We start from the raw sequence: 232500 nt of genomic DNA on the forward strand, positions 1-232500 counted from the left end.
CCCGTCTCTCTCTCTCGGTCTCTCTCTCTCTCCCTGTCTCTCTCTCTCCCCGTCTCTCTCTCTCCGCGTCTCTCTCGCTCTTTCCCCCCCGTCTGTCTCTCTTCCCCCTCGTCTGTCTCTCTCTCCCCCTGTCTTTCTCTCTCTCTCGATGGTAGACATGATGTGGAGATGCCGGCGTTGGACTGGGGTAAACACAGTAAGAAGTCTCACAACACCAGGTTAAAGTCCAACAGTTGGACTTTAACCAGTGTTGTGAGACTTCTTACTCTCTCTCTTTCCCCCTATCTCTCTCTCTCCCCTTGTCTCTCTCTCTCTCTCCCCCCCCCCCGTCTCTCTCTCCTCCCTCTGTCTCTCTCCTCTGTCTCTCTGTCTCCCCCGTCTCTCTCTCTCTCCCCCCTCCCGTCCCTCTCTCTCTCTCTCCCTGTCTCTCTCTCTCTCTCTCTGTTCCTCCCCCCTCTCTTGCTCTCTCTCTCTCCCTCACCCTGACTTTCTCTCTCCCTCCTCCGTCTCTCTCTCTCTCCCTCCCCCATCTCTCTCTCTCTCTCTCTCCCCCTACCCCCTCTGTCTCTCTCTCTCTCCCTGTCTCTCTCCCTCCTCCTGTCTCTCTCTCTCTCCCTGTCTCTCTCTCTCCTCCTGTCTCTCTCCCTCTCCTCCTGTCTCTCCCTCTCCTCCTGTCTCTCTCTCTCCTCCTGTCTCTCTCTCTCCCTCTCCTCCTGTCTCTCTCTCCTCCTCCTCTCTCCCCTCCCCTCCTCTCTCTCCCTCTCCTCCTGTCTCTCCCTCTCCTCCTGTCTCTCTCTCCTCCAGTCTCTCTCTCTCCTCCTGTCTCTCTCTCCTCCTGTCTCTCTCTCTCCCTCTCCTCCTGTCTCTCTCTCTCCTCCTGTCTCTGTCTCTCTCCTCCTGTCTCTCTCTCTCCTCCTGTCTCTCTCTCTCTCTCCCTGTCTCTCTCTCTCCTCCTGTCTCTCTCTCTCCCTGTTTCTCTCTCTCCTCCTGTCTCTCTCTCTCCCTGTCTCTCTCTCTCCTCCTGTCTCTCTCTCTCTCTCCTGTCTCTCTCTCTCTCCCTGTCTCTCTCTCTCCTCCTGTCTCTCTCTCTCTCCTCCTGTCTCTCTCTCTCTCTCCTCCTGTCTCTCTCTCTCCTCCTGTCTCTCTCTCTCCTCCTGTCTCTCTCTCTCTCCTCCCTGTCTCTCTCTCTCTCTCCTCCTGTCTCTCTCTCTCCTCCTGTCTCTCTCTCTCTCTCCTCCTGTCTCTCTCTCTCCTTCTGTCTCTCTCTCTCCTCCTGTCTCTCTCTCTCTCTCTCCTCCTGTCTCTCTCTCTCCTCCTGTCTCTCTCTCTCCTCCTGTCTCTCTCTCTCCTCCTGTCTCTCTCCTCCTGTCTCTCTGTCTCTCTCTCTCCTCCTGTCTCTCTCTCTCCTCCTGTCTCTCTCTCCCTCTCCTCCTGTCTCTCTCTCTCCTCCTGTCTCTCTCTCCCTCTCCTCCTGTCTCTCTCTCTCTCCTTCTGTCTCTGTGGTGAACCATCGTTGGTTCACCACTGGGGTTGTTATTGTGTTACTGTTGGGCTAGGGTGTTGTTGTTATGGGGGTTGTACTATGTTGTTGGGTTAGGGTGTTTACCTGTCCTAAGTGATATCATGGCACACTCCAGTGGGGTCCCGCCTCCGGTGGCAGGGTATAAGACCCCCTGCTCCGGCAGGACCCCTTCAGTCTGAACGGGTGAATTTGTGTTAGTAGTTTCATTGTTAATGTATTAAAGCCTTCAGTTCTAAAGCCTTGTTTCCGGGTGCTCATTGAGGTGCATCAATTTAATACATTAACTGAGAATATGGAACAGATCCTAAAACCGGATCGTCTGACACTGGACCCACGTGCGGTCGGTGCAGCTAACACGTTCGAACATTGGTGGAAGTGCTTCGAGGACTACCTGGCAGCCTCGGTAGCTATCACTACAGACAGTGATAGACTCCAGGTCCTCCACGCAAGGGTAAGCGACACGATTTACCTAGCCATTCGTGCAGCTTCCACTTACCAGGGTGCCGTCGAGCTCCTAAAGAATAGGTACATTACGCCACCCAACGAGATTCACGCTCGTTATCTCCTCGCTACACGACGTTGGCAGTCGGGCGAGACCATAGAAGACTACGCCAATGAACTCCTGCAGCTTGCCAGGGGTTGTGACTGTAAGGACGTCTCCGCCGAGCAGTACATGCAAGACCTCGCCCGAGACGCGTTCGTAGCAGGGGTAGGGTCCTCGTACATCAGACTTAAATTATTAGAAAAGGGGAAACTCAACTTGACCCAGGCAATGGGGATGGCCGTGAGGTTGGAGGCGGCGTCGAAGAGCTTGGCGCTGTACCCCGAGGACCACGTGCAGTCAACGTGGTTGGAGCAAGCTCTGCTCCCTCCTCGCCCCGCGAACCCGCGCTCCCAGATCGATTCGACGACGGCGGCAGCTCCAGGGGGCCAGCGATGCTATTTTTGCGGTGGGGCCAAGCATCCACGGCAGCAGTGTCCGGCAAGAACGGCAATCTGCAGCCAGTGCGGTAAAAAAGGCCACTACGGCAAAGTCTGCAGGTCCAAACCTAAAAACGGCAGTGCAGCTTGTAACCCTCCAGAACGGAGACCATCTCTTTCGGCGCTGCAGTACCCACGAGGTCCGACCACGTGCGATCTCAGGACGGCGCCATCGTGGCAGACAGAGGAGGAGGAAGACCACCAGGAGTCGCTGCGCTTGGAGCCCTCGGCCACATGCGATTCATGGGGGCGGCCATCATGGTCCACGACGACTAGGAGCGACCAGCAGGGGTCCTCAGCATCCACATCGGCAGCATGCAGTGACGCCCAGGGGCCAACGGTGGCGTCGATCTCTCTGGATCAGACCAGGCATTACAGACTGGAACATTCCATGATGGAGGTAAAGGTTAGTGGCAGAACTGTGAATTGTCTGTTTGACAGTGGGAGCACCGAAAGTTTCATACAGCCTGAAACTGCTAAAAGGTGTGGACTCTGGGTTCTCCCTGCCAAGCAGACCATTTCCATGGCATCACAGTCCCGGTCTGTACCGATCCAAGGACGATGTATGGTAACTCTTGAGGTACAGGGCACAGTTTACGAGCAATACAGGCTCCTTGTGCTACCTCACCTTTGCGCGCCAATTCTCCTCGACTAAACTTTATGGCCCACATGAGGAGTGTGATCCTACAGTACGGTGGGCCACTCCCTTCACTGGCAGTAGGGAACCAGCCGCAGCCTCCAAATTGCCCAAAGCGCCCCGCGTGCAATCTATCCACCCTGAAGATCACGACACCATCCCTTTTAAAAATCTGGTACCTGGCTGCAAGCCCATCGCTACTAAAAGTAGGCGTTACAGCGCTGAGGACCGGATCTTTATTAGATCTGAGGTTCAGCGGCTCCTCAAGGAAGGGATCATACAGGCCAGTGCTAGTCCGTGGAGAGCGCAGGTCGTGGTAGTCAAAAGCGGGAACAAACCTCGGATGGTCATCGACTATAGTCAGACCATTAATAGATACACGCAGCTGGATGCGTATCCTCTCCCGCGCATTTCTGATATGGTCAATCAGATTGCGCAGTACCGAGTGTTTTCTACCATAGACCTTAAGTCCGCCTACCATCAACTCCCCATCCGCCCAGAGGACCGACAATATACGGCTTTTGAGGCGGATGGTCGTCTATACCAATTCCTCAGGGTTCCATTTGGTGTCACCAATGGGGTCTCGGTCTTCCAGCGTGCTATGGACCGAATGGTGGACCAGAACGGGTTGCGGGCTACCTTCCCGTACCTGGATAACGTCACCATCTGCGGCCATGACCAGCAGGACCACGACACGAATCTCCAACACTTTCTACGCACTGCATCTCGCCTGAATCTGACCTATAACAGGGAGAAGTGCGTATTCCGTACGCGTAGGTTAGCCATCCTCGGATACGTGGTGGAAAACGGGGTCATTGGCCCTGATCCAGACCGTATGCGCCCACTCACTGAACTTCCCTTGCCCGCTAGCACGAAAGCACTGAGGAGATGCCTCGGGTTCTTTTCGTATTATGCACAGTGGGTCCCCAACTACGCGGACAAAGCTCGTCCGCTCATTAAGTCCACGACCTTCCCACTTACGCCGGAGGCCCAATTGGCCTTCAAGGTTTTGAAAAGCGACATCTCGAAAGCCACGATGCACGCGGTGGATGAATCCATCCCTTTCCAGGTGGAGAGTGATGCATCGGACTTCGCCCTAGCCGCCACACTAAACCAGGCAGGCAGGCCCGTCGCGTTTTTTTCCCGCACCCTTCAAGGCCCAGAGATTCGGCACTCAGCGGTGGAAAAGGAGGCTCAGGCCATTGTGGAGGCAGTCAGACACTGGCGCCATTACCTGGCAGGTAAGCGGTTCACCCTGATCACGGATCAACGATCCGTGGCGTTTATGTTCAGTAACACGCAGAGGGGCAAGATCAAGAACGATAAGATCTTGCGGTGGAGAATTGAGCTCTCCACCTATAATTACGATATTATGTATCGTCCAGGGAAGCTCAATGAGCCCTCGGATGCCCTCTCGCGCGGAACATGCACCATCATGCAGGAGGACCGCTTGAAGGCTCTCCACAATGATCTGTGTCATCCTGGAGTCACCAGACTCTACCACTTCATAAAAGCCCGCAACCTACCCTACTCGGTGGAGGAGGTCAGGTCAGTTACTAGAAGTTGTCGGATTTGCGCAGAATGCAAACCACACTTTTATCGACCAGACCGGGCACATTTGGTCAAGGCCACTCGCCCTTTTGAGAGGCTGAGTGTAGATTTTAAGGGCCCCCTTCCCTCAACGGATCGGAATGTCTATTTTCTTAACATAATAGACGAATTTTCCCGGTTTCCGTTTGTTTTCCCCTGTGCGGACACGTCGACTGCCACCGTCATCAAGGCATTCAGTGAGCTTTTTACCCTGTTCGGGTACCCCTGCTATATTCATAGCGACAGGGGCTCGTCGTTCATGAGCAACGACTTGAGGCAATTCCTGCTCTCATTCGGGATTGCCTCTAGTAGAACCACGAGCTACAACCCTAGGGGTAACGGACAGGTGGAAAGGGAGAATGCTACAGTCTGGAAGGCTGTCCTACTGGCACTGAAATCCAAGGGCCTTCCAGTCTCCCGGTGGCAGGAGGTCCTTCCAACTGCGCTCCATTCTATCCGCTCCCTCCTGTGTACGGCAACCAATGCTACTCCCCACGAGAGGATGTTCTCATTCCCTCGGAAGTCGTCCTCGGGGACCTCATTGCCAGCCTGGTTGACGTACCCAGGACCCGTCCTTCTGCGGCGCCATGTGAGGGCTCGCAAGTCCGACCCCTTGGTCGAACCGGTCCAACTCCTCCACGCCAACCCTCAGTATGCCTATGTGGCATATCCTGACGGGCGAGAGGACACTGTCTCCATTAGAGACCTGGCGCCCGCAGGGGACGTAGCAACTCCTGTCGCTCCTATTCCCCCAGTCACAGATCCACTACTCCTCATTACTTCCCCAGACGTGGCGCGGTCAGCACCGGGACCAGTGCATAACACTTTTACTCCCATGTACAGCTTGCCTGAGACTCGGAGATTGGCGCCACCATCATCACCACCACCACCACCACCAAACGTTCCAGGGTCCCCTACACCATCGCCTCATCAGGGCCGGCCGGCCCGGGAGTCTTTGAGGGGACAGCCAGATGTTGCTTTGAGAGAGCCACCGCAAGCACCTGCTCCGGTTTCGCAACCGGTGTTGAGAAGATCGCAGCGTCGGTGTGGTCCTCCAGACCGTCTGGACTTGTGAATCCTGTTATTTTTTTTGTCATTGTCTGTTTTCATCCACCCCGCCACCTTTGGTTCCTAAAGGAGGGGTGAATGTGGTGAACCATCGTTGGTTCACCACTGGGGTTGTTATTGTGTTACTATTGGGCTAGGGTGTTGTTGTTATGGGGGTTGTACTATGTTGTTGGGTTAGGGTGTTTACCTGTCCTAAGTGATATCATGGCACACTCCAGTGGGGTCCCGCCTCCGGTGGCAGGGTATAAGACCCCCTGCTCCGGCAGGACCCCTTCAGTCTGAACGGGTGAATTTGTGTTAGTAGTTTCATTGTTAATGTATTAAAGCCTTCAGTTCTAAAGCCTTGTTTCCGGGTGCTCATTGAGGTGCATCAGTCTCTCTCCCTCTCCTCCTGTCTCTCTCTCTCCCCCTGTCTCTCTCTCTCCTTCTGTCTCTCTCCCTCTCCTCCTGTCTCTCTCTCTCTCTCCTCCTGTCTCTCTCTCCCTCTCCTCCTGTCTCTGTCTCTCTCTCCTCCTGTCTCTCTCTCTCTCCTCCTGTCTCTCTCTCTCCTCCTGTCTCTCTCTCTCCTCCTGTCTCTCTCTCTCTCCTCCTGTCTCTCTCTCTCTCTCCTCCTGTCTCTCTCTCTCTCTCCTCCTGTCTCTCTCTCTCTCGATTTAATTGTCAGTGTTGTTACTGACCAATCACTTTTGTTCTGTTGTCCCACCCCACGATGGGACTGTATCTTTAACAGTCAGAGTTAATGCAGAGAGGTCAGAGTGCGATAGGATGTGGTTACTAAACAAACTAAAGTCAGTAAGGCAAATAACATTTCCAGAATGTTCCGCACCAATTACTCTCCCAGCTAATGTAAACACAATTGTCCAATCAATGTGAACCATTTCTGATCATAGAAACTAGAAGCAGGAGGAGGCCATTCGGCCCTTCCAGCCTGCTCCACCATTCGTTTTGATCATGGCTGATCATCAAATCCAATATCCTGATCCCCCCCTTCCCCCCATATCCCTCGATCCCTTTAGCCCCAAGAGCGAAATCTAATTTCTTCTCGAAATCAGACAAAGTTTTGGCCTCAACTACTTTCTGTGGGAGTGAATTCCACACATTCACCACCCTCTGGGTGAAGAAATTTCTCCTCACCTCAGTCCTAAAAGGTTTACCCCTTATCCTCAAACTCTGACCCCTAGTTCCCACCATCGGGAACATTCTTTCTGAATCCACCCTGTCTAACCCTGTTAGAATTTTATAAGTTTCGATGAGATTCCCTCTCACTCTGAACTCCAGTGAATATAATGCTAACCAAGATTAAGAAGTTGCAGGGTCAGCAGGAGGTCACGGGTGAACTGCCGTTCGGGCAATATGCAGTATTGCTGTACCCCAACCTTACCCAGCGGGTCTCAGAGTGTCGTTCTGTGCAGAGGCCCTTCGGCCCACCCAGCCTGCAATCCCCATTTCCCAGCACCTGTGCCAGACCTCGAACTGCCGTGGTAATTCCAGAGCTCCTCCAGGAACATGGAGATCTCCAGCTCCCCACCACTGGGGAACGCAGGAGTCTCAGCTCCACCACTCCTGTCCCCACTGACTCCCCAGCAGTTTTAGCATGGCATCCTCATCACTCACCGGATTCTAGCACCAGCTCCCCACCCCTGGGCATTGGGCTGCACAGTGGTGCCCTGATTTTCACTCAGACATGGTCCCGGACGCCGGCGTGCAGTCAGAGGCCAGGCAGGAGTCACACATAACGAGTCATCACCCTCCTGCCTGGACCAGTACCTCACTAACACGGCCAAGCCAGGCCTATCCGCCAGTGTAATGTCAATGGGAGCCATGGCGAAGGGTCAGAACAAGGGTGTGGGGGCAAGGGGGTGGGGGCAAGGGTGTGGGGGCAAGGGTGTGGGGGCAAGGGTGTGGGGGCAAGGGGGTGGGGGCAAGGGTGTGGGGGCAAGGGTGTGGGGGCAAGGGTGTGGGGGCAAGGGGGTGGGGGCAAGGGTGTGGGGGCAAGGGGGTGGGGGCAAGGGTGTGGGGGCAAGGGGGTGGGGGCAAGGGTGTGGGGGCAAGGGGGTGGGGGCAAGGGGGTGGGGGCAAGGGGGTGGGGGCAAGGGGGTGGGGGCAAGGGTGTGGGGGCAAGGGGGTGGGGGCAAGGGGGTGGGGGCAAGGGTGTGGGGGCAAGGGGGTGGGGGCAAGGGTGTGGGGGCAAGGGGGTGGGGGCAAGGGGGTGGGGGCAAGGGTGTGGGGGCAAGGGGGTGGGGGCAAGGGGGTGGGGGTTAAGGATCCCAGGGTGTGCTGTGTGGGTGGGGGAATGGAGCTGATCAACCCTACGTCTCCTATTGGGAGAATCTTATTGCGATTAGGACCTCCCTCATTGTCCTGCCCTGCTGGGCTTTGCCACGACCTGTCCTCCATCCCCCTCCTCCTCCTCCATCCCCCTCCTCCTCCTCCATTCCCCCTCCTCAGCCTCCTCCTCCTCCTCAGCGGTGTCAGTGAGGTTGGGAGTTGACCTCATAAGCAGCCTCAGGGGCGTGGTTCAGTGGGTAAGAGGAATGCGAGCAACAGGAGCCCAAAGCTCAGCGCCGACCCCGACCCCGCGCCGACCCCCGAGCCAGCGTCGAGCCCCGACCCCGCGCCGACCCCCGAGCCAGCGCCGACACCCAACCCCCAACATGAGGACCTTCAGACCAGCACGAGCCCCCTGAAAGCCCTGTAGCCAAACCCCCCCAGCCCAGCCCACACCATGGCAGCGGCTGGGACCCCGGGCCGCCCTGTATCCCGGGGGTTGGTGCTCAGGTTTCACCTTCTCCTGCTGGACCTGACTCACGTCGCTGTGACATCAGACCGGAGAGGTGCGGAGCATCCAGGAGGGGGGAGGATTGCCTGCCAAACTCACCGAGAACATTGAAATCCATTCCGATTCACACTCAAAAGCCTCACGCCGGTTTTGGGTTTGAGACGGTTTGCGGCAGTAACAAGGGGGCGAGAAGATCACAAGCCAGTTGGTGCAGGGTGCGAATCAGATTTGTCTCACGCTATCTCCCGGCAGTATGGCGCTAATCAACAGGCACAGCGAGCTGATAAGATTGCGCCGAGAATCAGAACGGCAAGGAACCCGGAATGATCCGTGCTGTTCTGTCCCACATTCGCTCACTGTGGGAGAGCGGTCAGTCCCACACCGGTCAGCCTGGCCGCAAATTGATCAGGCGCTGTCCGGAAAGGGCGCCCCAATCTCACAGCGCACAGAGAGACGCCCCCCACCTCCCACGGACATCAGGACACCCCCCTCCCCCTCATCAGCAGCAACCCCACCCCAACACACACCGCCGGCATTGTGGCATTGGGGTCCTCCCAATGGGTCCCCCTTAATGCTCCCCACTGCCCCGCACCCGAGGGTCAGAAGATCCCGGGAGCTGGGAGAATCCGGCATCGGACAAGCTTTGCATATTTAAATGCTACTTTAAATATGTTAATTGGCCTTGCGCCCTTTCTGGGCGGGATCTGGTTTGAGCCATTAGAAAGGGAGCGGAGCAATTGCAAACTGTCAGGTGTTGGGCGCCAGATTGATTTTTAGGCCCACATGCTATTTTCCAGGATTGCTGTGATCTGCAGCAGGCACGACAAGGTCGGAAAGTCCCACTCGCGGCCGCCATTTTGTCTCCACTGGACTGGCGACAGTTCCAAACACTTGATGCTTCACTGAGGCTTCTGAGAGCTGCTTCAGAGGCCGAAGTAAAGATGTGTTCCAATCTTCTGGGTTCACAGGACAGAATTTGCCGAGATTAATTGGAAGCTTTGTTTCACTGTAAACACTGGGAGAATTTTCTGGAAAAGCTGAGGTGCAGTCAGCGATGTCAGACTAAAACTAGGCCAGAAAGCCTGCAGTTAGATTTGCATCAGGATGATGAGGGGTGAAGTGTTGAGGGAGCTTGCAGGATTTGCATGTGGCTTTGTGGTTGTGTTTGTGAAGAAGGTGGAGTTAGACAGGTGAGAGGCTCGAGTGGACACAGCCCAGCGAGAGGATGACACGCAATCAAACACAACAGGAACTGAAACTCAGTCAAATCAACAAGAGAGAGACTGGAGAAGATTGTGACATAGAATCAAATCAACATGGAGCCAGGGATTAGCACTGAGACACTCCGCATGGACGCAGGTCAGTACACGGGCACCAGTTCACCAATCAATGGGAAAATGGGAATGTTTCAGCCCAGTTATTCGGGTGAATCTTCCCACACTCCATCAGCTGGGAAATTCACACCGGCTATGGTGGGGGTGGGGGTGATGGCTGGGGGTGGGGGTGGGGGTGATGGCTGGGGGTGGGGGTGGGGGTGATGGCTGGGGGTGGGGGGGAGGTGGGGGGCGAGGGGAGCCTATGCACGCCAGGTAAACGGATTCAGAGCACTCGGTGAGGTGATTCACTTTGGAAGGAGTAACAGGAATACAGAGTACTGGGCTAATGGTAAGATACTTGGTAGTGTGGATGAACAGAGAGATCTCGGTGTCCATGTGCATAGATCCCTGAAAGTTGGCACCCAGGTTGATAGGGTTGTTAAGAAGGCGTACGGTGTGTTAGCTTTTATTGATAGAGGGATTGAGTTTCGGAGCCAGGAGGTCATGCTGTAACTGTACAAAACTCTGGTGCGGCCGCATTTGGAGTATTGCGTACAGTTCTGGTCGCCGTATTATAGGAAAGATGTGGAAGTGTTGGAAAGGGTGCAGAGGAGATTTACTGGGATGTTGCCTGGTATGGTGGGAAAATCGTATGAGGAAAGGCTGAGGGGCTTGAGGTTGTTTTTGTTAGAGAGAAGAAGGTTAAGAGGTGACTTAATAGAGGCATACAAGATGATCAGAGTATTAGATAGGGTGGATAGTGAGAGCCTTTTTCCTCGGATGGTGTTGGCTAGCACGAGGGGACGTAGCTTTAAATTGAGGGGTGAGGGATATAGGACAGATGTTAGAGGTAGGTTCTTTACTCAGAGAGTAGTAAGGGTGTGGAATGCCCTGCCTGCAGCAGTAGTGGACTCGTCAACATTAAGAGCATTCAAATGGTTATTGGATAAACATATGGATGATATTGGAATAGTGTAGATTAGAGGGGCTTTAGATTGGTTCCACTGGTCGGCGCAACATCGAGGGCCAAAGGGCTTGTACTGCGCTGTAATGTTCTATGTTCTATGTTCGGGTGCCCCGATCTCCTAGTGCACACTGGGGAGCCTCGTGCCAGACAAATCCCTCTCCCTCCCAACAAAGAACAAAGAAAATGACCTGGATGAGGAAGTGGAGGGATGGATTGGTAAGTTTGCCGACGACACGAAGGTTGGTGGGGTTGTGGATAGTCTGGAAGGATGTCAGAAGTTACAGAGGGACATAGATAGGATGCAAGACTGGGCGGACAAGTGACAGATGGACTTCAACCCAGATAAATGCGTCGTGGTCCATTTTGGTCGGTCAAATGGGATGAAGGAGTACAATATAAAGGGAAAGACTCTTAGTACTGTAGAGGATCAGAAGGACCCTGGGGTCCGGGTCCATAGGACTCTAAAATCGGCCCCACAGGTGGAGGAGGTGGTTAAGAAGGCGTATGGTGTGCTGGCCTTTATCAATCGAGGGATTGAGTTGAGGAGTCCGGGGATAATGATGCAGCTATATAAGACCCTTGTCAGACCCCACTTGGAGTACTGTGCTCAGTTCTGGTCGCTTCACTATAGGAAGGATGTGGAAAAGATTGAAAGGGTGCAGAGGAGATTTACAAGGATGTTGCCTGGATTGAGTGGCATGCCTTATGAGGATAGGCTGAGGGAGCTCGGTCTTTTCTCCTCGGAGAGACGAAGGATGAGAGGAGACCTAATAGAGGTATATAAGATGTTGAGAGGCATAGATCGGGTGGACTCTCAGAGGCTTTTTCCCAGGGTGGAAATGTCTGCTACGAGAGGACACAGGTTTAAGGTGCTGGGGGGTAGGTACAGGGGAGATGTTAGGGGTAAGTTTTTCACACAGAGGGTGGTGGGTGAGTGGAATCGGCTGCCGTCAGTGGTGGTGGAGGCGAACTCAATAGGGTCGTTTAAGAGACTCCTGGATGAGTACATGGAGCGTAATAGGATGGAGGGTTATAAGTAGGTCCAGAAGGTAGGGATGTGTTCGGCACAACTTGTGGGCCGAAGGGCCTGTTTTGTGCTGTAGTTTTTCTATGTTTCTAAGTTTCTAAAATTACAGCACAGGAACAGGCCCTTCGGCCCTCCAAGCCTGCACCGACCATGCTGCCCGACTTAACTAAAACCCCCTACCCTTCCGCGGACCATATCCCTCTATTCCCATCCTATTCATGTATTTGTCAAGACGCCCCTTAAAAGTCACTACCGTATCCGCTTCCACTATCTCCCCCGGCAACAAGATCAAGGCACCCACCACTCTCTGTGTAAAAAATCTGCCTCGTACATCTCCTTTAAACCTTGCCCCTCGCACCTTAAACCAATGCCCCCTAGTAATTGACTCTTCCACCCTGGGAAAAAGCTTCTGACTATCCACTCTGTCCATGCCTCTCATAATCTTGTAGACTTCTATCAGGTCGCCCCTCAACCTTTGTCGTTCCAGTGAGAACAAACCAAGTTTCTCCAATCTCTCCTCACAGCTAATGCTGGTAGCACGGTAGCACAGTGGTTAGCACTGCTGCTTCACAGCTCCAGGGTCCCGGGTTCGATTCCCGGCTCGGGAAACTGTCTGTGTGGAGTTTGCACATTCTCCTCGTGTCTGCGTGGGTTTCCTCCGGGTGCTCCGGTTTCCTCCCACAGTCCAAAGATGTGCGGGTTAGGTTGATTGGCCAGGTTAAAAATTGCCCCTTAGAGTCCTGGGATGTGTAGGTTAGAGGGATTAGCGGGTACAAAAAAAAGGGATTAGCGGGTAGGGCCTGGGTGGGATTGTGGTCGGTGCAGACTCGATGGGCCGAATGGCCTCCTTCTGCACTGTAGGGTTTCTATGATACCAGGCAACATCCTGGTAAATCTTTTCTGTACCCTCTCCAAAGCCTCCACATCCTTCTGGTAGTGTGGCGACCAGAATTGAACACTATATTCCAAGTGCGGCCGAACTAAGGTTCTATAAAGCTGCAACATGACTTGCCAATTTTTAAACTCAATGCCCCGGCCGATGAAGGCAAGCATGCCGTATGCCTTCTTGACTACCTTCTCCACCTGCATTGCCACTTTCAGTGACCTGTGTACCTGTACACCCAGATCCCTTTGCCTATCAATCCTTCAATCCATCATTAAAGAAGAAATAGCAGGCCATCTGGATAAGAATGGTTCGATCAAGCAGACGCAGCATGGATTCATGAGAGGAAAGTCGTGTTTGACGAACTTACTGGATTTTTATGAAGATGTGACGAGTGCGGTTGATGGAGGGGAACCGGTAGATGTGGTGTTTTTGGATTTCCAAAAGGCGTTCGATAAGGTGCCTCACAAAAGGTTGCTGCAGAAGATTGGGGCACACGGAGTTGGGGGTAGGGGTGTTAGCGTGGATTGGGGATTGGCTATCCAACAGGAAGCAGAGAGTTGGAATAAAATGGGTGCTTTTCTGGTTGGCAGGTGGTAACTAGTGGCGTGCCGCAGGGATCGGTACTGGGGCCTCAACTGTTTACTATTTACATAGATGATCTGGAGGAGGGGACTGAGTGTAGGGTAACAAAGTTTGCTGACGACATGAAGATAAGTTCTATGTTCTATAGCTTGATCTTGGTTTCAGATAAAGCTCGGCACAACATCGTGGGCCGAAGGGCCTGTTCTGTGCTGTACTGTTCTAAGTGGGAAAGCGAATTGCGTGGAGGAAGCGGAAGGTCTGCAGAGAGATTTGGATAGGCTGAGTGAGTGGGCGAGGATCTGGCAGATGGAGTATAACGTTGGCAAATGTGAGGTTATTCACTTTGGAAGAAATAATAGCAAATTGGATTATTATTTAAATGGAAAAAAATTACAGCATGTTACTGTGCAAAGAGACCTGGGGGTCCTTGAGTCGCAAAAACTCAGTCTGCGAGTACAACAGGTGATCAAGAAGGCAAATGGAATGTTGGCATTTATCACGACGGGGATAGAATATAAAAGCAGAGAAGTCTTGCTGCATCTGTACAGGGCATTGGTGAGACTTGCGAAAGGATATATTGGCCTTGGAGGGAGTGCAGAGAAGGTTCACCAGGTTGATACCAGAGATGAGGGGTGTAGATTATGAGGAGAGATTGAGCAGATTGGGTTTGTACTCGTTGGAATTTAGAAGGCTGAGGGGTGATCTTATAGAGACCTATAAGATAATGAAGGGGCTGGATAGGGTAGAAGTGGAGAGATTCTTTCCACTTAGAAAGGAAACCAGAACTAGAGGGCACAGCCTCAAAATAAAGGGGGGTCGGTTTAAGACAGAGTTGAGGAGGAACTTCTTCTCCCAGAGGGTGGTGAATCTCTGGAATTCTCTGCCCACTGAGGTGGTGGAGGCTACCTCGCTGAATATGTTTAAAGCGCGGATGGATGGATTCCTGATCGGTAAGGGAATTAGGGGTTATGGGGATCAGGCGGGTAAGTGGTACTGATCCACGTCAGATCAGCCATGATCTTATTGAATGGCGGGGCAGGCTCGAGGGGCTAGATGGCCTACTCCTGCTCCTATTTCTTATGTTCTTATGTTGTTCCATTGTTTAAAAAAGGTTCCAAAAGAAATCCTGGAAATTATAGGCCAGTAAGTTTCACGTCGGTGGTGGACAAGTTATTGGAAGGTGTGATAAGGGATAGGATCTACAAATATTTGGATAGACAGGGACTTATTAGGGAGAGTCAACATGGCTTTGTGCGTGGTAGGTCATGTTTGACCAATCTATTAGAGTTTTTCGAGGAGGTTACCAGGAAAGTGGATGAAGGGAAGGCGGTGGATGTTGTCTACCTGGATTTCAGCAAGGCTTTGACAAGGTCCCTCATGGGAGGTTCGTTAGGAAGGTTCAGTCGCTAGGTATACATGGGGAGATAGTAAATTGGATTAGACACTGGCTCAATGGAAGAAGCCAGAGAGTGGTTGTGGAGGATTGCTTCTCTGAGTGGAGGCCTGTGACTAGTGGTGTGCCGCAGGGATCGGTGTTGGGTCCATTGTTGTTTGTCATCTATATCAATGATCTGGATGATAATGTGGTCAATTGGATCAGCACGTTTGCTGATGATACAAAGATTGGAGGTGCAGTGGACAGTGAGGAAGGTTTTCAAAGCTTGAAATGGATTTGGACCAACTAAAAAAATGGGCTGAAAAATGGCAAATGGAATTTAACGCAGACAAGTGTGAGATATTGCACATTGGAAGGACAAACCAAAGTAGAACGTACAGGGTAAATGGTAGGACTCTGAAGAGTGCAGTTGAACAGAGGGATCTGGGAATACAGGTACAGAATTCCCTAAAAGTGACGTCACAGGTGGATAGGGTCGTAAAGAGTGCCTTTGGTACATTGGCCTTTATAAATCGGAGTATCGAGTATAAAAGTTGGAGTGTTATGGTAAGGTTATATAAGGCATTGGTGAGGCCGAATTTGGAGTATTGTGTACAGTTTTGGTCACCTAGTTACAGGAAAGATGTAAATAAGGTTGAAAGAGTGCAGAGAAGGTTCACAAGGATGTTGCCGGGACTTGAGAAGCTGAGTTACAGAGAGATTGAATAGGTTGGGACTTTATTCCCTGGAGCGTAGAAGATTGAGGGGAGATTTGATAGAGGTGTATAAGATTTTGATGGGTATAGATAGAGTAAATGCAAGCAGGCTTTTTCCGCTGAGGCTAGGGGAGAGAAAAACCAGAGGGAATGGGTTAAGGGTGAAAGGAGAAAAGTTTAAAGGGAATATTAGGGGGGGCTTCTTCACGCAGAGAGTGGTGGGAGTGTGGAATGAGCTGCCGGATAAAGTGGTAAATGCGGGGTCACTTTTAACATTTAAGAAAAACTTGGACGGGTTCATGGATGAGAGGGGTGTGGAGGGATATGGTCCAAGTGCAGGTCAGTGGGACTAGGCAAAAAATGGTTCGGCACAGACAAGAAGGGCCAAAAGGCCTGTTTCTGAGCTGTAATTTTCTATGGTTCTATGGTTCTATCCGAATTCCGGCACCTGAAGTATCCAGTCCTGTCCCTGAGACATCCAAGTCTCCGTAATGGCCACCACATCACACTTCCAGGCATCGATCCACGCTCTGAGCTCATCCCCTTTATTCACTATACTCCTGGCATTAAAGTAAACACATCTCAATCCTTTGGTCTGAGCTCTCCCCTTCTCTATCCCCCGTCCATCCTCCCTCTTGCACTGTCTATAACCCTTCTCTGTTTGCGAGCTAACTTCCTCGCTCCCAGTCACCTCGTCTCGATCCCCTCCCCCCAACCTATCTAGTTTAAACTCTCCCCAGTAGCCTTAGCCAACCTTCCCGCCAGGATATTGGTCCCCCTGGGATTCAAGTGCCACCCGTTTTGTGTACAGGTCACACCTGCCCCTAAAGAGGTCCCAATGGTCCAGGAACCTGAATCCCTGCCCCCTGCACCAGTCCCTCAGCCACACATTCATCCTCCACCTCACTCCATTCCTGCCCTCACCCTCCCTCCTTATGTTCTTATGTTCTACTCTTAAGGATTTTGCCATTTATTGTATATTTCCTATTTGTATTCGACCTTCCAAATGCATTACCTCACATTTGTCCGGATTAAACTCCATCTGCCATCTCTCCGCCCAAGTCATCAACCAATCTATATCCTGCTGTATCCTCTGATGGTCCTCATCACTATCCGCAACTCCACCAACCTTTGTGTCGTCTGCAAACTGACTAATCAAACCAGTTACATTTTCCTCCAAATCATTTATATATATTACAAATAGCAAAGGTCCCAGCACTGATCCCTAAGGAATGCCACTTGTCACAGCCCTCCATTCAGAAACGCACCCTTCCACTGCTACCCTCTGTCTTCTTTGACCTAGCCAGTTTTGTATCCACCTTGCCAGCTCACCTTTGATCCCATGCGACTTCACCTTCTGCACCAGTCTGCCATGAGGGACCTTGTCAAAGGCCTTACTGAAGTCCATGTAGACAACATCCACTGCCCTACCCTCATCAATCATCTTCGTCACTTCCTCAAAAAACTCGATCAAGTTCGTGAGACACGACCTCCCCTTCACAAAACCATGTTGCCTCTCACTAATACGTCCACTTATTTCCAAATGGGAATAAATCCTGTCTCGAATAATCCTCTCCAATAATTTCCCTACTACTGATGTAAGGCTCACCGGCCTGTAATTACCTGGATTATTCTTGTTACCCTTCTTAAACAAAGGAACAACATTAGCTATTCTCCAATCCTCTGGGACCTCCCTGTAGCCAGTGAGGATACAAAGATTTCTCTCAAGGCCCCAGCAATTTCCTCCCTTGCCTCTCTCAGTATTCTGGGGTATATCCCATCAGGCCCTGGGGACTTGTCTACCTTAATGTTCCTCAAGAACCCCAATACCTCCTCCTTTTTGATCTCAACATGACTCAAACTATTTACATACCTTTTCCCAGACTCATCATCCACCAAGTCCTTCTCTTTGGTGAATACTGACGCAAAGTACTCATTTAATACCTCACCCATTTCCTCCTCCCCGCCACGCCGTCCTTGAGTGGGCCAACCCTCTCCCTGGCTACCCTCTTGCTCTTTATATATGTATGAAAAGCCTTGGGATTTTCCTTAATCCTGCTGGCCAAAGATTTTTCGTGACCTCTTTTAGCTCTTCTTACTCCTTGCTTAAGTTTAGAAACATAGAAACATAGAAAACTACAGCACAAAACAGCTATTTTTTGAGGAAGTGACAAAGATGATTGATGAGATAGGGCAGTGGATGTTGTCTACATCGACTTCAGTAAGGCCTTTGACAAGATCCCTCATGGCAGACTGGTGCAGAAGGTGAAGTCGCATGGGATCAAAGGTGAGCTGGCAAGGTGGATACAAAACAGGCTCAGTCAAAGAAGACAGAGGGTAGCAGTGGAAGGGTGTGTTTCTGAATGGAGGGCTGTGACAAGTGGTGTTCCTCAGGGGCGGCACGGTAGCACAGTGGTTAGCACTGCTGCTTTACAGCTCCAGGGACCTGGGTTCGATTCCCGGCTTGGGTCACTGTCTGTGTGGAGTTTGCACATTCTCCTCGTGTCTGCATGGGTTTCCTCCGGGTGCTCCGATTTCCTCCCACAATCCAAAGATGTGCGGGTTCAGTTGATTGGCCATGCAAAAATTGCCCCTTAGTGTCCTGAGTTGCGTACGTTAGAGGGATTAGCGGGTAAATATGTAGGGATATGGGGGTAGGGCCTGGGTGGGATTGTGGTCGGTGCAGACTCGATGGGCCGAATGGCCTCTTTCTGCACTGTAGGGTTTCTATGATTCTATGAAAACAGGCCCTTCGGCCGCACAAGTTGTGCCGAACATATCCCTACCTATAACCCTCCATCCTATTAAGTCCCATGTATTCATCCAGGAGTCTCTTAAAAGACCCTATTGAGTTTGCCTCCACCACCACTGACGGCAGCCGATTCCACTCGCCCACCACCCTCTGTGTGAAAAAATTCCCCCTAACATTTCCCCTGTACCTACCCCCCAGCACCTTAAACCTGTGTCCTCTCGTAGCAGACATTTCCACCCTGGGAAAAAGCCTCTGAGAGTCCACCCGATCTATGCCTCTCAACATCTTATATACCTCTATTAGGTCTCCTCTCATCCTACGTCTCTCCAAGGAGAAAAGGAGTTTCTTTCTACTTTCCTTGTATTCCACACTTGCTTCATCTGTTCCCAGCCTCCTCGCTTTGACAAATGCTTCCTTTTTCTCTTTGACTAGGCTCACAATATCTCTCGTTATCCAAGGCTCCCAAAACTTGCTATACTTATCCTTCATCCTTACAGGAATGTGTCGGTCCTGAATCCCTATCAACTTACACTTGAAAGCCTCCCACATGCCAGATGTTGATTTGCCCTCAAACATCTGCCCCCAATCTACAGTCTTCAGTTCCTGCCTAATATTGTTGTAATTAGCCTTCCCCCAATTTAGCACCTTCACTTGAGGACTACACTTATCTTTATCCATCATTATGAAGTTCTTTGTTCTTTGTTCTTTGTTAGTCATGGTACGAATCAATTCCAGCCTCCCGGACTACCTGGATCCACTACAGTTTGCCGACCGCTGCAACAGGTCCACAGCAGATGCCATTTCCCTGGCCCTGCACTCAACCCTGGAACACCTAGATAACAAGGACACCGATGTCCTTGTCAAACTGGAGGCCTGTGACCAGCGGTGTGCCTCGGGGATCAGTGCTGGGTCCACTGTTATTTGTCATTCATATTAATGATTTGGATGAGAATATAGGGGGCATGGTTAGTAAGTTTGCAGATGACACCAAGATTGGTGGCATAGAGGACAGTGAAGAAAGTTATCTCCAATTGCAATGGGATCTTGATCAATTGGGCCAGTGGGCTGACGAATGGCAGATGGAGTTTAATTTAGACAAATGCGAGGTGATGCATTTTGGTAGATTGAACCAGGGCAGGACTTACTCAGTTAATGGTAGGGCATTGGGGAGTGTTACAGAACAAAGAGATCTAAATGTTCATAGCTCCTTGAAAGTCGAGTCACAGGTGGACAGAGTGGTGAAGAAGGCATTCGACATGCTTGGTTTCATTGGTCAGAACATTGAATACAGGAGTTGGGACGTCGTGTTGAAGTTGTACAAGACATTGGTAAGGCCACACTTGGAATACTGTGTGCAATTCTGGTCACCCTATTATAGAAAGGATATTATTAAACTAGAAAGAGTGCAGAAAAGATTTACTAGGATGCTACCAGGATTTGATGGATTGAGTTATAAGGAGAGGCTGGATAGACTGGGACTTTTTTCTCTGGAGCGTAGGAGGCTGAGGGGTGACCTTATAGAGGTCTATAAAATAATGAGGGGCACAGATCAGCGAGATAGTCAATATCTTTTCCCAAAGGTAGGGGAGTCTAAAACGAGAGGGCATAGGTTTAAGGTGAGAGGGGAGAGATACAAAAGTGTCCAGAGGGGCAATTTTTTCACAGAGGGTGGTAAGTGTCTGGAACAAGCTGCCAGAGGTAGTAGTAGAGGCGGGTACAATTTTGTCTTTTAAAAAGCATTTAGATAGTTACATGGGTACGATGGGTATAGAGGGATATGGGCCAAATGTGGGCAATTGGGATTAGTTTAGGGGTTTTAAAAAAAAAAGGGCAGCATGGACAAGTTGGGCCGAAGGGCCTGTTTCCATGCTGTAAACCTCTATGACTCTATGTCAGACTCCTATTTAGTGAATACAGCTCAGCCTTCAACACTATTATTCCCACAAAACTCACCTCCAAACTCCGTGGCCTGGGCCTCGGCTCCTCCCTCTGCGACTAGATTCTGAACTTCCTAACTCACAGACCACAATCAGTAACGTTCGGCAACAACACCTCCTCCATGATCATCCTCAACACCGGTGCCCCACAAGGCTGTGTCCTCAGCCCCCTACTATACTCCTTATACACCTATGACTGTGCGGCCAAATTCCCTCCAATTCGATTTTCAAGTTTGCTGACGACACCACCGTAGTGGGTCAGATCTCAAACAATGACGAGACAGAGTACAGGAATGAGATAGAGAATCTGGTGAACAAAATGTCAATGTCAACAAAAATGAAGGAGATAGTCATCGACTTCAGGACGTGTAAAGGAGAACATGCCCCTGTCTACATCAATGAGGATGAAATAGAAAGAACAAAGAACAAAGAACAAAGAACAGTACAGCACAGGAAACAGGCCCTTCGGCCCTCCAAGCCTGTGCCGCTCCTTGGTCCAACTAGACCAATCGTTTGTATCCCTCCATTCCCAGGCTGCTCATGTGACTATCCAGGTAAGTCTTAAACGATGTCAGCGTGCCTGCCTCCACCACCCTACTTGGCAGCGCATTCCAGGCCCCCACCACCCTCTGTGTAAAAAACGTCCCTCTGATGTCTGAGTTATACTTCGCCCCTCTCAGCTTGAGCCCGTGACCCCTCGTGATCGTCACCTCCGACCTGGGAAAAAGCTTCCCACTGTTCACCCTATCTATACCCTTCATAATCTTGTATACCTCTATTAGATCTCCCCTCATTCTCCGTCTTTCCAAGGAGAACAACCCCAGTCTACCCAATCTCTCCTCATAGCTAAGACCCTCCATACCAGGCAACATCCTGGTAAACCTTCTCTGCACTCTCTCCAATGCCTCCACGTCCTTCTGGTAGTGCGGCGACCAGAACTGGACGCAGTACTCCAAATGCGGCCTAACCAGCGTTCTATACAGCTGCATCATCAGACTCCAGCTTTTATACTCTATACCCCGTCCTATAAAGGCAAGCATACCATATGCCTTCTTCACCACCTTCTCCACCTGTGTTGCCACCTTCAAGGATTTGTGGACTTGCACACCTAGGTCCCTCTGTGTTTCTATACTCCTGATGACTCTGCCATTTATTGCATAACTCCTCCCTACATTATTTCTTCCAAAATGCATCACTTCGCATTTATCCGGATTAAATTCCATCTGCCACCTCTCCGCCCAATTTTCCAGCCTATCTATATCCTGCTGTATTGCCCGACAATGCTCTTCGCTATCCGCAATTCCAGCCATCTTTGTGTCATCCGCAAACTTGCTGATTACACCAGTTACACCTTCTTCCAAATCATTTATATATATCACAAATAGCAGAGGTCCCAGTACAGAGCCCTGCGGAACACCACTGGTCACAGACCTCCAGCCGGAAAAAGACCCTTCGACCACTACCCTCTGTCTCCTATGGCCAAGCCAGTTCTCCACCCATCGAGCCACTTCTCCTTGTAGGGTCGAGAGCTTCAAGTTTTTAGGTTTCCAGATCACCAACATCCTGTCCTGATCCCCCCACGCCGACACTATAGTTAAGAAAGCCCACCAACGCCTCTACTTTCTCAGGAGACTAGGGAAATTTGGCATGTCAGCTACGACTCTCACCAACTTTTACAGATGCACCATAGAAAGTATTCTTTCTGGTTGTATCACAGCTTGGTATGGCTCCTGCTCTGCCCAAGACTGCAAGGAACTACAATAGGTTGTGAATGTAGCCCAGTCCATCACGCAAACCAGCCTCTCATCCATTGACTCTGTCTCCACTTCCCGCTGCCTCAGCAAAGCAGCCAGCATAATTAAGGACCCCACGCACCCGGACATTCTCTCTTCCACCTTCTTCCTTCTGGAAAAAGATACAAAAGTCTGAGATCATGTACCAACTGACTCAAGAACAGCTTCTTCCCTGCTGCTGTCAGACTTTTGAATGGACCTACCTCGCATTAAGTTGATCTTTTTCTAACATAGAAACATAGAAACCCTACAGTGCAGAAGGAGGCCATTCGGCCCATCAAGTCTGCACCGACCACAATCCCACCCAGGCCCCACCCCCACACATTTTACCCGCTAATCCCTCTAACCTACACATCCCAGGACTCTAAGGGGCAATTTTTTTAACCTGGCCAATCAACCTAACCCGCACATCTTTGGACTGTGGGAGGAAAACCGGAGCACCCGGAGGAAACCCACGCAGACATGAGGAGAATGTGCAAACTCCACACAGACAGTGACCCGAGCCGGGAATCGAACCCGGGACCCTGGAGCTGTGAAGCAGCAGTGCTAACCACTGTGCTACCGTGCCGCCCCAGCACCCTGGCTATGACTGTAACATTACATTCTGCACTCTCTCCTTTCCTTCTCTATGAACGGTATGTTTTGTCTGTATAGCGTGCAAGAAACAATACTTTTCACTGTATGTTAATACATGTGACAATAATAAATCAAATCAAATTTTTAAAAAATCAATATCTTAAAGCTTACTGAATTGTGGTCACTGTTCCCGAACTGCTCCCCTACTGAAACATCGACCACCTGGCCGGGCTCATTCCCCAATACCAGGTCCAGTATGGCCCCTTCCCTAGTTGGACTATCTACATCCTGTTTCAGGAAGCCCTCCTGGATGCTCCTTACAAACTCTGCCCCATCCACGCCCCTAGCACGAAGTGAGTCCCAGTCAATATAGGGGAAGTTAAAATCTCCCACCACAACAACCCTGTTACTTTTACACCTTGCCAAAATCTGCCTACACGTCTGTTCCTCAATCTCCCGCTGGCAGTTGGGTGGCCTATAGTAAACCCCCAACGTTCTGACTACACCTTTCCTATTCCTGAGCTCTATCCATATTGCCTCGCTGTATGAACCTTCCGAGGTGTCCTCCCGCAGTACAGCTGTGATATTCTCCTTAACCAGTAGTGCAACTCCCCCACCCCTTTTACATCCCCCTCTATCCCACCTGAAACATCTGTATCCTGGAATGTTAAGCTGCCAATCCTGTCCTTCCCTGAACCAAGTCTCTGTAATGGCAACAACATCGTAGTTCCTTGTACTAATCCAAGCTCTAAGTTCATCTGCCTTACCTGTTACACTTCTCACATTGAAACAAATGCACTTCAGTCCACCACACCCTCTCTGATTAGCAACCCCACCCTGCCTGCTGTTTCTCTGGGTCTTACTGGCCCTACTCTCTGATTCCCCTTCAGCTAATTCACCTTTGCTTTGGTTCCCATCCCCCTGCCAAACTAGTTTAAATCCTCCTGTGTGACACGAGCAAACCTCCCGGCCAGAATATTTGTGTCCTTCCAGTTTAGATGCAACCCGTCCTTCTTGTACAGGTCCCACCTGCCCCGGAAGAGACCCCAGTGGTCCAGATATCTGATCCCCTCCCTCCTACACCAGCTGTTTAGCCACCCCCCCCCCCCGAACAACCCATCACGGTGGCAGTGCCCCCACGACCCCCCCACCCCCACCGACAGCAACACGGGTCACCGGCATTGGGGCATCAGGAGCGTCCCAGTCAGCTCCCCATCACCACCCCCACCTACCCCCCATCTTCCAATCACCCTCCCCGTCTGCCAATCACCCCCCCTGCCCCCCGTCTGCCAATCACGCCCCCCCCCCCCTCCCGGTCTGCCAATCACCACCCCCTCCGGTCTGCCAATCACCCCCCCCTCCGGTCTGCCAATCACCCCCCCCCCCTCCGGTCTGCCAATCACCCCCCCCCCCCCCCCCCGCGCCCCCTCCGGGCTGCCAATCACCCCCCGTCTCCTGAATATCTCCTGTTTGCCAATCACCTCCCCTGGAGTGATGTCCCCCGCTCACCCCTTCATGATAGCCCCACCCCCCAGTCACAGCCCCACCCCCCAGTCACAGCCCCACCCCCAGTCACAGCCCCACCCCCCCAGTCACAGCCCCACCCCCAGTCACAGCCCCACCCCCCCAGTCACAGCCCCACCCCCCAGTCACAGCCCCACCCCCAGTCACAGCCCCACCCCCCCAGTCACAGCCCCACCCCCCCAGTCACAGCCCCACCCCCAGTCACAGCCCCACCCCCCCAGTCACAGCCCCACCCCCCAGTCACAGCCCCACCCCCCTGTCACAGCCCCACCCCCTGTCACAGCCCCACCCCCTGTCACAGCCCCACCCCCAGTCACAGCCCCACCCCCCCAGTCACCGCCCCACCCCCTGTCACAGCCCCACCCCCTGTCACAGCCCCACCCCCTGTCACAGCCCCACCCCCCCAGTCACAGCCCCACCCCCTGTCACAGCCCCACCCCCAGTCACAGCCCCACCCCCCCAGTCACCGCCCCACCCCCTGTCACAGCCCCACCCCCTGTCACAGCCCCACCCCCTGTCACAGCCCCACCCCCTGTCACAGCCCCACCCCCCCAGTCACAGCCCCACCCCCCAGTCACAGCCCCACCCCCAGTCACAGCCCCACCCCCTGTCACAGCCCCACCCCCCAGTCACAGCCCCACCCCCCAGTCACAGCCCCACCCCCAGTCACAGCCCCACCCCCAGTCACAGCCCCACCCCCTGTCACAGCCCCACCCCCCAGTCACAGCCCCACCCCCAGTCACAGCCCCACCCCCAGTCACAGCCCCACCCCCCCAGTCACCGCCCCACCCCCTGTCACAGCCCCACCCCCCCGTCACAGCCCCACCCCCAGTCACAGCCCCACCCCCTGTCACAGCCCCACCCCCCAGTCACAGCCCCACCCCCCAGTCACAGCCCCACCCCCCCGTCACAGCCCCACCCCCCAGTCACAGCCCCACCCCCTGTCACAGCCCCACCCCCTGTCACAGCCCCACCCCCCTGTCACAGCCCCACCCCCCCGTCACAGCCCCACCCCCCCGTCACAGCCCCACCCCCCCGTCACAGCCCCACCCCCCTGTCACAGCCCCACCCCCCCGTCATAGCCCTGTTACCCGGTAACGGCAGATGCTACTGCAAGGTCAAATTGGATGTTCCCACTGGCTCACTGCCAGGATGAATGGACTTTTCAATTCTTCCCTGGCCACGGGGGAGCTTCTTACTGTGTTTACCCCAGTCCAACGCCGGCATCTCCACATCACGGGGGAGCTGCCAGACGGCTGGAGAACAGCTAATGTGGTTCTGCTATTTAAGAGGGTTATATTGAAACATAGAAACATAGAAGATAGGAGCAGGAGGAGGCCATTTGGCCCTTCGAGCCTGCTCCGCCATTCATTACGATCATGGCTGATCATCCAACTCAATAGTGAGAGGGCATGGGATCCACGGGGCTTCTGCCCTGTGGATCCGGAACTGGCTTGCCCAAAGGAGGCAGAGAGTGGGTATAGATGGGTCTTTTTCTAAATGGAGGTCGGTCACCAGTGGTGTGCCCCAGGGATCTGTTCTGGGACCCTTGCTGTTTGTCATTTTCATAAATGACCTGGATGAGGAAGTGGAGGGATGGGTTGGTAAGTTTGCCGACGACACGAAGGTTGGTGGGGTTGTGGATAGTCTGGAGGGATGTCAGAAGTTACAGAGGGACATAGATAGGATGCAAGACTGGGCGGACAAGTGGCAGATGGACTTCAACCCAGATAAATGCGTAGTGGTCCATTTTGGCAGGTCAAATGGGATGAAGGAGTACAATATAAAGGGAAATACCACTCGCCCACCACCCTCTGTGTGAAAAACCTCCCCCTAACATTTCCCCTGTACCTACACCCCAGCACCTTAAACCTGTGTCCTCTCGTAGCAGCCATTTCCACCCTGGGAAAAAGCCTCAGAGTCCACCCGATCTATGCCTCTCAACATCTTATATACCTCTATTAGGTCTCCTCTCATCCTACGTCTCTCCAAGGAGAAAAGACCGAGCTCCCTCAGCCTATCCTCATAAGGCATGCCACTCAATCCAGGCAACATCCTTGTAAATCTCCTCTGCACCCTTTCAATCTTTTCCACATCCTTCCTGTAATGAGGTGACCAGAACTGAGCACAGTACTCCAAGTGGGGTCTGACGAGGGTCTTATATAGCTGCATCATTATCCCCAGACTCCTAAACTCAATCCCTTGATTGATAAAGGCCAGCACACCATACGCCTTCTGAACCACCTCCTTCACCTGCGGGGCCGATTTCAGAGTCCTATGGCCCTGACCCCAAGGTCCTTCTGACCCTCGACAGTACTAAGAGTCTTTTCCCTTTATATTGTACTCCTTCATCCCATTTGACCTGCCAAAATGGACCACGACGCATTTATCTGGGTTGAAGTCCATCTGCCACTTCTCCGCCCAGTCTTGCATCCTATCTATGTCATAGAACATAGAACATAGAACATTACAGCGCAGAACAGGCCCTTCGGCCCACGATGTTGCACCGACCAGTTAAAAAAAAAACTGTGACCCTCCAACCTAAACCAATTTCTTTTCGTCCATGAACCTATCTACGGATCTCTTAAACGCCCCCAAACTAGGCGCATTTACTACTGATGCTGGCAGGGCATTCCAATCCCTCACCACCCTCTGGGTAAAGAACCTACCCCTGACATCGGTTCTATAACTACCCCCCCTCAATTTAAAGCCATGCCCCCTCGTGCTGGATTTCTCCATCAGAGGAAAAAGGCTATCACTATCCACCCTATCTAAACCTCTAATCATCTTATATGTTTCAATAAGATCCCCTCTTAGCCGCCGCCTTTCCAGCGAAAACAATCCCAAATCCCTCAGCCTCTCCTCATAGGATCTCCCCTCCATACCAGGCAACATCCTGGTAAACCTCCTCTGCACCCTCTCCAAAGCCTCCACATCCTTCCTGTAATGTGGGGACCAGAACTGCACACAGTACTCCAAGTGCGGCCGCACCAGAGTTGTGTACAGTTGCAACATAACGCTACGACTCCTAAATTCAATCCCCCTACCAATAAACGCCAAGACACCATATGCCTTCTTAACAACCTTATCTACTTGATTCCCAACTTTCAGGGATCTATGCACACATACACCTAGATCCCTCTGCTCCTCCACACTATTCAAAGTCCTCCCGTTAGCCCTATACTCAACACATCTGTTATTCCTACCAAAGTGAATTACCTCACACTTCTCCGCATTAAACTCCATCCGCCACCTCTCGGCCCAACTTTGCAACCTGTCTAAGTCTTCCTGCAAACTACGACACCCTTCCTCACTGTCTACCACACCACCGACTTTGGTGTCATCAGCAAATTTGCTAATCCACCCAACTATACCCTCATCCAGATCATTAATAAATATTACAAACAGCAGTGGCCCCAAAACAGATCCCTGAGGTACACCACTTGTAACCGCACTCCATGATGAATATTTACTATCAACCACCACCCTCTGTTTCCTATCCGCTAGCCAATTCCTGATCCAATTTCCTAGATCACCCCCAATCCCATACATCTGCATTTTCTGCAGAAGCCTACCATGGTGAACCTTATCAAACGCCTTACTAAAATCCATATATACCACGTCCACTGCCTTGCCCCCATCCACCTCCTTGGTCACTTTCTCAAAAAACTCAATAAGGTTAGTAAGGCACGACCTACCTGCCACAAAACCATGCTGACTATCACCTATCAATTCATTACTCTCCAAATAACTATAAATCCTATCCCTTATAATTTTTTCCAACATCTTGCCGACAACAGAAGTGAGACTCACCGGTCTATAATTCCCGGGGAAGTCTCTGTTCCCCTTCTTAAACAATGGGACAACATTCGCTAACCTCCAATCTTCTGGTACTATACCAGAGGCCAACGACGACCTGAAGATCAGAGCCAGAGGCTCTGCAATCACTTCTCTTGCCTCCCAGAGAATCCTTGGATAAATCCCATCCGGACCAGGGGATTTATCTATTTTCAGACCCTCCAGAATATCCTGCACATCCTCCTTATCAACTGTAATACTGTCTATTCTACTCCCTTGCAACCCAGTGTCCTCCTCAGCTATATTCATGTCCCCTTGCGTGAACACCGAAGAGAAATATTGGTTCAATGCTTCACCAATCTCCTCCGGTTCCACACATAACTTCCCTCTGCCATCTATAACTGGCCCTAAACTTGCCCTAACCAACCTTCTGTTCTTGACATACCTATAGAACGCCTTAGGATTCTCTTTAACCCTATCCGCCAAAGTCTTCTCATGTCCCCTTTTAGCCCTTCTAAGCTCGCTCTTCAACTCCCTCTTAGCCAATCTAAAGCTTTCTAGTGCACTACCCGAGTGCTCACGTCTCATCCGAACATAAGCCTCCTTTTTCTTTTTAACCAACAAAGAAACTTTTTTGGTGCACCACGGTTCCCTAGCCCTACCAATTCCTCCTTGCCTGACAGGGACATACCTATCACAGACTCGCAGTAGCTGCTCCTTGAAAAAACTCCACATGTCGGACGTTCCCAGTCCCTGTAATCTCCTAGTCCAACCTATGTTTCCTAATTCTCTCCTAATAGCCTCATAATTACCCTTCCCCCAGCTAAAACCACTGGCCCGAGGTTCATGCCTATCCCTTTCCATCACTAAGGTGAACGTAACCGAATTGTGGTCACTATCACCAAAATGCACACCAACTTCCAAGTCTAGCACCTGGTCTGGCTCATTTCCCAGCACCAGATCCAATATAGCCTCACCTCTAGTTGGCCTGTCTACATACTGAGTCAAAAAACCTTCCTGCACGCTTTGAACAAAAACTGACCCCTCTAACGAGCTAGAGCTATAACAATTCCAGTCAATATTAGTCAAGTTAAAATCCCCCATAACAATTGCCCTATTACTTTCACTCCTAAGCAGGATTGACTCCGCAATCCTTTCCTCAACCTCTCTAGAACTTTTAGGAGGTCTATAAAAGACTCCCAACAGGGTGACCTCTCCTCTCCTATTTCTAATCTCCGCCCATACTACCTCAACAGATAAGTCCTCATCAAACCTCCTCTCTGACACTGTGATACAATCTCTGACCAATAATGCTACCCCTCCCCCTCTGTAACTTCTGACATCCCTCCAGACTATCCACAACCCCACCAACCTTCGTGTCATCGGCAAACTTACCAACCCATCCCTCCGCTTCCTCATCCAGGTCATTCATGAAAATGACAAACAGCAAGGGTCCCAGAACAGATCCCTGGGGCACTCCACTGGTGACCGACCTCCATTTAGAAAAAGACCCATCTATACCCACTCTCTGCCTCCTTTGGGCAAGCCAGTTCTGGATCCACAGGGCAGCAGCCCCTTCATAAATCCATGCTGACTCTGTCTGATCCTGCCGCTGCTTTCTAAATGCTCCGCTATAAAGTCCTTGATAATGGATTTGATAAATTTCCCCACTACCGATGTTAAGCTTACTGGTCTATAATTTCCTGTTTTCTCTCTACCTCCCTTTTTGAATATTGGAGTGACATTCGCTCCCCTCCAATGTGCAGGGACCGTTCCAGAACCTATAGAATCCTGGAAGATGACCACCAATGCATCCACTATTTCTAGAGCCACTTTCTTAAGTACTCTGGGATGTAGATTATCAGGCCCTGGGGATTTATCCACCTTCAATCCCATCAACTTTCCCAGCACCATTTCTCTACTAATATTGATCTCCCTCAGTTCTTCCCTCTCACTAACTCTTGCATTCTCCAACATTTCTGGTATCTGATTTGTTTCCTCTTTTGTGAAGACAGAACCAAAGTATGTATTCAGTTGCTCGGCCATTTCTTTGTCCCCTATTATACATTCCCCCGTTTCTGTCTGTAGGGGACCTATATTTGTCTTCACCAACCTCTTTCTCTTCACGTTTCTATAGAAACTCTTAGTGTCAGTCTTTATGTTCCCTGCAAGCTTACTTTCGTACTGTATTTTCTTCTTAATCAATCCCTTGGTCCTTCTTTGCTGAATTCTAAACTGCTCCCAATCCTCAGACCTATTATTTTTCTTGGCCAATCTGTATGCTTCTTCCTTGGATCGGATACTCTCTCTAATTTCCTTTGTAAGCCATGGATTGGCCCTCTTACCCATTTTGCTTCTGTGCCAGACAGGAATAAACAGTTGCTGCAGTTCCCCCATGTGTTCCTCGAATGTTTGCCAGTGTCTATCCACTGTCATCCCTTTAAATAACTCTCCCCAATCTATCAAGGACAACTCGTGCCTCATATCCTCATAGTTTCCTTTATTAAGATTCAGCACCCTAGTCTCCGAATCAACTACTTCACTCTCCATCTTGATAAAAAATTCCATCATGTTCTGGTCGCTCATCCCCAAGGGGGCTCGTACAGCGAGATTGGCAATGATTCCCTTCTCATTACACAGCACCCAGTCTAAGATGGCCTGCTCTCTGGTTGGTTCCTCCACAGATTGGTCAAGAAAACCATCCCGTATACACTCCAGGAATTCCTCCTCTACGGAATTGTGGCTAATTTGATTTCATAGAGTCATAGAATCCCTACAGTGCAGAAAGAGGCCATTCAGCCCATCGAGTCTGCACTGACCACAATCCCACCCAGGCCCTATCCCCATAACCCCATGCATTTACCCTAGCTGATCTCCCTGACACTAAGGGACAATTTAACATGGTCAATTCACCTAACCCGTACATCTTTGGAGTGTGGGAGGAAACTGGAGCACCCGGATGAAACCCATGCAGACACGGGGAGAACATGCAAACTCCACACAGACAGTGACCCAAGCCGGGAATCGAACCCGGGTCTCTGATGCTGTGAGGCAGCAATGCTAACCACTGTGCCATCGTGCCGCCCAAATTAATTTGCCTAATCTATGTGTCGATTAAGGGCGACATGGACAGGCTGAAGGGCCTGTTTCCGTGCTGTAAACCTCTCTGGCTCTGTTAAAATCACCCATCATCACCGATATTCCCTTATCACATGCATCTCTAATTTCCTGTTTAATGCCATTCCCAACATCGCCACTGCAGTTTGGGGGTTTGTATATGACACCCACTAATGATTTTTGCCCCTTGGTATTTCTCAACTCTACCCATACAGACTCCACGTTGTCAGAGCTAATATCCTTTCTCACTATTGTGTTAATTTCCTCTTTAACCAGCAGTGCCTCTCCAACACCTTTTCCTTTATGCCTGTCCTTCCTAAATATTGAATACCCTGGGACATTCAATTCCCACCCCTGGTCACCCTGCAGCCATGTCTCCGTGATCCCAATTATATCGTACCCGTTTATATCTATCTGTGTGATTGATTCATCCACTTTATTGCGAATTCTCCACGCATTCAGGTACAGAGCCTTTAAACTTGTCTTTTTAACATTGATTCGCTCCCAGTATTTTTCTCTATATTCCTGTTTGAACTTTGTCCTTGGTTTCTCTGCCTATCACTTTTCTTATTCCCTTTTCTACCTTTTGCTTTTGTCCTTGCCCCCGCCTTACATAGGTTTCCATACCCCCGGGATATTAGTCTAAACCCTCCCCAACCGCTCGAGCAAACACTCCCCCTGGGACATCAGTCCTGATCCTGCCCAGGTGTAACGCATCCAGTTTGTACAGGTCCCACCTCCCACAGAACCGGTCCCAATGCCCCAGGAATCAGAATCTGAATGCTGCCCCCCTCGCCGGCTGCCCCCCCGCCAGCTGCCCCCTCGCCGGCTGCCCCCTCGCCGGCTGCCCCCTCACCGGCTGCCCCCCTCGCCGGCTGCCCCCCTCGCCGGCTGCCCCCTCGCCGACTGCCCCCTCACCGGCTGCCCCCTCACCGGCTGCCCCCCTCACCGGCTGCCCCCCTCGCCGACTGCCCCCCCGCCAGCTGCCCCCTCACCGGCTGCCCCCCTCGCCGGTTGCCCCCTCGCCGACTGCCCCCCCGCCAGCTGCCCCCTCGCCGGTTGCCCCCCTCGCTGGCTGCCCCCTCGCCGGTTGCCCCCCTCGCCGGTTGCCCCCCTCGCCGGTTGCCCCCCTCGCCGGTTGCCCCCCTCACCGGCTGCCCCCTCGCCGGCTGCCCCCCTCGCCCGCTGCCCCCTCCTCAGTGATATTTCCCCTGTAATCCTTTCTCTCTCTTTTCAGATGATGACGAGATTCAGAGGGAAGTGTTTGAGAAATGGATGAATTTCCAGTTGGAAAAGGTCAGTAAAGGGGAGTGTGGGAAAGAGGGAATGTCGCTCAGAGACACGGAATCTGTGTGGCACTGGGTACAGAGGAATGTGTGTGGGGCGGGGGGAGCGAAGGCGGTGGGCCGGGGGGAGAGACTGGAATGGTCGCTGGGATGAGGGAGTTCAGTGAATGTGGAGGGACGGGTGACACTGGGACCGTTCTCCTCAGAGCAGGAGAAGGTGTACAAAATCACCAATCAGTCCAAAGATGTGCGGGTTAGGTTGATTGGCCAGGTTAAAAAAATTGCCCCTTAGAGTCCTGGGATGTGTAGGTTAGAGGGATCAGTGGGTAAAATATGTGGGGGTAGGGCCTGGGTGGGATTGTGGTTGGTGCAGACTCGATGGGCCGAATGGCCTCCTTCTGCACTGTAGGGTTTCTATGATTTCTATGAAAATCTGCAGGAGTGAATAAGGAGAAAGTGTTCTCAGTGACAGGAGGGTCACAGACTAAAGAGAATCGGGAAAAGAAGCCAAGGAGGGTTGAGGCGAATGTTTCCACACAGCGAGTTGAAGCATCTGAATGGACAGTGGTTCAGTAGGATCTTTCAAACAGGAATTCGGTAAATACTCAGATGGGAAAATATTGCAGGGCTGTGAAGAAATACCATCGGGAGTGAGATTTATCTGGATAGCTCTTCAAAGAGCCAGTACAGACACGATGGGCTGAATAGCCTCCTGTGCTATAATTCCATGTTGGTTCTATTCTCCATTCTCAGAATCTGGGTGGGTTAGAGGATCTGCACTGTCCCTCTCCCAATCCACAATCGCCCACACTGTTTGTCTGACACCCCCTCGAAGTGGTCCACCTCTGAAGCACTCCTTCGGCAGCACCTTTCAAATCCACGGCCACTTCCATCGAGAAGGGCAAGAGCAGCAGATACCTCGGAACACCCCCACCTGGAGATTCCCCTCCAAGTCACTCACTATCCTGACTTGGAAATATATCGCTGTCCCTTCACTGTCGCTGACAGGGAGGCGATGACCTCATGGTATTATCACCAAAACATTAATCCAGAAACTCAGCCGGGACCCGGGTTCCAATCCCGTCACAGCAGCTGCTGGAATTGAATTGAATAAAAAATATCTGGAATTAAGAATCTGATGATCATGAAGCCATTGTCGATTATCAGAAAAACCCATCTGGTTCCTTCCTTTAGGGAAGGAAATCTGCCGCCCTTACTGGGTCTGGCCGACATGTGACTCCAGAGTCACAGCAATGTGGGTGACTCTCAGCTGCCCTCCAAGGGCAACTCGGGATGGGCAATAAATGCTGGCCAGCCAGCGACGCCCATGTCCCACAAATGAATGAAAACAAAATCCTGGAACTCGCTCTGTGGGTGTACCTACACCTCAGAGACTGCAGCAGTTCAGGAAGGCAGCTCACCAGCACCTTCTGAAGGGACAGTTAGGGATGGGGAATCTCTCCATGTTGTGACAGTAATGTTTGTTTTCTCCATTGTACAGAGGCTATCATTGAGACGGGTGCGGAATTTGTTTGAGGATTTGCGAGATGGAGAATTCTTCATCGCCTTTCTGGAAGCATTGACTGGAGATGTCCTGGTGAGTCAGCTCACCATCCTGTCTTCCCACAGGCTCAGAGCCGCTGGCAATCAGAATCTGGCAGCAACACATGCCACAATACCAGCTCCGAACACACCCGAAGCCCAGGACAATTGGAGGAACCTCGAGTAAAACAGAGTGAGGGTGGGACAGGGATTCGGAGCGGGGAGTCATGGGTCAAAGGGGAGGCAGCATGAAGTCAGAGAGCAGGGCTGGCTGCTGGAGGTGGTTGAGAGGCACCCCATCCCCGACCCTGAAGATTGGAAAGTGGCAAATGTTGTGCCTTTGTTTAAAAAGGGCTGCAGGGAAAAGCCTGGGAACTACAGGCCAGTGAGCCTCACATCTGTGGTGGGTAAATTGTTGGAAGGTATTTTGAGAGACAGGATCTACAGGCATTTAGAGACGCAAGGACTGATTAGGGACAGTCAGCATGGCTTTGTGAGTGGAAAATCATGTCTCACAAATTTGATTGAGTTTTTTGAAGGGGTAACCAAGAAGGTAGATGAGGGCAGTGCAGTTGATGTTGTCTACATGGACTTTAGCAAGGCCTTTGACAAGGTACCGCATGGTAGGTTGTTGCATAAGGTTAAAGCTCACTGGATCCAGGGTGAGGTATCTAAATGGATACAAAATTGGCTTCTTGACAGAAGCCAGAGGGTGGTTGTAGAGGGTTGTTTTTCAAACTGGAGGCCTGTGACCAGCGGTGTGCCTCAGGGATCAGTGCTGGGCCCACTGTTATTTGTCATTTATATTAATGATTTGGACGAGAATATAGGAGGCAGGGTTAGTAAGTTTGCAGATGACACCAAAATTGATGGCATATTGGACAGTGAAGAAAGTTATCTCCAATTGCAACGGGATCTTGATCAATTGGGCCAGTGGGCTGACGAATGGCAGATGGAGTTTAATTTAGATAAATGCGAAGTGATGCATTTTGGTAGATTGAACCAGGGCAGGACTTATTCAGTTAATGGTAGGGCACTGGGGAGAGTTACAGACCAAAGAGACCTCGGGGTACATGTTCATAACTCCTTGAAATTGGAGTCACAGGTGGACAGAGTGGTGAAGAAGGCATTCGGCATGCTTGGTTTCATTGGTCAGAACATTGAATACAGGAGTTGGGATGTCTTGTTGAAGTTGTACAAGACATTGGTAAGGCCACACTTGGAATACTGTGTGCAATTCTGGTCACCCTATTATAGAAAGGATATTATTAAACTAGAAAGAATGCAGAAAAGATTTACTAGGATGTTACCGGGACTTGATGGATTGAATTATAAGGAGAGGCTGGATAGACTGGAACTTTTTTCTCTGGAGCGTAGGAGGCTGAGGGGTGATCTTATAGAGGTCTATAAAATAATGAGGGGCACAGATCAGCTAGATAGTCAATATCTTTTCCCAAAGGTAGGGGTGTCTAAAACTAGAGGGCATAGGTTTAAGGTGAGAGGGGAGAGATACAAAAGTGTCTAGAGGGGCAGTTTTCTCACACAGAGGGTGGTGTGTGTCTGGAACAAGCTGCCAGAGGTAGTAGTAGAGGCGGGTACAATTCTGTCTTTTAAAAAGCATTCAGACAGTTACATGGGTAAGATGGATACAGAGGGATATGGGCCAAATGCGGGCAATTGGGATTAGTTTATGGGTTAAAAAAAAGGGTGGACAAGTTGGGCCGAAGGGCCTGTTTCCATGCTGTAAACCTCTATGACTTTATGACCTCATTGAATGGTGGGAATCGGTTTGAGAGGCATATTTCAATTTGATTCATGGATTGTGGGTCTCACTCATGTGGCCAGCACTTATTACCCATCCCTAATTGCCCTTCAGAAGCTGCTGGTGAGCTGCCTTAGAAACATAAAAAAACGACAGCACAAAACAGGCCCTTCGGCCCCACAGGTTGTGCCGAACATATCCCTACCTTTTAGGCCGACCTATAACCCTCCATCCTATTAAGTCCCATGTACTCACCCAGGAGTCTCTTAAAAGACCCGATTGAGTTTGCCTCCACCACCACTGACGGCAGCCGATTCCACTCGCCCACCACCCTCTGTGTGAAAAACTTCCCCCGAACATTTCCCCTGGACCTACCCCCCAGCACCTTAAACCTGTGTCCTCTCGTAGCAGCCATTTCCACCCTGGGAAAAAGCCTCTGAGAGTCCTCCCGATCTATGCCTCTCAACATCTTATATACCTCTATTAGGTCTCCTCTCATCCTATGTCTCTCCAAGGAGAAAAGACCGAGCTCCCTCAGCCTATCCTCATAAGGCATGCCACTCAATCCAGGCAACATCCTTGTAAATCGCCTTTGCACCCTTTCAATCTTTTCCACATCCTTCCTGCAATGAGGTGACCAGAACTGAGCACAGTACTCCAAGTGGGGCCTGACGAGGGTCTTATATAGCTGCATAATTATCCCCGGACTCCTAAACTCAATCCCTCGATTGATAAAGGCCAGCACACCATTCGCCTTCTTAACCACCTCCTCCACCTGCGGGGCCGATTTTAGAGTCCTATGGATCCGGACCCCAAGGTCCTTCTGATCCTCTACCGTACTAAGAGTCTTTCACTTTATATTGTACTCCTTTATCCCACTTGACCTGCCAAAATGGACCACTACGCATTTATCTGGGTTGAAGTCCATCTGCCACTTCTCCGCCCAGTCTTGCATCCTATCTATGTCCTTCTGTAACTTCTGACATCCCTCCAGACTATCCACAACCCCACCAACCTTCGTATCATCGGCAAACTTACCAACCCATCCCTCCACTTCCTCATCCAGGTCATTTATGAAAATGACAAACAGCAAGGATCCCAGAACAGATCCCTGGGGCACTCCACTGGTGACCGACCTCCGATTAGAAAAAGACCCATTTTTACACACTCTCTGCCTCCTTTGGGCAAGCCAGTTCTGGATCCACAGGGCAGCAGCCCCTTGGATCCCATGCCCTCTCACTTTTTCTAGAAGCCTTGCATGGGGGACCTTATCGAACGCCTTGATAAAATCCATATAAACCACATCTACCGCCTTCCCTTCGTCAATGTGTTTAGTCACATTTTTGAAGAACTCCACCAGGATCGTAAGGCACGATCTGCCTTTGTCAAAGCCATGCTGAGTATTCTTGAGCATACTAAACCTCTCTAAATGCTCATAAATCTTATCCCTCAGGATCTTCTCCATCAGCTTACCAACCACTGAGGTTAGACTCACCAGTCGGTAATTTCCTGGGCTATCCCTATTCCCCTTCTTGAAAATAGGAACCACATCCGCAATCCTCCAATCCTCCGGCACCTCTCCCGTCTCCATCGACGACGCAAAGATCATCGCCAGAAGCTCTGCAATCTCTTCCCTCGCCTCCCACAGTAACCTGGGGTACATCCCATCCGGACCCGGCGATTTACCTATCTTGATGCCATTCAAAGATTCCAGCACAACCTCTTAGTTAAAGTCCACATACTCAATCTTTTCAGTCCACCACAAGCCCGCAGTACATCCACCCAGGTCCTTCTCCTCTGTGAAAACCGAGTCAAAATACTCATTAAGCACCTCTGCCATTTCTACTGGTTCCGTACTGATTTTCCCGCCTTCACCTTTTATAGGCCCTATTCCTTCACGTCTCATCCTTTTACTCTTCACATATTTATAGAACGCCTTAAGGTTTTCCTTAATCCTACCTGCCAAGGCCTTCTCGTGACCCCTTCTGGCTCTCCTAATTTCCTTCTTTAGTCCCTTCCTACAAGCCGTATACTCATCTAGATCCCTATCTTCGCCAAGCTCTCTGAACCTTTTGTACGCTTTCCTTTTCTTCTCGACTAGGTCCCGCACAGCTTTCGTGCACCACGGTTCCTTTAACCTACCAACTCCTCCCTGTCTGCCCGGAACGTTGTCCTGTAGAACTCGAGACAGACATTCCTTGAAAAACTGCCACCTCTCTTCAGTACATTTCCCCGAGAATACCTCCTTCCAATTCACTCCTCTAATTTGCTGCCTTATGTCTTCATATTTCCCCTTACTCCATATAAGCGCTTTCCTAGCTTGCCTGATCCTCTCTTTTTCCAATGCAAGCATAAAGGAGATAGAGTTATGATCGCTATCCCCAAGATGCTCTCCCACTGAGAGATCTGACACCTGTCCAGGTTCATTGGTCAGTATCAGATCAAGTACAGCCTCTCCTCTTGTAGGCTTGTCCACATGCTGTGTCAGGAAACCCTCCTGAACACACCTAACAAACTCCTCCCCATCCAATCCCCTTACCCGAGGGATATTCCAATCTATGTTTGGGAAATTAAAGTCTCCCATCACAACAACTCTGCTATTATTGCATCTCTCCAGGATCTGTTTCCCTATCTGCTCCTCCACCTCCCTGTTACTATTGGGCAGCCTATAGAAAACTCCCAGCAAAGTGATCGACCCCTTCCCACTCCAAACTTCCATCCACAGAGACTCTGTAGACAATCCCTCCACAGCATACACCTTCTCTACAGCTGTGACACTATCCCTGATCAGCAGTGCCACTCCACCCCCTCTCTTGCCTCCCTCCCTGTCCTTCCTGAAACATCTGAATCCCGGCACCTGGAGTATCCAGTCCTGTCCCTGAGACATCCAAGTCTCCGTAATGGCCACCACATCACACTTCCAGGCATCGATCCACGCTCTGAGCTCATCCCCTTTATTCACTATACTCCTGGCATTAAAGTAAACACATCTCAATCCTTTGGTCTGAGCTCTCCCCTTCTCTATCCCCCGTCCATCCTCCCTCTTGCACCGTCTATAACCCTTCTCTGTTTGCGAGCTAACTTCCTCGCTCCCAGTCACCTCGTCTCGATCCCCTCCCCCCAACCTATCTAGTTTAAACTCTCCCCAGTAGCCTTAGCCAACCTTCCCGCCAGGATATTGGTCCCCCTGGGATTCAAGTGCCACCCGTCTTTTGTGTACAGGTCACACCTGCCCCTAAAGAGGTCCCAATGGTCCAGGAACCTGAATCCCTGCCCCCTGCACCAGTCCCTCAGCCACACATTGATCCTCCACCTCACTCCATTCCTGCCCTCACCCTCCCGTGGCACAGGCAGCAATCCTGAGATTACTACCTTTGCTTTCCTCCTTCTCAGCTGTCTCCCTAATTCCCTATACTCTCTTTTCATGACCCCTTCCCCCTTCCTTCCCACATCAGCGGTACCAATATGTACCGCTACCTCTGGCTCCTCTCCCTCCCCCCTCAGGATTTCTGGGAGTCGACCAGCGACATCCTGGATCCCGGCCCCAGGGAGGCAGACCACCATCCGAGACTCCCGCCTGCCTCCGCAAAAATGCCTGTCCGACCCCCTTCCTGTCGAGTCCCCGATTAACACTGCCTTCCTCTTCTTTTCCTTAGCCCTCTGAGTTCCAGGGTCGGACTCCACTCCGGAGACACGGCCACTGCTGCTTCCCCCAGGCGGGCTGTCCCCCCCCAGCAGTACTCAGGCAGGAGTACTTGTTGTGTAGGGGCACATCCACCGGGGTGCTCTCAATCACCCGAGCTTTACCCTTCCTGGCCGTCACCCACTTGGCCTCCATCCGTGGCCCTGGTGTGACCACCTGATGATAGCTCTTGTCTATCACCTCCTCATTCTCCCTTAACAGCCACTTCTTGAGCCGCTGCAGTCCTGAGGTGTAGGTACACCCACAGTGCTGTTAGGGAGGGTGTTCCAGGATTTTGACCCAGCGACAGTGAAGGAACAGCCGATATATTTCCAAGTCAGGATAGTGAGTGACTCGGAGGGGAATCTCCAGGTGCTGGTGTTCCCAGGTATCTGCTGCTCTTATGTCCCTCCCTCTATTTCCCCATCTTTTTGTCTCTCCCTCACTCTCTTCTTTCCTTGCCTCTGTCTCTCGCTCTCTTCACTGATTGGTCTGTGTGTTTATTCCAGCCGCGAATCACTGGGCTCTGGCTCTTTCCCGCATTCTTCACCTACTGGAGACGGAGATGGAATGTGGAGATCACATTGGATTACCTGGATCAGCAACAGGTAACTGGGAACAGCAGAGGGCAAGATGGTGGAGCAAAGGGGGCAGGAGAGCCAGGCAGGGGAAGGCTAGAGGGAGAGTGGGCAAGGGGCATTGGGCAGGGGGCATTGGGGAAGAGGTCTATGTTCAGTCCGGAATGTCTGTTTCCTATAGGATTGATGTGGAGATGCCGGCGTTGGACTGGGGTGAACACAGTAAGAAGTCTCACAATACCAGGTTAAAGTCCAACAGGTTTATTTGGTAGCACGAGCTTTCGGAGCGCTGCTCCTTCCTCAGGTGAGTGGAGAGTTGGGTTCACAAACACAGCATATTCAGACACAGACTCAATCACCAGATACTGGTTGGAATGTGAGTCTTTACAGGTAATCAAAGCCTTTACAGGTGCAGACAGTGCGAGTGGAGAGAGCATTCAGCACAGGTTAAAGAGATGTGAATTGTCTCCAGCCAGGACAGTTAGTGAGATTTTGCAAGCTCAGGCAAGTCGTGGGGGTTCCAGATAGTGTGACATGAACCCAAGATCCTGGTTGAGGCTGTCCTCATGTGTGCGGAACTTGGCTATCAGTCTCTGCTCAATGACTCTGCGCTGTCGTGTGTCGTGAAGGCCACCTTGGAGAACGCTTACCCGAAGATCAGAGGCTGAATGCCCGTGACTGCTCAAGTGCTCCCCCACAGGAAGGGAACAGTCTTGCCTGGTGATTGTCGAGCGGTGTTCATTCATCCGTTGTCGCAGCGTCCGCATGGTTTCCCCAATGTACCATGCCTCGGGACATCCATTCCTGCAGCGTATCAGGGAGACAATGCTGGCCGAGTCGCAAGAGTATGTACCGTGTACCTGGTGGATGGTGTTCTCACGGGAGATGATGGCATCCGTGTCGATGATCCGGCACGTCTTGCAGAGGTTGCTGTGGCAGGGTTGTGTGGTGTCGTGGTCACTGTTCTCCTGAAGGCTGGGTAGTTTCCTGCGGACAGTGGTCTGTTTGAGATTGCGCGGTTGTTTGAATGCAAGAAGTGGGGGTGTGGGGATGGCCTTGGCGAGATGTTCATCTTCATCAATGACATGTTGAAGGCTCCGGAGAAGATGCAGTACTTCCCCGGAGGGAGAAGCTACGACATCTTCTCTGGAGCCTTCAACATGTCATTGATGAAGAAGAACATCTCGCCAATGCTCTGTGCTGTGTTTAACCCTCTCTCCACTCACATTGTCTGTACTTGGAAAGACTTGATTACCTGTTAAGACTCGCATTCCAACCATTATCTTGTAATTGAGTTTGAGTCTATATATGCCCTGTTTGTGAACCCAACTCTCCACTCACCTAGAAATCATAGAAACCCAGTAGTGCAGAAGGAGCCCATTCAGCCCACCGAGTCTGCACCAATAACAATCCCACCCAGGCCCTATCCCTGTAACCCCATATATTTACCCTGCTGATCCCTCTAACCTACGCATCCCAGGGCACGAAGGGTCAATTTAGCATGGCCAATCCACCTAACCCGCACATCTTTGGACTGTGGGAGGAAACCGGAGCACCCAGAGGAAACCCACGCAGACACGAGGAGAATGTGCAAACTCCACACAGACAGGGACCCAAGCCGGGAATCGAACCCAGGTCCCTCGTACTGTGAGGGAGGAGTGCTAACCACTATGCCACCATGCCGCCCTGATGAAGTTCTCCGAAAGCTCGTGCTACCAAATAAACCTGTTGGACTTTAACCCGGCATTGTTAGACTTCTTACTGTCCTATAGGATCAGTCTGGAATGTCCGTTTCCTGTCGGATCAGTCTGGGATGTCCGTTTCCTGTCGGATCAGTCTGGGATGTCCGTTTCCTGTCGGATCAGTCTGGGATGTCCGTTTCCTGTCGGATCAGTCTGGGATGTCCGTTTTCTGTAGGATCAGTCTGGGATGTCCGTTTCCTGTAGGATCAGTCTGGGATGTCCATTTCCTGTAGGATCAGTCTGGAATGTCCGTCTCCTATAGGATCAGCCTGGAATGTCCGTTTCCTATTGGTCAGTCTGGAATGTCTGTTTCCTGTCGGATCAGTCTGGAATGTCCGTTTTCTGTAGGATCAGTCTGGAATGTCCGTTTCCTGTCGGATCAGTCTGGAATGTCCGTTTTCTGTTGGATCAGTCTGGGATGTCCGTTTTCTGTAGAATCAGTCTGGAATGTCCGTTTCCTGTAGGATCAGTCTGGGATGTCCGTTTCCTGTAGGATCAGTCTGGGATGTCCGTTTTCTGTAGGATCAGTCTGGGATGTCCGTTTTCTGTAGGATCAGTCTGGAATGTCCGTTTCCTGTAGGATCAGTCTGGGATGTCCGTTTTCTGTAGGATCAGTCTGGGATGTCCGTTTTCTGTAGGATCAGTCTGGAATGTCCGTTTCCTGTAGGATCAGTCTGGGATGTCCGTTTTCTGTAGGATCAGTCTGGGATGTCCGTTTTCTGTAGGATCAGTCTGGAATGTCCGTTTCCTGTAGGATCAGTCTGGGATGTCCGTTTTCTGTAGGATCAGTCTGGGATGTCCGTTTTCTGTAGGATCAGTCTGGAATGTCCGTTTCCTGTAGGATCAGTCTGGAATGGCCATTTCCTATTGGTCAATCTGGAATGTCCGTTTCCTGTAGGATCAGTTTGGGATGTCCGTTTCCTGTAGGATCAGTCTGGAATGGCCATTTCCTATTGGTCAGTCTGGAATGTCAGTTTCCTGTAGGATCAGTCTGGAATGTCCGTTTCCTGTAGGATCAGTCTGGGATGTCCGTTTCCTGTAGGTTCAGTCTGGAATGTCTGGAATGTCCTGTTATTGGGGATTCAGTGTCAGAATGAGGAATGCCTCACCTGACCAAGCTGCAGAACCAATTAACTTTCTTTATTCATTTGTGGGACATGGGCATTGCTCGCTGATGTTGATTGAGGCGCAGTGATTTAAATCGGGAATGCTCGAGAGGTCAGAATTGGAGGACTTTCAAGATCTATTGTGAGACAGCAAAAGGTCACACAAACGACAGCACTTATTGCCCAATGGGTTCACAAACAGGGCAGATATAGACATGGACTCAATTGCAAGATAATGGTTGGAATGCGAGTCTTTACAGCTAATCAAGTCTTAAAGGTTCAGACAATGTGAGTGGAGAGAGGGTTAAGCGCAGGTTAAAGAGATAGAACATAGAACATAGAAAGCCACAGCACAAACAGGCCCTTCGGCCCACAAGTTGCGCTGATCATATCCCTACCTCTAGGCCTATCTATAGCCCTCAATCCCATTAAATCCCATGTACTCATCCAGAAGTCTCTTAAAAGACCCCAACGAGTTTGCCTCCACCACCACCGATGTCAGCCGATTCCACTCACCCACCACCCTCTGAGTGAAAAACTTACCCCTGACATCTCCTCTGTACCTACCCCCCAGCACCTTAAACCTGTGTCCTCTCGTAGCAACCATTTCAGCCCTTGGAAATAGCCTCTGAGAGTCTACCCTATCCAGACCTCTCAACATCTTGTAAACCTCTATCAGGTCACCTCTCATCCTTCGTCTCTCCAGGGAGAAGAGACCAAGCTCCCTCAACCTATCCTCATAAGGCATGCCCCCCAATACAGGCAACATCCTTGTAAATCTCCTCTGCACCCTTTCAATGGCTTTGTGAAGGGCAAATCGTGCCTCACAAATTTGATAGAATTTTTTGAGGAGGTAACTAGGTGTGTTGATGAAGGTAGGGCGGTTGATGTCATATACATGGATTTTAGTAAGGCGTTTGATAAGGTCCCCCATGGTCGGCTTATGATGAAAGTAAGGAGGTGTGGGATAGAGGGAAAGTTGGCCGATTGGATAGGTAACTGGCTGTCTGATCGAAGACAGAGGGTGGTGGTGGATGGAAAATTTTCGGACTGGAGGCAGGTTGCTAGTGGAGTGCCGCAGGGATCGGTGCTTGGTCCTCTGCTCTTTGTGATTTTTATTAATGACTTAGAGGAGGGGGCTGAAGGGTGGATCAGTAAATTTGCTGATGACACCAAGATTGGTGGAGTAGTGGATGAGGTGGAGGGCTGTTGTCGGCTGCAAAGAGACATAGATAGGATGCAAAGCTGGGCTGAAAAATGGCAAATGGAGTTTAACCCTGATAAATGTGAGGTGATTCATTTTGGTAGGACTAATTTAAATATGGATTACAGGGTCAAAGGTAGGGTTCTGAAGACTGTGGAGGAACAGAGAGATCTTGGGGTCCATATCCACAGATCTCTAAAGGTTGCCACTCAAGTGGTTAGAGCTGTGAAGAAGGCATATAGTGTGTTAGCTTTTATTAACAGGGGGTTGGAGTTTAAGAGCCGTGGGGTTATGCTGCAACTGTACAGGACCTTGGTGAGACCGCATTTGGAATATTGCGTGCAGTTCTGGTCACCTCACTATAAGAAGGATGTGGAAGCGCTGGAAAGAGTGCAGAGGAGATTTACCAGGATGCTGCCTGGTTTGGAGTGTCGGTCTTATGAGGAAAGGTTGAGGGAGCTGGGGCTGTTCTCTCTGGAGCGGAGGAGATTGAGGGGAGACATAATAGAGGTTTATAAAATGATAGAACATAGAACATAGAACATTACAGCGCAGAACAGGCCCTTCGGCCCACGATGTTGCACCGACCAGTTAAAAAAAAAACTGTGACCCTCCAACCTAAACCAATTTCTTTTCGTCCATGAACCTATCTACGGATCTCTTAAACGCCCCCAAACTAGGCGCATTTACTACTGATGCTGGCAGGGCATTCCAATCCCTCACCACCCTCTGGGTAAAGAACCTACCCCTGACATCGGTTCTATAACTACCCCCCCTCAATTTAAAGCCATGCCCCCTCGTGCTGGATTTCTCCATCAGAGGAAAAAGGCTATCACTATCCACCCTATCTAAACCTCTAATCATCTTATATGTTTCAATAAGATCCCCTCTTAGCCGCCGCCTTTCCAGCGAAAACAATCCCAAATCCCTCAGCCTCTCCTCATAGGATCTCCCCTCCATACCAGGCAACATCCTGGTAAACCTCCTCTGCACCCTCTCCAAAGCCTCCACATCCTTCCTGTAATGTGGGGACCAGAACTGCACACAGTACTCCAAGTGCGGCCGCACCAGAGTTGTGTACAGTTGCAACATAACGCTACGACTCCTAAATTCAATCCCCCTACCAATAAACGCCAAGACACCATATGCCTTCTTAACAACCTTATCTACTTGATTCCCAACTTTCAGGGATCTATGCACACATACACCTAGATCCCTCTGCTCCTCCACACTATTCAAAGTCCTCCCGTTAGCCCTATACTCAACACATCTGTTATTCCTACCAAAGTGAATTACCTCACACTTCTCCGCATTAAACTCCATCCGCCACCTCTCGGCCCAACTTTGCAACCTGTCTAAGTCTTCCTGCAAACTACGACACCCTTCCTCACTGTCTACCACACCACCGACTTTGGTGTCATCAGCAAATTTGCTAATCCACCCAACTATACCCTCATCCAGATCATTAATAAATATTACAAACAGCAGTGGCCCCAAAACAGATCCCTGAGGTACACCACTTGTAACCGCACTCCATGATGAATATTTATTATCAACCACCACCCTCTGTTTCCTATCCGCTAGCCAATTCCTGATCCAATTTCCTAGATCACCCCCAATCCCATACATCTGCATTTTCTGCAGAAGCCTACCATGGTGAACCTTATCAAACGCCTTACTAAAATCCATATATACCACGTCCACTGCCTTGCCCCCATCCACCTCCTTGGTCACTTTCTCAAAAAACTCAATAAGGTTAGTAAGGCACGACCTACCTGCCACAAAACCATGCTGACTATCACCTATCAATTCATTACTCTCCAAATAACTATAAATCCTATCCCTTATAATGATGAAGGGGATAGATCGAGTGAACGTTCAAAGACTATTTCCTCGGGTGGATGGAGCTATTACAAGGGGGCATAACTATAGGGTTCATGGTGGGAGATATAGGAAGGATATCAGAGGTAGGTTCTTCACGCAGAGAGTGGTTGGGGTGTGGAATGGACTGCCTGCAGTGATAGTGGAGTCAGACACTTTAGGAACATTTAAGCGGTTATTGGATAGGCACATGGAGCACACCAGGATGGTAGGGAGTGGGATAGCTTGATCTTGGTTTCAGATGAAGGTCGGCACAACATCGTGGGCCGAAGGGCCTGTTCTGTGCTGTACTGTTCTATGTTCTATGTTCTATGTAACATCTTTCCTGTAATGAGGTGACCAGAACTGCGCGCAGTACTCCAAGTGGGGTCTAACCAGGGTCCTATAAAGCTGCAGCATTATGTCCCGACTCCTAAACTCAATCCCTCGATTAATGAAGGCTAGTACGCCGTACGCCTTCTTGACCGCATCCTCCACCTGCGAGGCCGATTTAAGAGTCCTATGGACCCGGACCCCAAGGTCCTTCTGATCCTCTACACTGCTAAGAATGGTACCCTTCATATTATACTGCTGCTTCATCCCATTGGATCTGCCAAAATGGATCACTACACACTTATCCGGGTTGAAGTCCATCTGCCACTTCTCCGCCCAGTCTATCTATGTCTCGCTGCAACTTCTGACATCCCTCCAAACTATCCACAACACCACCTACCTTGGTGTCGTCAGCAAACTTACCAACCCATCCCTCCACTTCCTCATCCAGGTCATTTATGAAAATGACAAACAGCAAGGGTCCCAGAACAGATCCCTGGGGCACTCCACTGGTCACTGACCTCCATGAAGAAAAAGACCCCTCCACAGCCACTCTCTGCCTTCTGCAGGCAAGCCAGTTCTGGATCCACAAGGCAACAGCCCCTTGGATCCCATGCCCTCTCACTTTCTCAAGAAGTCTTGCATGGGGGACCTTATCGAACGCCTTGCTGAAGTCCATATAGACCACATCCACCGCTCTTCCTTCGTCAATGTGTTTGGTCACATTTTCAAAGAACTCAACCAGGCTCGTAAGGCACGACCTGCCCTTGACAAAGCCGTGCTGACTACTTTTGATCATACTAAACTTCTCTAGATGATCATAAATCCTGTCTCTCAGGATCCTCTCCATCAACTTACCAACCACTGAGGTTAGACTCACCGGTCGGTAATTTCCCGGGCTGTCCCTGTTCCCTTTCTTGAATATAGGGACCACATCTGCAATCCTCCAATCCTCTGGAACCTCTCCCGTCTCCATCGACGATGCAAAGATCATCGCCAAAGGCTCCGCAATCTCCTCCCTCGCCTCCCACAGTAACCTGGGGTACATCCCATCCGGTCCCGGCGACTTACCAACCTTGATGCCATTCAATAGTTCCAACACATCCTCTTTCTTTATGTCCACATGCTCGATCCTTTCTGTCCACCGCAAACCAGCAGTACAACCACCCAGATGTGTATTGTCTCCAGCCAGGACAGTTAGTGAGATTTTGCAAGCCCAGACAAGTCGTGGGGGTTACAGATAGTGTGACATGAACCCAAGATCCCGGTTGAGGCCGTCCTCATGTGTGCGGAACTTGGCTATCAGTCTCTGCTCAGCGATTCTGCGTGTCATGAAGGCCGCCTTGGAGAATGCCCTTGAGAAGGTGGTGGTGAGCTGCCATCTTGAATCGCTGTGGGTTGGCCCACAATGCCAGACACACTTAGTCAATCATCCGTCAGTGACTGAGCCCTGATCCAATCACCAACACACTCATTATTCTATAATTATAAAGTTCATGTCATTTATAATTGTAAACGCTCCTTTCAATTTGCATTTAATGTTCTCGAGAGTGAGGAGGAACGGGCAGGATTCAATGCAACAAAATAGGAAAATACTGAAAGCACTCACCAGGTCTGGCAGCATCTGTGGGGAGAGAAGCAGAGTCAACGGTTCGAGTCTGTATTGCCCGTGTGTGTGTGTGTCTCAGAACCTCGATTCTCTTCCCCTCTCCACAGACACACTGCCTTTGTGCAGCATTTCCACATTTACTTCACATCTCCAACAACCGCGGTATTTTGCTCTTATTACAGTTCAGTGGTCACTGGCTCTCACTGGGTACAGTTCGATGGGCACTGGCTCTCACTGGGTACAGTTCGATGGGCACTGGCTCTCACTGGGGTACAGTTTGATGGGGAGATGATTTTCTGGTATGCCATATCCAGTGCACAGTGGATGATGCCAGTGGGAGGATGAAACGCCAGCAGACATAAAACATAGAACATTACAGCGCAGTACAGGCCCTTCGGCCCTCGATGTTGCGCCGACCTGTGAAACCAATCTAAAGCCCCTCTAATCTACACTATTCCAATATCATCCATATGTTTATCCAATAACCATTTAAATGCCCTTAATGTTGGTAAGTCCACTACTGTTGCAGGCAGGGCATTCCACGCCCTTACTACTCTCTGAGTAAAGAACCTACCTCTAACATCTGTCCTATATCTATCACCCCTCAATTTAAAACTATGTCCCCCTCGTACTAGCCAACACCATCTGAGGAAAAAGACTCTCGCTATCCACCCTATCTAATCCTCTGGTCATCTTGTATGCCTCTATTAAGTCACCTCTTAACCTTCTTCTCTCTAACGAAAACAACCTCAAGTCCCTCAGCCTTTCCTCATAAGACCTTCCCACCCATACCAGGCAACGTCCTAGTAAATCTCCTCTGCACCCTTTCCAATGCTTCCACATCCTTCCTATAATGTGGTGACCAGAACTGTACGCAATATTCCAAGTGCGGCCGCACCAGAGTTTTGTACAGCTGCAACATGACCTCTTGGCTCCAAAACTCAATCCCTCTACCAATAAAAGCTAACACACCGTACGCCTTCTTAACAACCCTATCAACCTGGGTGCCAACTTTCAGGGATCTATGCACATGGACACCGAGATCTCTCTGTTCATCCACACTACCAAGTATCTTACCATTAGCCCAGTACTCTGTATTCCTGTTACTCCTTCCAAAGTGAATCACCTCACACTTCTCTGCATTAAACTCCATTTGCCACCTCTCAGCCCAGCTCTGCAGCTTATCTATGTCCCTCTGTAACCTGCAACAACCTTCCGCACTGTCCACAACTCCACCAACTTTCGTGTCATCCGCAAATTTACTAACCCATCCTTCCAGGTCATTTATAAAAATGACAAACAGCAGTGGCCCCAAAACAGATCCTTGCGGTACACCACTAGTAACTGAACTCCAGGATGAACATTTCCCATCAACCACCACCCTCTGTCTTCTTACAGCTAGCCAATTCCTGATCCAAACCGCTAAATCACCCTCAATCCCATGCCTCCGTACCTTCTGCAATAGCTTACCGTGAGGAACCTTATCAAACGCTTTACTGAAATCCATATACACCACATCAACTGCTTTACCCTTATCCACCTCTTTGGTCACCTTCTCAAAGAACTCAATAAGGTTGTGAGGCACGACCTACCCTTCCCAAAACCGTGCTGACTATCCCTAATCAAATTATTCCTTTCCAGATGATTATAAATCCTATCTCTTATAATCCTTTCCAATACTTTGTCCACAACAGAAGTAAGGCTCACCGGTCTATACGACCCTGGGTAGCTGACCCAATGTGCAGAGGTAGGAATCAGATATTAAGAGATTATTTCCTCTCTCTCTCCGCAGGTAAACCTGAGAAATGTCGCAGCTGCTGAAATTGTCTCTGGAAACCGCAAGGTGACTCTTTGCCTGATTGGCAAGCTGGTAGCTCACTATGAGGTACGTGGACCATCAGACTTTGCAGCAATTCAAGCTCTCACTCTCTCGCCATTGGGAAAATGTTCCCATTTCCAAAGTTGATTACCTCATGAACGCAGGGTTTAGAAGCAGGAATAGGCCATTCAGCCCTTCGAGCCTGCTCTGTCTGTCAATAAGTTCACGCTGATCTGGCTGTGTCTCGATTCCACTTTCCTGTCTGCCCCCCATAGCACCGCCCCCCCCCCCCCCCCCCCACCCCGTCTATCAAACCTCTGTCTGACTCTGCCTTGAATAAATTCAATCACCTCGCCCCCTCTGCGTTCTGAGGAAGAGAATTCCACAGACTAACCACCCTCAGAGAAAACTGTTCCCAAAAGGAGGACTCATTCTTAGTTTTAAACTGTGTCTCCTGGTTCTTGCCTCCCTCACACGAGGAAACAGCTTCCTGGTGTCCAGCCTGTCCAATTCCCTCAGGGTTTACCTCTCATTCTTCGGCGAGGAGGCAATGATACAAAGAGGTAAGATTGGCAGACACAATGAGCAAACACTCTATTAATAACCACTCATATTTTAAGTAGTTCCTTTCACTGAATTAAACAGCTCAAGCTGTTTGACAGGGAGTGACAGTGCAGTAATTGGACAGAGACAGAGACACACAAGGAGAGTTTGGGCAAGAGCCTTGTCAAAGAGGTGGGTTTGGGGCTAAGATCAAGTGTAGTATGGATCGGCTGCACTTGGTTGAGGTCATTAGGTTACACTGAAGCTTCATATGTTTCATATGGAGCAATTTTTAAAAGCGGCATCTCGGCCTTTTGGCTAAGATGCAAATGAGCTCAAGTCTTGGAGGAGGAACCTCCCCCTTCTCCAATCAGCTTGGCTCATGTAGATCAGGCCCAGGACAGGGCGGTTTGGTCGCTCGCCCTGTCTTGTCAGCCTGGATCTGAAATGTCTCAACTTGTTGAGACTCTGAATCGGATTTGATTTGATTGAATTGGAAAAGTTTTTAAAAATGAGGTGGGTTTGAAGGAGTGTCTTAAAGATGGAGAGTGGGTGATGCGCGATTAAATCACTCGGGAGGCTGGATCGTACCCGGGAAATAAAGGCTTTTATTAGTAACAAGAATGGAGCATACTGCTTAACAATACAATCCCAGACTAAAGGGCCACCAGGCAGTGCAGTGACCTTTATACTCCTCCAGGTAGACGGAGCCAACTGGAGTGTACCACAGAACAATACCAACAGGTAGAACACCCCAACCCTAACCCCAACAGTGACAACAGTAACATATGTACAAGTACCCATAGTGCTAACCATCTATGGTTCAGTACCCATAGTGGTAACTGTGGTGAACCATCGTTGGTTCCCACTAGGTAGTACTGAGCCAGGGTCTGGCCAGTACTACGAGTATGTATATATGTTGCTGTTGGGGTTAGGGATGGGTTGTTCTACTTGTTGCTGTTGGGGTTAGGGTTGGGCTGTTACACCTGTATTATAGTTATTATGGTACATCCCAGTCGGGCTCCGCCTCTTGGGAGAGGTATAAAGGTCACTGCTCTGTCTGGGACCCCTCAGTCTGGGATCGTGTACTATACAGGGTAGCTTCGTTGTAATAGTAAATAAAAGCCTTTATTTCCTTGAGCATCTCAAGCCTCATGTGTGATAACGCGCATCAATTTTATTTACTGTTAGTTAAACTCTCGTCGTTAAAAAAAGAAAACGATACAGAGAGTATGGAGCAAATGTTAAAACCTGAACATCTTACACTGGATCCACGTGCGGCGGGCGCCTCTAACACCTTCGACCACTGGTTGAAATGTTTTGAGGACTACCTGGCAGCCTCCGCAGCGGTCACCACAGACTACGACAGACTCCGGGTCCTCCACGCGAGGGTAAGCGACACCGTACATCTCGCGATCCAAGGGCCCTCGAGCTTCTTTAGAAGCGTTACATTAAACCGCCAAACGAGATGCATGCTCGATACCTCTCAGCCACTCGACGACGGCAGCCCGGCGAAACGACGGAAGAGTACGCGAACGAGCTCCTACAGCTAGCCAGGGGCTGTAACTGCAAAGCTGTGTCGGCAGATCAGAACATGAACGACCTCGCTCGAGATGCGTTTGTGGCGGGAATCGGATCATCTTATATCCGACTCAGACTGTTGGAGCAAGGTAATCTTGATCTCACTAAGTCGATAGAACTAGCGGATACGTTGGAGACGGCCTCCAAAAGCCTAGTATTGTATCCTGAAGACCACGTGGAGACAACGTGGCAGGAGCAGTCGCTGATCCCTCCTCGTCCCTCGGGTTCGAAAAGCTGCGTGATGGCGTGCCCACACTCGGGCCTGACGATGGCAGCAGCTCCGGGCGGCCTGCGGTGTTACTTCTGTGGGGTAGTGAAGCACAATCAGCAGCGATGTCCCGCTAAAGCTGTGTTGTGCTCCGCCTGCGGTAAGAAGGGGCACTATTCGAAGGTATGCCGATCCAAACTTACTTCCAGGAACAGCAGTGCGGCCTGCGACTCCCTGGAGCCCGGTTCTTCGTCGTCGGCATCATCGAGGATTTCGTCCACGTGCGAGGCCAGGACGCCGCCATTACAGTCGACGGAGTCGTGAGAGATGCGCGACCACCAGGGGTCGCTGATTTTGGTGCCATCACCCACGTGCGACCTATGGGAGCAGCCATGTTGGTCGGCACCGACCGCGAACGATCAGCAGGGGTCATCTTCATCGATCTCAGCTGCCTGCAGTGGCGCTCACGAACCAATGGTGGCGTTGATCATCCTGGACCAGGCCAAGCCTCACAGACTCGACAAGTCTATGATGGACATTCAGGTAAACAAACACTTGATTTATTGTCTGTTTGACAGCGGGAGCACTGAGAGTTTTATTCACCCAGACGCTGTGAAGCGGTGTGGCCTCCAGATCCAACCTGTCAAACAGACGATTTCGATGGCATCAAGGTCCCGGTCTGTCACCGTGCTAGGGAGTTGCGTGGTAAATTTGACGGTGCAGGGCACGGTTTACGAGCGCTTCAAGCTCCTGGTGTTACCGCACCTTTGCACGCCAATACTCCTCGGACTAATTTTCATGGTCCACTTGAAGAGTGTAACCCTACAGTACGGTGGGCCACCCCCTCCGCTTTCAGTGGGAGAACAGCAGCCTCCAAATTGCCCAACACGCCCCGCCTGTAGCCTCTCGACGCTGAAAATTACCACACCCTCCCTGTTCCAGAATCTTGTGCCAGGCTGCAAGCCCATCGCGACTAAGAGTAGGCGTTACAGCGCTGAGGATCGGATCTTCATTCGATCTGAAATTCAGCGGCTGCTCAAGGAAGGGATCATACAATCTAGCGCTAGTCCATGGAGAGCGCAGGTCGTGGTGGTCAAGAGTGGGAACAAACCCCGGATGGTCATTGACTATAGTCAGACCATTAATAGATACACGCAGCTGGATGCGTATCCCCTCCCGCGCATATCTGACATGGTCAACCAGATTGCGCAGTACCGGGTGTTCTCCACCATAGACCTCAAGTCTGCCTACCACCAACTCCCCATTCGCCCAGAGGACCGACAATACACGGCTTTTGAGGCGGGTGGTCGCTTGTATCACTTTCTCAGGGTTCCTTTTGGTGTCACCAATGGGGTCTTGGTCTTCCAGCGTGCTATGGACCGAATGGTGGACCATAACGGACTGCGGGCTACCTTCCCGTACCTGGATAATGTCACCATCTGCGGCCATGACCAGCAGGACCACGAGACAAATCTCCTTAAGTTCCTACGCACTGCATCTCGCCTGAATCTGACCTACAACAGGGAGAAGTGTGTATTTCGTACGCGCCGTTTAGCCATCCTGGGATACGTGGTGGAAAACGGGGTCATTGGCCCTGATCCAGACCGTATGCGTCCCCTCCTTGAACTTCCCCTGCCCACTAGCGCAAAAGCACTGAGAAGATGCTTAGGCTTCTTCTCTTATTATGCACAGTGGGTTCCCAATTACGCGGACAAAGCCCGTCCGCTCATCAAGTCCACCTCTTTTCCCCTGACACCAGAGGCTCGATTGGCCTTTGATAAACTAAAAGCCGACATCGCGAAAGCCACGATGCACGCTGTTGATGAGTCCATCCCCTTTCAGGTGGAGAGCGATGCATCTGATTTCGCCCTGGCCGCCACACTTAACCAGGCGGGCAGGCCCGTCGCCTTTTTTTCCCGCACCCTCCAAGGCCCCGAAATTCGACATTCGGCGGTGGAAAAGGAGGCCCAGGCCATTGTGGAGGCCGTCAGGCACTGGCGCCATTACTTGGCGTTCATGTTCAATAACACGCTGCGGGGCAAGATCAAGAACGACAAGATCTTGAGGTGGAGAATCAAACTCTCCACCTATAATTATGACATCATGTATCGTCCAGGGAAACTCAACGAGCCCTCGGATGCCCTGTCGCGTGGAACATGCGCCAGTATACAGGAGGACCGTTTGCAGGCTCTCCATAATGACCTATGCCATCCTGGGTCACTCGGCTCTACCACTTCTTAAAAGCCCGCAATCTGCCCTACTCGGTGGAGGATGTCAGGTCCATAACAAGAAGTTGTCGGGTATGCGTGGAATGCAAACCGCACTTTTACCGACCTGACCGGGCACAACTAATCAAGGCCACTCGTCCCTTCGAAAGACTGAGTGTCGACTTTAAGGGCCCCCTTCCCTCGACAGATCGGAATGTGTACTTCCTCAACATCATTGATGAGTACTCAAGATTCCCTTTTGTTATTCCCTGCTCTGATACATCCGCTGCCACAGTTATCAAGGCATTCCGTGATCTTTTTACACTGTTCGGGTACCCCTGCTACATTCACAGCGATAGGGGCTCTCCGTTCATGAGTGATGACTTGAGGCAATACCTGCTCTCATACGGGATTGCCTCTAGTAGAACCACAAGCTACAACCCTAGGGGTAACGGACAGGTGGAACGTGAGCATGCTACAGTCTGGAAGGCTGTCTTACTGGCGTTGAAGTCAAAAAGCCTTCCAGTCTCCCGTTGGCAAGAGGTGCTCCCTGATGCGCTCCATTCCATACGCTCATTCCTGTGTACGGCAACCAACGCTACTCCTCATGAGAGGCTGTTTTCATTCCCTCGGAAGTCTTCCTCTGGGACCTCATTACCGTCTTGGTTGACGTACTCAGGACCCGTCCTCCTGCGGCGACATGTAAGGGCCCGCAAGTCCGATCCGTTGGTCGAACAGGTCCATCTCCTCCACGCTAACCCTCAGTATGCCTATGTGGCATACCCTGACGGGCAAGAGGACACGGTCTCGATTCGAGACCTGGCGCCAGCAGGGGACGTAGAAACCCCTGTCGCTCCCATACCTCCTGTTAGAGACCCCCCAACTATTGTTTCCCCTCCTGACACGGCACGGGCAGCATCGGGACCATTACTTAACCCTGTTACTCCCGTGTACAGCTTGCCTGAGTCCAGGGGATGGTCACCACTTCAGGGCGTGTCGGAACTCAACGGATTATCATCACCTCGGGGTCAGCCGGCCCGTGAGACTGTGGAGGAACCGTTGGACATCGCCTTGGGGAGAACGCCACCGCGAGTGCCTACTCCGGTGTCATCACCGGTGTTGAGGAGGTCACAACGATGGTGCGGTCCCCCTGATCGTCTGAACTTATAGACTGATGACAAATTATTCTGTTTTTTGTACCCCGCCGGCCTTTGTCTTCAAAGGAGGGGTGAATGTGGTGAACCATCGTTGGTTCCCACTGGATAGTACTGAGCCAGGGTCTGGCCAGTACTACGAGTATGTATATATGTTGCTGTTGGTGTTAGGGATGGGTTGTTCTACTTGTTGCTGTTGGGGTTAGGGTTGGGCTGTTCTACCTGTATTATAGTTATTATGGTACATCCCAGTCGGGCTCCGCCTCTTGGGAGAGGTATAAAGGTCACTGCTCTGTCTGGGACCCCTCAGTCTGGGATCGTGTACTATACATGGTAGCTTCGTTGTAATAGTAAATAAAAGCCTTTATTTCCTTGAGCATCTCAAGCCTCGTGTGTGATAACGCGCATCAGTAACCGTCTATGGTTCACCACAGTGGGGTAGAGAGGCGGAAGGGCAGGGAATCACAGAGGGCATTGGCAGCAACTGGCGGAGGGATTTAACTTGGGAACGCTCGAGAGGACAGAATTGGAGGAGTTTTGAGATCTATTGTGGGACAGGAAGGGGTCACACAAACAGAAAAGGTCGAGATCATGGAGGGATTTGAAAATAAGGATGAGAATTTTAAGACTGCGGCTTTGCTTGGCTGGGAGTCAGTGTAGATACCAAGTACACAGGGTGATAGGGGAACAACACGTGTTAAAACATGGAGCAGACTTCTAAATGGCTTCAGGTTTACAGAATGAGAACAAAGGAGAGGATTCATGGGTTGGAACAGTCGATTTGAGAAGCAACAAAGACAGAAAAGAACGGATGAGCTGAGACAGGGTGAAACATCGAAACTATAAACAGAGCTGCTCCACCATTCACTGCCAGCATGGCTGATCATCCAACTCAATGTTCCAATCCCGCCTCCCCCCATATCCTTCAAACCCTTCACTCCGAGTGCTCTATCTAACTGCTTCTTCAAAACATTCAACGTTTTGGCCCACCAACAGCCAAATGCTGGGAATGCTATAGTTACAGGGGATTCAATTGTAAGGGGAATAGAGGGGCGTTTCTGTGGCCGCAAACGAGACTCCAGGATGGTGTGTTGCCCCCTTGGTGCTCGGGTCAAGGATGTCTCAGAGCGGCTGCAGGACATTCTGAAGGGAGAGGGTGAACAGCCAGTGGTTGCAGTACACGCGGGTACAAACAACACAGGTTAAAAAAGGGACGAGGTCCTAAAAGCAGAATATAGGGAGCTTGGAAGAAAACTGAAAAGTAGGACCTCAAAAGTAGTGATGTCAGGATTACTGCCTGTGCCACGTGCTAATCAGAGCAGAAACAGCAGGTCAGGGGGATGAATACGTGGCTGACAAGATGGTGTGAGGGGGAGAGTTCCATATTCCTGGGGCATTGGGACCGGTTCTGTGGGAGGTGGGACCTGTACAAACTGGATGGGTTACACCTGGGCAGGATCAGGACTGATGTTCATGGGGGTGGGGGGTACTTTGCGAGAGTGGCTGGGGAGGGTTTAAACTAATCTGGCAAGGGGATGGGAACCTTTGCAAGGATTCAGAGCAGGGGAATTAAGGACAAGAGGAAAAGACAGTAAGGAGAATCGGGAAAGTGATAGGCAGAGAAATCAAGGGCCAGAGTCAGGTAAGGATTGAGTAAAAAATAGTAGGAAAGGGAAAAGAAATGTTAAAAGTGCCACCTTAAGGTTTTGTACCTGAATGCTCAGAGCATTCGAAACAAAATGGATGAATTAGTTGCACAGATAGATGTAAAGGGGGATGATAGAGTTGACATTACGGAGACGTGGCTCCAAGGTGAGCAAGGATAGGAACTAAATATTGAGAGTTATTCAGTGTTTAGGAGGGACAGACGGAAAGGAAAAGGTGGTAGAATTGCATTGTTGATTCAAGGTGATATTGATACGATATTGAGGGAAGATATTTGCATAGATGATGTGGAATCTCTATGGGTCGAGTTAAGAAACAGCAAGGGGCAAAAAATATTAGTGGTTTACAGACCATCAAACTGTAGGGGTAATGTTGGGAAAAGCATTAGACAGGAAATCAGAGATGCATGTGTTAAAGGAACATCTGTGATTATGGGTGACTCTAATCTGCATATAGATTGGGAGAGTCAAATTAGTCAGAGTATAAGGATCAGATTCCAAGAAGAAATATACAAATAGGCAAGAAAAAGCAATAGGCCTGAGGATTGAGGGCAGTTTAAAATTCAGCAAAGGAGGACCAAGGGGTTGATTTAAAAAAGTATGAAAGTAAGCTAGCGGGAACATTAAAACTGACTGTAAAAGTTTCTATAGGTATGTAAAGAGAAAAAGATTGACAAAAATGAATGTAGGCCCCTTACAGTCAGAAACGGGAGAATTCATAACGGGGAATAAAGAAATGGACAAGGAATTAAATTTGTACTTTGCTTCAGTCTTCACAAAGGATGACATGAATAATGTGCCACAATGCTGAGAGAAATAAGCTGGAGCTGAAGGAAATCAGCAGTAGCAGAGGAATGGTTTTGGGGAAATTGATGGGATTGTAGGTGGATAAACCTCCAGGTCCTGATAATCTTCAACAACAAAAACAGAAAATGCTGGAAAATCTCAGCAGGTCTGACAGTGTTTGCGGGGAGAGAATGGAGCCAATGTTTCGAGTCTGGATGACCCTTTGTCAGAGCTGAGAGCAAAGAAAATTAACAAAGATTTATATACTATTGGGATGGGGGAGGGGGTGGAATTGGACAAAGGGAATGTAACGGCATGCTTGCCTTCATCGGCCGGGGTATTGAGTTTAAAAATTGGCAAGTCATGTTGCAGCTTTATAGAACCTTAGTTAGGCCGCACTTGGAATATAGTGTTCAATTCTGGGTGCCACACTACCGGAAGGATGTGGAGGCTTTGGAGAGGGTACAGAAAAGATTTACCAGGATGTTGCCTGGTATGGAGGGCATTAGCTATGAGGAGAGATTGGAGAAACTTGGTTTGTTCTCACTGGAGTGACGGAGGTTGAGGGGAGACCTGATAGAAGTCGACAAGATTATGAGAGGCATGGACAGAGTGGATAGTCAGAAGCTTTTTCCCAGGGTGGAAGAGACAATTACTAGGGGGCACAGGTTTAAGGTGCGAGGGGCAAGGTTTAAAGGAGATGTACGAGGTAGATTTTTTACACAGAGAGTAGTGGGTGCCTGGAACTCGTTGCCGGGGGAGATAGTGGAAGCAGATACGGTAGTGACTTTTAAGGGGCATCTGGACAAATACATGAATAGGATGGGAATAGAGGGATATGGTCCCCGGAAGGGTAGGGGGTTTTAGTTCAGTCAGGCAGCATGGTCGGTGCAGACTTGGAGGGCTGAAGGGCCTGTTCCTGTGCTGTAATTTTCTTTGTTCTTTGTAAATGAGGATACAGGAGGCTGAGAAAGGTGCAGAAAGTGTCCATTCAGTGATCAGAATGCGAGAATGGCAGAACACAGACACAGATTGTTAAAGGACTGCCCGAGGAATGTGGCAGTTGCCCTGAAGGGGGGTTGGGATGTGTGTGGAAAGAACGAGAGCTGGAATGGAGAAATGGAAGTGAGACAGAAAGATAATAAAATGGAGAATGAGAAGAAACAGAATGAAATAAAATAAATGGGAATGGGGTGAAGGTGGAGGGGAGAGTTCACGCTCTGAAGTTGTTGAACTCAATGTTCAGTCCGGAAGGCTGTAAAGTGTCCAATGGGAAGATGAGGTGCTGTTTCTCCAGTTTGCGTTGGGGTTCGTTGGAACATTGCAAAAGGCCAAGGACAGACACGTGGACAGGAGAGCACGGTGCTGTGGGGAAGTGGCAAACGACAGGAAGGTCTGGGTCCTGCTTGCGGACAGATCAAAGGTGTTCAGCAAAGCGGTCACCCAATCAGCGTTTGGTCTCTGCGATGGAGAGTGACCGCATTGGGAGCAGCGAATGCAACAGACCAGATTGAAGGAGGTGCCTGTGACGCACTGCTTCACCTGAAAGGGGTGTTTAGGGCCTGGGACGGTGAGCAGGATGGAGGTAAAGGGGCAGGAGTTGCACCTTCTGTGATTGGATGGGAAGGTGCTGTGGGCAGGGGGTGAGGTGTTGGAGGGCAGTTAATGTGAGCCCACTATTCAAAAAGGGAGGTAGAGAGAAAACAGGGAACTATAGACCAGTGAGCCTAACGTCGGGACTGGGGAAGTTGCTGGAGTCCATTATCAACATTTCATAACTCAGCATTTGGAAGGCAGTGGTATAATCAGACAGAGTCAGCATGGATTTACAAAAGGGAAATCATGCTTGACGAATCTATTGGAATTTTTTGAGGATGTAACTAGTAGAGTTGACCGAGGAGAACCAGTAGATGTGGTTTATTTAGACTTTCAGAAGGCTTTCGACAAGTCCTCATAAAAGACTACTGTGTAACGTTAAAGCACATGGGATTGTGGGTAATGTCTTGAGATGGATAGAAAGCTGGTTAGCAGATAGGAAGCAAAGAGTTGGCATAAATGGGTCATTTTCTGATTGGCAGTCAGTGACTAGTGGGGTTCCGCAGGGATCTGTGCTCGGACCCCAACTGTTCACATTATATATTAATGATTTGGAAGAGGGAACTGAATGTATTATCTCCAAATTTGCAGATGATACAAAGTTGGGTGGGAGGGTGAGCTGTGAGGAGGATGCAGAGATGCTTCAGCGTGATTGGGACAGGCTGAGTGTGTGGGCATCTGCATGGAAGATGCAGTATAATGTGGATAAATGTGAGGTTATCCACTTTGGTAGCAATAATAGGAAGGCAGATTATTATTTGAATGGGTGTAAATTGAGAGAGGCGGATACTCAGCGAGACCTTGGAGTCCTCGTGCATCAGTCGCTGAAAGTAAGCACACAGGTACAGCAGGCAGTAAAGAAGGCAAATGGTATGTTGGCCTTCATAGCGAGAGGATTTGAGTACAGGGATAGGGATGTTTTACTGCAATTGTACAGGGCATTGGTGAGGCCACACCTGGAGTATTGTGTACAGTTTTGGTGTCCTTATCTGAGGAAGGATGTCCTTGATATAGAGAGAGCACAGCGAAGGTTTACCAGGCTGATTCCTGGGATGGCAGGTCTGTCATATGAGGAGAGACCAAGTTGGTTAGGATTATATTCACTGGAGTTTAGAAGAGCAAGTGGGGATCTCATAGAAACTTATAAAATTCTAACAGGGTTAGACAGGGTCGATTCAGAAAGAATGTTCCTGATGGGGTGTGGAATGGGTGTGTGGAATGGGGTGTGGAATGGACTGCCTGCAGTGATAGTGGAGTCAGACACTTTAGGAACATTTAAGCGGTTATTGGATAGGCATATGGAGCACACCAGGATGATAGGGAGTGGGATAGCTTGATCTTGGTTTCAGATAAAGCTCGGCACAACATCGAGGGCCGAAGGGCCTGTTCTGTGCTGTACTGCTCTATGTTCTATGTTCTATGGTGGAGGAGTCCAGAACTAGGGGTCATAGTTTGAGGATAAGGGATAAACCTTTTAGAACTGAGGTGAGGAGAAATTTCTTCACCCAGAGGGTGACGAATGTGTGGAATTCACTCCCACAGAATGTCGTTGAGGCAAAACATAGAACATAGAAACATAGAAAACTACAGCACAAAACAGGCCCTTCGGCCCCACAAGTTGTGCCGAACATATCCCGACCTTCTAGGCCTACCTATAACCCTCCATCCTATTAAGTCCCATGTACTCATCCAGGAGTCTCTTAAAAGACCCTATTGAGTTTGCCTCCACCACCACTGACAGCAGCCGATTCCACTCACCCACCACCCTCTGTGTGAAAAAATTCCCCCTAACATTTCCCCTGTACCTACCCCCCAGCACCTTAAACCTGTGTCCTCTCGTAGCAGCCATTTCTACCCTGGGAAAAAGCCTCTGAGAGTCCACCCGATCTATGTCTCTCAACATCTTATATACCTCTATTAGGTCTCCTCTCATCCTACGTCTCTCCAAGGAGAAAAGACAGAGCTCCCTCAGCCTATCCTCATAAGGCATGCCACTCAATCCAGGCAACATCCTTGTAAATCTCCTCTGCACCCTTTCAATCTTTTCCACATCCTTCCTGTAATGAGGCGACCAGAACTGAGCACAGTACTCCAAGTGGGGTCTGACGAGGGTCTTATATAGCTGCATCATTATCCCCGGACTCCTAAACTCAATCCCTCGATTGATAAAGGCCAGCACACCATACGCCTTCTTAACCACCTCCTCTACCTGCGAGGCCGATTTAAGAGTCCTATGGACCCAGACCCCAAGGTCCTTCTGGTCCTGCTAAGAGTCTTACCCTCTACAGTACTAAGAGTCTTTCCCTTTATATTGTACTCCTTCATCCCATTTGACCTGCCAAAATGGACCATGACGCATTTATCTGGGTTGAAGTCCATCTGCCACTTGTCTGCCCAGTCTTGCATCCTACCTATGTTCCTCTGTAACTTCTGACATCCCTCCAGACTATCCACAACCCCACCAACCTTCGTGTCATCGGCAAACTTAACAACCCATCCCTCCACTTCCTCATCCAGGTCATTTATGAAAATGACAAACAGCAAGGGTCCCAGAACAGATCCCTGGGGCACACCACTGGTGACCGACCTCCAATTAGAAAAAGACCCATCTATACCCACTCTCTGTGATTTCAAGAAGAAATTAGATTTCGCTCTTGGGGTGAAAGGGATCGAGGGATATGGGGGGAAGGGGGGGAGATCAGGATATTGAATTTGATGATCAGCCATGATCAGAATGAATGGCGGAGCAGGCTCAAAGGGCCGAATGGCCTCCTCCTAGTTTCTATGTTGCTAAATAGGCATCTAGAACATAGAACAGTACTGCACAGTACAGGCCCTTCGGCCCTCGATGTTGTGCTGAGCTTTGTCTGAAACCAAGATCAAGCTATCCCACTCCCTATCATTCTAGTGTGCTCCATGTGCCTATCCAGTAACCGCTTGAAAGTTCCTAAAGTGTCCGACTCCACTATCACGGCAGGCAGTCGATTCCACACCCCAACCACTCTCTGAGTAAAGAACCTACCTCGGACATCCCTCCGATATCTCCCACCATGAACCTTATACTTATGCTCCCTAGTAACAGCTACATCCACCCGAGGAAATAGTCTCTGAACGTCCACTCTATCTATCCCCTTCATCATCTTATAAACCTCTATTAAGTTGCCTCTCAACCTCCTCTGCTCTAAAGAGAAAAGCCCTAGCTCCCTCAACCTTTCCTCATAAGACCTACCCTCCAAACCAGGCAGCATCCTGGTAAATCTCCTCTGCACTCTCTCCAATGCTTCCACATCCTTCTTATAGTGAGGTGACCAGAATTGCACACAATATTCCAAATGTGGTCTCACCAAGGTCCTGTACAGTTGCAGCATAACCCCACGGCTCTTAAACTCCAACCCCCTGTTAATAAAAGCTAACACACTATAGGCCATCTTCACAGCTCTATCCACTTGAGTGGCAACCTTCAGAGATCTGTGGATATGAACCCCAAGCTCTCTCTGTTCCTCCACATTCCTCAGAACCCTGCCGTTGACCCTGTAATCCACATTCAAATTTGTCCTCCCAAAATGAATCACCTCACATTTATCAGGGTTAAACTCCATCTGCCATTTTTCAGCCCAGCTCTGCATCCTATCAATGTCTCTTTGCAGCCTACAACAGCCCTCCACCTCATCCACTACTCCACCAATCTTGGTGCCATCAGCAAATTTACTGACCCACCCTTCAGCCCCCTCCTCCAAGTCATTGATAAAAATCACAAAGAGCAGAGGACCCAGCACTGATCCCTGTGGTACACTGCTGGTAACTGGTCTCCAGTCTGAAAATTTTCCATCCACCACCACCCTCTGTCTTCTATGAGATAGCCAGTTACTTATCTAATTGGCCAAATTTCCCTCTATCCCACACCTCCTTACTTTCTTCATGAGCCGACCTTGGGGGACCTTATCAAACGCCTTACTAAAATCCATGTATACGACATCAACTGCTCTACCTTCATCAACACACTTAGTTACCTCCTCAAAAAATTCAATCAAATTTGTGAGGCACGACTTACCCTTCACGAATCCGTGTTGACTATCCCGGATTAAGCTGCATCTTTCCAAATGGTCATAAATCCTATCCCTCAGGACCTTTTCCATTAACTTACCGACCACCGAAGTAAGACTAACCGGCCTATAATTACCAGGGTCATTCCTTTTTCCTTTCTTGCGAGATCTGAGAGATGGCGCGAATATGAGGCCAGAGGCTCAACTTGGGGTCAGATGTGACACTGAGAGTGTGAGCTGACGGGTTTTGTCTCAGTCACTAGGAGAGGGCTGGAGTTGGTGCCAGGGCCTGTGGGTAAAGACTTCCCTTTTCCCAGTGTTTAATTGTTCCCAGGAGCAGGCTGAGGGTAAGAGAGTGGGTTTTCTGACTGTAATTAATTATTTATTTTTTCAGTTAATTTTGGGTTTAAAATCGGAGGTTTTTTTCAAAACCGGAAGTCGGGCCAAGAGAGGCCTGGGGAAGTTTTTGGAGGGTTTAAAAGTGCACCAAAGTATACAGCGGGCAGCATCGTAGCGGGCAGCAGAGTGAGTGGGAAGTTGAGTGAGCTGTCAGGGCTTTGGCTCACAGGGCTTGGACGAGCAGGGGTGAGTTTTTGTTTCCTTACACTCTTATTAACTTTTCACTGTCTTACTTGACATAAAGTGTCCAGTATGAGTGTGAATCCAGTGTGTTGTTCCCAGTGTAGGATGTGGGAGGTCCTGGAGGCATCTGGCCTCCCAGACATCCACATCTGTGAGGGGTGTGTCGAGCTGCGGTTCCTGAGGGACCGTATTAGGGAGTGGAACTACAACTCGAGGATCTTAGGCTGATGAGGGAGAATGAGGAGGTGATAGACAAGAGCTATCATCAGGTGGTCACACCAGGGCCACGGGAAGAGGCCAAGTGGGTGACGGCCAGGAAGGGTAAGGCTAGGGTGGTTGAGAGCACCCCAGTAGATTTGCCCCTGCACAACAAGTACTCCTGCTTGAGTACTGCTGGGGGGGACAGCCCGCCTGGGGGAAGCAGCAGTGGCCGTGTCTCCGCAGTGGAGTCCAGCCCTGTAACTCAGAGGGCTAAGGAAAAGAGGAGGAAGGCGGTATTAATCGGGGACTCGATGGTGAAGGGGACAGACAGGCGTTTCTGCGGAGGTAGGCGGGATTCTCGCATGGTGGTCTGCCTCCCTGGGGCCGGGATCCAGGATGTTGCTAGTCGCGTCCCGGAAATCCTGAGGTGGGAGGGAGAGGAGCCAGAGGTAGCGGTACATATTGGTACCGCTGATGTGGGTAGGAAGGGAGAAGGGGTCATGAAAAGGGAGTACAGGGAATTAGGGAGACAGCTGAGAAAGAGGAAAGCAAAGGTAGTAATCTCAGGATTACTGCCTGTGCCACGGGAAGGTGAGGGCAGGAATGGAGTGAGGTGGAGGATGAATGTGTGGCTGAGGGACTGGTGCAGGGGGCAGGGATTCAGGTTCCTGGACCATTGGGACCTCTTTAGGGGCAGGGGTGATCTGTATACAAAAAACGGGTGGAACTTGAATCACACGGGGACCAATATCCTGGCCGGTAGGTTGGCTAAGGCTACTGGGGAGAATTTAAACTAGATAGGTTGGGGGGAGGGGAGCTAGAAGAGTTGACTAGGATCAAGGAACTAATTGATGGGGGGGAGGATGCAGGGGTAAGGGGAATTACAAAATTAATGGTAGAGGGGAGGGTGCAAGTGAATGAAGGCGGTAATTTAGATAAGGGAGTAGAGGGAGAGGGTGTTCGCGACTCATCAAAGCGGGTCCAGATAAAAGCTGGAATAAGGACACTTTGCCTGAATGCACGAAGCATTCGGAACAAGGTAAATGAGTTGATGGTGCAAATCAGCACAAGTGGGTACGATCTAGTGGCCATTACAGAAACGTGGCTGAAAGGTGACCAGCGGTCAAGAAGGCGTACGGCGTACTGGCCTTCATTAATCGAGGGATTGAGTTTAGGAGTCGGGAGATAATGCTGCAGCTTTATAGGACCCTGGTTAGACCCCACTTGGAGTACTGCGCGCAGTTCTGGTCACCTCATTACAGGAAAGATGTTGAAGCCATTGAAAGGGTGCAGAGGAGATTTACAAGGATGTTGCCTGGATTGGGGGGCATGCCTTATGAGGATAGGTTGAGGGAGCTTGGTCTCTTCTCCCTGGAGAGACGAAGGATGAGAGGTGACCTGATAGAGGTTTACAAGATGTTGAGAGGTCTGGATAGGGTAGACTCTCAGAGGCTATTTCCAAGGGCTGAAATGGTTGCTACGAGAGGACACAGGTTTAAGGTGCTGGGGGGTAGGTACAGAGGAGATGTCAGGGGTAAGTTTTTCACTCAGAGGGTGGTGGGTGAGTGGAATCGGCTGACGTCGGTGGTGGTGGAGGCAAACTCGTTGGGGTCTTTTAAGAGACTTCTGGATGAGTACATGGGATTTAATGGGATTGAGGGCTATAGATAGGCCTAGAGGTGGGGATGTGATCGGCGCAACCTGTGGGCCGAAGGGCCTGTTTGTGCTGTGGCTTTCTATGTTCTATGTTCTATGACTGGGAGATGAATATCCAGGGGTATCAGGCGTTTAGGAAGAATAGACAGGAAGGAAAAGGTGGTGGGGTCGCGCTATTAATAAGAGATAATATCAGGGTAGTACTGAGGGATGACATAGGCTCTGAGGAACAAAACGTGGAATCGTTATGGGTAGAGATGAGGAATAGTCGAGGGAGAAAGACACTAGTAGGTGTGGTATATAGGCCCCCAAATAATAATGTTGAGGTAGGGAGGGCTATAAACAAGCAGATAAGGGATGCGTGTAAAAACGGAACGGCAATAATCATGGGGGACTTCAACATGCACATTGACTGGCAGACTCAAGTCGGTAAGGGTGGAATGGAGGAAGAGTTCTTAGAATGCTGTCGGGATAGTTTCTTTGAACAGCATGTTACGGAACCGACGAGGGAACGAGCTATTTTGGATCTGGTATTGTGTAACGAGGTAGGTAGAATTAAGGATCTTATTGTGAAGGACCCTCTTGGGTCTAGTGACCACAATATGGTCGAATTTCTGATTCAGATGGAAGAGGAGAAAGTTTGGTCCCAAACCAGTGTCCTCTGTTTGAACAGAGGGAAATATGATAGGATGAGGGATGAATTGGCTAAGGTAGACTGGGAGAGCAGGCTGGCAGGTAGGATAGCTGAGGAACAGTGGAGGATTTTTAAGGAGATCCTTTTCAGTTCTCAGCAAAAATATATTCCAGCAAAAAACAAGGATTGTAAGAAAAGGGAGAACCAGCCGTGGATAACGAAGGAAATAAAGGAGAGTATTAAAATAAAAACAGCTGCGTACAGAGTGGCCAAAAATAGTGGAGAAACAAGTGATTGGGAAAAATTTAAGAAACAACAAAGAGAGACTAAGAAAGCGATAAAGAAAAGAAGGATAGACTATGAAGCTAGGCTAGCAACTAATATAAAAAATGATAGTAAAAGTTTTTATAAATATATAAAAAGGAATAGAGTGGCTAGAGTGAATGTTGGACCCTTGGAGGACGAGAGGGGGGAGTTAATAGTGGGAAATGAGGATATGGCTGAGTCTTTAAATAAGTTTTTTGTGTCGGTCTTCACGGTGGAGGACACAAATAGTTTGCCAAATATTAACGATAGAGGGTTGGCAGCAGGAGAAATACTTAATACGATTAATGTTACCAGAGAGGCAGTGCTGGGTAGACTAATGGGACTGAAGGTGGACAAGTCCCCGGGTCCGGATGGAATGCATCCCAGGGTATTGAAAGAAATGTCAGAGGTAATAGTGGATGCGTTAGTGATTATTTATCAAAACTCGTTGCATTCTGGGGTAGTGCCGGTTGATTGGAAAACGGCTAATGTTACGCCGCTGTTTAAAAAAGGAAGGAGACAAAAGGCGGGTAACTATAGGCCGGTCAGCTTAACGTCTGTAGTAGGGAAAATGCTGGAATCCATTATTAAAGAGGAGATAGCAGGGCATCTGGATAGAAATGGTTCGATCAATCAGACGCAGCATGGATTCATGAGGGGAAAGTCGTGCTTGACGAACATGTTGGATTTTTATGAAGATGTGACTAGGGCGGTTGATGGAGGAGAACCGGTGGATGCGGTGTTTTTGGATTTCCAAAAGGCGTTTGATAAGGTGCCCCATAAAAGGCTGCTGAAGAAGATTAGGGCACACGGAGTTGGGGGTAGTGTGTTAAAGTGGATTGGGGACTGGCTATCCGACAGGAAGCAAAGAGTCGGAATAAATGGGTGTTTTTCCGGTTGGAGGAAGGTAACTAGTGGCGTGCCGCAGGGATCGGTACTCGGGCCGCAACTGTTTGCCATTTATATAGATGATCTGGAGGAGGGGACGGAGTGTAGGGTAACGAAGTTTGCAGACGACACAAAGATAAGTGGAAAAGTGAATCGTGTGGAGGACGGAGAAGATCTGCAGAGAGATTTGGACAGGCTGAGTGAGTGGGCGAGGATATGGCAAATGGAGTATAACGTTGAGAAATGCGAGGTTATACACTTTGGAGGAAATAATAACTAATGGGATTATTATCTCAATGGAAACAAATTAAAACATGCTACCATGCAAAGGGACCTGGGGGTCCTTGTGCATGAGACGCAAAAGCCCAGTCTGCAGGTACAACAGGTGATCAAGAAGGCAAATGGGATGTTGGCCTATATTGCGAAGGGGATAGAATATAAAAGCAGGGATGTCTTGATGCACCTGTACAGGGCATTGGTGAGGCCGCAGCTGGAATACTGTGTGCAGTATTGGTCCCCTTATATGAGGAAGGATATATTGGCATTGGAGGGAGTGCAGAGAAGGTTCACCAGGTTGATACCGGAGATGAGGGGTTTGGATTATGAGGAGAGGCTGAGGAGATTGGGTTTGTACTCGTTGGAGTTTAGAAGGATGAGGGGGGATCTTATGGAGACATATAAGATAATGCGGGGGCTGGATAGGGTGGAGGCGGAGAGATTCTTTCCACTTAGTAAGGAAGTTAAAACTAGAGGACACAGCCTCAAAATAAAGGGGGGTCGGTTTAAGACAGAGTTGAGGAGGAATTTCTTCTCCCAGAGGGTGGTGAATCTCTGGAATTCTCTGCCCACTGAGGTGGTGGAGGCTACCTCGCTGAATATGTTTAAAGCGCGGATGGATGGATTCCTGATCGGTAAGGGAATTAAGGGTTATGGGGATCAGGCTGGTAAGTGGAACTGATCCACGTCAGATCAGCCATGATCTTATTGAATGGCGGGGCAGGCTCGAGGGGCTAGATGGCCTACTCCTGCTCCTATTTCTTATGTTCTTATGGAGGAAATTTCTGCTCATCCCGTACTGGATGTTGGATAAGCAGCTTGATAACAGCGATGCTGGAGGAATGGAGTGAGGTGGGGGTGGGGTAGGGTTGGGTGGTGTACATGTGGAATCTAACACTGCCTGCAGATGGTGCCACGAAGGGCAGCACGTGGATGGTGAATAGGAGGAGTGGGTTCCTCGGGGGACACCAGGGGGGTACACGGGAGGGGTGATGCACAGGAGCAGGAAGAGAAGCCATTTCCAGAGATCCTCCAGCTATGGTTACATAAGAATGGGAGCAGGAGAGAGCAGTGCTACCCAGCTGGACAAGAGTGGAGATGCAGGATGATGGTGTGGACAAACAGGTGGAGGAGGAGGAGGGACAGTTTACCCCGTCACTGCTACTCAGCGATGTCAGTGTGGCTTTGATAAGAGGGGTTTCAGTATTGTGACGGGACAGAAAGCTGGTTAGAGGGACTCAGACATGCAGTTCCGGGAAGGATGAGAATGCCTTTGGAAGGTGTTGCCAAGTTGGGAGAGTAATTGTCGATTGGGAGGGAATAAGTTAGAATGTGGTGTTTGTAAGAATGGTAAAATTGTAAAAAGCATTGCATGGTCCCTTTAAAAGATGGTGCTTGTTCTGTGCTTAGAGAGTGAAGAAATGCAAGTACACAGAGAGCCCAAACTGAAACATTTATATTGAAAGGCCAAGCAGCAGTGTTACCAAGACAACAGGCTTTTAAATTTAGCAAATCAATTTGAATCAGGCACTTGGATACTAAGAACCTGTTAAATTTAAATCTGATGGTTTTGACAACCTAGGACCAATCCTACTGTGGGAAATATTGATATGTCATCACAGGTATAAAAGAAGGGGGCAGTGGGACAAAAAGAGAGCAACTGCGACCTGCCAGAGATAACCGCTTAAAGCACCATCTCGATAGCAAAGGTATCAAAGAAGTCCAAAGATGTGCGGGTTAGGTGGATTGGCCTTGCTCAACTGCCCCTCAGTGTCAGGGGGATTAGCTACGGTCAATGCATGAGGAGAGGTTGGAGAAACTTGGTTTGTTCTCACTGGAGCGACGGAGGTTGAGGGGAGACCTGATAGAAGTCTACAAGATTATGAGAGGCATGGACAGAGTGGATAGTCAGAAGCTTTTTCCCAGGGTGGAAGAGTCAATTACTAGGGGGCACAGGTTTAAGGTGTGAGGGACAAGGTTTAAAGGAGATGCACGAGGCAGATTTTTTACACAGAGAGTAATGGGTGCCTGGAACTCATTGCCAGGGGAGGGAGTGGAAGCGGATACGGTAGTGACTTTTAAGGGGTGTCTTGACAAGTACATGAATAGGATGGGAATGGAGGGATATGGTCCCTGGAAGGGTAGGGGGTTTTAGTTCAGTCGGGGAGCATGGTCGGTGCAGGCTTGGAGGGCCGAAGGGGCTGTTCCTGTGCTGTAATTTTCTTTGTTCTTTGTTATGGGGTAGGGCCTGGATGGGCTGAATGGCCTCCTTCTGCACTGTAGGATTCTGTGATTCTAAGAAAGAAGTTCCAGAAGAATCAACAGAGAAGGCCCAGAATATTCTAGAAGACACAAAACCTGGTTGTAATTTAGAGAGTGACTAAATTCTATTTTTGTTAATGAGTGGGAATTGTATTTAAGAATCATAGAATCATAGAAGAATCATAGAAACCCTGCAGTGCAGGAAGAGGCCACTCGGCCCATCGAGTCTGCACCGACCACAATCTCACCCAGGCCCTATCCCCATATCCCGACATATTTACCCACTAATCCCTCTAACCTACGCATCTCAGGACACTAAGGGGCAACTTTAGCATGGCCAATCAACCTAACCCGCACATCTTTGGAATGTGGGAGGAAACCGGAGCACCCGGAGGAAACCCACGCAGGCACGAGGAGAATGTGCAAACTCCACACAGACAGTGATCCAAGCTGGGAATCGAACCCAGGTCCCTGGAGCTGTGAAGCAGCAGTGCTAACCACCGTGCTACCGTGCCGCCCATTTTCTCTTTGTCAGAGTGTGCCACTCTTACAAAGAGCAAAGAACAGTACAGCACAGGATCAGGCCCTTCGACTCTCCAAGCCTGCGCCGATTATGATGCCTGCCTAAACTAAAACCGTATGCACTTACGGAGTCCGTATCCTTCCATTCCCATCCTGTTCATGTATTCATCTAGTTGCCCCTTAAATGCCGCAATCGTACCTGCTCCCACCCCCTCCCTGGGCAGCGCGTTCCAGACATTCACCACCCTCTGTGTAAAAAACTTGCCTCGCACATCTCCTCTAAACTTTTCCCCACGCACCTTAAACCTATGTCCCCTAGTACTTAACTTTCCTACCCCAGGAAAGAGCATCTGACTATCCACTCTGTCCATGCCACTCATAATCTTGTAAACCTCTATCAGGTCACCCCTCAACCTCCGTCGTTCCAGTGAGAACAAACCGAGTTTATCCAGTCTCTCCTCATAGCTAATACCCTCCAGACCAGGCAAAATCCTGATAAACCTCGTCTGTACCCTCTCCAAAGCATCCACATCCTTCTGGTAGTGTGGCGACCAGAATTGTACACAGTATTCTAAATGAGGCCTAACTAAGGTTCTGTACAGCTGCAGCCTGACCTGCCAATTTTTATACTCAAAGCCCCGCCCGATGAAGGCCAGCATGCCGTCTGCCTTCCTGACTACCTTCTCCACCTGCATTGCCACTTTCAGTGATCGGTGGACATGTACGCCCAGATCTCTCTGCCTGTCAATACTCCTAAGGGTTCTACCATTTACTGTATAATTCCTATATGCATTGGACCTAACAAAATGCATTATCTCGCACTTGTCCGGATTAAACTCCATTTGCCAGCCGGTCTATATCTTGCTGTATCTTTGTTGATCCATAGCGAGGCAAAGAGGAGTGATTTGTTGCAGGAGTCGACCTTTAACATGACTTTTTTTGCGGGCTTTATTTTTTTATAAAAACTTTAAACTACAAACGGGAAGTAGCCGCGGGGTATTGTGGGAAGGGTGTAGGTTTTTTTTTTCAGCGCAAGGTTTAAAAAGCAGGCCGCACTACCCAGCGGGCAGCGTCGATAGCGGGCAGCGGAGTGAGCAGGTAGCAGAGTGAGGGCTGAAGGGCTTCGGCTCAACGGGCTTAGGAGGAAAGGGGTGAGGCATGTTAGGTTCATCTCGTAGTTTTACCAGTGTACTTGAAGAAAGGGGAATGATGAGTGAAAGTCCAGTTTGTTGTTCTCGGTGTCGGATGTGGGAGTTCCTGGAGTCAGCTCGCCTCCCGGACGTCCATATCTGCGCCGGTTGCATCGAACTGCAGCTCCTAAGGGACCGCGTTGGGGAACTGGAGCTGCGGCTCGATGACCTTCGTCTGGTCAGGGAGAATGAGGAGCTGATAGATAGGAGTTACAGGCAGGTGGTCACACCGGGGCCACGGGAGGAAGACACGTGGGTCACAGTTAGGAAGGGGAAAGGTCAGGTACGAGAGAGTACCCCGGTGGCTGTGCCCCTTAACAATAAGTACTCCTGTTTGAGTGCTGTTGGGGGGAGCAGCCTACCTGGGGGAAGCAACAGTGGCCGTGCCTCCGGGGCAGAGTCCGGCCCGGCAGCTCAGAAGGGGAGGGAAAGGGAGGATGAGCAAACTGACCACAGCACCAAGGTACAGGGAGCTGTCCAAGTGGGGGGAGAAACAAGAAATGTAGTAGAAATTGGGGATAGTACACTTTTGGATGCTGTTGGGGGGGGGGGGGTACTTAGCAGGGGTAAGCCATGGGTACAGGTCACTGGCTCAGAGTCTGTCCTTGTGGCTCAGAAGGGAAGGGGGGAGAGGAGTAGAGGATTAATCATTGGGGACTCCATAGTTAAAGGGACGGATAGGAGATTCTGCGGGAACGAGAGAGACTCACGGTCGGTGAGTTGCCTCCCAGGAACCAGAGTCCACGATGTCTCGGATCGTGTTTTCAAAATCCTTAAGGGGGAGGGGGACCAGCCCCAAGTTGTGGTTCACATCGGCACTCAAGACATAGGGAGGAAAAGGGATGGGGATGTAAGGCAGAAATTCAGGGAGTTAGGGCGGAAGCTTAGAGCGAGAACAAACAAAGTTGTTATCTCTGGTTTGTTACCCGCGCCACGCAATAGTGAGGAGAGGAATAGGGAGAGAGAGCAGTTGAACACGTGGTTACAGGGATGGTGCAGGAGGGAGGGTTTCAGATACCTGGACAATTGGGGCTCTTTCTGGGGTAGGTGGGACCTCTACGAACAGGATGGTCTGCACCTGAACCAGAGGGGTACCAATATCTTGGGGGGGAAATTTGCTAATGCTCTTCGGGAGGGTTTAAACTAATTCAGCAGGGGGGTGGGTACCTGAATTGTAGCTCCGGTGTACAGGAGGTTGAGAGTAGTGAGGTCATGGATGAGGTTTCAGAGTCTCAGGAGTGTACTGGCAGGCAGGAAGGTGGTTTGAAGTGTGTATACTTCAACGCCAGGAGCATCCGGAATAAGGTGGGTGAGCTTGCAGCATGGGTTGGTACCTGGGATTTCGATGTTGTGGCCATCTCAGAGACATGGATAGAGTAGGGACAGGAATGGTTGTTGCAGGTTCCGGGGTTTAGATGTTTCAGTAAGTGCAGGGAAGGTGGTAAAAGAGGGTGAGGAGTGGCATTGTTTGTCAAGGACAGTATTACGGTGGCAGAAAGGACATTTGATGAGGACTCGTCTACTGAGGTAGTTTGGGCTGAGGTTAGAAACAGGAAAGGAGAGGTCACCCTGTTGGGAGTTTTTTATAGACCTCCGAAAAGTTCCAGAGATGTAGAGGAAAGGATTTCAAAGATGATTCTGGATAGGAGCGAAAGTAACAGGGTAGTTGTTATGGGGGACTTTAACTTTGCAAATATTGACTGGAAAAGCTATAGCTCGGGTACTTTAGAGGGGTCAGTTTTTGTCCAATGTGTGCAGGAAGGCTTCCTGACACAGTATGTAGATAGACCAAATAGTGGCGAGGCCACATTGGATTTGGTACTGGGTAATGAACCAGGCCAGGTGTTAGATTTGGAGGTAGGTGAGCACTTTGGTGATAGAGACCACAATTCGGTTACGTTTACCTTAGCAATGGAAAGGGATAGATATATACCGAAGAACAAGAGTTATAACTGGGGGAAAGGAAATTATGATGCGATTAGGCGAGATTTAGGTGGCATAGGTTGGGGAAGGAAACTGCAGGGGATGGGCACAATTGTAATGTGGAACTTGTTCAAGGAACAGCTACTACGCGTCCTTGATAAATATGTACCTGTCAGGCAGGGAGGAAGCAGACGTGTAAGGGAACTGTGGTTTACTAAAGAGCTTGAATCTCTTGGAAAGAGGAAGAAGGAGACTTGTGTTAAGATGAGACATGAAGGCTCAGGTTAGGGCACTTGAGAGTTACATGTTAGCCAGGAAGGACCTAAAGAAAGAGTTAAGAAGAGCCAGGAGGGGACATGAGAAGTCTTTGGCAGGTAGGATCAAGGAAAACCCTAAAGCTTTTTATAGGTATGTCAGGAGTAAAAGAATGACGAGGGTAAGATTAGGGCCAGTCAAGGACAAGAGTGGGAAGTTGTGCGTGGAGTCTGAAGAGACAGGAGAGGCACTAAATGAATATTTTTCGTCGGTATTCACACAGGAGAGGGACAGTGTTGTCGAGGGGAGTACTGAGATGCAGGCTGTCGGACTGGATGGGATTGATGTTCATAAGGAGGAGGCGTTAGCAATTCTGGAAAGGGTAAAGATAGATAAGTCCCCTGGGCCGGATGGGATTTATCCTAGGATTCTCTGGGAGGCTAGAGAGGAGATTGCAGAGCCTTTGGCTTTGATCTTTGTGTCGTCATTGTCCACAGGAATAGTGCCAGAAGACTGGAGGATAGCAAATGTTGTCCCCTTGTTCAAGAAGGGGAGTAGGGACAACCCTGGTAATTATAGACCGGTGAGCCTTACTTCTGTTGTGCGCAAAGTTTTTGGAAAGGATTATAAGAGATAGGATTTATAATCATCTAGAAAGGAATAATTTGATTAGGGACAGTCAACACGGTTTTGTGAAGGGTAGGTCGTGCCTCACAAACCTTATTGAGTTCTTTGAGAAGGTGACCAAAGGGGTGGATAAGGGTAAAGCGGTTGATGTGGTGTATATGGATTTCAGCAAAGCATTTGATAAGGTTCCCCATGGTAAGCTTTTGCAGAAAATACAAACACATGGGATTGAAGGTGATATAGTGGCTTGGATCAGGAATTGGCTAGCTGTAAGAAAGCCGAGGGTGGTGGTTGATGGGAAATGTTCATCCTGGAGTTCAGTTTCTAGTAGTATACTGCAAGGATCTATTTTGGGGCCACTGCTGTTTCTCATTTTTATTAATGACCTGGATGAGGGCATAGAAGGATGGATTGGTAAATTTGCGGATGACACTAAAGTCGGTGGAGTTGTAGACAGTGCAGAGATAAGTGGCAGGTTACATAGGGACATCGATAAGCTGCAGAGCTGGGCTGAGAGGTGGCAAATGGAGTTTAATGCGGAAAAGTGTGAGGTGATTCACTTTGGAAGGAGTAACAGGAATAAAGAGTACTGGGCTAATGGTAAGATACTTGGTAGTGTGGATGAACAGAGGGATCTGGGTGTCCATGGGTTGGGTAGAGATAAGGAATAGTAGGGGGAGAAAGACACTAGTAGGCATGGTCTATAGGCCCCCAAATAATAATATTGAGGTGGGGAGGGCTATAAACAAGCAAATAATGGATGCGTGCAAAAACGGAACGGCAATAATCATGGGGGACTTCAACCTGCATATTGATTGGCTGACTCAAGTTGGAAGGGGTGGGATGGAGGAAGAGTTCTTAGAATGCTGTCGGGATAGTTACCTTGAACAGTATGTTACAGAACCGACGAGGGAACGAGTTATCTTAGATCTGGTAATGTGTAACGAGGTAGGTAGAATTAAGGATGTTCTTGTGAAGGACCCTCTTGGGTCAAGTGATCACAATATGGTCGAATTTCTGATACAAATGGAAGAGGAGAAAGTAGGGTCCCATACCAGTGTCCTCTGTTTGAACAGAGGGAAGTACGATAGGATGAGGGCTGAATTGGCTGAGGTGGACTGGGAGAGCAGACTGGTAGGTAGGACAGCTGAGGAACAGTGGAGGATTTTTAAGGAGATCCTTTTCAGTACTCAGCAACAATATATTCCGGTGATAAAGAAGGACTGTAAGAAAAGGGATAGCCAGCCGTGGATAACGAAGGAAATTAAGGAGAGTATTAAATTAAAGACCGATGCATACAGAGTGGCCAAAAATAGTGGAGAATCGGAAGATTGGGAAAACTTTAAGAAACAACAAAGAACGACTAAGAAAGCGATAAAGAAAGGAAAGATAGGTTGTGAAGCTAGGCTAGCTCTAAATATAAAAAATGATAGTAAAAGCTTTTACAAATATATAAAAAGGAATAGAGTGGCAAGAGTGAATGTTGGACCCTTGGAGGACGAGAGGGGGGATTTAATAGTGGGAAATGAGGAAATGGCTGAAACATTAAATAAGTTTTTTGTGTCGGTCTTCACGGTGGAAGACACAAATAGTTTACCGAATATTAACGATAGAGGGTTGGTAGGAGGAGAGGTACTCAATACAATTAATGTTACCAGGGAGGCAGTGCTTGGTAGACTAACGGGACTGAAGGTGGACAAGTCCCCGGGTCCGGATGGAATGCATCCCAGGGTACTGAAAGAAATGTCAGAGGTAATAGCGGATGCGTTCGTGGTTATTTATCAAAATTCGTTGGATTCTGGGGTAGTGCCGGCGGATTGGAAAACGGCTAATGTTACGCCGCTGTTTAAAAAAGGAAATAGACAAAAGGCGGGTAACTACAGGCCGGTTAGCTTAACGTCTGTAGTTGGGAAAATGCTGGAATCCATCATTCAAGAAGAAATAGCAGGCCATCTGGATAAGAATGGTTCGATCAAGCAGACACAGCATGGATTCATGAGGGGAAAGTCGTGCTTGATGAACTTGTTGGATTTTTATGAAGATGTGACTAGTGCGGTTGACGGAGGGGAACTGGTGGATGCGGTGTTTTTGGATTTCCAAAAGGCGTTTGATAAGGTGCCTCACAAAAGGTTGCTGAAGAAGATTGGGTCACACGGAGTTGGGGGTAGGGTGTTAGCGTGGATTGGGGATTGGCTATCCGACAGGAAGCAGAGAATCGGAATAAATGGGTGCTTTTCTGGTTGGCAGATGGTAACTAGTGGCGTGCCGCAGGGATCGGTACTGGGGCTTCAACTATTTACCATTTATATAGACGATCTGGAGGAGGGGACTGAGTGTCGGGTAACAAAGTTTGCAGACGACACAAAGATAAGTGGAAAAGTGAATCGTGTGGAGGGCGTAGAAGGTCTGCAGAGAGATTTGGACAGGCTGAGTGAGTGGGTGAGGATCTCGCAGATGGAGTATAACGTTAACAAATCCGAGGTTATTCACTTTGGAAGAAATAATAGCAAATTGGATTATTATCTAAATGGAAAGAAATTACAACATGCTGCTGTGCAGAGGGACCTGGGGGTCCTTGTGCATGAGACGCAAAAACCCAGTCTGCAGGTGCAACAGGTGATCAAGAAGGCAAATGGGATGTTGGCCTATATCACAAGGGGGATAGAATATAAAAGCAGAGATGTCTTGCTGCATCTGTTGTGGAGATGCTGGCGTTGGACTGGGGTAAGCACAGTAAGAAGTCTCACAACACCAGGTTAAAGTCCAACAGGTGTATTTGGTAGCAAATACCATAAGCTTTCGGAGCACAGCTCCTTCGTCAGATGGAGTGGATATCTGTTCTCAAACAGGGCACAGACACAGAAATCAAATTACAGAATACTGATTAGAATGCAAATCTCTACAGCCATCTGTACAGGGCATTGGTGAGGCCGCAGCTGGAATACTGTGTACAGTATTGGTCCCCTTATTTGCGGAAGGATATATTGGCCTTGGAGGGAGTGCAGAGAGGTTGATACCAGAGATGAGGGGTGTTGATTATGAGGAGAGACTGAGCAGATTGGGTTTGTACTCGTTGGAATTTAGAAGGCTGAGGGGGGATCTTATAGAGGCATATAAGATAATGAAGGGGCTGGATAGGGTTGAGGTGGAGAGATTCTTTCCACTTAGAAAGGAAACTAGAACTAGAGGGCACAGCTTCAAAATAAAGGGGGGTCAGTTTAGGACAGAATTGAGGAGGAACTTCTTCTCTCAGAGGGTGGTGAACCTCTGGAATTCTCTGCCCACAGAAGTGGTGGAGGCTACCTCGCTGAATATGTTTAAATCACGGATAGATGGATTTCTGATCGGTAAGGGAATTAGGGGTTATGGGGATCAGGCGGGTATGTGGAACTGATTCACTTCAGATCAGCCATGATCTTATTGAATGGCGGGGCAGGCTCGAGGGGCTAGATGGCCTACTCCTGCTCCTATTTCTTATGTTCTTATGTTCTTATGTGCATAGATCCCTGAAAGTTGGCACCCAGGTTGATAGGGTTGTTAAGAAGGCGTACGGTGTGTTAGCTTTTATTGGTAGAGGGATTGAGTTTTGGAGCCAGGAGGTCATGTTGCAACTGTACAAAACTCTGGTGCGGCCGCATTTGGAGTATTGCGTACAGTTCTGGTCGTCGCATTATAGGAAGGATGTGGAAGTGTTGGAAAGGGTGCAGAGGAGATTTACCAGGATGTTGCCTGGTATGGTGGGAAAATCGTATGAGGAAAGGCTGAGGGGCTTGAGGTTGTTTTCGTTAGAGAGAAGAAGGTTAAGAGGTGACTTAATAGAGGCATACAAGATGATCAGAGGATTAGATAGGGTGGATAGTGAGAGCCTTTTTCTCGGATGGTGATAGCTAACACGAGGGGACATAGCTTTAAATTGAGGGGTGATAGATATAGGACAGATGTTAGAGGTAGGTTCTTTACTCAGAGAGTAGTAAGGGCGTGGAATGCCCTGCCTGCAGCAGCAGTGGACTCGTCAACATTAAGAGCATTCAAATGGTTATTGGATAAACATATGGTTGATATTGGAATAGTGTAGATTAGAGGGGCTTTAGATTGGTTTCACTGGTCGGCGCAACATCGAGGGCCGAAGGGCCTGGACTGCGCTGTAATGTTCTGTGTTCTTATGTATCCTCTGACAATCCTCTTCAGTGCAACTCCACCAATTTTTGTGTTGTCTGCGAACTTACTGATCAGACCAGCTACATTGTCCTCCAAATCATTTCTATATACTATGAACCCAACAGAGGTCATAGAGTCAGAAAGGTTTTCAGCATGGGAAACAGGCCCTTCGGCCCAACCTGCCGCCCTTTTTTTTCAAAGCCCAAAGCTAGTCCCAATTGCCCGCAGTTGGCCCATATCCCTCTATAACCATCTTATCCATGTAACTGTCTAAATGCTTTCTAAAAGACAAAATTGTACCCGCCTCTACTACGACCTCTCGCAGCTTGTTCCAGACACTCACCACCCTCTGTGTGAAAAAATTGTTCCTCTAGACACTTTTGCATCTCTCCCCTCTCACCTTAAACCTATGCCCTCTATTTTTAGACTCCCCTACCTTTGGGAAAAGATGTTGACTATCAAGCTGATCTGTGCCCCTCATTATTTTATAGACCTCTATAAGATCACCCCTGAGCCTTCTACGCTCCAGAGAAAAAAGTCCCAGCCTATCCAGCCTCTCCTAAGAACTCAAGCTATCAAGTCCCGGTAGCATCCTAGTAAATCTTTTCTGCACTCTTTCTAGTTTAATAATATCCTTTCTATAATAGGGTGACCAGAATTGCACGCAGTATTCCAAGTGTGGCCTTACCAATGTCTTGTACAACTTCAACAAGACGTCCCAACTCCTGTATTCAATGTTCTGACTGATGAAACCAAGCATGCTGAATACCTTCTTCACCACTCTGTCCACCTGTGACTCCACTTTCAAGGAGCTATGAACCTATACTCCTAGATCTCTTTGTCCCAGAACTGATCCCTGTGAAACACTGCTGGTCATGATGTGGAGATGCCAGCGTTGGACTGGGATAAACACAGTAAGAAGTCTCACAACACCAGGTTAAAGTCCAACAGGTTTATTTGGTAGCAAAAGCCACTAGCTTTTGGAACAGGCTGTTCCTTCGTCAGGTGGGTGGGAGTTCTGATCATAAACAGGGCACAAAGACACAAACTCAATTTACATAAATTTACTGTGCTTAATGCTCTCTCCACTCACACTGTCTGTACCTTTAAGACTTGATTAGCTGTAAAGACTCACATTCCAATCATTATTCATGTAAATTGAGTTTGTGTCTTTGTGCCCTGTTTATGATCAGTATTCCCACCCACCTGACGAAGGGACAGCCTGTTCCGAAAGCTAGTGGCTTTTGCTACCAAATAAACCTGTTGGACTTTAACCTGGTGTTGTTGGACTTCTAACACTGCTCGTCACAGCCTTCCATTCAGAAAAGCACCCCTGTACTGCTACCCTCTGTCTTTTATGGCCAAGTAAGAAGTTTAACAACACCAGGTTAAAGTCCAACAGGTTTATTTGATAGCAAAAGCCACTAGCTTTCGGAACGCTGCCCCTTCGTCAGCTGAGTGGGAGTTCTGTTCACAAACAGGGCATATAAAGACACAAACTCAATTTACAGAATAATGTTTGGAATGCGAATCCTTACAACTAATCAAGTCTTAAAGATACAAACAATGTGAGTGGAGAGAGCGTTAAGACAGGTTGTGTATTGTCTTGGATTTGCAAAATCTCACTAACTGTCCTGTCTGGAGACAATACACATCTCTTTAACCTGTCTTAATGCTCTCTCCACTCACATTGTTTGTACCTTTAAGTCTTGATTAGCTGTAAGCATTCGCATTCCAACCATCATTCTGTAAATTGAGTTTGAGTCTTTATATGCCCTGTTTGTGAACAGAATTCCCACTCACCTGAAGAAGGAGCTTCAGGCTCCGAAAGCTTGTGGCTTTTGCTACAAAATAAACCTGTTGGACTTTAACCTGGTGTTGTTAAACATCTTACTGAGTTTACCCCAGTCCAACGCCGGCATCTCCACATCATGACTTTTATGGCCAAGCCATTTCTGGATCCATCTTGCCAGCTTTCCTCTGATCCCGTGTGACTTCACCTTTCGTACCAGTCTGCCATGAGGGACCTTAGAACCATAGAACCATAGAAAATTACAGCTCAGAAACAGGCCTTTTGGCCCTCCTTGTCTGTGCCGAACCATTTTATGCCTAGTCCCACTGACCTGCACTTGGACCATATCCCTCCACACCCCTCTCATCCATGAACCCGTCCAAGTTTTTCTTAAATGTTAAAAGTGACCCCGCATTTACCACTTTATCTGGCAGCTCATTCCACACTCCCACCACTCTCTGTGTGAAGAAGCCCCCCCTAATATTCCCTTTAAACTTTTCTCCTTTCACCCTTAACCCATGCCCTCTGGTTTTTTCCTCCCCTAGACTCAGCGGAAAAAGCCTGCTTGCATTCACTCTATCTATACCCATCAAAATCTTATACACCTCTATCAAATCTCCCCTCAATCTTCTACGCTCCAGGGAATAAAGTCCCAACCTATTCAATCTCTCTCTGTAACTCAGCTTCTCAAGTCCCGGCAACACCCTTGTGAACCTTCTCTGCACTCTTTCAATCTTATTTACATCCTTCCTGTAACTAGGTGACCAAAACTGTACACAATACTCCAAATTCAGCCTCACCAATGCCTGATATAACCTTAACATAACACTCCAACTTTTATACTCGATACTCCGATTTATAAAGGCCAATGTACCAAAGGCACTCTTTACGACCCTATCCACCTGTGACGTCACTTTTAGGGAATTCTGTACCTGTATTCCCAGATCCCTCTGTTCAACTGCACTCTTCAGACTCCTACCATTTACCGAGTACGTTCTTCTTTGGTTTGTCCTTCCAAAGTGCAATATCTCACACTTGGCTGCGTTAAATTCCATTTGCCAATTTTCAGCCCATTTTTCTAGTTGGTCCAAATCCCTCTGCAAGCTTTGAAAACCTTCCTCACTGTCCACTACACCTCCAATCTTTGTATCATCAGCAAACTTGCTGATCCAATTGACCACATTATCATCCAGATCATTGATATGGATGACAAACAACAATGGACCCAACACCGATCCCTGCGGCACACCACTAGTCACAGGCCTCCACTCAGAGAAGCAATCCTCCACAACCACTCTCTGGCTTCTTCCATTGATGTGGAGATGCCGGCGTTGGACTGGGGTAAACACAGTAAGAAGTTTAACAACACCAGGTTAAAGTCCAACAGGTTTATTTGGTAGCAAAAGCCACACAAGCTTTCGGAGCTCTAAGCCCCTTCTTCAGGTGAAGGGGCTTAGAGCTCCGAAAGCTTGTGTGGCTTTTGTTACCAAATAAACCTGTTGGACTTTAACCTGGTGTTGTTAAACATCTTACTGTGTTCTTCCATTGAGCCAGTGTCTTATCCAATTTACTACCTCCCCATGTACTGAACCTTCCTAACTAACCTCCCATGAGGGACCTTGTCAAAGGCCTTGCTGAAATCCAGGTAGACAACATCCACTGCCTTCCCTTCATCCACTTTCCTGGTAACCTCCTCGAAAAACTCTAATAGATTGGTCAAACATGACCTACCATGCACAAAGCCATGTTGACTCTCCCTAATAAGTCCCTGTCTATCCAAATATTTGTAGATCATATCCCTTATCACACCTTCCAATAACTTGCCCACCACCGACGCCAAACTTACTGGCCGATAATTTCCCGGATTTCTTTTGGAACCTTTTTTAAACAACGGAACAACATGAGCCACCCTCCAATCATCCGGCACCTCCCCCGTGAATACTGACATTTTAAATATGTCTGCCAGGGCCCCTGCAAGTTCAACACTAGCTTCCCTCAAGGTCCGTGGGAATACCCTGTCCGGTCCTGCGGATTTATCCGCTCTGATTTGCCTCAAGACAGTGAGCACCTCCTCCCCTTTAATCTGTAAAGGTTCCATGGCCTCCCTACCAGTTTGCCCTATTTCCGTAGACTCCATGCCCGTTTCCTCAGTAAATACGGATGCAAAAAAACCATTTAGTATCTCCCCCATCTCTTTTGGTTCCATACACGGTCTACCACTCTGGTCTTCAAGAGGACCAATTTTATCCCTCACTATCTCCCTCACAACCTTGTCAAAGGCTTTACTGAAGTCCATGTGGACAACATCCACTGCCTTTCCCTCATCTATCATCTTCGTCACTTCCTCGAAAATCTCAATCAAGTCAGTGAGATACGACCTTCCCTTCACAAAACCACGCTGCCTCTCGCTAATAAATCCATTTGTTCCCAAACGTGAGTAAATGTGAGTTTATTTGAACAGCATACCATTAGAATTTTGTTTCATTGGGGAACAGTTAATAGTTCGAAGGGATTTATTCGGTTTGTTTATAGTTTAGTTAATTTGTTCCCTGTTAGTTAGATAAATAAATTGTTGTGTTGATTTTAGGGAGAGTGTCGGGTTTATTTCTATTTAACCACTCGAAGGCACTGAAGAACAGGTCACAGCACGTCTCATAGAAACATAGGAGATAGGAGCAGGAGGAGGCCATTCGGCCCTTCAAGCCTGCTCCCCCATTCATTACGATCATGGCTGATCATCCAACTCAATAGCCTAATCCTGCTTTCTCCCCATAACCTTTGATCCCATTCGCCCCAAGTGCTATATCCAGCCGCCTCTTGAATACATTCAATGTTTTGGCATCAACTACTTCCTGTGGTAATGAATTCCACAGGCTCACCACTCTTTGGGTGAAGAAATGTCTCCTCACCTCCATCCTAAATGGTCTACCCTGAATCCTCAGACTGTGACCCCTAGTTCTGGACTCCCCCACCATCGGGAACATCCTCGCTGCAACTACCCTGTCTAGTCCTGTTAGAATTTTATAAGTCTCTATGAGATCCCCCCTCATTCATCTGAACTCCAGCGAAAACAATCCTAACCTAGTCAATCTCTCCTCATACATCAGTCCCGCCATCCCCGGAATCAGCCTGGTAAACCTTCGCTGCACTCCCTCGAGAGCAAGAACATCCTTCCTCAGAAAAGGAGACCAAAACTGCACACAATATTCTCGGTGTGGCCTCACCAAGACCCTGTATAATTGCAACAACACATCCCTGCTCCTGTACTCGAAACCTCTCGCAATGAAGGCCAACATACCATTTGCCTTCTTTACCGCCTGCTGCACCTGCATGCTTACCTTCAGCGACTGGGGCACAAGGACACCCAGGTCCCGCTGCACACTCCCCTCTCCCAATTTACACCCATTCAGGTAGTAATCTGCCGCCTTGTTTTTGCTTCCAAAGTGAATAACTTCACATTTATCCAAATTATACTGCATCTGCCATTGATTAGCCCACTCACCCAACCTGTCCAGATCATTCTGAAGGATCTCTGCATCCTCGTCACAGTTCACCCTCCCACCCAACTTGGTATCATCTGCAAACTTTGAGATGTTACATTTTGTTCCCTCATCCAAATCATTAATATATATTGTGAATAGCTGGGGTCCCAGCACCGATCCCTGTGGCACCCCACTAGTTACTGCCTGCCAATTTGAAAAGCACCCATTAATTCCTACTCTTTGTTTCCTCTCTGCCAACCAGTTTTCTATCCATCTCAATACAAAGAACAAAGAAAATTACAGCACAGGAACAGGCCCTTCGGCCTCCAAGCCTGCACCAACCATGCTGCCCGACTGAACTAAAACCCTTCTAGGGACCATATCCCTCTATTCCCATCCTATTCATGTACTTGTCAAGACGCCCCTTAAAAGTCACGACCGTATCCGCTTCCACTACCTCTCCCGGCAACGGGTTCCAGGCACCCACTACTCTCTGTGTTAAAAATCTGCCTCGTACATCTCCTTTAAACCTTGCCCCTCGCACCTTAAACCTGTGCCCCCTCGTAATTGACTCTTCCACCCTGGGAAAAAGCTTCTGACTATCCACTCTGTCCATGTCTCTCATAGAAATCATAGAAACCATGGAAACCCTACAGTGCAGAAGGAGGCCATTCGGCCCATCAAGACTGCACCGACCACAATCCCACCCAGGCCGTACCCCCACATATTTACCTGCTAATCCCTCAAACCCACGCATCTCAGGACTCTAAGGGGCAATTTCTAACCTGGCCAATCAACCTAACCCGCACATCTTTGGACTGTGGGAGGAAACCGGAGCACCCGGAGGAAACCCACGCAGACACGAAGAGAATGTGCAAACTCCACACAGACAGTGCCCCAAGCCGGGAATCGAACCCAGGTCCCTGGAGCTGTGAAGCAGCAGTGCTAACCACTGTGCCACCGTGCCGCCCCTCTCATAATCTTGTAGACTTCTATCAGGTCGCCCTCAACCTCTGTCATTCCAGTGAGAACAAACCAAGTTTCTCCAACCTCTCCTCATAGCTAATGCCCTCCATACCAGGCAACATCCTGGTAAATCTTTTCTGTACCCTCTCCAAAGCCTCCACATCCTTCTGGTAGTGTGGCGACCAGAATTGAACACTATATTCCAAGTGCGGCCTAACTAAGGTTCTATAAAGCTGCAACATGTCTTGCCAATTTTTAACCTCAATGCCCCGGCCGATGAAGGCAAGCATGCCATATGCCTTCTTGACTACCTTCTCCACCTGCGTTGCCACTTTCAGTGACCTGTGTACCTGTACACCCAGATCCCTCTGCCTATCAATACTCTTAAGGGTTCTGCCATTTACTGTATATTTCCTATCTGTATTAGACCTTCCAAAATGCATTACCTCACATTTGTCCGGATTAAACTCCATCTGCCATCTCTCAGCCCAAGTCATCAACTGATCTATATCCTGCTGTATCCTCTGATGGTCCTCATCACTATCCGCAAATCCACCAACCTTTGTGTGGTCCGCAAACTTACTAATCAAACCAGTTACATTTTCCTCCAAATCATTTATATATATTACAAACAGCAAAGGTCCCAGCACTGATCCCTGAACATAGAACATAGAACATTACAGCGCAGTACAGGCCCTTCGGCCCTCGATGTTGCGCCGACCAGTGGAACCAATCTAAAGCCCCTCTAATCTACACTATTCCAATATCATCCATATGTTTATCCAATAACCATTTAAATGCTCTTAATGTTGACGAGTCCACTACTGCTGCAGGCAGGGCATTCCACGCCCTTACTACTCTCTGAGTAAAGAACCTACCTCTGACATCTGTCCTATATCTCTCACCCCTCAATTTAAAGCTATGTCCCCTCGTGCTAGCCATCACCATCCGAGGAAAAAGGTTCTCACTATCCACTCTATCTAATCCTCTGATCATCTTGTATGTCTCTATTAAGTCACCTCTTAACCTTCTTCTCTCTAACGAAAACAGCCTCAAGTGCCCCAGCCTTTCCTCATAAGACCTTCCCACCATACCAGGCAACATCCTAGTAAATCTCCTCTGCACCCTTTCCAACACTTCCACATACTTCCTATAATGTGGCGACCAGAACTGTACGCAATACTCCAAGTGCGGCTGCACCAGAGTTTTATACAGCTGCAACATGACCTCCTGGCTCCGAAACTCAATCCCTCTACCAATAAAAGCTAACACTCCGTACGCATTCTTAACAACCCTATCAACCTGGGTGCCAACTTTCAGGGATCTATGCACATGGACACCGAGATCTCTCTGCTCATCCACACTACCAAGTATCTTACCAATGGCCCAGTACTCTGTATTCCTGTTACTCATTCCAAAGTGAATCACCTCACACTTTTCCACATTGAACTCCATTTGCCACCTCTCAGCCCAGCTCTGCAGCTTATCTATGTCCCTCTGTAACCTGCAACAACCTTCCGCACTGTCCACAACTCCACCTACTTTAGTATCGTCCGCAAATTTACTAACCCATCCTTCTACGCCCTCATCCAGGTCATTTATAAAAATGACAAACAGCAGTGGCCCCAAAACAGATCCTTGCGGTACACCACGAGTAACTGAACTCCAGGATGAACATTTCCCATCAACCACCACCCTCTGTCTTCTTACAGCTAGCCAGTTCCTGATCCAAACCGCTAAATCACCCTCAATCCCATGCCTCCGTATCTTCTGCAATAGCTTACCGTGGGGAACCTTATCAAACAATTTACTGAAATCCATATACACCACATCAACTGCTTTACCCTCATCCACCTCTTTGGTCACCTTCTCAAAGAACTCAATAAGGTTTGTGAGGCACGACCTACCCTTCACAAAACCGTGCTGACTATCCCTAATCAAATTATTCCTTTCCAGATGGTTATAAATCCTATCTCTTATAATCCTTTCCAAAACTTTGCCCACAACAGAAGTAACGCTCACTGGTCTATAATTACCAGGGTTGTCTCTACTCCCCTTCTTGAACAAGGGGACAACATTTGCTATCCTCTAGTCTTCTGGCACTATTCCTGTAGACAATGACGACATAAGGATCAAAGCCAAAGGCTCTGCAATCTCCTCCCTAGCATCCCAGAGAATCATGGGATAAATCTCATCCGGCCCAGGGGACTTATCTATTTTCACACTTTCCAGAATTGCTAACACCTCCCCCTTATGAACCTCAATCCCGTCTAGTCTTATAGTCTGTATCTCAGTATTCTCCTCGACAACATTGTCTTTTTCCTGCGTGAATACTGACGAAAAATATTCATTTAGTGCCTCTCCCATCTCTTCAGGCTCCACGCACAACTTCCCACTCCTGTCCTTGACTGGCCCTAATCTTACCCTAGTCATTCTTTTATTCCTGACATACCGATAGAAAGCTTGAGGGTTTTCCTTGATGCTACCTGCCAAAGACTTCTCATGTCCCCTCCTGGCTCTTCTTAACTCTTTCTTTAGGTCCTTCCTGGCTAACTTGTAACTCTCAAGCGCCCTAACTGAGTCTTCACGTCTCATCTTAACATAAGTCTCCTTCTTCCTCTTCACAAGAGATTCAACCTCCTTAGTAAACCACAGTTCCCTCACTCGACCACTTCCTCCCTGCCTGACAGGTACATACTTATCAAGGACACCCAGTAGCTGTTCCTTGAACAAGCTCCACATTTCAATTGTGCCCATCCCCTGCAGTTTCCTTCCCCAACCTATGCCAGCTAAATCTCGCCTAATCGCATCAGAATTTCCTTTCCCCCAGCTATAACTCTTGCCCTTCGGTATATACCTATTCCTTTCCATCGCTCAAGTAAATGTAACCAAATTGTGGTCACTATCACCAAAGTGCTCCCCTACCTCCAAATCTAACACCTGGTCTGGTTCATTACCCAGTACCAAATCCAATGTGGCCTCACCTCCTGTTGGCCTATCTACATACTGCGTCAGGAAGCCTTCCTGCACACATTGGACAAAAACTGGCCCATCTAAAGTACTCGAACTATAGCTTTTCCAGTCAATATTTGCAAAGTTAAAGACCCCCTTTAGTCTTTAACTTTGCAAATATTGACTGGAAAAGCAACTACCCTGTTACTTTCGGTCCTATCCAGAATCATCTTTGCAATCCTTTCCTCTACATCTCTGGAACTTTTCGGAGGCCTATAGAAAACACGTGGAGGCGTTAGAGAGAGTGCAGAGAAGGTTTACCAGGATGTTGCCTGGTATGGAGGGTCTTAGCTATGAGGAGAGATTGGGTAAACTGGGCTTGTTCTCCCTGGAAAGACGGAGAATGAGGGGAGATCTAATAGAGATGTACAAGATTATGAAGGGGATAGATAGGGTGAACGATGGGAAGCTTTTTCCCAGATCAGAAGTGACGTTCACGAGGGGTCACGGGCTCAAGGTGAGAGGGGCGAGGTATAACTCAGATATTAGAGGGATGTTTTTTACACAGAGGGTGGTGGGGGCCTGGAATGCGCTGCCAAGTAGGGTGGTGGAGACAGGCACGCTGACATCGTTTAAGACTTACCTGGATAGTCACATGAGCAGCCTGTGAATGGAGGGATACAAACGATTGGTCTAGTTGGACCAAGGAGCGGCACAGGCTTGGAGGGCCGAAGGGCCTGTTTCCTGTGCTGTACTGTTCTTTGTTCTTTGTTTGTTTGTTCTAACTCCCTGAATTTCTGCCTTACATCCCCATCCCTTTTCCTATCTATGTCTTGGGTGCCTATGTGAACCATAACTTGGGGCTGGTCCCTCTCCCCCTTAAGGATCCCGAAAACACGATCCGAGACATCATGGACCCTGGCACCTGGGAGGCAACACACCAATCGTGAGTCCCTCTCGTTCCCACAGAATCTCCTATCTGTCCCCCTAACTATGGAGTCCCCAATGACTAATGCTCTACTCCGCTCCCCCCTTCCCTTCTCAGCAACAAGGACAGACTCTGTGCCAGAGACCTGTACCCCATGGCTTCCCCCTGTTAAGTCCCCCCCCCCCCCCAACAGTATCCAAAACGGAATACTTGTTATACAGAGGAACAGGTGATCCAGGGGATCGCTGCTCTGACTGCTTCTTCCCACTTCGAGCCATCACCCACGTATCATCATTTCTAGGAGTAGCTACCTCCCTGTAGCTTCTATCTATAGCTGCCTCTGCGGCCCGAATGATCCTGAGTTCATCCAGATCCAGCTCCAGATCCCTAACACGGTCTTCAAGGAGCTGGAATTGGGTGCACTTCCTGCAGGTGTACTGAGCCGGGACACTGGTGTCCCTCACCTCAAACATCCCACAGGAGGAACATTGCACTGCCTGCACTGACATCCCTGCTACTTCCCTTACTGAGAAACAAAAGAGGGAGAGAATAAAAGCTGGCCTGCTCTCACTCCAAGTCTTTTTTTTTAGGTTAGAGGAGGGGGAGGGTGGGGGACTCTACACGTGTAGAGTCTTTTTTTTTTAGGTTAGAGGAGGGGGGAGGGTGGGGGACTCTACACGTGTAGAGTCTTTTTTTTTTAGGTTAGAGGAGGGGGAGGGTGGGGGACTCTACACGTGTAGAGTCTTTTTTTTTTAGGTTAGAGGAGGGGGGAGGGTGGGGTCTCAACACGTGAAGAGTCTCTGGTTACCCCCTCGTTCAAATTTATTGGGCAAAAAAAACCTTCCCAGGCCTCCCTGCGGCCAATTCCGGTTTCCTGTTTAACTGCAAAAAAAACACCACTAAAAAGTAAGGTAAAAAAAATCATTCTTACCCTCAGCCACTCCTGGTACGAATCGCTCCCTCTCTACTTTGCTCCGGTGGAACATTGAACGCCACTTGTCACGCCACCAGTCTGCCATGAGGGACCTTGTCAAAGGCCTTACTGAAGTCCATGTTGACAACATCCACTGCCCTACCCTCATCAATCATCTTCGTCACTTCCTCGAAAAACTCAATCAAGTTCGTGAGACACGACCTCCCCTTCACAAAACCATGTTGCCTCTCACTAATACGTCCACTTATTTCCAAGTGGGAATAAATCCTGTCTCAAAGAATCCTCTCCAATAATTTCCCTCCCACTGATGTAAGGCTCACCGGCCTGTAATTACCTGGATTATTCTTGCTACCCTTCTTAAACAAAGGAACAACATTGGCTATTCTCCAATCCTCTGGGACCCTCCCTGTAGCCAGTGAGGATACAAAGATTTCTCTCAAGGCCCCAGCAATTTCCTCCCTTGCCTCTCTCAGTATTCTTTCTACTTTCCTTGTATTCCACACTTGCTTCGTGTGTTCCCAGCCTCCTAGCTTTGACAAATGCTTCCTTTTTCCCTTTGACTCGGCTCACAATATCTGTCATTATCCAAGGTTCCCAAAACTTGCCATACTTATCCTTTATCCTTACAGGAATGTGTCGGTCTTGAATCCCTCCCACATGCCAGATGTTGATTTGCCCTCAAACATCTGCCCCCAATCTACGTTCTTCAGTTCCTGCCTAATATTGTTGTAATTAGCCTTCCCCCAATTTAGCACCTTAACTTGAGGACTACACTTATCTTTATCCATCAGTACCTTAAACTTCCACTTCCACTTCCCCCAATCCCCATGCGCTATAATCTTGCACGATAATCTCTTGTCCGGAACGTTGTCAAAAGCTTTCTGAAAGTTCAAATATACCACATCGACTGGCTCCCCTTTGTCAACTCTACTAGTTACATCTTCAAAGAATTCCAACAGATTTGTCAAGCCTGATTTCCCCTTCATAAATCCATGCTGATTCTGTCTGATCCTGCCACTGCTTTCTAAATGCTCCGCTATAAAGTCCTTGATAATGGATTTGATCATTTTCCCCACTACCGATGTTAAGCTTACTGGTCTATAATTCCCTGTTTTCTCTCTACCACCCTTTTTGGATATTGGAGTGACATTCGCTACCCTCCAATCTGCAGGGACTGTTCCAGAACCTATAGAATCCTGGAAGATGACCACCAATGCATCCACTATTTCTGGAGCCACTTTCTTAAGTACTCTGGGATGTAGATTATCAGGCCCTGGGGATTTATCCACCTTCAATCCCATCAACTTTCCCAGCATCATTTCTCTATTAATATTGATCTCTCTCAGTTCTTCCCTCTCACTAAATCTTGCATTCTCCAACATTTCTGGTATCTGATTTGTTTCCTCTTTTGTGAAGACAGAACCAAAGTATGTATTCAGTTGCTCGGCCATTTCTTTGTCCCCTATTATACATTCCCCCGTTTCTGTCTGTAGAGGACCTATATTTGTCTTCACCAACCTCTTTCTCTTCACGTTTCTATAGAAACTCTGAGTGTCAGTCTTTATGTTCCCTGCAAGCTTACTTTCGTACTGTATTTTCCCCTTCTTAATCAATCCCTTGGTCCTTCTTTGCTGAATTCTAGACTGCTCCCAATCCTCAGACCTATTATTTTTCTTGGCCAATCTGTATGCTTCTGCCTTAGATCGGATTCTCTCTCTAATTTCCTTTGTAAGCCATGGATTGGCCCTCTTACCCATTTCGTTTTTGTGCCAGACAGGAATAAACAGTTGCTGCAGTTCCCCCATGTGTTCCTTGCGTGTTTGCCAGTGTCTATCCACTGTCATCCCTTTCAGTAACTCTCCCCAATCTATCAAGGACAACTGACGCCTCATATCCTCATAGTTTCCTTCATTAAGATTCAGCACCCTGGTCTCCGAATCAACTACTTCACTCTCCATCTTGATAAAAAATTCTATCATGTTCTGGTCGCTCATCCCCAAGGGGTCTCGTACAGCGAGATTGGCAATGATTCCCTTCTCATTACACAGTACCCAGTCTAAGATGGCCTGCTCTCTGGTTGGTTCCTCCACAGATTGGTCAAGAAAACCATCCCGTAAACACTCCAGGAATTCCTCCTCTACGGCATTGTGGCTAATTTGAGTTGCCCAGTCTATGTGCAGATTAAAATCACCCATGATCACCGATATTCCCTTATCACATGCATCTCTAATTTTGTGTTTAATGCCATTCCCAACATCGCCACTGCAGTTTGGGGGTCTGTATATGACACCCACGAATGTTTTTTGCCCCTTGGCAAAATGGACGGGAGAGGTTCCGGAGGATTGGAGGATTGCAGATGTGGTCCCTATATTCAAGAAAGGGAACAGGGACAGCCCGGGAAATTACCGACCGGTGAGTCTAACCTCAGTGGTTGGTAAGTTGATGGAGAGGATCCTGAGAGACAGGATTTATGATCATCTAGAGAAGTTTAGTATGATCAAAAGTAGTCAGCACGGCTTTGTCAAGGGCAGGTCGTGCCTTACGAGCCTGGTTGAGTTCTTTGAAAATGTGACCAAACACATTGACGAAGGAAGAGCGGTGGATGTGGTCTATATGGACTTCAGCAAGGCGTTCGATAAGGTCCCCCATGCAAGACTTCTTGAGAAAGTGAGAGGGCATGGGATCCAAGGGGCTGTTGCCTTGTGGATCCAGAACTGGCTTGCCTGCAGAAGGCAGAGAGTGGCTGTGGAGGGGTCTTTCTCTGCATGGAGGTCAGTGACCAGTGGAGTGCCCCAGGGATCTGTTCTGGGACCCTTGCTGTTTGTCATTTTCATAAATGACCTGGATGAGGAAGTGGAGGGATGGGTTGGTAAGTTTGCTGACGACACCAAGGTAGGTGGTGTTGTGGATAGTTTGGAGGGATGTCAGAAGTTGCAGCGAGACATAGATAGAATGCAAGACTGGGCGGAGAAGTGGCAGATGGACTTCAACCCGGATAAGTGTGTGGTGATCCATTTTGGCAGATCCAATGGGATGAAGCAGCAGTATAATATGAAGGGTACCATTCTTAGCAGTGTAGAGGATCAGAAGGACCTTGGGGTCCGGGTCCATAGGACTCTTAAATCGGCCTCGCAGGTGGAGGATGCGGTCAAGAAGGCGTACGGCGTACTGGCCTTCATTAATCGAGGGATTGAGTTTAGGAGTCGGGAGATAATGCTGCAGCTTTATAGGACCCTGGTTAGACCCCACTTGGAGTACTGCGCGCAGTTCTGGTCACCTCATTACAGGAAAGATGTTGAAGCCATTGAAAGGGTGCAGAGGAGATTTACAAGGATGTTGCCTGGATTGGGGGGCATGCCTTATGAGGATAGGTTGAGGGAGCTTGGTCTCTTCTCCCTGGAGAGACGAAGGATGAGAGGTGACCTGATAGAGGTTTACAAGATGTTGAGAGGTCTGGATAGGGTAGACTCTCAGAGGCTATTTCCAAGGGCTGAAATGGTTGCTACGAGAGGACACAGGTTTAAGGTGCTGGGGGGTAGGTACAGAGGAGATGTCAGGGGTAAGTTTTTCACTCAGAGGGTGGTGGGTGAGTGGAATCGGCTGACGTCGGTGGTGGTGGAGGCAAACTCGTTGGGGTCTTTTAAGAGACTTCTGGATGAGTACATGGGATTTAATGGGATTGAGGGCTATAGATAGGCCTAGAGGTGGGGATGTGATCGGCGCAACTTGTGGGCCGAAGGGCCTGTTTGTGCTGTGGCTTTCTATGTTCTATGTTCTCAACTCTGCCCATACAGACTCCACATTGTCAGAGCTAATATCCTTTCTCACTATTGTGTTAATTTCCTCTTTAACCAGCAGTGCCACTCCAACACCTTTTCCTTTATCCCTGTCCTTCCTAAATATTGAATACCCTGGGACATTCAATTCCCACCCCTGGTCACCCTGCAGCCATGTCTCCATGATCCCAATTATATCATATCACACACTCTTGTTACAGATTAGAGGGTGAGATTCTCCACTTTGGGTGTTTTGGTGTGAGTTCTCAGAGGGGGAATCAACCTCCACTTTAGAACAGAGGTGACAACATTCTCAGGGTGCTTGGAGAGGAAGGACCACCACAAACAAACTGATACCGTCCTGATGTAAGCACTGCATTCTAAATGATCCTTTCCTCTCACTGACTTCTATATCCAGATTCACAAGGAAATTAAAAAACACAAGCAAAGAATGGAATCTGTTCAGTCCTGGCTCGAGGAGTTCCACCCAAACAGTGAGAATGGCAACAGGACCAGACTCTCCGTAAGTCAAATGCTTTAAAAACAGGAACTGGACTTCAGTGCAGAGGGAGCTTTAATCTGTATCTAACCCCATGCTGTACCTGTCCTGGGAGTGTTTGATGGGGACAGTGTAGAGGGAGCTTTAATCTGTATCTAACCCCGTGCTGTACCTGTCCTGGGAGTGTTTGATGGGGACAGTGTAGAGGGAGCTTTAATCTGTATCTAACCCCGTGCTGTACCTGTCCTGGGAGTGTTTGATGGGGACAGTGTAGAGGGAGCTTTACTCTGTATCTAACCCCGTGCTGCACCTGTCCTGGGAGTGTTTGATGGGGACAGTGTAGAGGGAGCTTTACTCTGTATCTAACCCCGTGCTGTACCTGTCCTGGGAGTGTTTGATGGGGACAGTGTAGAGGGAGCTTTACTCTGTATCTAACCCCAGGCTGTACCTGTCCTGGGAGTGTTTGATGGGGACAGTGTAGAGGGAGCTTTACTCTGTATCTAACCCCGCACTGTACCTGTCCTGAGAGTGTTTGATAGGGTACAGTGTTGAGGGAGCTTTACTCTGTATCGAACCCCGTGCTGTACATGTCCTGGGAGTGTTTGATGGGTACAGTGTAGAAGGAGCTTTACTCTGTATCTAACCCCTCGCTGTACCTGTCCTGGGAGTGTTTGATGGGGGACAGTGTAGAGGGAGCTTTACTCTGTATCTAACCCCTCGCTGTACCCTTCCTGGGAGCGTTTGATAGGGGACAGTGTAGAGGGAGATTTACTCTGTATCTAACCCCATGCTGTCCCTGTCCTGGGAGTGTTTGATAGGGGACAGTGTACAGTGAGCTTTACTCTGTATCTAACCCTGTGCTGTACCTGTCCTGGGAGTGTTTGATGGGGACAGTGTAGAGGGAGCTTTACTCTGTATCTAACCCTGTGCTGTACCTGTCCTGGGAATGTTTGATGGGGACAGTGTACAGTGAGCTTTACTCTGTATCTAACCCTGTGCTGTACCTGTCCTGGGAGTGTTTGATGGGGACAGTGTAGAGGGAGCTTTACTCTGTATCTAACCCCGTGCTATACCTGTCCTGGGAGTGTTTGATGGGGACAGTGTAGAGGGAGCGTTACTCTGTATCTAACCTGCTCATTGTTCCACAGGAGCAGGCTGAGAGTAAGGGAGTGTGTTCCTGCATGTGATTTATTTATTTATTTTTCAGTTAAATTTGTGTTAAAAATCGGAGGGTTTTTTTGCAAAACAGGAAGTAGGCCCAGGAAAAGCCTGGGAAGGTTTTTGGAGGGTTTAAAAGCAGGCCGCACCTTTGTGCGGGCAGCGTCGGGAGCGGGGAGCAGAGTGAGAGCTGACGGGCTTTGGCTCATCGGGCTTCGGCGTAAACAGGCAGAGGTGGGGTAGGTTTAGACAGTTTTTTTTCTGTGTCATTGGAAGAAAGGGGGAATTATGAGTGTGAGGCCAGTTTGTTGTTCTCAGTGTCTGATGTGGGAGGTCCTGGAGTCAGCTAGCCTCCCGGACGTCCATATCTGCGCCAGGTGCGTCGAACTGCAGCTCTTAAGGGACCGTGTTGGGGAACTGGAGCTGCAGCTCGATGACCTTCGTCTGGTCAGGGAGAATGAGGAGGTGATAGATAGGAGTTACAGGCAGGTGGTCACACCGGGGCCACGAGAGACAGACAAGTGGGTCACGGTTAGGAAGGGGAAAGGTCGGGTACTAGAGAGTACCCCGGTGGCTGTGCCCCTTAACAATAAGTACTCCTGTTTGAGTGCTGTTGGGGGGAGCAGCCTACCTGGGGGAAGCAACAGTGACCGTGCCTCCGGGGCAGAGTCCGGCCCAGCAGCTCAGAAGGGGAGGGAAAGGGAGGATGAACAAACTGACCACAGCACCAAGGTACAGGGAGCTGTTCAAGTGGGGGGAGAAACAAACAAATGTAGTAGAAATTGGGGATAGTACACTTTTGGATGCTGTTGGGGGGGGGGGGGGTACTTAGCAGGGGTAAGCCATGGTGTACAGGTCACTGGCTCAGAGTCTGTCCTTGTGGCTCAGAAGGGAAGGGGGGAGAGGAATAGAGGATTAGTCATTGGGGACTCCATAGTTAAAGGGACGGAGAGGAGATTCTGCGGGAACGAGAGAGACTCGCGGTCGGTGTGTTGCCTCCCAGGAGCCAGAGTCCACGATGTCTCGGATCGTGTTTTCGAAATCCTTAAGGGGGAGGGGGACCAGCCCCAAGTTGTGGTTCACATCGGCACTCAAGACATAGGGAGGAAAGGGGATGGGGATGTAAGGCAGAAATTCAGGGAGTTAGGGTGGAAGCTTAGAGCGAGAACAAACAAAGTTGTTATCTCTGGTTTGTTACCCGTGCCACGTGATCATAGAATCATAGAAACCCGACAGTGCAGAAGGAGGCCATTCGGCCCATCGAGTCTGCACCGACCACAATCCCACCCAGGCCCTACCCCCATATTTACCTGCTAATCCCTCTAACCTACACCTCTCAGGACCCTAAGGGGCAATTTTTAACTTGGCCAATCAACCTAACCCGCACATCTTTGGACTGTGGGAGGAAACCAGAGCACCCGGAGGAAACCCACGCAGACACGAGGAGAATGTGCAAACTCCACACTGATGGTGAGGAGAGGAATAGGGAGAGAGAGCAGTTGAACACGTGGTTACAGGGATGGTGCAGGAGGGAGGGTTTCAGATACCTGGACAATTGGGGCTCTTTCTGGGGTAGGTGGGACCTCTACAAACAGGATGGTCTGCACTTGAACCAGAGGGGTACCAATATCTTGGGGGGGAAATTTGCTAATGCTCTTCGGGAGGGTTTAAACTAATTCAGCAGGGGGGTGGGTACCTGAATTGTAGATCCAGTGTACAGGAGGTTGAGAGTAGTGAGGTCATGGATGAGGTTTCAGGGTCGCAGGAGTGTACTGGCAGGCAGGAAGGTAGTTTGAAGTGTGGATACTTCAACGCCAGGAGCATCTGGAATAAGGTGGGTGAACTTGCAGCATGGGTTGGTACCTGGGATTTCGATGTTGTGGCCATCTCGGAGACATGGACAGAGCAGGGACAGGAATGGTTGTTGCAGGTTCCGGGGTTTAGATGTTTCAGTAAGTGCAGGGAAGGTGGTAAAAGAGGGGGAGGTGTGGCATTGTTAGTCAAGGACAATATTACGGTGGCAGAAAGGACATTTGATGAGGACTCGTCTACTGAGGTAGTTGGGCTGAAGTTAGAAACAGGAAAGGAGAGGTCACCCTGTTGGGAGTTTTTTATAGACCTCCGAAAAGTTCCAGAGATGTAGAGGAAAAGATTGCAAAGATGATTCTGGATAGGAGCGAAAGTAACAGGGTAGTTGTACTGGGGGACTTTAACTGTACAAATATTGACTGGAAAAGCTATAGTTCGAGTACTTTAGAGGGGTCGGTTTTTGTCCAGTGTGTGCAGGAAGGCTTCCTGACGCAGTATGTAGATAGACCAACAAGAGGCGAGGCCACATTGGATTTGGTACTGGGTAATGAACCAGGCCAGGTGTTAGATTTGGAGGTAGGTGAGCACTTTGGTGACAGTGACCACAATTTGATTACATTTACTTTAGCAATGGAAAAGGATAGGTATATACCAAAGGGCAAGAGTTATAGCTGGGGGAAAGGAAATTATGATGCGATTAGGCGAGATTTAGGTGGCATAGGTTGGGGAAGGAAACTGCAGGGGATGGGCACAATTGTAATGTGGAACTTGTTCAAGGAACAGCTACTACGCGTCCTTGATAAATATGTACCTGTCAGGCAGGGAGGAAGCAGACGTGTGAGGGACCCGTGGTTTACTAAGGAGGTTGAATCTCTTGTGAAGAGGAAGAAGGAGACTTATGTTAAGATGAGACGTGAAGGCTCAGTTAGGGTTCTTGAGAGTTACAAGTTAGCCAGGAAGGACCTAAAGAAAGAGTTAAGAAGAGCCAGGAGGGGACATGAGAAGACGTTGGCAGGTAGGATCAAGGAAAACCCTAAAGCTTTCTATAGGTATGTCAGGAGTAAAAGAATGACTCGGGTAAGATTAGGGCCAGTCAAGGACAGGAGTGGGAAGTTGTGCGTGGAGTCTGAAGAGATAGGAGAGGCACTAAATGAATATTCTTCATCGGTATTCACACTGGAGAGGGACAGTGTTGTCGAGGGGAGTACTGAGATGCAGGCTGTTGGACTGGATGGGATTGATGTTGATAAGGAGGAGGTGTTAGCAATTCAGGAAAGGGTAAAAATAGATAAGTCCCCTGGGCCAGATGGGATTTATCCTAGGATTCTCTGGGAGGCTCGAGAGGAGATTGCAGAACCTTTGGCTTTGATCTTTGTGTCGTCATTGTCTACAGGAACAGTGCCAGAAGACTGGAGGACAGCAACTGTTGTCCCCTTGTTCAAGAAGGGGAGTAGGGACAACCCTGGTAATTATAGACCGGTGAGCCTAACTTCTGTTGTGGGCAAAGTATTGGAAAGGATTATAAGAGACAGGATTTATAATCATCCAGAAAGGAATAATTTGATTAGGGATAGTCAGCACGGTTTTGTGAAGGGTAGGTCGTGCCTCACAAACCTTCTTGAGTTCTTTGAGAAGGTGACCAAAGAGGTGGATGAGGGTAAAGCGTTTGATGTGGTGTATATGGATTTCAGCAAAGCGTTTGATAAGGTTCCCCATGGTAAGCTTTTGCAGAAAACATGGACACATGAGATTGAGGGTGATTTAGCGGTTTGGATCAGGAATTGGATAGCTGTAAGAAAACAAAGGGTGGTGGTTGATGGGAAATATTCATCCTGGAGTTCTGTTACTAGTGGTGTACCGCAAGGATCTGTTTTGGGGCCACTGCTGTTTGTCATTTTTATTAATGACTTGGATGAGGGCGTGGAAGGATGGATTAGTAAATTTGCGGATGACACTAAAGTCGGTGGAGTTGTAGACAGTGCGGAGGGAAGTGGCAGGTTACAGAGGGACATAGATAAGCTGCAGAGCTGGGCTGAGAGGTGGCAAATGAAGTTTAATGCGGAAAAGTGTGAGGTGATTCACTTTGGAAGGAGTAACAGGAATACAGAGTACTGGGCTAATGGTAAGATAGAACATAGAACAGTACATAGAACAGTACAGCACAGAACAGGCCCTTCGGCCCACGATGTTGTGCCTTGGTAGTGTGGATGAACAGAGGGATCTGGGTGTCCGTGTGCATAGATCCCTGAAAGTTGGCACCCAGGTTGATAGGGTTGTTAAGAAGGCGTACGGTGTGTTAGCTTTTATTGGTAGAGGGATTGAGTTTCGGAGCCAGGAGGTCATGCTGCAACTGTACAAAACTCTGGTGCGGCCGCATTTGGAGTATTGCGTACAGTTCTGGTCACCGTATTATAGGAAAGATGTGGAAGTGCTGGAAAGGGTGCAGAGGAGATTTACCAGGATGTTGCCTGGTATGGTGGGAAAATCATATGAGGAAAGGCTGAGGGGCTTGAGGTTGTTTTCGTTCGAGAGAAGAAGGTTAAGAGGTGACTTAATAGAGGCATACAAGATGATCAGAGGATTAGATAGGGTGGATAGTGAGAGCCTTTTTCCTCGGATGGTGTTGGCTAGCACGAGGGGACATAGCTTTAAATTGAGGGGTGAGAGACATAGGACAGATGTTAGAGGTAGGTTCTTTACTCAGAGAACAGTAAGGGCGTGGAATGCCCTGCCTGCAGCAGTGGTGGACTCGTCAACGTTGAGAGCATTCAAGTGGTTATTGGATAAACATATGGATGATATTGGAATAGTGTAGATTAGAGGGGCTTTAGATTGGTACCACTGGTCGGCGCAACATCGAGGGCCGAAGGGCCTGTACTGCGCTGTAATGTTCTATGTTCTATGTTCTAACCCCGTGCTGCACCTGTCCTGGGTGTGTTTGATGGGCATGATTTGGAGATGCCGGCGTTGGACTGGGGTAAACACAGTAAGAAGTTTAACAACACCAGGTTAAAGGCCAACAGGTTTATTTGGTAGCAAAAGTGTTTGATGGGGACAGTGTAGAGGGAGCTTTACTCTGTATCTAACTCCGTGCTGTACCTGTCCTGGGAGTGTTTGATGGGGACAGTGCAGAGTGAGCTTTACTCTGTATCTAACCCCGTGCTGTACCTGTCCTGGGAGTGTTTGATGGGGACAGTGTAGAGGGAGTTTTACTCTGTATCTAACCCCGTGCTGTACCTGTCCTGGGAGTGTTTGATGGGGACAGTGTAGAGGGAGCTTTACTCTGTATCTAACTCCGTGCTGTACCTGTCCTGGGAGTGTTTGATGGGGACAGTGTAGAGGGAGCTTTACTCTGCATCTAACCCTGTGCTGTACCTGTCCTGGGAGTGTTTGATGGGGGACAGTGCAGAGGGAGCTTTACTCTGTATCTAACCCCGTGCTGTACCTGTCCTGGGAGTGTTTGATGGGGACAGTGTAGAGGGAGCTTTACTCTGCATCTAACCCTGTGCTGTACCTGTCCTGGGAGTGTTTGATGGGGACAGTGTAGAGGGAGCTTTACTCTGTATCTAACCCCGTGCTGCACCTGTCCTGGGAGTGTTTGATGGGGACAGTGTAGAGGGAGCTTTACTCTGCATCTAACCCCGTGCTGTACCTGTCCTGGAAGTGTTTGTTGGGGACAGTGCAGAGAGGAAGAAGGCCACTTGGCCCATCGAGCTTGCTCCAGCATTCAGTAAGATCATAAAACAAAATACTGTGGATTCTGGAAATCTGAACTTATAACATAAAATACTGGAGATGGCCAGCAGGTCTGGCAACACCGTCAGTGAAACAGATTTAACGCGTTGTGCCTGTTTGACACTTCTGCAGAACTGTTCTATGGAAGAGTCATATGGACTTGAAACGGACATTTTAGTGGCAGCAAGGGTGTGGGAGAAAGCAGGAATATGACATTAAGATTGAGGATCAGCTGTGATCATATCGAACGTGGAGCAGACTCTGGAAAGGCAGAATGTCCTGCTGCTGTTCCCAGTTTCTATCATGGCTGACCTGACCCTGGCCCCAACTCCAGTTCCTTCCTCCCTCCTATTTGATCGTACAGGACGGAATTCTCCGGCCGCGCTGGTCTAAAAGTGGAAATTCCCACCCGACCATCAATGGGGTTTCACGTTCTCCGCAACCCGCCCACTAAAATTCCAGTGGCAGGTGGGATGGGAGAATTCCGGCCACACGCTGATGTTGTAGCTGCTCTGGGAGTGTTTGAAGGGACATAGGCAGTTTAATTCTCTATCTAATGACACTGTTTGTATTCCTCTCCAATATTTGTGACCTTGTCTATTCCCTGTGGAAGGCAGCACTCTCTGGGCTCCAGGAGCAGATGTCGAAAGTTGAGAATGTTCATCAAGAGGCAGCAGAGACATTGGATTGCTTCAGTGTGACTGGCTGGATGAGAAACTCCCCAAGGGAGCTCCAGAACACTCTCTCTGAATTGAAACACCTTCGTGATGTGGCCACCCTCTATATGGAAATGTGAGTGTGGCAATGAAAGTGGCCCAGCGGCCCATTGTACATCTTTGAAAGCGCTCTCCTAATAACTCCCTGCTCTACTTCTGTAGCCCTGTAAATATCAGCTCTTCATGTACTTATCCAGTTCCCTTTGAAAGTTTCTATTGAATCTGCTTCCACTCCCTGTTCAGGCAGCACCTTCCAGATCACAACTCGCTGTGTAAAGTATGTTTCCACATCTCCTTCTCTGATTCTTCTATTAATCACCTTCAATCTCTGTCCCTCTGTCCCTCCTGCACTGAGAACATTTTCTCTTGATTTACTCGATCAAAAAACACTCATGATTCTGAGCACTGATGAAATCGCCTCTGCTCCGAGGAGAACAGTCCCAGTCTCTCCACATTCACTGAACTCCCTGCAAATATTGAAATGAATCCCCAGCACAGCTTCTCCTGGGAACTTGCAGGGGCCCTGGCAGACATATTTAAAATGTCAGTATTCACGGGGGAGGTGCCGGATGATTGGAGGGTGGCTCATGTTGTTCCGTTGTTTAAAAAAGGTTCCAAAAGAAATCCGGGAAATTATCGGCCAGTAAGTTTGACGTCGGTGGTGGGCAAGTTATTGGAAGGTGTGATAAGGGATAGGATCTACAAATATTTGGATAGACAGGGACTTATTAGGGAGAGTCAACATGGCTTTGTGCGGGGTAGGTCATGTTTGACCAATCTATTAGAGTTTTTCAAAGAGGTTACCAGGAAAGTGGATGAAGGGAAGGCAGTGGATGTTGTCTACCTGGATTTCAGCAAGGCCTTTGACAAGGTCCCTCATGGGAGGTTAGTGAGGAAGGTTCAGTCGCTAGGTATACATGGGGAGGTAGTAAATTGGATTAGACACTGGCTCAATGGAAGAAGCCAGAGAGTGGTTGTGGAGGATTGCTTCTCTGAGTGGAGGCCTGTGACTAGTGGTGTGCCGCAGGATTCCCTAAAAGTGACGTCACAGGTGGATAGGGTCATAAAGAGTGCCTTTGGTACATTGGCCTTTATAAATCGGAGTATCGAGTATAAAAGTTGGAGTGTTATGGTAAGGTTATATAAGGCATTAGTGAGGCTGAATTTGGAGTATTGTGTACAGTTTTGGTCACCTAGCTATAGGAAGGATGTAAATAAGATTGAAAGAGTGCAGAGAAGGTTCACAAGGATGTTGCCGGGACTTGAGAAGCTGAGTTACAGAGAGAGATTGAATAGGTTGGGACTTTATTCCCTGGAGCGTAGAAGATTGAGGGGAGATTTGATAGAGGTGTATAAGATTTTGATGGGTATAGATAGAGTGAATGCAAGCAGGCTTTTTCCGCTGAGGCTAGGGGAGAACAAAACCAGAGGGCATGGGTTAAGGATGAAAGGAGAAAAGTTTAAAGGGAATATTAGGGGGGGCTTCTTCACGCAGAGAGTGGTGGGAGTGTGGAATGAGCTGCCGGATAAGGTGGTAAATGCGGGGTCACTTTTAACATTTAAGAAAAACTTGGACGGGTTCATGGATGAGAGGGGTGTGGAGGGATATGGTCCAAGTGCAGGTCAGTGGGACTAAACGTAGAAACGTAGAAACCCTACAGTGCAGAAGGAGGCCATTCGGCCCATCGAGTCTGCACCGACCACAATCCCACCCAGGCCCTACCCCCACATATTTTAACCGCTAATCCCTCTAACTATGCATCTCAGGGACAATTTTTAACCTGGCCAATCAATCTAACCCGCACATCTTTGGACTGTGGGAGGAAACCGGAGCACCCGGAGGAAACCCACGCAGACACGAGGAGAATGTGCAAACTCCACACAGACAGTGACCCGAGCCGGGAATCGAACCCAGGACCCTGGAGCTGTGAAGCAGCAGTGCTAACCACTGTGCTACCTAGGCATAAAATTGTTCGGCACAGACAAGAAGGGCCAAAAGGCCTGTTTCTGAGCTGTAATTTTCTATGGTTCTATGGTTCTAAGTGCTTCAGGATGTTTTCCTGGAGCCAGACTGGGTAAAGACAGCAGATAAGAGGTATCTGGACAAATACATGAATAGGATGGGAATAGAGGGATATGGTCCCCAGAAGAGTAGGGGATTTTAGTTCAGTCGGGCAGCATGGTCGGTGCGGGCTTGGAGGGCCGAAGGGCCTGTTCCTGTGCTGTAATTTTCTTTGTTCTTTGTTATTTCCTTCCCGAAAGGGTATTACTGAACCAGACAGGTTTTCATAACAATCGACAATGTTTTCATGGCCATTATTAGAATTTTAATTCCAGACTTTTATTGAATTCAATGGTGGGATTCGAAGCCGGGTCCCCAGAGCTTTACCTGGGTCTCTGAATTACTAGGGCAGTGACAATACCACTACCTTCTTCCAAAACGTACCAGTTCACACTCCTCTCCATTACATTGCATCGACCACATATCTCCCCATTGCACCAAGTTGTTGCTGTCCTCCTGTAGTCTGTTATTAACCCTCACATTGACAGCCCAAATCCCCCCTGTGCTAAAACTGTTCTGTTATTCTATTGGTTAAAAAGAACAGGGACATTAAATTGTTTGGGACAGGAAACACTGGGCAGTGGTTTTTCAGAATAGGAGCGAGTTCCAGGATTTTGACCCAACAACAGTGAAGGAACGGCCGATATATTTCCAAGTCAGGAGAGTGAGTGACTCGGAGGGGAATCTCCAGGTGGGGGTGTTCCCAGGTATCTGCTGCTCTTGTCCTTCTAGATGGTATTGGGGGTAATGATGTGGATAGAAAACTGGTTGGCAGACAGGAAGCAGAGAGTGGGAATAAACGGGTCCTTTTCAGAGTGGCAGGCAGTAACTAGTGGGGTACCGCAGGGTTCAGCGCTGGGACCCCAGCTATTCACAATATACATTAATGATTTGGATGAAGGAATTGCTGCAATATCTCCAAATATACAGAGGACACTAAGCTGGGTGGCAGTGTGTGCTGTGAGGAGGATGCTAAGAGGCTGCAGGGTGACTTGGACAGGCTGGCTGAGTGGGCAAATACTTGACAAATGCAACATAATGTGGATAAATGTGAGGTTATCCACTCTGGTGGCAAAAACAGGAAGGAAGATTATTATCTGAATGGTGGCAGTTTAGGAAAAGGGGAAGTGCAAAGTGACCTGGGTGTCATGGTGGAACAGTCGCTGAAGGTTGGCATGCAGGTACAAAGAACAAAGAACAAGACAGCACAGGAACAGGCCCTTCGGCCCTCCAAGCCCGCGCCGCTCCCTGGTCCAAACTAGACCATTCTTTTGTATCCCTCCATTTCCACTCCGTTCATATGGCTGTCTAGATAAGTCTTAAACGTTCCCAGTGTGTCCGCCTCCACCACCTTGCCTGGCAGCGCATTCCAGGCCCCCACCACCCTCTGTGTAAAATATGTCCTTCTGATATCTGTGTTAAACCTCCCCCCCTTCACCTTGAACCTATGACCCCTCGTGAACGTCACCACCGACCTGGGGAAAAGCCTCCCACCGTTCACCCTATCCATGCCTTTCATAATTTTATACACCTCTATTAAGTCTCCCCTCATCCTCCGTCTTTCCAGGGAGAACAACCCCAGTTTACCCAATTTCTCCTCATAACTAAGCCCCTCCATACCAGGCAACACCCTGGTAAACCTCCTCTGTACTCTCTCCAAAGCCTCCACGTCCTTCTGGTAGTGTGGTGACCAGAACTGGACGCAGTATTCCAAATGCGGCCGAACCAACGTTCTATACATCTGCAACATCAGTCCCCAACTTTTATACTCTATGCCCCGTCCTATAAACGCAAGCATGCCATATGCCTTCTTCACCACCTTTTCCACCTGTGATGTCACCTTCAAGGATCTGTGGACTTGCACACCCAGGTCCCTCTGCGTATCTACACCCTTTATGGTTCTGCCATTTATCGTATAGCTCCTCCCTACATTATTTCTACCAAAATGCATCACTTTGCATTTATCAGGATTGAACTCCATCTGCCATTTCTTTGCCCAACTTTCCAGCCTATCTATATCCTTCTGTAGCTTCTGACAATGCTCCTCACTATCTGCAAGTCCTGCCAATTTTGTGTCGTCCGCAAACTTACTGATCACCCCTGGTACAGCAGGCAGTGAGGAAAGCTAATGGCATGCTGGCCTTCATAGCAAGAGGATTTGAGTATAGGAGTAAGGATGTCTTGCTGCAGTTATACACGGCCTTGGTGAGGCCACACCTTGAGTATTGTGTACAGTTTTGGTCTAAGGAAGGACATTCTTGCTATTAGAAACATAGAGGGAGCTGGACGTGGTCCTTGTGGCTGAAGGGATCAAGAGGTATGGAGAGAAAGTGGGAGTGGGATACTGAAAGTGCATGATCAGCAATGATAATATTGAATGGTGGAGCAGGCTCGAAGGGCCGAATGGCCTCCCCCTGCACCTATTTTTCATTTGTCTTTGTTTCCATGTAGCAGTTGTGAGTTTGGAAGGTGCTGCCTAAGGAGCCTTGGTGAGTTGCTGCAGTGCATCTTGTAGATGGTACACACGGCTGTCACTGTGCATTGGTGGTGGAGGGAGTGGGTGTTTGTGGATGGGGTGCTGATCAAGCGGGGCTGCTTTGTCCTGGATGGTGTGGAGCTTCTGGAATGTTGGAGCTGCACCCATCCAGGGAAGTGGGGACTGTTCCATCACACTGCTGACTTGTGCCTTGTAGATGGTGGACAGGATTTGGGGAGTCAGGAGGTGAGTTACTCACTGCAGGATTCCCAGCCTCTGACCTGCTCTGGTAACCACAATATTTATACGGTTAGTCCAGTGTTTCTGGTCAGTGAGAACCCCCAGGATATTGACAATGGGGACTCAGTGATGGTAACGCCATTGAATGTCAAGGAACAATGGTTAGATTCTCTGTTGTTGGTGATGGTCATTGCCTGGCACCTGTGTGGCACGAATGTTACTGCCACTTGTCAGCCCGAGCCTGGATATTGTCCAGGTCTTGCTGCATTTGGACACGGGTTGCTTCAGTATCTGAGGAGTTGCGAACGTTATGATGGAGGGAAGGTTATTGATGAAGCAGCTGAAGGTGGTTGTGCTTCTGGGCCAGTCTTGGTGATGGACACTGAATTCCCCACCCAGAGCACATCCTGCACCCACCACCCTCCGCGCTTCCTCCAAGTGGTATACTGATGCATCAGATGAGGTGCCGGGGGAGGGGGGCGTTGTGGGTGGGTGGCGTGTGGGTGGCGTGTGGGTGGGGGGAGATAAGGGGGGGGTGGATGTGGGGGGTGTGGGTGAGGCAGGGGTGTGGGTGGGTGGTGGGTGGGTGGGTGATTGAGGGTGGGGGGTGTGGGTGGGATGGGGGCTGGTCTGAGAGCTACCCTCACCCTGGGCTGGTCTGAGAGTTACCCTCACCCTGGGCTGGTCTGAGAGTTACCCTCACCCTGGGCTGGTCTGAGAGTTACCCCCACCCTGGGCTGGTCTGAGAGTTACCCCCACCCTGGGCTGGTCTGAGAGTTACCCCCACCCTGGGCTGGTCTGAGAGTTACCCTCACCCTGGGCTGGTCTGAGAGGTACCCTCACCCTGGGCTGGTCTGAGAGTTATCCTCACTCTGGGCTGGTCTGAGAGGTACCCTCACCCTGGGCTGGTCTGAGAGTTACCCTCACCCTGGGCTGGTCTGAGAGTTACCCCCACCCTGGGCTGGTCTGAGAGTTACCCCCACCCTGGGCTGGTCTGAGAGTTACCCCCACCCTGGGCTGGTCTGAGAGTTACCCTCACCCTGGGCTGGTCTGAGAGGTACCCTCACCCTGGGCTGGTCTGAGAGTTATCCTCACTCTGGGCTGGTCTGAGAGGTACCCTCACCCTGGGCTGGTCTGAGAGTTACCCTCACCCTGGGCTGGTCTGAGAGTTATCCTCACTCTGGGCTGGTCTCTCTCTCAGGTTTAACATTATCCAGAGTTCTGTGAGCAACTCATTTCGAATCTGCAAATCACTCCAGGAGGGTGAGCAGCTGCTGCTGGAAATCAAGAACAGGATCCTCACCAACCTCGCAGAGACTGAGAGACACAGAAAACTACTGCAGGTACGGCTCAATCACACTAATCTACATACACACTGCAACACACTGTGATACACACACACACACACTAATCTACATACACACTGCAACACACTGTGATACACACACACACACACACACACTAATCTACATACACACTGCAACACACTGTGATACACACACACACACTAATCTACATACACACTGCAACACACTGAGATACACACACACACACACTAATCTACATACACACTGCAACACACTGAGATACACACACACACACACTAATCTACATACACACTGCAACACACTGAGATACACACACACACACACTAATCTACATACACTCTGCAACACACTGAGATACACACACACACACACTAATCTACATACACTCTGCAACACACTGAGATACACACACACACACACTAATCTACATACACTCTGCAACACACTGAGATACACACACACACACACTAATCTACATACACTCTGCAACACACTGAGATACACACACACACACACTAATCTACATACACACTGCAACACACTGAGATACACACACACACACTAATCTACATACACTCTGCAACACACAGAATCACACACACACACTAATCTGCATACACTCTGCAACACAGAGATACACACACACACACACACACTAATCTACATACATAGAACATAGAACATAGAACATAGAACATTACAGCACAGAACAGGCCCTTCGGCCCACGATGTTGTGCCGACCTTCATCTGAAACCAAGATCAAGCTATCCCACTCCCTACCATCCTGGTGTGCTCCATGTGCCTATCCAATAACCGCTTAAATTTTCCTAAAGTGTCTGACTCCACTATCACTGCAGGCAGTCCATTCCACACCCCAACCACTCTCTGCGTGAAGAACCTACCTCTGATATCCTTCCTATATCTCCCACCATGAACCCTATAGTTATGCCCCCTTGTAATAGCTCCATCCACCCGAGGAAATAGTCTTTGAACGTTCACTCGATCTATCCCCTTCATCATTTTATAAACCTCTATTAAGTCTCCCCTCAATCTCCTCCGCTCCAGAGAGAACAGCCCCAGCTCCCTCAACCTTTCCTCATAAGACCGACACTCCAAACCAGGCAGCATCCTGGTAAATCTCCTCTGCACTCTCTCCAGCGCTTCCACATCCTTCTTATAGTGAGGTGACCAGAACTGCACGCAATATTCCAAATGCGGTCTCACCAAGGTCCTGTACAGTTGCAGCATAACCCCACGGCTCTTAAACTCCAACCCCCTGTTAATAAAAGCTAACACACTATATGCCTTCTTCACAGCTCTATCCACTTGAGTGGCAACCTTTAGAGATCTGTGGATATGGACCCCAAGATCTCTCTGTTCCTCCACAGTCTTCAGAACCCTACCTTTGACCCTGTAATCCACATTTAAATTCGTCCTACCAAAATGAATCACCTCACATTTATCAGGGTTAAACTCCATTTGCCATTTTTCAGCCCAGCTTTGCATCCTATCTATGTCTCTTTGCAGCCTACAACAGCCCTCCACCTCATCCACTACTCCACCAATCTTGGTGTCATCAGCAAATTTACTGATCCACCCTTCAGCCCCCTCCTCTAAGTCATTAATAAAAATCACAAAGAGCAGAGGACCAAGCACCGATCCCTGCGGCACTCCGCTAGCAACCTGCCTCCAGTCCGAAAATTTTCCATCCACCACCACCATACACTCTGCAACACACTGAGATACACACACACACACTAATCTCCATACACTCTGCAACACACTGTGATACACACACACACACACTAATCTCCATACACTCTGCAACACACTGTGATACACACACACACACACTAATCTACATACACACTGCAACACACTGAGATACACACACACACACACTAATCTACATACACACTGCAACACACTGTGATACACACACACACACACTAATCTACATACACACTGCAACACACTGTGATACACACACAGAGAGATTTGGATAGGCTGAGCGAGTGGGCGAGGATCTGGCAGATGGAATATAACGTTAGCAAATGTGAGGTTATCCACTTCGGAAGAAATAATAGTAAATTGGAATATTATTTAAATGGAGAAAAATTACATCGTGCGACTGTGCAGAGGGACCTGGGGGTCCTTGTGCACGAATCGCAAAAACTCAGTCTGCAGGTGCAGCAGGTGATCAAGAAGGCGAATGGAATGTTGGCCTTTATCGCGAGGGGGATAGAATATAAAAGCAGGGAGGTCTTGCTGCAACTGTACAAGGCACTGGTGAGGCCGCAACTGGAGTACTGTGTGCAGTTTTGGTCCCCTTATTTGCGAAAGGATATATTGGCCTTGGAGGGAGTGCAGAGAAGGTTCACCAGGTTGATACCGGAGATGAGGGGTGTAGCTTATGAGGAGAGATTAAACAGATTGGGTCTGTACTCGTTGGAGTTTAGAAGGATGAGGGGTGATCTTATAGAGACATATAAGATAATGAAGGGGCTGGATAGGGTAGAGGTGGAGAGATTCTTTCCACTTCGAAGGGAAACCAGAACGAGAGGGCACAGCCTCAAAATAAGGGGGGGCCGGTTCCGAACAGAGTTGAGGGGGAACTTCTTCTCTCAGAGGGTAGTGAATCTCTGGAATTCTCTGCCCATTGAAGTGGTGGAGGCTTCCTCGTTGAATATGTTTAAATCACGGGTAGATAGTTTTCTGATCGATAAGGGAATTAGGGGTTATGGGGAGCAGGCGGGTAAGTGGAACTGATTCGCTTCAGATCAGCCATGATCTTGTTGAATGGCGGGGCAGGCTCGAAGGGCTAGATGGCCTACTCCTGCTCCTATTTCTTATGTTCTTATGTTCTAACACACTGAGATACACACACACACACTAACCTACATACACTCTGCAACATACTGTGATACACATACACACACACCTACACACACACACTAATTGACACTCTGCAACACACTGAGATACACACACACACTAATCTACATACACTCTGCAACACACTGAGATACACACACACACACTAATCTACATACACTCTGCAACACACTGTGATACACACACACACTCATCCACTCAGACACTCACACAGATATACATAGAATCACACAGCGCACAAGAGGCCCTTCAGCCCATCAAATCCATGCTGACACATTAGAAACATCTGAACTCCCACCTAATCCCATCTGCCAGCGCTTGGTCCATAGCCCTGAATGTTATGAAGTGCCAAGTGCTCATCCAGGTACATTTTAAAGGATGTGAGGCATCCCGCCTCCACCACCCTCCCAGGCAGCGCATTCCAGACCCTCACCACCCTCTGGGGAAAAAGCCTTTCCTCACATCCCCCTCAACTCCCTACCCCTCACACAAACGGAGGTGCCAGAGGATTGGAGGATTGCGGATGTGGTTCCTATTTTCAAGAAGGGGAATAGGGATAGCCCAGGAAATTACCGACTGGTGAGTCTAACCTCAGTGGTTGGTAAACTGATGGAGAAGATCCTGAGGGACAGGATATATGAGCATTTAGAGAGGTTTGGTATGCTCAAGAATACTCAGCATGGCTTTGTCAAGGGCAGATCGTGCCTTACGAGCCTGGTGGAGTTCTTCGAAAATGTGACTAAACACATTGACGAAGGGAAGGCGGTAGATGTGGTTTATATGGATTTTAGCAAAGCGTTCGATAAGGTCCCCCATGCAAGGCTTCTAGAAAGAGTGACAGGGCATGGAATCCAAGGGGCTGCTGCCCTGTGGATCCAGAACTGGCTTGCCCAAAGGAGGCAGAGAGTGGGTATAGATGTGTCTTTTTCTAAATGGAGGTCGGTCACCAGTGGTGTGTCCCAGGGATCTGTTCTGGGACCCTTGCTGTTTGTCATTTTCATAAATGACCTGGATGAGGAAGCGGAGGGATGGGTTGGTAAGTTTGCCGACGACACGAAGGTTGGTGGGGTTGTGGATAGTCTGGAGGGATGTCAGAAGTTACAGAGGGACATAGATAGGATGCAAGACTGGGCGGACAAGTGGTAAATGGACTTCAACCCAGATAAATGCGTCGTGGTCCATTTTGGTAGGTAAAATGGGATGAAGGAGTTCAACATAAAGGGAAAGACTCTTAGTACGGGAGAGGATCAGAAGGACCTTGGGGTCTGGGTCCATAGGACTCTAAAATCGGCCCCGCAGGTGGAGGAGGTGGTTAAGAAGGCGTATGGTGTGCTGGCCTTTATCAATCGAGGGATTGAGTTTAGGAGTCCGGGGATAATGATGCAGCTATATAAGACCCTCGTCAGACCCCACTTGGAGTACTGTGCTCAGTTCTGGTCACCTCATTACACGAAGGATGTGGAAAAGATTGAAAGGGTGCAGAGGAGATTTACAAGGATGTTGCCTGGATTGAGTGGCATGCCTTATGAGGATAGGCTGAGGGAGCTCGGTCTTTTCTCCTTGGAGAGACGAAGGATGAGAGGAGACCTAATAGAGGTGTATAAGATGTTGAGAGGCATAGATCGGGTGGACTCTCAGAGGCTTTTTCCCAGGGTGGAAATGGCTGCTACGTGAGGACACAGGTTTAGGGTCCTGGGGGGTAGGTACAGGGGAGATAAGAACATAAGAACATAAGAAATAGGAGCAGGAGTAGGCCATCTAGCCCCTCGAGCCTGCCCCGCCATTCAATAAGATCATGGCTGATCTGACGTGGATCAGTACCACTTACCCGCCTGATCCCCATAACCCTTAATTCCCTTACTGATCAGGAATCCATCCATCCGCGCTTTAAACATATTCAGCGAGGTAGCCTCCACCACCTCAGTGGGCAGAGAATTCCAGAGATTCACCACCCTCTGGGAGAAGAAGTTTCTCCTCAACTCTGTCTTAAACCGACCCCCCTTTATTTTGAGGCTGTGTCCTCTAGTTTTAACTTCCTTACTAAGTGGAAAGAATCTCTCCGCCTCCACCCTATCCAGCCCCCGCACTATCTTATAAGTCTCCATAAGATCCCCCCTCATCCTTCTAAACTCCAACGAGTACAAACCCAATCTCCTCAGCCTCTTCTCATAATCCAAACCCCTCATCTCCGGTATCAACCTGGTGAACCTTCTCTGCACTCCCTCCAATGCCAATATATCCTTCCTCATATAAGGGGACCAATCTGCACACAGTATTCCAGCTGCGGCCTCACCAATGCCCTGTACAGGTGCATCAAGACATCCCTGCTTTTATATTCTATCCCCCTCGCAATATAGGCCAACATCCCATTTGCCTTCTTGATCACCTGTTGTACCTGCAGACTGGGCTTTTGCGTCTCATGCACAAGGACCCCCAGGTCCCTTTACACGGTAGCATGTTTTAATTTGTTTCCATTGAGATAGTAATCCCATTTGTTATTATTTCCTCCAAAGTGTATAACCTCGCATTTCTCAACGTTATACTCCATTTGCCATATCCTCGCCCACTCACTCAGCCTGTCCAAATCTCTCTGCAGATCTTCTCCGTCCTCCACACGATTCACTTTTCCACTTATCTTTGTGTCGTCTGCAAACTTCGTTACCCTACACTCCGTAGGGGTGTTAGGGGTAAGTTTTTCACACAGAGAGTGGTGGGCGAGTGGAATCGGCTGCCGTCAGTGGTGGTGGAGGCGAACTCAATAGGGTCTTTTAAGAGACTCCTGGATGAGTACATGGAGCGTAATAGGATGGAGGGTTGTAGGTAGGTCTAGAAGGTTATAGATGTGTTTCGGCACAACTTGTGGGCCAAAGGGCCTGTTTGTGCTGTAGTTTTTCTATGTTCTAAATACTTTCACACACATGGTTGTGCACACCATAAGATATAGGAGCAGAATTAGGCCAATCAGCCCATCAAGTCTGCTCCAGCATTTGATCCAGGCTGATACATTTCTCAAACCCATTCTCCCACTGTTTCCCTGTGACTTTTGATCCCCTTACAGGAACCTATTTCTCTTCTTCAACACATTCCACTCACACACACACACACACACACACACACATATATACACACACACACACATATATACACACACACATGTACACACATACACACACACATATATACACACACATATATACACACACCCATATACACACACACATACACACACACACACACATGTACACACACACATATACACACATATACACAGACACGCAAACTCAAACACACACAGACTAGAACACACATACACACACCCATATACACACACACATACACACACACACACACAGCATTGGAGAGAGATAGGATCAGACAAGTTAGAAAAGTGTTTAATTGGAGTAAGGGGAATTATGAGGCTATCAGGCAGGAAATTGGAGGCGTAAATTGGAAAGAGGTTTTCTCAGGAAAATGTACGGAAGAAATGTGGCAAATTTTCAGGGAATATTTGTCTGGAGTTCTGCATAGCAACGTTCCAATGAGACAGGGGAGTTATGGTAGGTTACAGGAACCATGGTGTACAAAGGCTGTAATGAATCTAGTCAAGAAGAAAAGCTTACAAAAGGTTCAGGGAGCTCGGTAATGTTAGAGATCTAGAAGAGTATACAGCTAATAGGAAGGATCTTAAGAAGGAAATTAGAAGAGCCAGAAGGGGTCATGAGAAGGCCTTGGCAGGCAGGATTAAGGAAAACCCCAAGGCATTCTACAGGTATGTGAAGAGCAAGAGGATAAGACGTGAAAGAATAGGACCTATCAAATGTGACGGTGGGAAGGTTTGTGTGGAACTGGAAGAAATAGCAGAGGTACTTAATGAATACTTTACTTCAGTATTCACGATGGAAAAGGATCTTGGTGGTTGTAGTGCAGACTTGCAGCGGACTGAAAAGTTTGAGCATGTAGATATTAAGAAAGAGGATGTGTTGGAGCTTTTGAAAAGCATCAAGTTAGATAAGTCGCCGGGACCGGATGAGATGTACCCCAGACTACTGTGGGAGGCGAGGGAGGAGATTGCTGAGCCTCTGGCGATGATCTTTGCATCATCAATGGAGACGGGAGAGGTTCCGCAGGATTGGAGGATTGCGGATGTTGTTCCTTTATTCAAGAAAGGGAGTAGAGATAGCCCTGGAAATTCTAGACCAGTGAGTCTAACCTCAGTGGTTGGTAAGTTGATGGAGAAGATCCTGAGAGACAGGATTTATGAACATTTGGAGAGGTATAATATGATTAAGAATAGTCAGCATGGCTTTGTCAAAGGCAGATCATGCCTTACGAGCCTGATTGAATTTTTTGAGGATGCGACTAAACACATTGATGAAGGAAGAGCAGTAGATGTAGTATATATGGACTCCAGCAAGGCATTTGATAAGGTGCCCCATGCAAGGCTTATTGAGAAAGTGAGTGGGCATGGGATCCAAGGGGACATTGCTTTGTGGATCCAGAACTGGCTTGCCCACAGAAGGCAAAGAGTGGTTGTCGATGGGTCATATTCTGCATGGAGGTCGGTCACCAGTGGAGTGCCCCAGGGATCTGTTCTGGTACACTTACTCTTTGTGATTTTTATAAATGACCTGGATGAGGAAGTGGAGGGATGGGTTGGTCGGTTTGCTGATGACACAAAGGTTGGAGGTGCTGTGGATAGTGTGGAGGGATGTCAGAAGTTGCAGCGAGACATTGATAGGATGCAGGACTGGGCGGAGAAGTGGCAGATGGAGTTCAACTCAGATAAGTGTGAGGTGGTTCATTTTGGCAGGTCAAATAGGATGGCGGAATATAATATTAATGGTAGGACTCTTGGCAGAGTGGAAGATCAGAAGGATCTTGGGGTCCGAGTTCATAGGACGCCCAAAGCAGCTGTGCATGTTGAGGCTGTGGTTAAGAAGGCGTATGGTGTACTGGCCTTCATCAATCGAGGAATTGAGTTTAGGAGTCCTGAGATAATGTTGCAGCTATATAAGACCCTGGTCAGACCCCACTTGGAGTACTGTGCTCAGTTCTGGTTGCCTCATTACAGGAAGGATGTGGAAGCCATAGAAAGGGTGCAGAGGAGATTTACAAGGATGTTGCCTGGGTTGGGGAGCATGCCTTATGAGGATAGGTTGAGTGAGCTCGGCCTTTTCTCCTTGGAGAGACGAAGGATGAGGGGTGACCTGATAGAGGTGTATAAGATGTTGAGAGGTATTGATCGAGTGGACAGTCAGAGGCTTTTTCCCAGGGCTGAAATGGTTGCCACAAGAGGACACAGGTTTAAGGTGCTGGGGAGTAGGTACAGAGGTAGATGTCAGGGGTAAGTTTTTCACTCAGAGGGTGGTGGGTGCGTGGAATGGGCTGCCAGCAACGGTGCTGGAGGCGGATTCGATAGGGTCTTTTAAGAGACTTTTAGATAAGTACATGGAACTTAGTAAGATAGAGGGTTATAGGTAAGCCTAGTAATCACTAAGGTAGGGACATGTTCGGCACAACTTTGTGGGCTGAAGGGCCTGTATTGTGCTGTAGTTTTTCTATGTTTCTATGTTTCATACACACACACACGCACATACACACATACACACATACATACATACACATACACACACACACAGACATACATACATACACACACAAACACACATACATACAAACACACACACATACATACACACACACATGCACACACACACACATACACACACACGCATACATACACACACACATACACAAACACACACTCAAACACACACACAGACAGACACACATACAGACTCAAACACACAGACACACACACACAGATTCAAACACACACACACATACAAACTCACACACACAGACTCAAATACACAGACACACACACAGACACACACTCACACACACACTCACACACACTCACACACACACAAATACACAGACACACACACAGACACACACTCACACACACATACACACACTCACACACACATACACACACTCACACACACATACACACACTCACACACTCACACACACTCACACACACACACACACACACATACACACACAGACTCAAACACACAGACTCAAACAAGGACACACACACACATACACACACACAGACACACACAGAAACTTCCTCTCAAACAGCACAGTGGATGTACCTACGTCAACTGCAGTAGTTTAAGAAGATGGCTCCTTCTGATGGACAATTATGGATTTGGAGTGTTGTGTGCAGTTCTGGTCACACGCGACTGGAAGGACAGGGGAGCTTTGGAGAGAGTGTGTCGGCTATGATGAGAGGTTGAATAAACTGGGATTGTTTTCACTGGAAAGATGGAGGCTGAGGGGAGACCTGATAGAGGTCTACAAAATGATGAGAGGCACAGACAGGGCGGATAGTCAGAGGCTTTTCCCCAGGGTGGAAGTGTCAATTACAATTACTTCTGTTGTGGGCAAAGTTTTGGAAAGGATTATAAGAGATAGGATTTATAATCATCTGGTAAGGAATAATTTGATTAGGGATAGTCAACACGGTTTTATGAAGGGTAGGTCATGCCTCACAAACCTTATTGAGTTCTTTGAGAAGGTGACCAAAGAGGTGGATGAGGGTAAAGCGGTTGATGTGGTGTATATGGATTTCAGCAAAGCGTTTGATAAGGTTCCCCACGGTAAGCTATTGCAGAAGATACGGAGGCATGGGATTGAGGGTGATTTAGTGGTTTGGATCAGGAATTGGCCAGCTGTAAGAAGACAGAGGGTGGTGGTTGATGGGAAATGTTCATCCTGGAGTTCAGTTACTAGTGGTGTACCGCAAGGATCTGTTTTGGGGCCACTGATGTTTGTCATTTTTACAAATGACCTGGATGAGGGCGTAGAAGGATGGGTTAGTAAATTTACGGATGGCACTAAAGTCGGTGGAGTTGTGGACAGTGTGGAAGGATGTGGCAGGTTACAGAGGGACATAGATAAGCTGCAGAGCTGGGCTGAGAGGTGGCAAATGGAGTTTAATGTGGAAAAGTGTGAGGTGATTCACTTTGGAAGGAGTAACAGGAATACAGAGTACTGGGCTAATGGTAAGATACTTGTTAGTGTGGATGAGCAGAGAGATCTCGGTGTCCATGTGCATAGATCCCTGAAAGTTGGCACCCAGGTTGATAGGGTTGTTAAGAAGGCGTACGGTGTGTTAGCTTTTATTGGTAGAGGGATTGAGTTTCGGAGCCAGGAGGTCATATTGCAACTGTACAAAACTCTGGTACGGCCGCACTTGGAGTATTGCGTACAGTTCTGGTCGCCGCATTATAGGAAGGATGTGGAAGTGTTGGAAAGGGTGCAGAGGAGATTTACCAGGATGTTGCCTGGTATGGTGGGAAGGTCTTATGAGGAAAGGCTGAGGGACTTGAGGCTGTTTTCATTAGAGAGAAGAAGGTTAAGAGGTGACTTAATAGAGGCATACAAGATGATCAGAGGATTAGATAGGGTGGATAGTGAGAGCCTTTTTCCTCAGATGGTGATGGCTAGCACGAGGGGACATAGCTTTAAATTGAGGGGTGATAGACATAGGACAGATGTTAGAGGTAGGTTCTTTACTCAGAGAGTAGTAAGGGCGTGGAATGCCCTGCCTGCAGCAGTAGTGGACTCGCCAACATTAAGGGCATTTAAATGGTTATTGGATAAACATATGGATGATATTGGAATAGTGTAGGTTAGAGGGGCTTTAGATTGGTTTCACAGGTCGGCGCAACATCGAGGGCCGAAGGGCCTGTGCTGCGCTGTAATGTTCTATGTTCCAGAGGGGGGCGCAGGTTCAAGGTGAGAGGGGGAGAGTTTAAGGGAGATGTGCGGGGGAAGTTTTTCACGCAGAGAGTGGTGGGTGCCTGGAACGCGCTGCCAGAGGAGGTGGTGGAAGCAGGCACATTAACAACATTTAAGAGGCATCTGGATGGGTCCATGAATAGGGAGGGAATAGAGGGATACGGACCGAGTAAGGGCAGGAGGTTTTTGTTTAGTTTAGACAGGCATCATGATCGGCACAGGCTTGGAGGGCCGAAGGACCTGTTCCTGTGCTGTACTTTTCTTTGTTCTTTGTGGGCAATAATGCAGGTCTCGTCAGGGATAACCATATCGCAGGAAAGGGTAAGGAGCTATTAGATAGAAACCCTACAGTGCAGAAAGAGGCCATTTGGCCCATCGAGTCTGCACCGACCGCAATCCCACCCAGGCCCTATCCCCATATCCCTACATATTTACCCGCTAATCCCTCTAACCTACACATCTCAGGACACTAAGGGGCAATTTTGGCATGGCCAATCAACCTAACCCACACATCTTTGGCCTGTGGGAGGAAACCGGAGCACCCGGAGGAAACCCGCACAGACACGAGGAGAATGTGCAAACTCCACACAGACAGTGACCCGAGCCGGGAATCGAACCCGGGACCCTGGAGCTGTGGAGCAGCAGTGCTAACCACTGTGCTACCGTGCCACCCACGAGGGAGCTGGGGAGGGGTGGGAGGTTGTCTCTTTCAGAGGATCATCTCTCCCCGGGACCTTCCTCCAGCCCCACCATCCCAGGCCTTTCGCCTGGGAATTGATTGCATCCTCGAGGCCGCTCCTACGTCCCCGGTACCCCGGACAGTTACCTTTCCCTTCACTTCCCAGACTTGGGAATTGAAAACTAGAGGGCATAGGTTAAGGGTGAGAGGGGAAAGATTTAAAAGGGACCTGAAGGGCAACTTAATCACGCAGAGGGTGGTGCGTGTATGGAATGAGTTGCCAGAGAACATGGTTGAGGCAGGTTCAATAGCAACATTTAAAAAACATTTGGTAAGTACGTGGATGGGAAAGGATTAGGTCAGTGGTTCCCAAACTTTTTTCACTGGGCCGCACTTTTAGAACGTAGAACATAGAACATAGAACAGTACAGCACAGAACAACGATGTTGTGCCGAGCTTTATCTGGAACCAAGATCAAGCTATCCCACTCCCTATCATCCTGGTGTGCTCCATGTGCCTATCCAATAACCGCTAAAATGTTCCTAAAGTGTCTGACTCCACTATCACTGCAGGCAGTCCATTCCACACCCCAACCACTCTCTGCGTAAAGAACCTACCTCTGATATCCTTCCTGTATCTCCCACCACGAACCCTATAGTTATGCCCCCTTGTAATAGCTCCATCCACCCGAGGAAATAGTCTTTGAACGTTCACTCTATCTATCCCCTTCATCATTTTATACACCTCTATTAAGTCTCCCCTCAGCCTCCTCCGCTCCAGAGAGAACAGCCCGAGCTCCCTCAACCTTTCCCCATAAGACCTACCCTCCAAACCAGGCAGCATCCTGGTAAATCTCCTCTGCACTCTTTCCAGCGCTTCCACATCCTTCTTATAGTGAGGTGACCAGAACTGCACACAATATTCCAAATGTGGTCTCACCAAGGTCCTGTACAGTTGCAGCATAACCCCACGGCTCTTAAACTCCAACCCCCTGTTAATAAAAGCTGTATTGCTGTATGGCTCTAGAAGGTCCTCCTGCCATTCCTCTTTGGCCTACTGCAGTGCCGTCACTGCAGACTGGGGGTTGCTGGCAGCTCACTGAGGCGGGACCTCCTCTCGAGTGAGGGCCAAAAGCCTCATCGATGGCCAATCAACACACATTGGAGAGTAAAAGGCAGCACGGCAACGGGGCAGTGGGGGTCAGCGGGGATTTGTTCCAGCTGCACAGACACACACATACTGACACACACACACAGACACACACACACTGACACACACACACAGACACACACACACAGACACACACATACTGACACACACACTGACACACACACACTGACACACACGCAGATGCACACGCAGATGCACACGCACACGCGCAGACACACACACGAATGAGAAGCCACCCTGATTTCTCCCTCTGACTCTTACACACACACAGGCTCCAGTTTGAATCTGTGTTGACTGATGGGGAGTGATTGTGTCCAGGGATTAATCCTGGGCATGTTTGTTTCTGTAGAGTCTGGACAATCGGCTGAAATTGGAGCAGGAACTTTACGAGGAGATGGCGAGCAGCGTAAAGGAAGTGGAGAAGGTAAATGGGAGAGCGAGAGAGTGTGCTCAGAGCTGGATCATCAAACTGGGCAAATATAAAGACTGCCTGAGAGACACGGTCCAACGCTGGGAACGGGTGAATGGAGAGATACACAGAAGGTGAGGGACTTGAATCAGAGTAAATGAGTGAGTGTCAGTGAGTGAGTGAGTATCATAGAGTCATAGAGGTTTACAGCATGGAAACAGGCCCTTCGACCCAACTTGTCTGTGCCGCCCTTTTTTAAAACCCCTAAACTAATCCTAATTTCTTACCCATGTAACTGTCTAAATGCTTTTTAAAAGACAAAATTGTACCCGCCTCTACTACTACCTCTGGCAGCTTGTTCCAGACACTCACCACCCTCTGTGTGAAAAAATTGCCCCTCTGGACACTTTTGTATCTCTCCCCTCTCACCTTAAACCAATGCCCTCTAGTTTTAGACTCCCCTACCTTTGGGAAAAGATATTGACTATCTACCTTGTCTATGCCCCTCATTATTTTATAGACCTCTACAAGGTCACCCCTCAGCCTCCTACGCTCCAGAGAAAAAAGTTCCAGTCTATCCAGCCTCTCCTTATAACTCAATCCATCAAGTCCCGTTAGCATCCTAGTAAATTGTTTAGAAACATAGAAACAGAGAAAAACTACAGCACAAAACAGGCCCTTCGGCCCCACAAGTTGTGCCGAACATATCCCTACCTTTTAGGCCTACCTATAACCCTCCATCCTATTAAGTTCCATGTACTCATCCAGGAGTCTCTTAAAAGACCCTATTGAGTTTGCCTCCACCACCACTGACGGCAGCCGATTCCACTCGCCCACCACCCTCTGTGTGAAAAACTTCCCCCTAACATTTCCCCTGTACCTACCCCCCAGCACCTTAAACCTGTGTCCTCTCGTAGCAGCCATTTCCACCCTGGGAAAAAGCCTCTGAGAGTCCACCCGATCTATGCCTCTCAACATCTTATATACCTCTATTAGGTCTCCTCTCATCCTTCGTCTCTCCAAGGAGAAAAGACCGAGTTCCCTCAGCCTATCCTCATAAGGCATGCCACTCAATCCAGGCAACATCCTTGTAAATCCTTGTTTCTGCATTCTTTCTAGCTTAATAATATCCTTTCTATAATAGGGTGACCAGAACTGTACACAGTATTCCAAGTGTGGCCTTACCAATGGGTAAGGGTAGGTTTAAAGAAGAAAAAAAAAATCTTTTTTTTTTCAACTTTTAAACCTCAGTTCTTTCCCTGTGGAATCTGAGGAAAAGGGGAATTATGAATGTGAAGCCAGTTTGCTGTTCTCAGTGCCGGATGTGGGAGGTCGTGGAGTCTCCGAGCCTCCCAGAAGTGCATATCGGCGCTGGGTGCGTCGAGCTGCGGCTCCTAAGGGACCGAGTTAGGGAACTGGAACTGCAGCTGGAGGATGTTCGTCTGGTCAGGGAAAACGAGGAGGTGATAGATCGGAGTTATAGGCAGGTGGTCACACCGGGGCCACAAGGAGCAGGGAAGTGGCTCACAGTCAGGAAAGGGAAAAGTCAGGTGGTTCAGAGTACCCCAGTGGTTGTGCCCCTAAAGAATAAGTACTCTTGTTTGAGTACTTATTTTATTCCAACATATGATATTCCAATATCATCCATATGTTTATCCAATAACCATTTGAATGCTCTTAATGTTGACGATCCTTGAAGGTAAACGTCACAGGTGGAGAAGGTGGTGAAGAAGGCATATGGCATGCTTGTCTTTATAGGACGGGGCATAGAGTATAAAAGTTGGGGTCTGATGTTGCAGTTGTATAGAACGTTGGTTCGGCCGCATTTGGAATACTGCGTCCAGTTCTGGTCACCACACTACCAGAAGGATGTGGAGGCTTTGGAGAGAGTACAGAAGAGGTTTACCAGGATGTTGCCTGGTATGGAGGGGCTTAGTTATGAGGAGAGATTGGGTAAACTGGGGTTGTTCTCCCTGGAAAGACGGAGGATGAGGGGAGACTTAATAGAGGTGTATCAAATTATGAAAGGCATAGATAGGGTGAACGGTGGGAAGCTTTCCCCCAGGTCGGTGGTGACGTTCACGAGGGGTCATAGGTTCAAGGTGAGGGGGGGGGAGGTTTAACACAGATATCAGAAAGACGTATTTTACACAGAGGGTGGTGGGGGCCTGGAATGCGCTGCCAGGCAAGGTGGTGGAGGCGGACACACTGGGAACGTTAAAGACTGTTGGGATGTGGGAGTTCCTGGAGACAACTTGCCTCCCGGAAGTCCATATCTGTGCCAGATGTGTGGAACTGCATCTCCTGAAGGATCATGTAAGGGAGCTGGAGCTGAGGCTCGATGAACTCAGTTTAGTTCGGGAAAATGAGAGAGTAATAGATAAAAGTTATAGTCAGGTAGTGACACCAGGGTCTCGGAAGGAAGACACGTGGGTCACGGTTAGGAGGGGTAATAGTCAGAAGGGTGATGTGCCAGAAAGCACCCCAGTGGCAGTCTCCCATAAGAGAAAGGGATGGGCAACAGATGGGAGAAGGGAAGGGAGTGAGCAGTCTGTGGAGGGATCCCCTGTGGTTGTCCCCCTCCACAATAGGTATATTGTTTTGGATTCTGTGGAGGGGGATGACCCTCCAGGGGTAAGCCACGAGGACCAGATCGCCTCCACGGAGACAGGCTCAGGGGTCCGGAAGGGAAAGAAGGGGTTTAGGAGAGCGATAGTTGTGGGGGACGCAATAGTTAGAGGCACGGACAGGCGCTTCTGTGGGACTGAACGAGAATCCAGGATGGTAGTCTGCCTCCCTGGTGCCGGGGTACTGGATGTCTCCGAGAGGGTAGGAAGCATATTTAAAAAGGAAGGTAGTCAAACGGATGTGATTGTACACATTGGGGGAAATGATGTAGGTAGGAAGAGCAGGGGGGTCATACGAGAGAAATTCAGGGAGTTGGGTGCTAGGCTAAAAAGTAAGACCTCCAGGGTAGCAATCTCTGGACTGCTCCCGGTGTCTAGTGCAAGTGAGGCTCGGAACAGGGAGATTCTACAGTTGAACGCGTGGCTAAAGGACTGGTGCAAGAGGGAGGGTTTTAAATTCATAGATAACTGGGAAATCTTCAAGTCAGGATGGCAACTGTACAGAAAGGATGGGTTACACCTTAACTGGAAGGGAGCAAATATCCTGGCTGGGAGTTTTGCTCGAGTGTTTCGGCAGGATTTAAACTAGTGTGGCAGGGGGGTGGGGAACAAAACAGTAGGTCAGTAAATACTGAGGCTGGGGTTGAGCTGGGGGCCAGGGCAAGGCTAGCTAAGAAGAGGAGCACTCTGGAGGAGGATGACCTGACTGGGCCTGGAGGTCTGGAGTGCATCTGCTTCAATGCGAGGAGTGTAACGGGTAAAACAGACGAACTTAGGGCCTTAATGCTTGTGCGGAATTTGGATGTGGTTGCGGTGACGGAAACTTGGTTAAAAGAAGGACAGGACTGGCAGCTGAATATTCCGGGGTATAAGTGTTTTAGGCGAGACAGAGGAGGGGCTAAAAAAGGTGGGGGAGTAGCGATATTAGTTAAGGAGCATATTACCGCGGTGCAGAGGGTAGACAACTTAGAGGGGTCATGTACTGAGTCGCTGTGGGTGGAACTCAGAAACAGGAAGGGTGCAGTCACTATGCTGGGGGTGTACTACAGACCACCCAACAGCCCACGGGAAGTGGAGGAAAGGATATGTCAGGAGATTCTGGATAGGTGCAGAAAAAATAGGGTTGTTGTAGTGGGGGACTTTAATTTCCCTGGCACAGACTGGAAAGTGCTTAGAGCTGGGGGTCCGGACGGGGAGGAATTTGTAAAATGCATACTGGAAGGTTCTTTGGAACAGTATGTAGATAGCCCGACTAGAGAGGGGGCTATACTGGACCTAGTTCTGGGAAATGAGCCCGGTCAGGTCGTCAAAGTTTCGGTAGGGGAACATGTGGCAAATAGTGACCACAACTCTGTTAACTTTAGGATAGTAATGGACAAGGATGAGTGCTGTCCTACGGGCAGGGTGCTAAATTGGGGGAAGGCTGACTATAGCCGGATTAGGCAGGAATTGGTGGATGTTGATTGGGAGAGGATGTTCGAGGGTAAGTCCGCGTCTGGCATGTGGGAGTCTTTTAAGGAACTATTGATAAGGCTGCAGGATAGGCATGTGCCTGTAAAAAGGAAAGATAGGAAAGGTAGGATTCGAGAGCCGTGGATAACCAGGGAAATTGAGGATCTGATTAAAATGAAAAGGGAGGCGTACGTTAAGTCCAGGCAACTGAAAACAGATGGAGCTCTGGAGGAATACAGAGAGAGTAGGAAAGATCTCAAACGGGGAGTTAGAAGGGCAAAAAGAGGGCACGAGATGTTCTTGGCAGGCAGGATTAAGGAGAATCCTAAGGCATTCTATTCATACGTTAGGAACAAAAGAGTTGTCAGGGAGAAAATCGGACCTCTCAGGGACAAAGGAGGGGAATTATGCTTAGAACCCAAGGGAATAGGGGAGATCCTAAATGAATACTTTGCATCGGTATTCACGAAGGAGAGGGGCGTGTTAACCGGGAGTGTCTCGGAGGGAGGTGTTGACCCGTTAGAGAAAATCTCCATTACGAGAGAGGAAGTGTTAGGTTTTTTAGGGAACATTAAAACTGACAAAGCCCCAGGGCCTGATGGCATCTATCCTCGACTGCTCAGGGAGACGAGAGAGGAAATTGCTGGGCCTCTGACGGAAATCTTTGTCGCTTCTTTGGACACGGGTGAGGTCCCTGAGGATTGGAGGATAGCGAATGTGGTCCCGTTGTTTAAGAAGGGTAGCAGGGATAACCCAGGAAATTATAGGCCGGTGAGCTTGACGTCCGTGGTAGGGAAGTTGTTGGAGAGGATTCTTAGAGACAGGATGTATGTGCATTTAGAACGGAACAATCTCATTAGTGACAGACAGCATGGTTTTGTAAGAGGGAGGTCGTGCCTTACAAATTTGGTGGAGCTTTTTGAGGAAGTGACAAAAACGGTTGATGAAGGAAGGGCCGTGGATGTCGTCTATATGGATTTCAGTAAGGCATTTGACAAAGTCCCACATGGCAGGTTGGTTAAGAAGGTTAAGGCTCATGGGATACAAGGAGAAGTGGCTCGATGGGTGGAGAACTGGCTTGGCCATAGGAGACAGAGGGTAGTGGTCGAAGGGTCTTTTTCCGGCTGGAGGTCTGTGACCAGTGGTGTTCCGCAGGGCTCTGTACTGGGACCTCTGCTATTTGTGATATATATAAATGATTTGGAAGAAGGTGTAACTGGTGTAATCAGCAAGTTTGCGGATGACACGAAGATGGCTGGACTTGCGGATAGCGAAGAGCATTGTCGGGCAATACAGCAAGATAGAGATAGGCTGGAAAATTGGGCGGAGAGGTGGCAGATGGAGCTTAATCCGGATAAATGCGAAGTGATGCATTTTGGAAGAAATAATGTAGGGAGGAGTTATACAATAAATGGCAGAGTCATCAGGAGTATAGAAACACAGAGGGACCTAGGTGTGCAAGTCCACAAATCCTTGAAGGTGGCAACACAGGTGGAGAAGGTGGTGAAGAAGGCATATGGTATGCTTGCCTTTATAGGACGGGGTATAGAGTATAAAAGCTGGAGTCTGATGATGCAGCTGTATAGAATGCTGGTTAGGCCACATTTGGAGTACTGCGTCCAGTTCTGGTCGCTGCACTACCAGAAGGACGTGGAGGCATTGGAGAGAGTGCAGAGAAGGTTTACCAGGATGTTGCCTGGTATGGAGGGTCTTAGCTATGAGGAGAGATTGGGTAGACTGGGGTTGTTCTCCTTGGAAAGACGGAGAATGAGGGGAGATCTAATAGAGGTATACAAGATTATGAAGGGTATAGATAGGGTAAACAGTGGGAAGCTTTTTCCCAGGTTGGAGGTGACGGTCACGAGGGGTCACGGGCTCAAGGTGAGAGGGGCGAAGTATAACTCAGACATCAGAGGGACGTTTTTTACACAGAGGGTGGTGGGGGCCTGGAATGCGCTGCCAAGTAGGGTGGTGGAGGCAGGCACGCTGACATCGTTTAAGACTTACCTGGATAGTCACATGAGCAGCCTGGGAATGGAGGGATACAAACGATTGGTCTAGTTGGACCAAGGAGCGGCACAGGCTTGGAGGGCCGAAGGGCCTGTTCCTGTGCTGTATTGTTCTTTGTTCTTTTTGTTCTTTGTACTGCTGGGGTGGACAGCCCGCCTGGTGGAAGCAGCAGTGGTCGTGCCTCCGGCGCGGAGTCCGGCCCTGTAGCACAGAAGGGTAAGGAAAGGTGGAGGAAGGCGGTGGTGATCGGGGACTCTACAGTGAGGGGGTCAGACAGGCGTTTCTGTGGAGGAAGTCGAGAAACGCGGGTGGTGGTTTGCCTCCCTGGTGCCGGGATCAGGGATGTTTCTGACCGTATCCAAGAAATCCTGAAGTGGGAGGGAGAGGAGCCAGAGGTCGTGGTGCATACTGGTACCACTGACATCGGCAGGAAAGGGGAAGGGGTTATGAAAGGAGAATATAGGAAGTTAGGTAGGGAGTTAAGAAGAAGGAACGCAAAGGTAGTAATCTCGGGATTGCTGCCTGTGCCATGCGACAGTGAGAGTAGGAATGGAATGAGGTGGGAGATAAATGCGTGGCTGAGGGATTGGAGCAGGGGGCAGGGATTCAGGTTCCTGGATCATTGGGACCTCTTTAGGGGCAGGTGCGACCTGTACAATAAGGACGGGTTTCACTTAAATCCCAGGGGGACCAATATCCTGGCGGGAAGGTTTGCTAAGGTTGCTGGGGGGTGTTTAAACTAGAATGGTTGGGGGGTGGGAATCAAAATGAGGTGACTGGGAGAGAGGAGGTTAGCTTAAAAATAAAAGGGGCTTGTAGACAGTGTGAGAGGGAGGATAGGCAGGTGACGGAGAAGGGGAGCGCTCAGACCGAAGGGTTGAGATGTGTTTATTTTAACGCAAGGAGTGTAGTGAACAAAATGGATGAGCTTAGAGCGTGGATCGCTGCTTGGAAGTGTGATGTGGTGGCCATTACAGAGGCTTGGTTATCCCAGGGACAGGACTGGATACTTCAATTGCCGGGTTTCAGATGTTTCAGGAGGGACAGGGAAGAAGGCAAAAGAGGTGGGGGAGTGGCATTGTTGATCAGGGATAGTGTCACGGCTGTAGAAAAGATGGACGCCACAGAGGGATTAGAACACAGAACATAGAACATTACAGTGCAGTACAGGCCCTTCGGCCCTCGATGTTGCACCGACCAGTGAAACCAATCTAAAGCCCATCTAATCTACACTATTCCAATATCATCCATATGTTTATCCAATAACCATTTGAATGCTCTTAATGTTGACGAGTCCACTACTGCTGCAGGCAGGGCATTCCACGCCCTTACTACCCTCTGAGTAAAGAACCTACCTCTAACATCTGTCCTATATCTCTCACCCCTCAATTTAAAGCTATGTCCCCTCGTGTTAGCCATCACCATCTGAGGAAAAAGGCTCTCACTATCCACCCTATCTAATCCTCTGATCATCTTGTATGCCTCTATTAAGTCACCTCTTAACCTTCTCTCTAACGAAAACAACCTCAAGCCCCTCAGCCTTTCCTCATACGATTTTCCCACCATACCAGGCAACATCCTGGTAAATCTCCTCTGCACCCTTTCCAACACTTCCACATCCTTCCTATAATGCGGCGACCAGAACTGTACGCAATACTCCAAGTGCGGCCGCACCAGAGTTTTGTACAGTTGCAACATGACCTCCTGGCTCCGAAACTCAATCCCTCTACCAATAAAAGCTAACACACCGTACGCCTTCTTAACAACCCTATCAACCTGGGTGCCAACTTTCAGGGATCTATGCACATGGACACCCAGATCCCTCTGTTCATCCACACTACCAAGTATCTTACCATTAGCCCAGTACTCTGTATTCCTGTTACTCCTTCCAAAGTGAATCACTTCGCACTTTTCCGCATTAAACTCCATTTGCCACCTCTCAGCCCAGCTCTGCAGCCTATCTATGTCCCTCTGTAACCTGCCACTTCCCCCCCGCACTGTCTACAACTCCACCGACTTTAGTGTCATCCGCAAATTTACTAACCCATCCTTCTACGCCCTCATTGTCTACGGAATCTCTGTGGGTGGAGGTTCGCAACAGGAAGGGATCAATAACTTTACTGGGTGTTTTCTATAGGCCACCCAATAGTAGCAGGGATGTGGAGGAGCAGATTGGGAAGCAGATCCTGGAGAGATGTGATAATAACAGAGTGGTCGTGATGGGAGATTTTAATTTCCCAAATATCGATTGGAATATCCCTAGGGTAAGGGGTTTAGATGGGGAGGAGTTTGTTAGGTGTGTTCAGGAGGGCTTCCTGACACAGTATGTGGATAAGCCTACAAGAGGAGAAGCTGTACTTGATTTGGTATTAGGGAATGAACCTGGGCAGGTGTCAGATCTCTCAGTGGGAGAGCATTTTGGGGATAGTGATCATAACTCTATCTCCTTTACATTAGCATTGGAGAGAGATAGGATCAGTCAAGCTAGGAAAGTGTTTATTTGGAGTAAGGGCAATTATGAGGCAATTAGGCAGGAAATTAGAGGCATAAATTGGAAGGAGGTTTGCTCAGGGAAATGTACAGAAGAAATGTGGCAAATTTTCAAGGAAAATTTGTCTGGAGCTCTACACAGCAACGTTCCAATGAGACAGGGGAGTTATGGTAGGTTACAGTAACCATGGTGCATGAAAGCTGGAACGAATTTAGTCAAGAAGAAAAGAAAAGCCGACAAAAGGTTCAGGGAGCTAGGTAATGTTAGAAATCTAGAAGAGTATACGACTAGTAGGAAGGAACTTAAGAGGGAAATTAGAAGAGCAAGAAGGGGTCATGAGAAGGCCTTGGCAGACAGGATAAAGGAAAACCCCAAGACATTCTACAAGTATGTTAAGAGCAAGAAGATAAGATGTGAAGGAGTAGGACCTATCAAATGTGACGGTGGGAAAGTCAGTATAGAACCAGTAGAAATAGCAGAGGTACTCAATGAATACTTTGCTTCAGTATTCACAGTGGAAAAGGATCTTGGTAGTTGCAGTGCAGACTTGCAGTGGACTGAGAAGATTGACATTAGGAAAGAGGATGTGTTGGAGCTTTTGAAAAGCATCAAGTTAGATAAATCGCCGGGTCCGGATGGGATGCACCCCAGGTTACTGTGGGAGGCGAGGGAAGAGATTGCAGAGCCTCTGGCGATGATCTTTGCGTCATCAATGGAGACGGGAGAGGTTCCGGAGGATTGGAGGATGGCGGATGTGGTTCCGTTATTCAAGAAAGGGAGAAGAGATAGCCCGGGAAATTATAGACCGGTGAGTCTAACCTCAATGGTTGGTAAGTTGATGGAGAAGATCCTGAGAGACAGGATTTATGAACAACTGGAGAGGAATAGTATGATCAGAAATAGCCAGCATGGCTTTGTCCAAGGCAGATCATGCCTTACGAGCCTAATTGAATTTTTTGAAGATGTAACTAGACACATAGACGAGAGAAGAGCGGTAGATGTAGTTTATATGGATTTCAGCAAGGCGTTTGATAAGGTGCCCCATGCAAGGCTTATTGAGAAAGTGAAGGGGCGTGGGATACAAGGGGACATTGCCTTGTGGATTCAGAACTGGCTTGCCCAGAGAAGGCAAAGAGTGGTTGTAGATGGATCTTTTTCAGAGTGGAGGTCGGTCACCAGTGGGGTGTCCCAGGGATCTGTTCTGGGACCCTTGCTGTTTGTGATTTTTATAAATGACCTGGATGAGGAAGTGGAAGGATGGGTTGGCAAGTTTGCTGATGACACAAAGGTTGGTGGGGTTGTGGATAGTGTAGAGGGATGTCAGCAGTTGCAACGAGACATAGATAAGATGCAAGACTGGGCGGAGAAGTGGCAGATGGACTTCAACCCAGATAAGTGTGTGGTGGTTCATTTTGGCAGGTCAAATGGGATGAAAGAATATAATATTAAGGGTAAGACGCTTGGCAGTGTGGAAGATCAGAAGGATCTTGGGGTCCGGGTTCATAGGACGCTCAAAGCAGCGTCGCAGATAGAGGCTGTGGTTAAGAAGGCGTATGGAATACTGGCCTTCATCAATAGAGGAATTGAGTTTGGAAATTGGGAGATAATGCTGCAGCTGTATAGGACAACGTTCCGAGCAGACAGGGAGGTGTTTGTCGGTTAAAGGAACCGTGGTGCACGAAAGCTATGCGGGACCTAGTCGAGAAGAAAAGGAAAGCGTACAAAAGGCTCAGAGAGTTTGGTGAAGATAGGGATCTAGAAGAGTATACGGCTTGTAGGAAGGGACTAAAGAAGGAAATTAGGAGAGCTAGAAGGGGTCACGAGAAGGCCCTGGCAGGTAGGATTAAGGAAAACCCTAAGGCGTTCTATAAATATGTGAAGAGTAAAAGGATGAGACGTGACGGAATAGGGCCTATAAAAGGTGAAGGCGGGAAAATCTGTACGGAACCAGTAGAAATGGCAGGGGTGCTTAATGAGTATTTTGCCTTGGTTTTCACAGAGGAGAAGGACCTGGGTGGATGTACTGCGGGTGTGCGGTGGACTGAAAGGATTGAGTATGTGGACTTTAAGAAAGAGGTTGTGCTGGAATCTTTGAATGGCATCAAGATAGATAAGTCGCCGGGTCCGGATGGGATGTACCCCAGGTTACTGTGGGAGGCGAGGGAAGAGATTGCAGAGCCACTGGCGGTGATCTTTGCGTCGTCGATGGAGACGGGAGAGGTGCCGGAGGATTGCGGATGTGGTTCCTATTTTCAAGAAGGGGAATAGGGATAGCCCAGGAAATTACCGACCGGTGAGTCTAACCTCAGTGGTTGGTAAGCTGATGGAGAAGATCCTGAGGGACAGGATATATGAGCATTTAGAGAGGTTTAGTATGCTCAAGAATACTCAGCATGGCTTTGTCAAAGGCAAATCGTGCCTTACGAGCCTGGTGGAGTTCTTCGAAAATGTGACTAAACACATTGACGAAGGGAAGGCGGTAGATGTGGTTTACATGGATTTTAGCAAGGCGTTCGATAAGGTCCCCCATGCAAGGCTTCTAGAAAGAGTGACAGGGCATGGAATCCAAGGGGCTGCTGCCCGGTGGATCCAGAACTGGCTTGCCCAAAGGAGGCAGAGAGTGGGTATAGATGGGTCTTTTTCTAAATGGAGGTCGGTCACCAGTGGTGTGCCCCAGGGATCTGTTCTGGGACCCTTGCTGTTTGTCATTTTCATAAATGACCTGGATGAGGAAGCGGAGGGATGGGTTGGTAAGTTTGCCGACTACACGAAGGTTGGTGGGGTTGTGGATAGTCTGGAGGGATGTCAGAAGTTACAGAGGGACATAGATAGGATGCAAGACTGGGCGGAGAAGTGGCAGATGGACTTCAATCCAGATAAATGCGCCGTGGTCCATTTTGGTAGGTCAAATGGGATGAAGGAGTACAATATAAAGGGAAAGACTCTTAGTACTGTAGAGGATCAGAAGGACCTTGGGGTCCGGGTCCATAGGACTCTGAAATCGGCCCCGCAGGTGGAGGAGGTGGTTAAGAAGGCGTATGGTGTGCTGGCCTTTATCAATCGAGGGATTGAGTTTCGGAGTCCGGGGATAATGATGCAGCTATATAAGACCCTCGTCAGACCCCACTTGGAGTACTGTGCTCAGTTCTGGTCGCCTCACTATAGGAAGGATGTGGAAAAGATTGAAAGGGTGGAGAGGAGATTTACAAGGATGTTGCCTGGATTGAGTGGCATGCCTTATGAGGATAGGCTGAGGGAGCTTGGTCTTTTCTCCTTGGAGAGACGAAGGATGAGAGGAGACCTAATAGAGGTGTATAAGATGTTGAAAGGCATAGATCGGGTGGATTCTCAGAGGCTTTTTCCCAGGGTGGAAATGTCTGCTACGAGAGGACACAGGTTTAAGGTGCTGGGGGGTAGGTACAGGGGAGATGTTAGGGGTAAGTTTTTCACACAGAGGGTGGTGGGCGAGTGGAATCGGCTGCCGTCAGTGGTGGTGGGGGCGAACTCAATAGGGTCTTTTAAGAGACTCCTGGATGAGTACATGGAGCGTAGGATGGAGGGTTATAGGTAGGTCTAGAAGGTAGGGATGTGTTCGGCACAACTTGTGGGCCGAAGGGCCTGTTTGTGCTGTAGTTTTTCTATGTTCTATAGGACCCTGATCAAACCCCAGCTGGAGTACTGTGCCCAGTTCTGGGCACCTCATTACAGAAAGGATGTGGAAGCCATAGAAAGGGTGCCGAGGAGATTTGCAAGGATGTTGCCTGGATTAGGTGGCATGCCTTGTGAGGATAGTTTGAGAGAGCTAGGTCTTGTCTCCTTGGAGAAGCGATGGATGAGAGGTGACCTGATAGAGGTGTATAAGATGTTGAGAGGTATTGATAGAGTGGATTCTCAGAGGCTTTTACCCAGGGCTGAAATGGTTGCCACAAGAGGTCACAGGTTTTGGGTGCTGGGGAGTAGGTACAGAGGAGATGGTCGGGGTAAGTTTTTCACTCAGAGGGTGGTGGGTGCGTGGAACCGGCTGCCGGTCGTGGTGGTGGAGGCGGATTTGATAGGGTCTTTTAAGAGACTTTTGGATAAGTTCACGGAAGTTAGTAACATAGAGGGTTGTAGGTAAGCCTAGTAGGTAGGGACATGTTCGGCGCAACTTGTGGGCCGAAGGGCCTGTTTGTGCTGTAGCTTTTCTATGTTCTATGTCTTGTTCAACTTCAACAAGACGTCCCAACTTCTGTATTCAATGTTCTGACCGATGAAACCAAGTATGCTGAATGCCTTCTTCACCACTCTGTCCACCTGTGACTCCACTTTCAATGAGCTACGAACCTGTACCCCTAGATCTCTTTGTTCTGTAACTGTCTCCAACCCCCTACCATTAACTGAGTAAGTCCTGCCCTGGTTCAATCTACCAAAATGCATCACCTCGCATTTGTCTAAATTAAACTCCATCTGCCATTCGTCAGCCCACTGGCCCAATTGATCAAGATCCCGTTGCAATCCTAGATAACCTTCTCCACTGTCCACTATGCCACCAATCTTGGTGTCATCTGCAAACTTACTAACCATGCCTACTAAATTCTCATCCAAATCATTAATATAAATGACAAATAACTATGGACCCAGCACCAATCCCTGAGGCACACCACTGGTCACAGGCCTCCAGTTTGAAAAACAACCCTCTACAACCACCCTCTGGCTTCTGTCAAGAAGCCAATTTTGTATCCATTTGGCTATCTCACCCTGGATCCTGTGAGATTTAACCTTATGCAACAACTATCATGTGGTACCTTGTCAAAGGCCTTGCGAAAGTCCATGTAGACAACATCAACTGCACTGCCCTATAGATAGGCTGGAAAATGATATAGATAGGCTGGAAAATTGGGCGGAGAGGTGGCAGATGGAATTTAATCCGGATAAATGCGAAGTGATGCATTTTGGAAGAAATAATGTAGGGAGGAGTTATACAATAAATGGCAGAGTCATCAGGAGTATAGAAACACAGAGGGACCTAGGTGTGCAAGTCCACAAATCCTTGAAGGTGGCAACACAGGTGGAGAAGGTGGTGAAGAAGGCATATGGTATGCTTGCCTTTATAGGACGGGGTATAGAGTATAAAAGCTGGAGTCTGATGATGCAGCTGTATAGAACGCTGGTTAGGCCGCATTTGGAGTACTGCGTCCAGTTCTGGTCGCCGCACTACCAGAAGGACGTGGAGGCATTGGAGAGAGTGCAGAGAAGGTTTACCAGGATGTTGCCTGGTATGGAGGGTCTTAGCTATGAGGAGAGATTGGGTAGACTGGGGTTGTTCTCCTTGGAAAGACGGAGAATGAGGGGAGATCTAATAGAGGTATACAAGATTATGAAGGGTATAGATAGGGTGAACAGTGGGAAGCTTTTTCCCAGGTCGGAGGTGACGATCACGAGGGGTCACGGGCTCAAGCTGAGAGGGGCGAAGTATAACTCAGACATCAGAGGGACGTTTTTTACACAGAGGGTGGTGGGGGCCTGGAATGCGCTGCCAAGTAGGGTGGTGGAGGCAGGCACGCTGACATCGTTTAAGACTTACCTGGATAGTCACATGAGCAGCCTGGGAATGGAGGGATACAAACGATTGGTCTAGTTGGACCAAGGAGCGGCACAGGCTTGGAGGGCCGAAGGGCCTGTTTCCTGTGCTGTACTGTTCTTTGTTCTTTGTTCTTTGTTCTACCCTCTTGGTTACCTGTTCAAAAAACTCAATCAAATTTGAGAGACATGATTTTCCACTCACAAAGCCATGCTGACTGTCCCTAATCAGTCATTGCGTCTCCAAATGCCTGTAGATCCTGTCTCTCAAAATACCTTCCAACAACTTACCCACCACAGATGTGAGGCTCACTGGCCTGTAGTTCCCAGGCTTTTCCCTGCAGCCCTTTTTAAACAAAGGCACAACATTTGCCACCCTCCAATCTTCAGGCACCTCACCCGTGACTATCGATGATTCAAATATCTCGGCTAGGGGACCCGCAATTTCCTCCCTAGCCTCCCACAATGTCCTGGGATACACTTCATCAGGTCCCGGGGATTTATCTACCTTGATGCACTTGAAGACTTCCAGCACCTCCTTCTGTTATATGTACACTCCTCAAGACATCACTATTTATTTCCCCAAGTTCCCTAACATCCATGCTTTTCTCAACAGTAAATACCGATGAGAAATATTCATTTCGGATCTTGCGGATCGCTTGTGGATCCGTACACAGATGACCTTGTTGATCCTTAAGAGGCCCTACTCTCTCCCTTGTTACTTTTTTGCCCTTTATGTATTTGTAGAAGCTCTTTGGATTCTCCTTTGCCTTATCTGCTAAAACAATCTCGTGTCCCCATTTTGCCCTCCTGATTTCTCTCTTAACTCTACTCCTACACCCCCTATACTCTTTAAGGGATTCACTTGATCCCTGCTGCCTATGCATGTCATGTGCCTCTTTCCTCTTCTTGACCAGGGCCTCAATATCCTGAGTCATCCAGGGTTCACTACTTCTGCCAGCCCTGCCCTTCACTCTAAGAGGAATGTTTTTACCCTGAACCCTGGTTAACACACTTGACCGAGTGACTGAGAGTGAGTGAGAACAAGAGTGAGATAGAAGAGTGATCCATTCTGCCGGTGTGGGCTTTGAGTGATCCACTCTGCTGCTGTGGGTGTTGAATGATCCACTCTGCTGCTGTGGGTATTGGGTGATCCACTCTGTCTCTGAGGGTGTTGGGTGATCCACTCTGTCTCTGAGGGTGTTGGGTGATCCACTCTGTCTCTGAGGGTGATGGGTGATCTACTCTGTCTCTGAGGGTGTTGGGTGATCCACTCTGTCGCTGAGGGTGTTGGGTGATCCACTCTGTCGCTGAGGGTGTTGGGTGATCCACTCTGTCTCTGAGGGTGTTGGGTGATCCACTCTGTCGCTGAGGGTGTTGGGTGATCCACTCTGTCTCTGAGGGTGTTGGGTGATCCACTCTGTCTCTGAGGGTGATGGGTGATCTACTATGTCTCTGAGGGTGTTGGGTGATCCACTCTGTCTCTGAGGGTGTTGGGTGATCCACTCTGTCTCTGAGGGTGATGGGTGATCTACTCTGTCTCTGGGGTGTTGGGTGATCCACTCTGTCGCTGAGGGTGTTGGGTGATCCACTCTGTCGCTGAGGGTGTTGGGTGATCCACTCTGTCGCTGAGGGTGTTGGGTTATCCACTCTGTCGCTGAGGGTGTTGGGTGATCCACTCTGTCGCTGAGGGTGTTGGGTGATCCACTCTGTCGCTGAGGGTGTTGGGTGATCCACTCTGTCGCTGAGGGTGTTGGGTGATCCACTCTGTCTCTGAGGGTGTTGGGTGATCCACTCTGTCGCTGAGGGTGTTGGGTGATCCACTCTGTCTCTGAGGGTGTTGGGTGATCCACTCTGTCGCTGAGGGTGTTGGGTGATCCACTCTGTCTCTGAGGGTGTTGGGTGATCCACTCTGTCGCTGAGGATGATGGGTGATCCACTCTGTCTATGAGGGTGTTGGGTGATCCACTTTGTCGCTGAGGGTGTTGGGTGATCCACTCTGTCGCTGAGGGTGTTGGGTGATCCACTCTGTCTCTGAGGGTGTTGGGTGATCCACTCTGTCGCTGAGGGTGTTGGGTGATCCACTCTGTCTCTGAGGGTGTTGGGTGATCCACTCTGTCGCTGAGGGTGTTGGGTGATCCACTCTGTCACTGAGGGTGATGGGTGATCCACTCTGTCCCTGAGGGTGTTGGGTGATCTACTCTGTCTCTGAGGGTGTTGGGTGATCCACTCTGCCGCTGAGGGTGTTGGGTGATCTACTCTGTCTCTGAGGGTGTTGGGTGATCCACTCTGTCGCTGAGGGTGTTGGGTGATCCACTCTGTCGCTGAGGGTGTTGGGTGATCCACTCTGTCGCTGAGGGTGTTGGGTGATCCACTCTGTCGCTGAGGGTGTTGGGTGATCCACTCTGTCTCTGAGGGTGTTGGGTGATCCACTCTGTCGCTGAGGGTGTTGGGTGATCCACTCTGTCGCTGAGGGTGTTGGGTGATCCACTCTGTCTCTGAGTGTGTTGGGTGATCCACTCTGTCGCTGAGGGTGTTGGGTGATCCACTCTGTCGTTGAGGGTGTTGGGTGATCCACTCTGGCGCTGAGGGTGTTGGGTGATCCACTCTGTCGCTGAGGGTGTTGGGTGATCCACTCTGTCGCTGAGGGTGTTGGGTGATCTACTCTGTCTCTGAGGGTGTTGGGTGATCCACTCTGTCTCTGAGGGTGTTGGGTGATCCACTCTGTCGCTGAGGGTGTTGGGTGATCCACTCTGTCGCTGAGGGTGTTGGGTGATCCACTCTGTCGCTGAGGGTGTTGGGTGATCCACTCTGTCGCTGAGGGTGTCGGGTGATCCACTCTGTCGCTGAGGGTGATGGTTGCTCCTTTCTCTGTATCTCACAGGCTAATTTCTCTGGAGGTTGTGTCTCTCAGATTGAGGAGATATGAAGAGTGTTATCAGAAACTACAGCAATGTGAGCGGCCAGCGGGACCAACTCATGGCCACAGTGAACAGAACAATCAGCAAAGGAGTAGAAAGGTAGGAAGCTGCGACAGAGCAGCTTGGGGTGAAGGGAGAGGACAGCCAGTTATTCTGCAGCAAACTCTGCATCGCCGCGGTGAGTGGGGAGGGGCCCCGCGCGGTGAGTGGGGGGGGGCTGGGGGGGGGGCCGTGCGGTGAGTGGGGGGGCCGCGCGGTGAGTGGGGGGGCTGTGGGGGGCTGGGGGGGGGGGCGTGCGGTGAGTGGGGGGGGCCGCGCGGTGAGTGGGGAGGGGCCCCGCGCGGTGAGTGGGGAGGGGCACGCACGGTGAGTGGGGAGGGGCCCCGCGCGGTGAGTGGGGAAGGGCCCCGCGCGGTGAGTGGGGCGGGGCCCCGCGCGGTGAGTGGGGAGGGGGCCTGCGCGGTAAGTGGGGAGGGGGCCCGCGCGGTGAGTGGGGAGGGGGCCGTGCGGTGAGTGGGGAGGGGCCCTGCGCGGTTAGTGGGGAGAGGCCCCGCGCGGTGAGTGGGGAGGGGCCCCGCGCGGTGAGTGGGGCGGGGCCCCGTGCGGTGAGTGGGGGCGGGGCCCCGAGCGGTGAGTCGGGCCCCGCGCGGTGAGTGGGGGCGGTGCCCCGCGCGGTGAATGGGGGCGGGGCCCCGCGCGGTGAATGGGGGCGGGGCCCCGCGCGTTGAATGGGGACGGGGCCCCGCGCGGTGAGTGGGGGCGTGGCCCCGCGTGGTGAGTGGGGGCGGGGCCCCGCGCGGTGAGTGGGGAGGGGCCCCGCGCGGTGAGTGGGGGAGGGGCCCCGCGCGGTGAGTGGGGAGGGGCCCCGTGCGGTTGTCGTGATGGGAGATTTTAATTTCCCAAACATAGATTGGAATATCCCTAGGGCTAGGGGTTTGGATGGAGAGGAGTTTGTTAGGTGTGTCCAGGAGAGTTTCCTGACACAGTATATGGATAAGCCTACTAGAGGAGAGGCTGTACTTGATCTGGTGCTGGCTAATGAACCTGGACAGGTGGAGGATCTCTCGGTGCGTGAGCATCTTGGGGATAGCGATCATAATTCTATCTCCTTCACGATAGCATTGGAAAGAGATAGGATCAGGCAGGCTAGGACAGTGTTTCTCTGGAGTAAAGGGAAATACAGTGTCATCAGGGAGGAAATTAGACGGGTAAATTGGAAGGAGGCATTCTTGGGGAAAAGTACCGAAGGAAAGTGGAGGATTTTCAAGGAATGTTTGTCTGGAGCTCTGCATGACAACGTTCCGATGAGACAGGGGGGTGTTGGTAGGGTACGGGAACCGTGGTGCACGAAGGTTGTGATGAACCTGGTGAAGAAGAAAAGAGAGACGTACAGAAGGTTCAGAGAGCTAGGAGGTGTTAAGGATTTAGAGGAGTATACGGGATGTAGGAAGGAGCTTAAGAAGGAAATTAGGAGAGCGAGAAGGGGTCATGAGAAGGCCTTGGCGGGTAAGATTAAGGAGAATCCCAAGGCTTTCTACAAATATGTCAAGAGTAAAAGGATGAGATGTGAAGGCATAGGACCCTTAAAAGGTGAAGGGGGAAAAGTTTGTGCGGAACCGTTAGAAATGGCGGAGCTGCTTAATGAATACTTTACCTCGGTATTCACGGTGGAAAGGGATCTGGGTGGTTGTACTGCTGGTTTGCGGTGGACAGAAAGGATCGAGCATGTGGACATAAAGAAAGAGGATGTGTTGGAACTATTGAATGGCATCAAGGTTGGTAAGTCGCCGGGACCGGATGGGATGTACCCCAGGTTACTGTGGGAGGCGAGGGAGGAGATTGCGGAGCCTTTGGCGATGATCTTTGCATCGTCGATGGAGACGGGAGAGGTTCCGGAGGATTGGAGGATTGCAGATGTGGTCCCTATATTCAAGAAAGGGAACAGGGACAGCCCGGGAAATTACCGACCGGTGAGTCTAACCTCAGTGGTTGGTAAGTTGATGGAGAGGATCCTGAGAGACAGGATTTATGATCATCGAGAGAAGTTTAGTATGATCAAAAGTAGTCAGCACGGCTTTGTCAAGGGCAGGTCGTGCCTTACGAGCCTGGTTGAGTTCTTTGAAAATGTGACCAAACACATTGACGAAGGAAGAGCGGTGGATGTGGTCTATATGGACTTCAGCAAGGCGTTCGATAAGGTCCCCCATGCAAGACTTCTTGAGAAAGTGAGAGGGCATGGGATCCAAGGGGCTGTTGCCTTGTGGATCCAGAACTGGCTTGCCTGCAGAAGGCAGAGAGTGGCTGTGGAGGGGTCTTTCTCTGCATGGAGGTCAGTGACCAGTGGAGTGCCCCAGGGATCTGTTCTGGGACCCTTGCTGTTTGTCATTTTCATAAATGACCTGGATGAGGAAGTGGAGGGATGGGTTGGTAAGTTTGCTGACGACACCAAGGTAGGTGGTGTTGTGGATAGTTTGGAGGGATGTCAGAAGTTGCAGCGAGACATAGATAGAATGCAAGACTGGGCGGAGAAGTGGCAGATGGACTTCAACCCGGATAAGTGTGTAGTGATCCATTTTGGCAGATCCAATGGGATGAAGCAGCAGTATAATATGAAGGGTACCATTCTTAGCAGTGTAGAGGATCAGAAGGACCTTGGGGTCCGGGTCCATAGGACTCTTAAATCGGCCTCGCAGGTGGAGGATGCGGTCAAGAAGGCGTACGGCGTACTAGCCTTCATTAATCGAGGGATTGAGTTTAGGAGTCGGGAGATAATGCTGCAGCTTTATAGGACCCTGGTTAGACCCCACTTGGAGTACTGCGCGCAGTTCTGGTCACCTCATTACAGGAAAGATGTTGAAGCCATTGAAAGGGTGCAGAGGAGATTTACAAGGATGTTGCCTGGATTGGGGGGCATGCCTTATGAGGATAGGTTGAGGGAGCTTGGTCTCTTCTCCCTGGAGAGACGAAGGATGAGAGGTGACCTGATAGAGGTTTACAAGATGTTGAGAGGTCTGGATAGGGTAGACTCTCAGAGGCTATTTCCAAGGGCTGAAATGGTTGCTACGAGAGGACACAGGTTTAAGGTGCTGGGGGGTAGGTACAGAGGAGATGTCAGGGGTAAGTTTTTCACTCAGAGGGTGGTGGGTGAGTGGAATCGGCTGACGTCGGTGGTGGTGGAGGCAAACTCGTTGGGGTCTTTTAAGAGACTTCTGGATGAGTACATGGGATTTAATGGGATTGAGGGCTATAGATAGGCCTAGAGGTGGGGACGTGATCGGCGCAACTTGTGGGCCGAAGGGCCTGTTTGTGCTGTGGCTTTCTATGTTCTATGTTAGTGGGGGAGGGGCCCCGCGCGGCGAGTGGGGGCGGGGCCCCGCGCGGTGAGTGGGGAGGGGCCCCGCGTGGTGAGTGGGGAGGGGCCCCGCGCGGTGAGTGGGGAGGGGCCCCGCGCGGTGAGTGGGGAGGGGCCCCGCGCGGTGAGTGGGGGCGGGAGCCCGCGCGGTGAATGGGGGCGGGGCCCCACGCGGTGAGTGGGGAGGAGCCCCGCGCGGTGAATGGGGGCGGGGCCCCGCGCGGTGAGTGGGGAGGGGCCCCGCGCGGTGAGTGGGGAGGGGCCCCGCGCGGTGAGTGGGGAGGGGCCCTGCGCGGTGAGTGGGGAGGGGCCCCGCGCGGTGAGTGGGGAGGGGCCCCGCGTGGTGAGTGGGGAGGGGCCCCGCGCGGTGAATGGGGGAGGGGCCCCACGCGGTGAGTGGGGAGGGGCCCCGCGCGGTGAATGGGGGCGGGGCCCCGCGCGGTGAATGGGGGCGGGGCCTGCGCGGTGAGTGGGGGCGGAGCCCCGCGCGGTGAGTGGGGAGGGGCCCCGCGCGGTGAGTGGGGAGGGGACCCGCGCGGTGAGTGGGGGCGGGGCCCCGCGCTGTGAGTGGGGTGGGGCCCCGCGCGGTGAGTGGGGAGGGGCCCCGCGCGGTGAGTGGGGAGGGGGCACGCGCGGTGAGTGGGGGGGCCCGCGCGGTGAGTGGGGAGGGGGCCCGCGCGGTGAGTGGGGGGGCCCGCGCGGTGAGTGGGCCCGCGCGGTGAGTGGGGAGGGGCCCCGCGCGGTGAGTGGGGAGGGGGCCCGCGCGGTGAGTTGGGAGGGGCCCCGCGCGGTGAGTGGGGGGGGCCGCACGGTGAGTGGGGAGGGGCCCCGCGCGGTGAGTGGGGGGGGCCGCACGGTGAGTGGGGAGGGGGCCCGCGCGGTGAGTGGGGAGTTGGCCCGCGCGGTGAGTGGGGGTGCCCGCGCGGTGAGTGGGGAGGGGGCCAGCGCGGCGCGTGGGGAGGAGGCCCGCGCGGTGAGTGGGGAGGGGGCCCGCGCGGTGAGTGGGGGGGGCCGCACGGTGAGTGGGGAGGGGGCCCGCGCGGTGAGTGGGGAGGGGGCCCGCGCGGTGAGTGGGGGGGGCCGCACGGTGAGTGGGGAGGGGGCCCGCGCGGTGAGTGGGGAGGGGGCCCGCGCGGTGAGTTGGGAGGGGCCCCGCGCGGTGAGTGGGGGGGCCGCACTGTGAGTGGAGAGGGGGCCCACGCGGTGAGTGGGGAGGGGCCCCGCACGGTGAGTGGGGAGGGGCCCCGCGCGGTGAGTGGGGAGGGGCCCCGCGCGGTGAGTGGGGAGGGGCCCCGCGCGGTTAGTGGGGAGAGGCCCCGCGCGGTTAGTGGGGAGAGGCCCCGCGCGGTGAGTGGGGGAGGGGCCCCGCGCGGTGAGTGGGGAGGGGCCCCGCGCGGTGAGTGGGGGCGGGGCCCCGCACGGTAAGTGGGGAGGGGCCCCGCACGGTGAGTGGGGAGGGGGCCCGCGCGGTGAGTGGGGAGGGGCCCCGCGCAGTGAGTGGGGAGGGGCCCCGCGCGGTGAGTGGGGAGTGGGCCCGCGCGGTGAGTGGGGAGGGGCCCCGCGTGGTGAGTGGGGCCCCGCGCGGTGAGTGGGGAGGGGCCCCGCGCGGTGAGTGGGGAGGGGCCCCGCGCGGTGAGTGGGGCCCCGCGCGGTGAGTGGGGAGGGGCCCCGCACGGTGAGTGGGGAGGGGCCCCGTGCGGTGAGTGGGGGAGGGGCCCCGCGTGGTGAGTGGGGCCTCGCGCGGTGAGTGGGGAGGGGCCCCGCGCGGTGAGTGGGGAGGGGCCCCGCGCGGTGAGTGGGGAGGGGCCCCGTGCGGTGAGTGGGGGAGGGGCCCCGTGCGGTGAGTGGGGGAGGGGCCCTGCGCGGTGAGTGGGGGAGGGGTCCCGCGTGGTGAGTGGGGAGGGGCCCCGCGCGGTGAGTGGGGAGGGGCCCCGCGCGGTGAGTGGCGAGGGGCCCCGCGCGGTGAGTGGCGAGGGGCCCCGCGCGGTGAGTGGGGAGGGGCCCCGTGCGGTGAGTGGGGGAGGGGCCCCGTGTGGTGAGTGGGGGAGGGGCCCCGCGCGGTGAGTGGGGGAGGTGTCCCGCGTGGTGAGTGGGGAGGGGCCCCGCGCGGTGAGTGGGGAGGGGCCCCGCGCGGTGAGTGGGGGAGGGGCCCCGCGCGGTGAGTGGGGGAGGGGCCCCGCGCGGTGAGTGGGGAGGGGCCCCGCGCGGTGAGTGGGGGAGGGGTCCCACGTGGTGAGTGGGGCCCCGCGCGGTGAGTGGGGAGGGGCCCCGCGCGGTGAGTGGGGAGGGGCCCCGCGCGGTGAGTGGGGGAGGGGCCCCGCGCGGTGAGTGGGGAGGGGCCCCGTGCGGTGAGTGGGGGAGGGGCCCCGTGCGGTGAGTGGGGAGGGGCCCCGCGCGGTGAGTGGGGAGGGGCCCCGCGCGGTGAGTGGGGAGGGGCCCCGCGCGGTGAGTGGGGAGGGGCCCCGTGCGGTGAGTGGGGGAGGGGCCCCGTGCGGTGAGTGGGGAGGGGCCCCGCGCGGTGAGTGGGGAGGGGCCCCGCGCGGTGAGTGGGGAGGGGCCCCGCGCGGTGAGTGGGGAGGGGCCCCGCGCGGTGAGTGGGGGAGGGGCCCCGCGCGGTGAGTGGGGAGGGGCCCCGCGCGGTGAGTGGGGAGGGGCCCCGCGCGGTGAGTGGGGAGGGGCCCCGCGCGGTGAGTGGGGAGGGGCCCCGCGCGGTGAGTGGGGAGGGGCCCCGCGCGGTGAGTGGGGAGGGGCCCCGCGCGGTGAGTGGGGGAGGGGCCCCGCGCAGTGAGTGGGGGAGGGGCCCCGCGCGGTGAGTGGGGGAGGGGCCCCGCGCTGTGACCATCTCTGTCACACAGACTATGTGCTGCTTTGCTGCTGCTGAGGTTAGAGTTAGTTTTCTGTGTGTTGCAGGAGCTGGAGCTGTTGGTGGAATCGGGAGGACGGTATGTTGCAGCTTGTGAGGTAATTCTTCACGGGAACTGACTGAACGCTTACAGCAGAGTGCCTCAGCCTCGGGGGGGGGGGGGTTCAGGCTCATTATTACCATTAACTCGGGTCCTGACTCCCCAAATCCTGTCCATCATCGACAAGTCCGGAGTGTGATGGAATGTTCTCCGGACGGGTGCAGCTCCAACAACACTCGGGAAGCTCAACACCATCCTGGGTTCACAGAGGGAGTGGCGTTTACAGAGTGGTGGCGTTTGGAGAAGGATAGGGCTCGGAGAGAGGGTGTGGTTTAGGGAGGGGCAGGGTTTGGGTAGGGGGTGGGGTTTAGGTTGGGGTTGGGGTTGGGGTTTGGGTAGGGGGTGGGGTTTAGGTTGGAGGTGGGGTTTAGGTTGGGGGTGGGGTTTAGGTTGGAGGTGGGGTTTAGGTTGGGGGTGGGGTTTAGGTTGGGGTGGGGTTTAGGTTGGGGGCAGGGTTTGGGGAGGGGGTGGGTTTTAGGTTGGGGGTGGGGTTTAGGTTGGGGTGGGGTTTGGGTAGGGGGTGGGGTTTAGGTTGGGGTTGGGGTTTGGGTAGGGGGTGGGGTTTAGGTTGGAGGTGGGGTTTAGGTTGGGGGTGGGGTTTAGGTTGGAGGTGGGGTTTAGGTTGGGGTGGGGTTTAGGTTGGGGGCAGGGTTTGGGGAGAGGGTGGGTTTTAGGTTGGGGGTGGGGTTTAGGTTGGGGTCTAGGTTGGGGGTGGGGTTTAGGTTGGGGGTGGGGTTTAGGTTGGGGTTTAGGTTGGGGTGGGGTTTAGGTTGGGGGTGGGGTTTAGGTTGGGGTTTAGGTTGGGGGTGGGGTTTAGGTTGGGGGTGGGGTTTAGGTTGGGGGTGGGGTTTAGGTTGGGGTTTAGGTTGGGGGTGGGGTTTAGGTTGGGGGTGGGGTTTAGGTTGGGGTTTAGGTTGGGGGCGGGGTTTGGGATGGGGTGGGGTTTGGGATGGGGTGGGGTTTGGGATGGGGCGGGGTTTGGGATGGGGTGGGCTTTGGGATGGGGTGGGGTTTGGGATGGGGCGGGGTTTGGGATGGGGTGGGGTTTGGGATGGGGCAGGGTTTGGGATGGGGCGGGGTTTGGGGTGGGGCAGGGTTTGGGATGGGGCGGGGTTTGGGATGGGGTGGGCTTTGGGATGGGGTGGGGTTTGGGATGGGGTGGGCTTTGGGATGGGGTGGGGTTTGGGATGGGGCGGGGTTTGGGATGGGGTGGGGTTTGGGATGGGGTGGGGTTTGGGATGGGGCAGGGTTTGGGTTGAGGGTGGGTTTGGGAATGGGATGGGGTTTAGGTTGGAATGGGGGTGGGATTTGAAATTGGGGGCAGGGATTAGGTTGGGGGCGGAGTTTAGGTTGGGGAGTTTGGGGGAGGGAGGGGGGCAGGGTTTGGGGCAGGCAGTGGGGTTGGAGGGGGCAGGGTTTGGGGCAGGCAGTGGGGTTGGAGGGGGCAGGGTTTGGGGCAGGCAGTGGGGTTGGAGGGGGCAGGGTTTGGGGCAGGCAGTGGGGTTGGAGGGGGCAGGGTTTGGGGCAGGCAGTGGGGTTGGAGGGGGCAGGGTTTGGGGCAGGCAGTGGGGTTGGAGGGGGCAGGGTTTGGGGCAGGCAGTGGGGTTGGAGGGGGCAGGGTTTGGGGCAGGCAGTGGGGTTGGAGGGGGCAGGGTTTGGGGCAGGCAGTGGGGTTGGAGGGGGCAGGGTTTGGGGCAGGCAGTGGGGTTGGAGGGGGCAGGGTTTGGGGCAGGCAGTGGGGTTGGAGGGGGCAGGGTTTGGGGCAGGCAGTGGGGTTGGAGGGGGCAGGGTTTGGGGCAGGCAGTGGGGTTGGAGGGGGCAGGGTTTGGGGCAGGCAGTGGGGTTGGAGGGGGCAGGGTTTGGGGCAGGCAGTGGGGTTGGAGGGGGCAGGGTTTGGGGCAGGCAGTGGGGTTGGAGGGGGCAGGGTTTGGGGCAGGCAGTGGGGTTGGAGGGGGCAGGGTTTGGGGCAGGCAGTGGGGTTGGAGGGGGCAGGGTTTGGGGCAGGCAGTGGGGTTGGAGGGGGCAGGGTTTGGGGCAGGCAGTGGGGTTGGAGGGGGCAGGGTTTGGGGCAGGCAGTGGGGTTGGAGGGGGCAGGGTTTGGGGCAGGCAGTGGGGTTGGAGGGGGCAGGGTTTGGGGCAGGCAGTGGGGTTGGAGGGGTGCGTTCAGTCTCAGGGAGTAGATTATTCGGGGAGCCTGGTCACAGTTGCAATGTTTGTTGCTGAGAGTTCCTCTGCTTTTCCCATTGCCCAGAGTTACGAGGTACAGGCGGCAGTGTTTGCCAGCTTCGTTGAACCAGATGTGTGGCCAGTGACAGAGCAAAGCAGCTCAGTGCTGGAGCGAATTGAATACATGGTGTCATTTCACTGACAGTGTCCTGAAAAAAATCTCTCCTTTTTCCTATCAAATCAATCACTTCCCATTGAATTTAACCTGCCCGCTTTTTCCACTCACTTGTCTCTGTCCTTTTGAACTTCTGCACAGTTCACAATACTTCCAAACTTCCTGCCGTCTGTAAGTTCTGATATTGTCCCTTGCACACCAAATTCTAGCTCATTATTAAATATCCGGAAAAGCAAGGGTCCCAAAATTAACCCCTAAGGACCAGCGCTACATACCTTCCTTCAGCCTGAAATATATCCATTAAACATTACTCCCGGTTTTCTGTCACTCACTCAACTCTGTATCTATATCGTTACCTCCCTGTTATTCCAGGAGCTCTAACTTTTCTCAAGTCTGTTGTGTGGCATTGTATCAAACACCTTTTGGAAGCCTTGTACACCTCATCAACAGCACTGCCCTCACCAACCCTCAGTTACCTTCTCAAAATGCAAGTTAGTTAGTTAAGACATGATTTGTCCTTGAGAAATCCATGCTGGCTTTCCTTAATTAACCCGGATTTGCCCAAGTGACCATTCATTTTATCTTGGATTATCATTTCTAAAGCCAGCCTCACCACAAAGGTTAAACTGACTGGCTTTTTTTGGACAAGAGAGTAACATTTGCAATTGTTCAGTCTCCTGGCACTATCCCTGTATCCAAGGAGAAATGGAAATTTAAAGCCAGTGCCTTCGCAGTTTCTATCCTTCCCTTCCTATCCTCAGATATATCTAATCCAGTCCTGGTGACGTATCAAGTTTAAATACAGTCAGCCTTTCCAATACTTCATCCTTATCAATTTTAAACCCCTCTCGTGTTGCAGTGACCTCCTCTGTCGCCATGGCCTGTACGCTATCTTTTTCCACAGTAAAGACAGATGCTAAGTATTGATTTAATACCTCGACCCTGCCCCCTGTCTCCTGCCCCCTGTCTCCTGCCCCCTGTCTCCTGCCCCCTGTCTCCTGCCCCCTGTCTTCTGCCCCCTGTCTCCTTCCCCCTGTCTCCTGCTCCCTGTCTCCTGCCCCCTGTCTCCTGCCCCCTGTCTCCTGCCCCCTGTTTCCTGCCCCCTACCCCCTGACCCCTGCCCCCTGACCCCTGACCCCTGCCTCCTGCCCCCCTGCCCCCCTGCCCCCTGACCCCCTGCCCCCTGCCCCCTGACCCCCTGCCCCCTGCCCCCTGCCCCTGCCTCCTGCCCCCTGCTTCCTGACCCCTGCTTCCTGACCCCTGCTTCCTGCCCCCTGCCTCCTGCCACTTGCCCCCTGCCTCCTGACCCCTGCCTCCTGCCCCTTGCCCCCTGCTCCTGACCCCTGACCCCTGCCCCTGACCGCTGCCCCCTGCCTCCTGTCTCCTGACCCCTGCCTACTGACCCCTGCCTCCTGCCCCCTGCCTCCTGCCTCCTGCCCCCCTGCCCCCTGCCCCCCTGCCCCCTGTCTCCTGCCCCCTGTCTCCTGCCCCCTGTCTCCTGCCCCCTGTCTCCTGCCCCCTGTCTCCTGCCCCCTGTCTCCTGCCCCCTGTCTCCTGCTCCCTGTCTCCTGCTCCCTGTCTCCTGCCCCCTGTCTCCTGCCCCCTGTCTCCTGCCCCCTGTTTCCTGCCCCCTACCCCCTGACCCCTGCCCCCTGCCCCCTGACCCCTGCCTCCTGCCCCCCTGCCCCCCTGCCCCCCTGCCCCCTGACCCCCTGCCCCCTGCCCCCTGACCCCCTGCCCCCTGCCCCCTGCCCCTGCCTCCTGCCCCCTGCTTCCTGACCCCTGCTTCCTGCCCCCTGCCTCCTGCCACTTGCCCCCTGCCTCCTGACCCCTGCTTCCTGACCCCTGCCTCCTGCCCCTTGCCCCCTGCTCCTGACCCCTGACCCCTGCCCCTGACCGCTGCCCCCTGCCTCCTGTCTCCTGACCCCTGCCTACTGACCCCTGCCTCCTGCCCCCTGCCTCCTGCCTCCTGCCCCCCTGCCCCCTGCCCCCCTGCCCCCTGTCTCCTGCCCCCTGTCTCCTGCCCCCTGCCCCCTGTTTCCTGCCCCCTGTCTCCTGCCCCCTGTCTCCTGCCCCCTGTCTCCTGCCCCCTGTCTCCTGCCCCCTACCCCCTGACCCCTGCCCCCTGACCCCTGCCTCCTGCCCCCCTGACCCCCTGCCCCCCTGCCCCCTGCCCCCCTGCCCCCTGCCTCCTGCCTCATGCATAAATCCAATTTTTGGTTCCAAGTTGGCCCTACTCCTTTTACCACTTTTTTACTATGTTTAGGTCGATAGAAGACTTCTGAGGAGGCCTTGTGGCCCTGGCAGAAGCTTCAAGTTCAAATCCCAGACTATGAATTGCTGGTGTAACACAGGAAAATAGATTGAGTATCAACCTGTAAATTCTTCCAACACCTGCAATGACAATCATTCAGAGGAGGAGAGATTCCTGGCCAGTCACGTGATTGAAAGAAGTTGGAGTTTTTACCATCACTGTACACAGCTCCAGACAAACAATACTCATGTAAATATTTAAGATATAATATGCCCGTGGCATCAGGGCAGCATTTTACCGAGTGTGGCATCAGGGAGCCCGAGCAAAACTGGAATCAATGGGAATCGGGGAAAGCTCTCCGCTGGCTGGAGTCAGACCTGGTACACAGGAAGATGGTTGTGGCAGTGGAGGGTCAGTCACCTCCGCTCGAGGACATCTCTGCAGGAGTCCCTCAGGGTAGTGTCCTAGACCCAACCATCTTCAGCTGCTTCATCAATGACCTTCCTTCCATCAAAAGGCCGGAAGTGGGGATGTTCGCTGATGATTGCACAATGTTCAGCATCATTCACAACTCCTCAGATACTGAAACAGTTTCTGTCTAAATGCAGCAAGACCGGGACAATACCTAAGAAAAAGGAATAGGAGCAGGTCATTTGGCCCCTGGAGCCTTATCCATCATTCAGTACAATCATGTCTGATCCACCGTTCCTCATGTCTGCTTTCCTGCCCTTTCCCCATAACCCTCGATTCCCTTACTGATCAAAAATCTATCTCAGCCTTAACTATACACAAGGACTCTGCCCCCTCAGTTAAAAAAGTTTATTTATTAGTGTCACAAGTAAGGCTTACTTTAACACTGCAATGAAGTTACTATGAAATCCCCCTAGTTGCCACACTCCGGCACCTGAGCTCCCTGTGGCAAGGAGTTCCAAAGACTCTCCACCCTCAGAGGAAACTCCTCATCTCAGTCTTAAATTGGTGCCCTTTTATTCTGAGACTGGGCCTCTGGTCCTAGACCCTCCCATGAGGGGAAACATCCTCTCAGCATTTACCCTGTCAAACCCCTTCAGAATTCTCTATGTTTCAATGAGATCACCTCTCATTCTTCTAAATTCCAATGAGTCCCAACCTGTTTAATCTTTCCTCATAAGACAATCCTTCCACACCAGGGGTCATCCTAGTGAACCTTCTCTGAACTGCCTCCAATCAAATAATACCTTTCCTTCAATAGGGGAACCAAAACTGCTCCCAGTGCTCCAGATTTGGTCTCACCAGCACCTTGTACAGCTGCAGCAAGACTTCCCCATTCTTATACTCCAACCCCCTTGAAATAGGGGCCAGCATTCCATTACCCTTCCTGATTACCTGCTGTACCTGTGCGAGCTTTCATGCTCAAGTCCCCCCCACGCCGCTTTGTGCTGCAGCTTTCTATAGTTTTTCTCTATTTAAATAATTCTCTGTTCTTTTGTTCTCCTTTCCAAAATGAAGATCTTCACATTTTCCCACATTATACACCATTTGCCAAGTTTTTTGCCAACTTACTGAACCTATCAATATCTTTGTAAACTGTTTGTATCCCTCTCGCAACTTGCCTTTCCATCTATTTGTGCATTGTCTGCAAATCTGGCTACAATACATTCGCTTCCTTCCTCCAAGTCATTAATATATATTGTAAACAGTTGCAGTCCCAGCGCTGATCCCTGTGGAATCCCACTGGTTACAGGTCACCAACCTGAAAATGAACCTCTTGTCCCCACTCACTGTTTCCTGCCCATTCGCCAATTCTCTATCCGTGCCAATAAGCTACCTCCAACACCATGGCTCTTATCCTATAACTTCACCTTTTGTGAGGCACCTTGTCAAACCCCTTCTGCAAGTCCAAATACAACACATCTACTGGTTCCCCTCTTTCCACTCTGGTTGAGACTTCTGTGGAAAAACTGTAATAAATTAGTCAGACATGATTTCCCTTTCATCAACCATGTTGACTCTGCTTGATAAGATTATGGTTTTCCAAATGTGCTGTGATTACTTCCTTAATTATCACCAACATTTTTCTAGTAATAGATGTTTAGCTAATCAGCCAATAGTTACCTGCTTTTTTGATTCCCAGCTTGAGTGACTGGCAGTGTGGAGGCTGCACCTTCTCCCTGCTGTAAGGGAAATTGTACTGGATATTGTATGAGTTTAGTATGAAATTCAGATTCACTTGTAAGGGAAATTGTACTGGATATTGTATGAGTTTAGTATGGAATTCAGATTCACAGGTTTTAGTAAAATGATAAAGTAGATTTAGGTCTTAGTGAAATGATAAAGTAGATTTAGGTGAATAGTGAAATGAATATGTAACCTAAAGTAACTTCGTGTGACCTAATATAATCAAGTGTAGTCGATATGATCAAAGTGGAGGAACTAGAGAAGTAATATAGCAATCACTAATTAAGGAAAGCAGACAACAGTCACTTAAGAAAACAAGGAAGACTGCTCGGTGGTTCAACTTAATAGTGGACCATAAAACCATAAAATCAGCAGAGAGAATGTCCTTTCTAACACTTTCGGCCTAAATCAACAAAACTACGATTATAGTACAAGCAGAAAAGGTCAGATAAAGGTAAGAGCCATAACCACCATGATTTAAGAGACACAGAGATATAACAGGGAACGACTAATTGCCAATACAACAGATAAAGGGTCTAAAGTAAGATGAGAACCAAGGACAGGCAATAAAAGTAAGATAAGAATCTTGAGATAGGGAGCTGAAATGTACATAAAAGACTGTAAGCCCAAGGGCTCTTTGGAGTGTTCCGGACGTTCCCGGCTTTATCTCTTATGCTGAGAAATAAAGTCTTTTGCTTGAAAGATCGCTGCTCAGACTCTCTGTTTTAAACTGATGTGAACGAATTGTCGTCCTGGGGAACCACGACAAAATTGGCGCTGCTTAGCAGGGTTGGTGAGAGATCGCCCAGAAAAGCATCTGGAAGGAGTAGCGGAGACGGTGGTCCAACCGGAACCGAGAAGTCCCCAGCCGGCCTTCTGTCAACAAGGTAAGCAGACTTGCATGCATGTAAATCCTTGTTGTCAGAAAGGGGTTTTCTCGAGGCCCGGTGCACCCGGCTCTCTGCTGGTCCTGGATCTCCCCAACCCAAAAAGATATCCTGCACAGGTAAAACCAAATTGTGTAAAAATTTTGAGAGACTGAGTCTGATCCGAAGAGCAGAATTTTTGCATGCAAAAGCGCGCTGCGAATACTGTATTGTCTGTGAATGGGTAAAAAGTGAGACGGGAAAAAGGCCGAAAGCTAAAGTAATGCAATTAGGTTAAGTCAAGCGGTTTGGAGCGGGTTTTTCAGGTCACGACTTGCCCAGAAGAGAGTAAGTGTGGGAAAACCTGCCAGTCCAAACCTACCCAGGACCTCGGGTAAGGGACGTCAACCGAGAGGGAGAGAGATCAGTGAGAGATCACTCTCTGACCTAATACAGTAGTCAAAAGCACAGGAGTGGATTTTAAGCACAGGAAAGGGGAGTAGCAGCTAGAATAGAGGAAGTAAAAGACCAGTTTGAACAAACTGGTCTGAGACAACAGCGTGAAGGACAGAAATAAGAGAGAGAGTCGGAATATAGGTAGGGTAATAACTAACAACTTGAAAAATTACCCTGACAAAACTGCCTGGTGACAAGATTGAAAATAACTAATCTTTGAATAATAACAAAAACGGAAGCAACACTGGATTGGAAAAAGATTACACATATAACTAACTTAGAGGAGATAAAGAATGAGTGGCCGTATGTAAAATGGGAAAGAGTAGTCGATAGGAATTGGATAGACGAAATAAAATTGGAAACCCTAGAGAAATTAATAAAGGGATCTGACCGATACAGGATTCTTATACACATAGACGAGCAAGTGAAAACCTACTACCCTCTGGCCCGGGAGAGGAAGATAGTGCCGGGACAGGGGACTACGGGGAAGTGGATATCAGGACCCCGGTTAGAATTACAAATAGTGGCAAAAGAAATCCAAAGGAAAGGTAAACAGGGGACTGAGCACGGAAAAACAATACAGCAAGTAATAATCACTGTGATACCTAACTCTGACAGATTAAGTGACAAAAATTGCGACAGTGATCCAAAAAGACGAGTAATGGCGCACCAAGTTAAGACACCAGTGGAGATATTAGGGGATAAGTTCCCAGCCCTTAGGGGAGATATAGAACACGTCTCTAAAAAATGGGCCAAAAGAACAAATAAGACCAATACACAGTGGCCGGAGGAAGGCACATGGTCCATAGAGAGGTGTGAGGACCAGAAGGGAATGATAAAGAACTATAAGATTAAGGATAAATCGAGCAAAAGAAGGGAGAAGCGAGAAAAGGAGTTAGAGATATTAGCCCTATTCCAACAAGGAGGGAAAGAGAGAAGAGGGGTATGGAGGGGAGGTAGAATGCAGATGCCAGTACAACTTGAGGAAAAAGCAAAATTGGAAGATCCAAACGTAGCCCCACCCCCATACTTAGAGAAACAGAGCTCCACGGGACTGTACCCAGTCATATCAGGCACAATGAATTTTGAGGGAGAATATGACATAGAAAAGATGACGAAGGAGGAATGGGCACGAAAGGAGGGAGAAAAGAAACAAGGTATAGAGGAAGCGGCTAAAAAAACAGAAGAGGCTTTTGATGGGCTGAACCAAAGGAGAAAGGAGTTGGAGGACGAAGTAAAGGTGGTAGAACTTTTGGAATGGGTAAAGAAGGTAATGAAAAAGGAAAAAGAACGAGAAGAGGGAGGAGAAAATGTTAGAAATAAATATGAGGGGAAAACAGGAAATGATTTTTGCGAGTATGCAAGTGAGACATCACAAGGATGGAGGTGGAAGCACCCAGAGGAAGGTAGAATGGCGAGAGAGACGGAAGGAGAAACAGAAGAGAGTAGTGAAGACGAAGGGAGGCAATCAGTGTTAGGGGTGCAAAGAAAATCAAGGCGGGAAAGGCACCCACCTGTAAAGTTTCCAGATGTGGATAGGAGAGGGAAAAGGGTATTCCCGGTGATTCTGAAGGGTGGCAGACCGCAGTATATCCCTTGGTCAGGTCAGGATTTGCCTAATTTAATTAATGAATTACCCAATATTTTGGATGGGGCTGGAAGGTGGATTGGACAGTTGGAGGCAGGGATGGTGGGAAAAAGGATGGCACTGGGCGACATCAAAGCTCTCCTGACAAAGGTGCTAGGAATGGACCAAATGGCGGAAGTAATGAGACGTGCTGGCATCCCGACCGCAGCTTATGACCCAGCGGTGGATGGGATACTAATGGACCAGTACCGCCAAGACATCTGGCAGGCACTGCGGGATATGTACCCCAATCGAATGGATGTAAAAACCCTAAAGGGAGAGCCACTGGGTGAGGAGGAGAATGCAGCGGTGTATGTGGAGAATCAATTAAAAAGGTGGAGAAGGGACACGGAGAGGGACATTCTAATAGACCCACTGACCAACTCCATGTTCCGGGCTGCAATCCTAGAGGGCTTGCCAGCCCCAGCTAAGACAAGGCTGGAGGAAGTGGTGGGCTTGGACTCAAAAAATTACCGAGAGTTTGTGGATTATGTTGCCCATGCAGTAGAGAGACATCGCAAAGATGAAAAGAATGCAGACAAACAGCTGAAGGAGGTACAACGTAAACTCCTTCAGGCACAGTTGGAGGAGATTAAAAGCAAGGATAAACTGAAGGCAAAAGAGGATCTTGCACCCAGAAAAATAGCACCAATGATGGTGGAGCAAAAGCCAGAGGAAACACCTGCACTAATCAAAGGGGGGAGCGGAGATGGAGGCCAGCCCGTCATAACCTATAACATTTCTGCCTTCCCACTGTCCATGAACCCAGGAGCCTATGGCCTAAATTATCAAAACCCATACGCCCTGCAAAGTCAGACTGACTGGAATAGAAATGGGAAAGGACAGGGAGGTGGTAGGCCACCCTATCAGAATCAGAGAGGACAGGGACAGGTTAATCATCAGACTCCGAGACAGGGACCACTGCCTGGCCCTTCAGGTGTGTGTTGGGGGTGCGGGGAGGCAGGGCACATAAAAAGGAATTGCCCGCGGAATTTCCCCAGACAGGGAGAAAACCAGCAGCAGACAGGCCAACAACTGATCCAAGGATCGCCAAACAGCATCCCGATGTTTCAAGGGCCGGTAAACCATCAGAATTCCCCATAGGGAGGCCCAGAGAACCCCGAAATGGTAGGACAGTACGTACAGATAACAGAAACTGCAGAGCAGGAACCTATAGTTAACGTTAGAGTAGGAGGGATCGAGGTCCCCATGATGATAGACACCGGCGCCACATGTACGTGCATGCAAACGAAATATGCGGATCACTTACCATTGTCAAACCAGTTTGTAAAAACTGTGGGGTTCTCGGGGAAAGTAACATTAGCTCGAATGACGACGCCGGTGCCTGTTACCATTGGAAATAAGACAACCCATGTACCTATTTTAGTATGTGATAAAACTCCTTTAAATCTATTGGGAAGGGATGCAATCCTAGGTCTAGGACTAAAATTAGAATGCACCGAACAAGGAATTGATTTGATGGGAATGTATCCACTTGAAATACCAGGAAAGGAAGGGGTTAATGTATATTGGTTGGGAGATATAGAGGAACAAGTTAAAAAACAAATATGGGAAGTTTGGGGAAAGCTTATAAACACTTGGGTTCCACAAGCCAAATGGCCAAGAACAGAATTACACAGTACAATGATATTTGATGAAGGGCAAGAACCTGAGATACAGGAGAAATGGGAAAGGGAGGCAGGACGAGAACAGGAAATAAAGTCAGGAAGTATTTTAATCGGACTAGAGGGAGTAGCCCTCACCATTGTTAGGAATGAATGGGTTAACAAATGGTTCTCTGTATCTGGGGCGGAGCCACATGTCACATTGAAAGTGAATCCGGGATACAGATCAAAAGACCTAGGACCAATGGTGTTGAGAGCACAAGATTTAGAATTTGTCCAGACAGACAATGTAGATATTTGGACGTCCAGCAATGGACAAATGACGAAAATAATTTTGGATGTTAAAATGCTTGGGAAACCGAAGCAGATAACAATAGGAGTGCAAATCGAGAAACAGGAACTGGAGTGGAGAGAGAGGTTAGAGCAGGATTTGAACTCTCTCCCGCAGGAGTTGTGGTCCAGACAGGACACGGATGTAGGGAGGGTCAAAAACGCTAATCCAGTTGAAGTCAGATTAAAGATAGGACGTCAGGGGCCGTATAGGCCGCAATACCCAATCAAGACAGAAGCAATTGAAGGAATTAGAGGGACAATTAAGGGATTGATAGAAGCAGGGGTATTAAAAGAAACCCGGAGCAGGTGTAATACACCGCTACTACCAGTGAAAAAGGCGGACGGAGAAAAATGGAGATTGGTGCATGATCTAAGGGCAATTAATGAGGTAGTGGAAGATATGCCAGCAGAGGTTCCAAACCCTTATACCTTGATGACAAATATACCACCTGAAAGTAGATGGTTTACTGTAATAGACCTATGTTCGGCATTTTTTAGTGTGCCACTAGCTCAAGAAAGTCAGTATCTCTTTGCATTTACGTACGAGGGGAAACAATACACATACAATAGGATGCCCCAAGGATTTAAACATTCCCCACATGTATTCAATCAGGTGTTGAGAGCAGATTTAGAAGGAATACAGTTGGAAGGAACACTGATACAATATGTGGATGATTTATTATTATGCACAGGAACACAAGAACAGTGCAGGAAGGATAGTTTAAAACTATTGAAAAGGTTAGCAGAAGGGGGCCATAAAGTTTCCAGGAAAAAGCTGCAGCTGTGCCAGAAAAAGGTAGAATACTTGGGGAGAGAAATATCAGCAGGACAGAAGGAGATAGCTTCACAGCAAATAGAAGCAGTACTAAAAGGTTCCGAAACCACAGACGGTGGGACAAATGATGACATTTTTGGGAATGACAGGATTCAGTTCAGAATGGGTGGAAAGCTATGCCGAAAAAACGCAGGCACTACGAAAGATAATGAAGGAGGCAGGGTGTGACGAATTAAAAGCCAAACTAAAATGGGATAAAGATGCTTCAGACGCATTTGAGAATATAAAGAGAGAAATGGCACAGGCACCAGCATTGGCTTTACCGACCTATGACAAGCCCTTTGACTTATTTGTGAGTAACAGAGAAGCCGGATTTGCTACAGCAATGTTAATGCAGGAAAATTGCAAGGGTAGACGAAGGCAGGCTGTAGCATATTACAGTACCAAGCTAGACGACGTAGCGATGGGATACCCTCCGTGCTATCAAGGCCTGGCAGCAGCTTGGTGGGCGTACGAAAAGGCAGCCACGGTCACAATGGGATATCCGATAAACATACATGTATACCATAAGGTAGCTGAATTGATTGAGCAAGGAAAATTTGTGCTGACACCTGCTAGGATCCATCATTATCGAATGCTAACCACATTTCCAGATATCACGATAATAAAGTGCAACAGAGTAAATCCAGCTGATTACATGCCATTACCTCATGAAGGAGAAGAACATGAATGCTTAAAAGAAGCAAAAACATTTATGAAACTGAGAAAAGATTTAAGAGCAGAGGGACTAGTGACAGAAGGGAAAAGGACACTGTATGTAGATGGCTCATGTTACAGGGATCACTTAGGAAACCACGCAGGCTATGCCATAGTTGAACAGAAAGGGGAAACACTTGAAGTCATAGAAGCAGAGAAATGTGAACAGCCCTGTTCAGCCCAACTGGCAGAACTTAAAGCATTGACCAGAGCATGTGAGCTAGCAAACGGGGAAGCATTGGAAATTTATACTGATTCGGCCTATGCCCACGGGGTCTGCCATCTGTTCGGGGCAATATGGAAGCAAAGGGGATTTATGAAAAGCGGAGGAGGACCAATACAACACGAAGGTCAAATCAGGGCTTTAATAAGGGCCATGATGGGTCCAAGGGAATTAGCCATAATTAAGTGTCAGGCGCATAAAAAGGGAGCAGACAGCGTCACACAGGGAAACACCAAAGCCGACAAGGCAGCTAAAGAAGCGTCAGGATGCATTGAGGCTACGATAGCCCCAGTAGAAATAGCAAGGCCGCACCCAGGGCCAGGTACGGGGGATATCGAACCTCATATCACATTAGAGGATGTAGCACAGTTACAGGAGGAAACCTCTGTAGCTGAAAAGGCAATGTGGAAAGATAGAGGAGCACTACAGGGACAACAGGACAGGATATGGAGAAATGGGGAGGGATTGGTCATAGCACCCACATCATTACTAACCGTACTAATTAGCGAAGCGCATGGAGTGGACCACTGTGCAAGAGGAGAAGTGGCTAGGAAGATCAAGAAGGAAGGATTCTGGTCACCATACCTGCAAAACTCGATTGACTACATACTAAGTCAGTGTGAGGTGTGTGCTCAGAATAATATCAGGAAGGGCATTACTGCCCCAATAGGGCATATACCCATTCCTGAAGGACCATTTAAACATCTATGCATGGACTATGTGGATATGGGAAAGGTGGTAAGAGGGAAAAGATACATGTTAGTGATTATTGATAGATTCAGCAGATGGATAGAAGCAACGCCATCCAAAGATCAAGGATCTGGAACGGTGATTAACTTCCTGTCAAAAGAAATTATCCCAAGATTTGGTATACCCACGCAATTAAGTTCAGACAATGGATCTGCTTTTATAGGAAGGGCACTGAGAGAGACACTCTCGGCACTCCGAATAAAGCAGAAGTTTGGATGCGTATATCACCCTCAATCCCAAGGAATGGTGGAGAGAGCAAACGGGACCCTTAAGGCTAAAATAAGCAAAATTTGCAGTGAAACAGGGAAAAACTGGATAGATGCTCTGCCATTGGCTCTAATGCAATACAGGAGTCAGGAAAACAGAATCACACATTTGAGCCCTCATGAAATGATGACAGGAAGAGTAATGCCGGTACCTAAGATCAGGGGATCAGGAGGTCCTACGCTAGAATGTTTAGATCAAAGCACAAAAGAATATATACAACAATTAACTGTTATACATAGAACTATATTTGAACAGGAAAAAGCCAAGGAGGAGGAGAATCCGGTAACAGAACATCAGATCAAGCCTGGAGATCGAGTATACATCAGAAAGTTCCGGAGACGTTGGAACGAACCGAGACGAGAAGGACCGTTTGAAGTCACCAAAGTGTCTCCCACGGCTTTGCAAGTAGAAGGCAGTACACTGTGGTATCACTTGAACCATTGTACCAGAACGGTACCAGGGGTGGGGGAGAGAAGGGAAATTGAAGAAGTACACAGAGTGGACAGAAGTGATAGCGAGGAAGAAATAGAAATACACGGGGAGAATCGTGGGGAGGAGGAACAGAGCCAAGGAAGAACAAAAAGAATAGAGGATGATGAAAGTAGTTCTGTACATGAGCTGGCTGATGATACAAATGCCCAGCCTGAGCCTATTAGTCAAGGTGCCGAGGGAGGTGAGGACAGGGAAGGGGCCCCATTCCCCACCTGGGAGTTGGAAACTATTTCCCTTAGGAACTTCCGTGACCCATAGAAAAGGAGAATGGGATACAGAAGACATAAGGGTGCAAAATCAGGAAGATAGAGTATTAAGACGAACAAAACGTGAACGATTAGTGAGCACAAATACTATTTGGGGAAAAGCGCAGAAAAACAAATGGTGGAAATGGGCTGAGTATACAGGTCAGAAAAACAGTGATGGGAAAGAGTGTGTGGTATGTGCATCAGAGAAACCTAACACCCAAGTAACCGATATACCATGGGGATCAGTGCTGCACATTTATCCCTAATAACACTAATCCAGAAGGGTCATTTACACAAGCCATGAATAAGTTAAGAAATCTTAAGAAAGAAGTGAAAGAAAATGCTGGGTTTGGGCATGAGGTATGGAGTTGGCTGGACAGAATATTAGGAAGATGGGGGGCGTGGTTTGCCAAAGCTGGAGCTGTAGCAATCGCAACAATAATCATTCTGGGATTGATATTTTGTTGTTTTTTACCCGCCCTGAGATCCTTCCTTACCAGAGTGGCAGCGCGGCAGATGGTGACGCGGGTGATAAGCAGCTCACGCTCGAGAGAAAAAACAGAGGAATGGGAAAATCTTGAGCCGCCCCCGCTGAGTGGATTCACAATGACCTTGGTCGAAGTTGAAACTCGTCACTCTGTAAAATAACTACAATAGTGGAAGATCACCTTGTGGAAACAACAGCACCTTGCTGAAGTCCGCACGAAACCAGGAGAACTTAGTCTGTACACAGGAATCAGTCTTTTTCCCTTCCCTAGACAAGAGTGGGAAGGTTTTTGGCTGATGACTGTCAGGGGCAGGCAATCTGGAGGAGCAACCCAAAAATCAGAACCGGGATAGACAAATTATGATAAAGTTAGAATAGGGACACTGATCCCTGACCAAAATAGTCGGCTCCTCCACATCGCCTGGGAAAAGTGATTAAAATAAAATACAAATGGAATTGAGCGAGGGGATTATTTGAGCTTGGTAATTGGGATGAGGCTAGGGAATAGCCTCAAAGGGGGGACTTGTAAGGGAAATTGTACTGGATATTGTATGAGTTTAGTATGAAATTCAGATTCACTTGTAAGGGAAATTGTACTGGATATTGTATGAGTTTAGTATGGAATTCAGATTCACAGGTTTTAGTAAAATGATAAAGTAGATTTAGGTCTTAGTGAAATGATAAAGTAGATTTAGGTGAATAGTGAAATGAATATGTAACCTAAAGTAACTTCGTGTGACCTAATATAATCAAGTGTAGTCGATATGATCAAAGTGGAGGAACTAGAGAAGTAATATAGCAATCACTAATTAAGGAAAGCAGACAACAGTCACTTAAGAAAACAAGGAAGACTGCTCGGTGGTTCAACTTAATAGTGGACCATAAAACCATAAAATCAGCAGAGAGAATGTCCTTTCTAACACTTTCGGCCTAAATCAACAAAACTACGATTATAGTACAAGCAGAAAAGGTCAGATAAAGGTAAGAGCCATAACCACCATGATTTAAGAGACACAGAGATATAACAGGGAACGACTAATTGCCAATACAACAGATAAAGGGTCTAAAGTAAGATGAGAACCAAGGACAGGCAATAAAAGTAAGATAAGAATCTTGAGATAGGGAGCTGAAATGTACATAAAAGACTGTAAGCCCAAGGGCTCTTTGGAGTGTTCCGGACGTTCCCGGCTTTATCTCTTATGCTGAGAAATAAAGTCTTTTGCTTGAAAGATCGCTGCTCAGACTCTCTGTTTTAAACTGATGTGAACGAATTGTCGTCCTGGGGAACCACGACACTGCCTGGGTAAGATGCTCTTTTGGAGGGATGGTAAACTCCCGAAGGGCCAATAGGCCTCCTTCTGTACTGTAGGGATTCTATGTTACCACCAGAGGGGTTTGGATAGTCAGAAGCTTTTTCCCAGGGTGGAAGAGTCAATTACTAGGCGGCACAGGTTTGAGGTGCGAGGGGCAAGGTTTAAAGGAGATGTCCGAGGCAGATTTTTTACACAGAGAGTGGTGGGTGCCTGGAACTCGCTGCCGGGGGAGGTAGTGGAAGCGGATACGGTAGTGACTTTTAAGGGGCGTCTTGACAAGTACATGAATAGAATGGTAATGGAGGGATATGGTCCCCAGAAGGGTAGGGGGTTTTAGTTAAGTCGGGCAGCATGGTCGGTGCAGGCTTGGAGGGCCGAAGGGCCTGTTCCTGTGCTGTAATTTTTTATGTTCTTTGTTTGCGATTCTTGTTCATCTTCACTCCCTCAGTGGCACACACTGAATGCTAGCAGATATTCTGCTGAAATCTCTTGTGGGAATTGAACTTTGACCTTTGAACTCAGTCGTTCCTAAGCTGAATTGAAGCTGTGGGTAAGAGAGAGCTTCGGCTAAATGGGAGTTCTTGATCTGTGTGTGAAACTGTGTGGTGATGAAGGAGTTCCAGCTTGTGTCCTGAATCATTTGTCCTATTCCCAGGTGATGGAGGTTGTGGGATCCTTTGGCAGATCCTCTGGGAGCAGTCAGGCTTCTGCTATCTGCCACCCTCACCCAGGCAGTGGGAGAGAGCAGCTGGGGCTGGACTGTGAGGCTGGAGAATCGGTCCAGCCACAGGAGAGTGTGCCGTTAAATGGGAGACCCCAGTTCCGTGGACTGCGGAGGAGAGTGACCATTGAGCAGCTGCTGGACGCTGAGATTATCGACGCTTCGACAGCTCAGAAGCTGGAGGAGGGAGAGGCCTCGGTTGAGGAGGTGAGCCGTAACATTCGCACCTACCTGGAGGGATCGAGCTGTGTGGCAGGCGTCCTGCTCAGAGAGAGCAACAGGAAGTTATCCATTTTTCAGGCAATGCTGGAGCAAAGAGTGCGGCCTGGCACAGGAATCCTGCTCCTCGAGGCCCAGGCAGCCACTGGCTTCATGGTGGATCCTGTGCGGGATCTCAGGTTGACTGTGCACCAGGCAGTGAGAAGGGGGCTGGTCAGCTGGGAGCTTATGGACAAGCTGTTATCGGCTGAGCGGGCAGTGACTGGGTACACCGATCCTGACTCGGGTGCCCTCATCTCCCTCTTCCAGGCCATGAAAAAAGGCCTGATTGTCCACACTCACGCTCTCCGTCTCCTCGAAGCTCAAGTGGCCACTGGGGGCATCATTGACCCTCAGCACAGTCACCGGGTGCCCGTGGAGGCTGCCTACCGGCGCGGGCTGTTTGACCGGGAGCTGCACGCCACACTCTCCGACCCCAGCGATGACACAAAGGGTTTCTTTGACCCCAACACCCAGCAGAATCTCACCTACCTGCAACTGACCCGCATTTGTGTCCGTGACCCTGGGACCGGCCTATTGCTCCTTCCCCTCAGGGGAGTGGAGCACTGATCCCCCACAATCCACTCAGCACTGAAGCTCAGGGTGAGGAAGTGGCCTTCAGGTCAGTTCAGAGATAGTGTTCAGGGGAAGAGGGGGCGAGGTGAGGGGGTGAGGTTCAGGGGTGAGGGGGTGGAGCTCAGGGGTGAGGTTCAGGGGCTCAGGGGTGAGGTTCAGGGGTGAGGGGCGGGGCTCAGGGGTGAGGGGGTGGGGCTCGGGGGTGAGGGGGTGGGGCTCGGGGGTGAGGGGGTGGGGCTTGGGGTGAGGGGGCGGGGCTCAGGGGTGAGGTTCAGAGGTGAGGGGGTGAGGGGGCGGGGCTCGGGTGAGGGGGCGGGGCTCGGATGAGGTTCAGGGGTGGGGGGTGGGGCTCGGGTGAGGTTCAGAGGTGAGGGGGTGAGGTTCAGGGGTGAGGGGGTGGGGCTCAGGGGTGAGGTTCAGGGGTGAGGGGGTGAGGTTCAGGGGTGAGGGGGCGGGGCTCGGGTGAGGGGGCGGGGCTCGGATGAGGTTCAGGGGTGAGGGGGTGGGGCTCGGGTGAGGTTCAGAGGTGAGGGGGCTCGGGTGAGGGGGTGGGGCTTGGGTGAGGTTCAGGGGTGAGGAGTGGGGCTCAGGGGTGAGGTTCAGAGGTGAGGGTCAGGGTCTCAGGGGTGCGTCTCGGGTGAGGGGGCGGGGCTCGGATGAGGTTCAGGGGTGAGGGGGTGGGGCTCGGGTGAGGTTCAGAGGTGAGGGGGTGAGGTTCAGGGGTGAGGGGGTGGGGCTCAGGGGTGAGGTGAGGGGGTGAGGTTCAGGGGTGAGGGGGCGGGGCTCGGGTGAGGGGGCGGGGCTCGGATGATGTTCAGGGTGAGGGGGTGGGGGTCGGGTGAGGTTCAGAGGTGAGGGGGCTCGGGTGAGGGGGTGGGGCTTGGGTGAGGTTCAGGGGTGAGGAGTGGGGCTCAGGGGTGAGGTTCAGAGGTGAGGGTGTGAGGGTCAGGGTCTCAGGGGTGCGGCTCGGGTGAGGGGGCGGGGCTCAGGAGTGAGGCTCGGGGAAGAGGGGTGGGGCTCGGGTGGAGAAGGAAGGTTTAAGGGGTTCACGGCTGGTGTTCCGAGATTCAGGGGGTGTCGGGGGTGTTCAGGGGTGAGGGGCTCATGTGGTGAGATTCATGACTGAGGAGAGGTTCAGGGGTTAGGGAGGGGTGGGGTTCAGGGGGTGAAGGTTGAAGGTCAGGGGGTGGAGTCTATGGGGTGGAAGGTAAAAGGTTCAGGGTTGAGGGGGGTTAGGGATGAGGGGATGGGAATGAGAGGGTTGGGGGAGGAGTTTTGAAGTTGGTGGTGTGGTTGGGATGGGAGCTTGGTGGTGAGGGGGGATGTGGGGGGTTAGGGGTGAGGGGGGTTGTGGGGTGTTAGGGGTGAGGGGTAAGGGGGTTAGGGTTGGGGGGGTTAAGGGTTCGGGTTATGGTTGGGGGGATAAGGGGGGTTCGGGGGTAAGGGGTGAGAGAGGGGGTGAGGGGTTAGGGGGTAAGGGGGGGTTAGGGTTGGGGGGTTAGGGTTATGGTTGGGGGGATATGGAGGGTTAGGGGGTGAGGGAGGTGGTGAGGGGTTAGGGGGTAAGGGGGGTTAGGGTCGTGGTTGGGGGGGATAAGGAGGGTTAGGGGGTGAGGGAGGGGGTGAGGGGTTAGGGGGAGCGTTGGGGTGCTGGAGTGGGGTTCACACGGTGCGAATCATTTCTGCGCTTTCTGCCAGTCTGGTTTTCAGTAAATAATCTCCCTGAACAATTTCAGTGATTATTCAAATGAAGTGTCAACAATGAGAAAAGTTCTCGCTTCGCAGACAGCAGTAAAAGCAACATCTCTGGATGCTGGACATCTGAGATTAAAACAGAAACTGCTGGAATGGTGCAGAATGTCTGATAGCTCGTGTGGACAGAGGAACAGAGGAAACATTCCCAGTCCCAGTGTTAACTCTGGGTTTCTTTCTCCACAGATACTGGCAGAATTGGTGAGATTTTCTTGCGTTTTCTGTTTTTATTTAAGGTGGAACACAGGGTTAGAAACAAAGTGAAACTATACACTGTCCGCATCACTGCCCCCATCACTGCCCCCATCACTGTCCCCATCACTGCCCCCATCACTGCCCCCATCACTGCCCCCATCACTGTCCCCATCACTGCCCCCATCACTGCCCCCATCACTGCCCCCAGCACTGCCCCCAGCACTGCCCCCATCACTGTCCCCATCACTGCCCCCAGCACTGCCCCCATCACTGCCCCCATCACTGTCCCCATCACTGCCCCCATCACTGTCCCCATCACTGCCCCCAGCACTGCCCCCATCACTGCCCCCATCACTGTCCCCATCACTGCCCCCAGCACTGCCCCCAGCACTGCCCCCATCACTGCCCCCAGCACTGCCCCCATCACTGCCCCCAGCACTGCCCCCATCACTGTCCGCATCACTGTCCGCATCACTGTCCGCATCACTGCCCCCATCACTGCCCCCAGCACTGCCCCCAGCACTGCCCCCATCACTGCCCCCATCACTGCCCCCAGCACTGACCCCATCACTGTCCGCATCACTGTCCGCATCACTGTCCGCATCACTGTCCCCATCACTGTCCACATCACTGTCCGCATCACTGCCCCCAGCACTGTCCGCATCACTGTCCGCATCACTGTCCGCATCACTGTCCGCATCACTGTCCGCATCACTGTCCCCATCACTGTCCGCATCACTGTCCCCATCACTGTCCGCATCACTGTCCCCATCACTGTCCGCATCACTGTCCCCAGCACTGTCCGCATCACTGTCCGCATCACTGTCCGCATCACTGTCCGCATCACTGTCCCCATCACTGTCCGCATCACTGTCCGCATCACTGTCCGCATCACTGTCCGCATCACTGTCCCCATCACTGCCCCCAGCACTGCCCCCATCACTGTCCCCATCACTGCCCCCAGCACTGCCCCCATCACTGCCCCCATCACTGTCCCCAGCACTGCCCCCAGCACTGTCCGCATCACTGTCCGCATCACTGTCCGCATCACTGTCCCCATCACTGCCCCCAGCACTGCCCCCATCACTGTCCCCATCACTGTCCGCATCACTGTCCGCATCACTGTCTGCATCACTGTCCGCATCACTGCCCCCAGCACTGTCCGCATCACTGTCCGCATCACTGTCCGCATCACTGTCCCCATCACTGTCCCCATCACTGCCCCCATCACTGTCCCCATCACTGTCCGCATCACTGTCTGCATCACTGTCCGCATCACTGTCCCCATCACTGCCCCCAGCACTGCCCCCATCACTGTCCCCATCACTGCCCCCAGCACTGCCCCCATCACTGCCCCCATCACTGTCCCCATCACTGTCCCCATCACTGTCCGCATCACTGTCCGCATCACTGTCCGCATCACTGTCCGCATCACTGTCCGCATCACTGTCCGCATCACTGTCCGCATCACTGTCCGCATCACTGTCCGCATCACTGCCCCCAGCACTGTCCCCATCACTGCCCCCATCACTGCCCCCAGCACTGCCCCCATCACTGCCCCCATCACTGCCCCCAGCACTGCCCCCATCACTGCCCCCAGCACTGTCCCCATCACTGCCCCCATCACTGCCCCCATCACTGCCCCCCGCACTGCCCCCAGCACTGCCCCCATCACTGTCCGCATCACTGCCCCCATCACTGCCCCCAGCACTGTCCGCATCACTGCCCCCAGCACTGTCCCCATCACTGTCCGCATCACTGTCCGCATCACTGCCCCCAGCACTGTCCGCATCACTGCCCCCAGCACTGCCCCCAGCACTGTCCGCATCACTGCCCCCAGCACTGCCCCCAGCACTGCCCCCAGCACTGCCCCCAGCACTGTCCGCATCACTGCCCCCAGCACTGTCCGCATCACTGCCCCCAGCACTGCCCCCAGCACTGCCCCCAGCACTGCCCCCAGCACTGTCCGCATCACTGTCCCCATCACTGTCCGCATCACTGCCCCCATCACTGTCCGCATCACTGCCCCCATCACTGCCCCCAGCACTGCCCCCAGCACTGCCCCCAGCACTGCCCCCAGCACTGCCCCCATCACTGTCCCCATCACTGCCCCCAGCACTGCCCCCATCACTGCCCCCAGCACTGCCCCCATCACTGCCCCCAGCACTGCCCCCATCACTGCCCCCATCACTGCCCCCAGCACTGCCCCCAGCACTGCCCCCAGCACTGTCCGCATCACTGCCCCCAGCACTGTCCGCATCACTGCCCCCAGCACTGCCCCCAGCACTGCCCCCAGCACTGCCCCCAGCACTGTCCGCATCACTGCCCCCAGCACTGCCCCCAGCACTGCCCCCATCACTGTCCCCATCACTGCCCCCAGCACTGCCCCCATCACTGCCCCCAGCACTGCCCCCATCACTGCCCCCATCACTGCCCCCAGCACTGCCCCCAGCACTGCCCCCATCACTGCCCCCAGCACTGCCCCCCAGCACTGCCCCCAGCACTGCCCCCATCACTGTCCCCAGCACTGCCCCCATCACTGTCCCCATCACTGCCCCCAGCACTGCCCCCAGCACTGCCCCCAGCACTGCCCCCATCACTGCCCCCATCACTGCCCCCAGCACTGCCCCCAGCACTGCCCCCATCACTGCCCCCAGCACTGCCCCCCAGCACTGCCCCCAGCACTGCCCCCATCACTGTCCCCATCACTGCCCCCAGCACTGTCCCCAGCACTGCCCCCAGCACTGCCCCCAGCACTGCCCCCAGCACTGTCCCCATCACTGCCCCCATCACTGCCCCCAGCACTGCCCCCATCACTGCCCCCAGCACTGCCCCCAGCACTGCCCCCAGCACTGCCCCCAGCACTGCCCCCATCACTGTCCCCATCACTGTCCCCATCACTGTCCCCAGCACTGCCCCCAGCACTGCCCCCAGCACTGTCCCCAGCACTGTCCGCATCACTGTCCCCAGCACTGTCCCCATCACTGCCCCCAGCACTGCCCCCAGCACTGCCCCCATCACTGCCCCCAGCACTGCCCCCATCACTGTCCCCAGCACTGCCCCCAGCACTGCCCCCAGCACTGTCCGCATCACTGCCCCCAGCACTGCCCCCAGCACTGTCCCCAGCACTGCCCCCAGCACTGCCCCCATCACTGCCCCCATCACTGCCCCCAGCACTGCCCCCAGCACTGCCCCCATCACTGCCCCCATCACTGCCCCCATCACTGCCCCCATCACTGTCCCCAGCACTGCCCCCAGCACTGCCCCCAGCACTGTCCGCATCACTGCCCCCAGCACTGTCCCCAGCACTGTCCCCAGCACTGCCCCCATCACTGTCCCCAGCACTGCCCCCATCACTGCCCCCAGCACTGCCCCCAGCACTGTCCGCATCACTGTCCCCATCACTGCCCCCATCACTGCCCCCAGCACTGCCCCCAGCACTGCCCCCATCACTGCCCCCATCACTGCCCCCATCACTGCCCCCAGCACTGCCCCCAGCACTGCCCCCAGCACTGCCCCCAGCACTGCCCCCAGGGTGCAGTGTTAATGCAAACCTACTTGTGACACTAATAATTAAACTTTAAACCAAACACACCCAGGACAGGGACAGCACGGGGTTAGATACAGAGTAAAGCTCCCTCTCCACTGTCCCCATCAAACACTCCCAGGACAGGGACAGCACGGGGTTAGATACAGAGTAAAGCTCCCTCTACACTGTCCCCCATCAAACACTCCCAGGACAGGGACAGCACGGGGTTAGATACAGAGTAAAGCTCCCTCTACACTGTCCCCATCAAACACTCCCAGGACAGGTACAGCACGGGGTTAGATACAGAGTAAAGCTCCCTCTACACTGTCCCCATCAAACACTCCCAGGACAGGTACAGCACGGGGTTAGATACAGAGTAAAGCTCCCTCTACACTGTCCCCATCAAACACTCCCAGGAAGGTACAGCACGGGGTTAGATACAGAGTAAAGCTCCCTCTACACTGTTCCCATCAAACACTCCCAGGACAGGTACAGCACGGGGTTAGATACAGAGTAAAGCTCCCTCTACACTGTCCCCCATCAAACACTCCCAGGACAGGTACAGCACGGGGTTAGATACAGAGTAAAGCTCCCTCTACACTGTCCCCCATCAAACACTCCCAGGACAGGTACAGCACGGGGTTAGATACAGAGTAAAGCTCCCTCTACACTGTCCCCATCAAACACTCCCAGGACAGGTACAGCACGGGGTTAGATACAGAGTAAAGCTCCCTCTACACTGTCCCCATCAAACACTCCCAGGACAGGTACAGCACGGAGTTAGATACAGAGTAAAGCTCCCTCTACACTGTCCCCATCAAACACTCCCAGGACAGGTACAGCACGGGGTTAGATACAGAGTAAAGCTCCCTCTACACTGTCCCCCATCAAACACTCCCAGGACAGGGACAGCACGGGGTTAGATACAGAGTAAAGCTCCCTCTACACTCTTTAAGAAGTTTAAGAGTTTATTTACAAGTTAGCACAGTGAGCACTGATCCTATAGAAGGAGAGTGTGAGGAATTAATAATGGAAAATAAGGAGGTGCAGGAATTTTGCAGTGGTCTTTGCTACAGAGGATACAAATAACATTCCAGAAATATCTAAATCAAGAAATGGAAGAGAGGGAGGATCTCAGGAAAATTTCAATCAGCAGGGAAGTGGTACTGAGCTAATTGTTGGAGCTGTAGGCTGAAAAATCCCTGGGTGCAGATGGACTTCATCTTAGAGCCTTAAAATAAGGAGCCAGTGAGTCGTTGCTGCGAGGGTTTAATCTCCCTCGATTCAAGAAAGGTTTCATTAGATTGGAAAATAGCAAACGGAACTCCATTATTCAAAAAACATGACTACAGGCCAGTTAGTGTAATACCTGTCATAGGGAAAATGTTCGAAGCCATTATTAAAGATGTTATAGCAGGCCACTTGGAAAATTCAATGTAATCAGGCAGTCAGTATAGTTTTGCAAAGAGAAATCATGTTTCACCAACCTATTGGAATTCTTTGAAGGAGTAACATAAACTGTAACTGAAGGGAAACCAGTGGATGTAGTGTGCTTGGATTTTCAGAAAGCAATTGGTATGACACCAGATTTAAGGTATGAACTAGGAGGTAACATATTCTCAGGGATGGAAGATTGGCAGATAAAAGGAAACAGTTTGCATAAATGGGTCATTATCTGGTTGGCAGGGTGGAACGAGTTGTGTGCCACTGGGATCAGTACTGGAGCCTCAACATCTTACAGTTTATAGAAATGACTCGGATGAATGGACTGAAGGTATCATTGCTAAATCTGCTGGTGTTACAATTGTCCATTTCAACAATAGAACAAAATAAGTTTTTATCTAAATGGTGAGAGATTACAGAGCTCTGTAAGGCAGAGGGATCTGGGTGTCTGAGTGCACGCATCACAAAAGGTTTGTACGCAGGTACAGCAGGTTATTCAGAAAGCTAATCACAGAATTGTGTTGTTGCAAGAAGCCATTTGACAAAACATGCCTGCACCAGCTCTCCAAACGAGCACCATGACTTAGTGTCATTCCCATGCCTTTTCCCCATTCCCCCTGCCTCTTCCCCGTTCCCCCTGTCTTTTCCCCGTTCCCCCTGTCTTTTCCCCGTTCCCCCTGCCTTTTCCCCGTTCCCCCTGCCTTTTCCCCGTTCCCCCTGCCTTTTCCCCGTTCCCCCTGCCTTTTCCCCGTTCCCCCTGCCTTTTCCCCGTTCCCCCTGCCTTTTCCCCGTTCCCCCTGCCTTTTCCCCGTTCCCCCTGCCTTTTCCCCGTTCCCCCTGCCTTTTCCCCGTTCCCCCTGCCTTTTCCCCGTTCCCCCTGCCTTTTCCCCGTTCCCCCTGCCTTTTCCCCGTTCCCCCTGCCTTTTCCCCGTTCCCCCTGCCTTTTCCCCGTTCCCCCTGCCTTTTCCCCGTTCCCCCTGCCTTTTCCCCGTTCCCCCTGCCTTTTCCCCGTTCCCCCTGCCTTTTCCCCGTTCCCCCTGCCTCTTACCCGTTCCCCCTGCCTCTTACCCGTTCCCCCTGCCTCTTCCCCATTCCCCCTGCCTTTTCCCCGTACCCCGCATGTTGATTCTATTCACATAATCATCGAATGTCCTCTTGAAAGCCTCGATTGAACCTATCTCCACCACACTCTCAGACAGTGCATTCCAGATCCTAACCACTCGCTGTGTGAATCTGTCTCCACCACACTCTCAGACAGTACATTCCAGATCCCAACCACTCACTGTGTGAATCTATCTCCACCACACTCACAGACAGTGCATTCTCGATCCTAACCACTCGCTGTGTGAATCTATCTCCACCACACTCTCAGACAGTGCATTCTCGATCCTAACCACTGTGTGAAAAAGCTTTCCTCATGTCGCCTATGCTTCTTTTGCTAATTAGCTTAAAGCCTATACCCACTGGTTCTTAATCTTTTGTAGGCAGATTTTGATGGTTAGATGTATATTCATCATGTGACACCAACACCTTGACTAATTATTCAATGTTATTTTATATCATTGCAGCACGGGCTTGGAGGGCCGAAGGGCCTGTTCCTGTGCTGTATTGTTCTTTGTTCTTTGTTCTATCTCAATATCATTGTAGGAAAACAATCAGTTGTAATTCTCCCCAAAAGCTTGATTGAGTTATTCATGAATTCAGTTACAGTATGACTCATCAGTTTTAATAATGTGGATGTTTCAAACATTCTGTCGATTATGTATGTAACCCCCCAAAGTCTCAAATTGAAACTCCTTGAATGAAGTATGAATGAAGAGTTTTAAACAAAATAAATGTTGTCAGAGCAACGTGGAGTCTTGTACAGAATGAAGATGTCACTCTTCATCTACTGCACAGATATCCGATCAATAAGAATCACAAGTAAAAACCTCATCCAATTCGAGTCATCGAGGCTTAGACGAGTAACAATCAGATCCAATTCGCAGTCCAGTTTGACTCTGACTTTGAGATAGTTGCAGTGGCCAGATTTAAAATGGGGAAGCAGATGTCAGAGGGAGATGAAAAGTCTGATGCCATTTTAATAGAGACTGGGAATCGAGAGTTAAAACAATTGTGAACAGTTTGTACAACAGTCAAGTCAAAGAAATCCTGAAGGGGAAGTGGTAAAACCCAGATGCTGGATTCTGTTCAAAGTTAAATGGAAGCTTCATTTGAAAGAGTCATTTGGAAACCATGGACTGGATTTCGGAATGGAAGCCACAGATGGAAAGCATTGTTGTGAAAGAAGATTTTAAAGCGTGTTTTTTGGAAGTGGAATTTGGGAACTCTCACGTGATAATCAGGAGAAATCCACAGACATTCACTTGGATTCAGAGCAGAGAACGGCAAACTGGAGAGGGGACAGAAAAGATTTACCAGGATGTTGCCTGGTATGGAGGGCATTAGCTATGAGGAGAGGTTGGAGAAACTTGGTTTGTTCTCACTGGAACGACGGAGGTTGAGGGGAGACCTGAAAGAAGTCTACAAGATTATGAGAGACATGGACAGAGTGGATAGTCAGAAGCTTTTTCCCAGGGTGGAAGAGTCAATTACTAGGGGGCACAGGTTTAAGGTGCGAGGGGCAAGGTTTAAAGGAGATGTACGAGGCAGATTGTTTACACAGAGAGTGGTGGGTGCCTGGAACTCGTTGCCAGGGGAGGTAGTGGAAGCGGATATGGTCGTGAGTTTTAAGGGGCGTCTTGACAAATACATGAATAGGATGGGAATGGAGGGATATGGTCCCCGGAAGGGTAGGGGGTTTTAGTTCAGTCGGGCAGCATGGTCGGTGCAGGCTTGGAGGGCCGAAGGGCCTGTTCCTGTGCTGTAATTTTCTATGTTCTTTGTTCTTTTGTTCTTTGTTTAAGATATATTTTGTAATCCGTATTAATCGAAGTTGTACAAGACATTGGTAAGGCCACACTTGGAATACTGTGTGCAATTCTGGTCACCCTATTATAGAAAGGATATTATTAAACTAGAAAGAGTGCAGAAAGTATTTACTAGGATGCTATCCGGACTTGATGGTTTGAGTTATAAGGAGAGGCTGGATAGACTGGGACTTTTTTCTCTGGAGCGTAGGAGGCTGAGGGGTGATCTTATAGAGGTCTATAAAATAATGAGGGGCACAGATCAGCTAGATAGTCAATATCTTTTCCCAAAGGTAGGGGAGTCTAAAACTAGAGGGCATAGGTTTAAGGTGAGAGGGGAGAGATACAAAAGGGTCCAGAGGAGCAGTTTTTTTCACTCAGAGGGTGGAGTGTGTCTGGAACAAGCTGCCAGAGGTAGTAGTAGAGGCGGGTACAATTTTGTCTTTTAAAAAGCATTTAGACAGTTACACGGGTACGATGGGTATAGAGGGATATGGGCCAAATGCGGGCAATTGGGATTAGTTTAGGGGTTTTAAAAAAAGGGCGGCATGGACAAGTTGGGCCAAAGGGCCTGTTTCCATGCTGTAAACCTCTATGACTCTAATCCTAAAATCTGTGTGTATCTGAGAGGATACTGGGTGTATTGTATCATAATCCAACTGTTTATGCTTAATAAATGTTTTTTGTGGTTCAAACTAATTAGCGGTCCTGTGACTCTTCCATGTTTGATAAGAAATATGTCAAAGTTATGGTCTTTTGAGCCAGAGTTCATTCTGGGATCTTCCTGTCCAGTTCGAACATCAACCACGATTGTTGCACAGAAAAGAAGATTTTTGAATGGCATCACGTGGAGGAGGAGCCGACAGCTCCCCCACAGGACCTGAGCGATCAAGACCAGACAGAGGAGACTGTCACATCAACTGTGACCAACCCTCCACCAAGAGACACAAGGAAAGAGCTCAAAATCAATCTCTGAAGTTAAATATAATTTTACTTTTTAATAAACTTTCTGGAAATATTATCCAAGTATCTTGTTGCCTTGTTAAATCAAGAAGTTGCATTGTTAATTCAAGGTGATATTGATCCGATATTGCGGGAAGATAGTAGCATAGATGATGTGGAATCTTGATGGGTCGAGTTAAGAAACAGCAAGGGGCAAAAAACATTGGTGGGGGTGATTTACAGAACATCAAACTGTCGGGGTAATGTTGGGAAAAGCATTAGACAGGAAATCAGAGATGCATGTGTTAAAGGAACATCTGTGATTATGGGTGACATTAATCTGCATGAAGATTGGGAGAGTTAAATTAGTCACAGTACAATAGAGGAGGAATATCTGGGGAGTGTATACGGGATGGTTTTCTGGAGCAATACCTCGAGGAACCAACAAGGGAGAGGCCATCTTGGACTGGGTGTTGTGCAATGAGAAAGGATTAGTTGGCAATCTAGTTGTGAGAGAACCCTTGGGGACGAGTGACCATAATATGGTAGAATTCTTTGTCAAGGTGGATAGTGATGTAGTTGATTCTGAGACCAGGGTCCTGAATCTCAATAAAGGGAACTATGATGGTATGAGGCATGAATTGGCCATGATGGGCTGGGAAAGACAGTGGACAGGCAATGGAAGGCATTTAAAGAATGAATAGATGACCTAACTCCAGTAGTTGCTTTTTCCTGTTTGGAGTAAGAGTGGGAAGGGAATTGTGGCCAAACCATGACTCAAGGGAAATTAGAGAGAGTATCAGAATCAAGGAAGAAACAAATTGGCAAGAAAAATCAATAGGCCTAAGGATTGGGGGCAGTTTAAAATTCTCAAAAAAAGAGGACCAATAGATTCATAGAATCCTTACAGTTCAAAGGCGGGTAACTACAGGCCGGTTAGCTTAACGTCTGTAGTTGGGAAAATGCTGGAATCCATCATTAAAGAAGAAATAGCAGGCCATCTGGATAAGAATGGTTCGATCAAGCAGACGCAGCATGGATTCATGAGAGGAAAGTCGTGTTTGACGAACTTGTTGGATTTTTATGAAGATGTGACTAGTGCGGTTGACGGAGGGGAACCGGTAGATGTGGTGTTTTTGGATTTCCAAAAGGCATTTGATAAGGCGCCTCACAAAAGGTTGCTGCAGAAGATTGGGGCACACGGAGTTGGGGGTAGGGTGTTAGCGTGGATTGGGGATTGGCTATCCAACAGGAAGCAGAGAGTTGGAATAAATGGGTGCTTTTCTGGTTGGCAGTTGGTGACTAGTGGCGTGCCGCAGGGATCGGTACTGGGGCCTCAACTGTTTACTATTTACATAGATGATCTGGAGGAGGGGACTGAGTGTAGGGTAACAAAGTTGCTGACGACACGAAGATAAGTGGGAAAGTGAATTGCGTGGAGGAAGCGGAAGGTCTGCAGAGAGATTTGGATAGGCTGAGTGAGTGGGCGAGGATCTGGCAGATGGAGTATAACGTTGGCAAATGCGAGATTATTCACTTTGGAAGAAATAATAGCAAATTGGATTATTATTTAAATGGAAAAATATTACAACATGCTACTGTGCAAAGGGACCTGGGGGTCCTTGTGCATGAGTCGCAAAAACTCAATCTGGAAGTACAACAGGTGATCAAGAAGGCAAATGGGATGTTGGTATTTATCGCGAGGGGGATAGAATATAAAAGCAGAGAAGTCTTGCTGCATCTGTACAGGGCATTGGTGAGGCCGCAGCTGGAATACTGTGTTCAGTTTTGGTCCCCTTACTTGCGAAAAGATATATTGGTCTTGGAGGGAGTGCAGAGAAGGTTCACCAGGTTGATACCGGAGATGAGGGGTGTTGATTATGAGGAGAGATTGAGCAGATTAGGTTTGTACTCGTTGGAGTTTAGAAGGCTGAGGGGTGATCTTATAGAGGCATATAAGATAATGAAGGGGCTGGATAGGGTAGAAGTGGAGAGATTCTTTCCACTTAGAAAGGAAACCAGAACTAGAGGGCACAGCCTCAAAATAAAGGGGTGTCAGTGGACAGAGTTGAGGAGGAACTTCTTCTCTCAGAGGGTGGTGAATCTCTGGAATTCTCTGCCCACTGAAGTGGTGGAGGCTACCTCGTTGAATATGTTTAAGTCACGGGTAGATGGATTCCTGATCGATAAGGGAATTAGGGGTTATGGGGAGCGGGCGGGTAAGTGGAACTGATTCACTTCAGATCAGCCATGATCTTATTGAATGGCGGGGCAGGCTCGAGATGCCAGATGGCCTACTCCTGCTCCTATTTCTTATGTTCTTATGTTCAGAAAGAGGTCATTCGGCCCATCAACAGCAGACCCTATCCCCATAATCCTACAGATTTACCCTGCTCATCCCTTGACAGTAACGGGCAATTTAGCATAGCCAATCCAGCGAACCTGCACATCTTTGGACTGAGAGAGGAAACCAGCGCACCCGGAGGAAACCCACGCAGACACGGGGAGAACATGCAAACTCCACTCAGACAGTTATCCAAGGCCAGAATTGAACCAGATCCTGGCACTATGAGGCAGAAGTACTAAACACTGTGCCACCCCCAATTGATTAAGGAGGGGAAAATAGAGTATGAAAGTAAGCTAGCAGGAACATAAAAACTGACTGTACAAGTTTCATAGGTGCATGAAGAGAAAACGATTGACAAAAAAGAATTGAAGGCCCCTTACTCTCAGAAACAGCCCCAGCAATCTCCTCTCTCGCCTCTCTCAATAACTTGGGGTAGATCCCATCAGGCCCTGGGGACTTATCCACCTTAATGCTCTTCAAGAGACCCAACACCACTTCTTTCTTGATGTCGAAATGCCCCAGCATATTAGCACGCTGCACACTAATCTCACTATGGACTTCAACCCAGATAAATGCGTAGTGGTCCATTTTGGTAGGACAAATGGGATGAAGAAGCACAATATAAAGGGAAAGACTCTTAGTACTGTAGAGGATCAGAAGGACCTTGGGGTCCGGGTCCATAGGACTCTGAAATCGGCCCCGCAGGTGGAGGAGGTGGTTAAGAAGGCGTATGGTGTGCTGGCCTTTATCAATCGAGGGATTGAGTTTAGGAGTCCGGGGATAATGATGCAGCTATATAAGACCCTCGTCAGACCCCACTTGGAGTACTGTGCTCAGTTCTGGTCGCCTCATTACAGGAAGGATGTGGAAAAGATTGAAAGGGTGCAGAGGAGATTTACAAGGATGTTGCCTGGATTGTGTGGCATGCCTTATGAGGATAGGCTGAGGGAGCTCGGTCTTTTCTCCTTGGAGAGACGTAGGATGAGAGGAGACCTAATAGAGGTATATAAGATGTTGAGAGGCATAGACCGGGTGCTCTCAGAGGCTTTTTCCCAGGGTGGAAATGGCTGCTACGAGAGGACACAGGTTTAAGGTGCTGGGGGGTAGGTACAGGGGAAATGTTAGGGGGAAGTTTTTCACACAGAGGGTGGTGGGCGAGTGGAGTCGGCTGCCGCCAGTGGTGGTGGAGGCAAACTCAATAGGGTCTTTTAAGAGACTCCTGGATGAGTACATGGGACTTAATAGGATGGAGGGTTATAGGTAGGCCTAAAAGGTAGGGATGTGTTCGGCACAACTTGTGGGGCCGAAGGGCCTGTTTTGTGCTGTAGTTTTTCTATGTTCTATGACAATCACCAGGCAAGACTGCTCTCTTCCTGTGGGGGAGCACTTCAGCGGTCACGGGCATTCAGCCTCCGATCTTCGGGTAAGCGTTCTCCAAGGCGGCCTTCACGACACACGACAGCGCAGAGTCGCAGAGCAGAAACTGATAGCCAAGTTCCGCACACATGAGGACGGCCTAAACCGGGATGTTGGGTTTATGTCACACTATCAGTAACCCCCACAGCTTGCCTCCTGGGCTTGCAGAATCTCACTGGCTGTCCTGTCTGAAGACAATACACATCTCTTTAACCTGTGCTTAATGCTCCCTCCACTCACATTATCTGTATCTTTAAGACCTGGTTGGCTGTAGAGATTCGCATTCTAATCAGTATTCTGTAACTTGATTTTGTGTCTCTGTGCCCTGTTTGAGAGCAGATTTCCACTCCATCTGACGAAGGAGCAGCGCTCCGAAAGCTAATGGCATTTGCTACCAAATAAACCTGTTGGACTTTAACCTGGTGTTGTTCAAACTCTTACTGTGTTTACCCCAGTCCAACGCCGGCATCTCCACATCAGTGTTTGATGGATACAGTGTAGAGGGAGCTTTACTCTGTATCTAATCCTGTGCTCTACCTGTCCTGGGAGTGTTTGATGGGGGACAGTGTAGAGGGAGCTTTACTCTGTATCTAACCCCATGCTGTACCTGTCCTGGGAGTGTTTGATGGATACAGTGTGGAGGGAGCTTTACTCTGTATCTAACCCCGTGCTGTACCTGTCCTGGGAGTGTTTGATGGGGACAGTGTAGAGGGAGCTTTACTCTGTATCTAACCCCGTGCTGTACCTGTCCTGGGAGTGTTTGATGGGGACAGTGCAGAGGGAGCTTTACTCTGTATCTAACCCCGTGCTGTACCTGTCCTGGGAGTGTTTGATGGGGACAGTGTAGAGGGAGCTTTACTCTGTATCTAACCCCATGCTGTACCTGTCCTGGGAGTGTTTGATGGGGACAGTGTAGAGGGAGCTTTACTCTGTATCTAACCCCATGCTGTACCTGGGAATGTTTCGATGTTGTGAATTAAATAATGAATTGTGAAGATGAAAGTAAAGACGGGTGCAGGCTGTGTACAGCTGGTTGTATTTTATTGAAGCTGGGGGGGTGGTCTTTGAGAACTTCCCGCTGTAATGCTGAGGGCACGGATGGAGTGCGACAGTGTCTGAGAGTCTCCAATTTTCCCCTGCTAATCCTTCATCACCTGCTGTGAGTGGGCTGCAACTCCTTTTCCTTTGAGCTTTCTGAAAGTATCTTCTAGAAAGGTGGCCAACTTCTGACAGTCATCCTGGAGAGAGGGAAATGTGAAGAGAAATCCTTGTCAATGAAACAGGGGTGTGATCTCAATGGCAAAACTCAGAATGGGTAAAGTTGTGGTGAATAAGTCCCCAGTCTGACTGTAACTGAAACAGAAAATGCTGGAAAATCTCAGCAGGTCTGACAACCTCTGTGGAGAGAGAATAGAGCCAACGTTTTGAGTCTGGATGACTCTTTGTCAGAGTTTCCACAGAGGTTGTCAGACCTGCTGAGATTTTCCAGCATTTTCTGTTTTTGTTTCAGATTCCAGCAGTATTGTGCTTTTATCCCAGTCTGACTGTGATTGGCTGCAATACCAAGCTGGCCAGGGGAGGCTCTTTCTAAACAGGGGGCACAGTGCAGTCTCAGTGTGAGGTGATGCTTTGGGAGGTCTAATAAGGGTAGGATATACACAATGAATGGTCGGTCCCTCGGGAGTACTGAGGAGTAAGGGACCTTGGTGTTCAGGTCCACAGATCCCCGAAGGTGGCAGCACAGGTAGATAGAGTGAAGAAGGCACACAGAATGCTTGCCTCCATTGCCGGGGCTGAGAATATGGGAGCAGGGAGGCCTTGGTACAACTTTATAAAACATTGGTTCGACCACAGCTGGAGCACTGTGTGCAGTTCTGGTCACCTCACTATCGGAAGGACATGATTGCACTGGAGAGGGTGCAGAGGAGATTCACCAGGATGCTGCCTGGGATGGAAAGTTTCAGCTATGAGGAGAGACTGGATAGGCTGGGATTGCTTCCGCTGGAGCAAAGGAGGGATCTGATAGAGGGATAAAAAATTATGAGGCATAGATAGGGTAGATCATAAGAATCTTTTCCCATGGCAGCGATGTCTAAGATCAGAAGGTTTAAGGTGAGGAGTAAGTGGTTTAGAGGGGATCAGAAGAAAAATCTTTTCATCCAGAAGGTGGTGGAAATATGGAGCGTGTTGCCTGAGGTGGAGGCAGGGGCTCTGACAACATTTAAGAAGCATCTGGACAAGCATTTAAATCACCACGGAATCGCAGGCTCTGGACCCAGTGCTGGTATTGGATGGTTGGCAGAGACAGGGTGGGCCAAAGGGTCCGTTTCTGTGCTGTATAACTCTATGCCAAGGATGGAAGGATAGGAGAATGGGAGAATTTCCAATGGGGGTGTGGGAGCAGGGCGGGCGAGGATGAAGATACAGGAGTGTGGGGGAGGAGAAGGATGAGAAGGGAGGTGAGCGACAGTGGGAATACGGGAATGAGGGATGAAGTGCTGTGGTTACCTGGTTGATGAATCCAAACTGGACCAGTTCCAGGGCCAAGTCCCAGGAATCATCAGCTGTCAGAGAGAGAGAGGGAGAGTCAGGTCACCGAGTAACTCTGATGCAGCAAGACATAGCATGCGGGCGGGATAAAGGTACCAGGTACGGGGACAAGGGTACTTACTTGGCAGAAGGTCACAGGTCAGATGTCTGTGCAACCGATCATCCAACTTCAGGGAGAGAATGAGCTGCAGTAAAACCAGAGAGAGGTTAGTATGGGGTTAGTGTGGTGTAGAGGGGTCAATGCAGGATAGAAGGGTCAGTGCAGTTTACCCCTCACACTGTGACCCCTGGTTCTGGACTCCCCCCACCATTGGGAACATCCTCCCTGCATCTACCCTGTCTAGTCCTGTTAGAATTTTATAAGTCACTATGAGATCCCCCCTCATTCTTCTGAACTCCAGTGAAAACAATCCTAACCGAGTCAATCTCTCCTCATACACCAGTCCCGCCATCCCCGGGATCAGCCTGGTAAACCTTCGCTGCACTCCCTCGAGAGCAAGAACATCCTTCCTCAGAAAAGGAGACCAAAACTGCACACAATACTCTCGGTGTGGCCTCACCAAGGCCCTGTATAATTGCAACAACACATCCCTGCTCCTGTACTCGAAACCTCTCGCTATGAAGGCCAACATACCATTTGCCTTCTTTACCGCCTGCTGCACCTGCACGCTTACCTTCAGCGACTGGGGCACAAGGACACCCAGGTCCCGCTGCACACTCCCCTCTCCCAATTTACAGCCATCCAGATAGAGATCTTCCCGTTTTTGCTACCAAAGTGGATAACCTCACATTATACTTTATCTGCTATGCAGATGCCCACTCGCTCAACTTGTCCAAATCACGCTGAAGCATCTCTGCATCCTCCTCACAGCTCACCCTCCCACCCAACTCTGTGTTATCTGCAAATTTGGAGATATTCATAGAACCATAGAATCCCGACAGTGCAGAAGAGGCCATTCAGCCCATCAAGCCTGCACCAATGCTATGACAGAGCATCTTAACCAGGCCCTCTCCTTTGCTTTATCCCCATAACCCTACACATTTCCCATGGCGAATCCATCTAACCTACACATCTTGGGACTGTGGGATGAAACCAGAGCACCTGGAGGAAACCCATGCAGACATGGGGAGAACGTGCAAACTCTACACAGACAGTCACCCAAGACCAAAAACGAACCTGAGTCCCTGGAGCTGTGAGACAGCAGTGCTAACCACTGTGCCACTGTGCCACCTATTAGTTGAGAAATGGTGTTGGGAAAATTGATGGGATTGAAGGTGGATAATTCCCCAGGGCCTGATAATCTACATCTTGGTTCTCGAGGGAGATTGTAACACTGATTAAGAGGAAGAGACGGTTGTATGAAATGTACAGGCAGCAAGGAACACATCAGATGCTCGAGGAGTATAAAAAGTGCAAGAAGCTACTTAAGAGGGAAATCAGGAGGGCTAAAAGAAGACATGAGGTTGCTTTGGCAGACAGAGTGAAGGAAAATCCAAAGAGCTTCTTCAGGTATGTTAGGAGCAAAAGGATAGTGAGGGATAAAATTGGTCCTCTTGAAGACCAGAGTGGTAGACTGTGGATGGAACCAAAAGAGATGGGGGAGATACTAAATGGTTTTTTTGCATCCGTATTTACTGAGGAAATGGGCATGGAGTCTACGGAAATAGGGCAAACTGGTAGGGAGGCCATGGAAGCTTTACAGATTAAAGGGGAGAAGGTGCTCGCTCTCTTGAGGCAAATCAGAGTGGATAAATCCCCAGGACCGGACAGGGTATTCCCACGGACCTTGAGGGAAGCTAGTGTTGAACTTGCAGGGGCCCTGGCAGACATATTTAAAATGTCAGTATTCACGGGGGAGGTGCCGGATGATTGGAGGGTGGCTCATGTTGTTCCGTTGTTTAAAAAAGGTTCCAAAAGAAATCCGGGAAATTATCGGCCAGTAAGTTTGACGTCGGTGGTGGGCAAGTTATTGGAAGGTGTGATAAGGGATAGGATCTACAAATATTTGGATAGACAGGGACTTATTAGGGAGAGTCAACATGGCTTTGTGCGTGGTAGGTCATGTTTGACCAATCTATTAGAGTTTTTCGAGGAGGTTACCAGGAAAGTGGATGAAGGGAAGGCGGTGGATGTTGTCTACCTGGATTTCAGCAAGGCCTTTGACAAGGTCCCTCATGGGAGGTTAGTTAGGAAGGTTCAGTCGCTGGGTATACATGGGGAGGTAGTAAATTGGATAAGACACTGGCTCAATGGAAGAACGGGTGTGGCTTTTGCTACCAAATAAACCTGTTGGACTTTAACCTGGTGTTGTTAAACTTCTTTCAATGGAAGAAGCCAGAGAGTGGTTGTGGAGGATTGCTTCTCTGAGTGGAGGCCTGTGACTAGTGGTGTGCCGCAGGGATCGGTGTTGGGTCCATTGTTGTTTGTCATCTATATCAATGATCTGGATGATAATGTGGTCAATTGGATCAGCAAGTTTGCTGATGATACAAAGATTGGAGGTGTAGTGGACAGTGAGGAAGGTTTTCAAAGCTTGCAGAGGGATTTGGACCAACTAGATAAATGGGCTGAAAAATGGCAAATGGAATTTAACGCAGACAAGTGTGAGATATTGCACTTTGGAAGGACAAACCAAAGAAGAACGTACAGGGTAAATGGTAGGACTCTGAAGAGTGCAGTTGAACAGAGGGATCTGGGAATACAGGTACAGGATTCCCTAAAAGTGACGTCACAGGTGGATAGGGTCGTAAAGAGTGCCTTTGGTACATTGGCCTTTATAAATCGGAGTATCGAGTATAAGAGTTGGAGTGTTATGGTAAGGTTATATAAGGCATTGGTGAGGCCGAATTTGGAGTATTGTGTACAGTTTTGGTCACCTAGTTACAGGAAGGATGTAAATAAGATTGAAAGAGTGCAGAGAAGGTTTACAAGGATGTTGCCGGGACTTGAGAAGCTGAGTTACAGAGAGAGATTGAATAGGTTGGGACTTTATTCCCTGGAGCGTAGAAGATTGAGGGGAGATTTGATAGAGGTGTATAAGATTTTGTTGGGTATAGATAGAGTGAATGCAAGCAGGCTTTTTCCGCTGAGGCTAGGGGAGAAAAAAACCAGAGGGCATGGGTTAAGGGTGAAAGGAGAAAAGTTTAAAGGGAATATTAGGGGGGGCTTCTTCACGCAGAGAGTGGTGGGAGTGTGGAATGAGCTGCCGGATAAAGTGGTAAATGCGGGGTCACTTTTAACATTTAAGAAAAACTTGGACAGGTTCATGGATGAGAGGGGTGTGGAGGGATATGGTCCAAGTGCAGGTCAGTGGGACGAGGCATAAAATGGTTCGGCACAGACAAGAAGGGCCAAAAGGCCTGTCTCTGAGCTGTAATTTTCTATGGTTGTATGGTTCTATGGTTCTATCCCAGAGTACTTAAGGAAGTGGCTCTAGAAATAGTGGATGCATTGGTGGTCATCTTTGAACATTCTATAGACTCTGGAACAGTTCCTACAGATTGGAGGGTAGCTAATGTTTCGCTCAGTTGGCTGGACAGCTGCTTAGTGATGCAGAGCGACCCCAATAGCGTGGGTTCAATTCCTGTACCGGCATGAAGAACCAGCCCTCTCAACCTTGCCCCTCGCCTGAGGTGTGGTGATCCTCAGTTTAAATCACCATTAGTCAGCCTATGGTGATCTGGAATCATGGCGGCTTCACCTTTAGACTTGAAGAGATCGTTAGAAAGATTAGGGGGAGGTGAGGAAAATGTTTTTCACCCAGAGAGTTGTGGGGGTCTGGAGTTCACTGTCTGAAAGGGTAGGAAAAGGTGTTTGGAAAGGCACCTCACGCGCTGTAACCGACAGGGAAACGGAGCAAATGCTGGAAGTGGGATTAGTCTGGGTGGCTCGGTTTTCCATCCAGCACAGACACGATGGGCAGAGTGGCCTCTTCCAGAGTCGTAAACTTCCTCTCGTCCCATGATTCTCTCTGATTCACTGGCTCGTGCTTTCTCTCTCTGTGTCTCTGACTCAGTCACTCCGATCAGGCTGGTACTCACACGCCATCTTGTGTTGTCTTCGTGTGACTCCAGTTGGCACTGCATCTGAATGACCTGTGAGGGAGAGAGATTTCAGCCCAAAATATTCAACACAATCAGTGACACACTCGCCCCAATCCCGCCTCTGCACTCACCATCCAATACAGAAAGGAAATATACAGTCAATGGCAGAACCCTTAAGAGTATTGATGGGCAGAGGGATCTGGGTGTACAGGTACACAGGTCAGTGAAAGTGGCAATGCAGGTGGAGAAGGTAGTCAAGAAGGCATACGGCATGCTTGCCTTCATCGGCTGGGGCATTGAGTTTAAAAATTGGCAAGTCATGTTGCAGCTTTATAGAACCTTACTTAGGCCGCACTTGGAATATAGTGTTCAATTCTGGTCGCCACACTACCAGAAGGATGTGGAGGCTTTGGAGAGGGTACAGAAAAGATTTACCAGGATGTTGCCTGGTATGGAGGGCATTAGCTATGAGGAGAGGTTGGAGAAACTTGGTTTGTTCTCACTGGAGCAACGGAGGTTGAGGGGAGACCTGATAGAAGTCTACAAGATTATGAGAGGCATGGACAGAGTAGATAGTCAGAAGCTTTTTCCCAGGGTGGAAGAGTCAATTACTAGGGGGCACAGGTTTAAGGTGCGAGGGGCAAGGTTTAAAGGAGATGTACGAGGCAGATTTTTCACACAGAGAGTAGTGGGTGCCTGGAACTCGCTGCCAGGGGAGGTAGTGGAAGCGGATACGGTCGTGACTTTTAAAGGGTGTCTTGACAAGTACATGAATAGGATGGGAATAGAGGGATATGGTCCCCGGAAGCGTAGGGGGTTTAGTTCAGTCGGGCAGCATGGTCGGTGCAGGCTTGGAGGGCCGAAGGGCCTGTTCCTCTGCTGTAATTTTCTTTGTTCTTTTGTTCTTTTTTATCCCATTCACTCACTCACCATCCTCACCCACTCACCCACTCTCCCTCACACTCTGATTCACTCCACCAGCTGCTGCAGATCACAGGCTGAAGAGTCAGATGCAGCGTGGGGGGAGCGGAGACCAGGGAGAGAATTGGGTCTGTGCCTTCCATACCTGCGGCCTCAGGTTGATGGAGGTCTCTCTCCCCAGAGCCCAATTGCCAGCACATCAGGCTCCAAGTTGTTATACAATTTGAGATCAATGTTTGTGTACAAGGATCTCTCCACACACACTCTCCAAGCACTGTGACAAGGAGCATACCCGTGTACAAACTCACCTTCCTAGTCTCCTGTCCATGAGCCTCAGCAATAGGAGATTTCACATACTCTGTGGTTTCAGGGAGCTGGGGGTGAGCCCAGAACAAATGAAGCGGGTGACTGGAGGAAAAGTTCATTAAAGGGTGGATTCCATTCCTAAAAGTGAACAGAGAGAGAGAGGCACAGAGAAGGATCTGACAGTTGGAGTGAATGATAGGAAATCATCATACAGCACAGGAGGAGGCTATTTGGCCCATCATACTTGGCGGCTGGCCAACAAGGAGTATAAAGCCATTCTCCAGCTCTTGCCCTGACAGGTTACATGTGCATATCCAAGTACCTTCTAAATATTGAGAGGTTGTCTCACTCAAATCCTCCCTTTTTTTGACTTATTCTTTCATGGGATGTGGGTGTCTCTGGAAAGCCAGCAGCTGTTGTCCATTCCCAACTGCCCTTGAACTGAGTGGCTTCACTAATCATTACAGTGCCAAAGGAGGCCATTTGGCCCATCAAGTCTGCACTGACCGATGGCCATCTGACGAGGTGGGAGAATTCTGCCCCTGGTCTCAGCAATGCCTCGTGGAAGTGAAGCACAACATCATTCCTTTAATGTTTAATTCCTCTCATAATGAACGATAGCACTCCATTAGTCTCCTAAATTATTTACTGTACCTGCATACCGATCTGATCTGACTCCTACGGCAGGTCACCTTGAACCGTCTGCAACTGGGAATTCTGCAAATGTACTCCACATGAGTAATTCTCTGCTTTTTCATTCTTCCTGCCAAAGTGAACAAGTTCACCAACTTCCCACATTATCCTCCATCTGCCAGGTCTTTCCTCACTCACTCAACCCATCTATAATCTGTCTGCAGCCTCCTTATGTCCTCATCACAATGCACTTTCCTACCAATGTTGCATCATCTGCTCATTGAGTGCCAGGGTTTCTAGTGGGAGAAAATTGCAAAACTGGTGGAAAATCCCAAAAGACCCCTGAAATGAGAATCTCGGTGGTGAGACCTTAATTTCTTATTTTATTCAGGAAGCGTAAAGGAGAACATGCCCCTGTCTACATCAACAGGGACGAAGTAGAAATGGTCGAGAGCTTCAAGTTTTTATGTGTCCAGATCCCCAACAACCTGTCCTGGTCCCCCCCCCCCCCATGCTGACACTATAGTTAAGAAAGCCCACCAACGCCTCTACTTTCTCAGAAGACTAAGGAAATTTGGCATGTCAGCTACGACTCTCACCAACTTTTACAGATGCACCATAGAAAGCCTTCTTTCTGGTTGTATCGCAGCTTGGTATGGTTTATGTTATGGTTTAGTTATACGGGGCATTGGTGAGACCACATCTGAAATACTGTGTACAGTATTAGTCTCCTTATTTAAGGAAGGATGGAAATGTGTTGGAGACGGTTCAGAGGAGATTTAATCGACTGATATCAGGATTGAGAGGGTTGTTTTATGAGGAAGGGTTGTACAGCTTGGGCTTGATTCCATTCGAGCTCAGAAGAGTGAGGGGTGACTTGATTGAAGCATATAAGAGCAAAGAAAGGTACAACACAGGAATAGGCCCTCCGCCCCTCCAAGCCTGTGTCGATCATAGAACATAACAGCACAGAACAGGCCCTTCGGCCCACGATGTTGTGCCGAGCTTTATCTGAAACCAAGATCAAGCTATTTCCTCCCTATCATCCCGAAGTTAAATGTTCCTAAAGTTTCTGACTCCACTATCCCTGCAGGCAGTCCATTCCACACCCCAACCACTCTCTGAGTAAAAAACCTACCTCGGACATCCTTCCTATATCTCCCACCATGAACCCTATAGTTATGCCCCCTAGTTACCGCTCCATTCACCCGAGGAAATAGTCTTTGAACGTTCACTCTATCTATCCCCCTCATCATCTTATATACCTCTATCAAGTCTCCTCTCAACCTCCTCCGCTCCAAAGAGAAAAGCCCAAGTTCCCTCAACCTTTCCTCATAAGACCTACCCTCCAATCCAGGCAGCATCCTGGTAAATCTCCTCTGCACTCTTTCCAGCGCTTCCACATCCTTCTTATAGTGAGGTGACCAGAACTGCACACAATATTCCAAATGTGGTCTCACCAAGGTCCTGTACAGTTGCAGCATAACCCCACGGCTCTTAAACTCCAACCCCCTGTTAATGAACGCCAACAACACTATAGGCCTTCTTCACGGCTCTATCCACTTGAGTGGCAACCTTCAGAGATCTATGGATATGAACCCCAAGATCTCTCTGTTCCTCCACATTCTTCAGAACCCTACCTTTGACCCTGTAATCCACATTTAAATTTGTCCGACCAAAATGAATCACCTCGCATTTGTCAGGGTTAAACTCAGCCATATGAACGGAGTGGGAATGGAGGGATACAAAAGAATGGTCCAGTTTGGACCAGGGAGCGGCGCGGGCTTGGAGGGCCGAAGGGCCTGTTCCTGTGCTGTATTGTTCTTTGTTCTTGTTCTTTGTAAACTCCATTTGCCATTTTTCAGCCCAGCTTTGCATCCTATCTATGTCTCTTTGCAGCCTACAACAGCCCTCCACCTCATCCACTACTCCACCAATCTTGGTGTCATCAGCAAATTTACTGATCCACCCTTCAGCCCCCTCCTCCAAGTCATTTATAAAAACTACAAAGAGCAGAGGACCAAGCACTGATCCCTGTGGCACTCCGCTGGTAACCGGTTTCCAGCCCGAAAATTTTCCATCCACCACCATCCTCTGTCTTCTGTTAGATAGCCAGTTACCTATCCAATCAGCCAAACTTCCCTCTATCCCACACATCCTTACTTTCTTCATAAGCCGACCGTGGGGGACTTTATCAAACGCCTTACTAAAATCCATGTATATGACATCAACTGCCCTACCCTTACACTTATACACTTAGTTACTTCCTCAAAAAATTCTATCAAATTTGTGAGGCAAGACTTGCCCTTCACAAATCCGTGCTGACTAACCCGGATTAAGCTGCATCTTTCTAAATGGTCGTAAATCCCATCTCTAAGGACCTTTTCCATCAACTTACCGACCACCGAAGTAAGACTAACCGGCCTATAATTACCAGGATCATTTCTATTCCCTTTCTTAAACAGAGGAACAACATTCGCCACTCTCCAGTCCTCTGGCACCACCCCCGTGGACAGTGAGGACTCAAAGATCAATGCCAAAGGCTCTGCTATCTCATCCCTTGCCTCCCAAAGAATCCTAGGATACATTTCATCAGGCCCAGGGGACTTATCAACTTTCAGTTTATTCAAAATTGCTAGTACATCCTCCCTCCGAACATCTACTTCCTCCAGCCTATCAGCCTGTGACACCATCTCTTCCTCAAAAACATGGCCCCTCTCCTTGGTGAACACCGAAGAAAAGTATTCATTCATCACCTCTCCTACCTCTTCTGACTCCATGCACAAATTCCCACTGCCGTCCTTGACCGGCCTCAGCCTCACCCTGGTTATTCTTTTATTCCTCACATAAGAGTAAAAAGCCTTGGGGTTTTCCTTGATCCGACCCGCCAAGGACTTCTCATGCCCCCTCCTAGCTCTCCTAAGCCCCTTTTTCAGCTCATTTCTTGCTAACTTGTAACCCTCCATCGAGCCAACTGAACCTTGTTTTCTCAACCTAACATACGCTTCCTTCTTCCTCTTGACGAGACATTCCACCTCTTTTGTGAACCATGGTTCCCTCACTCTGCCATTTCCTCTCTGCCTGACAGGGACATACCTATCAAGGACACGCAGTATTTGTTCCTTGAAAAAGTTCCACTTATCATTAGTGCCTTTGCCTGACAATTTTTGTTCCCATCCTATTCTTCCTAATTCCCGCCTGATTGCATCATAATTACCTCTCCCCCAATTGTAAACCTTGCCCTGCCGTACGGCCCTCTCCCTCTCCATTGCAATAACAAAAGACACCGAATTGTGGTCACTATCTCCAAAGTGCTCTCCCACAGCCAAATCCAACACTTGGCCCGGCTCATTTCCCAGTACCAAATCCAATGTGGCCCCACCTCTTGTCGGCTTATCCACATATTGTGTCAGGAAACCCTCCTGCACACACTGCACAAAAACTGCCCCATCCGAACTATTCGACCTATAAAGGTTCCAATCAATATTTGGAAGGTTAAAGTCCCCCATGACAACTACCCTGTGACCCCCACACCTATCCATAATCTGCTTAGCAATTTCTTCCTCCACATCTCTATTACTATTTGGGGGCCTATAGTAAACTCCTAACAACGTGACCGCTCCTTTCCTATTTCTAACCTCAGCCCATATTACCTCAGTGTGCAGATCCCCTTCGAAATGCCTTTCCGCAGCCGTTAAACTATCCTTGATTAACAGTGCCACTCCTCCACCTCTCTTACCAGCTACCCTACACTTACTGAAACATCTCTACCCCGGAACCTCCAACAACCATTCCTGTCCTTGTTCTACCCATGTCTCCGTAATGGCCACAACATCGTAGTCCCAAGTGCCAATCCACGCCCCAAGTTCACCTGCCTTATTTCGGATGCTCCTTGCATTGAAGTAGACACACTTCAACCCACCTTCTTGTCTGCTGGTACTCACCTTTGACCATGATACCCTTCCCAGTACCTCACTACACTCACTGACCTCTGGACTACAACTCCTTTTCCCATCCCCCTGACAAATTAGTTTAAATCCCCCTGAAGAGCCGTAGCAAATTTCCCTCCCAGGATATTGGTGCCCCTCTGGTTCAGGTGCAACCCGTCCTGTTGGTACAGGTCCCACCTTCCCCAGAATCATGATGCGCTAACTAAAATATACCTTCTGCCCTTACCCAGTCCGTATCCCTCTATTCCCTCCCTATTCATGCACCCACCCAGATGCCTCTTAAATGTTGCTAATGTACCTGCTTCCACCACCTCCTCTGGCAGCGCGTTCCAGGCACCCACCACTCTCTGTGTGAAAAACTTCCCCCGCACATCTCCCTTAAACTTTCCCCCTCTCGCCTTGAACCAGTGCCCCCGTGTAATTGACACTTCCACCCTGGGGAAAAGCCTCTGCCTATCCACCCTGTCTGTGCCTCTCATCATTTTGTAGATCTCTATCAGGTCTCCCCTCAGCCTCCATCTTTCTAGTGAAAGCAATCCCAGTTTATTCAACCTCTCCTCATAGCCGACACCCTCGAGACCAGGCAACATCCTGGTGAACCTTCTGTGCACTCGCTCCGAAGCTCCCCTGTCCTTCTGGTAGTGCGGTGACCAGAACTGCACACAACACTCCAAATGCAGCCTGACCAAGGTTTTATAACCGTATGATGTGGGAGCTGACAGATCCCATTGTGAGCTGCAGTCACCACATCTGCAGCAAGTGTTGGTTGCTTGAGGCTCAGAGTTGATGAGCTGGAGCCTGAACCTCAGACGCTGTGGCACGTCCGGGACGGGACGCTTTATTTCAGGAGGCGGTCACACCCGGTAAATTAGCTACCTTTAATTTGGTCAGTGGTCAGGGACAGCAGGGTGTGACTAAATGAGGCAGGTAGAGGGATCCTGAATTCAGGAACGGTGGAGCCTCAGCTCTTGACCTTGTCCAACAGGTACGAGGTACTTGCTCCGTGTGTGGATGAGGAAAAGGGCTGTAGGGAGGATGAGCTCGCCGACCACTGCACCATGGGACAGGGGACCATTCAAGAGGGGGGAGCAAAAAGACAAGTGGTAGTTGTAGGGGATTCTATAATTAGGGGGATTGGTAGCATCGAGCAGGATCGAGGGTCCTTCATGGTTATGTTGCCTGCCCAGTGCCAGGGTGCGGGACATCTCTGACCAGCTTGAAAGGAAATTGGATTGGGAGGGGGAGGATCCAGTTGTTGTGGTCCACATTGGGACAAACAACATAGGCAAGACTAGAAAAGAGGATCTGTTTGGGGATTGTCAGGCACTGGGAGCTAAATTAAAGAATAGGTCCTCAAGGGTTATAATCTCTGGATTATTACCCGAGCCACATGCAAATTGGCACAGGGTTAAGAGAATTAGGGCATTGTCATCAGCATTGGAATAGAAGGCATCTGTACCGTTGGGACGGTCTTTACCTGAACCGATCTGGAAGCAGTGTTCTAGCGAATAGGATAAATAAAGTGGTCACAAGGACTTTAAACTAGCAAATTCCGGGGGGAAGAGTAAAACTAGGGTAAGTATAATGGCTAATGGGAAGCAAAGCAGCAGGTTAGCATGTGGGGAGAAGGGTTCAACTACATGGAAAATCAGGAAAAATGTTAAAAGGAAGGAGAACTCAGGTGATGTTAGGATTCAAAAGAAGGAATAAACATTTGCTCAAGGGCACTTTATCTGAATGCTCGTAGCATTTGAAACAAGGTCAATCAGTTGACGGCACAAATCATTGTGAACGAGTGTGATTTGGTGGCCATTACAGAGACATGGTCTCAGGATGGTCACGACTGGGAGTTAAACATCCAGGGGTATCAGACTGTTCGGAGGGACCGACAGGAAGGTAAGGGAGGTGGTGTAGCTCTGATATTTAAGGATGATATCAGGGTGGTAGTGAGAGATGATACCGGTTCTATGGAGAAAAAGGTTGAATCCATTTGGGTGGAAATTAGAAACAGTGAGAAAAAGTCACTGATAGGCGCAGTCTATAGGCCACCAAATAATGACATCATGGTGGGGCCAGAAATAAACAAAGAAATAACTGATGTGTGTAAAAATGGTACAGCAATTATCATGGGGGATTTTAATCTACATAGCAATTGGTCAAACCAGGTCGGTCAGGTAGCCTTGAGGAGGAGTTCATAGAATGTATCCGCGATAGCTTCCTTGAACAGAATGTAATGGAACCGACGAGGGAGCAAGCTATCCTAGATCTGGTCCTGTGTAATGAGACAGGAATAATTAATGATCTTACAGTTAGGGATCCTCTTGGAAGAAGCGATCACAGTATGGTTGAATTTAAAATACAGATGGAGTGTGAGAAGGTAAAATCCAATCCCAGTGTCTTGTGCTTAAACAAAGGAGACTACAATGGGATGAGGGAGGAGTTGGCTCAGGTAGACTGGGAGCAAAAACTTTATGTTGGGACAATTGAGGAACAGGGGAGGACTTTTCAAAGCGATCTTTCACAGTGCTGAGCAAAAGTATATACCAGTGATAAGGAAGGACTGTAGAAAAAGAGATAATCAGCCATGGATATCAATTGGTCTTTGTGATTTTTATTAATGACTTAGAGGAGGGGGCTGAAGGGTGGATCAGTAAATTTGCTGATGACACCAAGATTGGTGGAGTAGTGGATGAGGTGGAGGGCTGTTGTTGGCTGCAAAGAGACATAGATAGGATGCAAAGCTGGGCTGAAAAATGGCAAATGGAGTTTAACCCTGATAAATGTGAGGTGATTCATTTTGGTAGGACTAATTTAAATGTGGATTACAGGGTCAAAGGTAGGGTTCTGAAGACTGTGGAGGAACAGAGAGATCTTGGGGTTCATATCCACAGATCTCTAAAGGTTGCCACTCAAGTGGATAGAGCTGTGAAGAAGGCCTATAGTGTGTTAGCTTTTATTAACAGGGGGTTGGAGTTTAAGAGCCGTGGGGTTATGCTGCAACTGTACAGGACCTTGGTGAGACCACATTTGGAATATTGTGTGCAGTGTGCATATTGTGTGGAATTGCCCTTTGAGGACAGAGAGAAGAATTTGTTTCTCTCAGAGGGTTGAGAGACTTTAGAACTCTCTGCTTCAGAAAGCACTAGGGGCAGGGTCATTGAATATTTTTAAGGCAGAGGTAGATAGATTCTTGTTAGGCAAGGAAATCAAAGGTAGTTGGGGGTAGATGGGAATGTAGAACTTGAAACAAACAGATCATCCATGATCTTATCAAATAGTGGACCAAGCTCGAGGCACCAAATGTCCTACTCCTGCTCCTATTTTGTCTGTTCCTTCTTTATTCCATTGCCTTTGCAATAAATGACAACATTTCACTTGCCTCTTTAATCATTTGCTGTACCTGCAGGCTAACTTTTCCTGATTCTATAGGTATGTCAGGAGTAAAAGAATGACTCGGGTAAGATTAGGGCCAGTCAAGGACAGGAGTGGGAAGTTGTGCGTGGAGTCTGAAGAGATAGGAGAGGCAGTAAATGAATATTTTTCGTCGGTATTGACACTGGAGAGGGACAGTGTTGTTGAGGGGAGTACTGAGATGCAGGCTGTTGGACTGGATGGGATTGAGGTTCATAAGGAGGAGGTGTTAGCAATTCAGGAAAGGGTAAAAATAGATAAGTCCCCTGGGCCGGATGGGATTTAGCCTACGATTCTCTGGGAGGCTCGAGAGGAGATTGCAGAGCCTTTGGCTTTGATCTTTGTGTCGTCATTGTCTACAGGAACAGTGCCAGAAGACTGGAGGATAGCAAATGTTGTCCCCTTGTTCAAGAAGGGGAGTAGGGACAACCCTGGTAATTATAGACCGGTGAGCCTTACTTCTGTTGTGGGTAAAGTATTGGAAAGGATTATAAGAGATAGGATTTATAATCACCTAGAAAGGAATAATTTGATTAGGGATAGTCAGCACGGTTTTGTGAAGGGTAGGTCGTGCCTCACAAACCTTATTGAGTTCTTTGAGAAGGTGACCAAAGAGGTGGATGAGGGTAAAGCGGTTGATGTGGTGTATATGGATTTCAGCAAAGTGTTTGATAAGGTTCCCCATGGTAAGCTTTTGCAGAAAAAACGGACACATGGGATTGAGGGTGATTTAGTGGTTTGGATCAGGAATCGGCTAGCTGTAAGAAAACAGAGGGTGGTGGTTGATGGGAAATATTCATCCTGGAGTTCAGTTACTAGTGGTGTACCGCAAGGATCTGTTTTGGGGCCACTGCTGCTTGTCATTTTTATTAATGACCTGGATGAGGGTGTGGAAGGTTGGATTAGTAAATTTGCGGATGACACTAAAGTCGGTGGAGTTGTAGACAGTGCGGAGGGAAGTGGCAGGTTACAGAGGGACATAGATAAGCTGCAGAACTGGGCTGAGAGGTGGCAAATGGAGTTTAATGTGGAAAAGTGTGAGGTGATTCACTTTGGAAGGAGTAACAGGAATACAGAGTACTGGGCTAATGGTAAGATACTTGGTAGTGTGGATGAACAGAGGGATCTGGGTGTCCATGTGCATAGACCCCTGAAAGTTGGCACCCAGGTTGATAGGGTTGTTAAGAAGGCGTACGGTGTGTTAGCTTTTATTGGTAGAGGGATTGAGTTTTGGAGCCAGGAGGTCATGCTGCAACTGTACAAAACTCTGGTGCGGCCGCATTTGGAGTATTCCGTACAGTTCTGGTCGCCGTATTGTAGGAAAGATGTGGAAGTGTTGGAAAGGGTGCAGAGGAGATTTACCAGGATGTTGCCTGGTATGGTGGGAAAATCATATGAGGAAAGTCTGAGGGGCTTGAGGCTGTTTTCGTTGGAGAGAAGAAGGTTAAGAGGTGACTTAATAGAGGCATACAAGATGTTCAGAGGATTAGATAGGGTGGACAGTGAGATTCTTTTTCCTCGGATGGTGTTGGCTAGCACGAGGGGACATAGCTTTAAATTGAGGGGTGAGAGATATAGGACAGATGTTAGAGGTAGGTTCTTTACTCAGAGAGTAGTAAGGGTGTGGAATGCCCTGCCTGCAGCAGTCGTGGACTTGTCAACATTCAGAGCATTCAAATGGTTATTGGATAAACATATGGATGATATTGGAATAGTGTAGGTTAGAGGGGCTTTAGATTGGTTCCACTGGTCGGTGCAACATCGAGGGCCGAAGGGCCTGTACTGCGCTGTAGTGTTCTATGTTCTATGTTCTATGATTCATGCACCAGGACACGCAGATCCCTCTGTACCTCAGAATTCTGAAATCTCTCACCATTTAAATATAATGCCACCAAGATTATTAATTGGCATTTTAGCAAAGACAGAAACACATTGTCAAATATCCAATTAAAATGGCCTGGTTTACTTCTGTATAATTAATTCAAATACTTACTTTACATCTTCCAGAAACTTATCCAGTTCCAATGTGGATACATGAGAACACCTGGAATAGAGGAACAAATAGTCAATGAATCGCGAAACATCAGAGAATGAAACAAAATCTGATCGCAATTGTGTTGTGCTGACCCCTCGACCCCTGAGTGCTCTGCGTTGACCCCTCGACCCCTGAGTGCTCTGCGCTGATCCCTGAGTGCTCTGCACTGGCCCCTCGACCCGAGTGCTCTGCGTTGACCCCTCGACCCCTGAGTGCTCTGCGCTGACCCCTGAGTGCTCTGCACTGGCCCCTCGACCTGAGTGCTCTGCGTTGATCCCTCGACCCGAGTGCTCTGCGCTGACCCCTGAGTGCTCTGTGCTGACCCCTCGACCCCTGAGTGCTCTGTGCTGACCCCTCGACCCCTGAGTGCTCTGTGCTGACCCCTCGACCCCTGAGTGTTCTGTGCTGACCCCTCGACCCCTGAGTGTTCTGTGCTGACCCCTCGACCCCTGAGTGCTCTGTGCTGACCCCTTGACCCCTGAGTGCTCTGTGCTGACCCCTCGACCCCTGAGTGCTCTGCGCTGACCCCTCAGAACTGTTATGAATGTGAGGTTTTAGAAGATGGTTCTGCTTCAATCCATCTGTTTATTTGAGGGTAAAATGGAGCAGTGAGTAGGGTTATATCACCCGGAATGATCTCTATCCAACAACAAGCTGGTGTCTGTAAGGAGGGAAATGAGCTGACGTTTCGAGTCCAGATGACCCTTTGTCAAAGCTGGGAACTCGAAACGTCAGCTCTTTTCTCTCCTTACAGATGCTGCCAGACCCGCTGAGATTTTCCAGCATTCTCTCTTTTGGTTTCAGATTCCAGCATCTGCAGTCATTTGCTTTTAGTAAGCTTGTGTTGCATGGTTACCATGGAGATGTGGGGCACAGGTGGAAGTGAGCTTGCCAATCTAACACCTGAAAACAAAGACAAAAGCAGACACTCTCGTTATTGTAGACTTTCTGTCTCAAAGACTTTGAACATCTCCAGAGAGAGGGTGGCACGGTGGCACAGCGGGTTAGCACTGCTGCCTCACAGCGTCAGGGACCTGGGTTCGATTCCCGGGGGCACGGTGGCACAGTGGTTAGCACTGCTGCCTCACAGCGTCAGGGACCTGGGTTCGATTCCCGGGGGCACGGCGGCACAGTGGTTAGCACTGCTGCCTCACAGCGTCAGGGACCTGGGTTCGATTCCCGGCTCGGGTCACTGTCTGTGTGGAGTCTGCACGTTCACCCCGTGTCTGCGTGGGTTTCCTCCGGATGCTCCGGTTTTCTCCCACAGTCTGAAAGGTGCTGGTTAGGGTGCACTGGCCATGTTAAATTCTCCCTCAGTGTACCCGAACAGGCGCTGGAGTGTGGTGACTCGGGGATTTTCACAGTAACTTCATTGCAGCAATAGCCCTGTGAGGCCGGGGGAAGGAATCACTGAGGTGAGTCTGACAGCTGAAAGTCCATTCAGGAATTCTCAGAGGACTGAGGGAGAGGATCTTCAACAGCCATTGAACAATGTGACTCACTGGAAACTGGGAAGGGCTGTGGACTGTTTGCATATATATATATATTGTATATTTATACATCAGTGTAAGGTTATTGACCCTGTGAAGGATTATCTTTTCTGTAGTTTAGAGTATTAGTTGCCTATTAGTTAATGTTTAGTCAATGCTGCTTTTAGTTTGTTACACAGGATTATAGAATCCCTCCAGTGCAGAAGGAGGCCATTCGGCCCATCGAGTCTGCACCGCCAACAATCCCACCCAGGCCCCATCCCCGTAACCCCACATATTGACTCCACATATTGACCCCTGACACTAAGGGTCAATTTAGCATGGCCAATTAACTGAACCCTCGCATTGTTACAGTAAAAGTCTTGAAGTTTAAACCCTTGGGCTAGATTTTTATAGACCCCTATTCCAGGATTCCCAACCCCATTCCAAGGCTACCTGATTTCCAGGGGTGCCTTTGAAGGATGCGGCTGGTTTGGGTTAAAGGTTCACACTTAGCACCCCCGACCTGGCCAGCTCCATTGTAGAGAGAGGCATCTCGCAGTCCTCCAGTTTTCACTGTGATTACGGAGCCTGACAGGAATTGTGAACCCGACTCTGCATGAGACACTTTTCAAAAGAAAGTTCAAAAGGCCCTCCTCATGCCTCCTATGCCACACCATGCCCCTCCACCTGCCCCCACTCATGCCCTCTAGGCCAAGCTATGGCACTCCCACGCCCATTTACCCACGATACACCGTGTAGACCCAATAAATCCGTTAGTGACAACAGGATGGGTGTCTTTCTCAGTTCAGCTGGCGTGACTCCAACCCCCACCCCAGCAATGAAGATCCTGTCTTTGTGAGGCCTTCCTCCCGAGGCAGACATGCTGAGTTGGGAATTTTCCCGACTCCCGCTATCTCCCAGCCCCATTTGGCAATTCCTTTCAGTAGCTCACTGGGAATTCAAATCAGCTTAAAGTTATTGGTCTCTTTGGGGATAACAGAACCCCGATTGGTCAGTGTTCACCCCTCAGACCCCTGATTAGTCCGTGCTGACCCCTCAGACCCCTGATTGGTTGGTGCTGACCCCTCAGACCCCTGATTGGTTGGTGCTGACCCCTCAGACCCCCGATTGGTCGGTGCGGACCTCTCAGACCCCCGATTGGTCGGTGCGGACCCCTCAGACCCCGATTGGTCAGTACTCACCTCTCAGACCCCTGATTGGTTGGTGCTGACCCCTCAGACCCCCAATTGGTCGGTGCGGACCTCTCAGACCCCTGATTGGTTGGTGCTGACCCCTCAGACCCCCGATTGGTCGGTGTGGACCTCTCAGACCCCTGATTGGTTGGTGCTGACCCCTCAGACCCCTGATTGGTCGGTGCGGACGACCCCTGATTGGTTGGTGCTGATTAAGTTTAGTGTCCAGTGAGTGTATATTCTGCTCCAAGATTGCTGCATGAGTTTGTGCTGAGCTCCCAACTCCCTCCTGTGTCGATCCACAGCCTATCAGTGGTTTATTGTGAGATTGACGGTGTGTACCAGTTTCTCAATGGTTACTTTCTGAGCTGTGGATGGGATTGGCACAATCTCTTACGTCCATTGTACCCCTGCACGGTCCCTGTGACGAATTTCTGCCATCACTGCGCTTCTGTTAATCCTCTTGGTCATCTCCTCCACACAGTTTTCCTGCATCAAATCTGGAACAATAATCCAATCTGCAGTTACAATCAAAACATTCATCATTCATACAGTCATTTACTGTACAGAAGGTGGACATTCGGACCATTGGGTAAATGCTGGCTCCCAGTGGATCAGTCGAATCAATTCCACTCGCCTCATTTAAACCCATATTCCTTCAAATGATCATTCAACTTCCTTTAGAAATCATTGCTTCTGCTTCCACTCCCCTCTTAGTGAGTTCCAGGTCATCACCGTTCATTGTGTAATAAAGATTCCTCCTCACAAACCCCCCCACCCCACCCCGCCCCACCCTGCCTCCCCCCCGCACCCCCCATGTCTCTGTGTCCATGCACCATCAGCCAATGGGAAGAGTTTTCCTTGTCCACCTTATCTAAACCTATCACAATCTTGTACACCTCTACCCGATCTCCCCTCACTCTCCTTCGCTCCAAGGGGAACAACCCCAGCTTCTCCACCTGATGTGCAGGTTAGGTTGATTGGCCAGGTTAAAAATTGCCCCTTAGAATCCTGGGATGCGTAGATTAGTGGGTAAATATGTGGGGGTAGGGCTTGGGTGGGATTGTGGTCAGTGCAGACTCGATGGGCCGAATGGCCTCCTTCTGCACTGTAGGGTTTCTATGATTTCTATGATTTCTATGAACCTTGTAACTAAAATCCCTCACCCCTGGAACCATTCCTGGTCAATCTCCTCCGCACCCTCTCAATGTTCCTCACATCCTTCCCAAAGTGGGATGACCAGAACTGGACACTATTCTCTAGTTGGGGCCGAACTTTTAGGAACATAGGAGCAGGGATACGAGCAGGAATAGGCCATTCAGCCCTTCGAGCCTGCTCTGTCAGTCAATAGGATTACTCTGATTTGGTTGTGTCTCAGTTCCACTTTCCTGCCTGCCCCCCATAGCCCTCGCTCCCCCTCTGTCGATCAAACATCTGTCTGACTGTGCCTTGATGCAGAGTTTTCAAAACAATAATCGGAGAAAAATAAAATCACAAGGCACTTGGAGAGATTTGTGTAACAAAGGAAGTTGGTATGTATTGTAGATGGCAGCTCGGTGCTTGATTAATAGAGGAGGGCGGCATGGTGGTTAGCACTGCTGCCTCACAGCGCCAGGGACTCGGGTTCGATTCCCAGCTTGGGTCACTGTCTGTGTGGAGTTTGCACCTTCTCCCCGGGTCTGCGTGGGTTTCCTCCGGGTGCTCCGGTTTCCTCCCACAGTCCAAAGATGTGCAGGTTAGGTAGATTGGCCATGATAAAATTGCCCCTTAGTGTCCTAGGGGGATTAGCAGGGTAAATGTATGGGGTAATGGGAATAGGGCCTGGGCCTGGGTGGGATGAGATTGGTACAGACTCGATGGACCGAATGCCCTCCTTCTGCCCTTGTAGGGGTTCTGTGAATTTATGATAATGTAACAGAGAAAATTGATGAAGGGAATGTGGTGAATTTTATTGAGATGGATTTTAAGGATGTGTTGACAAAGTGCCACATGACAAAGTACAAAGAACAAAGTCCGGACAGATGTGAGGTAATGCATTCTGGAAGGTCTAATACAGATAGGAAATATACAGTAAATGGCAGAACCCTTAAGAGTATTGATAGGCAGAGGGATCTGGGTGTACAGGTACACAGGTCACTGAAAGTGGCAACGCAGGTGGAGAAGGTAGTCAAGAAGGCATACGGCATGCTTGCCTTCATCGGCTGGGGCATTGAGTTTAAAAATTGGCAAGTCATGTTGCAGCTTTATAGAACCTTAGTTAGGCCACACTTGGAATATAGTGTTCAATTCTGGTTGCCACACTACCAGAAGGATGTGGAGGCTTTGGAGAGGGTACAGAAAAGATTTACCAGGATGTTGCCTGGTATGGAGGGCATCAGCTATGAGGAGAGGTTGGAGAAACTTGGTTTGTTCTCACTGGAGTGACGGAGGTTGAGGGGAGACCTGATAGAAGTCTACAAGATTATGAGAGGCATGGACAGAGTGGATAGTCAGAAGCTTTTTCCCAGGATGGAAGAGTCAATTACTAAGGGGCAGAGGTTTAAGGTGCGAGGGGCAAGGTTTAAAGGAGATGTACGAGGCAGATCTTTTACACAGAGGGTGGTGGATGCCTGGAACCCGTTGCCGGGGAAGGTAGTGGAAGCGGATACGATAGTGACTTTTAAGGGACGTCTTGACAAGTACATGAATAGGATGGGAATAGAGGGATATGGTCCCCGGAAGGGTAGGGGGTTTTAGTTCAGTCGGGCAGCATGGTCGATGCAGGCTTGGAGGGCTGAAGGGCCTGTTCCTGTGCTGTAATTTTCTTTGTCCTTTGTTCTTTGAAAGGCTGGTTAACAAAATTGAGGCTTATGGAATAAGAGAATCAATGTCCAATTGGATCAAAGATTTGGTTTAAGGACAGGAAACAGTGAGTGATGGGAGATGGTTATTATTCAGACTGGAGGGTGGTCGATCGACATTGATGTTCTCCACGGGTCAGTGCTGGGACCGTGGATTGTTTTGATTTATAATAAATGACTTGGATCTTGGAATATGGAATCAAATTTCAATTTTCTGATGATACCAAACTTGGAGGAGTGGCCAACAGTGAGGATGATACAGATTAGCTGCAACAGGTTAGACAGACTCACAGAATGGGCAAACTAGTGACAGAGGGATTGAATACAGAGATGTGTCACAGAGTCATAGAGGTTTACAGCATGGAAACAGGCCCTTCGGCCCAACTTGTCCATGCTGCCCTTTTTTTAACCCCTAAGTTAGTCCCAATTGCCCGTGTTTGGTCCATATCCCTCTATACCCATCTTACCCATGTAACTGTTCAAATGGTCCTATTTTTGGATCCCTTGCCTTTCCCCTTGATTGGACTATACCTAGCCTGTACCTGAAGCATTGCTTCATTGAAGATCATTGTTCCATTCCAGTTCCTCCTGTTAGTCTCTGGTTCCATTTTACTTTAATCCCACTGGAATTAGCCCTCTTCCAATTTAGAAGTTCTACTTTAGGTTGTTCCTTGATCGTCTCCATTACTAATCTAAATCTTCCACACAATCCCGACAGTGCACAAGGAGGCCATTCGGCCCATCGGGTTTGAACCATCCCTCCGAAAGAGCACTCTACCCAGGCCCACCTCCGCCCAATGCCCACATCAATCATGGCTAATCCACCTGACCGCACATCTTCAGAGCATAGGAGGAAACTGGAGCATCCTGAGGAAACCCACGCAGACACGGGGAGAACGTGCAGACTCCACACAGACAGTGACCCAAGGCCGGGAATCGAACCCGGCTGTCTGGCGCTGTGAGGCAGCAGCGCTAACCACTGTGCCACCCCGGGTTCCTGGCGCCGTGAGGCAGCAGCGCTAACCACTGTGCCACCCCGGGTTCCTGGCGCTGTGAGGCAGCAGCGCTAACCACTGTGCCACCCCGGGTTCCTGGCGCTGTGAGGCAGCAGTGTGCCACTGTGCCACCCCGGGTTCCTGGCGCTGTGAGGCAGCAGTGTGCCACTGTGCCACCCCGGGTTCCTGGCGCTGTGAGGCAGCAGTGCTAACCACTGTGCCACCCCGGGTTCCTGGCGCTGTGAGGCAGCAGTGTGCCACTGTGCCACCCCGGGTTCCTGGCGCTGTGAGGCAGCAGTGCTAACACTGTGCCACCCCGGGTTCCTGGCGCTGTGAGGCAGCAGTGCTAACCACTGTGCCACCCCGGGTTCCTGGCGCTGTGAGGCAGCAGTGTGCCACTGTGCCACCCCGGGTTCCTGGCGCTGTGAGGCAGCAGTGTGCCACTGTGCCACCCCGGGTTCCTGGCGCTGTGAGGCAGCAGTGTGCCACTGTGCCACCCCGGGTTCCTGGCGCTGTGAGGCAGCAGCGCTAACCACTGTGCCACCCCGGGTTCCTGGCGCTGTGAGGCAGCAGTGCTAACCACTGTGCCACCCCGGGTTCCTGGCGCTGTGAGGCAGCAGTGCTAACCACTGTGCCACCCCGGGTTCCTGGCGCTGTGAGGCAGCAGTGCTAACCACTGTGCCACCCCGGGTTCCTGGCGCTGTGAGGCAGCAGTGCTAACCACTGTGCCACCCCGGGTTCCTGGCGCTGTGAGGCAGCAGTGCTAACCACTGTGCCACCCCGGGTTCCTGGCGCTGTGAGGCAGCAGTGCTAACCACTGTGCCACCCCGGGTTCCTGGCGCTGTGAGGCAGCAGTGCTAACCACTGTGCCACCCCGGGTTCCTGGCGCTGTGAGGCAGCAGTGCTAACCACTGTGCCACCCCGGGTTCCTGGCACTGTGAGGCAGCAGTGCTAACCACTGTGCCACCCCGGGTTCCTGGCGCTGTGAGGCAGCAGTGCTAACCCACTGTGCCACCCCGGCTCCCTGGCGCTGTGAGGCAGAAATGCTAACCACTGTGCCACCCCGGGTTCCTGGCGCTGTGAGGCAACAGTGCTAACCACTGTGCCACCCCGGGTTCCTGGCGCTGTGAGGCAGCAGTGCTAACCACTGTGCCACCCCGGGTCCCTGGCGCTGTGAGGCAGCAGCGCTAACCACTGTGCCACCCCGGGTTCCTGGCGCTGTGAGGCAGCAGCGCTAACCACTGTGCCACCCCGGGTTCCTGGCGCTGTGAGGCAGCAGTGCTAACCACTGTGCCACCCCGGGTTCCTGGCGCTGTGAGGCAGCAGTGTGCCACTGTGCCACCCCGGGTTCCTGGCGCTGTGAGGCAGCAGTGTGCCACTGTGCCACCCCGGGTTCCTGGCGCTGTGAGGCAGCAGTGCTAACCACTGTGCCACCCCGGGTTCCTGGCGCTGTGAGGCAGCAGTGCTAACCACTGTGCCACCCCGGGTTCCTGGCGCTGTGAGGCAGCAGTGCTAACACTGTGCCACCCTGGGTTCCTGGCGCTGTGAGGCAGCAGTGCTAACCACTGTGCCACCCCGGGTTCCTGGCGCTGTGAGGCAGCAGTGCTAACCACTGTGCCACCCCGGGTTCCTGGCGCTGTGAGGCAGCAGTGTGCCACTGAACCACTCTAATCTGATGATACAATGATCACTCTTACCCAAATATTTCCCCAGACACTTGGCCCATCTCATTCCCAGCACCAGATCCAACAATGCCCCTTTCCAGTTGGGTTGAGAATAGACTGCACCAGGAAGTTCAGATATTCCCCCCCATCTCAGCCTTTAACATTTTCCATGTTGAAATGTCACTCCTCTATACTTCTTACACTCTGAGATTTCCCTGCAGATCTGTTTCTCTCTCCCTCTCCAAAATGAAATATTTCACACGTCTCCGTATTAAATCTCATTTTCCCCCCCAATTGTTAGCCAATTTTATCAGCAGGTTAACATTCTCCTGAAGTTTCTTTTTCTGCTCTTAATGATTTAATACATTGTTGAATTTGATGTTATTTACAAGTTGTGATAATCTGCCCTGTGTACTCATGTCTAGGTCATTAATATATAAAGAAGAGCAGTGACCTTCATACTGACCCTGAGTGTCTCTGTGCCTCCCTCCAGCCTGAAAAATCACCCTTCACCACTCCCCTCTGCACCCGCAATCAAGAACCACAAAACAGGAGCTTGGGACCCCGGGGTCAGAGAGCCAGAAATGGGAATTGAAAGCCCTCGGACTTCTCCTTCTCCCCCACCCAGTCCCCCCACCATCCCACACCCAGGAAAAGGGGTTCCAACCCTGAGACCCCTGGGAATAAAGCCGGAGCTCTGGGGATGAGGGAGGTACACTGAGCCAGCTATGAAGGAGGTATTGGGGATATGAGTAGGTGTTTCTCAGACAGTGCCGTCTGTATGTACACAAGCCACTCACACTGATTATTGATGAAGGAATGAGCAGCCAACAGTTTGAGTGAGTGAACCTCGAAGAGAACTCGATGGAAGAGAAGGTCGTGGGCACTTGGTCGTTGCGAGGGGTCTCGAGCCAAGCACTTCTGGATAAATTCCTGAAACCAGGGAAACACACAACAGTTACTTGGGGAATTGAAATGAGGCCCGGGGTTCTTTTGCATTATCCTAACTGAACCAGATGCAGCCTCAATATCTTTCACCATGTAAAATATACATCATCCACTCCAATAGTACAGCATATACACCAACCTTTTAATACATGTATACCAACTGAATGGCTTGCTAGGCCATTTCAGAGGGCAGTTGAGAGCTAACCACTATGGCTCTGGAGTCACATGTAGGCCAGACCAGGTAAGGACAGCAGATTTCCTTCCCTAAAGGACATTACTGAACCAAATGGGTTTTTAAGACAATTGATGATAGTTTCATGGTCACCACTACTGAGACTGACTTTTATTTTCCCAATTTTGAAACTAAATGAATTTGAATTCCACCACTGCCTGGTTGGGATTTGAAGCCATGTCCACAATATCTGCCTGGGCCTCTGGGTTACAAGACCAGCAACATGAGCCTGTATTTTCATCCTTGTGGGGAAAATATCTGGCTTCGCTCGACCTGCTGGGATTTTCATTCCATGGGGAAGCAGTGCTGCCAACCCAGGAAAGCTTCAGAAGCAGCCACAGAGTCTGCGGGGTACCCGGGTGGGCTGTCTAAAAGCCCCGCCTCCCAGCTGTGGGACTTTGTCCCAGCTATAATGAAAAAAGTAAGATCTCTAACCCTCACCCTTGAAATCCCATTATGTCTTCTTGGCTTGAGAGCCCAGAATCCATTAGACTGTTGAAACAGCTGAGCCCCAGAGAAAACATTGCTTGAGTGACAGCTCTGGCTCTCTGATCTCCTCTATCAATTTTACAATGTTTTTTTCACAAGACAAAGTGGTTTCAAGTGCTTGCAGTTTCAGCTATTGACACTATCATGTGTCTGGACAATTGACACTTTTATTAGCCTGCAGTAAAAAGGAGTTTTTAAAAAACAATAAAGTGCAAATTACACAACCAATGGCATTCCTTGGTTCTGTGCCATGAATGTGCATGAAAGTGCTATAGTTTGGTATGGGGGAAGATGAGGGGGCAGAGAGGGTGGGCAGGGGGCATATATTCGCATGAGGGAGATGAGGAAGACCTTTTGAGTTTATCTTTTAAAAGGTTCCCTCATGCAGACTATGGTTCATGACTTCTCTAAGGAACCACTCAGTAACAAACTGGCCTGACTCTATGAAAATTAGGGTGGACTATGTGTTGTGAAGTTAGTGTTTGCGAAAATTATAAATACTTGTAAAATGCTAAGAGTTGCAAAATTGTCTGTTTAAAAGGTGGTTTTGTTTTCTTCTGTACTGAAGAGCTGCACGTGCGCCCAGTACCCAGAGTGAAACATTGTATTGAGAGGCAAAAACAACAGGGTTGCTTTGGTAACAGATAAGATAGAAGCAGGGAAGTTGTTTCCACTGGCGGGTGAAACTAGAACTAGGGGGCATAGCCTCAAAATAAGGGGGAGCAGATTTAGGACTGAGTTGAGGAGGAACTTCTTCACACAAAGGGTTGTGAATCTGTGGAATTCCCTGCCCAGTGAAGCAGTTGAAGCCTCATTGAATGTTTTTAAGGCAAGGATAGATAAATTTTTGAACAGTAAAGGAATTAAGGGTTATGGTGAGCGGGCGGGAGCTGAGTCCACGAAAAGATCAGCCATGATCTTATTGAATGGCAGAGCAGGCTCGAGGGGCCAGATGGCCCACTCCTGCTCCTAGTTCTTATGTTCTTTTGTAACAGGCTTTAGCATTTGAATCAGAACATGGTTTTGAATTTTAACCAATCAATTTGAAATAGGCATTTGAAAAGCAGTAGCCTATCAGATTTGAATTTTGATGTTTTGATAACCTGTAAACCAATCCTATTGTGGCAAATTTTTGTATGTCATTGGGGGTAGAACACCAGCTGCCAGCTCCAAACTGCCTCTGCCAGCAGCCTGCCGCAGGTTCACAGCTCTCTCAGAGAGACAGACACAGGCAGACAGCAACTTTCTGCCAGTGTAACAGACACATTTTATGTCTTAAGAGAAAGTCTCATTTCACCTCAGAAGAACAAACCAAGGGAACACAGGCGAAGTCAACAAAGAGGACAGAACATTCTGGAAGTCAACAAACCTGATTGTATTTTGAGAGTGACTAAAAATTCTATTGTATTTGTTAATGAGTGGGAATTGTAATTATCTAACCAGCATTCCATTAGAATCGTGTTTTATTCAGTTTGTTAATAGATTAATTAACCTGTTTATTGTTAATTAGATAAATGAAGTGTAACCTGTTGCAGCTTTATAAAACTCTGGTGCGGCCACATTTGGAGTATTGCGTACAGTTCTGGTCGCCGCATTATAGGAAAGATGTGGAAGCATTGGAAAGGGTGCGGAGGAGATTTACCAGGATGTTGCCTGGTATGGTGGGAAGGTCTTATGAGGAAAGGCTGAGGGACTTGAAGCTGTTTTCCTTAGAGAGAAGAAGGTTAAGAGGTGACTTAATAGAGGCATACAAGACGATCAGAGGATTAGATAGAGTGGACAGTGAGAGCCTTTTTCCTCGGATGGTGATGGCTAGCACGAGGGGACATAGCTTTAAATTGAGGGGTGAGAGATATAGGACAGATGTTAGAGGTAGGTTCTTTACTCAGAGAGTAGTAAGGGCGTGGAATGCCCTGCCTGCAGCAGTGGTGGACTCGTCAACATTAAGGGCATTTAAATGGTTATTGGATAAACATATGGACGATATTGGAATAGTGTAGATTAGAGGGGCTTTAGATTGGTATCACTGGTCAGCGCAACATCGAGGGCCGAAGGGCCTGTACTGTGCTGTAATGTTCTATGTTCTATGTAACCTGTTAATTTTACAGAGAGAGTCACAGGTAGTTATTTTGATGCAACCACTAAAAGTTGCTGAAGCGCAGATATTACTCACACATATTAACAGATTATGAAGCGAGCTGCTTCTCTTTGAGTGGTTACGTGTTAGTTCTGAGAGAGGAAATCAACCTCCGCTTCATAACGCTATGTCATGCCCATCTCTGTAACGGAACCAGCCAGGGAGGGAGTGCTGAGTTCAGGCTTTCATCACAGAGCAGCTCACAACCTTCAAAGGTTTTAGTGAAAATCAGAAACGCCAGGACTGGGCTCGGGAATTCCTGACCAGCATTTTTACCCCCCCCACGGACTCTCCCAAGGCTCCTTGGGCAGCACATTCCAAACCCACGACCACTACACATCTAGAAGGACAAGGGGCAACAGATATCTGGGAACACCCCCACCTGGAGATTCCCCTCCGAGTCACTCACTATCCTGACTTGGAAATACATCGCCATCACTGAGTCCAAATCCTGGGCACCCTCCCAAACAGCACTGCAGTGGTTCACCTTCTCAAGGACAATTAGGGATGGGCAATAAATGGTGACCTAGCCAGCAAAGCCCACATCCCACGAATAAATAAACACAAATGTGTAAACTAACACTGATTTCTAATATTACTGTCGGGCAGTATGTAGCGGAGAAATAGGAGGGATTCAAACGTGGAGTTCCAGGAAGGATGGGCATGGATTTGAGAGGTGACAACACAAGGCAAATGGTATGCTGGCCTTTAAAGAACAAAGAAAATGACAGCACAGCAACAGGCCCTCCAGCCCTCCAAGCCTGCACTGACCATGCTGCCCGACTTAACTAAAACCTCCTACCCTTCCGGGGACCATATCCCTCTATTCCCATCCTATTCATGTACTTGTCAAGACCTCCTTAAAAGTCACTACCGTATCCACTTCCACTACCTCCCCCGGCAATGGGTTCCAGGCACCCACCACTCTCAGTGTAAAAAATCTGCCTCGTACATCTCCTTTAAACCTTGCCCCTCGCACCTTAAACCTCTGCCCCCTAGTAATTGACTCTTCCACCCTGGGAAAAAGCTTCTGATTATCCACTCTGTCCATGTCTCTCATAATCCTCACAAGAGGATTGGAGTATAGGAGGAAAGATGTTTCACTGCAATTAAAGAAAGCCTTGGTGATACTACACCTGGAGTAATGTGTGCCCTTTTAGTCTCCTTATTAAAGGAAAGGTATACTCGCCGTATAGGGAGTGCAGTGAAGATTCACCAATCTAATTCCTGGGGTAGGGGAACGAGTAAATAGACTGGGCCTTTATTCTCTGGAGTTTGGAAGAATGAGAGGTGATTTCATTCAGCCCCATCTCAAATTCTTACAGAGCTCGGCAGGGTAGATGCAGGAAGGATTTGTAAGTTTGCGGACAACACAAAGATTGCTGGAGTTGCGGATAGTGATGAACATTGTCAGAGAATACAGCAGGATATAGATAGGCTGGAACATTGGGCGGAGAAATGGCAGATGGAATTTAATCCAGATAAATGCGAAGTGATGCATTTCGGTAGATCTAATGTAAGGGGGAGCTATACAATAAATGGCAGAACCATCAGGAGTATAGAAACACAGAGGGACCTGGGTGTACAAGTCCACAGATCCTTAAAGGTGGCAGCACAGGTGGAGAGGGTGGTGAAGAAGGCATATGGCATGCTTGCCTTTATTGGACGGGGCATAGAGTATAAAAGTTGGCACATGATGTTGCAGCTGTATAGAACATTGGTTAGGCCACATTTGGAATACTGCGTCCAGTTCTGGTCGCCACACTACCAGAAGGGCGTGGAGGCTTTGGAGAGAGTATAGAGAAGGTTTACCAGGATGTTGCCTGGTATGGAGGGTATTAGCTATGAGGAGAGATTGGGTAAACTGGGGTTGTTCTCCCTGGAAAGATGGAGGTTGAGGGGCGACCTAATAGAAGTTTATAAAATTATGAAGGGCATAGATAGGGTGAACAGTTGGAAGCTTTTTCCCAGGTCAGAAATGACAAACACAAGGGGTCACAAGTTCAAGGTCAGGGGGGCAAGGTTCAACACAGATATGCGGGGGACGTATTTTACACAGAGGGTGGTGGGGGCCTGGAATGCACTACCAAGCAAGGTGGTTGAGGCAGACACACTGGGATCATTTAAGACTTATCTCGATAGCCACATGAACAGACTGGGAATAGAGGGATACAAAAGAATGGTCTGTTTAGGAACCCACATGATCGGTGCAGGCTTGGAGGGCCGAAGGGCCTGTTCCTGTTCTTTGTTCTTTGATGTTTCCCCTGGCTGGTGAGTCTAGAACAAGGGAACCCGGTCTCAGAACAAGGTGCAAGTCATTTAGAATGGAGATGAGGAGGAATTTCTTCACTCAGATGGTGGTGAATGTTTGGAATTTGCTGCCGGAGAGGGCTGTGGAATCTCAAACAGTGAGCACATTCAAAGCTTTCTAAATATTAAAAATACCAAGAAATATGGGGATAGTGCAGGAAAATAGTTCTGAAATATATCAGCCACGATCTCACTGAATGGCAGAATGGACTTGAAGGGCTGAATGGCCTCCTCATACTCCGATTTCTTATGTTCTTAACATGTTCAAGTTGTCTCACCAAAGATATAAATATATCCTTCCCATTTCACAATGCAGGATATAAATCCTCCCCTCTCTCAGAACACGATTATATTCCTTCCTCTCTCAGTTTAAGACCAATTGCCTTTCCTCTCACACTATAGAATCTATACTGCCAATGGCCCTGTCACTCCACATTAGCACCAGTTCTCACCTTCATCAGAGGATTCTCGAGGGATTGGCTGGCATTCGGGATAGAATTGGGAGGCACACTGTTGTCCGGATTCCTCTGCATCTCTAACACAGCCATCTGGTGGAATAACAGCAAACAGAAGGGAAACCATCAAATGCACTGGTGTCTGGTTACCTCAAGGACATTAACATCACAGCAAAACCACACGCAAGTGTGCACAGAGTGTGATACACAGTCACACACTGACTGGCACAAAGAGACATGGAGACTGACACAGAGGCCGGAATATTCTGTCCTCTCCCGCCAGTGCGATCTTCCAGTCCTGCCGAACTCGGTGGAGATTTGAACAGCTTGTCACATCCCCTGTGGGGGATCTGACTCGACATAGCCAGAAAATCCCAGCCAGAGTCTTAATAACCAGGAGAAAGGGAAGGCGATGGGAGAGGCTTGAGTTAATTCAGGAGAGCCTGCAGGAGTTTGAAAGGCAGGTCATGTTTATTTGATCGAATTGAATTTTCTGATAAAGTAACAGAAGGTTGATGAAGGGAATGTAGTAGATTTTGTCGATATGGATTTTAAGAAAGTGTTTGACAAAGTGCCACAGGAAAGGCTGGTTAACAAAATTGAGGCTTATGAAATAAGAGAATCAATGTCCAATTGGATCAAAGATTTGGTTTAAGGACAGGAAACAGTGAGTGATGGGAGATGATTATTATTCAGACTGGAGGGTGGTCGATCGACATTGATGTTCTCCACGGGTCAGTGCTGGGACCGTGGATTGTTTTGATTTATAATAAATGACTTGGATCTTGGAATATGGAATCAAATTTCAATTTTCTGATGATACCAAACTTGGAGGAGTGGCCAACAGTGAGGATGATACAGATTAGCTGCAACAGGTTAGACAGACTCACAGAATGGGCAAACTAGTGACAGAGGGATTGAATACAGAGATGTGTGAGGTGATGCATTTTGGCAGCAAGGATCTAGAGAGGCAAATATACAGTGGCGGATTAACTACCACCCGGACCCCTAGGCTGAGCTTTAGTAAGGCCCCTTGACCTTGCCCCCTGCCCCATCCTTCGTTGAATAGAATAAAGTGGCGTTAAGTGACGTTAGATAACTTATATCGTTGTACGATGTATCATGTACAGTACATGGATTATGCAGTGATGATAGTGGGAGTGATTTAGATGCCGAGGATTTTGATGTTGATGTTGGTGAATTATCAGATGATGATCGTGAATTTGATGATACATTGATAGCAGTGGAGACAGTGGTGACAGTCATCGTGCTGTGGTGTGGGACTAACACTATGTAAGGGTGAATGTTGAAAAAAGTACTATATGTAACTAAGTAAGCACTAAAATAAGTATGTATACATGTAATAGCATGACAATAAACTCTTTGTTGTATTTATTTTGTATTTATTTGCATATAGTACAAGTCTGGGGTGAAGCTCTTCTATTTATAGGTATTTGTTATATTAATTCACCCACGAGGTATAGTTATGAAAATTTATTCACCCTTAAAAGGGTTAAACCAATTTTTCTTTGCTCTTGGGCCCCCCTCCCTTCCGGGCCCCTAGGCTTAAGCCTACTCAGCCTAATGGTTAATCCGCCACTGCAAATATAGAGTTACACAGTGCAGGAAGAGAGGGAGCTGGGGGTTTGTGTACCCAGATCATTAAAGGTGTCAGGACATATTGTGGGAGTGGTTGGCAAAGCATTTGGGATCCTGGGTTTCAGAAGAGACATAGAGTCATAGAGGTTTACAGCATGGAAACAGGCCCTTCGGCCCAACTTGTCCATGCCGCCCTTTTTTTAAACCCCAAAGTTAGTTCCAATTGCCCGCATTTGGTCCATATCCCTTGACACCCATCTTACTCATGTAACTGTCTAAATGCTTTTTAAAAGACAAAATTGTACCCGCCTCTACTACTACCTCTGGCAACTTGTTCCAGACACTCACCACCCTCTGTGTGAAAAAATTGCCCCTCTGGACACTTTTGTATCTCTCCCCTCTCACCTTAAACCTACGCCTTCTCGTTTTAGACTCCCCTGCCTTTGGGAAAAGATATTGACTATCTAGCTGATCTGTGCCCCTCATTATTTTATAGACCTCTATAAGATCACCCCTCAGCCTCCTACGCTCCAGAGAAAAAAGTCCCAGTCTATCCAGCCTCTCCTTATAACTCAAACCATCAAGTCCCGGTAGTATCCTAGTAAATCTTATCTGCACTCTTTCCAGTTTAATAATACCCTTTCTATAATAGGGTGACCAGAACTGTACACAGTATTCCAAGTGTGGCCTTACAACTTCAATGAGTGTGGTCTCTTTCAACTTCAATAAGTCGTCCCAACTCCTGTATTCAATGTTCTGACCAATGAAACCAAGCATGCTGAATGCCTTCTTCACCACTCTATCCACCTGTGACTCCACTTTCAAGGAGCTATGAACATGTACCCCTAGGTCTCTTTGTTCTGTAACTCTCCCCAATGCCCTACCATTAACTGAGTAAATCCTGCCCTGGTTCAATCTACCAAAATGCATCACCTCGCATTTATCTAAATTAAACTCCATCTGCCATTCGTCAGCCCACTGGCCCAATTGATCAAGATCCCGTTGCAATTGGAGATAACTTTCTTCATTGTCCACTATGCCACTAATCTTAGTGTCATCTGCAAACTTACTAACCATGCCTCCGATATTCTCATCCAAATCATTAATATGAATGACAAATAACAGTGGACCCAGCACTGATCTCTGAGGCACACCGCTGACCACAGGCCTCCAGTTTGAAAAACAACTCTCTCCAACCACCCTCTGGCTTCTGTCAAGAAGCCAATTTTGTATCCATTCAGATACCTCACCCTGGATCCCGTGAGATTTAACCGTATGCAACAACCTACCATGCGGTACCTTGTCAAAGGCCTTGCTAAAGTCCATATAGACAACATCAACTGCACTGCCCTCATCTACCTTCTTGGTTGCCCCTTCAAAAAACTCAATCAAATTTGTGAGACATGATTTTCCACTCACAAAGCCATGCTGACCTGTCCCTAATCAGTCCTTGCATCTCGAAATGCCTGTAGATCCTGTCTCTCAAAATACCGTCCAACAATTTACCCACCACAGATGTGAGGCTCACTGGCCTGTAGTTCCCAGGCTTTTCCCTGCAGCCCTTTATAAACAAAGACACAACATTTGCCACTCTCCAATCTTCAGGAACCTCACCCGTGACTATCGATGATTCAAATATCTCGGCTCGGGGACCCGCAATTTCCTCCCTAGCCTCCCACAATGTCCTGGGATATACCTCATCGGGTCCCGGGGATTTATCTACCTTGATGCACTTTAAGACTTCCAGTACCTCCTTCTCTGTAATATGTACACTCCTCAAGACATCACTATTTATTTCCCCAAGTTCCCTAACATCCATGCTTTTCTCAACAGTAAATACTGATGAGAAATATTCATTTAGGATCTCACCCGTCTCTTGTGGATCCGCACATAAATGCCCTATGTGCGGATCTACATAAATGGAGTTGTTGAGTACAGAAACAGGGAAGTTAATGCTGAATCTTTCTAAAGCTCTGGTTATGGAGTCATAGAGTCTTAGAGGTTAGGCCCCAACTAGAGGATAGTCCCCAGTTCTGATCACCACACTTTAGGAAGGATGTGAGGGACATTGAGACCAGAATGGTTCCAGGGATGAGAGATTTTAGTTACAAGGTTCAGTGAAGAAGAAAAGTACAGCACCGGAACAGGCCCTTCGGCCCATCAAGCCTGTGCCGATCATGATGCCCAAACGGAACTAAAAAATACCTTCTGCCCTTACTCGGTCCGTATCCCTCTATTCCCTCCCTATTCATGCACCCATCCAGATGCCTCTTAAATGTTGCTAATGTTCCTGCTTCCACCACCTCCTCTGGCAGCGCGTTCCAGGCACCCACCACTCTCTGCGTGAAAAACTTCCCCCGCACATCTCCCTTAAACTTTCCCCCTCTCACCTTGAACCTGTGCCCCCCTTGTAATTGACACTTCCACCCTGGGGAAAAAGCCCCTGACTATCCACCCTGTCTGTGCCTCTCATCATTTTGTAGACCTCTATCAGGTCTCCCCTCAGCCTCCATCTTTCCAGTGAAAACAATCCCAGTTTATTCAACCTCTCCTCATAGCCGACACCCTCGAGACCAGGCAACATCCTGGTGAACCTTCTTTGCACTCGCTCCAAAGCTCCCCTGTCCTTCTGGTAGTGCGGTGACCAGAACTGCACGCAATACTCCAAATGCGGCCTAACCAAGGTTTTATATAGCTGCAACATGATTTCCCAACTCCTGTACTCAGTGCCCCGGCTGATGAAGGCAAGCATGCCATATACCTTCTTAATCACCTTGGCCACCTGTGGTGCCACTTTTCGGGACCTGTGGACCTGTACGCCCAGATCCCTCTGTATGTTAATGTTCCTCAGGGTTCTGCCATTTACAGTATAATTCACACCTAAATTTGATCCTTCAAAATGCATCATGTCGCATTTGTCCGGATTAAACTCCATCTGCCATTTCTGTGCCCAAGTCTCCAATCTATCGATATCCTGTTGTATCCTCTGACAATCCCCGGCACTATCAGCAACTCCACCAATCTTCCTGTCATCCACAAACTTACTAATCAGACCCCCCACATTTTCCTCCAGATCATTTATATACACCACAAACAACAGAGGTCCCAGCACTGATCCCTGCGGAACATCACTAGCTACTGATCTCCATTCTGAAACACACCCTTCCACCGCTACTCTCTGTCTTCTATAACCAAGCCAGTTCTGTATCCATCTAGACAGCCCACCCCAAATCCCATGTGATTTTAGTTTTTGTACCAGTCTGCCATGGGGAACCTTGTCAAAAGCTGAGGTTGTTCTAGTTGGAGTGAAGGAGAGTGAGGGGAGATTGGATAGAGGTGTAGAAGTTTGTGACAGGTTTCTGCTCCAGCATTTCTCCCAGATTCTTACCTCCAAGGCACAGATTCCAAATGCAAAAATATCCAGTGCTGTCGTGTCCTTAGCCTGAACTGGAAACATAAATGAGCAATGAGTAGAGACAAGGAATTGAAACAACTAAAGATATAAACTGGTGGCCAGAGGACAAGATTTAAACAGCAGCAAATCCGGCAGAATATTCCCTGGGATAGTAACGGGAGCAAGCTCTGCTCCGAGTGACATCAATCGAATGGTGGATATCCCTGGATAGTCATAGAGGGGTCCCGCCTGCCACGGGAATCATAGCGGGCGGGAGGGGGGGGGCGGGGGGGAGAACATGCAAAGGTCCGTTGACCTTGGGTGATATTTTCCGGTTTTGGGGCGAGCGCGGCTGGGAAAGTCCCACCCCGGAGAGTGGGACAGCACAGGAAAGGCCCTTCAGCCCATCAAGTAGGCCCCAACAATAATTAACACTGAAGTCACGACGGAAACAATTAAACAAATCTAGTTCCATGTCACCAAAGACAGACATGATGTGGAGATGCCGGCGTTGGACTGGGGGGAACACAGTAAGAGTTTAACCTGGTGTTGTTAAAACTCTTACCAAAGACAGAGACAGAGGCAGGGGGAGGGGAGACGGGGGGAGGGGGGACGGGGGGAGGGGAGACGAGGGGGAGGGGAGATGGGGGAGAGGGGAGACTGGGGGAGGGGAGACAGGGGAAAGGGGAGACAGGGGAGGGGAGATGGGGGGAGGGGAGACAGGGGGGAGGGGAGATGGGGGGAGGGGAGACAGGGGGAAGGGGAGACGGGGGAGGGGAGACGGGAGAGGGGAGACGGAGGGGAAGGGGAGACGGGGGAGGGGAGACAGGGAAGGGGAGATGAGGGAAGGGGAGACGGGAGGAAGGGGAGACGGAGGGGAAGGGGAGACGGGAAAAGGGGAGATGGGGGGAGCGGAGACAGGGGAAGGGGAGACGGGGGGAAGGGGAGACGGGGAAAGGGAGATGGGGGAAGGGAGACGGGGGAAGGGGAGACAGGGTGGAAGGGGGAGACAGGGGGGAGAGGGGAAATCATTAAGCCTGATGCAGTCTGGTCAGTGGAAGGCCTAGTGATTGGACTCAGGCTGCCAGCTCTAAGCCAATGCTGTATTCTGTCAAATCCACTGGCACAAACAGACTATTCCATCCAACTGTTCTGTGCCAGTGTTAATTCCCACATGAACAATGATTCCTTCCTATCCTGCTCTCCATATCGCTCTGTTCCTTCTCCCTTGTGTATACAACAAGCCTCCCGTAAACACATCAATATTCTGCTTCATCCGGCCTGTGATAGGGAGTTTGACACTCTGTGTGAAGAAATGCCTCCTTAATGTTTGCCTTGACTTGTCAGAGACTGTCGAATACTGATACCTCTGAGCAAAGAGCTTCATTCTCCACACTCTGCTCTGATCTTTATGCCGCTATTAACGGTCTTCAGGCCGAAATCGCACCAATAATCACTCCTCCCCCCCTGGCATGGCCTTATGTCTGTGATATCTTTGCCAATCTCTCCCTGACCCTCCATTCTGCCCACCCTTGCCAACTATATCATTCATTACATTTCTATAATCCTCTTTCTCTGGAAGGGTCCTATGGATTTGGAATGTTGGCCGGGATTTTGGATCGTTTGCGACGGGATGCCAAATCACACCAGAGGCCGAAAAGTCGATTATCTCTGGCGAGGTCTCATGGCGCGATGACCCATCGCCATTGATGTAACGTGGCTCAATCCAGCAACACTGACAGCCTCATTAAACACATTTCAATATCATTCCCCAGATCCCCCACTGTATCGTTCCCCACAAGCGGATACCCCCTCACCAGTGCAGGGGGAGCGGGGGGGCTCTCTGTGGCGAGGTCCATGGGGGAGAAGGTTCCCAGTGTTAGATCTCGAACAGGATTAAAAAGAGTGCCCCAATCTCCCGCCAGCGTGTGACCGTGTGGGCCTCACCCACAGCATTGCTGTTCTTGAAGTGTTGAACATCTGGCAGGAAAAGCCAGCAGTGCCAACCGGGTCCTTTCTCGGACTGGGAATCCCGGGATCTGTGCTGAGGCTAGTCACTCAGCGCACCAGATTAGCCATAGACTCATAAAGGTTTACAGCGCGGAACAGGCCCTTTGGTCCAACCTGTCCCTGCCATCCAGTTTTTACCATGTTCCCTACATTGCAATAGTGACGTGATTTTAAATGATTTTATTCACTGTAAAGTGCGAGAACAATCTGGTGGCTGTGGGAAATACTATATCCAGCCTCCGGATTTTAGTAATCCAGAGAATGGAGTAATACAGAGAGTGGAGTAATACAGAGAGTGGAGTAATACAGAGAGTGGAGTAATACAGAGAGTGGAGTAATACAGAGAGTGGAGTAATACAGAGAGTGGAGTAATACAGAGAGTGGAGTAATACAGAGAGTGGAGTAATACAGAGAGTGGAGTAATACAGAGAGTGGAGTAATACAGAGAGTGGACCAGCAACATTGATCCAGAGACAGGAGGGACAATCCAGAGAAATCACTGATAAACCATGGACCCGGAATTACAACACAGAGGCTGAGAGATCGATCCGGAGGCCGGAGTGTCGATCCGGAGGCCGGAGAGTCGATCTCAAGACTGGAGTGTCGATCCGGAGGCTGGAGTATGGATCTGGAGGCCGGAGTGTCGATCCGGAGGCTGGAATGTCGATGCGGAGGCCGGAGCGTCAATCCGAAGGCTGGAATGTCGATCGAAAGGCTGGAGTGTCGATCCGGAGGCTGGAGTGTTGATCCGGAGGCTGGAGTGTTGATCCGGAGGCTGGAGTGTCGATCCGGAGGCTGGAGTGTCGATCCGGAGGCTGGAGTGTCGATCCGGAGGCTGGAGTGTCGATCCGGAGGCCGGAGTGTCGATCCGGAAGCTAGAGTGTTGATCTGGAGGCCGGAGTGTCAATCCAGAGGCTGGAATGTCGATCCGGAGGCTGGAGTGTTGATCCGGAGGCTGGAGTGTCGATCCGGAGGCTGGAGTGTCGATCCGGAGGCTGGAGTGTCGATCCGGAAGCTAGAGTGTTGATCTGGAGGCCGGAGTGTCAATCCAGAGGCTGGAATGTCGATCCGGAGACCGGGGCATCGATCCGAAGGCTGGAGTGTCAATCCGGAGGCTGGAGTGTCGATCCGGAGGCTGGAATGTTGATCCAGAGGCTGGAATGTGGATCCGGAGGCTGGAATGTGGATCCGGAAGCTAGAGTGTCGATCCAGAGGCTGGAATGTGGATCCGAAGGCCAGAGTATCGATCCGGTTAGTGGCCCAGTCCACCAGGGCCAAGTCTGTCCTCACGCCGACTGTTGTGGGAAAATTGCCACCGGAGTCAGACTGCAGGTTTCAACAATACAGTTTTATTTAACGAAGCTTTGTGGAGAAAGGCACTGGCTCTCCGCAGTACACCAGGCAGCTCCCTTCTCTCAATGATACAATAGGAGTGGTTCATTTTTATACTTTTCAGACAATGGATAGTCCGGACATTAGCCATTTAACACATCGTTATAGCTGAGTAGGATCGATAGTTTAACACATCGTTACAGCCAGACATATACAGACATTGGCTTTTAACATCGCATTGTTTCATAGAATGGATACATTTCCTCTTTCAGTGACTATCAATGACTTAGTTTCGGTCTATACATACAGTAATTGGTTTTCCTGCATTCATGTATTCCCGTTCCCATTTGTGGCTAATCTCTTTATCAGACCCTATTGTCCCGGGTCTGTCCTTATTTTAAAAGAGCCTCAAGCCCTGGCTTCCTGCAGTATTGGTTCCCTGCATGTAAATAACTGTCTGTCCTTCATGTTTTAATTTCAAGTAGCTGTCTGCGCCAGAAGTCAGTGCCTGCTTCATGTCCCTCTCCCAGGTGACTGTTTATGTGCCAGGCAGACATTTTATGGGTCAGGTCCCCATCTTTATGTTTTTCCCCACTTCACCGACATAATTATCTTTGTTTAACTCCCGAATGTGAGTGTGGGACTCGAGTTTCTCACCCTCAAGCTGAATGTTGATTCCATCAAACAATGATCACTCTTCCCTCGAGGATCCTTAACTATGAGGTCATTAATTAATCCCTGCTCATGACACAATACCAAATCCAGACTAGCCTGCTCCCTGGTTGGTTCCACAACATACTGCTCCAAAAAACAATCTCTAATACATTCAATGAACTCTGCTCCAGGTTACCCTTGCCAATTTGATTAATCCAGTCCATGTGTATATTAAAATGATCCATAATTACTGCCGTACCTTTCTTGCAGAGTTTCCTGGTTTACATTGTGCCCCACTGCAGTGCTGCTGTTGGGGGAGCTTTGGATACTCCCACCAGGGAGTTCTTTCCTTTGTATTTCTTATTTCCAGCCAGACTGATTCTATGCTTTGATCTCCAGGTGCCTCTTGCTTTTCTCACTGCAGCACCTGATGCTGCAGTAACAAGCGACAGCACCGCCTTTCCTTTCTGTCTATTCTTCCGAGATACTGAGAACCCTTGAGTATTCAATTCCCAAACCGGCTTTCTCTGTAACCGTGTCTCTGTAATCACCACCAAATCAGACCCATTTCTCTCTATTTGTGCCGTTAACTCATTCATTTTATTTCAAATGCTTCATGCATTCAGATACAAAGCCTCCAGGGAAAACAACCCCAGCCTCACCAGCCTCTCTTCATAGCTGAAACATTCCAGCCCAAGCAGCATCGAGGCAGCATATTTCTACAAATATATAAAACGAAAAAGAGTGGCGAAAGTAAACATTGGTCCTTTAGAGGATGAGAAAGGGGGATGTAATAACTGGAAATGAGAAAATGGCTGAGGCATTGAACAGGTATTTTGTGTCGGTCTTCACAGTGGAAAACACAAATAACATGCCAAAAATTGATGACAGGAAGGCTATGGCAGGTGAGGACCGAGAAACTATCATTATCACGAAAGAGGTAGTGTTGGGCAAGTTAATGGGGCTAAAGGTAGACAAGTCTCCTGGTCCTGATGGAATGCATCCCAGGGTACTAAAAGAGATGGCGGGAGAAATAGCAAATGCACTCGTGGTAATTTACCAAAATTCGCTGGACTCTGGGGGTGGTTCCCGCAGATTGGAAAACAGCAAATGTGACGCCACTGTTTAAAAAAGGAGGTAGACAAAAGGCGGGTAACTATAGGCCGGTTAGCTTAACTTCTGTAGTAGGGAAAATGCTTGAATCTATCATCAAGGAAGAAATAGCGAGACATCTGGATATAAATTGTCCCATTGGTCAGACGCAGCATGAGTTCATGAAGGGCAGGTCATGTTTGACTAATCTGATTCGATTTGATTTGATTTATTATTGTCACATGTATTAACATACAGTGAAAAGTATTGTTTCTTGCGCGCTATACAGACAAAACATACTGTTCATAGAGAAGGAAAGGAGAGCGTGCAGAATGTAGTGTTACAGTCATAGCTAGGGTGCAGAGAAAGATCAACTTAATGCAAGGTAGGTCCAATCAAAAGTCTGACAGCAGCAGGGAAGAAGCTGTTCTTGAGTCGGTTGGTACGTGACCTCAGACTTTTGTATCTTTTTCCCGAAGGAAAAAGGTGGAAGAGAGAATGTCCGGGGTGCGTGGGGTCCTTAATTATGCTGGCTGCTTTGCCGAGGCAGCGGGAAGTGTAGACAGAGTCAATGGATGGGAGGCTGGTTTGCGTGATGGCTTGGGCTACATTCATGACCTTTTGTAGTTCCTTGCGGCCTTCGGCAGAGCAGGAGCCAGACCAAGCTGTGATACAACCAGAAAGAATGCTTTCTATGGGGCATCTGTAAAAGTTGGTGAGAGTCATAGCTGACATGCCAAATTTCCTTCGTCTTCTGAGAAAGTAGAGGCATTGGTGGGGCTTTTTTAACTATAGTGTCGGCATGGGGGGACCAGGACAGGTTGTTGGTGATCTGGACACCTAAAAACTTGAAGCTCTCGACCCGTTCTACTTCGTGCCCAGTGATGTAGACAGGGGCATGTTCTCCTTTACGCTTCCTGAAGTCAATGACAATCTCCGTCGTTTTGTTGACATTAAGGAAGGGAAGGACAGGATTGGCAGCTTAACATCCCAGGATACAGATGTTTCAGGCGGGATAGAGGGGAATGTAAAAGGGGTGGGGGAGTTGCACTACTGGTTAAGGAGAATATCACAGCTGTACTGCGGGAGGACACCTCGGAGGGTTCATACAGCGAGGCAATATGGGTAGAGCTCAGGAATAGGGAGGGTGTAGTCAGAATGTTGGGGGTTTACTACAGGCCACCCAACTGCCAGCGGGAGATAGAAGAACAGATGTGTAGGCAGGTTTTGGCAAGGTTTAAAAGTAACAGGGTTGTTGTGGTGGGAGATTTTAACTTCCCCTATATTGACTGGGACTCACTTAGTGCGAGGGGTGTGGATGGGGCAGAGTTTGTAAGGAGCATCCAGGAGGGCTTCCTGAAACAGTATGTAGATAGTCCAACTAGGGAAGGGACCATACTGGACCTGGTATTGGGGAATGAGCCCGGCCAGGTAGTCGATGTTTCAGTAGGGGAGCAGTTCGGGAACAGTGACTACAATTCTGTAAGCTTTAAGGTACTGATGGATAACGATAAGTGTAGTCCTCAAGTTAAGGTGCTAAATTGGGGAAAGGCTAATTACAACAATATTAGGCAGGAACTGAAGAATGTAGATTGGGGGCAGATGTTTGAGGGCAAATCAACATCTGGCATGTGGGAGGCTTTCAAGTGTAAGTTGATAGGGATTCAGGACCGGCACATTCCTGGAAGGATGAAGGATAAGTATGGCAAGTTTTGGGAACCTTGGATAACGAGAGATATTGTGAGCCTAGTCAAAGAGAAAAAGGAAGCATTTATCAAAGCTCAGAGGCTGGGAGCACATGAAGCAAGTGTGGAATACAAGGAAAGTAGAAATAAATTAAGCAAGGAGTAAGGAGGGCTAAAAGGGGTCATGAAACATCATTGGCCAGCAGGATTAAGGAAAATCCCAAGGCTTTTTACACATATATAAAGAGCAAGAGGGTAGCCAGGGAGAGGGTTGGCCCACTCAAGGACAAGGGAGGGAATCTATGCATGGAGCCAGAGGAAATGGGTGAGGTATTAAATGAGCACTTTGCGTCAGTATTCACCAAAGTGAAGGACTTGGTGGATGATGAGCCTGGGAAAGGATGTGTAGATAGTTTGAGTTATGTTGAGATCAAAACGGAGGAGGTATTGGGGTTCTTGAGAAACATTAAGGTAGACAAGTCCCCAGGGCCTGATGGGATATACCCCAGAATACTGAGAGAGGCAAGGGAGGAAATTGCTGGGGCCTTGAGAGAAATCTTTGTATCCTCACTGGCTGCAGGGGAGGTCATGATGTGGAGATGCCGGCGTTGGACTGGGGTAAACACAGTAAGAGTTTTAACAACACCAGGTTAAAGTCCAACAGGTTTATTTGGTAGCAAATGCCATTAGCTTTCGGAGCGCTGCTCCTTCGTCAGATGGAGTGGATATCTGCTCTCAAACAGGCATACAGAGACACAAAATCAAGTTACAGAATACTGATTAGAATGCGAATCTCTACAGCCAACCAGGTCTTAAAGATACAGACAATGTGGGTGGAGGGAGCATTAAACACAGGTTAAAGAGATGTGTATTGTCTCCAGACAGAACAGCCAGTGAGATTCTGCAAGTCCAGGAGGCAAGCTGTGGGGGTTACTGATAGTGTGACAAAAACCCAAGATCCCGGTTTAGGCCGTCCTCATGTGTGCGGAACTTGGTTATCAGTTTCTGCTCAGCGACTCTGCGCTGTCGTGTGTTGTGAAGGCCGCCTTGGAGAACGCTTACCCGAACGCTTACGGATGCCATCATCTCACATGAGAACACCATCTACCAGGTACACGGTACCTACTCTTGCAACTCGGCCAACATTGCCTACCTGATACGCTGCAGGAAAAGATGTCCCGAGGCATGGTACATTGGGGAAACCATGCAGACGCTGCGACAACGGATGAATGAACACCGCTCGACAATCACCAGGCAAGACTGTTCTCTTCCTGTTGGGGAGCACTTCAGTGGTCACGGGCATTCAGCCTCTGATCTTCGGGTAAGTGTTCTCCAAGGCGGCCTTCTTACTGTGTTTCCCCCAGTCCAATACAGGGGAGGTCCCAGAGGATTGGAGAATAGCCAATGTTGTTCCTTTGTTTAAGAAGGGTAGCAAGAATAATCCAGGTAATTACAGGCTGGTGAGCCTTACGTCAGTGGGAGGGAAATTATTGGAGAGGATTCTTCGAGACAGGATTTATTCCCATTTGGAAATAAGTGAATTGCGGATAGCGAAGAGCATTGTCGGGCAATACAGCAGGATATAAATAGGCTGGAAAATTGGGCGGAGAGGTGGCAGATGGAGTTTAATCCGGATAAATGCGAAGTGATGCATTTTGGAAGAAATAATGTAGGGAGGAGTTATACAATAAATGGCAGAGTCATCAGGAGTATAGAAACACAGAGGGACCTAGGTGTGCAAGTCCACAAATCCTTGAAGGTGGCAACACAGGTGGAGAAGGTGGTGAAGAAGGCATATGGTATGCTTGCCTTTATAGGACGGGGTATAGAGTATAAAAGCTGGAGTCTGATGATGCAGCTGTATAGAACGCTGGTTAGGCCACATTTGGAGTACTGCGTCCAGTTCTGGTCGCCGCACTACCAGAAGGACGTGGAGGCATTGGAGAGAGTGCAGAGAAGGTTTACCAGGATGTTGCCTGGTATGGAGGGTCTTAGCTATGAGGAGAGATTGGGTAGACTGGGGTTGTTCTCCTTGGAAAGACGGAGAATGAGGGGAGATCTAATAGAGGTATACAAGATTATGAAGGGTATAGATAGGGTGAACAGTGGGAAGCTTTTTCCCAGGTCGGAGGTGACGATCACGAGGGGTCACGGGCTCAAGCTGAGAGGGGCGAAGTATAACTCAGACATCAGAGGGACGTTTTTTACACAGAGGGTGGTGGGGGCCTGGAATGCGCTGCCAAGTAGGGTGGTTGAGGCAGGCACGCTGACATTGTTTAAGACTTACCTGGATAGTCACATGAGCAGCCTGGGAATGGAGGGATACAAACGATTGGTCTAGTTGGACCAAGGAGCGGCACAGGGCTGGAGGGCCGAAGGGCCTGTTTCCTGTGCTGTACTGTTCTTTGTTCTCTTAGTGGACGTATTAGTGAGAGGCAACATGGTTTTGTGAAGGGGAGGTCGTGTCTCACGAACTTGATCGAGTTTTTCGAGGAAGTGACGAAGATGATTGATGAGGGTAGGGCAGTGGATGTTGTCTACATGGACTTCAGTAAGGCCTTTGACAAGGTCTCTCATGGTGCAGAAGGTGAAGTCGCATGGGATCAGAGGTGAGCTAGCAAGGTGGATATAAAACTGGCTCGGTCAAAGAAGACAGAAGGTAGCAGTGGAAGGGTGTGTTTCTGAATGGAGGGCTGTGACAAGTGGCGTTCCTCAGGGATCAGTGCTGGGACCTTTGCTGTTTGTAATATAAAAAATGATTTGGAGGAAAATGTAACTGGATTGATTAATATGTTTGCGGACGACACAAAGGTTGGTGGATTTGTGGATAGCGATGAGGACCATCAGAGGATACAGCAGGATATAGTCAGTTGGAGACTTGGGCGGAGAGATGGCAGATGGAGTTTAATCCGGACAAATGTGAGGTAATGCATTTTGGAAGGTCTAATACAGATAGGAAATATACAGTAAATGGCAGAACCCTTAGGAGTATTGATAGGCAAAGGGATCTGGGTGTACAGGTACACAGGTCACTGAAAGTGGCAATGCAGGTGGAGAACATAGAACATAGAACATAGAAAGCCACAGCACAAACAGGCCCTTCGGCCCACAAGTTGCGCCGATCACATCCCCACCTCTAGGCCTATCTATAGCCCTCAATCCCATTAAATCCCATGTACTCATCCAGAAGTCTCTTAAAAGACCCCAACGAGTTTGCCTCCACCACCACCGACGTCAGCCGATTCCACTCACCCACCACCCTCTGAGTGAAAAACTTACCCCTGACATCCCCCCTGTACCTACCCCCCAGCACCTTAAACCTGTGTCCTCTCGTAGCAACCATTTCAGCCCTTGGAAATAGCCTCTGAGAGTCCACCCTATCCAGACCCCTCAACATCTTGTAAACCTCTATCAGGTCACCTCTCATCCTTCGTCTCTCCAGGGAGAAGAGACCAAGCTCCCTCAACCTATCCTCATAAGGCATGCCCCCCAATCCAGGCAACATCCTTGTAAATCTCCTCTGCACCCTTTCAATGGCTTCAACATCTTTCCTGTAATGAGGTGACCAGAACTGCGCGCAGTACTCCAAGTGGGGTCTAACCAGGGTCCTATAAAGCTGCAGCATTATCTCCCGACTCCTAAACTCAATCCCTCGATTAATGAAGGCTAGTACGCCATACGCCTTCTTGACCGCATCCTCCACCTGCGAGGCCGATTTAAGAGTCCTATGGACCCGGACCCCAAGGTCCCTCTGATCCTCTACACTGCTAAGAATGGTACCCTTCATTTTATACTGTTGCTCCATCCCATTGGATCTGCCAAAATGGATCACCACACACTTATCCGGGTTGAAGTCCATCTGCCACTTCTCCGCCCAGTCCTGCATTCTATCTATGTCTCGCTGCAACTTCTGACATCCCTCCAAACTATCCACAACACCACCTACCTTGGTGTCGTCAGCAAACTTACCAACCCATCCCTCCACTTCCTCATCCAGGTCATTTATGAAAATGACAAACAGCAAGGGTCCCAGAACAGATCCCTGGGGCACTCCACTGGTCACTGACCTCCATGCAGAGAAAGACCCCTCCACAGCCACTCTCTGCCTTCTGCAGGCAAGCCAGTTCTGGATCCACAAGGCAACAGCCCCTTGGATCCCATGCCCTCTCACTTTCTCAAGAAGTCTTGCATGGGGGACCTTATCGAACGCTTTGCTGAAGTCCATATAGACCACATCCACCGCTCTTCCTTCGTCAATGTGCTTGGTCACATTTTCAAAGAACTCAACCAGGCTCGTAAGGCACGACCTGCCCCTGACAAAGCCGTGCTGACTACTTTTGATCATACTAAACTTCTCTAGATGATCATAAATCCTGTCTCTCAGGATCCTCTCCATCAACTTACCAACCACTGAGGTTAGACTCACCGGTCGGTAATTTCCCGGGCTGTCCCTGTTCCCTTTCTTGAATATAGGGACCACATCCGCAATCCTCCAATCCTCCGGAACCTCTCCCGTCTCCATCGACGATGCAAAGATCATCGCCAAAGGCTCCGCAATCTCCTCCCTCGCCTCCCACAGTAACCTGGGGTACATCCCATCCGGTCCCGGCGACTTACCAACCTTGATGCCATTCAATAGTCCCAACACATCCTCTTTCTTTATGTCCACATGCTCGATCCTTTCTGTCCTCCGCAATCCAGCAGTACAACCACCCAGATCCCTTTCCACCGTGAATACCGAGGTAAAGTATTCATTAAGCACCTCCGCCATTTCTAACGGTTCCGCACAAACTTTTCCCCCTTCACCTTTTAAGGGTCCTATGCCTTCACATCTCATCCTTTTACTCTTGACATATTTGTAGAAAGCCTTGGGATTCTCCTTAATCTTACCCGCCAAGGTCTTCTCATGACCCCTTCTCGCTCTCCTAATTTCCTTCTTAAGCTCCTTCCTACATCGCGTATACTCCTCTAAATCCTTAACACCTCCTAGCTCTCTGAACCTTCTGTACGCCTCTCTTTTCTTATTTACCAGGTTCATCACAACCTTCGTGCACCACGGTTCCCGTACCCTACCAACACCCCCCTGTCTCATCGGAACGTTGTCATGCAGAGCTCCAGACAAACATTCCTTGAAAATCCTCCACTTTCCTTCGGCACTTTTCCCCAAGAATGCCTCCTTCCAATTTACCCGTCTAATTTCCTCCCTGATGACACTGTATTTCCCTTTACTCCAGAGAAGGTAGTCAAGAAGGCATACGGCATGCTTGCCTTCATCGGCCGGTGTATTGAGTTTAAAAATTGGCAAGTCATGTTGCAGCTTTATAGAACCTTAGTTAGGCCGCACTTGGAATATAGTGTTCAATTCTGGTTGCCACACTACCAGAAGGATGTGGAGGCTTTGGAGAAGGTTCAGAAAAGATTTACCAGGATGTTGCCTGGTTTGGAGGGCATTAGCTATGAGGAGAGGTTGGAGAAACTTGGTTTGTTCTCACTGGAGCGACGGAGGTTGAGGGGAGACCTGATAGAAGTCTACAAGATTATGAGAGGCATGGACAGAGTGGATAGTCAGAAGCTTTTTCCCAGGGTGGAAGAGTCAATTACTCGGGGGCACAGGTTTACGGTGCGAGGGGCAAGGTTTAAAGGAGATGTACGAGGCAGATTTTTCACACAGAGAGTAGTGGGTGCCTGGAACTCGTTGCCGGGGGAGGTAGTGGAAGCGGATACGATAGTGACTTTTGAGGGGCGTCTTGACAAGTACATGAATAGGATGGGAATAGAGGGATATGGTTCCCGGAAGGGTAGGGGGTTTTAGTTCAGTCGGGCAGCATGGTCGGTGCAGGCTTGGAGGGCCGAAGGGCCTGTTCCTCTGCTGTAATTTTCTTTGTTTTTTGAGGGAGAGATTATTGTGGCCGCACCAGTTCACCAGATTCTCTATCTCATTCCTGTACTCTGTCTCGTCATTGTTTGAGATCCGATCCACGACGATGGTGTCATCAGCAAACTTGAAAATCGAATTGGAGGGGAATTTGGCCGCAGTCAGAGGTGTATAAGGAGTATAGTAGGGGGGTGAGAACACAGTCTTGTGGGGCACCGGTGTTGAGGATGCTCATGGAGGAGGTGTTGTTATTATCCTTACTGATTGTGGTCTGTGAGTTAGGAAGTTCAGGATCCAGTCACAGAGGGAGGTGCCGAGGCCCAGGCCACGGAGTTTGGAGATGAGTTTCATGGGAATAATGGTGTTGAAGGCTGAGCTGTAGTCAATAAATAGGAGTATGACACAGGTGTCCTTGTTATCTAGGTGTTCCAGGGTTGAGTGCAGGGCCAGGGAAATGGCGTCTACTGTGGACCTGTTGCGGCGGTCGGCAAACTGTAGTGGATCCAGGTAGTCCGGGAGGCTGGAATTGATTTGTGCCATAGAGCATAGAATCCCTGCAGTACAGAAGGAGGCCATTTGGCCCATCGAGTCTGTACCGATCACAATCCCACCCAGGTCCTATTCCTGTAACTTCATTTACCCTGCTGATCCCCCTGACATTAGGGTCAATTTATCATGACCAATCAACCAAACCCGCACATCTTTGGACTGTGGGAGGAAACCGGAGCACCCGGAGGAAACCCACGCAGACACGGGGAGAACGTGCAAACTCCACACAGACCGGAATTGACCCCAGGTCCCTGGCGCTGTGAGGCAGCAGTGCTAACTACAGTGACACCGTGCCGCCCAACTAACCTTTCGAAGCACTTCATAATGATGGATGTCAGAGCCACCGGTCGATAGTCATTAAGGCTGCTTGGCTTTTCTTAGGTACCGGGATGATGGTCATTTTCTGAAGCAGACAGGGACCTCAGATTGGTGTAAAGAGAGGTTGAAGATGTCTGCGAATACCCCCGCCAGCTGATCCACGCAGGATCTGAGTGCTCGTCCGGGTACCCCATCCGGGCCAGTCGCTTTCCGTGGGTTGACCGTTGAGAAAGCTGCTCTGACATCTGCAATGGTGACCCCAGATACAGGTTCATCCAGAGCTTCCAGGGTGGAGGGCATGCTCTCGCTGACCTCTTGCTCAAAACGGGCGTAGAATGCATTGAGCTCATCAGGGAGGGGTGCGTTGGAGCCGGCGATTTTACATGCCTTCATCCTGTAGCCTGTTATGTCTTGCAGACCTTGCCATAGCCGGCGAGTGTTGGTGTGGCTAGCCTGGGACTCTAGCTTGGTCCGGTACTGTCTTTTGGCATCTTTGATGGATCTCCTTAGACCGTATCTGGCTTTCTTGTATAGGTCAGTGTCGCCTGACTTGAAAGCCTCAGACCTGGACTTCATTTGGTGGAATTCTTTGAGAACATTCCATGTGCAGTGGACAATGGGGAACCTGTGGATGTGGTGTATCTGGATTTCCAGAAGGCATTTGACAAGGTGCCACACCAGAGACTGCTACATAAGATAAAGGTGCACAGTGTTACGGGTAATGTATTAGCATGGATAGAGGATTGGTTAACTAACAGGAAGCAAAGAGTGGGGGTAAATGGGTGCTTTCCTGGTTGGCGATCAGTGACTAGTGGTGTGCCTCAGGGATCAGTGTTGGGACCACAATTGTTTACGATTTACATAGATGATTTGGAGTTGGGGACCAAGTGTAGTGTGTCAAAATTCACAGATGACACTAAGATGGGTGGCAGAGCAAAGTGTGCAGAGGATGCTGAAAGTCTGCAAAGGGATATAGATAGTCTAAGTGAGTGGGCGAGGGCAGATGGAGTACAATGTTGGTAAATGTGAGGTCATCCATTTTGGTAGGAATAACAGCAAAATGGACTATTATTTAAATGGTAAAAAATTGCAGCATGCTGCTGTGCAGAGGGACCTGGGTGTCCTTGTGCAGGAATCTCAAGGAGTTGGTTTGCAGGTGCAGCAGGTAATTAAGAAGGCAAATGGAATTTTGTCCTTCATTGCGAGAGGGATGGAGTTTAAAAACAGCGAGGTTATGTTGCAGCTGTATAAGGTGCTGGTGAGGCCACACCTGGAGTACTGTGTACAGTTTTGGTCTCCTTACTTGAGAAAGGATATACTGGCACTGGAGGGGGTGCAGAGGAGATTCTGGAGTTGAGAGGGTTGGTTTATGAGGAGAGATTGAGTAGACTGGGGCTATACTCATTGGAATTCAGAAGAATGAGGGGAGGTCTGATAGAAACATATAAGGTTATGAAGGAAATAGATAAGATAGAAGCAGGGAAGTTGTTTCCACTGGTGGGTGAAACTAGAACTAGGGGGCATAGCCTCAAAATAAGGGGAAGCAGATTTAGGACTGAGTTGAGGAGGAACTTCTTCACACAAAGGGTTGTGAATCTGTGGAATTCCCTGCCCAGTGAAGCAGTTGAGGCTACCTCATTGAATGTTTTTAAGGCAAGGATAGATACATTTTTGAACAGTAAAGGAATTAAGGGTTATGGTGAGCGGGCGGGTAAGTGGAGCTGAGTCCACAAAAAGATCAGCCATGATCTTATTGAATGGCGGAGCAGGCTCGAGGGGCCAGATGGCCCACTCCTGCTCCTGGTTCTTATGTTCTTATGAATCTCCTCTGCACCCCCTCCAGTGCAATCACATCCTTCCGACAGTGAGGTGACCAGAACTGCACACAGTATTCTAGCTGTGGCCACTACAATGATTTATAAAGTTGTACCAAGGCCTCCCTGCTCCCATATTCTAAGCCCCGGCAATGGAGGCAAGCATTCTGTGTGCCTTCTTCACTCTATCTACCTGTGCTGCCACCTTCAGAGATCTGTGGACCTGAACACCAAGGTCCCTTACTCCTCAGTACTCCCTAGTGACCTACCATTCATTGTGTATATCCTACCCTTATTAGACCTCCCAAAGCATCACCTCACACTTATCAGGATGAAATGCCACCTGTCATTGCTCTGCCCAACTTACCAGCTGATAAAAGCAAATTACTGCGGATGCTGGAATCTGAAACAGAAACTGGAAAAGCTGGAAAATCTCAGCAGGTCTGACAGCCTCCGTGGAGAGAGAATCAAGCCAACGTTTCAAGTCTGGATGACCCTTTGTCAGAGCTGGACTGATATGTTGGCTCTATTCTCTCTCCACAGACACTGTCAAACCTGCTGAGATTTTCCAGCATTTTCTGTACCAGCTGATCACTATCAGACTATCCTCCTCACTATCAACAACACCACCAATTATCGTGGCAGCTGCAAACTTACTAATTACAGCGTCTGCGTTCACATCCACGTGTCCACAGCCACCATCGTATTGAATGGCAGAGCAGGCTTGTAGGGCCTAACGGCCGACTCCTGCTCCTATTTCCAATGTTTCTAAATAGATTGTATTCTGAACTGCTCCAGGACATCCTCTCTCTGTCCAGGACATGGGATTTTCCCCGTTACCAATGTCAGAGAGAGATAGGATCAGACAAGCTAGAAAAGTGTTTAATTGGAGTAAGGAGAATTATGAGGCTATCAGGCAGGAAATTGGAGGCTTAAATTGGAAAGAGGTTTTCTCAGGGAAATGTACGGAAGAAATGTGGCAAATTTTCAGGGAATATTTGTCTGGAGTTTTGCATAGCAACGTTGCAATGAGACAGGGAAGTTATGGTAGGTTACAGGAACCGTGGTGTACAAAGGCTGTAATGAATCTAGTCAAGAAGAAAAGAAAAGCTTACAAAAGGTTCCGGGAGCTAGGTAATGTTAGAGATCTTGAAGAGTATACGGCTAATAGGAAGGATCTTAAGAAGGCAATTAGGAGAGCCAGGGGGGTCATGAGAAGGCCTTGGCAGGCAGGATTAAGGAAAACCCCAAGGCATTCTACAAGTATGTGAAGAGCAAGAGGATAAGATGTGAAAGAATAGGACCTATCAAGTGTGACGGTGGGAAAGTTTGTATGGAACCGGAAGAAATAGCAGAGGTACTTAATGAATACTTTACTTCAGTATTCACTATGGAAAAGGATCTTGGTGGTTGTAGTGCAGACTTGCAGCGGACTGAAAAGCTTGAGCATGTAGATATTAAGAAAGAGGATGTGTTGGAGCTTTTGAAAAGCATCAAGTTAGATAAGTCACCGGGACCGGATGAGATGTACCCCAGACTACTGTGGGAGGCGAGGGAGGAGATTGCTGAGCCTCTGGCGATGATCTTTGCATCATCAATGGAGACGGGAGAGGTTCCGCAGGATTGGAGGATTGCGGATGTTGTTCCTTTATTCAAGAAAGGGAGTAGAGATAGCTGTGGAAATTATAGACCAGTGAGTCCAACCTCAGTGGTTGGTAAGTTGATGGAGAAGATCCTGAGAGGCAGGATTTATGAATATTTGGAGAGGTATAATATGATTAAGAATAGTCAGCATGGCTTTGTCAAAGACAGATCATGCCTTACGAGCCTGATTGAATTTTTTGAGGATGTGACTAAACAGATTGATGAAGGAAGAGCAGTAGATGTAGTATATATGGACTTCAGCAAGGCGGATGGATGGATTCCTGATCGGTAAGGGAATTAAAGGTTATGGGGATCAGGCGGGTAAGTGGTACTGATCCACGTCAGATCAGCCATGATCTTATTGAATGGCGGGGCAGGCTCGAGGGGCTAGATGGCCTACTCCCGCTCCTATTTCTTATGTTCTTATTTGATAAGGTGCCCCACGCAAGGCTTATTGAGAAAGTGAGGGGGCATGGGATCCAAGGGGACATTGCTTTGTGGATCCAGAACTGGCTTGCCCACAGAAGGCAAAGAGTGGTTATAGATGGGTCATATTCTGCATGGAGGTCGGTCACCAGTGGAGTGCCCCAGGGATCTGTTCTGGCACCCTTACTCTTTGTGATTTTTATAAATGACCTGGATGAGGAAGTGGAGGGATGGGTTGGTCGGTTTGCTGATGACACAAAGGTTGGAGGTGCTGTGGATAGTGTGGAGGGATGTCAGAAGTTGCAGCGAGACATTGATAGGATGCAGGACTGGGCGGAGAAGTGGCAGATGGACTTCAACCCAGATAAGTGTGAGATGGTTCATTTTGGCAGGTCAAATAGGATGGCGGAATATAATATTAATGGTAGGACTCTTGGCAGAGTGGAAGATCAGAAGGATCTTGGGGTCCGAGTTCATAGGTCGCTCAAAGCAGCTGTGCAGGTTGAGGCTGTGGTTAAGAAGGCGTATGGTGTACCGG

General features: G+C 49.6%; 2 protein-coding genes across 3 annotated transcripts in view; one reads left to right on the top strand and one right to left on the bottom strand.

Annotated features, from left to right (window-relative positions):
• Nucleotides 1-9830: 9830 nt before the first annotated feature.
• On the top strand, nt 9831-162530 carry LOC144504518 (uncharacterized). 2 transcript variants are annotated; one of them, XM_078229917.1, is made up of 13 exons: nt 9831-9936; nt 32181-32239; nt 33731-33826; nt 39725-39823; nt 49440-49532; nt 93977-94081; nt 101373-101551; nt 107455-107596; nt 120493-120686; nt 137576-137711; nt 143875-143925; nt 146179-146280; nt 161553-162530. In XM_078229917.1, the coding sequence occupies exons 1-13, from the start codon at nt 9894-9896 to the stop codon at nt 162444-162446; spliced, it is 2193 nt and encodes a 730-aa protein (XP_078086043.1). In that variant the 5' UTR covers nt 9831-9893; the 3' UTR covers nt 162447-162530. The 2 variants fall into 2 exon arrangements, with proteins under 2 accessions (XP_078086043.1, XP_078086053.1); XM_078229927.1 differs by lacking the exon at nt 146179-146280.
• Nucleotides 162531-178010: 15480 nt separating this feature from the next.
• The window catches only part of LOC144504318 (nuclear receptor-binding protein 2-like), a 135885-nt gene continuing 81395 nt past the window's right edge, over nt 178011-232500 (bottom strand). Inside the window, exons 9-18 of the mRNA XM_078229473.1 lie at nt 214558-214616; nt 209568-209663; nt 203800-203932; nt 197898-198000; nt 194794-194844; nt 184809-184944; nt 183577-183630; nt 179657-179720; nt 179494-179549; nt 178011-178223 (exon numbers count right to left, since the gene is read on the bottom strand). Coding sequence (XP_078085599.1) covers nt 178125-178223; nt 179494-179549; nt 179657-179720; nt 183577-183630; nt 184809-184944; nt 194794-194844; nt 197898-198000; nt 203800-203932; nt 209568-209663; nt 214558-214616 — 851 coding nt within the window. The 3' untranslated portion in view covers nt 178011-178124. The remainder of the gene's footprint in view (nt 178224-179493; nt 179550-179656; nt 179721-183576; nt 183631-184808; nt 184945-194793; nt 194845-197897; nt 198001-203799; nt 203933-209567; nt 209664-214557; nt 214617-232500) is intronic.

This window comes from Mustelus asterias, chromosome 2 (genome assembly GCF_964213995.1).
Source record: "Mustelus asterias chromosome 2, sMusAst1.hap1.1, whole genome shotgun sequence".
NCBI lineage: Eukaryota > Metazoa > Chordata > Chondrichthyes > Carcharhiniformes > Triakidae > Mustelus > Mustelus asterias.

Coding starts and splice junctions, on each gene's coding strand:
- LOC144504518 (XM_078229917.1), top strand. CDS start 9,894: ATGGAGCCAGGGATTAGCACTGAGACACTCCGCATGGACGCAG. Junction 101,552..107,454: donor GCCACCCTCTATATGGAAAT/GTGAGTGTGGCA, acceptor TCTCTCTCTCAG/GTTTAACATTATCCAGAGTT. Junction 107,597..120,492: donor GACACAGAAAACTACTGCAG/GTACGGCTCAAT, acceptor TTGTTTCTGTAG/AGTCTGGACAATCGGCTGAA.